General features: G+C 43.3%; 1 protein-coding gene across 1 annotated transcript; it reads left to right on the top strand.

Moving 5' to 3' along the window:
- Positions 1–15,634: 15,634 nt before the first annotated feature.
- VEGFC (vascular endothelial growth factor C) lies at positions 15,635–214,618 on the top strand. Its single transcript, XM_068278768.1, has 7 exons — positions 15,635–16,231; positions 150,945–151,146; positions 160,699–160,889; positions 181,722–181,876; positions 205,924–206,033; positions 209,266–209,599; positions 214,091–214,618. The coding sequence occupies exons 1-7, from the start codon at positions 16,118–16,120 to the stop codon at positions 214,194–214,196; spliced, it is 1,212 nt and encodes a 403-aa protein (XP_068134869.1). The 5' UTR covers positions 15,635–16,117; the 3' UTR covers positions 214,197–214,618.
- Positions 214,619–288,358: the final 73,740 nt, after the last annotated feature.

The following is a 288,358-nucleotide window of genomic DNA, read 5'->3' on the forward strand; positions in this document are numbered from 1 at the left end:
AAGCATCAGGGAAAAAAAGCCCAAGCAGTTTTCTTTGGTGCTTGGCTAAAAATTCAGCTAAAAATCATGCTTTGGTAAGAAAAACAAAGTTCTGATGCTGTGAAACTGTTAAAGAAACACCAAGCCTTTTCAGTTCTGCTGAGTAGATTTTTAGTCCGGAGGTTCACTTTAATGACAGTATGTTTGTTTAGGCTGAAGTTCCTCTTTAAGGACAAGAGACCTTTTTTTCACAGGCATGAGCAGTGATCACTGTGAATGGCTCACAGTGATCACAGGGTCAGGAGCCAATGACCAAGATATGGAGCTCTGCTGGCAACGAGACAGCAGAGCGAGTGGGTTGCAGTGTCGCAGCGTGAACAATGGGATCGGTAAGTGTGCGTGAAAGCTACACCCTGGCAGGGATAAGCAGACATAAACAGTGGGCAGATTTCAACTACACTGGTCTGTAAGAGGTTATTCAGAATAAAGTAAAGTCTTACCGCATGATGAGAAGAGCGAAATGCAATACATTAAATGCAACGCTTTATGCTCTACTCATCATGCTTTTCACACATAATTCTGTTGAACCCAATTTAAACCCCTAGGTGTGTGCCTCTGTGGAAGTACATCTCCCAGCATGCATTCTGATTTCAATATCTTGTAGGCATAATAGCATGATCAAGATCTGCCTCGCCTGACAACTTATTAGCGCGTAGACAGTAGTTAGAGTGTACCTGAGGTTACATGATGAGATAGACATGTGTATGTGCAGTACCAAGCATAAAAACAACTAGGCTGTGTTCCTTTTTTCATTTTTCGCCTGAAAGAGTTAACAGTTTCTATCCAGTCGGGACCTCGTCAGAGTATAGCATAACCCTTAATGATAAGGAATTACAGCCTTAAAACTAATTCCTGGCAGAGAACAGCTTCTGAGTGCAGAGGATAGATAAATAAGGTCATATATTTTAGCTTCTGGGATATTGAGCAGAGACAATTAAACATTAAATCTACTTTTGGAGTTTTTAAACATAAAATAAAATGTTATTTTAAGGAGTAGGAAGATAGATGATTTTTTTTTATCTCATCAGTTTTTTTTACCACAGGTTTACCTTAAAGTGTACCAGAGCTGGGGTAAAAAGAAGATTTGATACTCACCTACGGCTTCCTCCAGCAGCATTAACACGTCTGAGTCCCACGCCATCCTCCAGCAGTCTGCCATTCAGCCGTGATCATCCCCGGTAACAAGGTCAGTCAAGTCCAGGCTGGATCTTCTGCGCATGCGTGGACCTCCCGCACATGTACAGTAGACCCAGACTGATGTGAGTGAGTCTGTTACCAGGGCTGATTACGGCTGAACGGCAGACCACGGGAGGACAGCATAGGACTCAGACGTGTTTATGCTGCTGGAGGAAGCCGTGGGTGAGTATCAAATCTTCTTTTTACCACAGCTCTGGTACACTTTAAAGGGGAACTGAAGAGTGAGGTATATGGAGGCTGTCATGTTTATTTCCTTTTAAGCAATACCAGTTGCCTGGCAGCTCTGCTGATCCTCTGCCTCTAATACTATTAACCATAGCCCCTGAACAAGCATTCAGCAGATCAGGTGTTTCAGTGGTTCAGACTTTAAAGTCAGATCTGATAAGACTAGCTGCATGCTTGTTTCTGGTTTTTATTCAGATACTACTGCAGAGAAATAGACCAGCAGGGCTGCCAGGCAACTGGTATTGATTAAAAGGAAATAAACATGACAGCCTTCATGTAGCTCTCTCTTCAGTTCCCCTTTAAGCTTACCGTAATATTTCTCAGAAGTTGTTGTAAGAGAGGCATAGTTGATAATCATGCATGAGGTGGCAAACAAATGAATGGCAGCTAGGAGCAATACCCACACTTACAGTGGGTTGCAAAAGTATTCAGCCCCCTTGAAGTTTTCCACATTTTGTCACATTACTGCCACAAACATGAATCAATTTTATTGGAATTCCACATGAAAGACCAATACAAAGTTGTGCACATGTGAGAAGTGGAACGAAAATCCATACATCATTCCAAACATTTTTTACAAATAAATAACTGCAAAGTGGGGTGTGCATAATTATTCAGCCCCCCTGAGTCAATACTTTGTAGAAGCACCTTTTGCTGCAATTACAGCTGCCAGTCTTTTAGGGTATATCTCTACCAGCTTTGCACATCTAGAGACTGAAATCCTTGCCCATTCTTCTTTGCAAAACAGCTCCAGCTCAGTCAGATTAGATGGATAGCGTTTGTGAACAGCAGTTTTCAGATCTTGCCACAGATTCTCGATTGGATTTAGATCTGGACTTTGACTGGGCCATTCTAACACATAGATATGTTTTGTTTTAAACCATTCCATTGTTGCCCTGGCTTTATGTTTAGGGTCATTGTCCTGCTGGAAGGTGAACCTTCGCCCCAGTCTCAAGTCTTTTGCAGTCTCCAAGAGGTTGTCTTCCAAGTTTGCCCTGTATTTGGCTCCATCCATCTTCCCATCAACTCTGACCAGCTTCCCTGTCCCTGCTGAAGAGATGCACCCCCCGGGCATCATGCTGCCACCACCATATTTGACAGTGGGGATGGTGTGTTTAGAGTGGTGTGCAGTGTTAGTTTTCTGCCACACATAGCATTTTGCATTTTGGCCAAAAAGTTCCATTTTGGTCTCATCTGACCAGAGCACCTTCTTCCACATGTTTGCTGTGTCCCCCACATGGCTTGTGGAAAACTGCAAACGGGACTTCTTATGCTTTCTGTAAACAATGCCTTTCTTCTTGCCACTCTTCCATAAAGGCCAACTTTGTACAGTGCATGACTAATAGTTGTCCTATGGACAGAGAGTCTCCCACCTGAGCTGTAGATCTCTGCAGCTCATCCAGAGTCACCATGGGCCTCTTGACTGCATTATGATCAGCGCTCTCCTTGTTCGGCCTGTGAGTTTAGGTGGATGGCCTTGTCTTGGTAGGTTTACAGTTGTGCCATACTCCTTCCATTTCTAAATTATCGCTTGAACAGTGCTTCGTGGGATGTCCAAGGCTTTGGAAATCTTTTTGTAGCCTAAGCCTGTTTTAAATTTCTCAATAACTTGATCCCTGACCTGTCTTGTGTGTTCTTTGGACTTCACGGTGCTGTTGCTCCCAATATTCTCTTAGAAAACCTCTGAGGCCCTCACAGAGCAGCTGTATTTGTACTGACATTAGATTACACACAGGCGCACTCTATTTAGTCATTAGCACTCATCAGGCAATGTCTATAGGCAACTGACTGCACTTAGATCAAAGGGGGCCGAATAATTATGCACACACCACTTTGCAGTTATTTATTTGTAAAAAATGTTTGGAATCATGTATAATTTTCGTTCCACTTCTCATGTGTACACCACTTTGTGTTGGTCTTTCATGTGGAATTCCAATAAAATTGATTCACGGTTTTCGGCAGTAATATGACAAAATGTGGAAAACTTCAAGGGGGCTGAATACTTTTGCAACCCACTGTATCCGGATGATTTGGTGCGTCAAGCGTTTTCTTTTCACGATATCCCACAATATCGATGAATACAAATTAATGAAACGATGTACGACACCGGGGCGATCATTCATTTCTGAAACACCGCCATGTCCGATTAAGTTGTGGAGGATCATTGCCACAATCGCATAAATGATAGTTTACACGATCGTTCATTTCCGATGCCACAAACAACACTTGAAGATTTGGCCAGATGGATCAGGGAAGGATCATTCGTCGATGGAGATCCCAGATCCATCTGGCCATGATCTGCCGGTGGGTACTTAGCTTAAAGCTCTGAAGTCAAAGGATCTATGGAAATCTCAGGCACAGACTAAAGACAGGCCGGGATCCTGCAACAGCTAAATCTGGATAATCTTGTGGTCAGTTCGTGAGCATTCAGCAAAATCTGTTCCTGTTATACAGTATGTAAACTTAAAAAGATAACAAAGTGCTGTCTTCACTACAATCCAAGCAAATGGGAGGAAGAAGTGAAGTAACATCCTTTTTAACTTTACATTTAATTTAATAGGAATAGAAATGTCCGTTTCCATTTCAGGGTAATTAGGCTCTCATTGCTGCAAGCTGAGCCAGGTAAATCTGTGGCAATATTGTGGCTGCACTCTGGGAGGGACATAGTGCCCTTAGCAGGCTTTTAAAAGAGCTGGCATAGTGATAAGCGAGGGCACACAGAGAATGTGCATTAATCAGTAATTTCCAGCAGATGGCCCAGATGTACACCTATAAAATTCATCGTGGAGAGGAGGAGAGCTGGAGCGAGAAACTAGGACGAGAGACTGCTAGAGAGCTGCAACAGGCATGGAATACAGCAACATATTCCCAGCATTGTATGTGAAGCCTGCAGAATCTTTACAGGTGACAACTTTACAACTTACTGTATAACTTGGCTTAACAGAAGATGGTAGAGGCCACCTGCACAGGCACAGCTGATGGCATAGTTTGTTTATATTGCAATGATGCAATTATGGCTTGTGAGTATCACTCATTTATTACTCATTTATTAGGTGAGAATGTTAATGTTGGGAGGAAGAGGCTTAGTGATAGGCATAAAATAAGGTAAGGGTTAGGTTAGGGTTACCAGTTAGGTTTATCTTAGAGTCAACGGCAGATTAAGATGTAGGTTACGGCTAGAGTGTTTTAAGTGCTAAGGCCATGTCACATTCAGGTGACTGTATTGCAAGCAACTAGTTGTATAAACTGTTATTCAAGACTGTTAATTGCAACTGAGTGCTGAAAATACTCAGTATGACTATTGACTATTCAGGACTTTCTGCGGTCTCTGGCAGTTCCATTAATGTGAATTAACGTCCAATCACAGCTGGTAGTTGCTGCAACTTATTGCTAGCAAAACAGTCACTCATGTGACTTAGTCTTTATGGTTAGTGATAGATAACAGGATAGGTTGAGGAGAGGAATTTGGTGGGTTAGGGACGAGGAACCTGTAAGGCTACGTGGAGCCGGAAGAAGTCCCATACAGTGGCGTAGCCATAGGGGAGACCGCATCGTGGCCCTTGGACCAAAGGCCCTCCCCCAACCACAGTATTAGCTCTTCTATGGTGCTATGCTGGTAATGATCACTTCTATATATGCTTTGCATAGTGGTATCATTAATAATCCCCTCCTCTGCTTACATCTCTCATACTGTGGTTGTCCTTGGCAGTTGTGGCACCATATGAATAGTTATGTATAGAATGTTCGGAGGCCCAATTTAAAACTTGCACTGGGGCTCAATGCTCCTTAGCTGTGCCACTGACTCCAGACAAGTAAAATATAACTGGTTCCCCCCTCAGGTGTACTTTGAAGTGATACGCAGCGTGACCAAGCGTCACTCAGACGCGAAACGGCCGTCGCTCTCCACCTAGTGCCTGACACCCACCTCCCTACTGCACAACCTGCTCCACGCCGGGGGACACGTAAGCTACACCCAGCGTTCATTCCACAATTATGATTGATTGAAATATGTCATATCAAGAAAAGTTTGTACTGAAAATGTGAATTGCCACTATTTTTTGCAAATACAAATTGTTTTTCAAGACGGAAGGTGCACGGACATTTTGCTTTTCCCTTTTTTCTGGTACTTTGAAGTGAGTCTGAAGTGATTTGTAAAAAAAAAAAAACTTACTTCGCTATGGAGAGGGAAGGCTCTGGATTCTATAGAGCCTTCCTGTTTCTCTCCTGGTTCCCTCATTCCACCCCCAGACTCCTCCATTCAAATATTTTGCTGCGGTAGGCTTTGGCAGTCTTCGGTGACTCCGCACTGCACGAGTGCACGAGAGAGCGTGTTGTGCATGTGCAGTATGGAGTGGCCCATCTTCGGGAGCACTTGGGCACCTGAAGGCTTCCGTAGCCTAACGCAATGGCAGAAAACAGTATCTGATCCGTCGGCAGGAGACTGCTAAAGTCTGTGAAAGGAACAGGAAGGCTCCTTAGGTAAGTATAGTTTTTTTGTTTCACAAATCGCTTCAAACTCCCGTTAACCTCCTTGCCGGTCTAATTAACGCCGGCAAGGAGGCAGCGCAGAACTTTTTTTGTATTTATTTTTTTTTAAATCTTGTAGCGAGCCCAGGGTTCGCTACATGATAGCCGCTGAGCGGCGGCATCCCCCCACCCACTCCGATCGCCTTCGGCGATCAGAGTAAGCAGGAAATCCCATTCAAAACGAGTTTTCCTGCAGGGCTTCCCCGGTCGCCATGTCAACGGGGCGGGATGACGTCACCGATGTCATGGACGGCGGGACATCACAGGGAATCCTGATCCGCCCCTCAGCACTGCCTGGCACTGATTGGCCAGGCTGCGCAGGGGTCTGGGGCGGGGGGGTGGCTCGGCACGGCGGGTACCGGGAAAATCGGCGGGTAGTGGCGGCAAAGTGCTGGCTGCGTGTAGAAAAAAAAAATTATGCAAATCGGCCCAGCGGGGCCTGAGAAATCCTCCTGCGCAGGTTACCCCGAGCTGAGCTCGGGATAACCGGCAAGGAGGTTAAAGTGGACCCAAATTAAAAATACAAGATTTCAGAAATAAAATCTATTTTCTAAATTATAATAATAAATAGCAGCCTTTTTTTCAGCTGCATGATGACAAATATAAAATATTTTACATTTATTGGAGGAACCCCTCCCTTCCTTTCATATTGCCGGGACAGAATCCGGCAAACTGGTGAAGTAGAAGGTGTCCAGCAAAGGAGGAATTGCTAATGGCTGCCACCTGTATAACCCTAGTTATGGAAAGAGAAAGGTGAAAAGCATGCACTGAAATGCTCATAGGCTTGAAGGAGTTCTTATTTATCTTAGTATGTGTCAGAGTGGTGCAACTAAATATTTTGAATTAAAAAAAATGTTTGGTTTGGGCCCGCTTTAAAGAGGAACTACTGAAAATAAGGTAATAAATAAAATGACTTATTTTTTTTTAAAGATATTATTTGGCATTTAATCAGTGTTTGCCCATGGTAAAATCTTTCCTCACACCGATTTACATTCTGAAATTTATCACAGATGGCAACGTCTTTAGTCCTGTCAGGTGCAGCTCCACAGAATGTTTATTTACTGAGAGATCTAAAGCCAGTGAAAAAAACGCCTGGTCTCCCTAAATGCTCTGGGAGATTTCAACATAGCTAATCAATCTAGACCAGCGATCTGCAAACTTGGCTCTCCAGCTGTTAAGGAACTACAAGTCCCACACTGCATTTGTCTTTATGAATCATGACTGTGGCTGTCAGACTCCTGCAATGCATTATGGGACTTTTAGTTCCTTAACAGCTGGAGAGCCAAGTTTGCAGATAACTGACCTAGACTGAACATCACTGGGAGAGCGGAGGATACATACCAATATACAGAAATGTCTACCCATAGGAAGAGTTTCTGATGTGTAAACCAAGACAATTGCCATTAAAGTGAGTATATAATAATTTACAGCATTTTACTGTACGTCTCTATGGTGCATCGTTAAGGTGAGGTGCAAGGTTAAAAGGAAATCCCACTTAAAATGAAGGGAAAAAAAAGAGAAATTGCTTTAATATGATTTTATATGTTGCAAGGATAAGTAACAAAAGATTTTCAATACTTTGTTTTCTATAAATAATGTGTAAAAAACAAACATTTCACAGTCCTTCTGATAGAAACTACATGGAGTGTGAAAGTGTATTGGTAGGTGAAAAGAAGTGGAATTTGGGCTTTCAGATTTGCAAATTCGTAGCTGGCTGAAAACTGAAATGAAAACATTGTTTTAACATTAAATAACAAAAAGACTTATGTTTGTAGATGTAGACTTATGCCGTGGACTCGTGAACCCTTACTCTTTAGGGACAGTCACACAGCCACAGGTCACAAGCAGACCTGCCTACTTACTAGTGACCAGCTGCTCATCCAGGAGGAAGCAGGGACCAGGAAAACACACAGGTGAAGAGAGCCCTGAAAGCTGACTCCTCCTGAGCATTGACAGCCTGCAGTACTGCTACAGGACATCAGGTGTCATCACGCGGTGGTGACGTGATAATAACTTGAAGTCGGATGCAGGCAGCCCAGGAGGAGTCAAGGAAGGTGATCAAGCTGGTCATTTTCTTTCTTCTTCCATTTGGCTGCACCGCGCGTCACCAGCTCCCTAGCGGTTATGTCCTTCTGTCTGCACCCTCCTACTTCTACTTGTCGGTCTGCGCCCAGGGTGGCCGCCCTGCCCAAGAAACTGCCCTGGGTGGCACCCACAACAAGTCATACGGGGACACACAAATCTAGAATATCACTTTGGACTACTTTATCTGACACCTAGATAAAAAAAGTGTCCAAAAATATGTATGCCGTGTGGTTCTCTTTGACCTCATCAAACCCCCTGGAGCAACATTCCTGCATGATACTCAACTGTCTCACAGCTTTGCTCAGTTGCATAGCAACATGCCAAACTTGGATGCTTTCCCTGTACTGAGAAAAAGTATTCTGCAAGCACGAAACAGGCAAAAAACGGCGCAGGAAATTTGGCCGCACCAGGCGCTACCATAGCCCGTAAAGTAAATTATGGCTATAGCAGCATTCAGACAGTAATTTGGGTGCAGTCAAAAGACAAAGCCCAAATTACTATAAAAACAGCGTCAGCAGCCAGCAATAGCTTACCTGAGTCCACGGCAGACTGGAGGGGGAATAGTAATTAACCTCCCTGGCGGCACGTAGTTTATGAGGCTGGTCCGCAGGAGGGATTTTTGTAATAAAACTTGTTTTAAACTTTGTAGTTAGCACTAGGCTAGCTACCAGTGGCCCCCAAGTCCCCCGGCACCTATCTGCTCCCCCCGATCGCCGCCGGTAATATTTACCCAGCCGCGAGAGCCGCAGCTTCCCATTTAGCTTCAGTCGTCGCTATGGCGACGATCGGACATGACGTCATGACATCATCGACGTCATGCGTAGTCCCGATCCTCCCCATAGCGAAGCCTGGAGCTGATCAGGAGGCTGCGCCATCGCGGGATCCTTAGGGGGGTATGTATTGCAGCGGGGATCGGGGGGAGGGCGGAGGCACTTGAGGGGCACAGGTAGCTAGCCTAGTGCTAGCTGAAGAAAATGGCACAAATTTTATTTAAAAAAATCCTCCTGGGGCTATGCGATCCCCTGCGGCGGCTAGCCCGACACTGTGTCGGGAATACTGCCAGGGAGGTTAATGTCGTTGGGACTTTTGCAGGAGCAGAGTGAGACGTTTTCAGCTTTGCCCTGTGCCCAAATTTCCCGGAGGCTTAATTACAGCGTACCTATGAAATACCCGCCGGAAGATTTGGGCGCATGATACAACCGATACACGGATAATTACTATTACACGGCTAACTACTAGTTGATTACTATTCCACCTCCAGGTCGACGTGGATGGCAGGTAATGATGTGGAATTACAGGATGGCGCCAAAGTTACTCACAGTCTGCCGCTATAGCCATAATTCCTATTACGGTCTATGGTGGCGCTGGCTGCGCCCAAATCTCCCACTCTGTTTTAACAGCGCTCGTAATTATATGCATGCCCTCAAGCAGCCCTATTGTATAATAATAATAATAATAATCCGAACATTTGTATAGCGCTTTTCTCCTGTTGGACTCAAAGCACTCAAGAGCTGCAGCCACTGGGACGCGCTCAAGAGGCCACCCTGCAGTGTTAGGGAGTCTTGCCTTGAACTCCTTACTGATTAGGTACTTGACCTAGCCAGGATTCGAACCCTGGTCTCCCATGTCAAAGGCAGAGCCCTTAACCAGTACTCTATGCAGCCACCATATTGTATAGTGTTCAAGGAACCTAAAAAGCAAGTGAATGGCCCTTTACAGTGTCCATATGGGATGCACTAGACATAACCCTAACATAGAACAGCTGGATAGTGTACTGTCTTGCATTTAGGCTTTGAGTCCTTGTCCAGGGTTCAAAACCCTGCTCAAGCCAGTAAAACAGCAATGAGTCTTTGTGCAAGATTTCCTAATGATCCTGATCACCATGGAGTGTGTCCTAGTGGCTGCAGTTCTGGTGCTTTAAGTCTGCCAGGAGAAAAGCATGAAATAAATGTTCTGTCTTTTTTTAGGGATGAGCGAGCAAAATTTACGAGTCATGGCGAATTGGCCCCAATCTTGCTTAGCGAGATTCTCATGAAATCAGTAGGGATGATCAAAGATATGCAATTTCTTCCGAGTTGATGCAAATGTATGCAGTTTGAAAATGGACTAAGCAATTTAAACCCAGGTTTAAATTGATTGGTCCTTTTTCAAGCTGCATTTTTTTGCATAAAAATGTGCATAATTTTGGAAGTATTTGCATCTCATTGATCATCCTTAGAAATCAGCCGCCAAGTTTGCCATGTAGAGATCACCATTCATGAAGATTAAAATAAAAAATGACATTTTTTTCCCTCTGCATTATATTATATTGCTATTAGACTAAGACGCGCCCCAGGACCCCCAACCAGTGATGATCGTAATCAGCTAATTACGATTATGCACAATTTTTCATTTACGTTTCTACGTAATTATGGTTTGTAAATTCAATTAATTTCGTAGTGATTGGTAATTTCAGCAAAAATGTTGTGTAATTTTCGTGTAATTTCGTGCCTTTGTTTGGCAGTGAATACCAACGCCCCCGTACAGGGTAGTGACACCAAAATTGCTTCATATGTTAAGGAGAATAGTGGGTACACTAAATTCAATCGCGAAAATAGCGAAAACTAAAAGGCGTAGGGTGGCGGTTTATATATCATTGGAAAGAGGAGTTAGGCCTGGTGCACACCAAAAAACGCTAGCAGATCCGCAAAATGCTAGCAGATTTTGAAACGCTTTTTCTTCTTTTTCTGTAGCGTTTCAGCTAGCATTTTGCGGTTTTGTGAAGCGTTTTTGGTGTAGTAGATTTCAGATATTGTTACAGTAAAGCTGTTACTTAACAGCTTCTGTAACAAAAACGCCTGGAAAACTGCTCTGATCTGGCGTTTTTCAGAGCGGTTTGCGTTTTTCCTATACTTAACATTGAGGCAGAAACGCATCCACAATTCAAAAAATTCCTCAGCCCGGGAGTATGCGTTTCTGCAAAACGCCTCCCGCTCTGGTGTGAACCACCCCATTGAGATACATTGACCAAGCGTATCCGCAGCCGCAAGCGGCTGCAGAAACGCTGAAAAAGCCGCTCGGTGTGCACCAGCCCAAAGAGAGCTTTAAAATGATATGCATCTTTCCATAGTTTCTGCACTGCTCGGAGTCCCTTTAATCTCTAGTTATCTGGCTTGCAGTCACTGATATTTATCCCCTTTTCGTATTTCTCTTTGCTTCAAACACAATAGGGGAATGACAGCTTAGTGAGTTGTGCGCCCCCTTCTACACTGCGCCCTGAGGCTGCAGCCTCTCTCGCCTCTGCCTCGGCCCGGCCCTGTGCACCACACTGCAAAAGTGCCTGTGTGTAAGTACTATTCGAATAGACATGCATCACCTTGTGATGCGATTATATTGTTTGTTCCACCACCTAAAATTGTCATTTTCAATTTTTTTTCCACATTTCATGAATTACAGCACACTTCTCACACCACTGCAGCATTGCGGAACAGTTGTAATTTTGAGGAAAATCTTGCGGACTTGCCAGTGACGGTTTTGCTGATCCCTTTAGTAGATCCCCTTAGTGGAGGGGAGAGAATCTAGATCAAAAACCGTCCTGTCTAGTTGCTTTTCCTGTGCTGGGGAAACCTGTCACATGGCAGTACACAGGAGCTCCCCCTCCCCCACACACACCAGTTAAGGTAGTCAGAGCTGCCCCCCAGAATAAGGCAATCCCCCAGTATTGGTGGTCAGAAGTGCTCCCCACTAAAGGTAGTCAGAGGTACCCCGAGTATTAGGCAACCCCTCAATATAGGTAGCCAGAATTGCTCCCCACTAAATGTAACCAAAGATCCTCCCAGTATTAGGTAGACCCGCAGTATGGGTAGCCAGAGGGGCTCTGCTCACATTACTTTGCAACTCAGTGGCCTACTATAAACCCCATCATCTCTGCCGGCCAATGCCATTGGCCCCATAGCAGTCTCTATGGCTGCTATGGTGATCCCTACACCACTGGTTACCAGGCACAGACCCTCTGAACATATCATCTAAGACATATACATCTAAGGCCCCGTTTCCACTATCGCGAATCCGCATGCGTCTTGCGTATGCGGATTCGCATAGACAATATAAGTGAATGGGCCTGTTTCCACTTATGAGTCTGCGGGAGCGTTTTATTGTGCAGAGAAAATCTGCACGGAACACCCTGCAGAATTCGCCTGCATGTGGAATGCAGGCGAATCGCACACAATGTATTTAATAGGGAAATCGCATGCGTTTTCCCCATGCGTTTTTTGCCGCGAATTCGCATGCGAATTCGCATAGGTACCAATGTAAATTCACACAGGCAGTGACATGGTTAAAATCGCATATACCCTCACCTATGCGAAATCGCATGCGAAATCGTGGCAAAAAACGCATGCGGAATCGCACCCGCATGCGATTTTGCCTGCTGTGATTTGCCGGCGATTCCGCAACGCTATAGTGGAAACGGGCCCTAAGACATAACATACAAGAGCTTGTTGGGCATGTTTTTGTGGCCGCGCTCTGTTATGCTGGTAATACACCAAACAGTTTTTCAGCAGATAGATTGTTCAATAGATAATTTCCAACATGTTCAATCTTATTTTCGATCACTTTTTCTGATTGATTTCTCATAGAAGTGAATGGAAAGTAATAAGAAAAGATTAGAAAATTGATCGGAAAATCCATCGGAAATAAGATCGAACAGTAAATCGACTGAAAAATCTCATTGTGTATTCCCAGCATTAGAGCGCTGCCGTAATGGGCCTGCACAAGTACAGATATTGCCTGTGCAGTAAGCTGAAGCCGTTTGTTCTAGGGCTACAGCCCAGGATTCAGAAGGGATTCCGAATTCACACTAAAGTGATATAGCACAGAATTCAGAAACAGGGAAGCCAATGGGAAGTTTTTAAAGTGTAACTGAGATGGTCATCAGGGGTGTATGTATACTTACCTGGCTCTTCCTCCAGCCTCATGAGGCTTGTGGGCTCACCCGCCGTCCCCTCCAATCACTCCTTTATCTTCTAATCCTCTCCGGTAATTTGGCCAGTCTTGTGCCCCTTCGCATGTGTGGCTGGCCGTTCTCACGCCTCCGCCATGCTCCTGTACTCGGGAGCGTTCTGCGCCTGCACAATACTACTGAAAGTGCAGTACTACTGGGCAGAACACTCCTGGCTGCGGGAGCGCAGCGGGGGGTGCATGCGGGCGAGTCGGGCATGGGCACAAGAGTGTTGCTGGTTGGATTACCGAAGAGGATTAGAAGATAGCAGAGCGACTGGAGCGACAGGACCAGTGCTGCTCGGATACCCCTTTTCAAAATCTGGATCTGATTCGAATCCAGATACCCAGATATCCGATCCGGGTCGGATATCCGATTTCAAAATTTTCCTATACGAATCCGAATCGGATATCCGACCCTAGTATCCGGGATATCCGGGCAAATTCGGATATCCGGATAGAAAAAATGGAAATGGCTTTTAAATTGCTTTAAAAACTTTTTTTTAGGGTATATGAGGCATGTAGCGTCATTATTTTGTAAAGGGCACGTGCCACGTGACACGTGCCAAGTGCCACATGCCGAGTGACAGTCAGACAGCAGAGGAGAAGACACTAGTGCACATTAACTGTCACACTGGCACTGCTCACAGCACAGCAGTTCTGTAGAAAGCTAACACAGTAGTACTACTACTCTAATAACTACTAGCACTGACTGCAGTACTACAGTACTAACTACACAATAACACAGTAATCCTATCCCCTAATCTAACCTATACCTAAGGCTAATAGCTGGCCAGCAGGCAGCAGCTGGCCTGGTCTGTGCACATCACACACACAGAAACATAGCAGCTACCTGCAGCACACACTCTGACTGTCACACAAATGACATCAAGCTAATTAAAGAGAATCTGTATTGTTAAAATCGCTCAAAAGTAAACATACCAGTGCGTTAGGGGACATCTCCTATTACCCTCTGTCACAATTTCGCCGCTCCTCGCCGCATTAAAAGTGGTTAAAAACAGTTTTAAAAAGTTTGTTTGTAAACAAACAAAATGGCCACCAAAACAGGAAGTAGGTTGATGTACAGTATGTCCACACATAGAAAAATACATCCATACACAAGCAGGCTGTATACAGCATTCCTTTTGAATCTCAAGAGATCATTTGTGTGTTTATTTCCCCCATGCACTGAAGTTTCAGGCTGCTCTTTTCTTCCTGCAAACAGCTTTGCCCTTGTTTGTAATACCTCAGTATGTGAAAGCCCAGCCAGCTCAGAGGACACTTTATCCAGCTTGTAAAAGATATGAGAGCAGAGAGAAGCTGCACTAATCTAAATATCACACAGGCAGTGTGCAGAGAGGGGCCTGAAAGGGGGAGTTCATAGCAGAACCACAACACTGAAGAACTTGGCAGCCTTCCAGACACAGGCCGACAAGTCTGACAGGGGAAAGATACATTGATTTATTACAGAGACTGTGATAGCAGAAAGTGCTGCAGTAAGCCAGAACACATTAGAATAGCTTTTGGAACTTGTAGGATGATAAAAAACAGGATGCAATTTTTGTTACGGAGTCTCTTTAATGATTTAACAATAGTGTAGTGATAGTGAAGGGGTTAATCACTGACCAGCTTTCGGTTTATCACTGTGTACAGCCCTTGCTAGGCCCAGCAGCACTGGAGCACACACTCTGACTGTCACACTATGACATCAATCAAGCTAATTAACGAGTTAACAATAGTGTAGTGATAGTAGTGAAGGGGTTAATCACTGAACAGCTTTAGGTTTATAGCTATGTACAGCCCTTGGTAGGCCACCAGCACTGGAGCATGTCTCTCAGTGAGCATTCAGCAAGCTAAGACGATATGTCTCATCATGGCAGCCCTCCTTATTATACAGGGGGGGGGGGGGGTGGCCATTGTTCCTTTCTGTGATTGGGTGCCAGGGTTTAGACTGGGAGCACTCTGATTGGCTCAATGAGGTCAGGTGGGGCTGGCCAGGGTTCCCCTCTGTGATTGGTTGCTAGGGCTTCTGCTGGGAGCCCTCTGATTGGCTCCAGGAGGTCATCTGCTTAGTTACATTATTTTGGATCCGGATATCCGCAATATCCGCGGATATCCGCGTTATGTGTCCAAATATCCGCAGATAGCTATCTGGATTTTTTTAAAAAATCTGGAATCCGAATCTGATAGCGGAAAAATTTTTGGATATCCGGGTCACCCGGATATCCGGAATCCTGATGAGCAGCACTGGACAGGATGGCAAGGGAGACCAGGAACCTCATGGGGCTGGTAAGTATAAATACACCCAAATTGCCATCTCATGTGTACTTTAATACAAGTGTTAAACTCTTGCGAACTGTAAACTGTAGATCTAGCATTCTCAGATAAACGTTTCCAGTGACAGCCTCAGAAGTGACAATCCTTGGAAACCAGGGGCTTTGGCAAGCGCATACACATATCTCTAGGAAAGTCACTCAACAAGAACACTGCGATGTTCCTCTATGGAACTGCACTCTGCAACTGACAAGAGGGAGGGAGGGGGAGACTGAGCAAAAGACGGAGGAGGAGCAGAGACTAAACATTACAATCAGGATGAGAGGAGGGAGGTATTGTGTGTGTGCCTTCAGTCCTCCTCTCCCTCGCACACTCTGCTAGTCCTGCCATCTCTGCATGCTTATTATCACAGAGTGCTCATGCAGACTGGATTAGGCTTCTCTATTCACCAGTGACATCTCCTTATGCCAGGCAGCTCTGCACATCACCCCGGGCGTTCTGCAGCAAACAAGTGCCTCCTGTGCCCTGTGACCTAGCAATTCATCCTGAGTCATTCACATTCCTCGCTCAGATCTACCCATGTTGGCACTTCATTGTGGACGCGAGCTAGTGTGCAGCAATCTACTCGGATGTCCAAATTCCTGAAGCAACTTTCTTTTCTTACTTGGCAATCTCTGGACCGGTTGCTTGGAAGTGGCTGATGCTGCGGGACTTGCTGGGCTGAGGAAGGCTGTCCTGGGACCGCACTGTAGGCTTGCCACTAGCACTTGAGCCATAACCCCCGGACTGGAAAATGCACTTGCTGGAGGTAGCGCTACTTTTTCTTTACACAGTATTGATCCAGGGTGACACTGCTTATGAGTCAGGACAAGGCTATTACGACGATCCGGAATTTGGGGACTTCAAGGTAAGGACATGCCCAATTCCACCGGTGTATTTTGTATATTATCATTTTCAAGTCCTATGAGATATAACAGGTACATCAGCTGATCACTGAGCATAGCCATGTGGGGCCCTTGGCTGATAACTTCAAGTTGCAGAAGCTTTTGTAAGTACACACCATGCAATTTTACCTTTAGATCCTATTATGCTAAATCCCAATCAGACGATTATTTACGACTTGTCCAGTCCACTCCTATTCAATAAAGAGTTTTTGAAGTTATAATGGGAAAATCAATCCCGTTATCGATTGGGAGATGTTTGAACATGTACACACAATACAACTTCACGTCAGATTACCCGTCGATCGGATGGGAAATTGAATCATGTGTATCCATCATTAAAGCAAGTGACAGATTGATATTTAGATATGGCGTTGATTGGATATAAAGAAAGCTAGCGTACACACATATGCGATTATTTTTTCAAATTTCAACTTCCGATTGGATATTGAAAATACATTGAAAGGACGTACACACGGAACGATAGCCAGTATATTCATCTGTATATTTCAGCATGTCCGATCTGCTTCTGATTGAGAAAGAGATTGATTCTGAGTTTGGGATGGATTGCTGGCAAACAGTAGTTGCCTGATCTAGTCCCTTTCTCGATTGTTAGTAACATCTAAAGTGATAATTGCATGGTGTGTGCCAGCCTATATTTGACCTGCACATCAGCTGATCACTGAACACAGCGATGTGGGTCGTCTTGCTGCTGAACGTCATGAAGTTGCAGAAGCGTTTAAAAAGTGAGAGGTCAGCTCCGGATCCAGCTAGAATAAGCAAGAGTGGCCGGTTCAGTCTGTATAACTCATGCTTCAAAAGTGTGAATTAGAAAAGGTCTTTTGCTTTTAATAGTTTGGAGTTTTTTTCTAGAACATGACTGGATAATTGTGAGTTTGTGTTCTGATTTATAGCACAAGGAGCTCTGTCAGTGTGATGTCACTGCAGGGAACTGTGAGGCTGGACTGTGACCCTGCTGTGTGGATCAGGCTGTGTCATGATTGGGGGACCCCCCATTGCAGTGCACATGTGTCAGGGAGTAAATGGACCAAAACAATGAAGTGCACTTTACAACCCTTGGAGAAATGGGGCCTGATTCAATTACTAGAGAAAAAAATATATAGCACTTAGCACATGGTTTTCTGCCTGATTTGATTTCCATATCTTCTCTTTCAGCACTGTTGCATTAAATAAAGTTATGTACCCTGGGCAGTGCCAGCCAGAATAGGTGATAAGGATTTAATGAAGCTGGGGGAAAGGGATGGGGCTAGACTGTTTTATTTATTTAAAAACTAAAAAATTAAAATATTTAAAAATAAATTAAAAAAGAAAGGTAAGGGCTAGTTTACATGGCAACTGCATTTTTCACTCCCACAGGGGGACACAGATGCGGCGGAAATTATTTGTAGAAGCTACACGTAGCGTCCAAGAGGAGACGAAATGACAAGATCAACCGCTGAGTTTTTTGAAAGGTTGCATATGCTTGCATAAAACGCTCAAATGAATGGAATGGTGGCCGATCCCTTTAAATGACGCTTTTGACTTGTAATGAAAACGCCACTTTTAACACCTTGTAAGCGTTCGTATGAACCAGACTGAAGTAGTTCACGCTGAATCCATTGCCATGTGCACGCGACACATCACAACAGATTTAAAAATTGGTACATCGTGTATCATGTAGTCGCACGTGTTACACGATGTACCAATTTTTAAATCTGTTGTGGCGTTGCTTTGGGGATATAACTAAGGCCTGGTTCACACAGGCGTTAATTGCGGCACTTGTGGTAGTTATGACGTTTGTCGCTCAAGTGCTGTTCATTCATTTGAATGGACAGAGCTTCCGTGTCCTCCTAGTGGGCTTAAAATGCGACGTGACCATCGAACGACGAGAACCCATGCCAAATCATTCTCTGCTTGTTTGCAGTAAAGTGTTTAGCATCAGCTAAGCAAGACACCCCCTGAATGGCTGTTTGAACTGGTCCTTGCGTTATAATGCGGTGCACATAGCAAGAAGGTATCCTTAAGTGATCCAAGCACCATTTTTAGCACCCAGGGCCTGTCAATAGCACGTTTAAAATGCATGCCAGCAATGTGGCTCATTAATTTAAAAAAATTACTTTTTTTTTTACATTTAAAAGTTTAGCGGAGGGTTTTATTAGCCTACATCCCAGGCCTGCCCGACCACAGAAGTTTTACGCAGATAAGGACTGATGTAATTATTTTATTGAATTGTGGGAGAGCTTGCGGGCACTCGGGTAAGGATGTTTATGGCTGGCACTTTCAGAGGAGGAACACCCAGTAAACCATGTGCTCAAGACCCAAACAGTGAAAAGTCCTTGAAAGCACGACAAAGAAAAAGAATGGTCTGGCACTATGGTTTAATATTAGCAGCATAAGCAAAATAAACAGGTGGTAAGGTGCATGACAAGATATGGCAGTCACAACAAACATCGGTAACATGTGTCATACCGCTTAGGAGGGTTGGTGCCTGGGTGTCAAAGGGAGGCAGCAGGTGTGAGTGCCAAGAGGTGCACGGCCTGACGACCGTTTCGTAGGGCTAACGCCAAACTTCTTCTGAGGCTGAAGTGTACAACTATTTTATTGAAAGCATTAGCAGAGCAAACAAAAAGCTTTCATCAGTGGTGGGGGAGTAGACTGGACACTGTGCTTCAATGCGTTTACAGAAGTCACAGATGCTATTTTCACACATTCCCCAGGATAAATAGTGGTGAGCTAGAAGGGGAGGAGGGGACATGGCAGCTCCTATAGCTATTAGAAATCAGGACACAAAGTGGTGCTTGGTTCCCTTTAAACCCACTAAGGGGTACATCAGGATATCTGCATATAATGGTACCGAAAGCGCCATCCTGAGACAAGCAAGAAGGCATTTCACCTAACTGGAGCAGATTGAAGAGTTTTCCCTCATCTGCCCCCTTTTTTGGCGTTAAACAACACTTCGCACATCTGAAAGCAATATTAGAATCAATAGCAGTGCTGGATTGTTAGACCATTATTATTTGCAATCCATTTTTCCCTTTTTTTATACTTCGGTATATTTTTGCAAGTTACTAATTCTTTAATTGTGTCATGCTAGAAAAAAAATACATATATATTAAAAATGCATGCATTAGGCTATGGTCAGCTCTTTATGCTAGAGATATTGGTATCTGAAACAGGGGGTTGAGGTTCATTCCTGCATTGGAGGTATGACTGTCTGTGCAGCAGCTAATAGGTTAACTCGCATTTTATGACATCTTTGGAATTCCTTCCAGTGTACCAGCACGTGTTTTCACTCACTACAGCCTTTCATAGGCAATTTGTTTCTGTGATCTACAAAACTTTCCTGTTTTGGGGAACTTGAGGATGGCTTGAGCATGATTATGTCAGCAGTGGCGACAGCTACTATGTAACACGCTGATGCTGTTGGTAGATACTCAGGTTCCAGGTATGTAGGTAGATATGTGTGTCTTGGGATGACAGAAGGGAAAGCCTGCTGTGACTGGAGCTGAACGCTTCCCCATTTAGTGCTATGCAATGTTATTATTACCACACAGTCTATAAATAAACACAAAAGAGAGAAGTGGCATTTACCCTTTTGACCAATCGCTAGCAGGCTGGATGACAGTTTGTACTCTTGTTATGTTTACTTCTTTTTGATCTTTCTGCACATTTTGCAATGCTGCTTAGATTTGGCACACAGAAGTCACCTGATTATTTGCTTTGATGTCCATGTACTGGGTGACTTGTCAAAATAACTAGATTATTGAAATATTTTTTAGCGCAAGTATCCATATTATAGAGAATTGCTCATTTTCCTTCTTTTTATGCAGTGTTTGCAGCAGAGTTTGGCTTGTGACTGTAATCCTGAAGTTTGCTAATTGGCTACAATGCTTTTATGGTATGCTGTGATGTCATTGCTGGAAGCGATAAGATCTGTGGCGGTTTTATAAGCGTGCGGAACGCGACATAGGCTGCATGGAATTTCCATCTAACGGCTGTGGAACTTTTGGGAAGTCTCCTAATCAGTCACATTGCACATTGTTACTGAAGCAATGCTGTTTATGTGGGCAGGGCTCTCAGGGGACGTCTAGTGACTGTAACACAAGTCAGTGTCTAGACATGGTAGCTACATTTGTGTCATCCGAGTATTTTCCTCTTGTTACAATGTTTAAAGAAGATTGTGTTCCAAAGGCCTGCAGGCTCCAAGCATGCCGAAATGTGCATCATTTCAGTTTTAGGTGATTTCCTCCTCTGTCATTGGCTCAATCATTACTAAGCAAACGTTAAAAAAAAATGTGTGGCATGCAATGCAGTTTCCTTGGCCTGCTGGCCATGTTGTATATTTTGTGGCCATGCTCATTGTGCCTCAATGATGTTGCTTTTTGGCGTTTGCTCTTGCTATGGGTGTCTGTACGGTGACTGCAGCAAACATGACCTGGCTTTAGTGATAAGTCCGGTAACTCTGAGAATTTCTTTGGCTAACTGCTCTTGGTCCTGTGAGATAAAGAGGGCCATGTTAGAAGTGCAGGCATAGTTTTGTATTTAACAGAACATTGAATTAGGCTGAAAAAGGTTTGTAAAAAAAATTTGACATAAAATATGAAAATATCTGCTGTATGAATGTGTGGTTTATCCTCTCTATCACAGCCACGGTCAGTTCAAGCTACAGTGGGGATCCAGGTCAAAAGTATCCTTCTGGCTCTCCTAAACCCTCCCCCCCATGGCAGCAAATTCACCCCCAGGGCCCCCAAGCTGGCTGCCGCCCCTGTAGGTCTCCCCTTAACTTAATTGTATTTCTTGGGGCCTTTGCATCATTTTTGGCAGCATAGCAACTCACCTGTCCTCTCCATTGCGCACTCTCATCTTTATCTTCGCAGTGATGCCTCTTTTCAGCGACCCCGAGCATATAATTACCTCATAGCAAGCGCCAGGTCACTAAGAAGATGAAGCTAGTGAGGATGAAGACAGGGAGCATGGACTAATGGAGCAGCATGCCGGGACAGGTGAGTTGCTATGTTGCCTAAAACGTGTCATGGACCCTGCACAGCACAAGGTTGGGGGAGACCTGGGAGGAAGGCCCGACAGTGAACAGGGGCCCTGAGGCAAATGCCCAAGTTGCCCCTATAGTGGCGCCTGCCCTGTCCACAGTGATCCTCAGCTATCTGCTCACAGAGTGTGGAAGTGAAGGGGTGCCCAGGCAGCAATGGTGAGAGGTAAGCACGACTTTGTATTGTGTTATGTGTGAAGGGCAGCTTAGAGCCTGTATCTGGTCTTACCTGATGTCTGTGTCCCCAGTTCTGAGATTTCCTCTTCCTTTTCGTCTCAGAAGCACAACAGGACAACTGTAACACTGCCAGTCCTTTTTTTGTTGTTGCTGCCTGTCAAGAGTTCAGAAAGTTATGGGAAAATTATCCAATGAGATCAGAGACGAAATGAAAGAGGGCTGTTGCATGGCAGCTTGGGCACACCCCCTTCCAATGCCAATATTGTGAAAAGGGTAAGTGGCAGATTGCCCATGCTTTTCTTTATTAACTCTCCTAGCTGGGATTACAAGGAGCAGTGGTGGTCACATATCTTCCACTGTCTTTAGTTAAACTATTTACAAACTTTTCTACTGATTTATTCATACCTTGTAGGACTTTTGGAATGAGAAGGGGTTCATTAATGTTATAAAAGTTTTGCCTGGTGTGCGGCTTAAAAAGAGCCTTATGCGGGGCAAAAATAAGCCTCAGTCAAGGGAAGCCTCTGGGTAGCTTAAAGGCATCTTCCATCATCCTCCACCTCACCAGTCCAGCTTTGGGACCCTCTGAGCATGGTCAGACTTTTTGCTACTACGTGTCACTGCGCATGCGCAGACTGCACTTACACATACTCTCTGCTGCTGTGCTTGTATATGGACAGGAACAAGAAGAAGGCCCCAACCAAGCAGTGGTGGGGTTGAGGAGGACATGGGAAGCCTCTGGACCATCCGGAGGCTTCTCTCTTTTTAGGTAAGTTTCTAACTTTTATTTTGAAAAGTCACAGCAATGTTCTCCCCAGGCTCTTTCAGCCGGGTGCTCCACTTGGCTAATTTTGTTGAGCACCGGGCTCTCATCAGCTCGCCTCCTCTTCCTATGCTGTCAGCAGAGTTGCACCGGTCCTGCATTCCCCCATTGCACCCCACCTGGCGGCTGGAAAAAATTTATGTGGAGAACACTACATAGGTTTGCTTTCAGACAAGAGCACAGGCAGGCAACTGAGGCAAACATTAAGTAGTGGCTACAGCAACCAGCAAGGTTTCAGCTATTCCATGAAGCAAGGATTCTGATTGGTTGTTTTCTAGGAAATGGCTCACAATAAAGCTGCATCATTGATTAATTGGAATTGTTCATTATAGCCTGAAAAATAGATGCATAAATAGTGAGCACAAAACACACGCAGGAAATAAACAATAATAATTGATACGCCGAGATATGCAGTTTCTTATTGATCCAGCCAAACCATAGAAGGATAAACCATCTGGATAAAGAGTTTGTGTAACGTTCTGTGGAGGCATAAACAGATGAGCTTATTAGCGCTGGTCGTTGCCTACATGTAACATTGTATCAGTAAACTCTTCCACTTTCTGTTTACCAACAGATGACTGCATTCTTCCATTCCAGACATAGCGGAGTAATTAGCCAGGATCAAACAGCACAGTGACAGTTTGTAGGCGGGACTGCAGAGCTGTCAGAAGCGACCCGTTGTTTAAAGAGGAACTCCAGTGAAAATAATGTAGTAAAAAAAGTGCTTCATTTTTTACCATAATTATGTATAAATGATTTAGTCAGTGTTTGCTCATTGTAAAATCTTTCCTCTCCCCGATTTACATTCTGACATTTATTACATGGTGTCATTTTTACCGTGGGCAGGTTATGTAGCTGCTCCTAGCTGTTTTGGCTGTTACAGACAGCTGTAAACAGCTAATTCCTGTCTGTGAACATTGTTACATTGTGGCAGTTTGCCCAGAGTACCGCGGTCCCAGAGCTTCTTGTGGGAGGGGTTTCAGCACAAAATTAGTCATACAGCCCCCCCCCCTGATGGTCTGTTTGTGAAAAGCATTATATTTCTCATGTAAAAGGGGGTATCAGCTACTGATTGGGATAAAGTTCAATTCTAGGTTGGAGTTTCTCTTTAATCATGCTTTTTCCCCCCTTTAGAAGCTCTTAGGATGTAGACACACAGTTGTTTCAGCAGTGGAAATGTGAATAAAATGGGATTACATTGCTTATGATACAGTACAACCAAAGCAAAGCATTAATCCAAGTCTTCTAACCCCTGATCACATTTTTAGTAATGCCTACAATCCTTTTCCAAAAAAAGCAATTTGACATTTCGCAACTTTTTTTTTTTTTATACTCTTGGCAGATCCGTGCATCCCTAATCTCCAGTGCTATGGGCTTAATGTGGCGTTTGGCGTTTTTAAGGCTTTGCACGATTATCGTCTCAAATTAATCATTTAATGCACAAAAAGAAAGCAGCTCTTACATTTTCATTGTATGCGAAATCCCTTTTCATGCGGCACTCATGCCTCGCTGACACTTCACATTGTAACCCCGCGGTGAGATGTATTCCATTCCTCCCGGCATCCTAGCACTGCTATTCCAGGATGACTTCAGCACAACCGGGAGAGCTGACTGGTGGCCAGGCCAGAATTGTCTCCCTCTTCTCTCCATGGAGTGGAAAGGCAATCAGGCCATTGAGGAAATGGTCCAGAAGCTGTAAAATAGTTGGCAGGAAAGCAGTGACAGGAACGATACAGGGAATAATTAGGAGACAAAAGTCAGATCTGGGTCTTGGTAGAGTGCGGTGGGAATCTGCAGTTGTCTTGTGTTAATGAGCAGTGAAGGAAAATCAGTGAAACTGGTTTAAAGTGGAACTCCAGGCCATATTTGAATTGTTTGGACTATAAATGGATTGGATGAAACAAATATTATGAAAACTGCCTGATCGACTAATTGAACTAAGCTCTATTTCTCGTGCCAGTTTAGTAGACAAGACACAGAACATTTATATTGTGCTTTTCTCTTGGCGGACTCAAAGCACCAGAGCTGCAGCCATTAGGATACACTCTATAGGCAGTAGCAGTGTCAGGGCTCATTCACACTAAGGGTGTTTTTGCCCTTTTTTCAAACGCGGGCGATTTTCAAAATTGGCCTAAGAACGCTTGTGCAATGATTCTCTATGGCAGAGTTCACATCTGAGCGGTTCGTTTCCGATCTGCGCTGCATGGGCCATTTTTGGGGTGATCCAGCCTCAATGGAAGGTATAGGAAAAACGCAAAATGCTCACAAAATTGCTTTGTGCAGCGATTGTGTTTGCGTTTTTGAGAATAAATACATTGTATTTATTCTTTTTCCGGGTCAAAGAGTTCACTTCCTGACTTGTGTCGGGGAGTGAATTACAAAACCACTCGGGGAAAAACGCTTAGAAATCCGCTTAGCAAAAAAACGATTCGCCCACCCAAGCGCCGGGAATCGGAAAAAAAAGACACGTCAGAAACCGTCCAACCCTAACGGCCACGTGAACAAAACGCATTGTGAACATAGTCTCAGGGAGTCCTGCCCAAGGACTCCTTACTGAATGGGTGCTGGCTTACTTAACAGGAAGAGCTGAGATTCAAACCCTGGTCTCCTGGATGGCTGGAGAAGGAATAGGAATTTTGTCAGGTTTTAATACATACTTTTCAAAGGGGGAAAGAGTGACAGTAAACATCAGACACTAAGGCATAGACAGCATTAAAATCCCACCAGTGGTTCCAGACAGATAAATAACTAAAGCAAGATAAGGTTGGAGTGAGAATCCACTTTTATTTACAGTAAATCAGGGAGATCCTAAAGTAAACAATTTAGATACTTACATTGGGAGAGGAAAGCCTCTGGATCCTATAGAGCAGGGGTAGGGAACCTATGGCTCGGGAGCCAGATGTGGCTCTTTTGATGGCTGCATCTGGCTCACATACAAATCAGTAGGAGTTAATTCACTAAGCTACACTGCTCAAGCAGCACAGCTTAGTGTGGCAGCGCAAGTAACATTTTCAAAGTAGGCACACTACCGCTGTAGCATGCACTACTAACTTACTCGCGCTACCCCAAAACGAACGGCTGCTCCAATTGTCCCACTCTGGACCCTGTCAGATCCAGTGACTTTGTAGAACGAGATCCCCACACTTTGGCCCAATAGGCTGCCTGTCAACAGGCAGCTTATTGGGCCAAAGTGCGGGGATCTCGTCCTACAAAGTGAATTAACCCCTAAGTCAGTGGCTCTCGGGGGAAATTGCTGATGTTGCTGAAACCCAAGATAAGCTGAAGACGTGTCTGACACTTCCACTGCGCGGCAGATCAACGCTATACACATCACCATGGCAACTGGGACGTGAGCCCTACTGTCCCAGTTTGAAACATACTGTATGGCTCTCACGGAATTACATTTTAAAATATATGGCCTTTATGGCTCTCTCAGCCAAAAAGGTTCCTGACCCCTGCTATAGAGGCTTCCCCATCCCTCTCCATTCCACTGAGGTCCCCTGTGAAATTCCTCTGAGCTCACCTGCACAGCACGCTAGCTTAGAGCAGCCGCTCGGACTCGGCAGAGAAAGCAAAGCCCGTTCGGCTCCGTGCTAGTGTGCAGGTGTGAGCTGTCTGTGCTTGTGCAGTGCAGGTGATCTCCGTCCACAAAGCCTTGTCGACGAGCTTGCGGGGCTCAGCACTGGAACTGTGAGGAGGAGGGAGACAGGAAAAGCCTCTATTGGATCCAGAGGCTTCGCCCTCCTTACATTAAAGGATAACTGAAGGGAGAGGTATATAAAGGCTGCCATATTTATTTCCTTTTAAGCAATGCCAGTTGCCTGGGTGTCCTCCAGATCAGGTGTTTCTGACATTTGTAATCAAACCTGACAAGATTAGCTGCATGCTTGTTTCTGGTGTGATTCAGACTACTGCAGCCAAATAGATCATCAGTGCTAATAGGCACCTAGTATTGCTTAACTGTTTCTGCCGCCCGGACGTGAAGCTCACGTCCGGGCGGCTGCTCTGATGCATGCCCGCGCTTCAGCGCGCTCCTGCGCGCGTTCGTGGGCGCGCCCCCGTCTCCCCGTGGTGTCCCCCGGCAGCCCTGGGATCAGTGAATGGGAACATGGTTCCCGATCACCGATCCCTTTTTCCTGCAGAAAAACCGAAGCGCTCACCCGTGAGGCTCCGGCACTTCTGCCCGGAAGAATTTCTGCATCCCCCTTGTACTTCCGCCTAGCGAGAAGTACAAGGAGGAAAACCAAAAATGAAGGTGGCCATCTTGTGGCCAAATAGTAAAACTACATCTACACATTTTTTACATGACAATTTACACATATAGCAACATTAAAAATTAAATGTTTATGTCCCACACCAAAATATTCCCCAAATAAAATTTTTAAATGGAAAAAAAAAAATTTGCTTTTGAAGGGGGTATACTACAAACATTTTTTTTTTAAATTATAAGCTTGTAAATAGTGATGGGCGCAAAACGGAAACAATGCACCATTATTTCCAAATAAAATATTGGCGCCATACATTGTGATAGGGACAAAATTTAAATGGTGTCATAACCGAGACATACGGGCAAATAAAATAGATAGGTTTTAATTATTGTAGCATGGATCATTTTAAAGCTATAATGGCCGAGAAATAATTAATTTTTTCCTTTTTTTCTTATTAATCCTGTTAAAATGCATTTACGGTAAAGTGGCTCTTAGCAAAATGTACCACCCACAGAAAGCCTAATTAGTGGCGAAAAAAACAAGATATATATCAATAAATTGTGATAAGTAGTGATAAAGTTATTAGCGAATGAATGGGAGGTGAAAATTGCTCCAATGCATAAGGTGAAAAATCCCCGCGGGCTGAAATGGTTAAAAGGAAAAAAATATGGCAGCCTCCTTATACTTTTCGCTTCAGTTGTTCTTTGAATAAACTTGTCCTTAACCTCCTTAGCGGTAACCCCGTGTGTGACACGGGGTAAGCCGCCGGAGGGTGCCGCTCAGGCCCTGCTGGGCCGATTTAAATAATTTTTTTTTTGCTGGACGCAGCTAGCACTTTGCTAGCTGCGCCAGCACCCCGATCGCCGCCGCCGCGCGCCCGATCGCCGCTATCCGTGCGGCGCGCGGCCCCCCCCCCCCCCAGATCCCTGCGCTGCCTGGCCAATCAGTACCAGGCAGCGCCAAGGGGTGGATCGGGTCTCCCAATGACGTCCCGACGTCGGTGACGTCATCCCGCCCCGTCGCCATGGCGACAGGGGAAGCCCTCCAGGAAATCCCGTTCTTTGAACGGGATTTCCTGATCGCCTATCGCCGGAGGCGATCGGCGGGGCTGGGGGGATGCCGCTGAGCAGCGGCTATCATGTAGCGAGCCCTGGGCTCGCTACATGATTTTAAAAAAAAAACTTTAAAAAAAAACTGCTGCGCTGCCCCCTGGCGGTATTTTTCATACCGCCAAGGGGGTTAAAGGATACCTGAAGTCAAGTGACTTGCGGCGTGGTGAGATAAACATGTGAACATATAGTACCAGTCCTATTGAAAACTTGCCTGTTCTCTTTTTTAAACTGCAACAGTTTATGAACCAGTTCTGTATATATGCAGTCAGAGCAGTTGGACTGCAGGCAGCTCTCCTAAAAAACAATTAGAAGTCATAAAACCTCCTTTGGTGATAGGGATCTGGGGAGGATGTGGGGAAATGGAACGGAAGCAACGGATCCAATCGACTGGTAATCAGATTATTATTATTATTATTATTATTTAGTATTTATATAGCGCCAACATATTACGCAGCGCTGTACAGTGTATAGATATATATATATTGTCACTAACTGTCCCTCAAAGGAGCTCACAATCTAATCCCTACCATTGCCATGTGTCTATATTATGTAGTGTAAGTACTGTAGTCAAGCCCAATTTTTAGGGGGAGCCAATTAACGTATCTGTATGTTTTTGGAATGTGGGAGGAAACCGGAGTGCCCGGAGGAAACCCACGCAGACACGGAGAGAACATACAAACTCTTTGCAGATAGTGCCCTGGCTGGGATTCGAACCGGGTACCCAGCGCTGCAAGGCGAGAGAGCTAACCACTACGCCACCGTGCTGCCCCAGATCTGTTTTCACTGATCCGTTTGCCACTAAATTGCCAGTGTGTACCGGATCTCAGTGTGGAAGCTGTGGCCCTCCCCCTCAGCTGTGATTCAGTATGTTTCAGAGCTGTATAGTGGTGTGTGGGCTATATTTCGGGGTAGCTGCTACCTATGTCAGGGCTAAGGCATGCATCAATTATTCTTTCCCCCAACAGCTTTTTCACATTGCTGGAAATATAATTTAACTTTGAAGATGAAAAGATTATTTTCCTTCAAACAGCCTCAGAATATGCAACCACACCAAGCCGAGCATTACACCCAGGCCACTGTGCTCCCAAATATAAACAGAGAGCTTATTTCATTATTTTTCCTCAATGTTCAGCTTTTTACATCTAATGAGAAAATTACCCATTAGAACTGAAACTATATCTGTTGACTATGACGTCCATCAGCACTTTCTTACAGGAAAGTCATAATAGAGAACTACTGTATATAAATATGGCAGGCAGTGCAGTCTAGAGAACCCAAGTCATGTTCACATGAAGACATTTTTATAGCACAATTCTGTACTACTTTTTTTCTGATTGTATGCTGTTCTGTAGTGTATACATTACAAGATGGCTGCATTTATAAACACACTTACCTTATTCTTATTCAGCAGTGGCTGAATAGTGTACTGGTTAGGGCTCTGCCTCAGAAACAGGAGACCAGGGCTCAAATCTTGGCTCCTCCTGTTCAGTAAGCTAGCACCTATTCAGTAAAGAGTCCTTGGGCTATACTCTCTAACACTGCTACTGCCTACTGAGCCTGGTTGCAGCTCAAGCGCTTTGAATCCGCCAGGAGAAAAGCACAACATAAATGTTTATATTTATTTTATTCAAAACAAAGCTATACAATACTGTCTGTATTTATAGTCTGAGCCAAACGTCTAGCCTGCGGCAGCCTAACAGGTTTGTTTCCGTGAGCCTGCTTCCGCCTGACAGTAGAGGTCACTGTTGAGGTGGATTCTGGGTCTGATTTATCCAGATGGGTATAAAGAAAACTGAAGCAAAAGTGGAACAGTTGCAAGAGCAACCAATCAACCTACAGCCATTGCCTGAAACAAGGTTTCTGAGTGGTTGTTCTTGGCAACTGCTTCTCTTTGGTTCCGATTTGTTGAAGCAGTGCTTTTTGGCGCCGCGTATCGCTGAAGCTTCTATAGCAGTAATGCTGCAGTCCATTACCCACACACGTGTATTTGGGGAACTGGTTATTGCCAGACCCCAAATTACTTCTCCCTTCGAGTTGCTACGACTCGGAGGGGGAATAGTATTTAACACCACCCCGAATTTGTGTGGCAGCAGGATGAGCCGTCATATGGCTCACCCTGCGCCAAAAAGCCCTCTGCGCCAAACTGCCATGTACGCCCGATTTGTTGCACTAGTATTGGTAACGCATCCTCTATGAACTTTCAGGGCCTAATTTATACATATTGGAGGTTCATTCATTGGTGCCTCACTTTATCACAGTAACAATTGCTTGAAGGTTTGTGAAATATCTGCTATGTAATGGTGTGGAAAGATTTCATAATGTATCCAGGTAGTCCCAAATTAATGGGAAAGATTTTTCTCTGCAGGTTTGTGTCTGCTACTGCAAGTGTATGACTGCTTCCTCACTCAATCTTTAGCAATTCTCCCTATGACCGACTCGACACATGTGAAGTTTGCAAACTGTGGCTAATGGCTACCTCATAAAAGTTTTTAACAGTCTCCAATGCTTATTTCATGCACTGTAACCTAATGTAAATCAGGCGTCTTAGCCTTCCACCTCTCAGAAGCACCCTGTAGTGACATTCTGATCTGATTCAGGTAAACAGGGCAATTGGCCACAGGCTATAGTAGTTGAAAGTCCAGCTTACATTGAGAACAGGTAAATATTTACCTCTTTGGAGCAGCTGCTCAGGCCATTTTTAGATTGCGGAGATTGTGTTTATAAATAAGGTGATGGAAAGCGATAATCAGGAAAATCAAATAACTGCAATATTTCTTCATTGTAGCCTAGACAATAAAATGCTAGAAAGTGTGATCCATCTTTCTAGTGCACTCTAGTCATACAATGATTGCCGCCTACTAGTGTAAGTATTAAAACACTCAACTGAATGTAGTGTGATCATGCCATCATAACTAGCTTTAGTGCTTAAAAAGTCCTGGGAAATAGCTCAACTCATCATCATCATCACATATGTGTTACAAGACATGTGGCCCTAACTAAGGAGATGATAATCAGGTCATATTCAGGACATTACTGAGTTTTAAAGCTAACATACCTATATGTATGCTGTAATCACAGTTTTTCATATTCACTGGTTGATACTTTACTCACAACGCATTTTATTGTAGGGCATTATGAGATGAGTTTAAAATATGTCTTTAGAGGTTATCTTCAGTGAAAATGGTATGCACAGGGTCAGAGATAGGCTGCTGTAATAATTATCGGTGCTATGGCGTCGGTACAAATATCTTCTGACTCCGACTCTTTAGTTTATGAAACCTCCCACTCCAGGTACCCAAAATTGCTCCGACTCCTCGACTCCCGACTCCTTAGTCTAATTTTTACAAAAGCTATGGATTTGGTTCAAAAATCATCCAACTCCCACTCCGACTCCTCACTTCATTGAAACCACCGACTCTGACTCCAGCTACCCAAAATTGCTCCAACTCCGACTCCTCGGCTCCGACTCCTTAGTCTAATTTTTACAAAAGCTAGGGATTTGGTTCAAAAATCATCCGACTCCTCACTTCATTGAACCACCGACTCTGACTCCAGCTACCCAAAGTTGCTCCGACTCCTCAATTCCTACTCCACAGCCCTGATAATTATCCAGTGTGTGTCCACACCCTCTAAAACTCCTTTACCTCTCTATAGGTTGTTTAATATGGTGACCAACAGAGAACTCAAGCACTGGGCTCACTATACGTTAACTGTTACCTCAGCAACCTAAACTACTAATTTAGACATTTTTATTAATGAGCATTTCTATTTATTGTTTTTCCATCATATTGCACTTTTCGCTGTCTATGTGTGCTTTAAGATATACAGTGGCTTGCAAAAGTATTCGGCCCCCTTGAAGTTTTTCACATTTTGTTACATTACTGCCACAAACATAAATCAATTTTATTGGAATTCCACGTGAAAGACCAATACAAAGTGGTGTACACGTGAGAAGTGGAACGAAAATCATACAAGATTCCAAGCATTTTTTACAAATCAATAACTGCAAAGTGGGGTGTGCGTAATTATTCAGCCCCCTGAGTCAATACTTTGTAGAACCACCTTTTGCTGCAATTACAGCTGCCAGTCTTTTAGGGTATGTCTCTACCAGCTTTGCACATCTAGAGACTGAAATCCTTGCCTATTCTTCTTTGCAAAACAGCTCCAGCTCAGTCGGATAAGGTGGACAGCGTTTGAAAACAGCAGTTTTCAGATCTTGCCACAGATGCTCGATTGGATTTAGATCTGGACTTTGACTGGGCCATTCTAACACATGGATATGTTTTGTTTTCAACCATTCCATTGTTGCCCTGGCTTTATCTTTAGGGTCGTTGTCCTGCTGGTAGGTGAACCTCCGCCCCAGTCTCAAGTCTTTTGCAGACTCTAAGAGGTTTTCTTCCAAGATTGCCCTGTATTTGGCTCCATCCATCTTCCCATTAAATTTGACCAGCTTCCCTGTCCCTGCTGAAGAGAAGCAACCCCAGAGCATGATGCTGCCACCACCATATTTGACAGTGGGGATGGTGTGTTCTGAGTGATGTGCAGTGTTATTTTTCTGCCACACATAGCGTTTTGCATTTTGGTCAAAAAGTTCCATTTTGGTCTCATCCGACCAGAGCACCTTCTTCCACATGTTTGCTGTGTCCCCCACATGGCTTGTGGCAAACTGCAAATGGGACTTCTTATGCTTTTCTGTTAACAATGGCTTTCTTCTTGTCACTCTTCCATAAGAGCCAACTTTGTGCAGTGCACAACTAATAGTTGTCCTATGGACAGATTCCCCCACCTGAGCTGTTGATCTTTGCAGCTCGTCCAGAGTCACCATGGGCCTCTTGACTGCATTTCTGGTCAGCGCTCTCCTTGTTCGGCCTGTGAGTTTAGGTGGACAGCCTTGTCTTGGTAGGTTTACAGTTGTGCCATACTCCTTCCATTTCTGAATGATCGCTTAACCACTTGCCGACCGCCCACAGCCCATGGGCGGCGGCAAAGTGGACGCCTAAAGGACCGCAATACGCCTTCAGGCGGCGCGTCCTTTAGGCATGCCGGGGGAGCGATCGCGTCATTGATGACGCGCGCTTCCCCCGGCAACTGGCTCCGCCCACCCGCCGTAACATCCCGCCGGCCATACGGAAGCGCCGGCGGGATGTTAACCCCGCGATCGCCGCATACAAAGTGTATAATACACTTTGTAATGTATACAAAGTGTATTATACAGGCTGCCTCCTGCCCTGGTGGTCCCAGTGTCCGAGGGACCACCAGGGCAGGCTGCAGCCACCCTAGTCTGCACCCAAACACACTGATCTGCCCCCCCCCGCCCACTGATCGCCCACAGCACCCCTCAGACCCCCCCCCTGCCCACCCCCCAGACCCCTGTTTGCACCCAATCACCCCCCTAATAACCCATCAATCACTCCCTGTCACTATCTGTCAACGCTATTTTTTTTTTTATATCCCCCCTGCCCCCTGCCCCCTCCTGATCACCCCCCACCCCTCAGATTCTCCCCAGACCCCCCCCCAGACCCCCCCCCCCCTGTGTACTGTATGCATCTATCTTCCCTGATAACCTGTCAATCACCCGTCAATCACCCATCAATCACCCATCAATCACCCATCAATCACCCCCTGTCACTGCCACCCAACAATCAGCCCCTAACCTGCCCCTTGCGGGCAATCTGATCACCCACCCACACCAATAGATCGCCCGCAGATCCGACATCAGATCACCTCCCAAATCCATTGTTTACATCTATTCTCTCCTCTAAACACCCACTAATTACCCATCAATCACCCCCTATCACCACCTGTCACTTTTACCTATCAGATCAGACCCTAATCTGCCCCTTGCGGGCACCCAATCACCTGCCAACACGCTCAGATTGCCCTCTGACCCCCCCTTATCAATTCGCCAATGCATTAATTACATCTGTTCTTCCCTGTAATAACCCACTGATCACCTGTCAATCACCTGCCAATCACCTATCACCCATCAATCACCCCCTGTCACTGCCACCCATCAATCAGCCCCTAACCTGCCCCTTGCGGGCAATCTGATCTCCCACCCACACCATTAGATCGCCCGCAAACCCGCCGTCAGATTACCTCCCAAATGTATTGTTTACATCTGTTATCTTCTCTAAACACCCACTAATTACCCATCAATCACCCATCAATCACCCCCTATCACCACCTGTCACTGTTACCTATCAGATCAGACCCTAAGCTGCCCCTTGCGGGCACCCAATCACCCGCCCACACGCTCAGATTGCCCTCAGACCCCCCCCCCCTTATCAATTCACCAGTGCATTAATTACATCTGTCCTTCCATGTAATAACCCACTGATCACCTGTCAATCACCTGCCAATCACCTATCACCCATCAATCACCCCCTGTCACTGCCACCCAACAATCAGCCCCTAACCTGCCCCTTGCGGGCAAACTGATCACCCACCCACACCAATAGATCGCCCGCAGATCCGACATCAGATCACCACCCAAGCGCAGTGTTTCCATCTATTCTCTCCTCTAAACACTCACTAATTACCCATCAATCACCCATCAATCACCCCCTATCACCACCTGTCACTGTTACCCATCAGATCAGACCCTAATCTGCCCCTTGCGGGCACCCAATCACCCGCCTACACGCTCAGATTGCCCTCAGACCCCCCCTTATCAATTCGCCAGGGCATTATTTACATCTGTCCTTCCCTGTAATAACCCACTGATCACCTGTCAATCACCTGTCAATCACCCATCAATCACCCCCTGTCACTGCCACCCATCAATCACCCCCTGTCACTGCCACCCATCAATCAGCCCCTAACCTGCCCCTTGCGGGCAAACTGAACACCCACCCACACCAATAGATCGCCCGCAGATCCGACGTCCGATCACCTCCCAAGTGCAGTGTTCACATCTGTTCTCTACCCTAAACACCCACTAATTACCCATCAATCACCCCCTGTCACTGCTACCTATCAGATTAGACCCCTATCTGCCCCTAGGGCACTCAATCACCCGCCCACACCCTCAGAATGCCCTCAGACCCCAGCCCTGATCACCTCGCCAGTGCATTGCTTGCATCTATTCCCCCCTCTAATCACACCTTGAGACACCCATCAATCACCTCCTGTCACCCCCTAGCACACCTACCCATCAGATCAGGCCCTAATTTGCCCCGTGTGGGCTCCTGATCACTCGGCCAAACCCTCAGATCCCCCTCAGACCCCCTTCCGATCACCTCCCCAGTGCATTGATTGCATCTATTTTCCCCTCTAACCACCCCCTGAGACACCCATCAATCACCTCCTGTCACCCCCCTAGCACTCCTATCCATCAGATCAGGCCCAATACAACCTGTCATCTAAAAGGCCACCCTGCTTATGACCGGTTCCACAAAATTCGCCCCCTCATAGACCACCTGTCATCAAAATTTGCAGATGCTTATACCCCTGAACAGTCATTTTGAGACATTTGGTTTCCAGACTACTCACGGTTTTGGGCCCGTAAAATGCCAGGGCGGTATAGGAACCCCACAAGTGACCCCATTTTAGAAAAAAAGACACCCCAAGGTATTCTGTTAGGTGTATGACGAGTTCATAGAAGATTTTATTTTTTGTCAAAAGTTAGCGGAAATTGATTTTTTATTGGTTTTTTTTCACAAAGTGTCATTTTTCACTAACTTGTGACAAAAAATAAAATCTTCTATGAACTCGCCATACACCTAACGGAATACCTTGGGGTGTCTTCTTTCTAAAATGGGGTCACTTGTGGGGTTCCTATACTGCCCTGGCATTTTAGGGGCCCTAAACCGCGAGGAGTAGTCTAGAAAACAAATGCCTCAAAATGACCCGTGAATAGGACGTTGGGCCCCTTAGCGCACCTAGGCTGCAAAAAAGTGTCACACATGTGGTACCGCCGTACTCAGGAAAAGTAGTATAATGTGTTTTGGGGTGTATTTTTACACATACCCATGCTGGGTGGGAGAAATTTCTATGTAAATGGTCAATTGTGTGTAAAACAAATCAAACAATTGTCATTTACAGAGATATTTCTCCCACTTAGCATGGGTATGTGTAAAAATACACCCCAAAACACATTATACTACTTCTCCTGAGTACAGCGGTACCACATGTGTGGCACTTTTTTACACCCTAAGTACGCTAAGGGGCCCAAAGTCCAATGAGTACCTTTAGGATTTCACAGGTCATTTTGCGACATTTGGTTTCAAGACTACTCCTCACGGTTTAGGGCCCCTAAAATGCCAGGGCAGTATAGTAACCCCACAAATGACCCCATTCTAGAAAGAAGACACCCAAAGGTATTCCGTTAGGAATATGGTGAGTTCATAGAAGATTTTATTTTTTGTCAAAAGTTAGCGGAAAATTGATTTTTATTGTTTTTTTCACAAAGTGTCATTTTCCACTAACTTGTGACAAAAAATAAAATCTTCTATGAACTCACCATACTCCTAACGGAATACCTTGGGGTGTCTTCTTTCTAAAATGGGGTCATTTGTGGGGTTCCTATACTGAACTGACATTTTAGGGGCCCTAAACCGTGAGGAGTAGTCTGGAAATCAAATTTCGCAAAATGACCTGTGAAATCCTAAAGGTACTCATTGGACTTTGGGCCCTTTAGCGCAGTTAGGGTGCAAAAAAGTGCCACACATGTAGTATTGCCATACTCGGGAGAAGTAGTACAATGTGTTTTGGGGTGTATTTTTACACATACCCATGCTGGGTGGGAGAAATACCTCTGTAAATGACAATCTTTTGATTTTTTTACACACAATTGTCCATTTACAGAGTTATTTCTCCCACCCAGCATGGGTATGTGTAAAAATACACCCCAAAACACATTGTACTACTTCTCCCGAGTACGGCGATACCACATGTGTGGCACTTTTTTGCACCCTAACTGCGCTAAAGGGCCCAAAGTCCAATGAGTACCTTTAGGATTTCACAGGTCATTTTGCGGAATTTGATTTCCAGACTACTCCTCACGGTTTAGGGCCCCTAAAATGCCAGGGCAGTATAGGAACCCCACAAATGACCCCATTTTAGAAAGAAGACACCTCAAGGTATTCCGTTAGGAGTATGGTGAGTTCATAGAAGATTTTATTTTTTGTCACAAGTTAGTGGAAAATGACACTTTGTGAAAAAAACAATAAAAATCAATTTTCCGCTAACTTTTGACAAAAAATAAAATCTTCTATGAACTCACCATACTCCTAACGGAATACCTTGGGGTGTCTTCTTTCTAAAATGGGGTCATTTGTGGGGTTCCTATACTGCCCTGGCATTTTAGGGGCCCTAAACCGTGAGGAGTAGTCTGGAAATCAAATTCCGCAAAATGACTTGTGAAATCCTAAAGGTACTCATTGGACTTTGGGCCCTTTAGCGCAGTTAGGGTGCAAAAAAGTGCCACACATGTGGTATCGCCGTACTCGGGAGAAGTAGTACAATGTGTTTTGGGGTGTATTTTTACACATACCCATGCTGGGTGGGAGAAATAACTCTGTAAATGGACAATTGTGTGTAAAAAAATGAAAAAATTGTCATTTACAGAGATATTTCTCCCACCCAGCATGGGTATGTGTAAAAATACACCCCAAAACACATTCTACTACTTCTCTTGAGTACGGCAATACCACATGTGTGGCACTTTTTTGCAGCCTAACTGCGCTAAGGGGCCCAAAGTCCAATGAGCACTTTTAGGCTTTACAGGGGTGCTTACAAATTAGCACCCCCCAAAATGCGAGGACAGTAAACACACCCCACAAATGACCCCATTTTGGAAAGTAGACACTTCAAGGTATTCAGAGAGGGGCATGGTGAGTCCGTGGCAGATTTCATTTTTTTTTGTCGCAAGTTAGAAGAAATGGATTCTTTTTTTTTTTCTTTTTTTTGTCACAAAGTGTCATTTTCCGCTTACTTGTGACAAAAAATAATATCTTCTATGAACTCACTATGCCTCTCAGTGAATACTTTGGGATGTCTTCTTTCCAAAATGGGGTCATTTGGGGGGTATTTATACTATCCTGGAATTCTAGCCCCTCATGAAACATGACAGGGGGTCAGAAAAGTCAGAGATGCTTGAAAATGGGAAAATTCACTTTTTGCACCATAGTTTGTAAACGCTATAACTTTTACCCAAACCAATAAATATACACTGAATGGGTTTTTTTTTATCAAAAACATGTTTGTCCACATTTTTCGCGCTGCATGTATACAGAAATTTTACTTTATTTGAAAATTGTCAGCACAGAAAGTTAAAAAAATCATTTTTTTGCCAAAATTCATGTCTTTTTTGATGAATATAATAAAAAGTAAAAATCGCAGGAGCAATCAAATAGCACCAAAAGAAAGCTTTATTAGTGACAAGAAAAGGAGCCAAAATTCATTTAGGTGGTAGGTTGTATGAGCGAGCAATAAACCGTGAAAGCTGCAGTGGTCTGAGTGGAAAAAAAGTGCCTGGTCCTTAAGGGTTAGAAAGACTGTAGTCCTCAAGTGGTTAAACAGTGCTCCATGGGATGTTCAAGGCTTTGGAAATCTTTTTGTAGCCTAAGCCTACTTTAAATTTCTCAATAACTTTATCCCTGACCTGTCTGGTGTGGTCTTTGGACTTAATGGTGTTGTTGCTCCCAATATTCTCTTGGTCAAACTCTGAGGCCGTCACAGAGCAGCTGTATTTGTACTGACATTAGATTACACACAGGTGCACTCTGTTTAGTCATTAGCACTCATCAGGCAATGTCCATGGGCAACTGACTGCACTCAGACCAAAGGGGGCTGAATAATTACGCACACCCCACTTTGCAGTTATTGTTATGTAAAAAAATGTTTGGAATCATGTATGATTTTAGTTCCACATCTCACGTGTACACCACTTTGTATTGGTCTTTCATGTGGAATTCCAATAAAATTGATTCATGTTTGTGGCAGTAATGTGACAAAATGTGGAAAACTTCAAGGGGGCCGAATACTTTTGCAAGCCACTATACATTATTACAGATAACACCTATATGGTGGAAACGCTGAAAAATAATGACGACAATTAAGAACTGTTGGCGTACCTCTCTTGTACAATGTACCATTAATTTGGGTTTATCCTTATCCTAAGGATAGAGGTGCTCATGATAGAAAACCCCACTTATCAGGCACGCTGTCATATTGACCTGAAGAACCTGGATACACTTGTGAAATGTGTTGTCCTTTTTTTGTGCTAAGAAAACTGAAGTTTGTCGTGTAAAAATACTGGTGTTTTCTATAAGGGATGGTTCCTTTTTTTCTTACTGTTTAAATTATTTAACACCTCCACTATATAGTTGTTACCTCACACTTCTGTTGGGAGGTTATTGCTTTTTGATTTTTAAACCACTGCACCATCAGGAGAGTGACCACTTTAATCACTAAAGATCCCAGTGGCTTGTACAAGAGCGGGGGCTGGTTCTTTACCGCAGGCTTGAATTGGTGGTTGCATTCCCATTGAACCCAATTTATGAGTGTCTTTTTAGTTGAATATTTATTTTTGGTAGATAACAGTACATGATTTGCTCCTGGTCTTCTTTAATTTTTTCAGTCCTTTGTTGTTCCTGTTGGTTCATTCGGTCCTTCAAAACACACCTACACTTTGGTCACTCGTTAAGAAAAATCTTCTGCATCCAGAAACAACGGACATGTGGATTTCGAGCTCTTGCCCATAGCTGGTTTCTACTATTGGATTTTTTTTTGTTTGCCTGCCATCCTGCTGATGTCTGCACTATGCATCTGCTGAAATAGTTCACTGTGACAAACAGCTTGTTTCTTTTGAGTTCTGGACTGGTACAAGGAAGGATCACATTTTCCTGACAGATTAATCCATTCAAGATATGGGTATGAAAAAACCCCGTTGTTATTGACTTGTGTACAGAACTAGGACTGTTGTAAAAGCAAAGTCTACTTACCAACATACTAGAACGGAAGTGACCAAGCTTCCTCTTTCCAGCTGCAGATTTTGAAAATGATGCCCTTTTTTCTTACTTAAAAAAGGATGAGTGGAATCAGCAAATGTTGCTGTGCAGGAATTTCCCAATTCTTCTGTGGAACTCAACTGTAGAGTTTCTGTAGAATGCATGTTAGGTCATTGAGAAGGCAAAATGAATGAAGGTTGTTAACAGTTAGAAGGGTTCCAGAGGTATAAACGATGCCCTTGAATGCACACAAAATTACTTTAAATAAATTATAATGTGTTTCACGCTAGGGAACTGTATTTTTCTTTTTTGGGGATGTGTTAAGCTTCAGAGACTGTAAGGCAACTTGGCAAATATGGTTCTATTTGGTTGTTTTTCTTAAGTGGGGCTTAGGTTAAAATTTGTTTTTTTGGCCATCTTGGCGAATAAATTCTTTAATTTGTTTTTCTTAACCATGACCTGGATTAATGGTGACATTTTGAATGTTCTGTAAAATATAGGCAGACCTGTGAAACAAGCCCAAATAAGTTATGCTTTATAAAGCATCTCGCTGTAGCCTTCTCTGACAGAGTAAAGCCAGAGCTGTGAAACAAAGCCAAGGTTATATTATCCTAAGATTATTATTCCTTTGCTGTCACTCATTGGGCTTGATTCACTAAACTGTGATAACTCATATCACGGCCGCGCTAGCATTTTTAGCGCGCGTTTCTGCGCGCTTTTGCGGATTTTTGAAAACGCTAGCCTGATATGAGTTATCATGGTTTAGTGAATAAAGCCCATTGTGTGCGTGTTTAATAAATATATATCAAAAAGGTGTGAAACAAGCCCCCAAGCAGTTGGTAGACTATTGCAACAGTCGTGAAACCAGGACGTTTTTTTTTTTAATTCAGAGTAGGTATTTGTGTAATTCTTATTTATTTATTTATGTATTTAATATCCAAGAAGTGAGAAAATAAATGTGAATTAAAGGGAACCAAGGATCACTTTTTTCTGCTGATTGTCCTGGTTTCTAATAGCTATAGGAGCTCCCATGTTCCCCCCTCTCCTTCCATTATTTATCCAGGGGAAGGTGTGGAAATAGCATCTGTGGCTTCTCCAAACTCTTTGAAGCACAGTGTTGTATCTCTCCACACTCCTAAAGTTTTTTTTAAATAATGCGATACATTGTTGGCATGCATTTTTAATGTACTATAGAGATTCCCTTGGTGCTAAAAATGGTGCTTGGTTCACTTGGGCTGCATTTTTTGCTGCTTACCATCCTCCCACTGTTCGTTGTCTTAGGTGTGTTTCTCAAAGTATAGCCAGATAACGCATGAGTTTCTCTGACATAGTATAGCCAGAGGTGTGAAACGAACCCTCTTTTATTTACAATTAGCGCTTATAAATAGTGGTGGTGATAAAAAGGAAGGATACACACACACACACACACACACACACACACACACACACACACACACACACACACACACACACACACACACACACACACAGTATGCATACTGCTGAAAGGAAAGCACTGCATGCCTGCTTCAAAATGTGCAATGGCTTAACCACTTGAGGACCGCAGGCTTTACCCTTCTTAAGGACCAGACCCTTTTTTTCCATTCAGACCACTGCAGCTTTCACGGTTTATTGCTCGTTCATACAACCTACCACCTAAATGAATTTTACCTCCTCCTGTCTGGGGTATCCACCCAAACAACGTCCTCAGGTAGTGGCCCATCCAGTCCTTTCGTTTCCAAGGCAAAAATAATAGCTGTTTGCATAAAACTACTTTTGAAGTTGGAAAAAATCCTTTTGCAGCGATGAGCGAAAGTGACTATATTCTTATGGCATTCACTTTTGAGAAAACAATGTAAAATTTGACTTTCCATCAAAAATGCGTTCAAAAAACATTTAGTAATACGTTTGTGATAGTTCACATTTTTTGCAGTTTTTTTTTCTTTAACCACTTAAGGACTGCAGTCATAAAATCCCTTAAGGACCAGAGCCTTTTTTTTCCATTCAGACCACTGCAGCTTTAACGGTTTATTGCTCGGTCATACAACCTACCACCTAAATGAATTTTACCCTCTTTTCTTGTCACTAATACAGCTTTCTTTTGGTGCTATTTGATTGCTGCTGCGATTTTTACTTTTTATTATATTCATCAAAAAAGACATGAATTTTGTCAAAAAAATGATTTTTTTAACTTTCTGTGCTGACATTTTTCAAATAAAGTAAAATTTCTGTATACATGCAGCACGAAAAATGTGGACAAACATGTTTTTGATAAAAAAAAAAAACCCATTCAGCCTATATTTATTGGTTTGGGTAAAAGTTATAGCGTTTACAAACTATGGTGCAAAAAGTGAATTTTCCCATTTTGAAGCATCTCTGACTTTTCTGACCACCTGTCATGTTTCATGAGGGGCTAGAACTCCAGGGTAGTATAAATACCCCCCAAATGACCCCATTTTGGAAAGAAGACATCCCAAAGTATTCACTGAGAGGCATAGTGAGTTCATAGAAGATATTATTTTTTTGTCACAAGTTAGCGGAAAATGACAGTTTGTGACAAGAAAAAAAAAAAAGTTTCCATTTCTGCTTGATTTCTTCTTGTGACAAAAAAAAAAATGAAATCTCCCACGGACTCACCATGCCCCTCTCTGAATACCTTGAAGTGTCTACTTTCCAAAATGGGGTCATTTGTGGGGTGTGTTTACTGTCCTGGCATTTTGGGTGGTGCTAATTTGTAAGCACCACTGTAAAGCCTAAAGGTGCTCATTGGACTTTGGGCCCCTTAGCGCAGTTAGGCTGCAAAAAAGTTCCACACATGTGGTATCGTCGTACTCAGGAGAAGTAGTATAATGTGTTTTGGGGTGTATTTTACACATACCCATGCTGGGTGGGAGAAATATCTCTGTAAATGACAATCTTTTGTTTACACACAATTGTCCATTTACAGAGACATTTCTCCCACCCAGGATGGGTATGTGTAAAAATACACCGCAAAATACATTATACTACTTCTCCCGAGTACGGCAATACCACATGTGTGGCACTTTTTTGCACCCTAACTGCGCTAAGGGGCTTGGTGGGAAGTGGGGTCTCAGAGGCAATCAAACAATCACGGGACAATCAAAGCCGTTCACGGGGCAATCAAATACACGGGGCAAACAATCACGGGACAATCAAAGCCGTTCACGGGGCAATCAAATACAATTACAGCACAATCGAATCCAATCACAGCACAAGCAAATGTGATGCACTCGGAAGGTGGTGGTTGGAGGTGCTGGCGGGGAGGGTGGGGTTGGGGGTGACGGGAAGTGGGGTCTCAGAGGCAATCAAACAGTCACGGGACAATCAAATACAATTGCAGCACAATCAAATACAATCACAGCACAGTCAAATACAATGCACTCGGAAGGTAATTAGGGGGGGGTCTGAGGGCGATTTGAGGGGGTGGGGGGTTGATCAGGAGCCCGCACGGGGCAGACTGAGTCCTGATCTGATGAGAGGCAGACACAGGGGGTTACTGATCGAAGATCAGTTAGTGATTGCTGGGGAGGACAGATGTAAACAATGCGCAGGGGATGTAATCAGGAGGCGGGTCTGAGGGCAATCGAGGGTCTGGGCAGGTGATCGGTTGCCTACACGGGGCAGTTTGGGTCTGCTCTGATGGGAGGGGGTGCTGAGGGGTGATGGACAGGTGATAGACAGGTGATCAGAGGGGCATCAGGGGGTAAGCTAGCTGTATAATGATGTATACAGTATACAGGGGGGTAGTCTGGAATGGGGTCTGGGGGTGATCTAAAGGTAGGGGGGGGGATCAGGGGTGATTAGGAGGCAGTTAGGGACCTGCTGGGGTGATCAGGGGGGTCTGAAGGCTGGGGTGGGAGATCAGGGGGGCTGTGTGGGAAAACAAAATGTGTGGTGTATACTCACTGGTGCTTCCTCCTCGCTGGTGGTCTCTGGAACAAAGAGACCACGAGGCAAGGAGGAAGCGTGTATAAAGCACTTTGTTTACCTAACAAAGTGCCTTATACACTTTAATTTGCGGATTTTTGTATTCCTTCGCCCGCCGGCTCTGCTAATTGGCCGGAGGGCTGGAGTCTAAGTGCCCGGCCATCGATCCCCGGCGGAGGATCGCGATCGCTCCGCCCATGCCCCTAAAAGGACCGCTGCCTCTGTGCGTTAGCCGGTCCTTAGAGCTTCCACTTTCCGACCGCCCCTGTGCAGTGGGCGGTCGTTAAGTGGTTAAAGCATACCTGTACTAAACAGTGTGTCAGATCCCTCTGTGTCTTCTGCACCACTGGCAGCTCCGAAATTCCTTTGGCTGGAGCTTCAGTCACGCCGACTGCCTGTAAGCAGACCCATCGGCGGGAGCATCTATGTATACGCAGTTCTCAAAAGAATGAACCTTTTTTTTCTGTAAAATATTTTGATCCCAAGCAAATTCCTCTTCAATCTGATCATTTGATCAAATCATTGTCTGGCTCACAATATCAATCCACCTGGGTGTGTAAAACCTTTTACACACCATGCAATTTTCAATTCATATCCTACTTCCAGTGGGAAAAATATACAGCCTTCTGATTGTCAATGATATGCTGGAAAATATTGATTGAAATATGGGCTCTCTCATTGGCATTTAATAAAAATCAAATGTGTGTATGCTGGCTTTCTTTTATATCCAAGCTATTTCAGATCTGAATAGCAATCTGATCATCTGCTCGAATAGGATTTAAACAGATAATTGCATGGTGTATATTTACGTCCAGAACCCGAAGTCTGGCCACTTCGGGATCTGGCCAGCCAAAACGCGACGTGGCCATGCCCCTGCGGCCAATGTTAGAAATGAAATGATTCCCGTAAGTTTCATGTATTTTCTGGCCGTCTCGCTGCGGTCAAATGTATCAAAAGTTAGTTAATTAAATCAAGCCCGGGGCAATGTAACAGATGTAGCCGCCGGCTTCGGCTCTGCCTCCTCTCCTCCCCCTGCCTCTCTCCTATAGAACACTGGCAGCCGGGGGACACGTGTGTCCCCCCAGAGTCATTCGTCGCAAGAAACAAGCAGAGCGGGGAGGCTGCAGACATTGCTTCTGCCAGCACCTGCTCTGCAAGAAGAAACGGCAGGATTCCCTGCTGCGACGAAACTTAAAGCCTTCAGGAGTTGGAGGCAGGGCTTCCATTATGGGAGTACAGGTAGTGCTCCAGTACAGTGTCCAAGGTGGAAGGCCCAGAAATTGACCTTGCAGCGGGGCAATTGGCAAGCGGAACTTGTATGTGGTCCACAAACCTCTTATGGCTTCTGAAGGCAACTGAAGTTCTAACCGCTTTTGGACCAGAGCAGTTGAAATCTAAGTCCTGCTTTAGGCTGTCTGACAGGACGTAGATTGAATAATCGTCGCCACGTGGTCCCACCGCTCGAGTCAATCGGGCCATTCTGTCCCTGCTACAACCCACTTGCCCTGCCGTCAGTGTGACGGCAGAGCTCTGTGAGCTGGTCAGGAGCTGTTTTCATTGGTTCCTGACCCTGTTATCACTGTAAGCCAATGGGATTGGCATTGATGGACAGGGTTAGGAGACAATGAAAGCAGCTCCTGACCAGCACACATAGCTCTACCATCATAGAGATGGTAGAAAGAGGATGGAAGAGCAGTGTGACCGGCGAGAGCGGCGGGTATGTGCGGCGATTCGTCGAAGGCGGCAATTTACAGTGCCAGCAATCTCAGGTCCGGAAGTAGCTAAACAACTGTATAGATTTTTTTTAAGGCATAATGTCTCCTGCCATTACAGGGGTATGGGGAGCGTAATCTTAAAAAAATATTTCCCATGATTCCTCGAAAGCATTTTTTTACACAAAATTGCACAGATAGGACACTTTTCTGCACTTAGACATTTTAGATAAGCACTTAGCATAGCCGGCAACCCGAAACAGTGGACTTTTGTTTATATTTCTTATAGCTTCTTATATTTCTTTGTAGCTCTAAGCTGGACACTGACAGTATAAGTGGAAACATGCTACTTTTTGTGAATAATGAACTGTTGCATTACCCAGGTCTACTTTGTTGGTGAAATATTCTGTTCAAGATATTTTGTCTTCAAGTTTCATTCATTCTCATTTTTCAACTGCTGTAATTTATCTTTTAATTTATTAATGAAGTGTTTTTGGTATGGATTGTTGTCAATTCCTAGCCCATTTGTAGGGCTGAGCGGGAATCCAGTGGACTTCAGACAAGACATGATAGATGCGGCATTTGAAGCAGCAGTGCCACCTACTGGCTTCTATACCTCCTTATGCCATCACTGTATCACTGTCCTTTTCAGTGTGTATTGTGCAATGCTTATCTCTGCACAGATCGCTGGCATACTGTAAAGACAGAAGTTATTTGTGCAGTAAGCTCAGAGATCCCGCAGCTCACTTTGTATGTGTGAATCCTAAATATACCTATGCGGTACTAAAAAATGAATATGTCACTTTAAATAATGACTAATGATGCATCCAAATGTACACACAATATATAATGTGCTGGGATAGTCTGTGCTAAGTACAGTATTTAGAAACTGATAAAAAAAATGTTATAGCCATCCACATACAAAACGCAAATAATCCAAAGCAGCCAATCATTTTTTAAGACGTTACTTGATCAAAAGCATCAGTTGCATGAATGGATTAGAGTCAATTTCTTCTACTATTATATACTGTGACGTGCAGATTAACCCCACAAATATTCATGCAATTCCATAGACAATCATGTCTATAGATAATAGACACTGTTAATGACCAAGTGCTGAGCAATGAGAAATAGGGCCTGTTAGCCCTTCAAATCACAAAATGCACGATGTAGTGTGATTGAGTTATTGTATTTTTTTTACTGAGACACATGGCATCTCTCCCATTCAGGGCCCTTTTACACTATGGTGAGGCGGTAAGCTATTTTACCGCAAGTGGCCACTAAGTCAGTGAAAGTCTATAGAGACTTTCATACTTAGTGTGATGGAATGCGAGCGCTGCAACATAAGTATTCAAATCACAGCAATCCCATTGCAAAGTCAATAGTGCGTTACCGCATGATCCGTGCCTACCACATGGATTATGCAGTAATGCAAGTCTGTGGCGATGTAGTCAAGTGTAAACGATGTGGACCAACATGAATCCTGGTGACATACTTCCTCTCCAGCAGGGAGTAACATGACTGTGGAGTCGGAGTTGAGGAGTCAGAGTCGGAACAATTTTGGGTACCTGGAGTCGGAGTTGGAGTCAGTGGTTTCTTAAACTAGGGAGTCGGGAGTCGGATGATTTTGGTACCAAATCCACAGCCCTGGTAAGAATTAGACTAAGGAGTTGGAGTTGAGGAGTCAGAGTCGGAGCAATTTTGGGTACCTGGAGTCGGAGTTGGAGTCGGTGGTTTCTTAAACTGGGCAGAGGGGAGTCTCTAAACAGGAAGCAGCGTGTGTATCAGCGTCTATGCCGAGAGGAGATCAGCGGCGAGTGGAACGCAGGGAGGTGAGTAGTTGTGTACAGAGCTTCCTGCTGCGCTAATTACTCTGCATCTGAGGGAGGAGCATGGAGGGCAGCCCAGGGAGAGGTCGGGCTTCCCTCCCCGTGGCTCCGGCTCCCCCCTCCATTATGGGGGGGGGGGGGTGGACCTACCTAACCTATACTGGGGGACACCTACCTAACCTATACTGGGGGACACCTACCTAATCTAAACTATACTGGGGGGCACCTACCTAATCTAACCTATACTGGGGGGCACCTACCTATATAACCTATACTGGGGGCACCTACCTACCTAACCTATACTGGGGGGGCACCTACCTATCTAACCTATACTGGGGGGCAGCTACCTAATCTAACCTATACTGGGGGCACCTACCTAATCTAACCTATACTGGGGGGCAGCTACCTATCTAACCTATACTGGGAGGCAGCTATCTATCTAACCTATACTGACGGGCAGCTACCTAATCTAACCTATACTGGGGGGCACCTACCTATCTAACCTATACTGGGGGCACCTACCTATCTAACCTATACTGGGGGGCACCTACCTCTTAAACCTATACTGGGGGCACTTACTTATCTAACCTGTATTGGGGGCACTTACCTACCTAGCTAGCCTATACAGGTGGCAACTATACTGGCTACCTATATGGCAGGCACCTACCTAGCTTACCTATACTGGGGGCACCTACCTAGCTAAACTATGCTGGGGGCAACTATTCTGGATACCTATATTAGAGGCAACCACCTAGCTAACCTGTAGTGGGGCACCTATCTATCTAACCTATACCGGGGGCGCCTGCCTATCCAACCTATACTGGGGGCAACTATACTGGCTACCTATACTGGAGGGACCTACCTGGCTAACCTATACCGGGGGCAACTATACTGGCTCACATATGCCTGGCTACCTATACTGAGGGACCTATAGCCGGCTACCTATACTGGGGTACCTATTCTTGGCTACCTATACTGGGGGGACCTATACTGAGTGCAATTAGACCTGGCTAACCTATACTGCGGGCACCCATACCTTGCTCCGGGGGGGGGGCACAATTTTTACACCCTCGCCCTGGGTGCATTTTAGCCTAGAAACTGCACTGCCCATGGTGCCGCGGCACCCGTGGCACGAGCCAATCCTGTACCCCTCTAGATAAGCCTCACAGCATCAATAATACAATTACATTTGTTGGAAAAATATTTTATTGGCACAGCAACCGTACACATATTACAACATTTGGTCATATAAAGGCATTACAACCAGATCCATGCCATTTCGAAAAATAAACAGCTTAGTAGTTGAGTTTAATAGTTAAAAGTTGACTGCAGTTAGTGAAAATTATCACATTAGATTATTCATTCTTGAACTTAATTAAATTAACAAAAAGAAAAGAAAAAAGTAAACAAATATAATTGGAAATGAACATTCTGTTTCAATTACATTTGAATAAAAATGATAACAATCCTCCGGTTCTTTTCAGCTATCCAGTTCATTTTGCCATATACAGTGTATACCGGTAGTTATTTTACTGAATCAAAAATGCTATTGAACCAAGTAATTGTATGTGGCCAGCAGGGTATCATTTCAGTCCCTTTCTTGTAAGAGGCGCTTATCGTGACCTTAAGACTGCACTGTGTGTACTCCTGTTCGTTATTGCCTGAAGAAGCGGGGATATACCCGTGAAACGCATTGCGCTTTATGTTGGAGTATATAAATTAATTTGTTTGTACTAAAACCAACAATATCATGTCTGCTTCGGGAAGATGAGTCCACCACCGCCTCCCGAGGAATTTTAAAGTTTTTAGATATATTTTATTCTGTTGGCGCCTCTGTTCTCCTTACAAATTCACAGGAATCAATCATCCAGGAACCCCTGCTATCCCTACAGTTAAAACCCGGGGTCTTAGTTACAGCCTTCCCTTGCATAGTCACCTACACTGCGCAGAAGTACCCAGGTATTCGTAGGTGTCCTAACTCAGGCCCTGTAGCATGCATAGTGCAGACATGCATACATTCATTGCATCAAACCTATCCAAAGATTAGTAGCACATATCATGATGTCCTCTGCTGTGATAGATAGTGCACCAAACTAAACTCAAAAGGGAGCTAACAAAATATGTAAATGTCCACTATGCACATACCAGCATAAGCTGTGGGTACCCTGGCAATGGTCACAGACAGGGGAAATAGGGAGTGCACCTAGATTAGACACTAGCCACAAGGGTCAGTTACAAGAAAAAAATACATATATCCAGGCACATCACCTCAAGCTGTAGGAATAGCAGTGGTGCCTGGATGATTGATTCCTAAAAATGCACTTGTTTGAACATTTGTATGTGAGTGTGCAAAGGGTTAACTGTTTTTTGTTTTGTTTTTTGTTTTTTTGTTATTTTTCTGGCCACCCCACCTTTAGCACCTTACTAATAACTTATTTAAATGTCCTAGTTTGAGGTGATGTGCCTGGATATATGTATTCTTTATTGCATCCTGATTGGGAGAAGTGATGAGTGGTAGCTTGGCCATGCCTCCCCTCACTACTTCTCTTGGGCTGTACTGTGCCCACAGGAGTACAGCCGCATCTGCATGGTAAGCCGGTGAGCGTGCGCGCAGCTTCAGCACAGCCAGAAGAGGATCGCAGACCCCATTAGCTGTGGCATCAGGGGGCTAGAGGACAGCGCGGGACGCCTCATTAGGATTCAGAGGCTTCCCTCTCTTTAGGTAAGCATCTGGTTTCAAGAATGTTTGGCCTCAGGTTCTCTTTAAAAAAAGATTTGGCTTTACAGTATGATGTACAGAAAAATAAATAAATAAATGTGGTCTTGATTTGAATAGTTTGGTAAATTCAGGCTGTTAACGAGAAACCGTGACCAAGAATTGAACTTCATCCCAATCAGTAGCTGATACACCCTTTTCCACGAGAAATCAATTCCTTTTCTCAAGCACATCATCAGGGGACTCTGTATGGCTGATTTTGTGGTGAAACCCCTCCCACAGTGTGATGTCAGTGTCTCACAGCCCTGAGGTACTGACATCACACTGTGGGAACCTTGTTGCATTGTGGGGAATAACAGCTGTTTCCAACAGCCCAAAAAAATGCAAGCAGCATCTCCTTCCAGTGACATCACCTGCCAGCAGTAAAAATGCCATCATGTGATACATTTCTGAATGTAAATCAGGGAGAGGAAACATTTTACATTGAGCAAACACTGACTAAATCATTTATACATAATTATTGTAAAAATGAAGCACTTTTTTATTACATTATTTTCACTGAAGTTTTTCTTTAAGCCTCGTTTATAAATAGACCATAATTGTACAGTAGGCTGGATTTAACTGTAGAAAACCTATTTTTAACAGTTTTGTTTGATAACATCCCATGAGATGAAAGTGATTCCAGTAAACGTAATACTCAATTCCTGAATGAAAGGGGACTTCCGTCATGCTAAGTATATCCTCTCCTACACAGGAAGTGCATGAATGTAAGAATAAGGAACAAGCCTTGTCGTCTCTGAAGAAATCAGACTGACTGCTTTATGCAGACTTTTGATGTATTCATGATATATGGGGTTTATTGTTAAAACTCATCTCCAAGCAAGCATTGTGAATGAGGATTAATAACTTTTCATAAGTGGCGTTTGGTTTTTGAAATCCTGCCAGAATTTTCAAAGAATACAACAATGATTCTGTATTGTTGTCCTGGATAGTGCACTGGTTAAGGGCTCTGCCTCTGACACAGGAGACCAGCGTTTGAATCTCAGCTCTTCCTGCTTAGTAACCCAGAACCTATTCAGTTAGGAGACCTTGGGCAAAACTCCCTAACACTGCTGCTGCCTACTGAGTGCACCCTACTGGCAAGCTCTTTGAGTCCCATGGAAGAAAAGTGCAATATAAATGTTGTGTCTTGTCTTATTGTACTTTTCCAGAGACAACTTGAGCCTGAGCTTTACAGCTTTGGTACAGCTAGGTGAATTTATACTACACCCGCTGGACTGAATGAGCTTTGCTGTGAGTGGGTGTCTGATGCCTGTTCAGAGCATGTGCTTTCAGGAAGCAGCTGATCATGTGACCAAATGGTACATTTACATTTGCTGTGGATGACTGTGACACCAGTTTAGCAGTGGAATGGGTTTTTTCATGGTGCTTTTACTGTTGTTTCTCATTCTTGCTATTTATAACTGAATCTTGTAATAATACAACTCATTTCCGTCTTAATATTTCCTCTTAAAGGATACCAGAGCCCAAATGAATATGAGAAACTGAATTACAATTGGGTCACGCTCATGCGCAGAATGCTCCTTGCTGTGGTTGCATGCTGTAAAACGCGCAACAGCTGGGCCAGCGCAATTGCAGTGATGCTCGACCCGGCCAACCAGGAAGAGGGTGCTGGACAGGGGCGTAGCAATAGTCATAGCTAGAGTGACCAGACGTCCCGGATTGCCCGGGACGCGTCCCGGATTCGGGGTCCGCTGTCCCAGGCAGCATGAGGTCCCGGGAAACGTCCCGCTTTCAGCAGCGGGACGTCCCGGCCTCGGGACTCTGGCCACTCTCTCCGCATGAACTGGCAGCGTCGTCTATATAGACGCCGTGCCAGTTCATTTGCTTGCAGCCCCGCTCCAGCCTCCTCTTCCGGTGTCTGCTCCGACACCGGCAGGCGAGCAGGGCTACGGCAAGATGGCTGCCGAAGCCCTGTACTGGAGACTATGTGTCTCCAGTACAGGGCTTTGGGCGCCATCTTGCCGTAGCCCTGTCAGCGCGGGAGACCAGAGCGGGAGGAACAAGACGGTCCCGGGACGGAGCAGCGCGCCAGAGGAGACTTCTGCCAGGTGAGTAAATGCTTTCTTTTCCAGGTGAACTTTGCCCGCATTACGTTTCTTGCCTGGTGAAATGTTTGCCCGCATTGCGTTTCTTGCCTGGTGAAATGTTTGCCCGCATTGCGTTTCTTGCCTGGTGAAATGTTTGCCCGCATTACGTTTCTTGCCTGGTGAAATGTTTGCCCGCATTGCGTTTCTTGCCTGGTGAAATGTTTGCCCGCATTACGTTTCTTGCCTGGTGAAATGTTTGCCCGCATTACGTTTCTTGCCTGGTGAAATGTTTGCCCGCATTGCGTTTCCTTTCTGGTGAAATGTTTGCCCGCATTGCGTTTCTTACCTGGTGAAATGTTTGCCCGCAGTGCGTTTCTTGTCTGGTGAAATGTTTGCCCGCAGTGCGTTTCTTGCCTGGTGAAATGTTTGCCCGCAGTGCGTTTCTTGCCTGGTGAAATGTTTGCCCGCAGTGCGTTTCTTGCCTGGTGAAATGTTTGCCCGCATTACGTTTCTTGCCTGGTGAAATGTTTGCCCGCAGTGCGTTTCCTTTCTGGTAAAATGTTTGCCCGCATTGCGTTTCTTACCTGGTGAAATGTTTGCCCACAGTGCGTTTCTTGTCTGGTGAAATGTTTGCCCGCAGTGCGTTTCTTGCCTGGTGAAATGTTTGCCCGCAGTGCGTTTCTTGCCTGGTGAAATGTTTGCCCGCATTACGTTTCTTGCCTGGTGAAATGTTTGCCCGCAGTGCATTTCTTGCCTGGTGAAATGTTTGCCCGCAGTGCGTTTCCTTTCTGGTGAAATGTTTGCCCGCATTGCGTTTCTTACCTGGTGAAATGTTTGCCCGCAGTGCGTTTCTTGCCTGGTGAAATGTTTGCCCGCAGTGCGTTTCTTGCCTGGTGAAATGTTTGCCCGCAGTGCTTTTCTTGCCTGGTGAAATGTTTGCCCGCAGTGCGTTTCTTTTCTGGTGAAATGTTTGCCCGCATTGCGTTTATTTTGTACTGACATGTTGCCCGCATTGCCTTTATTTTGTACTGACATGTTTGCCCGCATTGCGTTTATTTTGTACTGACATGTTTGCCCGCATTGCATTTATTTTATACTGACATGTTTGCCCTCATTGCATTTATTTTATACTGACATGTTGCCCGCATTGCGGTTATTTTGTTCTGACATGTTGCCTATTGCGTTTATTTTCTGGTGTCCGGGGTAACTGTTACTGCATTTATTATTTAATGGTCATAGATGGCTATGTTTGCTGCTTTGTGGTTACGGTATACTATTAGCATCACACAGTTTCTGCACACCCATGATGCAAAGTCTTGTTTGTCCACATCATGGCGTAAACACTGCTTTCTTATGCCTCGCTGTTACATCATTACGTTAGCTCCGCCCATACAATGTCATGGCCACGCCCATTTTTCGCCCAGTCCTCCCCACTTTTCGCCGCGGTGCGCTGCGCGCACCTCCCCCCCGCCCCCTCCCCTTCCCAGGTTGGACCCACAAAAATCTGGTCACTCTATCATAGCAGCCATAGCAACTGCTATGGGGCCCTGGAGAAGAGTGGCGCCCAGATGGTACTTGATGTGTTCACTATTAACTTTGTTACTTCACCCTTTATCTCGGTGCTCTTGGACTATACACAGTGTGCATTGCATGAGAATGTAAACTGAACTATTAACTCATATCCATTGGGTAGGGGCAGGTAGTATTGCTGAAAAGTGCCTAGATATGTTGGCCCCATAAAAAGTTTGCTATGGGGCCCCATAATGTCTAGCTACGACACTGGTGCCAGAGGTCAATTAGGACTATCGGAGGGACAGAAAGAAGAACGGGGAAGCGGTGAGCATCAGGACAGCTCACCATACATGCCTGCTCCCCCGTTTCTCATATTCATTTGGGCTTTTGTATCCTTTAAGTTACTTTCACACTTACCGGGTTTTGTAACGTTGCGGAACTCTCTCCCCGTTGCAGCTCCTCACAAGGGCAATATAAGTCTATAGAGATTTGCACACTTTGGCTATGCGATGTGACGGAAGTAACAAAATCAACACAAGTCTGCTGCAAACTCTGCAGTGCGTTACTGCATGATCCGTGCCTAACACACAGATTATGAAGCAATGCAAGTCTATGGCAACACGGTAAGTGTGCACAAGCGATTGCCTTATAGCATTGGTTATCTTGTGACATACTTCCTGTTCAGCAGGGAGTACGTCACTGAGCGGGAGACGGTGTTACGTATATTACCCTATTGGCGCACTTAGCCACTGGGCAATATGCATGGGGCAATGATGAAGTGCGATCACCCTGACCCGGGCTCTCCTGACGCAGGACGATCGCACTGCTCAAAATGGGAACTTTAACTACTTAAGCCCAAAGGGTTGTTTATTTTTTGCATCTGAGCAACTTTCACCTCCCATTCATTTGCCAATAACTTTATCACTACTCATCCCAATGAATTGATCTATATCTTGTTTTTTCCGCCACCAATTAGGCTTTCTTTGGGTTGTAAATTTTGTTAAGAATTAATTTATTCTAAATCCATTTTAACAGGAATATTAAGAAAGAAATGGAAAAAAAATCATTATTTCTCAGTTTTTGGCCATTATAGTTTGAAATTAATATATGCTACCGTAATTAAAACCCATGTATTTTATTTGCCCATTTGTCCCGCTTATTACACCATTCAAATGATGTCCCTATCACAATGTATGGCGCCGATATTTTATTTGGAAATAAAAGTGCATTTTTTCAATTTGCGGTATTTTAAATTATATTAACCACTTTACCCCCGCGCGTACGGATTTCTCCGCCCCTTTTTCCATCCTTTCACCCCCAGGGACGGAGAAATCCGTACTCTGCGCACTCCCGCCGCTGTCCGCGCTCCCGCTTGTAAACACGCCGCCCGCCGCTAGTAAACACGCCGCTGCCCGCTCGCCCAGAGATCAACGAACGGGAAAATCCATTCCCGTTCGTTGATCTAAGCCCCGCAATGATCTGCTGCCGCTCGGCTGAGCAGCGCGATCATTGTGAAAAAATAACAAAGTCCCAGCCTCTTTCTACTTCCTGCAAGCGTCCGGAAGGACGCTTGCAGGTCGCATGAAACAAATTGGTAATGTTGCCATCTTGTGGCCAAATAGTAAAACTACACCCTAACCATTTTTTACACACAAATAAACTTGTTTTACACAAAAAATTAACTCCTTACCTCCCACACTCCCCAATTTTTTTTTTTTGTAATTAAAAAAAAAATAAAAAATTTACAATTTAAAAAAAAAACATAAATAGTTACCTTAGGGACTGAACTTTTTAAATATTTATGTCAAGAGGGTATAACACTGTTACTTTATAAACTATGGGCTTGTAATTAGGGATGGACGCAAAACTGAAAAAAATGCACCTTTATTTCCAACTAAAATATTGGCGGCAAACATTGTGATAGGGACATAATTTAAACGGTTTTATAACCGGGATAAATAGGCATATACATTTAATGGGTTTTAATTACAGTAGCATGCATTATTTAAAAACTATAAAGGCCGAAAACTGAAAAATAATAAATTTTTTCCCACATTTTTTCCTATTTTCCCATTAAAACACATTTAGAATAAAATTATTCTTGGCATAATGTCCCACCTAAAGAAAGCCTAATTGGTGGCGAAAAAAACAAGATATAGTTCATTTCATTGCGATAAGTAATGATAAAATTATAGACGAATGAATGGAAGGAGCGCTGAAAGGTGAAAATTGCTCTGGTGGTCAGGGGGTAAAACCCCTCAGTTGGGAAGTGGTTAATATACTCCTTTGACATGCATATTTAAATAGTTCAGACCCTTAAGAAACTATTTATGTTTTTGTTTTGTTTTTTAATTGTAATTTTTTTTTTTTATTTGAGTAATTTTTGGTGTGGGAGGTAAACAGCTAATTTTAAATGTAATTTTTTTTTATTTATTTAATAAATATTTAATAAAAAATGGATTTGGGTGTAGTTTTTCTATTTGGCCACAAGATGACCACAGTCAAAAAGTCCTGGCAGCGTACGATCACGCTTCAAGGAAGCATTAGGAGGACGGGAAACTTTTTTTAACTCAGAAAAACCGCAGCCTATGATAAGAGGCTGTAGTTTTTTCTGCAGGGGGCTTCGATCAATGAATGGGATCTATAATCCCAATTATTGATCGCTGGGCTAACGGCCGGGGGCGGGAGCGCGCGAGCCTATCTGGACGAGAATGGTCGTCCAGATAGGCTTAAGTGGTTAAAGGGACTCTGAAGTGAAAATAAACATAATTTAATGAAATATATGTGTAGTACAGCTAAGAAATAGAACATTAGTAGCAAAGAAAAGAGTCTCATATTATTTTCCAGTACACGAAAAGTTAAGAAACTTCAGTTTGTTATCAATGCAAAAGAGCTTCTCTGAGCTCTTCGACCCAACTTAAAGGAGAACTGTAGTGAGAGGGATATGGAGGCTGCCATATTTATTTCCTTTTAAGCAATACCAGTTGCCTGGCAGCCCTGATGGTCTATTTGCCTAAAGAAGTGTCTGAATCACACCAGAAACAAGCATGCAGCTAATCTTGTCATATCTGTCTAAATTTGTCAGAAACACCTGATCTGCTGCATGCTTGTTCAGGGCCTATGGCTGAAAGTATTAGAGGCAGAGGATTAGCTGAATAGCCAGGTAACTGGTATTGCTTAAAAGGAAATAAATATGGCAGCCTCCATATACCTCTTACTACAGTTCTCCTTTAAGGCAGAGACAGTCCTATTTTCTGAAGCACTTAGACATCAAAGAAACAGTGAGACACAGCTTAAAATAAGGGTTTTTTTTAGCAGGAGAGTTCAAAGGTCATTAGCTCAGCTCTGTTTCATAGTTTAAAAGAAAGAGTGTGGTTTGTATATGCAAATATGATAGATTTCATACACAGTGCTGTTAAAAGCAGTGAAGGTTGAAAATGCCATTAATTTTTGCGAAATTAATGATACATTCGAAAATGGCACCGAAAAAAATACATTAATTATGCTTTTTTTGTGCTTTTCGCGGTGAGAATATAGATTTTTTGCATTTTCGCAGTAACATTTTTTTGCGGTAAAAATATAATTTTTAAGCGTTTTCGCAGTAAAATATAGATTTTTTGCGTTTTCGCCAAGCACAGCTCCAAAAGTGCCATAGCTTGCACTTCTGGGTGTCTGCTGCCTTTCGCCTAATGCCCAGGCAGTCACAGCTGCATTACGGTAAAGGGCTGCAATGTGGATTCCCTTACATTAGTGAGTCAGAGTCACAGAATGATAAAGCAGTTTATAAGTGTAAGTACAACATAAGGCAGTGCTTGATTTCAGCCATAACGTGGGTTATGAATATGCAGAGTTTTCTGGTTACTATCACACAAGGATGTACGATAAAATAAAATAGAGGTTACAGGACAGACTCCAACAGACTTTATCAATTCAGCTGACGGATTGCAGATGCCTTGGACAAAGAGAGAGAGAGATACCTGTGTGCCAATTAATTCAGCCGCTGGTTTGTGGTTGCAATATAAATAAACTATGTAAATTCACAACATCCACTTTTAAGTACCATTTAAAAAAAAGTGCTGAACTAATTTAAAGGGTCAGTCCATTCAGAAGTGTATTTTAGTTATAGATGGAGTCTTGTAGCCTGACTTCCTGTAAGTCTTCAGGGCTTCAAGTGCTGAGGTCACTTTGCCAAAGATTTTGGCTGTGTTGTTTAGAGAAGACCTGGATAACGGTCTTTCCTCTGTGCAAGAGTGTTAAAGGATACCACAACTGACATGTGGCATAATGAGATAGACATGGGTATGTAAAGTGCCTAGCACACAAATAACTATGCTGTGTTCCTTTTTTTCTTTCTCTGCCTGAAAGAGGTAAATATCAGGTATGTAAGTGGCTGACTCAGTCCTGACTCAGACAGGAAGTGACTACAGTGTGACCTTCACTGATAAGAAATTCCAACTATAAAACACTTTCCTAGAAGAGAATGGCTTCTGAGAGCAAGAAAGAGATAAAAAAAAGGGGGAAATTCTTATCAGTGAGGGTCACACTGTAGTCACTTCCTGTCTGAGTCAGGACTGAGTCAGCCACTTACATACCTGATATTTACCTCTTTCAGGCAGAGAAAGAAAAAAAGGAACACAGCATAGTTATTTGTGTGCTAGGCACTGTACATACCCATGTCTATCTCATTATGCCACATGTCAGTTGTAGTATCCTTTAAGCAATACGTTGAATAAATCCATTCCAGCTGATTGCTGTTCATTCAAATTATATCAGATTCAGGGAAAAGGGGTGCCTCTACTGAAACAGTTGCAAATCTTAAAGTAACCTTTAGGTTATTTAGAGAAAAGGTGTTTTACTTACAAGGGCAGTGGAGTCGGAGTTGGAGCAATTTTGGGTACCTGGAGTCAAAGTTGGAGTCGGAGTTGGTGGTTTCATAAACTGAGGAGTCGGAGTCAGGAGTTGGAGTCGGATGATTTTTGTACCAAATCCACAGTCTTAGTAAGTATTAAACTAAAGAGTCGGATTCGAGGAGTCTGAGCCATTTTGGGTACATGGAGTTGGAGTTAGAGGTTTCACAAACTAAGGAGTCGGAGTCAGAGTTGAAGTCGGATAATTTTTGAACTGACTCCACAGCCCTGTTACTTACCTGGTACTTCCTGTAGTCTGTCTGTTTCATCGTTGTCCTTCTGGTCCCCTCTGTTGAGCCGCTGTTAACTCCGCGATCCAGCTTGGTTGCGGGCCACTGCGCTTTCACTCTTCCAAGATGCCACCCTCCTTTATTGCACTCCATCACACTCCCATGGTCGCAAGCACAGTTACAGTTTCGATGAACTGCGTATGCACAGAAGACTCCTGGCTACTGGAAAACAATCGGGTGGTGCACTTTTTAAACAGCATTCCGGTCAAAAGCAATTCAAGTGAAAAGGGTGAGACCCAGAAAGCCACAGTACAATTATTTTGCCATAGAGGAGTTAGAATGGAAGATCTCTATAGCAGACCACAGGCCGGTGAGCCAAGTTTCAGTGACAGGCAAGAGATTTATAGAGTAGAAGAGGAAGTGGCCGTGTACTGAGAGAAATGTGTTACAGTCTGAAAGAGAGACAGCTAAATGCATTGTGTGACAGTGAATACATGGTCGGGTGCCAACATTTCTGAGCTGAGGAATTATTTCTAAAGCACATGAGCTTAGGTATAAGAACTCAACTTGTAGAATGAGAGAAACATAATTTAATGTAAAAAGATAGGACCTAATACATGCATTTGTTTTAATAATGAGTGTTTCAATCTAATCAGTGTTCCTCTTTGTATTATTTTTTCATCGTGGCTTCCATGATTTCAAATTATATGTGTTTGTTTTTTTTTAGCATGGGGTGAGATGTTGACCCTGATTAGTTTGGTACATGGAATACTGTAATCTCACTGACTACCTCTCATTTGTACATAGAGGAACTATGCAGCCACTATACTCCAAGCCTGTAGTTCTGTCAAGACACTTGTCAGGCACAAATATCAGACACAGACACAAGAAGACCACATAGGCCACAGCCTGGGGGAATTGCTGCCCGAGAGGGGAAGCTAAACCTAGAAGAGAGTGCTTCTGCCTTTCAAGGCTAGACTAGTGAAAATGGAGGTGTGAAATGGGAAAGCTGTGCATGGATTGTGGAGGCCTTCTACCCAAGGGTGGGCTGCAAACAGGTGAAGCTCACATTGTGAGCTTCACCGTCAGGCCCCTTTTACACTTGGACACTTTCTTTGGGTTGCGTTATCCTTTCTGCACACAGAGTAAGGCAACAGCATAAAAAGTGTATGGGGCCCAGTCCACTAACCGCTCTGCATCAAAGGTTTCTGATCCACCGCAAAGTCAACAGTGCATTACCATTTGATTTTTGAATGGAAGTCGATGGGTAATGCAAAAAATTTAAATACATTGTGGGAGGCAGTGCAGAACGACGCAAATATGACAGAGAAGTCAGGAATCCCAGTGACATACGTACTTCCTGTAGGAAGTATGTCATTGGGCGAGCGGCAACGGGCAGGGGTTGCAGTGCTATGCATAGGTGCATTGTGCCACAAGGTCATATGAATGTAGTTTTAGGTATTGCAGTGCGATGTGGCAGCACAACACACTACAGCGCTCTCCTCAGATGTAAAACCGGCCTAAAGGTTTTGTCTAATTAGTCGTCTGTATTCAATCAAAGAATCAAGGAGTGTATATGCTCATTTTATCTTTTAACAACAGAGATGGTGGGAGGGGTTAGGTGATCTGTGCTGACAGGGAAAGTGTACCCCCTTACAGACTGTATTTTGTGGCTGATGATGGAATGAAGGAGGAGTCTGGACACATTTATAACCAATAGAACTACAGTGTCATGTCAGTACAAAATGGAACTACAGCAGTCAGCGAGGTAAATGTAATATATTTATTGCAAGAGTAGAGAAAATTAATACTCAAATCATTGAGCATTGCTAATCAATGCAGATTTACTATTGTATTCATTGATGGCTCCAGCAAATAGTAAATCAGATGGTCACTCCTCAGCTATATAGATATTGGCATGGCCAAGAATTGGAAACTGTTATCTGTTATCTCAGTGATTTGCAGTGAATATAAAACTGATCTGGAAAAGAAAGTGTACACAATATAGGTTTGAGGATATCAACATCAAATGAATTTACTTACTGTTGATCCTATTTAAATGTACTCCATTCTACAGCATTCTTGGTAATAATACTAATACCATAAATCTACAAAGGGTAAACATTGCAATAGCAGAGGCCTAGCAGCTGGACTGAGCATTACGTACACTGTAGCTACTTCTTCCAGCCAATGGAGGCTGCAGCAAGCTTCATTGTGAATGGGTTCTTTCAAATCAAAAATCGCAAACCGCAATCGCAAACGCATTTTGCATTTAGCGTTTTGCAATCTTCATCATGTTGGCTACAATCAAAACGCAGGAAAAATGCAGCCAAACTACAATTGCCTTTTTAGAAAATTGTAAATGCCTTCAGTATGAATGCATTCCCATGATTCTCAGTGTAACTTTCCTGTACTTGCATTTGAAAAATCGCAAGCCTTTTCAAAAACAAAACAGTATGCAGCTGGTGTTAAAGGGCCCTATGTGGATTTCTGGTCATTCTAATTAAGCAACCACACACAAGGCAGTTAGTTGCCCTTATAACGTGCATTATGCTGTTTGCGAAGCGTGTGTTATATTAGCAACTCGCACATTGCGTACATAATAGGAGTTGCGCTATGTGCACAATGCATACTATGTTGCTTGCCTAAACACCGGTATTATTATTATTCAGTTATAATGCACCAACATATGCCATGGCGCTGCACAGAAAAAACATGGGGTACATAATGATACAGACAATGGTACACAACAAATATAGACAGTGGTACAAAATACAGAAGACACAAAAGAGTGAGAGCCATGCCCTTGCGAGCTAGTACAGCTTTATGAATGAATGACAGCAATTTAAAGTGAACCCGAGGGGACAAAGATTCTCCAGAGGCTTCCCATGCCTTCCTCTGGACCTTCACTGCTGCCCGAGACCCACATACACATCACAACCATGCTTCTTTTCATGCAAGAGCATGGCCGTGCTTGAAGAGGAGCATGGTCGCAAGCTTGAAATCAGATGAGGTTTTGTAGTTTTTCTTTGGAGGGTCTGTGCTTGGCAACGGTGGGCCAGAGCCCGGAGGACAGTGTGAGAAGCCTTTACAGGAGCCAGAGACTTCCCTCTCATTATGGAAGTATTTGATATTTACCCAAGGTTTGCCACAGGTACGCTTTAATGAATTCTCTAACGACTAATTTCTTTACTCCTCCTTGATGGAACTTGTTGGTGACTTGGTGAAAGAAGCACTTTTGAACAGATATGGTATCTGTGTTGAGTACGTCTCTCATGTCTTTGCAGCTATGTATCACGGTTTATATAGGATTTGGAAGTCCACCAGCCTTCTGCTTTTTTGATCACATAAATATTAAGCCTGCGTCCGAAGATTTGGTTTATCAGATTGATGACGTGGAAAATGTTCTTTCTGATTTTTTTCTCAACTATAGCATACCAGAATTACCCAATTCTCTGGAATTCTGCTGAAGCAGAGTAATGAAAACTGTGGGAGAAATGATGTCGCAATGTTTAACAATGTTGACATATACCACAAAACATATTGATAATGTTCTACAGCACAAGTACTGCATCATTCTAAGACCATCTAAAAATTGCTATCACCATTTTGGTTGCATGCCAAAGAGTTTAATCACATCCTAACCCTTTCTTTGAGACTCCAACAGAGAGATCTCCTCAAGTGATGCTGGCTCCACCCACAGATGCAATGTTATCTTGTTCCGCTTTGTACATTATGTACTGCGGTCATGTTTACCTGGACTCCATTTTTCTATCAACTCCCACTTAAAGCTGTGACGCTACCTGGTATTTCGGATATAATATACATTTGGTCTCCAGGTTTAGTAATGCATTATCAATGTACCCAGCACCAATTAAATCATGAACTTGATATACGAGTTGAGAGTTAGAATTTCCATTAAAAAAAAACCCAATGTTTTAAATTAAAATACCTTCCTGTAGATGTTACTGCATTTGTTTTCCCTTTTTGCTTGACCTTGCTTTTCAGTATGTATAATATGCAAGCCATATGACCCAAACCATGCACATTGCAGTAATGGGTACAAAAAACACAGGCTGTCATTGATATCCTGATAGTCCAGTTGAAGGATAGAGACTAGGTATTTGATCTATGCAAGGGGTAGAAGGGCTACATATGTATCTCACTGGGAATGATGTAGATGATTAAAGTGAGTGTTGGGGCAAAAATGGTCTCCAGCCCTCTCAGGAACCATCTAGTGCCTAATAAAGTAAGCACTTAAGGTATGTTCAAAGTGTAAGTAAATAGCTGCTTGTCTTTGGAAAACCCCCTACCTTACATGCCTTTAAAATTAAGCTCACATGGTTGACTGGTCTTCTTTCTCCAGCACAGTATGAATCCTCCACGCTGGGATGGGTCCTTAAAATGCCAGAGGTCAGACCAGAAACATCTTTTTTAATCTGATGTAATGCTTGAAGTTTTGTTCAGTTTTGGAGACTTCGGGCCTTGATAATTCTATATACAGACGGTCCCCTACTTACAAACTGGGGACAACTCTGGGTGTGGAATTTGGGCCTTGGGGAATTCGTTCCTAAAGTTACATATATACAAGATAGTGGACTCCAGTACCTGAAAAGGTCTAAAGATCGTGAGAAGATATGTCTAGACTGGAGGATTTCCAGTCTTTTTAAACATCTGGCTGACTTCATCAACAAGATGTTTCTGGTCTGTAGTGTATGAATTACAACTTGAAACAAGCATGTGGCTAATCTTGTCGGGTTTGTCATAGACATCTGATCTGCATACTTGTTTAGGGTCTATGGTTTAAAGTATTGGAGGCAGAGGATCAGAAGGACAGCCAAGCAATGTGCATTGTTTAAGAGGAAATAAACATATCAGCCTCCGTACCCCTCTCACTTTGGGTTCAATTTAAAATGCAATGGTGCGTTCACAGCGTAACCTGAGCAACTACGCTTTGCCCATCACAGTGTCTAGCTAGATATTCATACTACACACTGTTGTGCATCTGGCCTGCTGTTGCTGCTGCCATTTGGGTCTTAGCAGAAGCACTTGGTTCCCATTGAATTACAAAAGACCAATGGGAATACTACCTTGAAACAGGGAGGATTTTCATTGCCCCACCAGTGAGTGGACCAATGAAAATCGTTCCTGGTGCTAGGGAGAATTCCTTTAGTCTTTTGGAACCCAATGGAAGCCTTATGCTTCTTTCAGGACTTGATATACCAGCATTTGTCCCCCAGTGATGTCAGCAGTGGCAGAGGACTTGAATGGTGGTGGAAGACATAGCAGACAGATGATTTGAGCAAGAATTAAAGAGGAAAACAGCCATGTGAGAAACGATACTATCCGTTCCTATAGGCTTGTATCTGTGGTGTCCGGAATAATAAAAATGTCCATTTTGAAAATCCTAGGTGCACACAGAGGCTGGGTCTGCATATAATGCCCAGCCTCTATTACTATACTGTTCTACCCAGACCCCCCCCCCCCCCCCCCGCGCGCTCTGCTGGCCCCCATAAATCAAACCGCTGTGCTAGCGACACGCAGCATGTCGATAGCAGGCTGTTTACATGGCCACTGTCACTCTCTGCCGCTTCCTCTTCCATATCACCCCTCCCCACCTGCGTCCCTTCCCTCCAATCAGTGGGGAGGGAAGGGGCGCAGGCAGGGAGCGGCAATATGGAGGAGGCGGGGGAGCGGCAGAGAGTGACAGTGGCCATGTAAACAGCCTGCTATCGACACGCTGTGTGTCGCTAGCACGGCGGTTTGATTTATGGGTTTTTTGACTCAGACACTACTTATGCCAGAAGATAAACAGGGCTGCCAGGCAACTGGCATTGTTTACAAGGAAATAAATATTGCAACCTCCATATCTTTCTCACATCGTTTTCCCTTTAACATAGGATCCGTTTACACGTGTGCAGACCCCCCCCCCCCCCCCCCCCTCCAGAGTTGTAGCATTTTTAGGCCAAAGTGTGAACAATCCCTGAGAGCTGGTCATATGACTGGCTTCATTTGTTTCCCCTTAGTTATAGTTAAGAAATTGCTGTTCAGCAGAGAAATTCCTGTTCAGGATATTACTACATAGGGAACAGCGATACAACCAAAAGTTCAGCTGGGGATCAGTGAGGACAGAGTGTGTATCTCTGCTGAGAGAACTGTGTGTCCATGTCCCGTCTGTCTCCTGGTTTGTAAGATGGGCTGTAAAATGTTTGTGCACACCTTGTACTTTGTACCTTGAAATGCCTGAGGTGCATAACAGCACTGAACTGAGTTATAATTTCTCCTTTGGTTTGTGAATTGAGAAAGGTTGCAAGAAAGAATGAGCTCTTGAGATTCAAGCACTCGTTGTTCCATCATTGTCCAAATTCATTGTTTGATTCCTGTTGGCAGTAGTACTGTTTTTACAGACTTTATGAATTAGAGTTAAATTAGACTTAAAGCAGAATTACAGTCAATTTCCAATCTGTTATAGCAGATCTACCAAATGAATACAAAGTCTAAGAACAAAATAGCTGAAATGGTCAAAATGACTGCTTTTGCTTTCAGTAGAGTGTTATCAGTGGTTATGCTGCCTATAGAAAGTGTACTGCACACAGCTTTCTCACGTAGATGTTGTTTTGGTTGAGATGATCCACCAAGCTGATTGCTTTCCGGCACATCCAGGATCTGCTGTAAATACACTAGATACTCAGCACAGGTGACCCAAACTGACCACCCTGGCTAAGAAGCATCGACCGCAGGGGTGGGCAGACTTATATATTCAATATTGGGCTGCATTCCTCTCCTCCCTCCCTGCACAGCTGTGAGTGGTACATGCCGGCTAAGTGAAAAATGGGCCCTCACCTAATCGCAGCTTCCAGCTGCGATCTTCATGGCAAGCTGGTGAGTACTGACAGTGGGTCACTTGACACCGCTGTTGCCATGGAGATTGCAGATGAAAGCTGCGATTGGGTGAATGGCTAGTTTCCACTTTAGTAAAAGCACAAATGCACAAACAATGCAGCATGCAGTGCATTTGTGATTTATCAAGAATAACATCATATGACTGGGAATAGAGTATGAGAGTTTAACCTCCTCAGCGGTATGGACGACTATACACGTCCATCACCGCCGGAGGTCGCCGCTCAGGCCCTGCTGGGCCGATTTGAGCGAAATAAAAAGCAGCACACGCAGCCGGCACTTTGCCAGCTGCGTGTGCTGCCTGATCGCCGCCGCTCTGCGGTGATCCGCCGCGAGCAGCGGCGAAAGAGGGTCCCCCCAGCCGCCCGAGCCCTGCGCGGCCGGAACAAAAGTTCCGGCCAGCGCTAAGGGCTGGATCGGAGGCGGCTGACGTCAGGACGTCGGCTGACGTCCATGACGTCACTCCGCTCGTCGCTATGGCGACGATGTAAGCAAAACAAGGAAGGCTGCTCATTGCGGCCTTCCTTGTTTATTCTGGTCGCCGGAGGCGATCAGAATGACGCTTCCGGAGCGCCCTCTAGTGGGCTTTCATGCAGCCAACTTTCAGTTGGCTGCATGAAAGTTTTTTTTTATTAAAAAAAAACCCTCCCGCAGCCGCCCTGGCGATCTTAATAGACCGCCAGGGAGGTTAAAGAGGAACTACAGTGAAAATAATGTAATTAAAAAGTGCTTCATTTTTACAATAATTATGTATAAATGATTTAGTCAGTGTTTGCCCATTGTAAAATCTTTTAAAACCCTGATTTACTTTCTGACATTTATTACATGGTGACATTTTTACTGTGGGCAGGTGATGTAGCTGCTGCATGCTTTTTTGGCAGTTGGAAACAGCTGTAAACAGCTATTTCCCACAATGCAGCAAGGTTCACAGACAGGAAACTGCCAAGAGTACGTACTCAGAATTTCTTTGTGGGAGGGGTTTCACCACAATATCAGCCATACAGCGCCCCCTGATGGTCTGTTTGTGAAAAGGAATAGATTTCTCATGTAAAAGGGGGTATCAGCTACTGATTGGGATGAAGTTCAATTCTTGGTCGGAGTTTCTCTTTAACTGATACTGTAAAATGAGTGTCCTTGTGATCAGCAAAGCATTTGCACTTTCAAAATTTCAGCAACTGAGAACAGGGCCGAGTTGAACTGTGAAATACAGTAAATTGGGTTTTTATACAGTAATCACATTACTTTGCATCAAATGTAAGTAGGATATCCAGGGCTGTGGAGTCGGAGTTGGAGTTGAAGTCCACGAGTCAGAGCAATTTTGGGTACCTGGAATCAGAGTCGGTGGTTTCATAAACTGAGGAGTTAGAGCCGGGAGTCAGATTACATTTTTTGCACTAAATCCACATTATTAGACTAAGGAGTCAGAGTCAAGGAGTTGAAGCCATTTTGGGTACCTGGAGTAGGAGTTGGTGGTTTCATAAACTGAGGAGTCGGAGTTGGAGTCGGATGATTTTTGTACCAACGCCACAGCCCTGAGGATATCTATATGGGAATTAAGGATTTTAGTGACAGGAATTTATTGTCATCCCTATAATTATATATAATGAATTATGTCATCCTAAAATACTGCTGATTGGATGTGATTTGTATTGCCATGGTCATGATAAGAGAGGAGAACTTAGCAGCATAGAATCTCTGGGGGTCTCTATTGATGGAAATCCCAATCAGAATTCCCAGCTCTGCTCAGTATCGCACTCACTTGATAGATTTTCTGCTATGTAAATTTAAGAAATAGGGGAGGAACCTTGGCTAGAACATTTCGCCAATAGGACATTAGAGGGATATATGAATCTGCTAGGTGACTCAGTTCACCAATGACCATCTGAAATAGTAATGTTAGTTTTCAGTAAAGCTGAACTCAGAACATGACAATACATTTTCAGAGCAGGAAGGTCATATTTTATATATTTAACTGCTTATACTGTAGACATGAAATGTCAAATATACGGTCAAGCAAAGAAATTAAAGTGTACCTGAATGGAAAAAGTGGCCAAATTGGGTACTTTCCTCAGTAGGGAGAAGTCTTTAGATAAACAGAGCCTTCCCCTGTCCATCTGGCCTCCACAAATCCAACGCTGGGACCCCCCAAACCTCATCAACCAGGGCCTTGTCGAAGAGTGTGCCATGCTGCCGTGTGTGACTGCACTGTGGTGGTCGTTCCTGCGCAATAGCATGGACCTGATCGTGCTTGGCTTTTTCTGGTGAGCCCGAGCAGCTCCGAGCTTCTGCGCAGGTGTGAGACATCCTGTTTTGGGTAGAGGAGTTGTGGGTAGAGGAGTTGTTTAGGTTGGCACTGCAGCAAGTAATTGTTCTTTAAGCAAGGAGCTGGTAGAACCCACAATGCCTCTCACACTGAATGGCTGAGACTGCGTGCTCTGGTCGATATGATAGCCGTGTACTGTTCAAGAGAAGGAGAGAGAGGAGAGGAGACCGGCACTGCAATCACTGTTTATTCCATAGTGCGCCAAAAAGACATGCATAAAAATACATAAATGCAAACATGCGACATACCAATCTTGACGGCAGTGTGGGTGGTGGTGGGTGCTGGGCACTGTATGCCTTACAGCCGTTTTGCGCAAACATGCGCTTCTACGGAGGCTCTAAAGAGACATCCTGTGCAGCGCGACCGCACTCATTCACAGATGGGGGCGTGCAGAGCCGGGACAAGGTCCTCCAGCACCCAAGGCTGAGACAGCAAAGTGTGCCCCTCCATCCCTGCCTCCCCAGCCGTCACACACTGATTGCTATTAGACTAAGAGGCGCCACAGGGCCCACAACCTCCCCAACATCTTAATATCTAGTTATCTGGCTTGCAGTCACTGCCATGTATCCCCTTTGATTATTTCTTTCTGCTTCAAACACAATTAGGAATGACAGCTGAGGCTGCGCCCTGAGACTGGAGCCTCTCCAGCCTATGCCTCGGCCCGGCCCTGGGGGCGTGGCTGCAAACTTCCAGAGGGTCCTGCCGTTCAGAAGTGGTCTCAAGGAGGATGTGGGGACCCTCTGGATGATCCAGAGGCTTTCCTCTACTGAGATTAGTATCTAGCTTTTTCTCCTAAGTATTTCACAGTTTTGCTTCAACTGATTTTATGGGGGAAATGCTACAGTGCATCTTTATGCTATAGATGGAGCATCTGGGAATGTATTATAAATATTATCCTAAGCACGGCTTCTTGTTTCGAACGTCATGTAAGAGTAATGAGGTGAACTGTATGTCTAACAAGAAATATTTGGTGTTTCCCACTCTGCTGTATGATGTTTTCATTCTGTAGGCACACATGTGGCAAAGCATAGGTCAGTCTTGTGTAAGTTAGATTAATAAACATAAATGTCTGACTACAATGGTTCAAGCTCTCTCTTATTTGTCTTCCAGTCATCTTAAATCTGTTTTAAACTCACACATTATATGTTTTGGTTTCAAATCCTGAACCTCTATGCACACCATTTATTATTTTGCACATTTAATATATGTCTGGGGTCTACGCAGGGTCTTGCACATACCAGTTCATATACGAAGGTTCTGCTGAGCTGTAGAACATACACTGATAAGCCAAAACATGAATCATACCAAATAAAGAAAAGACATTGAGGCGTGGCACCATGTGACCTCTGAAGGTGTCCTATGGTTTGTGGCACAAAGACATTAGCAGAAGATCTGTTAAAGTAAACCCGAGGTCAAAATAAACTGCCTCTCAACCTTTGAGTCTATATAAATACTGGAATTATTATTATCACATTGCAGGACCTTCTTGTTTGATAGGACAAACTTTAGCAGAACATACTGGCCAGGCGCTAGTAAGAGGCCAATTGCCTTGCTTGGTTTTCCTCATTTTTGGTCATACTTATGTTGAATGTTCCAAATCTGCCATCTGAAGCGACTTTAGGGCCTGTTCTCACTAGGGCGATTAGCAGGTGATTCCCGCTAATCGCTGAAGCGGTAGCGCAATAGAAACCTAATGGCAGTGATCGCACTGCCTCGATCGCTGCTGATCGCGGGCGTTTTGTGTGAATAACGGCAATCGCAAAACGTGTTACTTGTAGCATTTTGCCGTGATTTTTGAGCGATCGCAGTGCTGACCACGATCGTCAGGAGTCACGGGAGTATACAGGGATTTTACCACGCTAAAATCACCCGCGCAAAATAGCGCTTATGTTTTGCTACTTTGTAGCATGAATTGGCCCTCACAGTTTGTTACAGAAATTATTAATAATATTCAGTGTAGACTTTACACCAGTGCTTGCAGATGTTAACAGATTTTAATAGAACTATGCTAATTGGGTTTACAGAGGCATTTGAACCCTGTAGATTTAAAAGCAGTGGGGATAGCTTTAAAGTGCATTATTCAAGCATGGGAGGAGCAGCTTGTTTGCCATCAGTGTAAGCACAATATTCTGTTGTACAAACTGAAGCTGACATGCCTGTGTCTTAAAAATAGTGTGAATAATTCAAGTATATTCCTCTATTGATTAGGCCCTCTTTTAAGCTATTTTAAAGAGACACTGAAGCGGAAAAAATTATGATATTATGATTTGTATGTGTAGTACAGCTAAGAAATAAAACAATACACAATTGTCACTAGGACATGCCCTAAGGGTACTTAATCAGGTATGATGCACCTGATATATATTTCAATAATAAAGTATTTGATAAAAGCAAAACACAATTGTATACGAGTGTTTGCTACAGGAAACACACAATGTCTGTCTGAGTCCTGTGCTGCAGGGGTCCTGGCTGATCCCCCTCCACTGAAAAGAAAGATCAGTGAGGTGTAGCTATCCCACAGGGTAGTAGCGGCCACGATACGCCAGCCACTCCGCATAAATAATTTGTAGCAAGAGGGAGGGCAGGACACGGTTAAAGCCTCCCTATAGGGTGTATAGAGGACTCTGACAGGTTGGGTGTTCTTGCTGAGGTGGTTTATCTTACCACATATGTGAGAGCACCTGGGTCCATATCACCCTTTACAGGACACCTTGTTCTGTTGCTGTGGGATAGCTACACCTCACTGATCTTTCTTTTCAGTGGAGGGGGATCAGCCAGGACCCCTGCAGCACAGGACTCAGACAGACATTGTGTGTTTCCTGTAGCAAACACTCGTATACAATTGTGTTTTGCTTTTATCAAATACTTTATTATTGAAATATATATCAGGTGCATCATACCTGATTAAGTACCCTTAGGGCATGTCCTAGTGACAATTGTGTATTATATATGTTCCCCTGGTACCTACTATTCGGCGAGTGTAAGAAATAAAACAATAAGATCAGATACATCAGTCTAATTGTTTCCAGTACAGGAAGAGTTGAGAAACTCCAGTTGTTATCTCTATGCAAACAAGCCATTAAGCTCTCCGACTAAGTTAGTCATGGAGAGGGCTGTTATCTGACTTTTATTATCTCAACTGTAAGTGAACTGTTTACTTTTTCTCTGCTAGAGGAGAGGTCATTACTTCACAGACTGCTCTGAAAGACTCATTTTGAATGCTGAGTGTTGTGTAATCTGCACATATTATAGAATGATGCAATGTTAGAAAAAAACACTATATACCTGAAAATAAAAGTATGAGAATATTTTCTTTGCTGCTAATCTTCTAGTAATTATTCACAGGACACAACCAATTCACTATATCATATTTTTTTTTTCCGCTTCAGTGTCTCTTTAAACACAGTGAAATATAAGTACAATAGCCGTGTAAGCACTGATGATATATTGTATATTTAACAGGTGTGCTTAAGACATCTGGATATTGTAATACATTATATATTTTGGCAGTGATGTGAATGTATTTTCCTTATTAGGTATTATATGCTATTTTATATGAGAGTCATTTGAATTGATATTCGTGTTAAGGAAATGCTTTCCACACTTCTCCTCGTATTCAGAGTCCCAGAAATGCTGTTGTTTCATTCATAACACTTGACCTTTATTCAGGCTGCTTTTTGCAGGCCCGCATCACTTTGCAACCTTTACGGATTGTGAGTTCACAGCAATGTAAAGGCAGGAAACAACTGAGGATGGCTCCTGCGCAGGGCAAGTGCTACCATAGAGGCAAACAGGGCAATTGTCCCAGTGCCCCAGAGCCAGTATGGGCCCCCTAAGGCGTGTGTCCCCCAACTTAACTGTTGCTCCCCAGGGCCCCTGTAAAATCTTTGGCAGAATAGCGTTTCACCTGTCCCAACAGGCGCATTCCTCTGTCAGTCTGTGGCTCTGTACACTGTGAGGATGAGGTTGGGGAGTGCATAGAGCCATGGACTGACAATAGAGCTCGTCCGCCAGGACAGGTGAGATGCTGCTCTGCCAAAGACTCTGCAGGGGCCTCACGCAGCAGTTAAGTTGGGGGGGGGGGGTCAGCAGTCAGATCAGGGACCCAGGGAGGAAACTTGGCTGCAACAAAGGGCCCCTCATGCTGCTTTCTGGTGATGGTGGTGGTGAGTTAATTTTGCCCGTGGGCCCTATTGTTACTAGGACCGGCCCTGCTCCTGCAATCACGCAGCCCCCTTTTGCAACGATCCCCGGGGTTATTTGCAGCATGATTTCTCTGACATTTGGAAGCTCTCTATATTATACTGCATGGGATTTGTACAGTGCTTTTGATTTTCTTTTTTCTTTTCTTTTTTTTTTTTATCCTGTGGAAATAAAGTTTAAAGTACTTACCGGGCCTCCCGAGATTCATTTACCCTGGCTTCTTTAAAGTGTATCAGAGATGAAATAAACAAAAAGTTTTATACATACCTGGAGCTTCCTCCAGCCCTATGCGCACGGACCGCTCCCACGCCGCCGTTCTACACTGCCTGCAGCTCCGGTTTTGGGTCCCTTTAGTTCTGCCAGTCAAGGCAAGTCTTGCGCAAGAGGAAGTGTGCTATTTATGTATCTCTCTGGCGGTCGCCAGAGAGATACATAGAGAGTGCACTTCTCCGATACCGGAGCTGCAGGCAGCGTAGAACGGCGGCGTGGGAGCGATCCACTTGCATAGGGCTGGAGGAAGCACCAGGTATGTATAAAACTTTATTTTTTATATGGTCCCTGGTTTCCTTTAACTCCAGTGAGAGAAGCATAGACGACCTTCTGCTACGAACTATGCTCCAGAAGCCAAAGTAGTTTAAACTTTATTTAAACTATTATTTATTATTATTATTATTATTTATTAATACAAAATCTGCTAAACTGCAAAATCGTCCTCAAAGTCACAGCAAATTTGCTTTTGAAGAGCAATTTTGCAGACCTCCTACCTCTTGTTTTGGAGCCCAATTGCTCCAAAAATGCTGCAGGACCCACAATTTGGCCAAGTTGCAGTTGCGTGTGTGGGTTCCCCTCCACTGACTTGCTTCAGCTTAGCACTTTTTGGATCACTGGCGGTTGTCGGCACTCCCAAAGTGCATCTGAAAGGACTGTAGTGGACCCCTAGCTAAGAGACAACACATGAAATCGCCAGCACTCAAAACATGCTTATCATTTTATATTCATTCCAGCTCAACCCCAACTGCAAGTACTATGTTTGCTTTCAGTTGCTGAGCCATTTATATATGTGTATTAGCTTGAATAATTGATTTAAAAAAGAAATCACTTTAAAAATACCTGGTTAGAACTTAAGGCTATTTGCTAGTCTGGCTGCCCATCACGACACCTCAGCATCACAAGTAGTTGTAGTAGCTGAATAGCATTTGCTGCTGTCAAGTGGACTTATCTATGTGGAACACTTGAAAGGTTTGGGGCAGGGTCCACATTTGTTCAAATGTAGAAAAGTCTCTACCTCTTAGCTGCAGTCAGAGTTTGCATTCATTCCTACATCTCCATACATTTTGCTTTGCAAAGAGGAACTAGACATGGGTCCCCATTTTTTCTCTCTACTTTCTGTGACAGTGAATGAACCATTGTGATACTATCAGACTTTCCGATCAGATACAGGGAAATTATATTAGTGGTGTAGAGCAGAAGCATATATTAGGACATCCATATTAAAAACATCCATATTGTCTGACATCAGCCACTGAATGCAATGCTGTGCATGAGTGGCTTCTTGGTGTAAGGGGTAAGATGGGGTAAGAAAGGAACAATGCACTCATTTGATTCAACCTTGGGGGGATACCTGTATCCAAGCTACATACTCTGCAGAGACAGCCCAAACAACTGCCTTGGCTGAGTTCAATCTAGCATGTGTTTGAAGCTTACAAATAGGTTTGCTTGATTTGCAATAGGACGCCTGATAGACGATGACACTCACAAACATTGCGCCTGTTTTTGTGATCACTATGGCTTTAACTTAAGCAATAAGCAAGTAAAGGCAATACGAATGAACAGGTTGGGCCCACATCTATTGCTGCATTAAAAAAAAAAATGGGGCCAGGAGCGTAACAACAATTTATTTTCATGTGATGTTTTTTCATCATATGTATTACTTTGATAATTTATGAAAACTCTAAAGTTAAATGTAAAGTGACAGTTTATCATCACTAGATAAATAAGGACAACAGCTTGGGGATCGCAAAATGCCTAATAAGAAGCCGCCTTACCATTTATGCAATTTATTTAGTGGTGCGTAAGTACCCTTTAAATAGTAAAACAACCATAACAGCCTAGGAACTTGCTACTTTTAAAAGCAAGCCAGTAAGGACAAGCACACTATTTATATTCAGAAAGATTGCCTTTGAAATAGTTACATAGTTATTTGGGTTGAAAAAGTACATACGTCCATCGAGTTCAACCAGAGAACAAAGTACAACACCAGCCTACTCCCTCACATATCCCTGTTGATCCAGAGGAAGGCGAAAAACCCTTACAAGGCATGGTCCAGTTAGCCCCAAAAGGGAAAAATTCCTTCCCGACTCCAAGTGGCAATCAGATAACATCCCTGGATCAACATCATTGGGCATGACCTAGTAATTGTAGCCATGGATGTCTTTCAACGCAAGGAAAGCATCTAAGCCCCCTTTAAATGCAGGTATAGAGTTTGCCATAACTACGTCCTGTGGCAATGCATTCCACATCTTAATCACTCTTACTGTAAAGAACCCTTTCCTAAATAAATGGTTAAAACGTTTTTTCCTCCATGCGCAGATCATATCCTCTAGTCCTTTCAGAAGGCCTAGGGACAAAAAGCTCATCCGCCAAGCTTTTATATTGCCCTCTGATGTATTTATACATGTTAATTAGATCCCCTCTAAGGCATCTTTTCTCTAGACTAAATAAACCCAGTTTATCTAACCTTTCTTGGTAAGTGAGACCTTCCATCCTACGTATCAATTTTGTTGCTCGTCTCTGCACCTGCTCAAAGACTGCAATATCTTTCCTGTAACGTGGTGCCCAGAACTGAATTCCATATTCCAGATGTGGCCTTACTAGAGAGTTAAACAGGGGCTATAGTATGTTAGCATCTTGAGTTTTTATTTCACTTTTAATGCATCCCAAAATTTTGTTAGCTTTAGCTGCAGCGGCTTGGCATTGAGTACGATTATTTAACTTGTTGTCGATGAGTACTCCTAAGTCCTTCTCCAAGTTTGATGTCCCCAACTGTATTCTATTTATTTTGTATGGTGCTAGACCATTGGTACGACCAAAATGCATGACTTTAAATTTTTCAACATTGAATTTCATCTGCCATGTATGTGCCCATATAGCCATTCTATCCAGATCCTGTTGCAATATGTCCTCATCTTCCCGAGAGTTGATGATTCTGCACAATTTTGTATCATCTGCAAAAATAGCAACATTGCTCACTACTGCATCTAGGTCATTAATAAATAAATTGAAGAGCACTGGACCCAGTACAGACCCCTGTGGGACCCCACTGCTAACAGTCTCCCATTTTGAGTATGATCCATTGACCACAACTCTTTGTTTTCTGTACATTAGCCAGTTTCCTATCCACACACATAGACTATTCCCCAGACCTTGCATCCTCAACTTTAGCACCAGTTTTGTGTGGGGAATAGTGTCGAAGGCCTTTGCAAAGTCCAAGTATATCACATCTACAGCATTCCCAATTTCCACATTAGCGCTCACTACCTAATAAAAGCTGAGCGTGTTAGTCAAACAGGACCTGTCTTTAGTAAACCCATGTTAATGCTGAGAAATAAGATTATTTTCTACTATGAAGTAATGTATAGTATCTCTTAGTAACCCCTCAAATAGTTTGCATACAACTGATGTTAAGCTTACAGGTCTATAATTTCCTGCATCTGATTTTTTGCCCTTCTTAAATAATGGGAAAACTTGGGCTGTACGCCAATCCACTGTGACTCTGCCAGTTAAAAGAGAGTCACAAAAGATAAGATAAATGTAAAATGATTTTGATAAAGTTTTTGTTTTATCTTTAAAGGACCTCCAAGTTGAAAATAAACTGTTAAGTAAAACAATTGTATCCATCCTCCATGTCCTAAAAATGCCTTTTTTTAGGTATCCCACAGTTTTATTTTATATTTAAATCTAGTTTTTAAGTTTTACTGTTTCATTGTCTCTGCTCAATGACCCCGTGATTGAAGTATGCCAGAACTGAAATCTATGAAGTATTGACCCTTTTATTATCTCTTTCCTGCTCTCAGAAGCCATTTACTGACCAGAAACTATTTTATGTCTGTAATTACTAATCAGTGAGGGTTATCCTATAGTCTGACCCGGTCCCGACCCGAACAGAAACTGTCACTTGCATACCTGATTTTTTAACTCTTTCAGGCAGAGAAAGAAAAAAAGAAACACAGCCTAGTGATTTTTTGTGCTTAGCACTATACATACATATGAGATGATGAGTGACAACTGTCTAATACTAAAAGCAGAGAAAACGGAAGTCCTTCTGATTGGAGGGCAGCGCATGACAACAAAACAACTTAACTTGCAATCTTCACCACTGGGAATAGTAGGCACGGATCTACACAGCTGTGATCATGTGTGTAGCCTGGGAGTTATAATTGATGGGGATTTAAACTTCAGAACTCACATCTCTGCTGTGGTGAAATAATCCTATTTTCACCTGAAGAACATCGCAAAAATTAAGCACCTCATCCCCCAGAAGATCAACCAACCTTAGTTCATGCCTTCATTACATCCCGACTGGACCACTGCAATGCTCTCTACACTGGCCTTCCAAAAAAGGACTTGTACCGCCTACAGCTGATACAGAATACTGCTGCCAGACTGTTAACTAACCAAACCCGTCACTGCTACATAACGCCAGTCCTGCACGCCCTTCACTGGCTACCTATAAAATGGAGGGGTCCTATTCAAGATCGGCCTACTGACATTTAAATCACTAAATCATCTGGTCTCTGGATACATGAAAGAAATGTTACAGCTACGTAGCAATCCCTGCAATCTCAGATCCACAGGTTCTAATAATTCATACCCAGACCCACTTGGAAACTTTTGGTCCCAGAGCCTTCTGTCATGCTGCTCCTACATTTTGGAACTCCTTACCTCAGCAGATCAGGACAGCTGCACCCCTGGACATGTTTAAATCCAGACTGAAAACCCACCTGTTTAGTTTGGCATTCACAGAAATATAACTTTTGTTGTGTGAATCCTACTACCAACTACTGAATCTGAATGAGCCTAAGTGCTTTGAGTCCTATGGGAGAAAAGCGCTATAGAAATGTTATTGTATTGTATTTATTGTATATGTCTATCTCATCATGTCACATGTCACCTCGGTTGTCTTTTAAAGTTGCTTTACAAGTAAGCTAATCCTTCTTTGGGGGCCTTATAGCCAATAAAGCTTTGTATGAAAAGTTTAAATTACTGATATTGCCAACATCAATGAGGACAGTAGCCAATGACTGGTTATCATTATCAGCTGGAATTTTCCTGGCCCATGCTGGTAGGGTATTTATAAGAAGATCCAGAGAGTTGTATCTGTGCACTACCTTTCATAGTCAGTGTTTGGTATTGATACTTTGCTGTATGCCGGCTGGGTTACTATTTGTATCTGTCTGAATTTCTGCTTTACATTGCTTCAGTTTCGTTCTTTGTTATATGGTCTTGTTGCCTAGCATCCAAGGCTTGGGCCCTAAGGTGTGATTATTTGACTAATGCGTGTGAAGTTAATTTTCAGCTGTGCTACACCGTTACCAAGAAAACACCCACAGACAAAAAAAAATAACTGAATGAAATAAGAGAAGCACCAGAGAGCTGGAGAGCAGTGACTCCCTCCTCATAAGTGTGCAGCATTGTGCATGGATAACATCTGCTTCTAAGTTTCACACAGTTTACTAATTTTATTTCAGATTTCCTAATTGACCACTAGAGATTTCACACTTACTGTCAAGCGTTTCTGAAGTTTCACAAAGAAGGGAGGAGAGCTCCGAGCTGTGATATGATTTTATTCAGAACATTACGCATAAAGCAATGCACTTACTAGATCAAAGTAAAATGCTCGCATGTCTGGGGTATCCACCCAAACAACGTCCTCAGGTAGTGGTCCATCCAGTCCTTTCGTTTCCAAGGCAAAAATAATGGCTGTTTGCATAAAACTACTTTTGAAGTTGGAAAAAATCCTTTTGCAGTGATGAGCGAAAGTGACTATATTCTTATGGCATTCACTTTTGAGAAAACAATGTAAAATTTGACTTTCTATCAAAAATGCGTTCAAAAAATATTTAGTAATATGTTTGTGATCGTTCACATTTTTTGCAGTTTGTTTGTTTTTTGCTTTAAATGGTGTGATTTTCAAATTTTTTCAATGTTTCTTAAAACAGAAAGAATTTGCGATAATTCAGGTTGGAGTGAGCTTGAGATGTCTCCCAGTGCATCACTGCTGAATATATGCAAATTAACCATTGTACCCTTAGAAGCTAAACACACCTCCAGAACCGCTGGAATGCAATGATGTGTCAGCTTGTTAATTTGTACAGAGCCATAATAATCCAACATGCATACAGACTGTTTTGGATTGTTCGATCATCATCAGTGCATGGCACAGATTAATTTGGCTCTATGCAGTAGGGCTTGTAACACCGAGAGGTACAGACTAACCAGCAAGCTCATGGTGACCCAGAACTCATTGGAGTGTGTAAGGGACTACAATGGTCCTAAAAGCCCCCTTACTAAGATGTTAAGAAAAACAAAAGTTTGCTTTCTTAAAACAGAAAGAATTTGCAATAATTCAGGTTGAAGTGAGCTTGAGATGTCTCCCAGTGCATCACTGCTGAATATATGCAAATTAACCATTGTACCCTTAGAAGCTAAACACACCTCCAGAACCGCTGGAATGCAATGATGTGTCAGCTTGTTAATTTGTACAGAGCCATAATAATCCAACATGCATACAGACTGTTTTGGATTGTTCGATCCTCATCAGTGCATGGCACAGATTAATTTGGCTCTATGCAGTAGGGCTTGTAACACCGAGAGGTACAGACTAACCAGCAAGCTCATGGTGACCCAGAACTCATTGGAGTGTGTAAGGGACTACAATGGTCCTAAAAGCCCCCTTACTAAGATGTTAAGAAAAACAAAAGTTTGCTTTCTTAAAACAGAAAGAATTTGCGATAATTCAGGTTGAAGTGAGCTTGAGATGTCTCCCAGTGCATCACTGCTGAATATATGCAAATTAACCATTGTATCCTTAGAAGCTAAACACACCTCCAGAACCACTGGAATGCAATGATGTGTCAGCTTGTAATTTGTACAGAGCCATAAGGTATAATTAGCTAAGTTGGGGCGTACTGCGCTTGCTCAAGGCCACCACTGTCCCCTCTGTAAGATTACGACCTGCGGCTGGGCCATGGTCTTCTGTGCATGTGCGCTGTATGCCTTTCGTGATCACTTTCCATAGATCGGAGCACATTGTGCTTGCACAATTCACAAAGGCTTGGGGACAGTGGCAGACTTCAGCACTGCAGAACTTGGGACCTGTGTACTAAGCATTAGACCTACTGAGTCAACAACCTTGTATTGTTCTCTCTGAGGAAGCGTGTTTTAAATGCAATGGGTGTTGTTTATTTTCAAGCTGAATACAGCTTTAAGATCTTTCTCTTACTTATTTTTTAAGAGAATACATTTGTGTTCAGAAATAATTTTACTAGATGTCTCCTCAAATTCCACGATGGTCAGGCCAAGGTCATGTTTTCTATCTGAGAGCAGCAATGAAATTCTACATCCCTCTCATGTACATAAAAATGTTGGAAAAATCATTAACTCCCTAAGATGCATCGATCAACGCAGAAGAACTTGTATTTTCCTTGGTAAAAATACAGCACACCATTTATCATGGAAAGGAAATCCTGTTTCATTCAATACATTTTGCTTGCATATTTCATTTCATTGTACATTTTCTCAATGGGTTGAGTTACTGTTGTGTTCCCATTCTGTGGGTTTTGGGTGGGACACGGAGCAACTGTACTAATGAAGGTATACTATGACAACATATACGGTCATGTGGTATATTTAATATCACATTATGTCATCACATTCTCCGAGATGTAAGGATATAACACATCTAGCTGCTAAAGGCAGTGTGAAAACGTCCTTTAATTATTTTTAGCCTACATTTTGCTGAATTATTATCTGTTATATGTTTTTCTCCGTTAGGGCCCATTTCCACTGGGATTTAAGTATGTTTGCGGACATGCATTTTCAATGTGAAATCATAAGACCCAATGCATTTTTATGCGCGTTTTTAATGGGAATTTTTACATCTGCTTTTTAATCTCCATAGCAACATGACATTACTGTGACTACACAGGAAACAGGAGGAAGCATGTTAGATGGGAATATGGAAGTGAAAATTCTCAAGGAAAACTTGAAAATTTGCATGCGGGACTATTGAATTCCATTAATCGCGATTTGCATGCAGAGAAGCCTTTGGAAAAACACATTCAATGGAAACAAGTCCATTGAACTGCATTGATTTCAGTGATAATGCAAAAATTCAGATTGCAATTTTGCACTAGATAAAATAGACCTTAATGCTGTTAAAGATCTACTTCCAATGCCATATGTTTGCAGGGCGATAAAGGGTTTGGATCTGTAAATCTTATATCCCATCATGTCTGGAATTGTTCTTAAAATCAGCAATTTTGGTCCCCTCTTTCCCTCTTGCTGGAAAATATGGGAAATGCATGACAAATATGCCAGCTATCAGCATCAGGGCTGTGGAGTCAGTACAAAAATCATCCGACTCTGATGCCTCAGTTTATGAAACCTCCGACTCCAGGTACCCAAAATTGCTCTGACTCTCCAACTCCTTAGTCTAATTTTTACAATGGCTTATAAGCACAATCATAATAATAATTACAAACTCTTACCCAGTTTTCTTAAAACACCATTACAATCATAACAGAATACATACTCACACTAACTCATTAAAATATATAATATCCAATAATAATACAATCTTTCTTTCTATGTATCTGTTCCCTCAAGCCTTGCAGGTCAGCCAATAAATTATTTTCTTCTCCCTTCCTTTTAGGGGATGCTGATAATATTCTTTATTGGGACTGAGACAGTCCTGGGTTTGCTAAGTAGTTATGAGTTTTCTAACTTCACCTACACTGATATAATGACTATATGTATGAATTGATACTATGGCCCATGGGATGAGACATGTAAAAAAGACAGACATTTGGGCGCCGCCATCGACTGTAATGTGAATTACGGCTATAGCAGTGCTCAGAGGGTAATTTGGGCTCCGGAAAACGATAGAGATCAAGTTACAAAAAAACCCTGTGCAATTCATCCGCCAGCAATAGCCGGCAGCCGAACTGCACCTTACCCCTGAGTCCATGGTGGCCTGAAGGGGGTATAGTAATCACTGCCGCCAGAAAATTTGCAATAGCAGGTTGAGACGTTTTTTGGCTTCAACCTGTGCCCACATTTCCTGGTGCTCTTTTTACATGAATGCCCCATGGGATTCTACTAAGTCTGGATAATACTGTTAATGATTGGATATTGTATTTATGCTTATAGCATTGTGTGTAGGCGTGTCTTCAAACTTTACTTTTTCTTCCTGACTTGTTTTACTACACTGTTAATTTTATTATAGCTGAATATAGTAAATAAAACTCAATTGAATAAAAAACCCATAATAATAACATACCCACAACAGTGTTGTCCCCAGAAAGTTTCTCCAGCCGGGTAGCATGAAAAAGTAGCTGGGTGGGGCACGACAGGAGAATGCAGGGTCGCTGCTTCTCTGCTTAAAGCATAGGAGGCAGATGAGGAGGTGGGCTGATGATAGCCGGTTGGTCGCCAAAATTAGCCGGGTGGAGCACCCAGCTAAAAGAGCCTGGGGAGAACACTGCACAACTACCTACTGGAAAACACAATAATTACAATCATAATAATAAATACCCAAACTCACCTACCATAAACGAATAATACTTATAAAAATAAATAAATAAATATTACGGGTATAGACTTGCATTCACCTATGAGAAAACACAATTGCAATCATTACATAATATAATATTTATTATAATAATATACCCACACTTACCTATGTTAAAACATAATACACACAATCGTTATAGTAATAGGGAAGATAACCTAGAATTTAATATAATGATCGCAATCATGATCATATACCCACACTCACCTATATTAAAACATAATAATTGCAGTCATAACATAACAATAACTACTTTAACCAATATTACTTCCACCTTGTTACGGTGGTGTTGGATGAAGCTTTTCTATAGTCTTTATTTCATTTATTACACTTGTTTTACAATATTTTAACTACTTTTATTACCTTTTATTCCTAAATACAATTATGCTACTCATCTTTGCGTGTGAGTATTCTACTAACATCTTACATGTGCATGCATTCTCTTATCTCTGCTGTTACCAAATTGCATAGCATGCTGTCTTCTAAATAATGTTTCTGGTTTCATATATAATGTTTCATTGGCTATCACATTCTTTAGAGGCAAAGTCCTATCCATCTCTCCAGCTCCCATCTTTGCAAGCTCACGCTAGCAATACTTACATAATTCCCTGACGTAATTTTCCTATTGCTTGGGGGACGTGACACTTTTTCAAGTGTTCCAGTTAAGTTTTTAACATTCTTTTAAACAAACAAATGGTTGACAAGTTTTGTACTTATGTCAAAAATGATGTTGTTTTTAGCAATCCTTTATTCTTTTTAGGGAACTCCAAGATTTTTTTGGGAAACCACAGAATATTTGGCTGTAATTCAGGATCGTTCAGAAGTCTCAGCAGTATGCCTAATAAAATGAATTTTTCTAATATATGAGACCACATATGTGTGACATTTGGGAGATGAAGTACGACTTTTTAATTGTGTTATTTTGGCTTTGAGTTAATGTCAATGCAAGGGGTAATTTCAGGACATGCATTTTTAAATACCCTATGTGTCAATTATGAGAAATAATTACATATATTTGGTCATGTTTATTTAATACTGACTTTTTGTGTTTCCAAAATTCTGTTTTCTATTGTAATACTTTGTTGTGGGCTCTAGCAGCTTTTGAGTAGAGTAGGGCTTGTTTTACATAAAACGTTTTTTATTAGTGTTTATATTTTTTAGTACATTTTATATAGTCACTTTCTCTTTTGAACTTTAAGATAAAGATTTAATGATGTGTAAAATATATGTGGGTCATGAAAAGTTTTTATGTTTACAAGAGCATTAAAAATTCACCACTTGTAAAAGTGATGAACATGCAATTTGTGGGTTTTATGCATGATTTCATGTTTTTAAAAGTATCAACATCCACAGGATGGGACCTTAGAATAAATTGATTAAGTTGAATATCCAAGGCAGGAATTGTAGCTATTAGTAGGATTTGGTGATATAAGCCAATCTTGGACACAAGGCTCTATGACTTACTGCAGGGTTGCTAACAAAGTTCTTCCTTTTTGCAATAACTGCTGTTGACCACAAGGTCATAAAGCAAGTTGTTAAAATGGTGGTTGTATATTGAACTGTTAACAGTCAAGGAACAAGATGTGGAAATTGCTGATTTTCATACAATGACATCCCCTTTATGATCAGCAAGCCCCATTGTCCTCTCTCGAAGCAAGATGTGCAGAAGTACAGAGTTTGGGTGCCATGGGAGGTCAGGCAGCTGGTAGCTCTTTTGCGACCTTGTTCATAGGTCTACCGGTAGACCTGTCATTGAATAAGATGTAGAATACTGCAGGGGCTATGTGTAGCTGTATAATTTATGGCCTCCTGCATTGCACAGTTAGTACGAGGCCTAACTGGTCTACTTACGCTGTAAACAACTGCCATTCATGTGAAGTGGTCCCTTCAAAATTATCTATTTTCTTGCTAGAGAACATTTTTCTCCTGTCAGGAACTCAATTGATTCTTGCGCCCAGAGCAATCCTGGAATGTCCGGGAGTCAGGCACGTGACCACGCACCCATCCTATGCTCTCAGATGCCAGAGCAGACAGTTGGTTAAAATGAGCTCCTTAACCATTTAGTGGCATCCTAACGCATAAATACGTCATGCTTTACCCTATTAACGGCAACATGACGTATTAATAAGTCGCGCGTTCCCGCCGCTGCTACCGCCGTGTGCGCGCCGCTACGGCCGCCGTTTCCGTCAGGATCCCGTGCTGAGGGATTGGGGAAGAGGACCAAACGGTCCTCTACCCAATCGCAGTGCCTGGAGTGAATGGACGTGACCGCGAACAGCGGCTACGTCCATTCACAAAAACAGGAAATGTAACAATTAAATAAAGTGTAAAAAAAAAAAAAAAAAAAAGTGAACACTTACCATAACAAGTGTTCACTAGCGCCATCTTGTGGCCAAAAAGTATATGACACATACAAAATACATACATTTACAAGTACATACACATGAGTAATAAAATTAATAAAATTCCACTTCCAACACTCCCCCTCCAAAAGAAAACACTTGTAAAAAAAAAAATCAGCTTAAAAATAAATAAATAAATACTTGCCTTAGGGACTCAGCTTTTTTTTAATCTATATTTTATGGGGGGAAATTAATTTTAATTTATTACATTGGGGCTTGTAATTATGGCTAGAACAAAAAAAAACAGAACAGAAAAATAACACCTATATTTCAAAATAATATACTGTCGCCATACATTGTGATAGGGACATAATTTAAATGGTTTAATAATCGGGACAACTGGGCAAATACAATGTGTTTGTTTTATCCACAGGAGAATGTTTAATTTTAAAACTATAATGGCTGAAAACTGAGAAATAATGATTTTTTTTCTATTTTTTTGTTTTTTTCTCATTAAAATGCATTTAGAATAAAAAAATTCTTAGCAAAATGTACTACCCACAGAAAGCCTAATTGGTGGTGAAAAAAACGAGGTATAGATCATTTTCTTGTGATAAGTAGTAATAAAGTTATTAGGGAATAAAAGGGAGAAGCACTGACAAGTGAAAATTGCTCTGGTCCGTTAGAGTAAAAACCCTTGGGGGTGAACTGGTTAAAGAAGCTTATAGGAAAGTTCAGCGGTTACATATGATTGGTTGCCGGAGAGGTGTCTATTCTCCTGATTGTTGAGTGACAATATTTAAACCAGGCTTCTGTCTGTGCAAGTTGCCCATGATAGTGTTAGTTCCGTTGGCTTGCTGTTGGGTGTACTTTACTATTTGGTCTCCTGTTGGGACCTTCTTGGTTGACCAGCTGACTACCTCCTTTGGATTGTTGCCTGAACCAACCTTTGCTTAGATTTTGACTACCTTTTTTGGACTGCTTCCTGGACTGACCCTTTCTCGGTTTAGACTACTCTTCTGCTCACACCCTGGTTATTTGTTTTGGTTTGATCTTCTGTGTATGACCACCTGGCTTGTCTGTGATGTTGAGTTATTTGTTTCCCCCACCAGTTTAATTGATTTCTCTCTGTATGTGACCCAGGACTGTTGACCATTCTGCTTTCCAGTGAACTGCATAATTTTGGTGCTGGTGGTACCTTTGTCTTCTCTCCTTCAATCTCTATATCTTGTGCATTAAAAGATACCCGAACTGACATGCGACATGATGGGATAGACATGTGTATGTACAGTGCCTAGCACACAAATAACTATGCTGTGTTCCTTTTTTTCTTTCTCTGCCTGAAAGAGTTAAATATCAGGTATGTAAGTGGCTAACCTTACTGATAAGAAATTCCAACTATAAAACACTTTCCTAGCAGAAAATGGCTTCTGAGAGCAGAAAAGAGGTAAAAAGGGGAATTTCTTATCAGTGAGGGTCACACTGTAGTCACTTCCTGTCTGAGTCAGGACTGAGTCAGCCACTTACATACCTGATATTTAACTCTTTCAGGCAGAGTAAGAAAAAAAGGAACACAGCCTAGTTATTTCTGTGCTAGGCACTGTACATACACATGTCTATCTCATCATGTCACATGTCAGTTCGGGTATCCTTTAAGGCCTGGGTGTAACCATGTGCTTGGTAGACGCATTACTCTCCAGAGGCTGAGTAGGGTCCCTGACACGACATGTAGCATTGAGGTATATGCACAAAAGGATGATAAACTTAACCTGTGTAGATAGTGCACGTTACTTTACCAACTGTACATGATTTATGTAGCAAGTAATGCGAATAGCGTAGCTTGCTCAATATATACAACAGCGAGTTGCAACAACAGCTTTTTGCACTTACTACTGATATTAGGTTAACCTAGTAAACCTAGTAAACTTAATGTGTGCTGTCTGCACAAATTAAGTTTACTGTCTTTTTGTACAAATACCCCATGGTGAGATAAAGTGTATGCACAGTCCTGCTCTTAGGGCTGGTGCACACCAAGAGCACGTCTGAGTGCTTTTAAAAATGCCAGCGCTTTGAAAAGCGCTTGGCCAATGTATTTGAATGGGATGGTTCACACCAGAGCGATGTGATTTTCTCCCAAACGCAAACGCGGGTCCTGCAGCATTTCTGCTGATTTCTGAGGCAATTCAGGATTTCTGAGGCGATTCAGCCTCAATGTAAAGTATAGGAAAGTGGAAAATCGCTGTGTTTTTGTTACAGAAGCTGTTCAGTTACAGCTCTACTGTAACAAAAAATAAAAAACGTTACACCAAAACGCTCCAAAAATTGCTAGACATGATTACAAAATTGCTAGGCACATGCCTAGAATCACCTAGAAAAATCACTTCAAAAAGCACTGAGTTTGCGATTATGGTTGGTGTGCAATGGCCCTCAGAAGTAACCTGTGTAACTTCTTTTCCCTCACTGGAAAGGTGGTCACTGGTCATACACAGTACAACCAAATTCATCCATTTTCACATAGCAACAAGAGAGGTAAACGAGGCCTCACCCTTGTGCTGCTTGTATTATGTCTGTGCTGGTGATGATTGGAAAATAAAACACTTCTAAGCATTTTGGATGGTGCCTCATCTACCTCTCCTGTTGCTATTTTGGACTGTTTGCTTTACGAGTGCACACCATAGGAGTTGCAAACTGTAACCCCAAGGTCCTACAGCACATTTAGTGTTTACCCTGTGTCGCTTCTACTGTTGCATCATGAATTTTGACAATTGTTCAATAAAATGATCAATTGTTTAGAATAATCAAATGTTTGGTTTTGGGGTTTTTTTGTTTGTTTATCAAGACAAATCTGTTGATTTTCTTGAAATTTTGACAATAATCTGATTAGCTGTGGTGGAACATTCTTATTGGTTTTCAGAGAATTGAATAGTGTGTGTCAGATTTAAATTATTTTTTAAACAGTACAAGTGATTGAAAAAAAAATCTATGAACTGTTTCAGTCAAAAAAAAAAAGTTAAAAATTACGCCCTTAACTGTCAAGGCTGTACATGACTTTTACTCTGCACTGAGGAAAGTCAGACCTGCAGCTGTCTGACTAATTAGAGAACATAAAACAAATTAGCTAATTACAGGTCATAAAACTCATGTGTGGCTGAGAAGCTCTTCTGCAAGCAGGGAACAGATAAAACACTCAGTAGTTCAAGATCTGTCTAGGAAAAGTCCCATTTAGGATTAGGAGTATATGTTTATTTTGTCAGTTTATTTTCGCTTCAGGTTAGCTTTTTCGGCTAAATCCAACTTCATGTTGTATAAAATCCACCCTGTCCCCAGGTGCACATAAACAGATTTGAGGATTATCACCAGCATATACAGGAAATACAAGATGCCTGAACTCTAGACGTAGCGCTAATAGCAAACTAGTGACATTACATCGCTAATATAAAGTACAAAAAAACAGGCAAAACTAATTAATCTCTTATTAAAAAAAAAACTATACACACACACACACACACACACACACACACACATGAATTAATTGTCAATACACTATCCACGTACACTGCTGAGGTAAAGACTAGTTCATGATATATACAGATATTAGAGAATAAGTAATTTTACCAATGTGATCGCACTACAGAATCAGTCTGGAATCAGTAGATTCTGCAGCCGGTTTCCACTTTTTCTATCTACGTGAGACTCAATTAAAAACCAACACTGAACTGTGCCGACCTCATGGGAAGTGCAGCGTGTTACTCTTGCATTCTGACCTTTTGTTATCTACAGCTGATAGAGATCAAACCTCTTTAATAGGTTTTTTTACCTATTGTGCAGCCCACATTAGTTAATGGAAAAACACCAAGCCTAATGTATTAACATTATCTCTAATGCCAGCGAATATCAAGTAACAGTGGAAGAAAGTGTTTAATATGAAAGGGCTTTGAGTTACTTTCTTGGCAATATAGGCTTCCTTCCTTCCCTTTTTTGTCATTAGTAAGGGTTATGTTGGCTTGTGGAGCAAAAATAGAAGACTACTTGGAAACATGTTCTGCAACAGAACTGCGACATGTCTAAATAGTTTAGAAAGTTAACATTTGTGTTTAAAGATGGATCAAAATACTTAAGAGACGTTTATATTTCTTCAAGTTTTCCTTTTGAAAATTAAATCGCCCATCAGTTAAACTTGCCTCCAGGCAATACAGCTAAATACACACTGAAATGAGCTGTGAACCATTTCACTGCCAGATGATTCATAATTCTGCTCAGTTACAGCTCTAGCAGTGTGCATGGCCAGTCAGGTGACACGGTCCTTTCACATTTCAGCAGTTTGCTACTTGACAATAACGTAACATAATGGCTCATTTTCTGGTTATCAGGTATCTGCAAGGCTGAAATAAGAAATAAGGCTGACAGGGTCTGGGCTGAGGGAAGTATTGTATTTTTCGGACTGTAAGACACTCCGGACTATAAGACGCACCTAGGCATAGAGGATAAAAAACAGGCAAAAAATATATATATACTAAACCTGGTGCGTCCATAGTGCAGGGACATCTTATGGACCGCCATCTCCAATTAGGTTTCTCTTGTGCCTCATGTGTCCTCCTCTGCCCCCTTGTCCTCTGTTGTCCCCGTGTCATCCTCTGTCCCCGTGTCCTCTGGTGTTCCCCTGTGTCCCTGTCCGTGTGCCCATCCCTGTGTGCGGTGACCCATCCCTGTGTGCAGTACCCCACTGTGTCCCCTCCCTGTGTGTGGTTTCCCATCCTTGTGCGCGGTGTCCCCCTGTGTTCCATTCTTGTGTGCAGTCTCCCTCTGTGTCCCATCTCTGTGTGCAGTGCCCCCTGTGCCCTGTCCCTGTGTGTTGTGTCCCATCTTTGTGTGCGGTGTCCACCTGTGTCCAATCCATGTGTGCGGTGTCCCCCTGTGCCCTATCCCTGTGTGCGGTGTCCCATCCATGTGTGCGGTGTCCCCCTGTGCCCTATCCCTGTGTGCGGTGTCCCATCCATGTGTGCGGTGTCCCCCTGTGTCCCATCCATGTGTGCGTTGTCCCCTCTATGTGTGTGGTGTCCCCCTGTGTCACATGCCTGTGTGCGGTGTCCCATCCATGTGTGCAGTGTCCCCCTGTGTCCCATCCATGTGTGCGGTGTACCGGTGTCCCATCCATGTGTGCAGTGTCTCCCTGTGTCCAATCCATGTGTGTGGTGTCCCCCTGTGTCCCATCCATGTGTGCGGGGTACCCGTGTCCCATCCATGTGTGCAGTGTCTCCCTGTGTCCAATCCATGTGTGTGGTGTCCCCATGTATCACATTGGAAGTATTGTCTCGCACTCACTAATGGATCAAACCCATAGTCTTTAAGGGGAGTGCAACAGCTGAAAAGAGGGATGATGCCCTCTATGCAGTATTCAACAAGGAGGAAAGCTGGCAGATCCAAAATCAATCTTTATTAGTTTCATGTAAAAATATGGCCAACGTTTCGGAGCCGCGTAGGGCCCCTTTGTCAAGGCAATATTTGCTCTGAGGCAAAGATCTGTTTGTTGCTGCAAAAAAATCTACATAGGAATTCGGGAGTCTGGCTCCTCTAAAACACTCGCTATCAGCGATGTGTATCTGTCTGGGGCAGCAGCAGCCCCAGACAGATACACATCGCTGATAGCGAGTTGGCCATATTTTTACATGAAACTAATAAAGATTGATTTTGGATGTGCCAGCTTTTCTCCTTGGTGTCCCCATGTGTCACATGCCTGTGTGTGGTGTCCCCCTGTGTCACATGCCTGTGTGTGGTGTACCCGTGTCCCATCCATGTGTGCAGTGTCTCCCTGTGTCTCATCCATGTGTGTGGTGCCCCCACATGCCTGTGTGTGGTCTCCCCCTGTGTCACATGCCTGTGTGTGGTGTCTCACTGTGTCACATGCCTGTGTGTGGTGTCCCCGTGTCACATGCTTGTGTGTGGTGTTCCTGTGTCACATGCCTGTGTGTGGTGTCCCTGTGTGCTGTGTTCCCATCTCTCCATTTAGTGTCCCCATGTGTCCTGCATACCATAGCTTCTCTTCCAACTCCTTAGGTTGATAAGTAGCCATCGACCAATCAGGTGGGGGGCACTGCCCCAGACTACAAATTACAGGGCTCACTGCTTCTGGTGGCAGGAACAGTCAATTCACCGTCTGCCGCTACCCACCACGTGAAGACCTGAAACACAGCGTGGCAGGCTGGCAGCGCTAGATTAGCGGCAGGATGCACACTAAATCCACATGAAAATCTGTGCCGACACAGCCAAGTACAGGCGCCGGGTGAAGCTCCGCCCACATCGTGCTGCGATTGGCCGGAATGATCCTGCCCGCGGGACTACCGGACCCTGTAAGTAGAAGCACCAGGAGAAGTGAGCTCTGCGCCTGATTGATGGATGGCTACTTCCATCATCGGAGCTGCTCGTAGCCTGAGGAGTCGGGGAAAACATGGTATGCATGACACGGCGACACCAAGCACAGGGATGGGGACATCAGATGCAGGGACACCAGACACAGGGGGAAATCAGATACAGGGACATCAGACGCTGGGGGACATCACATACACGGACCCGGACGTAGGGGGACATCAGATGCAGGGACATCTGAATCAGGACAGAGAAAGGGGACAATGCACACAGGGGGACATCGGACATAGGGACACTGCACATAAGGACACAGGACTCTGCACACATGGGTGGGAAACCGCACACAGGGATAGTGGTGTCAGACACAGGGGAATGGAGGACAAACTGTGCATTCGGACTATAAGACGCACTGACTTTTTCCCCCCACTTTTGGGGGAGAAAAAGTGCGTCTTATAGTCCGAAAAATACAGTAAATACTGAATGAACAAGACAGAATTCACGCATGGAAAAGTTCACATGTACAGCAATGAGCCAGAAACCAGTGGTAGGTGAAGTGAGTAACACATATTATATAGTCTGTCTTTGAAGATGACAAGATGGCAAACCTAAAGCAAAACTGAACTGAAAATTGAAAGTCAAAATAAACATACACACATCATACTTACCTCCCAGGTAATGTACTCATCAAGCTATTTCTTCTCTCCCTTGTCTTGTTTGTCCACTGTGATCAATGGAATTCTCCATCCTCCATTTTGAAAATGGCAATTACCCTATAACAGCTTCCTGGTCAGCACACTGTTAAACTATAATATTGCCCACTTGAGTCATATGGAAACATGGACATTACCTTGCTCATCAGTTGTCCTTTCAGTTATAACTGACATTAACTGATATATTTCAGTTCTGACAAAATCTTTTCAGAACTGGAAGGGATTGTTGTAAGAAAAAAATGGCGAGCTTCTGAGAGAAACTGATGGTGAGATAAGTATGCAATATACATTTGCAGGTACATCATGCGTTTATTTTAATCAATTTTACTCATTTCTGGTTCACTTTAAGATAATGGCCAAATTGGGATTGCTATATAACTGGGTGAGAGCATCTAGAAAAAAGGACAACCGGTGAACTACTAACAGAATTGTGGTCACCCAAGGTTCATGCATGCACTCTTGCAAATGGAAAGGCTAGCTCAGTCCAATCCCACAAAAGCACTAATGTGATACAAACTGCTGAGAAACATATTGCTGGTCATGAGAGAATGGTATCAGAAAATACAGGAAGCCAGAAATCATTGAGGAAACCCATACAAACATGGGCTGATCTCATACAATTTTTCCTGTGTGTGTTCCTTCCCTTTTTAGTCCAACAGAAAGCTAATGCTGAGCAGCGGCCTGTCCACAGAGGTTGAGGCTAACACAGTCAGTTGGTTACTTCAGGTCTTATGACTAGACTTTTACATCAGGATTTTTAGCTGCAGAATCCTTTGCAAAAAGAGCATTGACGAGTAGGAATTATAGGGTGCAAACAATTTCAAGTTGATGCAACATCATGCAAATTTTATATGCAAATGTATGCAGCTTAAAAATTAACCAGTCAAATCCTGCTGAGGTAAAATTCGATTGGTTCATTTTCAAGCTGCATAAATTTGCATACAAAATGTGCATAATCCTACATCAATTCAAAATTATTTGCATCTCATTGACCATCCTTATCGACGAGTTATTGTATGTAGTGCAGTGGAAGAGCCTGTTTAGCAAGCACGAATGTCCAACTCCAGTCCTCAAAGCCCGAGGTCCTCACTTATTTTTGGCACAGCTCATATTTACTGAAGAGACTGAATCAGGAAAGTTGCTGCTCATCAAGTAGAGCACATTTATTCAGTGCTCTGTCCATCCTAAACACTGGCATGGATGTAACCCTCAAGAACTGGAGTTGGATATAGGGAGAACTGTGTCCTCATGTCATGAAGTAGTTTGACTCTTGTTGACTTGCATTTGGAACTGTGAACTGAAACTTAACATGCAAAGCTTTATTTATTTGTGATCTTATTTCACATGTGATCAATACAATTGAATAGAAGACCTCAAACAAGTTGGTTGCATCAAACTGAATCATTGAAGGTAGCCATACTTAAGGTGACTTGGCGGCCAATCGACCATCCCATTTAATTAAAATCGAATCAGATGAAAGCGGGGATGACAAGTGCATGCCCGATCGGTTGGACATGCTGCAATATCAGGACGAGAAACGAACAGGACGAAACCCCTAATGTTCCATGTTTCTTCCCTGGTGCCCAGTGCACCGTACATTACCCGTCTGCATCTGCCCCTGCCTCCGGGCCTCACATCACACACGCGCCCACATTACTCCATCAACCACATGGGGTGTGTGTATGGAAGGAGAAGCCCAGATCCAGCGCGAAGGCAGTGCCGGACGTTAATGGGCACCGTGGGGGGGGGGGGGGGGGGCGCACATGGAATGTAAGGGGGGACAGCATTGGGCTGGCAAGGCGGTGGATGTGGCGTCACAAGGCTGATTCTGGATCGATTTCAGCATGAAATTGATTGGGAATAAGCCTGCAGCTTATGGGCAGCTGACAGATTTGTCTGTTGGTCGAACATTAAGGTTTTTTGTGTGTGTTGGGGGGAGGTTGATATGTTCAAATAAAGAATTTCTTTGTTTATTTACCGGTATTAATTAATTCTTGCTTTTGTTTGCAATAGTTTTCAACTTTTATTAAAATCTGTGTGTTTGTGGCCAGCTTAACTCTATGCCGTCTATTAGTTACCATGAAAAGTCTCACTTACCTGCATTAATGCATGTAATCTAGCTTGTAAAGCATACACATATTAATGACCATATGCCAAGGCTGAATATTGGAGACACAGTGAAAGGAAGGCAGCTTCCTCCTATTGAGCAGATGACACCTAGAGGCCTGCAGAATGTCGCGGACCTCAGACCTTCCCACTGGGCAGATGGAGCTGATACAGGGCATGACTGATAGCCAGTGATTGCTGCCGCCTTCCGCCCACTACACCTCCCTATCTCCAGCTTTTCAACTGCCATTAAATAGTTAGCAAACATTAGTCAAGTGTGTCTGGATGTCAGGCGTACAATAGGCCTCTGTATACACAGCAAACATTTTCACCATTACTGCTTTGATTATTATTACTGATTTTATTAGTCTTTTGGTAACAAGGGCAAATAGATGTTTTGTGTTCCAACTCTAGATAACCTCAAAATGGTTTAAATTTATTTATACAGTAGTTATAGATAAAGGAGTCATTTATGCTTGGTTTTGAACTTCTTTTGTTAGTCAGGTTAAAGCATACTAATACATTGGTCATTAGAGATGGTTAAAGCGGACCTGAACTCAGAACTTCCTCTCTGCTCTAAACGATAAGCAACAGAATAATAACCTTTTAAAGAAAAACATTTCTTGTTTTATAGTTGTTACAAATTCTGCAATAAATCTGCAGTGTGTCTACTTCCTGCTTTCATGGAAGCAGACATAGGGATAACATCCTGTGTTTACCAATTAGTTGCTCTGCGTGGCAGCCAGCTGACACAGCTGAGAGATCAAATTACAACTTGTGATTAGTCACAGAGGAGGAGGAATAAGACAGGCTAATACATACATACTGAGTGCATTTCTCTACGTTTTCCTTTTGTCCTGTGCAGTTCAGGTCCTCTTTAATGAGATTCTAATAATTCTGGTTCGAATGCAAATCTAATGCAGATTGTATGCAGCTTGGAATTGGTTGCTATTTGTCTATTTTGATGCATACATTTTGCATGTGAGCCAGAATTATTTGCATCTCATTGGCTGTCGTTGGTCATGTGACACACACTTGAGTTGACTGTGCTCAATGTAACTCTGTGACAAAGTAAAAGTAAACACACAACATTTGGCTGTAATATATACCATAGACAATGCTGCTAGTTATTGGTGGTCTGGTGGAGCCCTATCTGGCCAACCTATACATTGTGAAAATGAGATCAAGAGAGGACAGAGAGAGGGATGGAGGGCAGAGGCAGTGACCAAAGCCACACTTCCAATAATTGTCACCTAAAAATATTGTTTATGGAATATTGTGAGAATGATTGTAAATAAGCTCAGCAGCTTGTCCTGTTCTTTGGAGAAAGGAGGGAAGGTTGAGGGAGAGGTGACTGCTACAGGGACTGTTGTAGGCGAACACTAGAGGTTGGGCTTTACTGTTCCAACATGGTGGATCACTATCAGGGAAACAACTGTGTTCATAGTAGAATTCCAAATGATCCGTCAGGATGATATTGAGCCAGATAATAGCTAGTGTGTGTACTAAGCTTAGAGAACACTAAGATAAGTATGTGCTACTGCTGCACAGTGCAGAAAAAGAGAGCACCTAGCGATGGATCAGGTTATTGGATGCCATAAGCCACAGTCTGATTCCTGATCAATTTCAGTATGAAATCTTTCGGGAATCAGCCTAGTGATGCTGCCTCATCGCCTTGGTAACCCACGTATATGCATGCCGGTGTATACATGAACGCGTGTGTGACATCATGCATGTCAATACAATACATGTCAATACAATACATACCACATACAATAGGTCGTCAGTCACGTGTATGTGAGGAAGAGGGCGGAGACAGTGGCGGAGGTTCCATATCGTTTGTCGACTGTCCCAATAATGCGCACCATTACTGCTGCACACCCAATCAATCATGTTGATCCGACATCTTGGAGCATGTCAGATTAATACATGTTTCAACCTGAAATTGGTTGCATCATCGATCAGGCATGCTCTTGGTGGCACCGATTTTTTTTCTGATTCAATTATAATATTTGAATCGGATGGTCAATCGGCTGCCAATGGCCTGATGTATGGCCACAATAAGTAACATAGATATGTATTCTATTAAGTGCTGCGGAAGACATAGTATTATATAAATACATAATAATATTATTCTATGGACAAATAGCTGTGGACATCATTGAACAATACAAAGCTAATGGTGGCAGCATTGTGTTGATATCCAGTCAGATTGATGGTATATTTGGTGGCGCAAGGAGGTAATCCAGCTAAATGATCAATAAAAGGTAGATATTTATTGTTTACCTGATCTAGCCAAAAATCAGCTAGGTGACATGCATTTAGAATGTGCAGCAAGATTGCCTGCAGTAATAGTGGCATGGGAATGTGCTTAGCAGTGTTGTTAAGGAGCCGCGTACGTGAATTTTGAGCGACATGGAAAATTGGGCGCAGTAACCGTGCTGATAGTAGAATATCGGTAAATGTACTCCACTATTTAAAGTTTTCATTTTTAACTGATATTTTACTATAGCTAAACCTAGCCCTACTCTCACACAGAATCCTCTGTAACTAGTGCCTAACCCTAACACCCCCCCCCCCCCCCCGTGGTACCTAAGCCTAAGAGTCCCCGCTGCATAAACCCCCTTCCTAAAGCGTAACCCTAAGAGTCCACCCCCCCCCCCCCCCCGCACCAAAAATGATAACTACCAGGCGCTGCATGGCGCCCAAGTTTCCCCTTCTTCGATAAAACCCCCTCAAAAAACTATAATTATTGGACATCGCCTGGCCCCCAAATTTCCCTTCTGGCGCCGGCTTGCAGATATCTTCAACTGAAGTCTATGGCGGCGCCTGATTTATCCAGAAGCCGCATGTGTCTGATTTTCCTGTACCGAAAAGGAACCACTTCCCATCTAACAGTGATGCCTATAGACAAATGCTTCCTGTGCCTAGTGGGAAATCTAAAGCTGCACTTCTCACTTTTTAATAGGCAATTCAGTGACTTTGCAACTAGTAACTTTTGTGAAAACTATTTACACAAGACAGCAGTTGCCGAGCAGGGAAGGTTTTTGAGGTCAGGGTACTTGAAAGTTTAAGTTAAGATTTGATGGATATTTTACAAGCACACTCGAATCTATTTTATCTCAGCACACCCATAAATCTGCTGTTTAATCATCGTTCTGAGTATAAATGCTGCTATAAATGTACACTTTTTGAATTACTGCCAGTTAAAGGAGTTAGATATATGTTTATACCTCATCTAAGTTAACCTCCTTCCTTAGTTCTTCTGTCTAGGGATGTTTTCATTGTATGACGTGAATGAAGGTTTGTTAAAATGATTTAGGTAAACACAAACAGTAGAGCATAATTAATACTGAAAAGGCAAGCCAAGTCACACATTTATTAATCCTGTGCTTTATGATTCATAATACATGTATTATTTTAGCACTGGATGCAAGTGTTAGTCATCCTGTATATAATATATTTATGGTATACATTTGTTCAAATGTGTAGAGGACTTACACCTCCACTGACATCTATTGGATTGTTGCAAATAAAGTTATTGAATTATAACGTTCCAGGCAGGGTGACATTGGGTTCTCGAGGTACAGTTCAGTTTCAGTTTGGTTTGGCAGAGTAGAGACAGAGCAAAGCAAAAAGTAGGTAATGTTTACTAATGCCTGATGAAATGCTTTGATGTGTGGAAATTGAATTTGTATTTTGCCAGGAGTGGAATTGCACTTTAACCCTTAAGCAGCCAGTTTATTTAGAGGCTTGAAATTTACCACAAGAACCAGCAACAGGCACTACAATCGCTTGTGCATGCAAAGTGGGACAGTACTTAAGGATGTCAGGAGGACCAGATCGAGTAAATATACCACGTTAAAGATGCGTGCTCTGAACAGAGAAGTAACACATTCATATGAATATCATCAGAAGAAGCAGTTCGGCACTTGCAATTCACGTGTCTTAAAAAAGCTTTAATGTATCCGGCTTACATGTCACAACATACTGCGTGCATAATATTGATTCACAGATCCTACCAGGTTTTGCATAGCTGTGGGGTGAAGTGGGAGCTGTGGTATGTCTGACGATTGTTTCACTCGGTTGAGCATCCTCAGAGGCTCTGTGTAGCCTTTAGAGGCTTGCAAGTGCTCTAGCGCAATTTATCTTAGCACATTTTTATATTTCTTATTTGTTACATTTCCTTGCTTATAATTAATGCTGCTGTAATGTATATTTATTCATTTGTCACTAGGGGCAGTGTGAGTTTCAGTTTCTATACTTTCTGCTAGCAGAGAGAAATAAAAGCATTCCAATAATTTACAGCACGAGTTCTGCCAACTGAAGTCAAAAGCAGTGTACTTATCTCAAATAAGATCATTCATTTGAAGCTGATAATGGGTTAAGTGACTGATATTAGGTAGGTCATAATATATAGTGCAGGGTGCCACCTCATTGCATCTCACTGCCAATCTGTAATGCAGGAAGCCAATACATCACAAGAGACAGCTCAGTGGTGATGTGAATCAGCCCATAGTGCACACTCACGCTTGTGTGCTTTATTAGTGCATTCTAGATTCCTTCTGTTCACCTGACCTGCACCATTTAGGTTACTTGCACTGCAATGCAACACCAATGCGACGTTCACAATGCGACCAGTTCGGTATACTATCCAGAGGTCTCTCTCTACCTAGTTAAACTTTTTTTTCCCTCATTTTAGCTCCCTTTGAGAAACTATGGATTCTAGTGTGAGTTTTTTTAGGCTCTCTATGCATAACAATTGAATATGGAACACCAAAAACCCCAAGTACAGGAGCAGTGTCGGAGATATGTAAACGGCGTGAATGGGGGCCTATGTACGCCGCAGGTGAGTTGGGTGCCGGGTGGGCTGAATAACGGCAGCAGCAAATGCTATTCCCCCTCCGAGTCATAGCAACTTGGAAGGAGAAGTAATCTGGGGTCCAGCATTAAAGAAAATCTGTACTGTCCGATTTGTACAATAAAAAACATACCGATCGAGTCACTGTGATCTCCTGGATCCTTCTTTGCCATCTCTGCTGCTCCCTGACGCGATCCCGGCTTTTAATCGCTAGTTTTAGGCAGTGTTTACAAACAACAAAAAGGCTGCTAACAAGAAAGTGATGTTTGCGTGCGTGTGTGTGAGTGTGTGTATGTATATATATGTATATATATACAGTACATACACACACACACACACACTAATATTTGTGTATGGGTGTGTGTGCGTGTATATATATATATATATATATATATAATGTTACGGTATACTACAAGTTTTTATTACATAGTGAATTATCTGCACTCTAGTCTGGGGTTCTCACAATTTCTAAGCATGTGACAGGCAGCTCCCTCCCCCCTCAGCTTCACAAACTGCATCACAGGAATAAACAAAGCACACAGGAGTGAGCCTGGAGGGGGCATGCATAACTTGTATTTATTACAACAGAGGCAGCCCATTCCTCCCTGGGTCAACAAAGCTTGACAAAGAAAAGAAGATTAGATATATTACAGAGACAGTGCAATTAGAAAAAGCTGCAGTAATCCAGACCACATTAGAACAGATATAAGAACTTATAGGATAGAAGAAATAAGGCTGAAAATTTTGTTACAGTGTCTCTTTCATGCTATACCTGCACCCAGCTCAGACACCTGGCACCGAGCGCAGAAAAAGACTGCTTCATGAGTGGGGATCTACTTGATATGGATTACCACTGAGTGTTCTCCTAGGTGATAATTTTTATCTTCACTTTAAAAATAGCTTTTCAACATTTTACAGGTGAAAAAGTACTGTCCCCCAAAAATGGTAAAAACAGACTATCAAAATAATTTTGAGAATTTTCTTGCTTGCCGGTGGTGCAAAAGGCTTTTTATAACAAGGTGTGAAAATATCACCAAGGAGAAAACTCAGGAGGAAAAGTGAATTGCATATGGGCCAATTGGCCTCAATGCCTTTTAACCTTCCTGGCGGTAAGCCCGAGCTGAGCTCGGGCTATGCCGCCGGAAGGCACCGCTCAGGCCCCGCTGGGCCGATTTGCATAATTTTTTTTTGCTGCACGCAGCTAGCACTTTGCTAGCTGCGTGCAGTGCCCGATCGGCGCCGATCTGTCGCGCCGCAGCCGCCCCCCCCCCCCCCAGACCCCGTGCGCTGCCTGGCCAATTAGTGCCAGGCAGCTCTATGGGGTGGATCGGAATTCCCTTTGACGTCACGACGTCGGTGACGTCATCCGGCCCCGTCGCCATGGCCGGACTTTGTCTCGCTACATGAAAAATTAAAAAAAAAGATTTGCTGCCCCCTGGCGATTTTTTAGCAAACCGCCAGGAGAGTTAAACCACCAGCAAGCAAGCAAAAATCTCAAAATAATTTTGATAGTACTTTTTCTGCTACTTTTGGGTACTTTTTCAATTGTAGAATGCTTAGAAGTTATTTTAAAGAGAAGATGAAAATGATCTCCTAGGAGATATCTCAGGAGAAAAAGTGAATTGCATATGGGCCATAGAAGTGATAGTTATCATCACAGCACCAATGAAGAGCTAACACAGTAGTTTGTGGTCACAACCTCTGCATTCCATATTACAACACCTCAGCACACAGTCTAACCATAGACAAGCCCACTAGCTCCACCACTACAGCTTACAAGAGATTACATTTACTGTAGACGTCAGATGTTGCATGTTGATCGCACAATTTAAAGGTATGTCAGTGTTGTAGCAGAACTTTTTAGAATATCACTTTCACTTAGATTTTTTTTCTTTTTAGGTCTGTGCCATTTAAAAAGCAAACATGAAGCAGCTGTGCATGGTTCATCTGTAGCATGAACAACTATAATTATACTCACCAAATCATTTTGAAACAACTAAGCCCACATTAATGCATTAAAGAATATATTATGGTCTATCTTATTAGCTATATATGGCAACATGGGAAGTTACCTTGTTTTTTTTTATGCTTGTATATCGTTGCATGGCTTTATTGTTTAAAGTGAACCTCCGGACTAAAAATCGACTTAGAGTCTCTATCCAGTCCCTCCAAGTTTCAGTGGTTGCTAAAACCAGTCTTTGTGGGACAATGGTCTCCGGGGCGGAGGGCTGTGCTGTCTCTGGCTCAAAGCATCTGGACAGGGCATCAGCCTTGATGTTTTTACTACCCGGAGTGTACGTAATGATAAACCTGTACCTCGAGAAGAATAATGACCATCGAGCCTGACGGGGGCTTAGTCTCTTAGCCCCCTCAATGTATTCCAAATTTTTGTGATCCGTGTAAACCGTAATTGTATGTTCTGCTCCTTCCAACCAATGACGCCATTCTTCAAAGGCCAATTTGATGGCCAGGAGCTCTCTGTTGCCTATATCGTAGTTTCTCTCTGCCGGAGAGAACCTACGAGAAAAATAGGCACATGGGTGCAATCTACCCTGCAACCCTGACCGCTAAGACAGCACAGCCCCTACCCCGACTTCCGAGGCGTCTACCTCAACAGTGAAGGGATAGGCGGTGTCAACATGTCTCAGGATGGGTGCGGAACAAAACAAATCTTTCAGAGTGGAGAAAGCATGCAGGGCTTCTGGAGACCAGTGGGTGGTATCTGCCCCCTTTTTAGTGAGACTGGTAAGGGGTGCAATGACAGCGGAATACCCCTTTATGAACCTTCTATAGTAATTGGCAAAGCCTAAAAATCTTTGAATAGATTTCAAGCCCACAGGTTGAGGCCATTCCAACACAGCCGAGACTTTGGCAGGATCCATAGACAGGCCCGAGGTGGAAATTATGTACCCTAAAAAGGTAACAGATGTCACCTCGAAGATGCATTTCTCCAATTTAGCATAAAGCGAGTTTAGTCTTAATTTGTTCAATACAAATTTAACGTGTGTCCTGTGTTCAGAGAGATTGTTAGAGAAAATAAGTATATCATTCAGATACACCAACACGAATTTGCCCAACACTTCCCTGAATACCTCATTAATTAGTTCTTGGAAGACGGCCGGGGCGTTACACAGCCCGAAGGGCATCACTAGGTACTCGTAATGCCCGTCGGGCGTGTTGAAGGCCGCCTTCCATTCATCGCCCTTTCTGATCCGTACCAGGTTGTATGCCCCCCGTAAATCCAATTTTGAGAAGATCTTGGCGTCGGTAACCTGTGTAAACAAGTCATCTATCAGAGGCAAGGGGTAGCGATTCTTCACTGTGATTTTATTTAGGTCCCAGTAATCAATACATGGCCGCAGGCCTCCTGCATGGCCACTTTCTCTGGCCCAGATAAATTGTAGAGATGACCCCTAGGGGGCATACAACCAGATCGGAGATCGATGGGGCAATCAAACGGGTGATGTGGAGGTAACTTATCAGCCACCTTGGGACAGAACACATCGGAAAACTCTGAATATTGTGTTGGTACCCCCTCCACTTGAATCCTAGTCTGATCCAGTGTCACCCTCTCTAGACATTGTTGGAAACACTGTTTTGACCAGCCAGTTAACTGACCAGTAGCCCAATTGATCTGTGGGGAGTGAAGGTGCAACCATGGCATGCCAAGGATGACTGTGGAGGTGGTCATGTGCAACACAAAAAACTGCAATTTTTCTTTATGCAATACCCCTATAGTGACTTCCACCTCTGGAGTCTGATACAGCGGATGATTACTTTGCAGGGGGGAATCATCTACTGCCGTGACCTGAACGGGTGGTTTTACCGGGGTGAGCGGAATACCCAATTTCTTTGCAAATTCAAAATCCATAAAATTAGCTGCAGAGCCTGAATCAACAAAAGCCTCAGAGACCTCCGTTTTATCTTTCCAAGTAACAGTACAAGGAAGAAGTAACCGTTTATCTTCTAGGGGTAAAAGTCGTGCGAATAGGGTGTTACCCCCTACAACTCCTAGGCAGTAGCGTTTCCCGATTTGTTAGGGCAATTACGTACTCTATGACCCCCCTCTGCGCAGTAAAGACACAGCTGCTCAGACATCCTACGTCTCCGCTCCACTTGTGATAGTTTCGACCGACCAATCTGCATTGGTTCGGGTGGAGGCGAGACAGGAGGAGGTGGAGTTACTGGAGGCACAACGTAGGACACCATTTTTACTTGACTACTACCCCGGGTCTGTTTCTGGTAGCGTAGCCTGCGTTCGACTTGAATGGCCGATGAAATGGCCTCATCGACTGTTTTAGGTTCAGGTAGACTTAACATGAGATTGGAAACCTCATCTGACAACCCCGATAAGAAGCAATCTAAGAGGGCATAAGTGTCCCACCTGGCTGAAACTGACCACCTCCTAAATTCGGCTGCGTAATCCTCGACCAGACCCTTGCCTTGACGCAAAAGCTTGAGCTTCCGCTCAGAAGTCGCGGCAAGGTCTGGATCGTCGTAAATTACTGCCATGGCTTTAAAAAACTCATCCACTGCGGTGAGGGCTAAGTCTCCGGTGGGCAAACTGTACGCCCACGTCTGACAATCGCCTGATAACAAAGTCTTAATAAATATAACCCTTTGGGCCTCAGTTCCCGAAGATCGGGGTTTCAACTCAAAGTAGGATAACACTCTATTCCTAAAGTTGCGGAAGTCTGATCTGTGACCAGAAAATTTCTCAGGTACAGGTAAACGCAAGTCAGAGCTAGGAGGGGATCGCACCTCATCCACTGCTGTCTGGAGGGTTTGTAAAGAACCAGACAAGGCCTCAATCATAGTCTTGTGACTACCCAGCACTTGGTTGATGTTATTCACCGAAGTGGCAAGTGCGCCCAGACGGTCAGTGTGTGCGTCCATAGTATTTTTGGTCTGCCGTTCTGTAACGATCGGTGTAACACAGAGAGGGTCTGATTACCGGTGAACTGCAGTATCACCGACAATGCAGAATATACCCGATTATTGATGATCTGCAGTATCACCGATAATCAGATATATATTCTAACCTCTGGACACCTGAGCAACGAGTGAGTGTTAATGCAACAGTAATACTTTGAGTTCACACAGAAGTAAGTACCTTCCGTGGCCTACACTCTCCCGGGGGAGGAGCTAGGCAGAGAGAGGAAGGACAGAGTGTGAGTGACACCAATGGGGGAGTGTCACTAACAGATCTGGGAACTGCCTCTAACAGTAAGGCTAGTTATCGAGGTCGGGCAAGCCAGGTCGTTAACACACAGACAGATAAGGTACAGATTCAGGAGACAGATACGGAATCCAATGAACAGGCAGGGTTCGGCAACTGAGTATCAGAATAGCAGGGTACAGAATCAGGAGGCAGATACAGAGTCCAGGAACAAGCAGAGTTTGGCAACAGGTTATAAGAAATAGCAAGGTACAGAATCAGAGATCAAAGGAATAGTCAGGCAGGCAGAAGGTCACAACAAATATTACAATACAATTTCCTAACGCTAAGGTGTGAGATCCTTGGCCGTCAACACCTTTGGAAACTATGCTAGAACACAAATACAGACAGGTCTGAATGCTACTACGTAGTGATCGCAACGGCAGACAACCAGAGAATGACCAGCACCCAGTATATATACATCAGTGCTCTCCAGCACCTCCCTTAAGTGCTGGACCAATGAAAGTTGCTGCACTTGTCAGCTGACCGGCCTGGTCAGCTGACCTTCCTCTGACTGCCATAAAAGCCCTGCCTCTCTGCGCGCGCACGCGTCCTCCTAAACCAGTGTGGACTATCAGTCCCAGCCACACCAGTCATGTGTTGTAATGTTGTAGCTATATGGGATGCGGAATCCGCCGCCACGCTGTCTGAGCGTGCAGCGTTTCCTCCGCATCCCACCTTACTGAGAGAGGCAGGCCTATGCGTACAAACCGACGCGTCAGACGCGGCGGTTTCTCCGCGTTCCGCTATGCCAGCCGCGGAAACAGCCGCCTCAGCTTGCGTCCATGTGGCGGCTTTTCCGCGTTTCTTCACAACAAGCCTCATTTTTAGCTGCACAGAAGAAAACTGGCCGGGCTTTTTTCCCCTGATGCTGTGCAAAGCATGATGTGATTTCTGATGTTGTTGTTCTCGTTCTGCTGTTTTGGTGCATTTTTTTTTTTACATTTTTAATTTGACATTTGAAGCCTAGTGTGTGCAGCTGGGAGGGGTAATCAGGACACAGGACAGTTGGAACTGTGTCTCCTGCTCCTTGTTGTCACCTCCTTTCAACCAAAAATATGGCTGCCCCCATGACAAAGATGGCAGCCCCCATGAATCACAAACATTTGCCTGTTCTTTTAAAACAGGGTGGGTAAGAGATTATATGACCTATCTATTTTAATTAACTTAACTAATGTAACTTGATGACAGTATGTTTGTTTAGGTTGAAGTTCCCCTTTAAGGTTCCCTGCCCAAAGTTTAAGCCCCATTGAAACCGTCGCACATTTCCTTGCATCATGCAATACATTTTATTTTTTTTAAAACTCATGTTAATGTTTGGGATGTACCCCCACTATGAATGTACTCATGATTCTCTCTGCGTTACATTAGTTGCGCAAACCAAAGCCAAATAAATATGAATGATACATTTAAAGTTTAGTAAAACTTTTTATTAACGCTGCCCTACTTCCACCTCCTTTACTGTAATCCTATATAATAATCACCCTGTGTCTCTGCATCCCTGTGTGTGTGGGTGTCTGTGCTTTGCGCTACTGTGCACGTGCCGCACTGACAGCCTTGACACAGGGAGCAGGACGGGCCAGGGGGCCGGACAGACATGTGAGCGGCGGGCGTGTGCGACCAGTGCGCACGGGTGGCGGGAGAGCGCGCATGCTCGCTGACTGTGTGGCAGTGGCGGCGATCACAGGGGAGGGAGGAGAGGGCCTCCTTCTGACACAGACCTAGATCCCATTTTCAAACGGGCTTAGGTCTACTAGTAATAATAATATTGCTAATAATAATAATATTAAAAAAATCTTAAATATTGGTAGGAGCGCTGCCAGTACACCTTGGAGTTCACCAATGATGGACAGCTGCCCAGTCCAAACTCCAACCCTTGCCCCTCCTATATTAAGCCCAGGGGTGTAACTAGAAGGGAGCAGCCCCCTGCGAACATGGGGGCCCAGAGCAGTAAGGGGGCCCAACTACTACTTCACTACTACTTCACTCCTTCTGATAGAGGGGTCTCTCCTTCAGATCAGGTGTTTTTGTGGCTACACTTGTTATGGGTGTGAAGATCCTGATGGCCGCACCTGTTTTTATGACCCTTGCCAGATTGGCCCCCAGGCTCTGAGGGTCACCAGGGGTAGGCAATGGAAAGGGTTTGAACATTAGGGCGCCCCATCCAAGTTTTGCTGGGGGGCCTCATGATTTGTAGTTATGCCCCTGATCAAGGTCTATGAGAGAGCAGTTGAGTTAACTAAGAGGAGTGGCGGGCAGCAGCTTGGCTCTCCCTGCCCCCCCCCCCTAAAGGCAGCACGGCATCAGCAAACCTAGGGCTTCAACTCTGATGGAGTACTGGGGTAGTCACATGACTACTGCTGAACACCTTAGTAACGCTATTTATTTATTTATTATAAGTAAGGAACAATTCCATGATTGCCGAAAGAGTAATTGAGAGTGGAGGAGATCATAGAGTTCATAAAACATTTTGGTGATCTTGGGCTTTAAGGTACAGATTCCTTATGAGAGTTTCTGTTGGCCTGAACATACATGTGTCATTTCTGATAGTGTTTTTTCTTTAAAATCATGTGTTAAGTGAATATTAAACCTCTATATTGGGAAATAAAGTCTAAAGGCTGAGTTACCGCTGGGGAGCATTGGAACAGACATAAGGCTAAGCCAGGCCGTTTCAATTTATATATTTTCTGTGCAAAAAAATCTCTTGAAAGTAATTTAGCAATTTGTTATGAAAGAATATTGTGGAAGAGCCTATCGTTGTTTATAGCTGAGGCAGAAAATAAGTAGTAGTTAATGATACGTATTCATCACAATTTAGTATTCCTTGCAGAGTTCCGAAGGAAAGAGAATTAAGCTGTACATAAATTGTATTGAGAAATGAATGGAGAGCAACGTCTGGCTCTGGAGACAATGCCAAGTAATACAATAAGGTGGAATTCAGAGGTAGATATAAAACGAGTTACATAATGACAGGATGAGGAATGGGAGAGATATATAGCACTTTAACTATCATGGAGATAAATGGTCTATAATGCACCAGGGTAGCTAAAAGAGAGCTTTTGTTCAAATGTCTTTGGATTCATGTAATTTAGAAATAGGACGCTTGCTTTATGCAAAATTCAACCTACATACATAAAGCCCCCTTCACACGGGAGGCTGAACTAGTTATAGAATTTTTGCTGCTTGAAGCTAACATCCTCCAGCTCCTTCTTCTGTCCTTGACGGCAGTCACGGTGTCTGCAGCTCTCCCGGGAGTCTTCTCTTCTTCAGCGGCAGTTCCTATGGGCAAACGACGAGTGGACAAATGGGGAACGGCGGGTAGCAGCGTCACTTCCGGGTTATGCCTGGTGCCCTATGCCATCTGCCGCCTGAACGACACACGTCAGGCTGCATCATAACAGATCCACCCCTGCTTCTCCAGCAGTTCATCCTCCCGGCCACTAGCGCCTTTCAGCCGCAATTGCATGTTTGTAAACCCAACATTGTTTGACATTCAGTGGTGTTGCATGGTGGCAGAAAATCATGACATATGAGCATGGCTGCAGCTGCACTCGTTTTGACTCCATGAGGGGCCACCACTCTATCACTTGTGCCGAGTGCTAGCTAGCCTAGGAGTTGCTGATAGGTGGTGAATACACCCCTTTCAGCTTCCTGTGTCAAAATGGCCTCATAACAAATTACGATACTTACGTATTATCCCATCTGGAAAGTTTGGCGGCTTTTTGTAAAAGTTCTGTTTGATCCCCTGGCCAGATCTAACCATTTTTGGAAAGCTGAAAGCTCCGGCTTTCCTTTGCACTGGGTCCCAAATCAAGGTGATGCCCCATTCCTAAGTTGGGGGGGTTGTCCACTGCACTTTGCTGTAGAGAGCACAGTGGAATTGAGTCTCCTGCCCATGCCAGTAAGACAGAGAGGAAACGAGGGTGCATAGCTGTGCTGCTCCTTCATTTGTAATGAGAGACCCAGGGCTCTTGACATAAGTTTTGAAGACACAATTTTATGCTGCGAAGGACGAAGAAGACCTACCGGGTGTGCTGCTTATCATCATGTTTGGTTAGTCCCATACTTCTGTAATTGCACTTTCTGCAGCCAAGTTCAGGGGACACCCCTCCTTCAATACCCCATAACTTGGGAACTGAGCATCATACCGACCCGGTACAACAGAAAGCCGGGACTGTCAGCTTTCCAAAAATGGTCAGATCTTCCTGAGGGAGCAAACAGAACTTTAACAAAAAGCTGCCAAACTTTCCAGATGGAATAATAATAAGTACCCAAATTGCTAACATTATCATTGATATATATAAAGCCAGCAAAGAGATGAGTGATGGACAATGGCCAAAGTTTCTTAAGTGAGATAGTATGCTTGCCTAAAGAGACGAGTTTTGAGGTTGTTCCTAAAAGTGTATGTAAGTGGCGGGGGGAGGGAGTTTTAGAGGAGGAGAGAAGATCGAGAGAAGTATTGTAAGCGAGAGTGAGAAAAGGTGACCAGAGAGGAAGACAGGAGAGTATTGTTAGTAGAGTGGAGATTGCGTGTAGGATGGTATCTAGAAATACGTTTTTTAAATAAGAAGAAGCTAGGTTGTAAAGTGCTTTGTAGGAGAGCTATCTCTTGCTGTAGATCTGTATTGACATGGTAATTCAGAATTCCCAAACTTCTCAGTAACCTATTTGGACACGGTATTAGATAATTTTGTCTACCAATATTTTCATAATTTACATTTCCATTCATTTATTTTTGTGATTTTATTACTATTGCTGTCTTGTCGTTGGTACTTTCCACAACAGGCGTTTTATCCCATTTTTCTGTGATACCAAAGGCACTCTTGATGGTTTCCTGCTGCTAAAAGCCCATCCTTTGCAAACTCCATATTGGTACGGGTTGGGATATACTCTGTGATGCACTTGCATTGAATTCAGCTGTAATTTGTGGTGTTGTTGCCCTTGTGTTGCTGAAGACTATTCATGCTACTCGTCTTTCACCTCTCTTCTTCATTAGTCTTTTTTTGACCAGAATATTCCATATTGCTTGAATTTTTTTTTCTGAACTGCGACTCTCTAAACACCCGAGATACTGTTGGGGAGAAAATCTTAAAAGAGTTGTCATCAGCTCTTCTTGCACTGACAATTATCTCTCGATCAAAGTCACTTAAAGAGAACCTGAGACGAAAAGCGTCTCAGGTTCCATAGTTTTCCTGGGGCTTCCCTTAGCCCCCTTCAGGACGCTCGTCCCTTGCTGAGTCGTGCTTCTTGTGGCACTACCATCACTGGGAGTGTTATGCGCCTGCGCTGTAGTTATGTGTAGACGCAGAACACTCCCAGCCTCGGGAGCATGATGGGTGCACGTTCTTGCTGATCCACGCATGCGCAACAAAGCAACAAAGAGTCGGCCAAGTTTTCATATTGGTGAAAAATTTGTAAAATTTTAAATATGTGCAAACATAAACACATACTGTAAGAACGTTTTTTTCCAGAGTAAAATGAGCCATACATTACTTTTCTCCTATGTTGTCACTTACAGTAGGTAGTAGAAATCTGACAGAAGGGACAGGTTTTGGACTAGTCCATCTCTTCATGGGGGAATTTTCAGGGATTTATTTATTTTCAAAAGCACTCAGTGAATGGCATTTGCTCTGTCCAAGTGCCAAAAAACTGTGTAGTGAGCAGGGAAGCTGGCCAGTATCATTGTTTAAAGGGACCCTAAGGAGTAAAAATAAATGAAATTGGTACTTATGAAAAGGGGGGGGGGGGGGATTACGCATCCCTAAAAACATGCTGCAATTGACTGGTTAATCGCTCAGGCATGCACCCCCTCTATTAGGCTGAATATGCATGCCCTGCATTTAAATCAAATGCTACATGTATTATACTATGGAGGAAATTTTGCTTCCACTATAGTTTGCATGCAAAGTGTAATATACTGGACACTTGCGCCACGGTGAGGTAGACCTCCGGGCAAGTGGCCTAACCTAAATTAAAAACAACATATGTATAACCTTGGGAGCAGCTAAGCAAAAATGTGTTACTTACATTTTAATGGACAGCGAGGAGAGGACCAGCGCATACCACAAAGGCTGCATCTGAAATGGCCAACAGCTCACATGTGCAGCACCTCTAATAAGCTATCTGCACACTTCGCATCCAATTCAGATGCAAATCATATGCATGGTAAGTAATAGTAGTTATGCATATGATTTGCAACTGAATTGAATGCAAAGTGTGCAGATAGCTTATTAGAGGTGCTGCACATGTGCTTCAGATGCAGCCTTTGTGGCATGCGCTGGCTCCCAAGGTTATACATATGTTGTTTATAATTTAGGTTAGGCCACTTGCCCGGAGGTCTGCCTCACCGTGGCGCAAGTGTCCAGTATATCAGGGGTCCTCATCCTGTGGTCCGCGGCTCACTGCTGGTCCATGGGACGTTCGCAGTTGGGCCGCGGGACTGTCCTCTTGACTCCCCCCCCCTGCTCCCCCATGGCTGCCGCTGTGTTACCTTAGCTGGCGGGTGCTTCCTATATTCCCCTCTCCTCAGTCTCCTGCCCGGCGTGTAAGTGATTCACAGCAGCGCGCCCCGCTCTGCTGTGTGATGACGCTACAAGAAGCAGGAGAGAGAGCGGTTCCCATGGTAACGGCGATAAACATCACCGCTACAGGAAGCCGTGCTCTTTCCTGCTTCCTCCCTCATCAGTCATCACACTCGGGGCGCGCTGCTGTGAATCACTTACACGCCGGGCAGGAGACTGAGGAGAGGGGAATATAGAGAAAGTGGCCAACGGATAAGGTAATAGCAGCGGCGGCTGCGGGGGGCACTACCTACCCATACTGGGGAGCTATACTGGGCACTACCTACCTATACTGGGCACTATACTAGCTAAACTGGGGCACTACCTACCCATACTGGGCACTATACTACCTATACTGGGCACTATACTAGCTATACTAGGGCACTACCTACCCATACTGGGCATTATACTACCTATACTGGGCACTATACTAGCTATACTGGGGCACTACCTACCCATACTGGGCACTATACTAGCTATACTGGGCACTTTACTAGCTATACTGGGGCACTACCTACCCATACTGGGCACTATACTAGCTATACTGGGCACTATACTAGCTATACTGGGCACTTTACTAGCTATACTGGGGCACTACCTACCCATACTGGGCACTATACTAGCTATACTGGGGCACTTTACTTGCTATACTGGGGCACTTTACTTTACTAGCTATACTGGAGCACTACCTACCCATACTGGGCACTATACTAGCTATACTGGATTACTATACTAGCTATACTGGGGTAAGTATACTAGCCACACTGGGGCAACTAAACTCTATACTGAGGCAACTATGCTAGCTATGCTGCCACACCCCAGCCCTCACCGACACTTCCTTCCTTGCTGCTAGGATACCACACTAATAAACTATCTTGACAAAAATTTAGCAAGCAGCTATGTATAGTATTTTTTATTAAAAATAGTGGAATGGCCATGGTTTTTGTGGCACCTCCTCCAGCAGGTGCAGCATTTGACCAATGTTTAGGCTACAAAAGAATATACAGGACGAAACTTTATAGTATTAACTCTACCCCCTTAAATGAACAAAAAGGTACATACCGTATGTAAAACTAGAAATGGTGTTTGATGGAAGTGCCATACCCCATACATAAACCTTTCATAGGATTGATAAAAAAGTGATATACCGTATTTTTCGGAATATAAGACGCTCCGACATATAAGACGCACCTAGTTTTAGATGGCAAAAATCAGGAAAAAAAATTAACTAAACCTAGATGCGTCTTTGGTGCAGGGGCGTCTTACCAACCTACTCCCCTCTAAAATGTCTCCATCTAGGCTACACTGGCCAGCTACACTACACTTCACTAACTAACCCCTTCTGCCCGTCACCAACTACACTACACCTCACTACACTTCACTAACTAACCCCTTCTGCCACCCACCAACTACACTACACCTCACTAAACTTCACTAACTAACCTCTGCTGTCCCCACCAACTACACTACACTTCACTAACCTATGCTGCCCCCACCAACTACACTACACTTCACTAACTAACCCCTTCTGCCCCCCCACCAACGACACTACACTATGCTACACTTCACTAACTAACCTCTGCTGTGTCTCACCTGATCCTGCCGCCGCGCTCCTGTCCTCCATCAGCGGTAATCCGAGGCTGCCCGATCATCCAGATTCATGTCTTCTGTATCATGAGGCTTCCCACTCATTAAGGATGCAGCTCTTTGGCGTCCCATCCGCCGCGTTCCTCATCGCTGCAGTCTCGGTATATAGACTGCAGCCTTCCGGTGTACTCGTTCCTCTGCCGATACTCTTCCTAGTTAAAGCGTCATAGGCACTTCCTGGTTACAGCGCACGTGACGTCAGGCGCACGTGCGCTGCGGGTCACACAGAGGAGGCACTGTAACCAGGAAGTGCCTATGACGCGGTAACTAGGAAGAGTATCGGGCAGAGGAATGCGTACACCGGAAGGCTGCAGTCTGTATACCGAGACTGCAGCGATGAGGAACGCGGCGGATGGGACGCCAAAGAGCTGCATCCTTATGGAATGGGAAGCCTCATGATACAGAAGACCTGAATCTGGATGATCGGGCAGCCTCGGATTACCGCAGATGGAGAAGAGGAGCGCGGCGGCAGGATCAGGTGAGTATATTCTGGGACCCAAAACCGTACCTTTTGAATATAAGACGCACCCACTTTTCCTCCCTAGTTTTGGGGAAGAAAAAGTGCGTCTTATATTCCGAAAAATACGGTATTTACAAATGGTGTGTGATACAGTAAATTGGCTATAGACACCCTGCAAAGTCAGATGAGTTTAAAATATAGAATTGGATAGCTAAAGTAGCATGAACATTTGCTGGCCAAGCTAAAGTTACCTAAATAAAACAGCACTGCTTTATCACATCCTTTAATTGCGACCGGCACCAACCTTCGAGACTGTTGTGAGGGCAGCACGGTGGCGTAGTGGATAGCACTCTTGCCTAGCAGCGCTGTTGGCATAGTGTAAATATTGAAGATCAAAAAGTAAAAACAAACAACATAAAAAATGTTGAGTGTTACCATTACAAAGTGGGGGGAACCATCCATGATAAGGGCATAGACACCAATAAAACCACAGGAGAGTTACTTATCTCTTCTCCACATGATTAAAGATTACATTACAACTTTTCATCATGTGTTTGAGCTCTGGTTTTCTTTTGCTGCTGTTGTTGCACGGACTCTACTACGCAGTTGACTGACTGCCAAATGACTGATCACAACCCAGTAGGATGAATCAGCAATGAGCAAGTGGTTATGCACATCTGTGAGCCAGTTTAAAAGCTGATGAACTGTGTCCTGTCACAGCCTTCCTGGCCAGAGATCCCACAGCTCTCAACCTTTTGCTTCTTGTGATTTTGCTTTGTGTTTTGTTAGACAGTGTCTATTGTGTACCCAAGTGTATTTCTTGCTTTGTACAGGGCCATGGAAAATGATGGTGCTATATAATTAAACAATAATATGAATGTACATAGCGGTGGACACAATGGGTTGCATTCACTGCATATTAGTAAAAAATGCCAGACAGTAGTTATATACATACTTTGTACATTGCACATATAAGTTTGCGTATTGCTGTCTGTGCACATACATTTACTGTGATGTTGTGAATACACTCCTAAGTCACAGAAAAATCATCTGAAATCTGTTGATATGTAACATGCCAAATCAGTGGGTGACAAGAGGGGAAATCAATGGCAATGGCACACCATCTTCACCACATCTGGTTTTGACCATTGCTCTTCCACAAACAAAATGCAGTGAACACTGCCACGAAAAGCTGAAGTGACAGCATATGCATACTGTATGGATAAACTGCCACTCTGGTATAGTGTCAGCCATCCCTAAGAAATCAGATGGTATGATGGTATGATGGGGGTCTGGAATATCTGTCATTCTTCCAGGGAGAGATAAAAATAACAGGAGAGAACTGGAAGCCCCTTAATGTGTAGTATGTAAAGTAACACTGAAAGGAAAAAGAACAAATAAGAGTACTCACAAAACCGGGTTGCTGAATGGCAACCACAAATTATTGCTTGAAGGTGGTGGCACCAACCACCAAGAGATGGTTGACTTGCTTCAGTGTGGTTAAAGAGACTCTGAAGCGAGTCTAAATTCACTTTTTTAACTTGTAGCCATGGTAAGAACTATAAGCCCTGCTAAACCACTGCAATCCCGCAGCAAAACGAGGGGTTTATACCCCCCAAATCCCTTCTGCAAAATCCACGACTTTCTTGGTCATGGATTTTGCTGCCCTGGGAGGCAGAGCTTTCAGCTGCAGCTCTGCCTCCATGCGTGTCAATGTCCGCCTCTTCCCCGCCCCTCTCTGTGAAGGGAGATTGAGAGGGGCGGGGAGAGGCAGCGATCAGCAGGGATTGACGCGTTAAGAGGCAGAGCTACAGCCATAAGCTCCGCTCATCAGGAAGCGCTCCCCGGAGTTAGGAGAGCGGATTTGAGGGTATAAACCCCTCATTTTGCTGCGGGATAGCGGAGGTTTAGAGAGGCTAATAGCTCTTAACATCGCTACAAGTTAAAAAAGTGAATTTAGACTCGCTACAGAGTCTCTTTAAGTTGCACTCCAAAAAAAAGAGATCGTAGATGGGAAAATGTAAAAAACAAACAATTGCTACACTAAAAACCAACCCCAATGGGGGTTCCAAATTGTAACACTGGAAGGAAGGCGTCCCAAAGGATATGTAAAATGATAAAAAAAAACTGTTTAAAAAGCAAGAAAAACTTAACTTAAGACGAGGATAAAAGATACAAAAATATTTTTTTTAAAAAGTCCGGACAATGTGTTTCATGGGCATCCACCCACTTTCTCAGGTCAATAGAACAGTATCTCAAGGTCAGAGTGAACAGGCTCAGATGGTATGTTTAGAGCTGAGCATGGAGTTGTATATGACCAAATGTTCAAATTGTGCTGGTTGCGGTTAGCACTGATACAATCTGACAATCTGATACTGTTTAGATGTTATTGGCTTTTATGAATGAAAAATATAGCAGTAACCTGCAATATCTAGTGCATCTGTTAGGAAAAACATGATCTTTATCTAAAGTAAACTCTTGGCTGCCCGTTTCTGTGGTTTATATCTTCCAAGAGTTAGTACTTTTCTTCCAAGGTTATGAAGAACATTTCTTGTTGCACAAACGTGCCTGCTCAAGTCCTGATACTAATTTAAGTACATAGTTATAATGTTTTGTATGTTCACTAGGCAGATGGACCAAGTACGCCGATTATTGCAGAATTTTTCATGTGAACCACTGATTTTTGTAATTGTTGTTAAACAATGTGATGACATCTCTGTACTTTAGAAAATGAGAAGAGTGTCAGTGTGGTTTCAAAATGGAAAGCTACACCAAACCTTGACATGATTAACATGTACTTATATTAAATTCCACTCTTTCACCGGACAAATATGTATTCTCCCCAAGTGCATATTCACTGTAGATTGTTTGGATGGATTCCTTTTACATTTCACATCTTGCTCTACTTGATGTGCTTAGGATGTTCTCAAGAGAACATTGGAAAAATGAGATTTATTTGGGCAAGAGAGGGGTCATTTCACCTTCTAAAGTAAGCAACACAAATATCCCTGGCGCTCAGGTTTCACTCTGACTCACAAATGCCCTACTTATTTTAATGATGGAAGTACCATTCCTATACTAAATGCCCAGGATGAATATAATGCACATTATGGTCCTGAGCCCCCTAACCCGGTTGTGTAGATTTCTGTGCGGTTTTCGGCATCTGTAACATTGATGTGTAATTGAAAAGCGGACACAACTGTGGTAGTGGGTTTGGGCTCTTAGCATAGTGCATTAATAAATTACATACTGTATGTATCATGCATTTTGATATTATAGAACATTTGTGGAGTCTCTTTTGGAACCCCAACCAGTTCTCAGCACCTTATGGTGCTGGAGCCACACCCAGTTAAACAGAAGTTGTCATGGGTATTTCTGCCAGTTAGGGGGTACTTCCGCTTCTCTGGCTTTATGGGACTTGAAAATATACCCAATGAATAGCAGGGAGTCGGAGGTCTCATAAACTGAGGAGTCGGAGTCGGATGAGTTGGTACAAAACTCATCCAACTCCTCAGTTTATGAGACCTCCGACTCCAGATACCCAAAATTGCTCCGACTCCTCAACTCTGACTCCTTAGTCTAATTCTTACCAAGGCTATGGATTTGGTACAAAAATCATCTGACTCCAGCTCTTCAGTTTAATGAATGATCCGACTCCAGGTCCCCAAAATTGCTCCGACTCCACAGACCTCGTTAATAGATTGTTTTTGTTTTGTTTTGTTTTAAAGCTATATACTATGCCAGGGAAAAAACACTAATGTAAGTCGAAAAATACTTCTACTTACAAAACAAATGTATTGAACTGTCCACGTTTTGATTTCAATTAATATTATATAGTAAATGAAGAGAATTCTATGCCTGGCAGGGGCCATGTCTTTTTACCATAGTGTGAAGCTAAATTCTGATGTCATTCTGATGACAGCCTACAGACAAGCTCTCATCTGTTGGGGCAGCTGAGGAAGATTAGGGAATGTCATTTGGGAGAGTGTTTGAGTTGAATAGGAGGACTGCTTGTGGAAAGAAGGTGTACCTACGCCTAGCGATTTTGGTGAGAATGGTCCTATAGCGGCAGCCTAAGGGAAGGAGGTTGAAGAAGCAGCTGCCAGGGTAGGAGGGGTCTTGGGTAATCCTGTTGGCCCTGGACATCATTCTAGATGTATGGAGGAGGTCCAGGGGAGGCAGGGGTGGCCCGATGATCCTCTGAGCAGCACTGATTACCCTCTGTAGTTTTTGCCTGTCCTTTGCTTTTGCCCCAGAGTACCAGACAATGATGGAGTAGCAGAGGACGGACTTAGTGGTGGCAGTGTAAAAACTAGTCATTAGCTCCTGCAGCATTCCAAACTTCCTCAGCTGCCTGAGGAAGAACAGCCTCATCTGGGCTTTTTTTTTGAGTTACGGTGATATTTACATCCCACTTGAAGTTGTCAGTAATGGAATTACCCAGAAACCGAGTGCTGTGTACCCTGGAGACCTCAGTACCATCGATGGAGACCGGACTGGGAGACGGAGCATTCCTTCTAAAGTCCACAATCAGTTCCACAGTTTTTGCCGTATTTAGTACAAGTTTGTTATCTTAGCACCACCTGTGGCTCTGCTCAATCTCCTTGCGAAATATTCATACTCCCCGTCCCCGCCAATGAGCCCTAGGATGGTGGTGGCATCTGCAAACTTGATGACTTACATCATCCTCTAATATTTGCTGTTAACAAACTCCACTCCACATTTTACAACTATGATACAGAGCAGGAAAGTTCAAAGGATCATTAGCTCTGCAGTAAAACCTAAACCAAACAAACAGTGGGAGACAGGTTAAAATATGTCTTCAGAAAAGAGCACTGTAGGCAACTAAATTAGTCGGAGAGCTCAGAGAAGCTCTTTTGCATAGATAACAACTGAAGTTTCTTAAAGGAACACTATAAATTAACAAGTTTTTTTCAATTGAGATAAGAATAGTTTGGGAAGTGCTCTTAAGTACTGGTGAATAATTTTCACTGCTTACCTCTTTGTTTACTGTTATCAAATTCCTTTCGCACTTCACTAAATGCCAAACTGAGCTAGATGACGGCCAAGCTGAGCTAGGTGACGAGACCAGTCAATCATGGGGGGATCCCTATTCTTTCATCTGTTAATCCTATGTGTGAGAAAGCTCTTACTAACTTAACCGCAGCTGCTTGTGTCTCTGACTGAGCCGTCTGCACATAGTGCAGAGCAAATGTATCTTGTTTGTAATTGTGTGTGAAACCGGAGACCTGAGGCTTTTCATATAACTCTGCAGTTCCACATGCATAGAACAGCACTGCCTGTTACCTCACGAAGCAGAGACTCTCCTTCGCCAATGAATTGTGTCAATATAGCTACAAGCTATACACAATGAATTACACTTTTACCTCTAATATTTAACATGAAAAGTAGGAAAATGTTTACACAGCTACTTTGATAGTGTTCCTTTAACTCTTTCTGTACTGAAAACAATATGAGACTAGTATCTATGCAGCTAATGTTCTATTTCTTAGCTGTACTACACATACAATTCATTAGATCATAACTTTATTTTCACTTCAGATTCACTTTAAAGCATACATGGCAAGTACAGAGTGCCCTATTATGTAATCATATTATTTAATTGATAGAAGGCACTGTTTACTTGCATCCCTTTCGTGTTTCAGTATTCTGGAAAGGAAATAATATTTGAATGGAACTCGGGCTGTTGCGGAATCACTGGCTCTGATTGAGCTCACATTGCCGTTTCAAGCTTTGCTCTGCAGCTTTCCACACGTCCTGATGAAGATCAGATTGTTATTTTAATGGCTGAAATGTGCAAGCCACGCATGTGCTGTATCTGCACCATCAGACATCAATTATTACCACGTTTATGTGTCTATGGATTGACTCTGCTTTAATGTGCATATCCGAGTACGAAAGCTGGAGCTTTACTCACGGATAAACAGGAACAGCTATTTATAGTGCGTTAGCTTTTGGAAGGGCACCAGGCAGTTTATTGGACAAATGATGTCAGTTTAGGCTGTACTTTCCAAATATGAACACAGCAATTTAGTGCCAATAATGGTAACAATGGCAGCAAATGACTTCCACAGCATCTCAGGCAGGACCTTGAAGAAAGTTGTAATCAGAAAATGTATGGAATTCAGCAGTGATGCTGAGGTCATCCTTCCAGAATGATTTATATTTTTGTAACTCTGTAGCATTTTTCTGTTATGGGGCATTTTGTTTTAGCACTCTGCATGGTTGAGCAGATTCATTTGTTTGTTTGTTTGTTTTTTTAACATGCATGGATGAAATGCATTATGATCTGGTATAAATACATGGAGGACCTTTGTAGAATGTACCTTCCAAAAGTGTTCTGCAGCAATTTGGGCACCGGAGGAAGCCATAGTGGAATATTCATAAAATGACTTATATTGCACTACTCAATTCCAATAGTTAAATATTGGTAATTTTTCTGATATTTAACACCTAACCTAACCCCGTGCTCGCTCGAGCTCTTTCTCTACCTAAGTCTAGCCCTCTACCACAAAATCCATTGATATTTATGACTAACCCTAACCTACTCTCACACGAGCTCTCCTTTCACGGATGTCTAAACCCAACCGATCCCCCTACCGCAAAATGTCTGACCTTAATTGAACCCCCAATAGATTCCTAACCCTAACTGATCCCCCGACACAAAATGCCTAACCCTAACTGACCTACCAACCAATGCCTAACCGTAACCAGCCCCGCTGGGCACCAGTGGAGTGTCTATAACTTTATGTATCAGAGTGCAATCTATACCAGCCATTATTTCCAATTAATTTACGGACAAAATGAACAAAATATAATTTTGAGCGCAAGTCTTTCAGCATTGTTCCTTCTGCAATTTGCTATTTGCTGGTCCTCTTACTTAGCTTGACTTTAGTTGTGCTTTCAAAGATTATAGCCAAGGTTGACCTGACCACTTAACCTACCTCCTGTTCGTTTTTTATGAGAGCAAGGTGTGGCTGTGGCATGGGAGTGGCACCAGAGGGAAGTCAGGTTGGACCACTGCAGATGAGAAGAGAGGACTGATGTGGATGAGAATAATGAGATGTGTAGTTCCTTTATTGTGATAGGTGGAAAATGTATTATGAAGAGAAGGGAAAAATATGTGGGCATAGGCTTCAAATCTTGTGTAATGTGTGTGAGTGGTGTGTGTGTGTGTGTGTGTGTGTGTGTGTGTGTGTGTGTGTGTGTGTGTGTGTGTGTGTGTGTGTGTGTGTGTGTGTGTGTGTGTGTGTGTGTGTGTGTGTGTGTGTGTGTGTGTGTGTGTGTGTGTGTGTGTGTGTGTGTGTTATGAAATAGATCCACTGACATCTCTGGTTGCCCTCAGAGGAGATGATTTAAAGATAGTTTATTATCAAAACGTGACTTTGATTCATGCAAATGCAAACTGAATTTCAAAAAAGTCTCTTTTGTCTCCAGTGTGATGCTGGAGGGAAAAATACAGCAGGGAAAAATGAGTACAGATTGTATAAATTTGTTTCATAGTAAATGCACTGAAAACCACTTTCTATGCAGTGCAACTTAAAGAAAGAGAATCTGTACTCTAAAATTCTTACAATAAAAAGCATACCATTCTATTCATTATGTTCTCCTGGGCCCCTCTGTGCTGTTTCTGCCTCTCCCTGCTGCAATCCTGGGTTGTAATTGCCAGTTTTAGGCAGTGTTTACAAACAAAAGACATGGCAGGTGATAGGCTGAGAGTAGGTCAGTGTGTGACTAATACAGAGCTTGCAGGGGACCTGGAGAGGGTGTGTATAGCTTCTATCCAATCACAAGCAGAACAGCACATTCCAGCTTGAGTGCCTGAGCCCGACAGAGCCGACAGAGGAAAGAAGATTAGATCATATAATATAGATAATACAGCCACTGTGCAACTAGGAAAGGCTGCAGTAAGCCAGACCACATTAGAACAGGTATAGGAACTTATAGGATAGAAGAAATAAGGCTGAACATTTTGTAACAGAGTCTCTTTAAAGAAAGTATCATAATCTGACATCTCTAAAATGCTTACTGACAGGTTTTGCGCTAGTACATTCTACTTATGTGGGTTTCTAAAGGCTTCCTTTTATGTTCAAAAGCACTCACTGGACAGCAGTGACGAAGCAGTAACACAGTCCAACTCCCACAACTCCATCTAGGAACTATTAACTTCCCTGGCGGTATGATTATTTCCGGATTTTAGGATCTAAAAGCGGTGCAATTTTTTCACGCCCTTTTATACCTTAAAATCTGTAAAAATTATACCGCAGCGAGATCTGCATCAGCCCCAGCACTTACCTCCCTGGGATCCAGCGCTGCAATTCTCCCTCTGTCCTCTGTGTGGCACTGTAACCCTATAGAGAAAGCGCTGTTTGTTGTCATGACGACAAACGGCAATAACACTCTAGGGAACCAGAGCCTCCAAGAACCAGAAGAAGAATGGCAGCCAGCGTCTGGATCCCAGGGGAGGTGAGTTATAACTGTCACCGTGCTGCGCTATCCCCGTATATCTCCTGGCAGCTAACCTGAGTCAGGCTCGGGATTATTGCTCCTGGCTTCTTTTTTCCACCGTGAGCCTGACTCAGGGTTACCGCCAAGGAGCTTAATGAAGCACTCATTAATCACATCAGCAGGATTGCTCTGTCAGCTGAATCCAAACTTGCCTGCTGACTGGTAGCTTATCATGGCTACTCTTCTTTAATAGGGAGGTGTGGCTTCCACCTGACGCAGTGAGAAAATGAGCAGGCAGTAGAAGATGTCTGAGGAGGAGGGGAGGGATTATGAGCTGGCTCAGCAAATATTTTATTTTTTTTATTTTGCAAACACTCTCACACTAAACTCTTTTTTATGCTTTTTTTCATTTGCTATAAACGTCTATTAGATCCATATAAGAAGAAATATCTCTAAACTTGGACTTTAACCAGAGGACTGATCATTTTTGCCAGATCATTTTCTAGAATCTGTCACCCTTTAATAAATCACTAGATTTGTTTGCGGTTGCTAAATGAGATTTCTTTTTTCTCAGAAGTCAAATCACTGCTATATTTAGCTTTGTTTATGTTTTGTTTGATTTAAAACGCTTTATTTTAGTGTGACTTTGTTTTGTTTTGTGTTCAACATTTTCTCCCTTGGTGCTTAATGCAGAAAGTTATGTTTATCCTCAGTATGGCCAAATCGCCCACATTCACGTTTCATTATGTTGTCAGGGGATAATTTGCAGATGTTTTCCTTCCAGTGATAGCCCGGTTTACTTTGGGTGGCGAGAAAGTGTAGAGGCGAAAATTAGCTTTACAAATTGTTTTAATTGAGAACCTTTCCCCGCATTAGTCACTGAAACTTGCATTTCCAAGCAGATAAATCACAAGGTCTGTCTGCTGTGGTAGTCATATTGTTTGTGCTTAAAAAGCAGTGCTTCTCGCCAGAGACCCTGAAAAGCCCATTAATCGCAGTGTCTCCTATGCAGCAATATCGCTGTTGTGTCAATGGTGATATAATGTTTATTGATACGTGACAGAACACTTGTAGGTTGTCATACTCTAATTATTATAAATGGAGGACGCTGAACTTACTCCCCTTGCTTTCTAAAGTTGAGTTTTACATGTGCAGCCTATTAACTGTACATTATTCAAAAGCCACATTCATCCATCTCCACATGCCACGGAGATGTCAAGTAAATAGCACACAGCTATGATGACTTATACCAGTTAGGAATTTTTTTGCTACAGATTTAGCAGGAGGCCGTAAGCAAGCCTAAAGCAGAATGAGAAAATGTCTGTTAAGTTTTTTTTGTTTTAGGAGTATTTAAATAATGTATGTAAATAGAAACATAGCACTGACATGTTTTCCTCAGTAGTTAAAGGTTAACATTTTACTTGGAAGGATCAGTTATCAAAAAATGTCACCGCAAACCCTTCCCCCTACTTCCTCTTTCTGGACCATCTTGCAGAGGAATCCTGTTTCATACTCAGCAGTGCCTCCTAATGGCTGGAGGAAGCAGTGGTGCTGAATGTAAACCTTAGTTTTTCATATCACATGACCCACAGTGCTTGTGGGTGAGGATTAGGAGGGAATATTGACTGGAGTACATACTGGAGGTTGGGGTGGGGCATTTTGCATTACTGTATTTTGGAAGTGCAGATATTTTTGATGGCTCAAATCTAGAATAAAAGTTCCTTTTAGCTTGGGTTTGGAAACTTTTTCTTAAAAAGTGTTTACTTTTGCTTAAAGATTGGTCAATGATATGGTAATAATTTGGTGTTGATGCATATCTTATGTTAAGTTCATGCACGTTTTTGCAGTTTTGGAACTAGACAAGAGGAATCCTGCAGAGGAATCCTGTTTCGCACTCACCAGTGCCTCCTAATGGCTGGAGGAAGCTGTGGTGCTGAATGTAAACCTTAGTTTTTCATATCACATGACCCACAGTGCTTGTGGGTGAGGAATAGGAGGGAATATTTACTGGAGGGCATACTGGAGGCTGGGGTGGGGCATTTTGCATTACTGTATTTCGGAAGTGCGGGTATTTTAGATGGCTCACATCTAGAATAATAGTTCCTTTTAGCTTGGGTTTGGAACCTTTTTCTTCAAAAGTTTTTACTTCTGCTTAGAGATGGTCAATGATATGGTAATAATTTGGTGTTGATGCAAATCTTATGTTAAGTTCATGCACGTTTTTGCAGTTTTGGAACTGGACAATATCCACCCTGCATCAATTTTTATAAAATTAAAAAAATAAATAGCATTGAATTTAAATTACTAGCATCTCATTGACCTTCCTGACTATGCAGCCATTTCATCACACCTACGGTACCGGCTGGGGACTTCCATTAACCTTCATGGAGGAAATCAGTGACAATAACATTTGATGGTTACTAACTCTTCTGCATTCTACAGAAAATAGTTTATTTATCTCCACTCATTGTCCGTCGTGCAAAGTACAGTCTTCCCTCTGGAAACAGAAGACATTGCAAGTATTCACAAGTCTATGTGAACAAAAAAATGAAAATGTACATCATTCTTTGTTCTTCAAAAGTGGGGCATACATAAGGAACTGTTGATTTGTAGCCCATCTATCATTAGTTTGGCAGAGCCTTATTATCCGCCTTGTAGTCAGACAGTTTAGACTGTTCATCAGTGTAAGTTATGGATTTATGTGGCATATACCTGTTTTTTTGGACTTCACCAGGCGCCTCGTACCATACCTATCTTCAAAATTAACCTAGGGCAGCTTTTTTTAACACTATTTGTTTAATTATTGCCCTCACATTTTGTGTTGACTGCAAGTAGGTGCATTTCTCAGCAAGGCCTACAGTAGAACCACAGAAATCCTTGTATATGGAGTACAGTTCGGGGTGCCATACTAAAGAAAGAACATAGGAAATTTGGAGAGAGTTCAAAGGCTGGAAACTAAAATAATGACATATGGCAGAACATATTATTCAGTTTACCCATTTATACCTAAGCTACCTTGATTTTGACATCAGAAATACTTCCTATTTCTATGTATTGCTTTATACTGGTATGTGACCCTGCCCTCCCAGTGATGTTTAGTCTAAGCTATGATATCATGCAGCCTTCTGCCCCAGAGCACTCTGGGACATTGTGATTTTTTTTTGTTCACTTCACAGAAAGGGAAAAAAAGCTTCCAATGGGATTCACATTGCCTGTAGTAAAGATGACGACATCTCTGATAAATTCAAGAATGAAAGTAGGGATGAGTTAAGAGTTTACATTTGGCAAAAAGGGACTAAATCATTTATAAAAGCATACTTAAACAAATATGCAATTTTTTTTAATTAAAGAGGCTATAAAGTCTAAAATACTTATGGTGTGCATGGCGTTTTTGTAGAAAGTTATTCTGATTTATGCAGTGCTTTCAGTATAATTCACTCTCTGAGACCCCCTGCGGATTTGGAATCATGGGAAGGCATTCATACTTAATGCATGTACGATTTTCTGAAAAGGCAATCATAGCTCTGCTGCATTTTTCCTGCGTTTCGATTGAGGCCAAAATAAAGAAAATCGCAAAAAAAGGAGATGCAAAACGGGTTTGTGATTGCATTTTGTGATTTTTGGTGTGAAAGAGCCCTAAAGCTTCATGCCCTTTACTTGTTCGAATTGGTCAATCTGGTATAAATCTGTTTAGTAGATATTAGTCTAAATTTCTTTCAGGCTAGGAGCACACTAGGCAGAGCTGCATGTTGCGTTTCTACATTTTTGGGTGCGTTTTTGTAAAAAAATTCATTATAAAATGCAGATATACAGTATATGTTTTTTTATGCGGCCAATAGACTTTCATTATAGGGGAAAACGCATGTGTTTTCTGCAACGCTAGTGAATCTGCCTAGTGCTCTCCTAGCATCACACTCTTTGTGACACATTCTTCGCAATTTACATTTTCTTCGGATTTCTGTGCTCACCTGCAGAGCATTAGCCATTTCCTGGTATTGTTATTTATAGGTCCATCACCACAACTAGTAATGAACAAGACTAGGTGTACATCATTGATTCCTTTGTTCATTTTATTTCTGTCTGTCATTAGGTCACATATTTCCTTGGCACATTGTACAGAATGGTGCCTATAGCATGACAATATAGGTGGCCTTCCTGGGCAGTTATACAAATCACACGAAGTTATCCTGCGCTCCAGCCAAGAGGTCACACTGTCACAGATGGTTCCCCTTTAAGGTTTCCACACTGCAGCGCTCCAGATAGGGGGATTGGCAAAACAACTAAGAAAGAATAGAGCGCGCCATAGTGCATTAAACGTTTTCAGGGTATTTTATTGACACATAAAAGTTCTACTCACAAACATAGGAGTTAAAATCGCATGTCAGCGGGATGCCAGCCGCTTCCCTCAGTGGTGGAGGATGACGCGCTGTGGCCAGCAGCGCGGATACCGATGTCCTGGGCTCCGTTTCGCTCCGTTTCGCTGGGGAGTGGGCGTGGCTGGGTCAGTAAGCGTGTGACGTCATGACGCGTTTCGGCGCACGGCGCCTTCGTCAGATGACGTCTACACGCTGTGCTAGGCTTACTTGTAGTGTTTCCTTGTGTAGTCGCCATGGCGACTGTGGGAAACTCAAAACAACTTTATTGAGCACACATTGTGGGGCATCAAAGCTTGGAGGGGAGGCGTGTGTATAGGTGCATTAGTCAGCACGTCATCCTCCATAGCTGTAAGTAGATTCTCGCTTGAATGGACATAAATAGATTACAAAAAGAGACCTTATTATAAAAAATTAGATGAAACAGCAATATTAAATATATACATTAATGTTTAAAAACCTGTGCCAACATAAATGGCTAATATTTATATCTCCAATCAGTATTTTCTTATGCGCTGCACATAAGGAGCGGATATTCATTACAGCTAATAACTGTGCAGCTGGCAATTAGTTGTTTACAATCCACCACTAACCTTCAACAATAGGCACCATTGGGTACTTGTACTCTAGTCAATGACAGTACATATACAAAACATCATAGAGATTAGATGATCGCTGATCGATACATAAAATTGCTTAAAAGTTACATAAAAATTACATAAAACATACATAAAAAATACTTATAAACCATGATAGTATAAAGAACGCCCCCAATGCACTGAAATTCTCTGGGGCTGGATGGGTGATTTATGCTCATGGGTTATTACACCCCACATTCAGGGGTTGTACAAATATGTACACTTATATATGTGTACATAACTTTTCAAGGTCATTGTGCACATAGAGTCTCTGCGGTAACAGGGGGATTTTGGAGGGATAGGGTGGGGATGGGTGGGCCCTGGGAACGAGGAAGGGGGAGGAAGGGGAGGAAGGGGGGGGGGGGGGGGGAGGGAAAATGACCTGGGGGGGATCAAGAGGAAAAAGTGGGGGGGGGGGGGGGGGGAAAGGGGTCTGTGGCAATTGGTACGTCCTGTATGGGCGCTTGGTGGCCCATGGCCAGGAGATTAGGGCCTGTGGGAGAGTTATAGATTAACTCTTGGGCAATGTTTAACAAAAGATGCCCATGGGGGATGGAACCAACGGTCTCCCAATAAAGAGATTCCCTTGTACCCCCTATAGGGGGGGAATGAAAATGAAATTTCAACCTGCTATGGACATTGCCTATTGTACAATATACTTACCACCCTCATCTAGTGTATAGTTCTGCTAATTTGGGGAGTGCTGAAGAAGAGAAAGAGAGAAAGGGAGAGGGGGAGGGAATCAAATTAGTATACATAGAAATAAACAGCTGCAGTCAATCAGATTGAACAATTAGTCAATATATTACAAACATTGGTATATCATAGGTACGTTGATATCTCAAGGCCTTCATTGAGACCCTTGGGGCTAAGGGTATCCAGTTTGAAAATCCAAAAGGTTTCCCTCTCACAGAGCCTTCTGAATCTCTGTCCTTGTAGTAGGGATCTGGGGATCATCTCTAGACCTAAAATCTTGAGTGTGTCAACCGTACTGTTGTGATGTTCCTTAAAGTGGCGTGGGACACTATGTTTCTCTACCTCATCCAGTATGTTCCTTTTGTGTTCACCCAATCTTTGTCTGAGGGGTCTGGTCGTTCTACCCACATAAAATTTTGGACACCCACAGGTCAGAAGATACACAACATAGTCGCTCCCACAATTTATAAAGTCTTGTAGTTTATGCACATGTTTATTTCCATCTGTTATCTCAGTGGCCCTATGGCTGATGAATGGACAACACCCACATCTTTTGACATTGCATCTGTACGTGCCTTTCAAAGAAGGGAACATACTAACTGGTTTCATAACTCTCCTCTTGACGTTACTCGGAGCTATGGTATTCTTTAAGGACATAGCTTTTTTAAAAATGACTGCTGGATGTTCTGGGATTATATCTCTTAGTATAGGATCTTGCTTCAGAATGGGCCAATTTTGAACTACTATATTTTTTATTTGGTTTGAGGCTTCTGTATACCTAGTGATGAAGGATAAGTCAGAATGTTTATTATTATCAGTTCCAAGATTTTCCTTAGGTTCTGGCCTAACTTTATATTCATCAAATATGTTCTTAATATGTTCAGACTTGTGGCCTTTTTCGATAAACTTTTTGGAGAGTATCTTGCCCTGTTCGATATAATCCTTGTCTGAAGTACAGTTGCGTCTAAGCCTGCAGAATTGACTTTTTGGGATATTCTGAATCCATTTTCTATTGTGGCAGCTAGACGCATGTAGGTATGAATTGCCTGCCGTGGGTTTAAAGTGTGTTTTTGAACATATCAAGCCCTCATCATTAGCACATAATTCTAGATCCAAGAAAACCAGACTGTCACTGGACAAGACATGTGTGAAGCTCAGCCCGAAGTTATTATTATTACAGTAGGCCAGAAATTCATCAAACTTTTGAGCACTGCCATCCCAGATAAGCAAGATGTCATCGATGTATCTTGTGTAGAACACCAAATGTTTGCTGAATGGATTACAAGACCAAATCTGTAGACTTTCCCAATAGGCCATGTACAGGTTGGCGAAACTAGGGGCGAATCCTGCCCCCATCGATGTTCCGCAGATCTGCAAATACAGCTTATTCATGAAACTAAAATAGTTATGTGAGAGAGCGAATTGCAGTAAATCTAAGATGAATTGGCCTTGTGAAATTGGGAGTGAGCAGTCCTGTGTGAGGAAATACTGTACCGCCTCTAACCCTTTTTCATGAGGGATACTAGTATAAAGTGATGTAACATCTAGTGAGGCCCAGAGGTAATTTTTGTCCCACCTATAGTGTTGTAACATGTCCATCACATGCAGGGAATCACGGGTGTAGGATTGCGACTCCAAGACCAGAGGTTGCAAGAAATGGTCCACATAGGAGGATATGTTTGATACCAACCCCTCCATTCCAGCCACAATAGGTCTTCCTGGAGGTTGGGTCATACTTTTGTGAATCTTTGGAATGTGGTAGAAATATGGGACAGATGGATGATTGGGGATTAGAAACCTTTTCTCATGTTCATTGACAATGTTATTCATATAGGCCTTATTCACCAATTGTTGTAACTCATCCCTATAAGTAGTGGTAGGATCTGCGGGAAGCAGTCTGTATGTTGAAACATCTGTCAAAAGTCTTAATCCTTCATTCACATAATCCTCAAAATTCAACACAACAGTCCCTCCCCCTTTGTCGGCCTGTCTAATCACAATGTCCTTATTTTCCGTGAGTTGCTTTAGGGCTTTCTTCTCTACAATACTCAAATTGTGTTTGTTTTGTGACCCTTCTTTACATAAATTTTTAAATTGGTCTAGAACTACTTGGTAGTAAGTATTGACGTACTGGCCCTTGGAGTGGGAGGGATAGAATACTGACTGTGGTCTGAAACTGGTGTGTTTCACATTGGCAGTAGGCACATATTGTAACCAATCATCTTCTATTCCAAACAGGGTATCACTGCTGTCCATTGGTGCCCTCTGTTCGCTGATGGTGTCCGAATGCTCACTTATTAGAGTCTCCCCTGTGTTTCTGAATGGTGTGATGGCGGATTGTGCTCCTTCTTTTTTAGACGCAAAAAAGCGTTTGAGGGTTACTGACCTAATGAACCTATGTAGGTCTTTGTAAAGTTGGAATTCATCGGGCCTGGCTGAAGGGGCAAAATTCAGCCCTTTTCTTAAGAGTGATTCTTCATCAGAGGTCAAGACATGGGAAGACAGATTAAATATCTTTATAGTGGACTGACAGCTGTTAAGGATTCTACGTTTTTCCTTTCTTTTCTGCATGGCTCTCCCTCCTCTACACCCCCTTCTACCTCTTCTAATCCTCTTTTTCTCAAACTCCCTTGGGTTAGAGGGGGTCCCGATACTAAAAAATGATGATGGTCCTGGCCAGGGTCCCTTACCCCTCCCTCTGGGCTTATGGCTCTCAGGAAGGACCCTTTAATGGTTGAGAGCTGGGCTCCTTGTTCATGAGCACCTGGTTCTATGTTTTCTATCGGGTCGCTAATGTCAGCTTCAGCTCTGGGTAGTGGGGGCGGACTTTGTTCACGTCTCTTCGGGATAGCACCCTCTCTCTCTCCCCTCATTCTCTCTCTAAACCGTTCTAGGTACCCAGATACCGTATGGTTAGTGTTCCTGAGGGGTTCATTGTTTTTAGGGAACCTCTGGGGGGCAGGTGGTCTGCCACGGTCTCCCTTGATTTTGGGGAACTTCTGGGGGGTGAATGCTCTACCTGAGCCTCCTTTAGTCCTGGGAGGTCTTTGGGGGGTGCATGGTCTGACGGGGCCTCCATTATTTTTCTTTTTTCCTGGATGCAAGTCTTTGATCCTATCCTTAGCCTCTATGTTCTCCCTATCTCTATATTGTGGGTTCCTCCCTCTGTTTTCATAATAGTTGTTTTTCCTATAGTGGCCGGGGGGAAGGTCATGTTTATTGGGTCGTTCTCTTAAATCATATGGGACATGTTTTGGCCCTTTGGGGGGTATAGGTGGATAGGTGACCTCCCTTAGGGGCTGCTCTAACTGTGGAAGTCTTCGACTGGGGCCGGTGTTTACGGGTTATACAAATCAGATGCCTAAGCTATGTGCGTTTTTTTCACAGTTCAAACGGATTGCTGTTGATATACAAGCTTTTTTTTTTTTCTTCTTCAAAAAACCATAAATCACTAACCCTTCAAAATGATCTTTCTCCATTAAGTTAGGATGAGGTCCATACTGCTACTGAGGGTAGACACTTGCAATTCCTGTCTCTTTTTACAAGGGTTCTTAACACTACAGAAGATCTATTTGTTTCACATGCTGTGTATGCTGTAGACAGCTTTTGTCAGAACATGTGTAACCTCCAGCTCGGACTTGTGCACGTCAGCATGAGTTGAAGTTGAATGCTGGGGATGTTTCTTGTTATCTTGGCTTTGCTGTGTGTATGAATGTCTTTTTAATAGACAAGAATGATAATTCAGTTCGAGGTGTGTGGCGGTGGGCTGAATTACACACCAGATTCTTAAATCCCTTAAGGACTCCAACAGAAGCCATCTCCACTAGTTTAAGAAGACACAACAAAGAGGCAAGTATACACTTGAGATGGTAGCTGGATGTGCAAAGCACAGTTCAACTACCATTCCTCTTTCAAATGAAAGATCTGCGTATGTATTGCCAGAGAGCATATCAATATTTATGGGGAAGCGAAGGAGGACAAGGCAGCAGGAGATGTCCCACTGTATGGAAAATTAACAGTCAACTGCTGGAAAAGTCCAAAAGACTGTTTTCTTCCAAGCACATTTGGATTCAGATGTCAGGCGAGATTTGGACAGTGATAAGTAGTTACGTCAAGCAATGAATGTCGTATATCATTTATATAGTTTTAAGTCCAACTCTAAAAAAAAAAAAATATTGATGGCTTTGGATAGAAAACTTTATGGCATAGCAATAAAAGACTATCATTTTCTAGACAATGTGAACCTTTTTATCAGCTATGAACCTGAAGCTTTAACAACGATCATTCCTATCATTTTGATCATTTTTCAAAAGAAATGGTTGAAATGGATTTAGATGTTTTGATAATTTTTTTATTAAATTGCCATATTACCAGCAAATGCAATACAAATTCTATTCAACTTGGAATTTGGCCAATCAAAATCAACAGGAAATTCATTTTGATTGGCCTGGACCAAAGCTGTATACAATTTGCATGAGAATTTCAGGCACGTTGGATTTATGTTAATTATCACATTGACCATCTTATTTGTTACCTTCACAAACACTACCCACTTATACTGAAAGGTTCAGACTGCAAAATGTCGTTTCTGCAAAAAGTATTGGGACTTGTAGTTTAGGCAACAGCAGATACATGAGAATGTCAGGAAGTTGTGCAGACATCACAAAATGTTCTTTGCGCTTGCGCGGTTCTATTATTATTATTATTATTATTATTATTATTATTATTACAGGACCAGAGAATGCATTTTATTTTTGATGCAAGTAGTGCAACCACTGTGGTGGTTTAATTACATTCTGTGATTGTAAAACACTATCTCCATATAAAGTCCTGTGCTGCCTGACCTTGATTCCTAAATAGAGTGTGTATAGTGGCCTCTGATCCCGACCCTGGCCTGCCTGGGCCTCCTCTGCCAATAATCCAGTGTGTGTACTATGGGCCCCTGATCCCAACCCTGGCCTGCCTGGGCCTCCTCTGCCAAGAATCCAGAGTGTGTACTGTGGCCTCTGATCCCAACCCAAGCCTGCCTGGGCCTCCTTTGCTGAGAATCCAGAGTGTGTACAGCGGACCTCAATCCCCATCAATTCATGCATGATGGATTGCCTCAGCTGAACGCTGGCTTAGTTTATGGTTCTCCTAGTCATCCCATCCACTCCATGCTGGAACATCATGTGGTGCTCTGTTGGCCCTCTGCCCCCACCATAGCAACAGAACACGTTGCTAGCCTGGAGGCTAGCAATATATGTGTACAGAAACTGTTGCCTGAGGGATCGAGAACTGATTGCAGAAGGTACCAGAACTTGGAGGTGTGTATGAGCCTTTGCAATATACCATCAGGCACCTTTGTGGTTTATGTATATGCATGTTTATGTATACAGATAATGGGAAAGTGTTTGTAAACTCAGGTGGTTAGTGAGGTTCTCAGATCACTAATTAACCACTTCAGCCAACCTAGCAGACATATATGTACTAATATGTACTATGGGCTTTAGGTACCCACAAACGGTACAAACTCCCAAACAATCTGGTACCATGAATGGTGTTGATCGACAATGATCGATCATTTTATCAATGGTTCTGTTGATACGAATATTGGATTGGTTCCATTAGTCTGTTTGGATTGCTTATAAGTTTTCCCTCCATTGGTGGGCCTGAATGATTGTTTCTGAGTGATCGTAGGGATCAGGTCAGATGGTAGATCGTACTAGAAATGTGATCATTAATGGGCACTTTAACCTGAACAATATGCCCAAATGACATACATCTGTATAGAAATTTCAGTAAGATTTATCATAATTGTACAATCAGATTTTACTGTGTATGGCTAATCTGTAATTTTTGCTTGCAGTATAAAGGAAGGGCCGGTTCAGATGGACGGCTGTTAGTGACTTGTTTAGCCAGTGCTAAGCGCCTTCCTGCTACTAAGCAGAAAAGCATTTGCCAGTGTTTTTTTGTCCCGTTTTGAGCCTCCTTTAGGGGTACACGGAATAACAAACGCAGACATGGCTAGGCGATTCACGCAGCATCTGGGAAAACTCAACTGACCACGGTGTAAACACAGGCAATCAATGGTAAATGTATGGAGATGAACTCTGCCATTCATCTCAATGCAGAACACAATGGATCCAGGCAGTAAACGTTGTACATTGTCGCTGGCAGTTGCCTATCTGAACTGGCCCTCCAGGCCTGTACCCGCCTCACGATTTTTTCAATGATTTTCCCGACAACCGGCAATTTTTTGAGCAATGAGCAGTCTATGTTTCGATCTTGTGACTTGGGTACAGGCGCACGATCATGCAAAAGTTGCTCATTGTTGCACGGCAATAACGACTGTCACGGTGGATCAGATCTTTAAGAGCCCTATTGACTCCCGTAGAAAGTACCGCAATCGATTGAAGTTTTGTTTGCGCCCGTCGTATAACGTTGCACATACCTGCCGGATGGAACATGGATCTGGGGAGCTCTCATCATCATGGAGACGTTGCCAAATCCATCTTCATGCATTGCGAGGTGAGTATGTAGCTTTCGTGTCAATGTAACTGATCGCTTTTTTTAATTAGAGCGTATCACTTTGTAACTATAGTTTATACTGGTGAATTTCAATCAAGGTAATTGTACTAATTACAAGCAATACAGTGAATCAGAATTGTCCAGCCAAAGTGTAACCATTAGGTTTACACTCCTGCTGTATTATTTATTTTCTTAAATCAGAGACTTCAGCTTGTACAGGAAAATCTGAGATCCCAGTGATATCATTTTTTTTCTGAGTGTCCGAGTGTAACAAATGTGGTTATATCTGCTATGACTAAAGCAACATGTTCTTGGATAAAAAAAAAAAAATCCCTTTTCTATCAAAAAAGCAATGTCGTTTAAGAATTTCCTGAGGGAGGATGTGGTTCCTGCTGAAATTCTCAGCAGTTTGCCTGTAAGTAGAGTGAACTTGAAGTGTGTATGATGTATCCGCAATTGCTGAAAGCTATCAGCGGTGAGGTGGATGTCATTTGTGCATTGTTCAGAGAGTGGCTTTATTAAACGGAATGGTAGTAGCTGTTACTGCAAGTTGTCACTTTTAGTAATCTTCCCGCTTATATATTTCCTGTCAGGGTTTCCTTGTGAGCAGATGTGAAAACCAAATGCATTGCTGCTGGAGGAAACTATAACTTATGGTGAAAAAAAAACTTTTTTGATTATTAAAGTAGGGATTAGCACGCAAAGTAGCTAGTTTACTATCAGTATAGCCTTAAAGTGAACCGAGCACAATTTTTAGCACACCATGCCAACAATATGTCTCATTATTAAAATAAACTTCCATTTTACCTTTTATTTTACATTCAAAGTAGTGTTAATAGCCTACTTCAGCAGGCCTGCCCGTCCGTCCCCGGCCAGCTGCAGAAATTTCAGGAAGCTAATTGTTTTATTGAGGTCATTACCAAGAAGTAAACAATACCTTTTCATCAACAGAGGGGGTGGGTAATTAGGACAGCTTCTTCAAAGAGATTGTGTGTGTCAATGTGTCGAGATAGCATCTCTGACTTGTATAAATAAGGACTGTGAGAAGGGGAGGGGGAACATGGCAGCTTCTATGCCAGGAGAAATCCCAGTGAAAGAAAAGGTGCTTAGCTTCCTTCAAAGGGAAACTTAACTGTCCTAAAAAAAAGTTTCACTTACCTGGGGCTTCCCCAAGCCCCCTGCAGCCATCCTGTGTCCTCGCCGGTTCTCGGCTATCCTCTGGTCCCTTGCCACGGGGTAGTTTCGTTTTGTGCCGACTGAGAGTTGGCCCCTGTCCATGCGTCTCCTTGTACGCCTTCCTGTTGTCAAGTGCGTCCTGTGCAGGCGCAGTACAAAGTATCTCTTACTGCGCCTGCACAGGAAACGCGTACAAGGAGATGCGTGGACAGCGGCCAACTCTCAGTTGGCTGAAAACGAAATTAACCCGTGGTGGGGGACCGGAGGATAGTCGAGGACCGACGAGGGCACAGGATGGGTGCAGGGGGCTTGGGGAAGCCCCAGGTAAGGGAAACTTTTTTTTAGGACAGTTAACAATCATAATATAAAACAGGGTTCAAATCAAGGTGTAAATCATCCTTGAACAGGGCCCTATTTTAAAATATTTTAAGCACACTTAAGCTTAATCACAGTTGTGTTTTTTTATCTTTTAGGAAGTCAGTTTGTATTATTTACATTTACATAAGGGATATAAAGTGTTATATTGTTCTACATGGTACAGGGACAGTACATGGGAAATAACAAATTAGAAAATAAGGATGCTAGTGGTATCACCTTTCAGGAAAATAAAACATAAGCCAAGCAAAGTCCATGTAAAATGTAAATGAAATGTCTGTACAACCCGGAGACATGTGAGAGGTTAAATTCCAAAAATAACTTTACAAAACGGTTTGTATTTCAGCTAGCCTTAGATAAACATTTTACACACATTTATAACTCCACAGCAAATGCCTTGTATGTTAAACCTTCAACTATCAAAATAAAATCACTTTAACGAATCAGTTGTTAGAAACTAGTAAAGACTAAAAATAATATAGTCATATTTTAAGTTCACGTGTATTTGTTTAAACTCTATCATGTATTTAAAGTCCTGAAATTTAAAAAAGGTGCAAGAATGCACTTCTCATTTTCCTGCATTTTGGGAAGTTTAGTATATGATACAGCGGCCCTATGCAATTTACATGTTTTTCTGAATTTCCTTCTAAGAGATAATGATTTAACTTTTTTTAAAATAACTTTTCAGCAATTTCTTATTGGAAAAATTACCAAAAAGTAGGTGGAGCACATTTTTTCAATTTCAAAGTGCTGAAAAGTTATTTTAGCCGATTTATTTATATGTGCATTGTGACGCCACATATTTCTGGGTCTCTCCCAGCCTGCTAGTGGGCCTTCCACTAATGGAGAGTGGAACAGGGAGCGCCTAGTATTTCCCTGAGCCTGATGACAGATCAGCTCTCCTCCTCTGTGTCTCAGTGACATCCTCCTTTGTGTCTCAGTCACATGTCATATCACTCTGGGCAAGATGGGGCTTAATGTTAGGATATCGGTTCCCAGGTGGGGGTGGAGTGTTTACTCTTAGGGATGACAGAAATCAGTAGTAGTACCGTATAACATTATTAATACATTACTGATATTCTAAGTATCAGCACCACTATGTGCCTAAATCAACAGACACCTGCTATATACATACTCCTGCCAGGCAACCTACATGCTTCTGGTGGATAGACTGCTCTGAGCCAAACAACACAGCAGAACAATGCGGGACATGTGTTTGTCCCGCCATTTGTAGAAAGGGTGAGGGAAGTAAAACATCATCCAAATCACAGTAAGAAATGTGCGAGTGTTTTAACATGATAGATTTAGTGTAGTTGCCTATGTGATATAATTTGTACCATAGGTGCAGGTAGGCTAATGAAATCATGGTTCAAACACACATGGCATTCATTCACAGACTTGCTATAAATGGGGGGGGGGGGGCAGTATTTCTAAGGCTGCTACAGTAGAAGCCTATGGGGGTGCAGCATTTTGGGAGCAGTGATCGCAACAGTGGCAGCAGAGCCCAATCACGATCACTCCAGGAATCTCAGTCAAAATCGGTGCTCTGCGATCCACTGCAATGTGCCACCAGTGGGTCCCAGGCCTAATATTGATTCACAGGATAAGTGAGCAGATCAGCCCCAAAGTGCCGGCCAAACAATAGATCAATTATATTGCAAGCTTGGAAACTAGAATAACATAAAACAGATGTTTATGAATGTGTACGCTTATAAAATCCTTACCAAATCACCTTTTATTCTTGATGTCTAGATAAGCTATGTGCTACTGGCATACCTGTGGCTGCTTTGGACCTACTTTTCTGTTATACTGCAATAACTTCCTGTTTTCTGGTAAGAATCGGTGAGCGGGAATTATTAGTCCATCCTAAAATATTCTCCCCTGGAATCCCCTCAGACGCTGTGTAATGAATGTATCATTGCACTCCAACTAGAGGTACTGGAGAGGGGTAAAGGGGATGTTTGGATATCACCCTGTTTTATTTAACTTTCTCAGTACGCAATTAACTAATGGCACATACATAGTGATGAGAATTCTTATTCTATACACCAAACTATATAAGGTTTCCATCAAATTTTTTAACCCGTATTAAAGCATAACTGAAGTGAAAATAAACATATGAGAAAATGAATTGTATGTATAGTACTGTTAAGAAATTGAACATAAGTAGCAGAGAATAAAGTAGCATATTGTTTTCCAGTACAGGAAGAGTTACAAATCTTCCCTTGTTATCAATGCAGAAAAGCTTCTCTGTGTTATTTGACCCAATTTGGGTCAAAGACAGTCTTGTTTTCTTAAAGAGACACAGTAACAAAATTTTCAGCCTTATTTCTTCTATCCTATAAGTTCCTATACCTGTTCTAATGTGGTCTGTCTTACTGCAGCCTTTCCTAGTTGCACAGTGGCCTCTGACGGCTTTGTTGGGCTCAGGCACTCAGGCTGGAATGTGCAGCTCTGCTTGTGATAGGATAGAAGCTATACACACCCTCCCCACGCCCCCTGCAGGCTCTGTATGAGTCACAGACTGAGCTCCTCTGAGCCTATCACACTTTGGTTAGAAGCCATGTCTTTTGTTTATAAACACTGCCTAAAATTGGCAATTACAAGCCAGGATCACAGCAGGGAGTGGCAGAAACAGCACAGAGGGGCCCATGAGAACATAATGAATAGAATGGTATGCTTTTTATTGTAAGAATGTTAGCGTACCGATTCTCTTTAAGCGCTTAAACAGTCAAGAAACAGTAAGAGACAGCTTGACATAAGGTTTTACTGCAGGAAAGTTCAAAGGGTCATTATTTCTGTTTTGTTTTATAGCTTAAAGAGAACCCGAGGTGGGTTTGAAGAATATTATTTGCATACAGAGGCTGGATCTGCCTATACAGCCCAGCCTCTGTTGCTATCCCAAACCCCCCTAAGGTCCCCCTGCACTCTGCAATCCCTCCATAAATCACAGCCACGCTGCTAACAAACAGCTTGTTAGAGATGGCTGTGTTTATCTCTATACTGTCAGTCTGCTGCTCTCCCCGCCTCCTGCAGAACTCCAGTCCCCGCCTGCATCCCTTCCCTCCCTGCTGATTGGAGGGAAGGGACAGGGGCAGGGAAAGGAGCTATGCAAGAGGCGGGGGAGCAGCTGAGACTGACACTACAGATGTAAACACTGCCTCACAGCGTGGCTGTGATTTATGAGGGATTGCAGAGTGCAGGGGGACCTTAGTGGGGTTTGGGATAGCAACAGAGGCTGGGCTGTATAGGCAGATCCAGCCTCTGTATGCAGATAACATTCTTTAAACACACCTCGGGTTCTCTTTAAAAGACAGAGTACGGTTTAAAACTGCAACTGTGACAGTATTAAAGTTAACAAAAATATAACTGAAAATAAAAATGAGACTCCTTTTTTTGCTACTAATGATCTATCCATTACCCATACTACAAATATAATTCATTATATCATACAAAAATAAAACTTAGATACTTACCTTAGTAGAGGAAAGCGTCTGGATGATCCAGACACTTCTCTGATCCTCCTGCACCCTGCTGCTGCTCGCTGAAACCCTATTATTCTTTACAGCTGCACTCTCATCCTTGTATAAGTGCTTGAGTAAGTACTGAGCCTCTGCTGAATAGAACAAAAGCCAATTATGTGCGGAAGAAAACATCATGCACAAGCAGTTCTGGACTACTACTGTGGCTTTTCTTGCACCTGCACACTGCAGCCGTGATAATACGTGGACGGGAGTGCGGCTGCAGCAACATATTCAACAAAGCTTGTTGGATATGTTTAGCTTGTCCCAGCACTAGCTTGGTGGGGTCGAGGAGAATGGGTGAAATCTCTGGATCATTTAGATGTCTCACTCTACTGAGGTAAGTATCTTTTTATTCTCACAGGCACACTTTAAAGGACAACTGTAATGAGAGAGGGATATTGTAGCTGCTATATGTATTTCCTAAACTGGGGTGTGCAAGTTTTTTCAGCTTTGAAATTTACTGAGCCCCCGAGATCTACCAACATTTAAAATGCCGAACCTTGCATACCCCCCCCCCCCCCTCCCCATAATCACAGCATGATTGGGCAAAGGCAGATGCAGATACCTTCCCCCTACCACCACATTATCAAGCAGACTTTCATTCCCCTAGTATAGGTAGCCAGGTATATGTGCTCCAGTATAGGTAGCCAGTCATACGTGCTCCAGTTTAGGTAGCCAGGCATATGTGCACCATTATAGGTAGCCAGGAATATGTGCTCCACTATAGGTTGCCAGGAATATGTGCTCCACTATAGTTGCCAGGCATATCTGCTCCAGTATAGGTAGCCAGACATATCTGCTCCAGTTTAGGTAGCCAGGCATATGTGCTCCACTATAGGTAGCCAGTCATATCTACTACAGTATAGGTAGCCAGACATATCTGCTCCAATACAGGTAGCCAGGCAAATGTATGCCAGTACGGGTAGCCAGAAATGTGCGCCAGTACAGGTAGCCAGGCATGTGTATGCCAGTACATGTAGCCAGGCATGTGTGCGCCATTACAGGTAGCCAGGTGTGTGTGCGCCAGTACAGGTAGCCAGGCATGTGTATGCCAGTACATGTAGCCAGGCATGTGTGCGCCATTACAGGTAGCCAGGTGTGTGTGCGCCAGTACAGGTAGCCAGGCATGTGTGCGCCAGTACAGGTAGCCAGGCATGTGTGCACCAGTACAGGTAGCCAGGCATGTGTGTGCCAGTACAGGTAGCCAGGCATGTGTGTGCCTGTACAGGTAGCCAGGCATGTGTGCGCCAGTATAGGTAGCCAGGTAGCTCAGCTGATCTCCTCCACCACCACACTGTGATCCCCCTCGCTGGCACTACATATCAGCGGCGACCCGTAGTGAAAAGGAGAGCGGTGGCCTAATAAGAGCGTGTATATGCGCCATTGCTAGCTCACCACTCTCCTGTCCTCTGTGGGTCGTCGCTGATATGAGGTCTCCGAGCCCGGCATGCAGCGCCAGCTAGGGAGATCCCAACATGGTGGAGGAGGACGGCTGAGCGCCTGCTGTGGAGGAAGATGGGCGGGCAGGAAGGAAGAGGTGGAAGGTCTGCCCCCGGGTCTCTCTTGGCGTGCCTCTCCCATCGTCTCCTGTGACTGGCTGTGTGCTGCTCTGCATAGGGCAGAAGAGCAGCACAGTCAGACGTTAGCGCTTCATAGTAAGTGTGCGGTGCACTATTTTAAAAAGTCGGACCACGATCTACCCAGCAGTCATCGACACAATTGGCACCCGTTTTAAACAATACCAATTGCCTGGCTCTCCTGCTGATCCTCTGCCTCTGATACTTTTAAGCATAAATGGAAAGGGGAAACAAAGAGCGCTCTCTGGTGCATTAACCTTTTAATGAGTCTCTTCACGCACAAGTAAATAAAAACGTACAATGTATCACTTTTAAGAATCGCATATCACACGTTACGTGTAAGTCTCAACTCCTCCTCGTCCTCTCCAACTCCACTCGGAACGGACGCGGAAGGAAACTCCGGCAGCTGCCTTGCGCCTATTGCGTCATTACGCGTTTCGGCGTCCTACGCCTTCGTCAGATCTGACTACTAGATAGATACTTCTACTACTACTAGCAAGATACTTGCTTCTACCAGCTCTCTGCAGCCGTCCCGTGCCCTTGCAGTCTCTCACGGAGCTTCCGTTCCCCCTGCCGCAAGCTAGTTTCATTTTCGCTGGCAGGTCCTGACAGGGAGTCAGTGGTCTTCCTGCGCAGACCTGGCCACGCGTATTCTTCTTTATGTTCCCATCCTCAATATCATCCTGCACATGCGCAGGACGCTATTGCAGATGGGAATGCGAAGAAAAATACGCATGGCCAGGCCTCTCGGACCTGTCAGCGAAAACAAAACTAGTTGGGGGCGGGGGACCGGAGGCTCAGTGAGTGACTACGAGGGCACAGGATGGCTGCATGGGGGCTGGTAGAAGCCCCAGGTAAGTAAAACAGTTTTTTTTTTATTCCTGGCTTAAGTGTCCCTTTAAACATCAGGTATGCAAGTGACAGTTTCTGTCTGGGTCAGGACCAGGTCAGACTGGGTCAGACTATAGCATAACCCTCACTGGTAAGACATTACAGCCATAAAATACTTTCTTGTCAGTAAATGGCTTCCTGGAGCAGAAAAGAAATAAAAAGGGTCAATAATTCATAGACTTGAACTCTAACATACTTCAATGAAGGTGTCAGGTGAGCAGAGACAATGAAACAGTGAAAACTTAAAATCTAGATTAAAATATAAAATAAAACCGTTGAATATCTAAAAAAAAAAAAGTCATTTTTAGGAGAAGGAGGATAAATACAATTGTCTTTCTCATCAGTTTATTTTCATCTCAGATGTCCTTTAAAATGAAATAAATATGGCAGCCTCCATGTTCTTCTCACTACAGTTACCGTTTTAAGATGCTATATAAGCTGCAAACTAAATTGAAAGATACCAGTTTAACAACATTGAGTTACATAATGCCGTGTGTGGTCATGACATATTGTATAATTTTTGTACTGAAGTGCTGTTACCCAATATCATGTTTACCCTTCAACTCAACTTAGCCTTTGTAATCATTGATGGTAATTACAGTCATCATCCGAAGAATTTGCAATCAAAAATTGCCATTAGTTTTCTAATGTTTTCCATATCTAAACTAATAAGATTATCCTGAGAGACTTCCCAATAAGACCCTTTTGTATGCTGTTTCTGGGTCCAGCTATTTACCACCAGCGAGTACCTTTATATGCAAGCCGAGCCCGCCGGCAGTCCTGTGTTTGCTTTTTTTTCTGTCTGTATTTATAAAAACATTGTTTGCTTGTTTGTTTGCTTTTCATGAAGTTTTGTTTGATTTACAAAATGTCTCCCTGATTTTGCCTAACAATAACTGTTACTTTCATTATTTGCTTTTGCTAACCACAAAAGTCAGCAATTCTGCAACACACATGGTTTAGATTCCACACCACATTACAATGTCTGAATTCAAATTATTCACATGCGTTCTTAGTCAAATGGATGGACGCAAATCTGCCTTGAAAGTATGTGTCACTTGTGCACAGCTGCACGCTGAACTGACTTCTGGACATATTTCACATGTCCAGTCTTCTAGCAATGTGTAGTTTTTTTGTTTGTTTTTTCTTGTAACCTTTTAAAATGCTTTTGAGAGAAAAAGGTCTGAGATATATAAATATTTGTGTAAGCATTTGTAGACTGGCAACAGCATACAGGGTTCTAAACTTAAAGCGTTATTGTTATTATACCTAAAGTGGGCTTAAACCCAAATGAATAAAGGAAAGATACTGAGTGAATGCCTTTACTTGTAGTCCCCAAGTATTTTTTGAGCAGCAGCAGTAGCAGACTGATACTGTGACAGCATCTTCTACCATCACACTGCTTGTGATCTATGGTGATGTATCTTGATTGGTGTCTTGTTCTACCATCACACTGCTTGTGATCTGTGATGACATATCTTGGTTGGTGTCTCCTTCTACCATCACACTTTGGGCTTGATTCACTAAACCGTGATAACTCAAATATCAGAATCAGAATCAGCTTTATTCGCCAAGTATGCCAGAGGCATACCCGGAATTGTTTTTGGAGCACATGGCACGGCATTTGTACATGCATACATAGACTTGCAAACATATGGCGTAGTGAGGGCTACATAAACATGAACATTGTGAGGGGCATACAGTCAAGCGGGGGTTATATGCAGAAGGAACAGAAACACAAATTGTCATGTAAGGTACGAGTTCAGTTGGAGTACCGCCTGGGGGAAGAAGGTACTCCGGCGTCTGGAGGTTCTGGTGGGGACAGCCCTGTATCGGCGGCCCAGAGGAAGGACCTTGAAGAACCGACTGCCTGGGTGGGAGGGGTCGGACGAGATCTTGATGGCCCTCATCCTCATTCTGGCCGTGTGGAGGAGATCAAGGGGTGGCAGTGGCAGCCCGATGATCTTTTCTGCAGTGCTGATTACCCGGTGGAGTTTGTACTTGTCGCTAGCAGATGCCCCTGCATACCAGACGATGAGGGATGAGCAAAGGATGGACTCCACGGTGGCAGTGTAGAAGCTCCTGAGCAGCTCGCGTGGGATGCCAATTTTTTTCAGTTGGCGCAAGAAGAATAACCTCTGCTGAGCCTTTTTCTGGGTAGTGGAGGTGTTCTCCCCCCATTTTAGGTCCTTGGTGATGGTTGTGCCGAGGAACCGAATGCAGGGGACCCTGGAGACTTCGGTATCCCTTATGAGGACAGGATGGAGAGGGGGTGGGCGTCTCCTGAAGTCCACAACCAGTTCCACTGTCTTAGCTGCGTTGAGGACTAAGTTGTTATCTGTGCACCAATTGCAGATCCTGTCTATCTCGCTGCGGTAGGCATTTTCATTGTTGCCACTGATGAGTCCAATGATTGTCGTGTCATCCGCAAACTTGATGACCTTGACAGAGTCATCAGTTGAGGTGCAGCTGTTGGTGTACAGGGAGAACAGGAGCGGGGACAGGACACATCCTTGCGGAGCGCCTATGTTAGTAGTTCTCACCTTGGAGTAGCAGTTGCCTAGCTTGACCCACTGCGTTCTGTTGAGAAGGAAGTCTCCGATCCACCTGCAGAGGGGGGGGCGGTACTCCCAGCTGTGCAAGGTTGGTCAGCAGGATGTCAGGGCGGATGGTGTTGAAGGCGGAACTGAAGTCCAAGAACAGTAGTCTGGCGTAGGAGTTGGGCCTGTCGAGGTGCTCAGTGATGTACGCCAGGCTGATGTTGGTGGCGTCCTCCACCGACCGGTTTGCCCTGTAGGCGAATTGATGTGAGTCAAGGAGGGCGTTAGTAAAGTGCTTCAAGGAGGCAAGGACCATCCGTTCAAAGATCTTCATGATGGTGGGGGTTAGGGCCACTGGTCTGTAGTTGTTGAGGTCAGATTTACCCGTCTTCTTGGGGACTGGGATAATCGTGGACCTCTTGAAGCAGGAGGGGACCCTGCCCTCCATAAGAGATCTGTTGTATATGGAGGTGAGTACAGGGGCCAGCTGGTCTGCACATGTCCTTAGGCAGATCGATGTCACGCCATCCGGGCCTGGAGCTTTCCTGGGGTCGAGCTTGCGTAGGTGTCGTAGTACTTCCTCCTCACAGACTGCAATCAGTGCGCCACCGCCATCTCCCAGGACAGGAAGGGGGGAGTGCGCCCCATTGTCCGTTGTCGTGTCGGGCTGCTTGGGTAGCTTTTCGAACCTGCAATAAAACTCGTTGAGTTCGTCGGCCAGTTTGGTGCTGGGGGCTGCTTGTTGGTGCGGGGGCTTGAGGTTCGTAGCTGCCCTCAGCCCTTTCCATACCTCCCGTGAGTTGTTGGACTGGAGGCTCAGGCTCAGCTTGTCCGAGAAGGCCCTCTTTGCGTTTTTTAGTTCCCGATTTAAGTCATTTCTGGCAGCTCTAAACTCCTCCAGGGAACCGGACTTATGCGCCACCTCCTTCAGTTTTCTGAGCCGTCGCAGCTTGCTATTGAACCAAGGCTTGTTGTTGGGGTACACCTTGAAAGTCTTGGTTGGTATGCAGGAGTCCTCATAGAAACTGATGTAGGAGGTGACATTCTCTGCCCATTCCTCCAGGGAGGGAGCTGCCAGAGCTGCCCAGTCCGTGCAGTCAAAGCATGCCTGAAGCTCCAGCTTTGCCTCCTCTGTCCACTTTTTGTTTGTCCTGACGATGGGCTTGGTGGTGTTAAGGTGCCTTCTGTAGGTGGGGATCAGATGGATTAGGCTGTGATCGGAGTTCCCCAGAGCAGCGCCTGGGGCAGCCTTGCACGCGTTCTTGTGGACGGTGTAACAGTGGTCAAGGGTGCGATCATTCCTGGAGGGGCAAGTGACATGTTGCTTGTACCTTGGCAATTCTTGATTCAGGTTTGCGTGGTTGAAGTCTCCAAGTATGATTAGGAGTGCCCCTGGGTGCAAGGTTTCCCACCGGGAGATGCAGTCGCTCAGTGTGCTCAGGGCCTGCTTTGCATTGGCATCGGGAGGAATGTAAACACAGACAAGAACAAAGGATGTGATCTCCCTGGGCGAGTATTGTGGCCTGCAGATGACGGCTAGGATCTCGACATCAGGGGAGCAGCTAATGCTGAGAATGGAGTTGTCAGTGCACCATGCAGAGTTTATGTAGAAACATATCCCGCCACCCCGCTTTTTCCCCGAGAGGGAGGAATCGCGGTCGGCACGGAGGAGGTTGTAGCCTGGCACCAGCAGGAGGTTGTCGGGGATGCCATCGTTCAACCAGGTCTCAGTGAAGCAGAGAACTGGGGTGTTCCTGCCGATCGCGGGTTTGCTGTCGAGGAGTAGGAGCAGCTCGTCCACCTTGTTGGGGAGAGAGCAGACATTCGCTAGCAGGATGGCGGGGATGGGGGAGCGGTGCCCTTTCTTTTTGAGTCGTACCAGGGCACCTGCCCTGCACCCCCTGTGGCGCCGCTTCCTCGGGGCACTGCTAGTCAGGTGGTCAAAGTGGGAGCTCACTGTGTCACGCAGGGATCTGCCACTGACCGTATCGCAGGGGGCACTCGTTTCCCAGTATAGTAGGGCCTCTCTTGACAGGACTCTAGGCTGTGGGGGCCCGGGGTGGAATACCTGCCCTCCGCCTGGGCCTGGTGGGGGAGGCCTAGTGCAAGAGGCCACGAGCTGGCTGCCCCAGCGTGTAGGTTCAGTGTGTTGCTGGCCCTGTGGGAGCTGGTGCTGGTACTGATGCTGGGTCAGTGGTGTAGCTGGCGTTGTGGGAGCTGGCGCTGGTACTGGTTCCGTGGTGTTACTGGCACTGAGGGAGCTGGAGCTGGTACTGGTGGTGTTACTGGCCCTGAGGGAGCTGGAGCTGGTACTGGTACAGTGGTGTTGCTGGCACTGTGGGAGCTGATGCAGGTGCTAGCACTGGTGCTGGCCTTGTGAATATTGGTTGGGTCGGGTGCCCAGAATATGTAGGCAGGGGTATATATACCCAGGGTCTGTTAGTCCAAGATATGTGTCCCAGTATGTGTAGGCAGGGATCAGCAGGTCTGAGAGGCCAGGCCGGAGAGGAGCAGGTCGTGGGTGCAGGCCAGGCCTAGCCACGTGCGGCTAGAGAGAGGGCGTGCGGCGGGGAGACGTACCTTGGACCTGGCCCGGCCAGGACGCGTGCCGAGATGCTTCCGGAGACCCGAGGGTGGCCGTGGGGGTCCTCAGAAGGGAGCTGCGGCTGGAGGCGGATGAGGAGCATCAGCAGTGGCAGGCGGGTGGTGAGCACAGAGCCAGCCAGAGCAGCCTAGGCAGCTGAATCCGAGTGGCAGCGGGAGCTGAGGCCCGGCACGGATTGGCGCGGTCATGGATCCTGGGCACGGTCCTGGGTTGAGTGGACCTGGGGGCCAGCATTCTGTGTGGGCAGCAGTGGCCGGAGCCGCATCTGCGGCGGAGGGCTGGATGGCGGCGGAGGCAGAAGGCCGGATCGAGGCGGCAGAGGGGCCTGAGAGCGGAGCTGGCAGTGATCTTAGCGGGCGGCGGTGGCCGTGACCGGAGCCGCGTCTGGGTGGAGGCGGAAGCGTTGGGCCCGAGTGGCAGAAGAGGTGGTTCCGTGTCGAGGCGGCAGAGGGGCCTGTGAGCGGAGCTAGCAGCGATCGGTGCAGGCGACGGTAGCCGGGTCTGGAGCCGCGTCTGCAGCGGAGGTCTGAGTGGAGGCGGAAGCGGTGGACCCGAGTGGCAGAAGAGGTGGTCGAGGCAGCCGGGGGGCCTGGGAGCGGAGCGGTCAGCGTGGAAGTCGGCGGAGGTGTCAGTGTTCTCCCGGGAGGGGAATCGTCAGGAGCCGCAGCCAGAGTAGCAGCAGCCGGGAGCGGGTGTCCGTGTCTCGGGGACAGAGTGTGCTGCCCTCAGAGCACAGGTACAGATACAGGGTACCGATACTAAACTAAGCTGCACGTTGAGACTGTCTTACGAATTGTCTAATACTAACTAAAACTAACTAAAACTATCTAATATCACACCTTATCAAAGATATCACACCTTATCAAAGATATCACACCTTATCAAAGTGTTCACACCTTATCAGAGTAGCATAGCAAGCGCTATGAACCCACAGGGGCTCAGGGCAGGACGAGTGCCTTTGCCAATTAGCAGGCATAAGTTCATAGCGCTTGCTATTCTACTCTGATAAGGTGTGTTGACTTTGATAAGGTGTGCTTTCGTTGATAAGGTGTGATATTTGAGTTATCACGGCTTAGTGAATTAACCTCCTTGGCGGTAACCCCGTGTGTGACACGGGGTAAGCCGCCGGAGGGTGCCGCTCAGGCCCTGCTGGGCCGATTTACTTAATTTTTTTTTTTGCTGGACGCAGCTAGCACTTTGCTAGCTGCGCCAGCACCCCGATCGCCGCCGCCGCGCGCCCGATCGCCGCTATCCGGTGCGGCGCGCGCCCCCCCCCCCCCCCCAGACCCTGAGCGCTGCCTGGCCAATCAGTGCCAGGCAGCGCCGAGGGGTGGATCGGGTCTCCCAATGACGTCCCGACGTCGCTGACGTCGGTGACGTCATCCCGCCCCGTCGCCATGGCGACGGGGGAAGCCCTCCAGGAAATCCCGTTCTTTGAACGGGATTTCCTGATCGCCTATCGCCGGAGGCGATCGGCGGGGCTGGGGGGATGCCGCTGAGCAGCGGCTATCATGTAGCGAGCCCTCGGCTCGCTACATGATAAAAAAATGTTTAAAAAAAACTGTTGCGCTTCCCCCTGGCGGTATTTTTCATACCGCCAAGGGGGTTAAGCCCCTTGTGTGATCTATATAGACATATCTTGGTTGACACGTCTTGTTCTACCATCTTCCTGCTCATGATCATTGGAGACATATCTTGGTCAGCACTTCTTGTTCTACCATCACACTTCTCATGATTTATGACGGAATGACTTGGTTGGTATCTCGTTCTACCATCCCACTGCTCATGATCTTTGGAGACGTATCTTGATTGGTGTCTCATTCTACCATCATACTTCTCGTGATCTATGGAGGCGTATCGTGATTGGTGTCTCGTTCTACCATCAGACTCTTCCTGATCTTCTTATTAAAGAGAATTATGTGGAATGTGAGCTTTATACAGAGAGTAGGCATTATTCATGCTGTATTATTGGTCCTCATGCAATAGCTAAAAAGAACAAGAATGAACCAGAATATCTATGGTGAAGAAAAATATCCCTACATTGTAAAAGGAAAAATAAACTCACTCCGAGATTCTCTTCTTAGTGCCAATGAAACAGTGGAATCTTTATTATACTTGATCAAGGGCTTTTCCCTATGCCAGCATACAAAGGTAGCAAGTCAATCCGCAAGCCTCACTGACAAAGAAAAAGCGACAGTCCTTTTTCCTACAGTCCCTTTTATACTCCGGTTAATATAGTCCTCCTTTTAGACAGTCTCTTTCTGCCAGTCCAATCATCACTAGCAAGTGGCAGCTTGCACCTCCTGACTGGGTGGGTCCACTGTGTCTTTCAAGATGACCTTAGTAGGATTCCTTGTAGGATAAGTTTCGTTTTACCCTCAGGCGGTGGCTGACTTTAGATAACTTTCTGTTCCTTAGTATGACATCAGAGAAAGCCAGCCCTGGAATCTGGTTTAGCCTGCCTCCTTAAAGAGAACCAGAGATGAAGCAACCTCATGTATTTTACCTTATAAATCAGTGGGAACATGACAGTAAACACCTAATCTGCTCTTTGTTACATTGTTCTCTGTTTAATTTGCCTGTTATCACCTCTAAGATAAGAATCCCGACTAAGCAGTCGGTCTGGCTTTGCTACAGAATAATTATAGCTGAGACTGTGTTCTTTGCTGTCTTCAAGTCCAAGCCTGCCCCCTGCTGGCTTTGCTCAGGAATCATTATAGCTGAGTCATTATAGCAAAGCCAGACTCAATGCTCAGTCCGGGATTCTTATCTCAGCTAGATAACAGACACTTTTAGCAGTGAGGATGGAACAGAGAGCATGGTAAGTGTTTTCTCTAATGTTCCCACTGATTTCTATGGTAAAATACACAAGGGTGCTTCGTCTCTGGTTCACTTTAATGGATTCTCCTTTGTCCTCTGGAAAGTGGAATGTCACTGTAAGGATATAAGAAAGCTTGGCACAGTAACTGAGCTCCATATTCATATTCATTTGGTTACATTATGATAATTCTTAAAACAATGCTATAATCATATTCTCTAGCACTCTCAGAGCTATTCTTTCAGCAGCAAAGAAGTATAAAAGGTATACACACAATTAATTGTAAAACCTTAATTCATTCTTTCCACAACACCTACTTAGTCTTGGAATCTGAACTTTGTGCATTCAGGGGAGCTTTGAGGTGATGCTACTTTATAAAAACACTTAGGAGGTGAAGGGGAAGGACTTTCGCTCAGAAAGCAGTAGCTCATTGGTTAATCCTTTTCACAAACAACACAGGCGGCATATTAAGCATCAACTGATGAATCAATATCTTGGCAATAGCTGCTGATATAAAAGTAAACACATCAAATCGGCTGTGCAGCCGAAATCTTGCTCTTATTCTATTAAGTTAGCCAATAAACTGTATCATCCTGATTCAAAACATCTTGCTTTACTCTAATGCTACTACACTACTATACTATAATCATATATCCTTGTTTATAGTGATCTCTTTTTCATATTTGTACAAACTTTCGTTATGTATTTTAGTATGTTGTATTCACCTTCTGCTTGTGCGATTTTATACTAATACATCATGTGTATGCAAGTAAGAATATCTATAGTATGAAGTGAGTTCACGTTATGTTATCTTTCTTCAGCTTTTAGGTTTACTTTAGGAATAAAAATATTTATGTCTTAAAAAAGGCAACAGGTTCAAATCAACTTGCAATGTCATTTCCAATGAGTGCTAGCCACAGTCACGAAGAGCCTTATTATTTATGATGCTGTAATATTTCTAGCAGAAGTGACTGAACATTTCCTTGCTTGCCATGTTTCCAGCAGTGTCATTACAAAATATGACAGACATTATTAACTTCATACTGGCGAGTGGACGTGTGCCAAGAAAATAAGCATGTTGGCCTTATAGCACTTGCTAGGATGGGAAAGAGAGAGGAAACTACTACTATTTCCACCAAAAGTATCAGAATCAGGAAGGCAATTTTTCAGTGTGCGGAGATTCATGTCTTGCAATGAAAACACTGGCTTGTAACACTCGTTTTTGTTTGTAGGAAAATAACATCTGGAATGTACAAACAGCCACGGTAATTTTACAGTGTTTTAAAATAGTGTGGCTTGTATAATGACTTGGCAAGACCTACGCTGTTGAACACGTTTTGGGCATAGCTTGAATTCTCGCCATCTACATAGACAACTGTGACGGGCGGTAATTCCGGTCATGTGTAGCAAAGTTGTGAAGCCATCTTTGTGGTTGTTTATAGCAAGGAAATTCTTTATATGGAGAAATATGTGACTTTCCGACCAACAGTTCCATCCCCTCTGGGCTGGATTCTTTCACGGACTTACAGCTTGTAAGATGAGTTTACCACATGATGACATGGGTCAGTAGCGCACTTTTTTTTGTCTTGTAGGGTATTACGTCTGTGGCTGTCAGTAAGCAATCTAAATATTGGCAGGTCTGTTTTATCCAATTATTTCCCACCTGTCAATCATCAGCTCAAGTGAACACACAGATCCTAACGATTATGGACAATTTCCAAAGTTATATTCACATTTCTTTGGCCACCACTCGCATAACCCGAATAGCCCACATCTGCAGAAACAGTGTTTTTATCAGATCCCATAATGGTGATCACTTGTGTGCCTGTTACCAAAACTCCTTTGGATTAGCTCGGTTTGAATAATCCCTCAATATTTTAGGTTTAAGTTTAAGTTTCTAGCCATGGTGAGTGGAGGTATAGCCAACTCAGGCTCACCCATCTGATTAAGGTAAATGTAGAGTGGGGGGGGGGATAAGTTTTGTTATTTTTAAAGTTTTTCACAAATTCTCGCAGTAACAAAATCTTATTTTCATGTTTTCGGGTAAAAATATAGTTTTCCCTGCTTTTGCGCTTTTCACTGTAAAATATTGATTTCCCGTGTTTTTGTGAAAAAAAAAAAAGGTCGATCAGCCTGCAAAATTGAGTAATATACGGGCACCTTGAGTCTTTGGCTAGACACAATCATGTGATTATATTTTACTTCCTACTTGGTTTTAGCCTATGCAAGAAGCAGAATATAGACATTGGCCACCTTATCTACAAATCAGTCATGTGATAAAACCAATCACATTTTTCAAGCTAAATTTGTGTAGCATAAATCGAACAGCTTTGGTTGATGGTTCCCTGATCTACATGGTTATTCTATGGCTTCAAGGCTTCAAAATACTTGACACCTTGCTTGATTTTGATAATGCCAGATTATGTGACTCATTTCCACCTTGTAAACAATTTATGTGCATATTTTATCTTTCAGCACATACAATTCTGTAACTGTCTGATTGTTTCAAAGGATCTGGGAAGCACAAAGTCAAGTAAATACTTTTCACTTGGCCAGATTACTATGTGCTTGTAAAACGGTGTCTGCTCTGTGGTATTTGATTTCTTTGTGCAATAACTACCACTGTTTTGGAAAATGTGTGAATGGTTGGAATCTTACTCATGGTCTTGTTTCTCTTTGAAGGATCATCCCGGCAAGGAGCTGGAAGACCAACTACGAGCTGTGGCCAGCGTGGATGAACTTATGACACTGCTTTACCCCGGATCCTGGAAGATGTTCAAGTGTCAATTAAGGCAAGGAGGACAGTCCGGCTTTGATACTAGAAGAGATGATAGTATTAAATTTGCAGCTGCACATTACAATTACAATGCTGATATCTGGAAAAGTAAGTGTGTTAGAGGACAATTGAAGTGATGTCAGTCTTGCCAAGTTATTGTAGCGCAGCAGCTAATTCGTACACAATCTGGGACTTTTTCCCTTTTAAATATACATGTTATAACCCCAGTTAACTCAAGATCATGAGGGTAATGTAAAAAATAAGGAGATATTTTTTTTGTCATTAGAACCTGCATTTAACAACCATCAGTTTTGCCAGGGAAATAAGCCATGGAAGAATATTGAAATCTAAATGTTTTCAATATTAAGTCCACCTTTTTTTGTCTCTGAAGACTATTTATTAGTAATTAGAATTAACAAAAGTGACTATTCCCTAGTTAACAAAAAAAGCTAGCTTCATGATTCTAATAGAGCTCTGTCATGTAATAATGTCAGTTGAATAAATTGGCAGCCAACCTTTCTTTGCTTGCTTGAGCCTGCGGCTTCTGCTCACACACAAATTACCCTGTGAAGTTTAAAGGGATACTTAAGCCTCCTAGAAAAAAGCTTTTCACTTACCTGGGGCTTTTACCAGCCCCCTGCAGCCATCCTCTGCCCGTGCAGTCCCCCACCACGGGTTAGTTTCGTTTTCGACGACTGGGAGTTGGCGGGCCACTGCACCTGCACAGCTCTAGCCACGCGTATCCTTGCTTCCGTTCCCGCCCACAATAGCGTCCTGCACAAGACCCGCGGTGGGAGACTGGAGCACGTGCAGAGGACAGCTGCAGAGTGCTGGTAGAAGCCCCAGGTAAGTAAAACTCTTTTTTTACCAGGCTAAAGTATCACTTTAAAGTGTACCTTAAAGGGATACTGTAGGGGGGTCCGGGGAAAATGAGCTGAACTTACCCGGGGCTTCAAATGGTCCCCCGCAGGCATCCTGTGTTGGCGCAGCCACTCACCGATGCTCTGGCCCCGCCTCCAGTTCACTTCTGGAATTTCTGACTTTAAAGTCAGAAAACCACTGCGCCTGCACGCCCGTGTCCTCGCTCCCGCTGATGTCACCAGGAGTGTACTGCGCAGACACAGCTGTGCGCTCTTTATGACATCAGCGGGATCGAGGACACGGCAACGCTGGCGCAGTGGTTTTCAGACTTTAAAGTCTGAAATTCCAGAAGTGAACCGGAGGCGGGGCCGGAGCATTGGTGAGTGGCTGCGCCAACACAGGATGTCTGCGGGGGACCGTTAGAAGCCCCGGGTAAGTTCAACTCATTTTCCCCCGACCCCCCTACAGTATCCCTTTAAGTGTCCCCAAAAAATTTAGTTTTACTCACCTGGGACTTACCTCAGCCCCCTGCAGCTGATCGGTGCCCACGACGAGTCGCTCTGATGCTCCGGGTCCCGCCGGCGGCCACTTCCGGTTCCGCCGTCAGGCTGGGGAACGCGGCTGATACTACACGTTCCCAGCCAAAATAGCACCCCTATGCGGCCATATGTCCGCATACGGGTGCCTATGCGGACATATGGCCGCATAGGGGTGCTCTTTTGGCTGGGAACACATAGTATCAGCCGCGTTCCCCAGCCTGACGGGTCCTGACTGCGAAACCGGAAGTGGCCGCCCGCGGGACCCGGACCATCAGAGCGACTCGTCGTGGGCACCGATCAGCTGCAGGGGGCTGAGGTAAGCCCCAGATGAGTAAAACTCAATTTTTTGGGACACTTAAGGTACACTTTAAAGCAAACAGGGTGCAGCAGATTGGGCACTGCAGCTTAGGCTGTGTACTGTGAGCTGTGACAGGGTGATGTGTGTGCAAACAGAAACCACAAGCTACAATGAGGAAAGAAAATTAGGTTGCAGATGATCTTCCATCAACAAAAAATATTCAGTTGGCTCTATCTTACTCATTCTGACTGCACCACATGTTTTATTTTGGCTGTTGCAGGATTTAGGCTACCTTTCATATGATGGGGAGTTTCATTGACCAATATGGCAGCTTATGAGGTCAACTCGCTTTACTTTACTCTAAGTAGCCTACAGTTCATTTTAATATGTAATTTTTACTTCTTAATTTGTATTGTTGGGTTAGTGATTTAATTGTTTTAACACTCCTTTGCTTTGCTGTGCCTTGTTGCAGCAGGATACTTGCTTTGTGCCCCACTCGATATTAGATCCAATCTTAACAGAGATCTAAGCTAATACGCCTGTATAGTACAAAGTTATGAAGCATCACTCTACTGCCGCTTCTGCCTGCACCTGCCCCTATCCTACTGTCCACTCATTAGCTATTAAAACATTGAATCATCAAATCTAAAATCAAGAAGTTTTAAACCAGGATGATACCATTTATGTGACCTATGGAAAATGTCTTATATTGTGTCTCTGCCCCTCCATCTTTAAAGGGGAGACACTTTACATATAACCAACACACGTGGTAGGGGTCTGAGGTTTCTCATTGTACCTAGGGGACATTTAACCCAAAGGAAATTGTAGTTTTATCAAAAGCAAGTTCCGGTAATGAAAGGTTCTGTGCACTAGAACAGTGTTTCTCAACATTATTTTTGTATGCATCCCTTTATCAAAGCCTGTGCCCATCAAGTACCTTCTAATGTATTCCAATGTATGTAAAATTATCTCAAGTACTCCTTGTACCCCTGAACACTAATATAGTTATGAGCAGTACACCCAAATTGTGTAAAAATGATTTCTAGGCAGTCACCAGGGGCCATATGCAATTCACCTTTTCACCTGAGTTTTCTCCTAGGAGATAATTTTTCATCTTCTATTTAAATTAACTTTTTAGCACTTTGAAATTGAAAAAGTGCCAAAAAGTAGGTGAAAAAGTACTATCAAAATTATTTTGAGTATTTGTTTGCTTGCTGGTGGTGTAAAAGGCAATTTATTTACAAGTTGTGAAAATATCACCTAGGAGAAAACGCAAGTGAAAAAGTGAATTGCATATGGTCCCAGTTGTCTTTAAATAAGTAACGTAAATCACTTACCATACCTGAAGTTGTTTATATAATATAGGTGAAACTTGAAAAATTAGAATATCATGCAAAAGTTCATTTATGTCATTAATTCTGAACTAGACTTAGAGACATTTAAAAGCTCGGGAACCCTTTGCAGGTGTTTTGGATCAATTAGCTGATTAGAGTCTGACACTTTGAGCCTAGAATATTAACCACGTCACCCCTGAGGGTACTTTTACCCCTTGAACACCAGAGCAATTTTCACCTTTCAGCGCTCCTTCCATTCATTCATCTATAACTTTATTATTACTTATCACAATGAAATGAACTACGTCTTGTTATTTTCGCCACCAATTAGGCTTTCTTTAGGTGGGACATTATGCCAAGAATTATTTTATTCTAAATGTGTTTTAATGGGAAAATAGGAAAAAATGTGGGAAAAAAATTATAATTTTTCCGTTTTCGGCCATTATAGTTTTTAAATAATGCATGCTACTGTAAATAAAACCCATGAAATGTATTTGACCATTTGTCCCAGTTATAAAACCGTTTAAATTATGTCCCTATCACAATGTTTGGCGACAATATTTTATTTGGAAATAAAGGTGCATTTTTTTCAGTTTTGCATCCCTCCCTAATTACAAGCCCGTAGTTTATAAAGTAACAGTGTTATACCCTCTTGACATAAATATTTTAAAAGTTCAGTCCCTAAGGTAACTATTTATGTTTTTTTTTTTTTATTGTACTTTTTTTTTTTTTAATTACAAAAAAAAAATGGGGAGTGTGGGAGGTAATGAGTTAATTTATTGTGTAAAACTAATGTATTTGTATATGTAAAATGCTTTAGGGTGTAGTTTTACTATTTGGCCACAAGATGGCCACAGTTAGTTTGTTTACATTGACCTGTAAGCGTCCGGAAGGACGCTTACAGGAAACACTACGAGGCTGGGAGAATCACAATGATCGCGCTGTTTCTCAAAGAAGCAGCAGATCATTGTGGGGGCTTAGATCAACGAACGGGAATAGATTTTCCCATTCATTGATCTCCAGGCAAGCGGGCGGCGCAGCGGTGGTAGCGCGGAAGGTACGGATTTCTCTGTCCCTTGGTTTTTTAGGGGGGAAAAAAGGGACAGAGAAATCCGTACCGCGGGGGGTAAAGTAGTTAAACCTTTTTACAATATTCTAATGGTCTGCGATTTTGATTTTGGGGTTCTCATAAGCTGTAAGATATAATCACCCAAATTATAATTAGGCTTGAAATATGTTGCTTTGCATTTAATGAGCCTATTTCACACATTAGTTTCACATTTTAAGTTAAGTAACTGATATAAGTAAATTTTGCACGATATTCTAATTTTTCGAGTTTCACATGTAATGTATCATTTTAAAATTAAAACATTGCTAAATTTAATTAAATTCACCAAGCCCAAGTACCCCGTGAACCTTCCAGATCCCGATGTACCACCTGGGGTACATGTACCTAGATGCTACAGCATCCTATCAGAATGCTGTGAATTGTCTTCCACAGTTCGGGCAACTGCATTTTGCAGTTTAGTTTCACTCTATTGTAGACGTCTGGTAGTCTTTTCTGACGTTAGTATCTTTTGTTTATAGTTTTTAAGTGAAAATTCATTGTTGATTTTGTGCTAATTTTTCAAACCAAGCTTTAAAGCTGCATTACCGTCTGGAGCAATAAATGAGAGAGATCTATATTAGAAAACACTGCATGCTGAGAAATGTTTTACCTCTTACCTGTGTTTTAGGGTGTATGTTGCCTGCAGTTTGTTCTCCTGTCACCATGGAAACCTGTTGCCCACTACAGGAATTAGAGAGGCTTTGGGAACCAAGCTCAACTTTTGGTCTGCTGGTCTCCACCCCGCCATGCATGCAGCTGAGGGCCCATGGCTTTACAAATGCATTCCACTGAGGAGATTGGGACAGCATCCTGGGTTCCCTAATGTTAAATAAGTGAATCACAAGTATATCAACAAGTGACTTGCAAGTATATCAGCCTATTGGGAGCAGAAATAAAGGTAGAGGGCATTTATTGTAATCCATTTATTATACCAGACGGCAATGCTGCTTTCAGGTTGAATGATAATTGTTTCCTTCCAATAAAACTGTGTAAACGTACCAATACTGCATTTTAGTTCAAAAATATTGCTTGGCATAATAGTAACCCTGAGCTGAGTAAAACATGGAGGGGTGCATCACTGATTCCCTTTTAAAAAGGTTACTTGTTTTGCTTTTCTTATGATGGCTTTCTAAATCACAGGCCCAAAACAGTATATTGCACAGAAATAAAATAGAGTGTAAATATCTGGTGGAATGCACTTCCAAACAAAAAGGAAGTTCGGAACCACACAATATTACAATAAGTCAGCGCTCAATGGCTTTAAAAAGTTCTTAAGAAAGACTGTAATCAGTCCATACACAACTACAAACTTGTAGAAGTAAAACAGAACGAACTCTACCCTGTGTGTAGGCCACCCAGTGGGCTAAATTCTGCTGCCTTCCCCATACCATCCAGGTCCCAGCCACACATCCTGTCTCCGTGTCCCACATGCTTGAGCGGAACTTCGCCCACCGGGTGGCCTACGCACTGGGTAGAGCATGTTAAAACTCTGAGCTCTGTTTTACTTCTACAAGTTTGTAAGTGTGCTGTCTTTTTATTAATTAATTTTAACTACGACTTTATGCTATGGTGGTTCCTGGTATGTTTTACTTGAGGTGATTTGGTATAAGAAGGCTGACACTGAGGAGCAGACTGGGAAGGATCCTGTTGAGGCAGGGGGCGGCCAGATGACCCCATAAGCTCTGCAGACCTTATCTAACAGAAGGTCAATCCTAAGGGTGAGTTTCCACTGCTTGGGGTGTGTTGATGGTGAACCATACCAAAAGGTGAACCATACCAAAGTGTCTTTTGCATCACTCCAGCCAGGATAATCGTTTGAGGTTGCTACACAATGTTTGGGCAGATAATGGCAAGAACTTTTTAAAACCATTTAGCGCTGACTTATTGTAATATTGTGTAGATCATCACTTTTAACTTCATTGGTTGCATCCATGTTTCAGATGTGGGACTCAGGCTCTGGCATGCATGAAAGATTAGGATTAGGCAAAATTTCTTACAAAGATTTCTGTTTTACATGTTAGAGAGACTGGTGCTTCCATAGGGCAAACTGGGCAATTGTCCAGGGCCCCTGTACCGGATGCTGGGCAACCACCCTAAGGGTCCTTTTACACTATATCAGTTGCTGTCAGTTGTAATTAAAAGGACAACTGATATACAGTCCAGTGTACATGTTTTCCAATTGCCTCTTTCACACTATACACTGAAAAACTGCTATGTAGAAAAAAATGCATTAAAACGCAATGCATAGCAACCCATTAAAATGAATTATGTGTAAAAGGGCTGTAAGTGTTTACTGGTCCCTGGGGAATGCCTGCAGAGAATTCGGCAACCGAGTGATTAACCTGTCCAGTCAACACACACCTCCATCAGTCTGCATGCTCACTGTCTTCATACTTGTTGCCGCATCTCTCAGTTATGGGACAATATTCTCTACAAGGGCCACAGAGACCACTATACACCAGGAGGGTTAGGAGGCCTAAGGGGTATGCTAGCTGGCTCTGGGGCCTCTGTTGGGGAAAAAAAACAAAGGAGCCAAATGCCGCTTATGGGGAACAGACAGAAAAAAATTGGTTCCAAAGGCCACTTCTGGGGGTGGGATTGTTAGGGGGTTCCCATGCCATTGTTGCCCAGGGCCCCAGTGAGCCTAGAACCAGGCCAGTGTGTTAAAAATTGTAAATTTTCACATGAAATGGAAGAAAAAAGTGAATTTCATGCAAATTTAATACACGGCTAGCAACTTCCTCCATTGCTTTCTTTGTAAAAAGTATGCAAATTCTAACATTTCACATTAAGAATAATTGTGAAGTATATTTACAATTCAGGCACAAACTAGTGCAGCATGTAAAAAAATGCAAAACACAAACCAAAATTTGCCTGCAGAGTGGCAGCAGAGCGTTGTTCATCACCTGCTCCTGGCGCCGATACAGGTTCTCTCCACTTCCTGTTCCATTTACAAGTGCCATGCAAGCAGCCAATGACCTTGCAGCTTCCGTCCCTGTCACACAACTGAAGCCGCATGGTGATTGGCTGGCTGCAAAGAACTTGCAAACTGTACAGGGAGAGAATAGGGTGCTGTATCACTGCCGGGAGCAGTTAATGTATAAGGCTCTGCTGCATTATTTACAGTACTGGATTCCCATAGCTTCGGGCCTTCCCCCCCACCACCACCAACTTACCCTCCTGGAGATTAGAAGGAGGGACCCAGCTGACAAATTTCAATGGAGGGGCCAGGCCCAGAGTAAGATAAGGCCTGTACCCACCTTGTGACGATTTTGTCCGCAATTCTTTCAATGACCGGCGATTGTTTGAGTGACGAGTGATTGTTTCCACAATCTCACAATGTGGGTACAGGCGAGCAATGCTTTGTTACACGTGGTGATAACGACCGTCACAGTGGATCGGATCTTTAAGATCCCTGACGATCCCCGCACAAAGTCCTGTGATCATTTTAACTCTCGTTTGCACGCCTCCTGTTTTGTCGCGTGTACCCGCGGGGAGGAAGATGGGGAACCTCATTAGTCGGAAGACGCCGCTGTGAGGTTCCCGATCCACCATCATGTGGGTATTCAGCTTTAGGCCCTGCCATTGAACTAAGTGAGTACTTAGCTTCTCGGGAATGCACCTGCCCTTATCTTAGAAAAAGACCTAGACTTACTCCAGTGCTACAAATAGGCATGGCATTTAAATAGTAACTGAAAATGTCTGTTAATGATACACAGTATGTAATTCTATTTTCCTTTAAAACATGTGCTATTGCCTGGTAATACATTTGACAACTCAATTTACCTCTTTGAAAATTATCTCCCAGGAGATATAAACTTACGATTTTTGTCAAATGATTTGTTTGCAACATGCTCCCTGGCAAATTCCTGTCCTCCTGGCAACCGAGGGATTAACAGGAGATCAAACCAGACACAAGCACTGCATGACGACCTTAATCCACCCAAACCTCCCGGAATCATTGTGTGTGATTTATGTCTCACTGTTCTGCTTTAATCACTTAGTAATCACACTTCTTAAGTAGCACGCTACAATTCTGCAGAATGTTGTACTTAGTGAATAAGGTAGATGGAACTAATCATTTGGGAAACAACTTGCTAATTACATTCTATTAGATTTTAACAACAACCTCCGAAAAAAGCAGGAGTTTTGAAGCTTGAAACTTGTAATGTACATGTTATTATATGTTTCAAAGGGAGGAGGGGGGGGGGGGGGGGAAGAGAGAAGTTAAATAGGTTCACTAATTCTAATGATTAAAACTGAGTAGCTCCAATGCCAGATATGGAAATGTGTGGTCTTCTTCTGCTTGAGAGTCCTTCATAAAACTCAAGCCAAAAAGCACAGCCAGCATAACCAGGGTTTGACATAATGATATAGTACAGCTAAAAAGAGAAAGCTTAGAACCCAGAACAATCGCAAATACTTTCTGTTTTAATAAAGGCAAACTTTTGTTTTGCATATCAATTTATTAAGAGAGCTTTTGGTCCTTTGTAGCCCCTTACACACACCTAGGAATTCTGGTTCACCATGAGCTTGCTGGGTAATCTGTAACTCTGGTTGCTTCAAGCCCTAGCCCATAGAGCCACAACAATCCATGCCATGCACTGATGAGGATCAACCAATGCAACATTGCAAGGGTTAAATAACTAATTGAGGATGTTCCTAAAATGTTCATCCATTCTTATGGTGGCCATACATGGTGCAATTTTTTTCATACAATCTTACCATTTCTATGCAGTATAAGGGTAAATTAAGTGAATATACTGAAAGGATAATTTATATAGAAATGGTATTGTTATTGTTAAAATATTAAGTTTGTACACAAAAACCCCAGTAAACCTATCTATCTAACTAACTAGTAAATGTATACACAGGTAATATATACAAATTTACATTATACAACCAGGCAGGGTACAGAAGGAAGCAGACAAGAAGCAGAGTCAGGACAGAATGCCAGGTTTGGCCACAGGTCAGCAGGTACAGATACTGATCATGACACAGATATAGAGTTGTCCAAAGACTCAGGTTACACAGTACAAAGTTATAGCACTGATTACTTCTTACGGGGCTCTTAGAGAAGCCACACCTGCTGCATGATGAAGCCAGAGAGCCATCAACAGGGCAGCCAGAATCACTATAGAGCCACTTGCTGGTGGAAAGCGGAAGTCCAGGGCAGTCAAAGTCAATGCTGCCACTAGCAGGCAGAAAGTGGTAGTACATGGTTCCTAGCAGTGGGATTTATAAGGTGGCGCTGTCAGTAGCTCAACATTTAACTGCTCTAAGATGCTGACAGGGCAGAGCAGTGGCGAGAATGCTGCTCTCTTATAATTTTGACATAAAATAAAATGTATGGCTGGAGTGAAGCTTTAACTTTGATGTGGTAATTTTTATATATATTTTATAATTTTGTGTGCAGGAATTCTCCATGTTATAAATAGGTTTTTATACCTGTGTTAGATAAAAATCTGTAAGACATGTGAGTCCATAACATAACTTGGAAATCCTTCTTTGCTGCTGTAGGTATAGAATCTGAATGGAGAAAGACTCAGTGTATGCCGCGTGAAGTGTGTGTAGACGTTGGGAAAGAGTTTGGTGCAGCAACAAACACCTTCTTTAAGCCACCATGTGTGTCACTGTACAGGTGCGGAGGATGCTGCAACAGCGAAGGACTGCACTGCATGAACACAAGCTCTTCATATGTCAGCAAAACGGTAAGTCTTAATCACACTCAGATTTTTTTTTCTAATACCCAAGAAGCCCACAGCAAGCAAGAAAATACTCAAAACACCCAAAACAACTTTTCAACTGCTAGATTGTGAAAATGTGTTTTGTACATGGCATGAAAAATTTCCTCCTAGGGAAAAGCTCAGGACAAAAGTTAACTGAAGAAGGGTCCATGTGTTTTGTGCCAAAGTTAACAGCACCACACATAGAGGTTGATTCACAATGCTTTTCTCTTGAATTACTTCACCTTACTTATTTTCCACCTCAGCTATAAGTAGAGCTACCATATTTTTCGGCATATAAGACACATTTTTTCTCCTGCAAAAATGGGGAAAAAAGTCACTATGTCTTATATGCCAAATACAGGGTGTCCCAGATTTACGAATGCCCACCGATATGAACCATTGACCTGCCACGATGTTGGGGACTTCCTATATTGTCTCCTCTCCTCCCCTGTGTTCTCTGCTCCCCCATGTATAATCATAAGCAGCATGGCTCACCTCATCCATCAGTACCTGTGGCGATCAGAGAGCAGCTGCCGCTGCCTACATCTAATCAGGGAAAGCGAAGGAGGACATGGGGGAAACCTGGGACAGAAGGACAAACATGTGGGATAGAAGGGCATGCGTGGGGGACAGAAGGACACACATGGGGACACATAGGGGAGAGAAGGGACACATGGGGAAGAGATGGGGCCACATTGGGGAAAAAAAGGACACATGAGGGACATAGGAGGGCACATGGTGGACACAGGAGGGCACATGAGATACAAGGGGACACAGTAATTGGGGGGAGAACATCTACAAGATGCTCCTGGACCGTGGACGCACCAGGTTTAGTATATTTTTTTTCCTTGTTTTTTTGCCCTCTAAAACTAGGTGCGTCTTATAGTCCACTTAAAAACATTCAACTATCTCAGCTCCTTGTCCTGACAGATAGTATTAGTGACTCCATGTGTTACCTCTCCTTATAACACTGAGCTGAGATTGTGAGGAGATCAGTGAATGTTTTTAAGCGCTGATTGCTTTTCTGTTATTGGTCAGTCTTGAGATCTGGTGAGCGATTGCTTAACATGTTAATAGTTGATCAAATATAAGTCGTTCTGTGTGGAGGATGTGGCTAATCTTGTCAGATTTTTGTCAGAAACATCTAACCTGTATGCTTGTTCAGCATCTATGGCTAAAAGTATTAGAAGCAGAAAATCAGCAAGGCTGCCAGGCAACTGGTTTCGGTTAAATGGAAATAAATGTGGCATCCTCCATATCCCTCTCACTTCAGGTACCATTTAAATCATAAGTTAAGGCAGATAATGTGAGATAAATTGTGAGTAAAAAAGTGAGGTAAGATAATAAAATAAGTTTGTGACTCAACCCCATAGTTTCAACAAGCTCTAGATGAAGGATTTCCCCTACATTTATATAAAATCCAGCACGAGATGATTCCTGTGTCGCTTGCTTTTGACTGACTTCTATAAATTATATATGTAGAATGTTGGAAAAACATGGAATGAGGACCTTTGTTGCCGGGGCAACAAAGGGGGCACAAACACTAAAGAGTGCCAGACGTTCTTACACTTCCCCCCAAAAAAGCAGGGCTGTGGAGTCGGAGTCGAGGAGTCGGAGCAATTTTGGGTACCTGGAGTCGGTGGTTCCAATAAACTGAGGAGTCGGAGTCAGATGATTTTTGAACCAAATCCATAACCTTTGTAAAAATTGGACTAAGGCGTTGGAGTCAAGAGGTCGGAGTTGGAGCAATTTTGGCTAACTGGAGTTGAAGTCGGTGGTTTCATACACTGAGGAGTCGGAGTTGGATAATTTTTGTACCGACTCCACAGCCCTGGAAAAAAGTTTAGTTACATTTCCCATTTCAGGGAGCAACATACACAGTGATGCAGCTATATAGTACATTATCGCTAGATGTTTATATAGTGAGGGCCACATCTGAAGCTTTCTAACACATTTCTATTAAATTAGAAATAAAGCAGTATAGCCATATACACTGTATAGCTTTGAACCTAAATGCTCTGCTCAGCCTGAAAGGCCTAGTTGTTGTTGGTTTCCAGTGACATGCATCAGTATCAGCCCTGGCAGTCATTTGTGGGCTCACAGAGATCAAAGCAAACGGCACTCTGTATGCCCATCACTCTCCTGAGAAAATTAGAGGCTGAATCTAGTAAATGTCAGGCTATTCCGTCTCATGGCGTGTACTTTCACCCAGTTTTATGCTCACTTTTATAGAAAACAGAAGCTCTGCTAACATTACAAGTGATTAAAGCAGATCTGCCACAAAGCTGTAAAGATAAACTGAGCATATAATGAAAAGATGTCAAAATAATTAGCTGTTCCAGAGATATAGACTTCCTTTTTACCAACCAGCAGAAAAGCTGAAACACAAAGAATTCCACTTGTGTTTCCAAAGCCAAAAACACTTCTATTGTGCAGCTGCTGGAGGTGATTGCACTACACTGTGCACTTCTTGCTGAGCCTTCTAGTCCCTCAGCAGCTGCAGAGGTCCTTAGCAATTCTAATTCCAGGGGTCCAGCAAGGTGTACACCTAAAGAGGGCACCTGCTATGATGGACACAAGGAAATGCCAATAGTAGAATATTGGTAATCATGGGGGGGGGGGGGGGTTCTTAGTGTTTCCTATATACTTTACAAAAGCACTCTCTGGAATGGATCTAAGATGTCAGCCAGCCTTCGTACGTGCTTGCGTGCTATTTTGGTAGATGGATTAAGCAACTGCAATAAGTGTCTTTGAAAATTAAGAAAACCTTGGAAATCCCCCCAAGGAGATAAACAAGTCCAAAACTACTCAGATTTATCAGATTTCAGCTACCTACTGTATTATAATCGAATCGGATGAAAATAGGTGGCGCCAAGTGCATGTCCAATTGACTATGTGACCAACTTTGAGCCGAAATTGGTTGCATGAATTGGTCGGACATGCTGCAAGATTTAGGGCCGACTTGCTCGATTGGGTGCACAGCAGTAATGGCAAGCGATATCAGGACGAGCGACGAAACCCCCAGTGCTGTCCCCCTAATGTGTAATATGCCTGCCCAGTGCACTATACATTACCTATCCGTTTCTGCCACTGGCTCCAGGCTCAGTTCTTGGTCCATACATGCACCCCACGTGGTTGCCGGAGTAACTTGTGACGCCACACGCTGGCAACCATGTGGGGTGCTTATATGGACAAAGGATGGAGTTAGCGGCGGACAGGGCCGGCGAGGCGGCATATACGCCATCACAAGGTCCACTCCAGATTGATTTCAGCCGACGGATCTCTCTCTAATCAGATTCTATTAGAGAGAGATTTGTCTCTTGATGCATGGCTAGATGCATGGCTAACTCAAGTGACAACAGTAAAGGAGAAAAGCAAGTCTTATATGTATGTATTTTAAATTGTACAGTTTTTTGCAAAAGTGGTCTATTAAAGGGACCCCAAGCAGTGCCATAAAAAGGAAATCTGGATTTGACTTACCTGGGGCTTCCTCCAGCCCCCACTCCCCTAGCCCTCGATGTCCCCTGGCATCATATTTGTCCCTTTCGTGGTCCTGCTGGCGGCTCCGGGAATCCAGCGACTTTGGCTGAAGTAGAAAGGAAAGAAAGTTCCGCTGCACCAATGGCTGGGTGAAAAAAGATTCTCCGTTTATTATTACATCAGTAGGTACAAAAGGTTAAAAAGGATCACGCGTATCGGAGCTCATGGCTCCTTAATCAAGCTATGATTAAGGAGCCATGAGCTCCGATACGCGTGAGCCTTTTTAACCTTTTGTACCCACTGATGCAATAATAAACGGAGAATCTTTTTTCACCCAGCCATTGGTGCAGCGGAACTTTCTTTCCTTTCTACTGGTTGCTGAGCCTACAGGTTCCTGACTCCCCTTGGCTCATTGTGTGTGGATGTTGCGGGTCCTTTCCTGTTTTGCGACTTTGGCTGAAGTCGTACGTGCACTGTTCTCTAAAGGCTGAACCACGCATGTGCAGCACACTTATGGCAACCGGCGTGCACGTATCGGAGCCACCAGCAGGACCATGGAAGGGACGAAGACGATGCCTAGGGACATCGAGGGCTACGGGGTCCTGGGGAAGCCCCAGGTAAATCCAGATTTCCTTTTTATGGCACTGCTCAGGGTCCCTTTAATATCATTCAGCTTCCATACAGACAAATCTTCAACTACTGAACTTGTTATATTTTCCCTGGACTCTGTTCCATGCACTCAGATATGTTTTTTTCTCAGCTACAAAGTTTTATGACCCCAATTAGTTATCAGTGAGTGTTAAGCTACAGCTGGAATCTGTTCCCTGCACTCAAATATGTTTTTTTCTCGGCCACAAAGTTTTCTGACCCCAATTAGTTATCAAGTGAGCATTACGCTACAGCACAACTGCAACCTTAGAAGCTCTCACACAGAGCCCTGGTGTCCTGACCCTCACAGTAAAAATCAAAAAGGAAAACAGCATATTTCTAAGTAGTACTGGGACTGTACATACTCAGGTACCCTTTAAAGTGATGTTTATGTTTATTCAAGTTCATTTATTATTTTTACAAAAAATGCCATATAGAAGCCTACAGCCTAAACGTAGCTAAATCAGGTTGGTCAGAAGTTCAGTTTAGTCAACTTTATAAATCAGATGTTCACAATAGCTTGCTTAGCAATAAACTAATAAAGGCTATGCCTTAAATTCTTCAATGTCTGTAAAATAAACTATAATATAATAAGTCCTGTAATGAAGCCATTTGAGTTTCAATGCTTAATTCACTCCTCCTATTCTGAGTAAATTGTTGTTGGGTTTCTTCCTGTGGGTGGGCTGCTTATTCCTTTACAACATCAGTGATATTTCCTTCATAATGCATCCTCTGGGTGTATTTTCCTGTTGACATCATCAGTGAAAGCTGAATGATGTCAGCACATCTGTAGGGAGTTACTGACCATTTCTATAATTGCACCAGTTGGTATCACAATAAAGTTTTTCCCAGAACTGAATCACTTATCTGTATATTCTTACAAAACACTTTTGGTAAGGGAGCACTCTGTATGGGCCTAACACATGCTCCTCTTCACTGCCATGATCAGTTAGGACTATTATGTGGCAAGTGGAGTAGTAAATTGTGAGAAAATCACTTTGGTAAGCTAATCTAGGTCCATGCTGTGGTAATCTTTGTAAACACATTCCTAATACTCACTTGCAAAGTTTTTAAACCTGGAACTATAAACAGTACTTTACCACACCCCCTTACCCTGTATAGTAGCATGTTTCCCTTTGATTTGATTTCTGTACGCTGGACTGTTTGCACATGCTCAGTAATGACTTGGAAGCATACTTTTCATTGCCTGTATGCTCTACTGTATGCGACCGTAATGGGGCATTAAGGTGCGTTGCCACTTTTTGGGGGTGTTGCGTTTTAATTTGCGTTGCGACTTTAACGTCGCATCAAAACGCAACGTCCTACTGTGAAAGAGGCCTTAGACTACATTTCCATTGCCTCACATACAAAATTTGCATTCTATGTTACAGTCCATTGAAAATCATTGGGCTGTTTCCACCTAATGCATCAGATGACATTATTTATAATTCATACAGCTTTTCACTGTTTTTGCTATTTTAAATAAGAGTAATTATGCTCACCATCCATCCAATGTCTGTTCTTACATCTTCCTATCATTAAACTATTTTCCTGTTCTTTCTCTCTTAAGAACTCCTTTGTGGCTGCTAGTTAAACACTTGATCAGTTACAAGGTCTTTCTTTTTAACTTCAAAGCTCTTCATTTAGCTGCTTTCCCTTCCATATCATCCTTTATCTGGCCACTGATTTGTAGAGCGCTCCCCCATACTGTGCACAATCATTTGTTCTCTACTCCCCTCACTCCCAATAGTAGGACCAGGTGATTTCTGTACACTGGAATTCCAATCTTCCTGCAGAATTGCACGCATCTACCTTAATTTTAATATTCTTATTTGGAGTGTTTGGAAAATGCAAGACATGGTAGAATCTTGCACGAAAACATTATGCATGTGGATATGAGGAACGCTAATGCTGCTTAGTACACAATTCATGTTTGACATGATGAATTTACTAAGTGAAAGCTAATAGAGTCAGCATTAAAGAAAGACAGTAGCAGTGGAAAAATGTAATAAATTGCAAAGCGAGAAGTTAATAAATAGAAGATAGATCAAGAAATAATTCATACTCACTATGTAATTTGATCATTTTGTTTGAGCCTACAGGTCAGCATGGTTAATGGCACCAACTGCAATTAACATCTTATGCTCTACTCAGGTTGTTAAGTCTGTGTCTAAAGGACCATACTCGATTTTTCTGATGACCGGTGATTTTTTGAGCAAAGAGCAATCGTTTCACAATTTCGCGATGTGGGTACATATGCACCAATTGGAGTTATATTCCCTTTAACTGCTTGCCGACTGCGTCCCGTCGATGGATGTGGCCGCAGCCCCAGGACCGCCTAACTCCGATCAGCGTAAGGTTCTTGGGGACTGTTTAGGAGGCGATATCTCCGCTTGGTAGGCGATCGCCACTAGCAGACAGTTAGACGGCGAAGCCGCCATCTAATTACCCGTACAGCACTGCAATCTAAGGCAGCGATGTGCTGGGGACAGCCGTGTCACACTCCAGGGGATCAGTGGTGATCGGCTGTCATAGGCTGAAGCCTATGACAGCCGATCACAGTGATTGGCTGGCAGGTTTAGAAAAAAATAAGGACATTTATTATAAAAATAAACATATAAATATTTGCAAAAAAAACCCCAAACACTGGGGGAGCGATCAGACCCCACCAACAGAGAGCTCTGTTGGTGGGGAGAAAAGGAAGGGAGGTAATAAATTGTGTGCTGCATTGTGCTGCCCTGCAGCAAGACCTTAAAGCTGCAGTGGCCCATTTTAAGTAAAATGGCCTGGTCTTTAGGGGGGTTTAAAACTGCGGTCCTCAAGAGGTTAAACAAGCACCACTGTCATATCATAAATGTCATATGTCATATCATAAATCATCCATGAAATGACAGTCCAGTATAATTGTTTTCAAAAATTACAAAAAGTTTATTCATAGCCAACAGAAGTATTCAAACCATAAAAGCGATTAAATACAGTACAAGGACCAAAGACCCATACCAACCAGAACAACGGGCAAATACAATGTATTTGGCAAAGAACAACCCCTTCAGCTAATAAAGCCCATACAGGAGTATGACCCGGGTCATATGGTGAGTATACAGGGATACAATCTTATATAATGCAATAATATTAATAGTCAATGAAGTATAGGTACATAGTATATAAAACTACATGTGCAAAACAAACATGAGATAAGGTTACATAATTTAGTGAACAAGTTTGAGCCCCAATGCAATGGCAGTGCAATCCTAATAAAGTGATATTACCTGCAGACACCATACAAACCCAGTAGGTAATTGGAGCTGGATAGGGGAGTCTATGCGAATGTATAGCCCTTACCTGATGTTGGTACAGGCACACGATTACAAGAATAACGTTTGGCAGTGTGCGGCGGCAAACAACCATCACTGCAGATCCGACATTTAAGATCCCCGACGACTCTGTGTAAAATACCATGGTCGCTTGACTTCAGCAGGAAGGAAGATGGATCGGAAATGCTCGTCGTTGGGGGACACTGCTGGGATCCATCTTCTTGGGTCATCAGCTGAGTATTCAGCGTTAAAGAGACTCTGAAGTATTTTCTTACCTTGTATTGTCATAAAATCCTCTTCAGCATTAATTTCAAAGTGGAATCGTTGCATCCCCGCGGCAGATGAGCGATCTATTACAGAGAAATAGCCCTGCAAAGATCCAGGGCTAGCAGGGCTCTACTTCCTTGAAGAGGCAGAGCTGCCTTCTCCGTAGTCAATCTCTGCCGATCACCGCCTCTCCACACCCCTCAGTCTTCTTTCACTGAGAGGGGCGGGGAGGAGGCGGAGATCTGCGGTGATTGATTGCGGAGAGGCAGAGCTACAGCACAAAGCTCTGCCTCCCCAGGGCAGCAGAATATGTGACCTGCAAAGTTGTGGAACTTTGCAGGTCTATTTCTCAGTAATAAATCACTCATCTGCCACAAGGATGCAGCGATTCCACTTGGAAATGAATGCTAAAGAAGAATTTATGACAATATAAGGTAAAAAAAGAGACTTCAGAGTCTATTTAAGAATAGATCTATTAATAGATGTTTTAAAGTGGTTGTTATAGATTGTCCAGCAAGAGCATGATGAAACAGAACTCCTTGGAGTGTGTAAGTGGCTAAAAAGGACCAAAAAGCCCTGTTAATTTAAGATCCTTCTGAGAGTTAATAAAAGATGGTGAAGCCATAGGTTTAAATCCTATTATTCTACAACAAAGTTGTGATCTTTTTCTGCATGTGGGTATCCGGTGTTGCCGAATCCTAGCTCCTGCTTGGGGTTAATCTTTAATAAGATTGTTTTCCAGACTATAAAACTATTTTCAGACAAATAAATTCCATGCTGTCTTATTCAACATACTGAAACAATCACAGACGATGTACTTAAATAATGTATTTTAGCAGCATTCATGTCACCACATATGTAGAACCGCATTTTTCTATTATGAAGTGATAATGCAAACAGAATAACACATCTGGGCTCATTCACCTCTATCTAGTGTGATATTGTGGTATAACGTATTCATGTTTTAGGAATCTTTGGCTTTCGTCTGTCATAGGCAATTAGAACGCCATTCTCAATTCCAATTGAATTTTATTTTTAAACGTGTGATTTTCACCATGTGTTTGATTTGAAATGTTGTTAAAAAATGAAGATCCGCATAGCTACAAATAAATAATGGCTGTATTGAATTTTTGCTTTGTTTCAAAATGTAAAAGTCAGCCTTTCTTTGCCTTTGAATTGAGAGAAATCAGACATTGTCATCTGAAAGTAGTTAAAGTAGAACTCTGGGCAGCAATCCAAAAGCATATACAGATAGTTCAAAGTCCCTTCTTCAATAGTGTTAGCATTAAAATGTATTATTAGCTTAGGATGTACTTTAGAATTCCTTGTAAAATATGAGTCACATGATCATTGGCTGCTGCTTTTTGAATAGAAGCAGTAAGGTCTAAGGGCGATTACGCCAACACAGTAACGGTCACATAGTACATCAGGTGATACCTAGGTCATTGATACCTAGATCAGAATCGTTTATTCTGCCAGTTGGGTTTGGTACAATACATAGCTCAAGTAGAAAATAAAAATGGATAGATAGGTGCACAAGTAAGCTGTTTACAGAAGCAAAGAACAGCAATATACATCATACAGAACAGTTCAAAATTGTGGCACAAAAAAGTCAGCTCAGCTCATGGGGGGGGGGGGGGGGGTACTGATGGGAGTATGTGAAGGGAGTTCAGGAAGCTGACAATTCAGTCTTTTCCTGAACAAGCAGAGCTACAGCCCTCTTATTCACACTAAATGATAAGGCTTATTACACTCTGATGTAGCTCAACTAACACACACAGCTCAGTGCGGTGGATTTCTACAGCATTTATATGTGGATTGAAAACGTTTTATTGTGTGCTATGTAAGAGTTCAGGTCCACTTTAAGCAGTGGTTTGGTACTAGAACTACATATTCATAATATTTCTTAATGAAAATTATCAAGATAATAAATGATAAAAAATAATGTATTGTAAGTTCATTTATACTTTTATACCCTACTCTTCAGATGCTTTCAGAGGCAGTTAATCAGCTCTTCTGAGACACTAATTACCTCACCTGTGAATGTTTGTGGTTTTCTGCAAAACATGCACTGTTGGTGGTACTTGAGGACAGCGTTGAAAAGCCCTGTACTAAATAACTGTAGTTTTTCTCCCATGTACCATCCTCTACTGGCAAAGGGAATAGGTAAGTGCTCAACCCCATGACTGCTAGGCACACCAGTGGAGCACTGGAAATTTTGCTGAAAGCTAAGAATAGATAATAAGTTATCTTAAGATTGGAGATGTATAGAGAAAGTGAACCTAAAGTGGCCAAACTATTAATCAGACAGGACGGAAAATATAAGTACATTCGGGGGAGGCAGGAACGGTAGTTAACTGATGGGTCATAGCATTGCACAGCATTGAACAGTGCATTGCTGTGGCTCGATTGATTTTTCAATAGATTCTCTGCTGGAATTGATTCTGATCAGAAAGGGATCAATCAATTTGCCCCATTGCTTGATAATCTATAAGTGTATAGCCAGTTTTGTCAATGCACTTATCCTTCTCATCCCTTAGTTGTTGGATACCATTTGCTACAAAGAAATAGTATCATGGTGAACTTCACACACCATGAGTAGATGCAACTATCTTGCCATAAAGCAGGTAAAACATAGGAACGATTAATTGTAGCTAACTAAACAAGAGGTCCTTTAGGAGAAACAGTGACAACTTTGCATTCCACAAAGGTCAATTGTCTAATAATAGCATTGCTCTCTGAATTACACAGTATAATGAACGTTTATAAATTATAGGTGCTTTAAACAAAGAGAGTAGCATTACAGTATCTTGTAAAAGTGTCTCAGCTCCACTTTGTAATGTTTATAGCAAAAGTGCAGCTAGTGTCAGATTTAGAAGGTTAAATAAATGTTCCCAAATAAATACGAGAGATTGTAACCGTAGGCTCATAGATAAAAATAACACCACCAAGTTTATATTTTATTCTGAACTTTATCTCAACAGTGCCTGAAGTTATTCTGTTTTTGGGAAAATGATGTTACAGCACTTGGAAGTGAAATGCACAGAGCATATCAGTAGCTTTTATTCACGTGTCCAAAAGTAGAAACCGTGCCTATAACCACCAGTTACAGTATATTCCAACTGGCATTCTTCTAGGGCAGGCTAAGGAACCTGATGATGAGTAGTTGTTAGCAACCTGGTTCTGCTTACAGACAAACTGATACATGATAACTATTAGGTTTATTTCGGTTGGAACAGTAGTTTTTGCTTGGCTGCTATAATAGCTGAACAACGAGGGCATTTGCCTTGGGCCCATCATAACTGGAAGCCCATCACAGGAGCCTGGAGTGAAGATTATAAAAAGAAAGTTATATCTCGGCCCCAGTGAATGAGAAAGCCAGAGAAGGTGTATTTCTATTTAAAATAAATATATTTGTGAAATCAATTGATGCCTTTTCCAAAAATTAAATATCAAGGTTTAATGAGACAGAGAGAGATTGCCTCCTGTACAGGAGGAATTCATGCAGTGTTTTCAATATGTATACATTTATTAGGAGCAGGTGCTTGGGTCAAGATGAAGATAGAAATATGCAGATTGTTAAGGTAGTATCTCAAAGTAAATTAATAATTCAGATAAAGGGCCGGTTTACACTTGTTTTAAAAATGTATCCTTGAGATACGTTTTTAAAGCTTTGCAGAAACGCAGAAAGCGGATCCTATGTTAAAAATAGGACCTGCTTCCACTCGTGCAGAAACACGGATCGCACACGGATACATTTGGTATGGTTCGAAAGCTTCACGGAGAGTCTGGATTTGACACTTTTTCCCGTACTGGACTGGAAAATGTGTCCGATGCAAGCCTATGAGAACAGACACTGTCCGCGTCACCCATTTTCATCGTATCCATGCCGCCGCCGTGATGTAATACTCACGTGTTCTGCTGCCAATCAGTCCATTTTGAACAGCCCAGTGGTCGGGGATTCTCCATTGAGCTGCAGCAGACCAATGGGAATCCTCAGCAACAGGGTGAATTTTCATTGGTTCATGTTGGACCAATGAGCATTCTCCCTGTTGCTAGGGTGACTTGGCCTGTTGCAGCCTATGGAGAGTCATGCTTCTGCTGGCCCCCGGGCTGCTGAAGGGATCGAGCGCAGGATAAGCAGCAGCTGTGAGACAGGTGAGCGACGATGCGTACGGGCCAACGTATCGACGCTGCAGAAATGTAACGGATGCGGAACGGGTGTATTTGCGCAAAGCGGATGCAGAATGGATGGAACACATCCGCTTCGCGGATACACATTACATTTCCGTTCTGCATCCGCACAAGTGTGGACCAAGCCAAAGGAAGTTTCCAACCCTACTTAAAATATATGAGGAAGTGCTGACAAGTATTGTACCTTACCAAGAAAAAAATGGAGCTAGGAAGCTGTAAGTGCCACACTATTCTACATATTCCTGCAGGATGTCAATGCACTTGCAACATCTGTCCTGCAGCTTTCTACGTCTCTGCAAATAGAATTTTGGTGTAACTGATCATTTTCAGCATTAGTTAACTCCCAAATACTCCCAAAGTGTTGTCCCTTTAGGTATTTTTTGAGATTAGGGAACAGATGGTAGTCAGAAAGAGCCAGGTTGCGTGAATAGGGTGGATGGGGCATCAATGAAAAGATTAAGGAGGTAATTTTTGCTATATTGTCACCTGCGGCATGTGACGAGACAATGTCATGCAGCAGGATGACACCTTTTGTTGTTATGTCTTCGGATTCTCTCCATGACTAATACCGGACCACACGCAACTGGCTTCACCTTTGGCGATCTTTCCTCAATGTTTTTCCTTGAGTTTTTGCCTCAGCTTTGTCAATAAAGAACAGTAATATGTTGCATTGATGGTTGAACCCTTTGGGAGGTAGACCACAAGCAGAACTCCGGTTCCAAGAAACAGTTGCCATTTGCTTCTGCACTGACCTCTGCACACATAAATTCTTTGGCCTGGGGAACCACTGTGCCTCCATTCCTTACACTGTTTCTTTGTCTCAGGATCATAAAAGTAGATCCATGTCTCATCCCCAGTTACCTGTTTGTCCAGGAATTTTTTTGAAAAAAGGTCCAAAGCAGCCACAGATGTCTCCACACATCTCCTCTTTCGTTCAGTTGTCAAAAGTTTTTGGATCCACTTGCTGCAAGCTTTCTCATTTCCAAGTCGTTGTGGATAATGGGACTACCTCTCTCACATGATATTGCCAGAAATGTAGAAATAATTTTGGCTGATATTCTGTGGTCCTCCATGATCATGTCATAGATGGCTTTCATATTTGCAGGCACAGAGACAGGCCTCCCACTGGGTTTCTCACTTTTAATCCCGAAATGGCCATGTGTCAACCCAACGTTTAACTGTTGCATATGAAAGTGTGTGATATTTCATCATGGATCTGATTTGTAACTTTCCCTTGGAGAAACAGGAACTTGATTATGGTATTTGTGTGGTACAGCTAAGAAATAAAACATTAGGAGCAGAGACATAAGTCTAATATTGTTTCCAGTACAGGAAGAGTTTAGAAACTCCAGTTGTTATCTATGCAAAAGAGTCATTGAGCTCCACGACTTTCAAAGTCGCAGAGAGCTCTGTCTTCTGAAGCTTGTTATCTCAAGTGTCTGGCACTGTATTGTTTTTTTTTCTGCAAAGGATAGTTCAAAAGTTCACTTGCCTGTTCTGTAAAATCATTTGGGATGCTGAGTAGTGTGTAAACTGCAAATATTATTGAATGATGCAATGTTGTAAAAAAAACTATATAACTGAAAATAAAAATATGAGAATATTTTCTTTGCTACTAGTGTTCTAGTAATTATCCGTACAACACAACCAATTCATTATATCATAATTTTTTTTCGCTTCAGTGTCTCTTAATGCCACATCACCGGAAACAAAGGCCAGAAAGTGCCCCAGGTACTGTATATGAGCCAATCGCATACATTTGAAATCGGCGGCAGTAGACTTGGGCGCAGGATACAGCCGGCATATGGCTGATCCTGCTTCTGCAGAAGTCTGGGCCGTATTAATTACTATTCCCCCTCCAGGCCGCCATGGATAGTGGGGGAATGATATAATTCGGCTTCCAGCGAGGAGGCCGAATTATTATGTTTTTTTAAAGAGAGTCTGTACTCTAAAATTTTTACAATAAAAAGCATACCATTCTATTCATTATGTTCTCCTGGGTCCCTCTGTTCTGTTTCTGCCACTCCCGAAACAGGAAACAGGAACTTGATTATGGTATTTGCTCTTCCATATTGAACTTCTTTGCAGATGCTGTGATGTTTACTTTCAACTGAAAAAAAAAAAAGATAAGTGGAAATCATAGGTAGTAGATTTTTGCATCATTCGAGCTCAATTTATTCTGGGTAAGGCTTAATACATGTTAGCACCCCCTCGCAGCATCTAAAGTATGTAAAAAAGTGCATAAGATAGCATAGATAAAAGTCCAGGCATGTAAGGAAACCTCTGTGTATCTGGACGGAGTCCTCATCCTGTTATTTCATTTATAATAATGCATCCACATACCTACATTGATCAATCATCAATCTGGTCACATGATCGCAACTTCTTTGTGCATTGGCTAAGAGGTGGTGCTGTGTTTACTTTCTCAGCATGCTCCCCTTGCATCTGCTTCAGGCTGGGAATGGGGCTGAGCTTTTTGGCTTCCCCACACTACCGGTAGCTACACATAATCTTTGCATGGAATTGGTAAGTTTACCTTTTAAAAAAAAAAGTTTACAATTTCACATTCTCAGCTTAATGTAGCATTGCAGCCTTAGTCAAAAACCAGAACCCTAAAATGATATGATTTTTACATAATCCAATCTAATGAAAGTATAATGGCATAAAAGTGGCCAAATAAACTAACCAATTGCAATAGGTCATTCTATGAAGATGTGCTTACCATGGGAAACCACATTAATGGTCCACTGCCACATATACAGATGCGCTGGAAAAACTTTATTGGCATTGAAAGTCATATCTACTGTGCTGAGAGTATCTTGATATCACTAAAGCTTCAAATACACATGTGTGGGGACACCACTAGGCGCATGATGGAGCGGAAGGGGTAAGGAGAGGAAAAATAGCCCCAGCCTACGTAATCAGAGTGTGAATGAAACCTATGTAAAGTGCTATGTTCATATTCCTGGCATCCATTCCTTCATATGAAAAAACGAGAAACTGAAGCTGTAAAGCAGCAAGCACTCCTCGAGACAAAGCTTCCTCCAGACGGTTTTACGCTTCTTTACAGTGTGTAATCAATCAACTTCATTGGGTTTTACTCTGTATCCTCTATGCACTGATGAAAGATAAAATCTGATTGATTGCTCCATGTTACTACACTATGCTTATTATTTGTTCTTTTTTATGCTTCTTAACCGCTTATTACATGCCTCTCTGTGACTTCACACGATGTTGAACACTGCCCCCAGTGGCTAAAGTGGCACAAATGTACCATTACAACATAGGGCATTAATCAGTTTTATTGACAGTTCTCTGAAACCATTCTTACACAGATGACTTGAAAAAGGCTGTAGTGGGAGCTGGAGAATTCACAGCGCTGGCTCTTTGAGTAGTGCATATCCAGCTTTAAAGTGTTTTCATACAATGGAAACGTGTGTGTTGTGACTGGTGGAGACACTTGGTTTCCAAGGAATGAGTGACATGTTGTGAAGCAGATACAAGCGCAAGCAACAGTAAAAGATCCGCTTTGTTTCCATAACGTTGTCAATATCTTGCCTTCTTCTTTTGTACAGTGAAAAACAATTCCTGGTGTATGTGGTTTTAATCTTCCTTGCTTATGATCCGTGTCAAATTTAAAAGCTCGTAACAGGCTTACCACATTGGACACAGCTGCTTACAGAAAGGTCTCTGTGCCAACAATCAGAAGAAGTTTGAGCAGCAAGAATTACACAAAGTCTCCGGCAGCTGCATGTGAAGCTTAATGCTGCTGAACCAACACATGCAAATTACTTGTTGAAAAGATCAAGTGTTGCAGAAGGTGCTGGACGAAGGCTTTTCCTTCTGTACTTGGCACAAACTGCATTTGTATTATTTCTTTAGGTGACAGTTTAACCCACTTGAGTCTAGGTAGATGCAGGTAGATTGAATCGTGCTCTAGTATCTGTGCAGTCTTGTAGATGCACAGTTTTGGCATTTCTGTTTCAAAATGTTTATTTGAAGTTTTACATTAAACATCTGAACATATTACAGTGCAGACCAGTGTTTCTCAACATTTCGTGTGTATGTACCCATTTTCAAAGCCTGTGCTGGCCAAGTACACCTTGATATGATAAAGATTATTTCAAGTACCCCTTGACACAGATACACTTAGTAGTACATGATAATCGTTTCTAAACAGTTTCCCGCATTTGCTATTGTTTTTAATTGGCTGAAATACTAGTTTGGCTGTTGTTTATATAGGATTTATTATTTTCAGAAACTATACATTTATTTAACATAATTAAATACATCACGCTCAAGTACCTCCTAGACCAGGCATGGGCAAACTTGGCCCTCCAGCTGTTAAGGAACTACAAGTCCCACAATGCATTGCAGGAGTCTTACAGCCACAGTCATGACTCATAAAGGCAAATGCATTGTGGGACTTGTAGTTCCTTAACAGCTGGAGGGCCAAGTTTGCCCATGCCTGCCCTTGACCCATCAGAAGTACCCCCTTGGGTCCGTGTACCACATGTTGAAAACCTAGGGTGTAGACTGTATATCGCTGGGGAGCATCTCAGGATAAAACAATACAGCAAAGTCCCCGTTATCCGGAACTCTGGCAACTGGGAGTCTTAGCTAACCAGCATGCCTGAGGGGATAATGGGGACTGTGCTATGGGGGTATGCAGGGCACAAATCTTCTAACCTTGTAGCTCATAGCAGCTTTCTGGCATCCTCGTATGACTAAAAGCCGCTTTGACCTACAGGAAGTTTGGAAGACGGTGCTGGAGGTTCAGTAAGTATTTTGTATTTTTTGCGGGGGGGGGGGGGGGGGTTTGGCCAGTTGCCACCTCCCACCTCAACTCTGTACAAGATATCTTTGCCGCAATGCCCACATTTTAGAAGAACGCTTGTTTTGAACTTCTCAAATGAGACAAATTGGGTTTTCCAGGATCTGGCTATTGTTTGTCTTGCTGCTAAAAAATAAAAATGCAATAAAGTTATTTGATATTTGGTGAGAGAGCCCACCTTGAAGTGCAATAGTGCTGACCATGGATCCCTGGGGACTGTTTTGCCAGACAGTAAGTGGATTAATCTACACATCTGCGACCAGAATCTAGTTAGCATTGTACAGGACCAAAAGGTATGTAGCATAGTACCTTTAAAGAGACACTGAAGCGAAAAAAAACTATGATACAATGATTTGCCTGTATAGTACAGCTAAGAAATAAAACATTAGGAGCGGAGACATAAGTCTAATATTGTTTCCAGTACAGGAAGAGTTTAGAAACTCCAGTTGTTATCTATGCAAAAAAGCCTTCGAGCTCCACGACTTTCAAAGTTGCAGAGAACTCTCTTCTGAAGCTTGTTATCTCAAGTGTCTGGCACTGTATTGTTTTTTTTTTTTTTGCAAAGGATAGTTCAAAACTTCACTTGCCTGTTCTGTAAAATCATTTGGGGTGCTGAGTAATGTGTGAACTGCAAATATTATTGAATGGTGCAATGTTGTAAAATTGTTGCTACTAATGTTCTAGTAATTATCCGTACAACACAACCAATTCATTATATCATAACATTTTTTCGCTTCAGTGTCTCTTAATGCCACATCACCGGAAACAAAGGCCAGAAAGTGCCCCAGGTATACGGGCCAATCTGCCTGTTACCCAGTTCCACCTAAGGGTGGCCATACATGGTACAATTTTTCATTTTTTTCGATTAGATAATTTAGTTCGATTATTCCGTTACATCGAATATAAAGATTTTTCCAGCATGTCCGATCTTATTTTTCTCAAACAAACGGGATAATCGTTCGAATTTCTTGATTGAAAAAAAATATATTTTCAATTTTCATTCGATTCGATCATTTAGATCGAATAAATGGGATAATCGAACGTTTTTATTGTACCATGTATGGCCACCATAAGAAGCACTTTGCAGGCAGATTCAACAATAGCCAGATTCAGTGAGAGTTTGGGATTGTTTCCCAGGCCTCCTCTCATTCCTCTTTTAGTCTGCCTCCATTCAATTTGAACTCCCATCTGTTTACAAAACCACACAAATGTGTTCAACTCTGGTAAGGGTGACCGGATATTCCAACCAAGACAGGAAAAAAGAATGCAACCAGTGCCTCAACTATACATTGCAGATAATGTACCAGCAGTACTGGAGCAGACTTTTAAACATGCTTCTTTCTGGCAATAGCACTATACACATCTGATTTGCAGAAAATCTGTCGTGGGAAGGACCACGATACATTTCTACACCGGTCAAGACACTGAGCAAAATTAGCAAAGCATACAAGTTGGGAGGCATGACTACAGTGTCCCACAGTAAAAAGTCCATATTTCGGTCTAGTGTGAACCTAGCTTAAAGAGACACTGAAGCGAAAAAAAAATGATGATATTATGATTTGTATGTGTAGTACAGCTAAGAAATAAAACATTAAGATCAGATACATCAGTGTAATTGTTTCCAGTACAGGAAGAGTTGAGAAACTCCAGTTGTTATCTCTATGCAAACAAGCCATTAAGCTCTCCGACTAAGTTAGTCGTGGAGAGGGCTGTTATCTGACTTTTATTATCTCAACTGTTCCTGGACTATTTACTTTTCCTCTGCTAGAGGAGAGGTCATTACTTCACAGACTGCTCTGAAAGACTCATTTTGAATGCTGAGTGTTGTGTAATCCGCACATATTATAGAATGATGCAATGTTAGAAAAAACACTATATACCTGAAAATAAAAGTATGAGAATATTTTCTTTGCTGCTAATCTTCTAGTAATTATTCATAGTACACAACCAATTCACTATATCTTATTTTTTTTCCGCTTCAGTGTCTCTTTAAAGGACAACTGAAGTGAGAGGGATGCAGAAGTTGCCATATTGTCATGCATCAGTAGTGTCTAAATCACACACCTGTAACAAGTATGTAGCAAAAGAGGTCAACCTTAACCACTTGCCGACCGCACGCTTATACCGTGCGTCGGCAAAGTGGCAGCTGCAGGACCAGCGACGCAGTACTGCGTCGCCAGCTGCAGGCTGATTAATCAGGAAGCAGCCGCTCGTGCGAGCGGCTGCTTCCTGTCAAATCACGGCGGGGGGCTCCGTGAATAGCCTGCGGGCCGCCGATGGCGGCTCGCAAGCTAAATGTAAACACAAGCGGAAATAATCCGCTTTGTTTACATTTGTACGGCGCTGCTGCGCAGCAGCGCCGTAAGGCAGATCGGCGATCCCCGGCCAATCAGCGGCCGGGGATCGCCGCCATGTGACAGGGGACGTCCTGTCACTGGCTGCACAGGACGGATAGCGTCCTGTGCAGCCCAGATCTCCCGGGGGAGAAGGTAGGAGAGGGAGGGGGGAGAATGTCGCCGCGGAGGGGGGCTTTGAGGTGCCCCCCCCGCAAAATGCCTGCAAGTAGGAGCGATCAGACCCCCCCTGCACATCATCCCCATAGGGGGGAAAAAAGGGGGGCGATCTGATCGCTCTGTGTGGCCGCGGATCTGTGCTGGGGGCTGCAGAGCCCACCCAGCACAGATCCAAACAAACAGCGCTGGTCCTTAAGGGGGGGTAAAGGGTGGGTCCTCAAGTGGTTAAGTCAAGCATCTGGTCTGCATGCTTGTTCAGGGTCTATGACTAAAAGTATTAGAGACAGAGGATCAGCAGGACAGCCAGGCAATGTCCGTTTCCATTCCGCTGGGCTCAGCGGTCCAGAAAAATGTCTGCAGGAGGAAACTTGCGGTACGTTCAGCAGATCGTGTGGAAACGGACAGATGCGAACGGATCCATAGGTTAACATTGGATCCATTCGCATCCGTTCCCTTTCGACCTGGGAACGGACCGTTTTTTAACGCTAATGTGAACCAGGCCTAACGAAACTGAAGGTGAATGTTTTTGTCAGTTAATAGTTTTGTTTTTTTTTGTCCATTTCAATATCCAGTCCTGCAGAAGCCTGACTCACAGTTTGGTGGAGAAATGGAATGACTGGATGGCCTTCAAGGCGAGAATTTCTGTTGCTGATTCTCCTATTTCTCGTTTCTTTTCTTTTTTTCAAATTCTCCTTTTATGCCAGAGAAGGAAAATGAAGTCAAAGTGAATTAATGTACAATTTTATTGAGCAAAATCTTGCACTGCAGTCAGCATGCACACGTTTTCACTGTGTATATGTCTGTCAGTTTTAGAAATATAAACCTTGTTAGGAGATTTGCTTTGGTTACAGAGCAAACTCTGCTGTCAATCAGAAATCTAGGGTCAGCTACAAACCAAAGCATTTTGTGGCAACCGGTGGCAGCTGGCATCTAAGGAGAACATTTTTAAGGCTATTGTGAAAATAAATAAATAATAGTATTGTTCATACCCATAATACAGCATTTTTTAAGTGATGTTGTGTGGATGGAAATGTGGGAGATTTCTTAAAGCGTACCTGAACTGACATGTTGACATACTGAGATAAAAATTGGTATATGTAGCACTATTCTTTCTAAGAATTTGCCTCTCACTTTTTATAACTTTTTTCATTACAAGTGCTACCAAACCAGTGCTTTCTGAGGCAGTTTATTTGGAGTGAAAGGTAGCAGCAGCTCAATTGAATAATAAATAGAAGACAAAAATTTGTATCTGACTGAGAAAATAATCCTGATAGCAGGAGGTTAGAAAGTTCAAAATGGCATTACGTGTTTGTGTTGGGAGTTAAATAAACCAGATTTTACATCACACCGACATGGTTGCTATTTACACTTTAGACTTAAATAAATGAAAATAAAAATATTAGACTCCAGGAAGTTGTATTTAACATTGATCAAAAGTTATTAAAACCAGCTAACTGATTTAGTAGTTTTTATTAGTGCTGAAAAAGCAAGTTGTTGTTTTTTAAAATGGTTTAATACTGATAAATTCTAAAATAAAATCTTTCCTCATGTTCTCTTTTTGTAGCTATTTGAAATCACAGTCCCGCTACCCCAAGGACCAGTAAAACCAGTAACAATTAGCTTTGCAAACCATACATCTTGCCGCTGCATGTCTAAGTTGGATGTTTACAGACAAGTCCATTCAATTATTAGACGATCTTTGCCAGCAGCACAATTACAGTAAGTATCCAGTGTCCACCTATTCCATTATGCTGTGTGATCCTTAGGTGATGTTAGATTTTTTTTTATTTTTTTTTACAAAATATATTGACAATGAGGTACTGTAAAAGAAACAAAAACAAAAGAAAGTAAATGAGCTCTTTTGAATTATAGGTTGTTATCCTGTTTTTTTACTTTGGATAGGTGAAAATATTGGTTTTGATTAGGGTCAACCACAGATCTGAAACGGAATAGAGTTATGGATTGCTTTAAGGATGAAAGCTAGAGTTAGACATAGAAGAAATAATAGCTTATAATTTTGGGGATGAAGGTACAGCACAGGTTAAAGTTAAAGCGGTATAAAACCCTGACATAATATTCAATAAAAACATGTTTTCCTACTTTTTATAAGCCATACAGTTATCATATTTGCTTTTGTGAATAAGTAATAGTATTCATTTAGAAATTATATGTTCCCAAAGTACACTTTTTTTTGCTCTGAAAGCTGACTTTGCATTTTATTTATAACTGATTTATTCATGTTCTAACAAGCAGAAATGCTTTCTAAATTGTTTGACTTTGTTCAGGAGACCCGGCAGTGTCAGAGAAGTGTTTATTTCCTCACTTGATACAATTAAACACAAGATAACATTATCTCAAATTCAGATGCGCCCAGCATTGCTGGCTGGGAACTTCAAATTCCTGTGTGTAACCCTTTGAATGCTGTTCTAGTAAAAAAAATGCTGTTTGTATATAATATGCTTTAAATACTCTATTAGAGCAAAGAAGAAATGTTGAGTTTCATTCCGCTTTAAGTGATTGCTGGAAATCCAAATTACCCTTGCACGGGGTGTGCAGTATAGCATTAGTGCTTTAGCGGCCACCTGTTTCAATATAAGCTGTGTGCTCTAACATCTTGTCAGCAAACAGAAATGGAGTCTGAAGAAGGCTGCCATATTTATGGAGGCTGCCATATTTATTTCCTTTTAAACAATACCAGTTTCCTGGTGTAACGATTGGTGTAGCAACACAGGAATCTGGTTATTGTGTGATCTGCAGCATCACCAATAATCCAGACACTATACCTGATTATGTGGTGATCTGCAGAATCACCAATAATGTACCGTATTGTTCGGACTATAAGACGCACCAAGGTTTAAAGGACAAAAACCAGGAAAAAAATAATATGCTAAACCTGGTGCGTCTATAGTGCAGGGGCGTTTTGTAGACATTTCTTTTCCCCAAGCTGCCTCTGTCCAAGCTACAATAACCCCTGCTGTCCTCACTAGCTAGATTAAATACCCTATGCTAACCCCTGATGCCCCCACCAGTTACTACACTACATGGGTTTCACTACACTACATTAAACTAACCCCTGCTCCCCTCCCCCAGTAACGCAACAATTAACTAACTCCTGCTTCCCCCACAAGTAACACTACAATACATTAAACTAACTCTTGCTTCTCCCATCAGTAAAAACTAACTAAACACTATACATCTTAAGGTTGGATGATCTCACCTATCCAGATGTCCATGTGGGAATCGGTGCTCTCTGTGTCCTCCTTCTCCAGCCGGGGAGGTGATCCTGATGAATTGTTCTTCTGGGTGCAGGCCACTCCACGGCAGGGCAGAAGCAGTGTGATCTTCGCATCTTCTCCCTTAATCCCCGGTACTTGCTGTGAAGAGAAGCCTCAGCGCGATCCTGGCATCTTGTTCTTCTTTAACCCCCAGTACAGTACTAGCGGTGGTGGGGGCAGTCTCTGTGTGATTTCTACATCTTCTCCCCTAACCACCGGCACTTGTATCAGGCAGGCAGCCTAAGTGTGATCCCGGCATCTGGTCCCTTAACTGCCGTTACTTGCGGCGGTGGGGGCATCTTCAGCATGATCCAGCGATATGACCCTTAACTGCCGTTACTTGCGGCGGTGGGGGCATCTTCAGCATGATCCGGCGACATGTCCCATAACCCCCGGCACTTTCCACAGGCATCCTCAGCATGATCGCGGCATCTCCCCTTACTGGTACTGTGGTGGGCAGAACAGAGGGAATCCCAGCGCTAGCCGCAGCCACTGTCAGTCCCGATGCCGGTGTACTTCCTTTGTTTACCGGCGCCCCATCATGACGTAAGACGCAATTACCGGAAGTACACCGGCATCGGGACTGACAGTGGCTGCGGCTAGTGCTGGGATTCCCTCTGTTCTGCCCACCGCAGTACCAGTAAGGGGAGATGCCACGATCATGCTGAGGATGCCTGTGGAAAGTGCCGGGGGTTAAGGGACATGTCGCTGGATCACGCTGAAGATGCCCCCACCGCCGCAAGTAACGGGGGTTAAGGGACATGTCGCTGGATCATGCTGAAGATGCCCCCACCGCCGCAAGTAACGGCAGTTAAGGGACCAGATGCTGGGATCGCACTTAGACTGCCTGCCTGATACAAGTGGCGGTGGTTAAGGGAGAAAATGTAGAAATCACGCTGAGACTGCCCCCACCACCGCTAGTACTGTACTGGGGGTTAAAGAAGAAGAAGATGCCTGATCGCATGAGGCTGTCTTCCCCCACCGCAGGTAGCAGAGATTTAAGAGGGGAGATGCAGGGATCGCAGGAGGATCAGCTGGAGGAGGAGTAAACAGCGCACAGGATGGTAAGACCTTCCATTGCGCAATGTGCATCAGCTTGAAAAGGGCACATTCGGACTATAAGACGCAGTGACTTTTTCCCCCCACCTTTGGGGGAGAAAAAGTGCGTCTTATAGTCCGAAAAATACGGTAAGTATAGCTAACAGGTAAATACAGACGTGTATAGTGCTTGGTGCAACTGTAACTAATCAGTTTGACAAAACCTCACCAGAGGAGCTGGTGGGTACTATCAGTAAGGAACCTCACCAGTGACAAGGGCTCACTGGTGAGTGGAGTAGTCAGACAGATAGGTTCGGCAACAGACAGGCAGATACAGTACAAAATCGGGAGGCAAGAGGATAGAGATAAATCAGGCAGAGTCAGCAACAGAATCAGATGGGCGAAAGTACAGAATCGATAATTGTAAGCGAAGTCAGAAGTGAGCCAGAGTTATACACAGAATATCAAGCAATATACAAATAATAATGACAATTCCTAGTCTTGTGTGAAATCCCCGGTTTCCTCCCGGATCAAAGCACACCGGATACTGTCTAAGGTCTGAGCGCTAACACGAAGTATTCGCAACAGCAGACAGGTTGCAAGTGACTCCAGAAGGCTTAAGAAGCAGAGGAGACCCCTTGGCTGCGCCCACTCCCATCAGCCAATCAGAAGCGCCGTGAGTCTCCTCCCACGTCAGCCGACCGGTAGCATAAGGGTCCTGCCCCAGCATAAAGGTCCTGTCTGTGCGCGCGCGCACGCGACGAAGCAACCCTATGCGCCACTGACAATCCCGTCCTCGGCGTGCTAGACGCCGGAGGAACGGGTGAAACGTCCGACAAGGAAACCGAGGCAGCTGCGGAGGCATCCTGACCGCCCGCAGCTGCATCTCCAGGGAATGTTACACCTGGCAGCTCTGCTGGTCTATTTGGCTGCTGTAGTGTTTAAATCACACCAGGAACAAGCATGCAGATAATCTTGTCAAATTTTATAATAATGTCAGAAACATCTGATATGTAGCATGTTAGTTCAGGGTCTGTGGCTAAAAGTATTGAAGGCAAAGGATCAGCAGGACAGCCAGGCAACTGGTATTGCTTTAAAGTGTACCTGAACACAGAACTTCCTCTCTGCTCTAAAAGATAAGCAACAGCATAATAACCTTTAAATAAAAACATTTCTTTGTTACAGTTGATACAAATCCTAAAATAAATCTGCACAGTTTCTAATTCCTGATTCATGGAAGCAGACATATTGTGTACAGCCTGTGCATTCAAATGAGCTTATCTGCCATCTCTGCCATGGAAGTCATGTGACACAGATGAGAGATCAAATTACAACTTAATTAGACACAAATGAGGAGGAATGAAACAGGCTAAACTCTCTAAATACATACAGGGTGCAGATATGTATGTTTTCCTTCTGTCCTATACAAGAGTTCAGGACAGCCCAGGTCCACTTTCGAAGTAAATACATATGGCAGCCTCCATATCCCTCTTGTTACAGTTGACCTTCAAGTTAGCCTTCTTGCTATTACATGCTACAAAAGGCATTCACATGTCATTACTGCGATATAATGCTGTATAGTATGATTCTGCATGATGAAGAGCCGAAAGTCTAGGTGGCAATTCTAATGATTGCAATAGCAAGACTGTTATTATACTTGCAAGCAGTTTGCCATGTGTAGATTGTTTGCTGGAGTGGAGTAGTGTTTTATGGTTAGACATTGCTGAAATGCTCATTGCCATGTCAGTATAGAAGTGCCTCCCAGCGGGCGTCATGTCACTGTACATCTGCTGTGCTTTGCTATAAACTGAAGTGAAAAGATGCCGCACTCGCCTTAATATTTTTAGGGAAAACACAGAAAAAAAAAGGTTGGCACTTTGCCATATCACATCTGGAAAATATCTTGTACATTTTACACGCAGAATTTAAAATGATATAGTGTGTATTTTTAATTGCATCCTGCGGTGTACTAGATTTAGAGTGACATGAGTTTAGATGGTGCTAGAGTTTCTGAAATGTGTAGATACAGGTATACAATGGGGACTTGGTGACGTTTAATACCTGCCTAGTCCAAACCTTTCGTTTCATTTCACTTGATACGCGTAACATTACTGCCCTTTCTAATTAAACAGGTTTTTAGTTATTTTTTCGTGTTTTTAGAGAGTTCACGGTTACTGATTTCTAGCAATGTTGCTGTCATGACAAGACATGCACTTTAAAAAAAAAAAAAAAAGTTACCTAACCATGTCTATTACTGTACAATAAAATATTTGATCACTTCCTCATTAAAGTGGATCCAAGATGAACTTTTACCCATTGCATAATTGTGGTTCTTTCCTATTGTTTATAGAGCATTCCTCAAACCAAATACATTTTTATTTTTGTTTTAATACTCTAATTCCCTATAAACTAAACAAGCCACACCCATAGGTTTTCAGAGAGCCAAGGCACTTTCAGACATTAGCAAGGGCTCATGGGAGCTCAGTCTGGGCAGGAGGAGGGGGAGGTATTACTAGCTAGAGATTTCAGAGGCAGAGGGGAGGAGGGGGGATTGGGTTTTTTCGCTCAAGATGCAGATAAGCCTGCCTCTGTGTAATGTTTACAAACAACATGGCTGCTGTCATTGCATCACAGGAAGAAATAATCATATTCTATTAAAGCGGTGTGCAGCCAGATTTGCTGTGTAAACTATCTAAACTTTAGATAAGATATATAGACAAGTTACTTGTTATAGTTAGTTTTTCATCTCGGAGTGTTTTCCCTTTAAACACCAGAGCAATTTTCACATTTTATGCTCCTCCCATTCATTCGCCAATAACTTTATCGCTACTTATTACAGCTAAACAATCTATACATTGGTTTTTTTTTGCCACAGACGAGGCTTTCTTTGGGAGGCACTTTTTTCTATGAATTATTTTATTTTATATGCATTTTTAAATGGAAGAATAAGATAAAAACTGAAAAAAATTATATTTATTGTTATTATTTGTATTTAGTATTTATCTAGCGCTGACATCTTTCGCAGCACTGTACAGAGTATATTGTCATGTCACTAACTGTCCCTCAGAGGGGCTCACAATCTTATCCCTACCATACTCATATGTCTATGTATATATCATGTAGTGTATGCATCGTAGTCTAGGGCCAATTTTATGGGGAAGTCAGTTAACTTATCTGTATGTTTTCCCTTACTTATTTGCTCTTATAGTTTTTAAATCTTCTACTATAGCTAAAATCCACACATTTTATTTTTCACATTTTTCCCGGTTGCTCCATCGTTTAAATTATGTCCCATATGGCGACGATATTTTATTTGGAAATACAGGTTTTTTTCTGTTTTGTGTCTCTTTATACTATGTAAATAATTAAAATCCCTTATTTGCAAAATTAACAGTAATATACCCTAATGACATACATATTAAAAAAAGCTGAGCCCCTAAGGTAACAATTAATGTATTTTTTTAATTATTTATATTATTTTTTAAAATGCTTTTATTTTTTTTTACACAAGTGATTTATTTATTTATAATAATAATGGGGAGAGAGAAATGAAGGGTTAATAATTTATGGGTATTTTATTTATTTTTGTAATTTATATGTACTGTATATTCCTGCGTATAAGACTACTTTTTAACCCTTGAAAATCTTCTGAAAAGTTGGGGGTCGTCTTATACGCCGGGTATCATTGATGCTGGGTGATACCCCCTATCCTGTTACCATCTCTCAGATCTTGCTGCTGAGGACTGTAGTAAAGCGGTGCAGGCGCATATGTGTGAGTTCTGAGAGGCAGAGAGGGAGGTAAATAGGATACAAGGGTGGGCAAGAGGGGTGAAAGAGGCGCATTTTATGGGCACAGCGCGATCTATTCTTCCATACTGCTCTGATAAACAGGGAGACAAGGAGAGCTGACCAATCCACTTAGGAAGAGGGAGAGTTCACCAATCCAACCAGTCAATTGACTATATACTGTTATATACTGGGTACCACATACAGTACAGCACCAGTATATGATTTTTTTTTTAATTTGGTGTACGTTGGAAGAGGGGTAGTCTTATACGGTGAGTATATCACAAACTCTATATTTTAACTGAAAAAGTTGGGGGGTCATCTTATACACCCAGTCATCTTATATGCCGGAATATACGGTACTTTGCTTGTATTTTTCTTTTTGTTCACTAGATACCCCCACACTTGCCTGTGTACTGAATAGTGGACAGGAAGTAATGTATTCCTCTGTGTCTACTCTCACTTTTTATCATTGGCATCTCGCTGGTGCCGGTGATCGTTGCAGGCAGTTTAATCGGCTTTGGGAACACATGTTCCCATTCACCGATCAGTATTGTGCCACAGGATGGTTGCAGGTCCGAGCAGGCTTGCGTGCGTGTCTTGTAAATCGATGTTATGTGTATCTACACCCCTGATTTTTTTAAGTGAAGTCCAGAGGGGCGTAGATACATGATGTGGCAGTGGGGAAGCGGTTAAGTTACTTGAAGACTTTTGAGCTGACATTAGATGAGAAGGAAAACAGAGGTTTGGTTATGGCGTTCATGTATTGGCCAACAAATGACATTTCCCTGGCTCTCATGGCTCTACTGCTAAAGTGAGTCACTAACCTGGAGCGATCATGCGACCTTGGCCTGTATGCCTATGTTGCTTCACTTTGTTAAGCAAGTATAGCAAAAAAGAAAAAGCTCCAATTAGAAGAGATGTCGATACACACACACGTCACACACACCACACACACACATGTACGTCTCTCACACACACACACACACACACACACACACACACACACACACACACACACACGTCACAAGTGCACACACACGTCACAGACACGTCATGCACGCACACATGTCACGCATGCACACACACAACATTATCATCATTATCTGATGAACGTTTCAGCCACACTGATGACTGCCTATTTATCATGTAAATGATGGCATTCCCCATATCAATAATGAGCACTAGAACTGAGGGTTCAGTACAGGATCTGCCTCCAGTATTTTATTTGAAATATATTTATTTATAAAATATTTTTTTCCTATAAATAATGGTTTATTATTATTATTCTTACTGCCTATTTTTCAAATATTTAAGAAACATTTTCCAATTCATTTTAACTATCATCAAGGTATCTAAACCCATTACTAGCTGAGAATTGTTGTGTAGAATTAGTAGCACTATGTTATTAATGTAATGTCACTACTAGGGGTGATTAATGAGATGCAAATAATTTCTCCTTGCATTAAAATTTCATGTAAAAGTTATGTAGGGGATCTCAGGGCATCTCATTGGTTATCCATAGCCACTCCACCTATGTGGAAAGTAGTTAGAGCTAGGGACTTATGCAGACCCCATTCTTATTCGAGACTGCAATTTCAGATAATGAAAAAAACATGGCCTGGTCTCCCCTCTTTACTGGTGGGCCTCTAGCCACATGGTACTTGCATGCTGTTATTAAGCCCTTACCTTGTCATACATTAAACATGGGCTAGAGTTACCGCAACCTTAATCTACATATCAGAACCACTGTTACAGTCTTTGTTTTGATTTTTTTTACCCATTTTATTTTATTTTTTACTTTTTGCACCTACATACTTGTACATGTTTTGCACTTAGTACATATTGCAGACACCACAGAACAACGTTAGTCTAACAGACAAAAGACTATAGATCTGTTCCCAGCAGCTGCAGTCTGAAGGTACTCATTCAGATCTTAGTTATGCATTCTGGTTAGCTTAGAGAACTGACAGAAGAATAAACAGACAAAAAGTGACATAAATAGGCTGGTTATTTTTTCTTTGTGGTTTGTTTGCTTGTTTGATTTATTTATGTTTTGCCTCTGTGGTGATCTTTGGCCCACTAGAGTGAGTTTAGCAGCATTTTGGGATCACAGGCATTTCCAGAAGCACTAAGCTAATGAAAGTCAATGAAGGGAAATCACGGGTACTGCAGCATTTTTGGAGCGATTGTGCTCCAATAAAAAAGATAGGACTTCTGCAAATTCGATTTTTAATCACTTTACAAAAGCAAATTTGCAGTGATTTTACTACCCAAGCCACACAAAAAAAAATTGGAAAACACATCACAATTACTGTAAAAAGGCAAGCAGAAAAAATAAAATTGCTTCCTAAAGCATCAGAAATTGCTTCAGAAATCCATGTACAAATCTCGAGCCATTGCGATTAGCAATCTGTTTGTGATTCACACTTGTCTATCAATTTTCTGCTTGAGTTTTCTGACAGTGCTGGATTGTTGGCAATTGTTTTTCTGCATGTTAAAACACATTCAAGTGTGAACTAGCCATAAGTACATTGGTTCTTAGTTTTCCTTTGCAGAAAACGCACATAAGGTAATATCTGACAAGTGTGAATCCCGCCTTATGGGCTGACATGGGGCAGTATGGCAGCTAAGTGGTTTTTATTCCTCCAGGTCATGGTTTATGCAAAGTAATATAGATAATTAAATTATTAAAGCTTAAATTTTTCAGGCCAACTCAATCATTGTGATTATGGGGTAGATAAAAGGGGGGTAGGAGGGTGAGCTGTCACCCCCTACAGCAGGCTTTCTCAACCAGGGTTCCCTGGAACCCCAGGGTTCCTTGAGTACTCTGCAGGGGTTCCCTGGCATTTTCTGCCATTGTGGGGGAAGTATAATAAGGCACATTATAATAGGGGGTACTGTATCAAGAAGCACTAAATTGGGGATCCGAATAATCATTAGCACAGTAGAATGAGTGGCAGTGTAATATGAGTTAAAGAGAACCCGAGGTGGCTTTGTATAACGTTAGTGGGGCACAGAGGCTGGTTGGGCACACTAACACCAGCCTCTGTTGCCCCATTGTGTGTGTCAAAGACCCCCCTGCTCGCCGCTATCCTCCCCGCAGTGCTGGCGACACGCAGCGCGTCGCCAGCACAATGTTTACCCTAGCGCTGTCTGTCAGCGCCGCTCCCCCGCCTCCTCCGCATCGCCGCTACCCGCCCTCGTCCCTTCCCTCCAATCAGCGTGAGGGAAGGGACGAGGGCGGGTAGCGGCGATGCGGAGGAGGCGGCGGAGCGGCGCTGACAGACAGCGCTAGGGTAAACATTGTGCTGGCGACACGCTGCGTGTCGCCAGCATTGCGGGGGTATAGCGGCGAGCAGGGGGGTTTTTGACACACACGATGGGGCAACAGAGGCTGGTGTTAGTGTGCCCAACCAGCCTCTGTGCCCCACTAACGTTATACAAAGCCACCTCGGGTTCTCTTTAATGAAATTTACAACCTCACTTACTTTTAAAGACCATGCCTCCGGAAACATAAATGCAGGGGTTCCTCGAGATTAAAAAAATTGTTTTCAGGGGTTCCTTGAGACCCAACAGTTATTTGCAGGGTTCCTCCAGGGTAAAAAGGTTGAGAAAGGCTGCCCTAAACGGAAAAAAAACAGAGACAAAGGGAGCCCAAATGGCGCAGTACGTCACACACACTAGATTAAATAAGAAATAGTATACAGAGGGTACTCACAAAGGGAGGTTGCAATGGTGCAACCAACCACTGCAGGCAGGTGGAGATAAATAAACCCGACTCCACTTGGGGGTGCCGATCAGCCGAAAATGGTCGCACCTTTTATGGAAAAAAGGGTCCTAGGGACCCGTAGATGAGGTCCTAGGGTATCCCCTACCCTGAGACCAGGAGGGGGTATTAAATGCACAAACTGGATGAAAAGGATAATAAAATGAATTAAAATCTATAAAATAAATAAGGTTTGAGGTTAGCTTACCTCAATGAAGACAAATTCAAATTCATATATAAATGAATAATCTTTAATAGCTCTGGCAACGCGTTTGTAGCTCTCCGCCAACTTCCTCAGGCCAAATCTTAGAATTGTTATCAAAAAAGCGCTAAAACACTCAAAACACTAATGATGAAGAAATCCATGAATATAAAGTTACATAAAATTGCATGCAGCAATAGCACAAAATGCCATAGCTCAAAAAGACGTGCTCTCAAATTTTGTGCTATTGAATTTTGTGCTATAGCATGCAATTTTATGTAACTTTATACTTATGGATTTCTTCATCATTAGTGTTTGACTGTTTGGAGTGTTTTAGCGCTTTTTTGTTAACGAGTCTAGGCACTTGATTTGAGGAAGTGGGCGGAGATCCATGAAACTCATTGCCAGTGCTATTAAAGCCAATGGGTACCGATCAAAAAAAGGAAAAGTCAGATACTCACCTAAGGAGAGGGAAGGCTCGAGCCTAATGAACCTTCCCTCTTCTCTCCCGGTGCCCTCGGTGCTGCGCTGGCTCCCCCGTTCGCGTCCGCCAGCCGCAGGGACTTCGGAGGTCTTCGGGAGCACTCGGGCTTCCGAAGACGGGCCGCTCCATACTATGTACGCGTGAGCGCGTCATAGAGGGCGCTCACGCATGCGTAGTATGGAGAGGCCGCGTCATCGGGAGCCCGAGTGCTCCCGAAGGCTTCCGAAAGCTCCCGAAGGCATGCGGAAGTGGCAGTATTTGACCGAACTGGTCAAATACTGTCACGGGGGATCCTGCGTGGGACCGGGCACCGGGAGAGGAGAGGGAAGGCTCATTAGGACCGAGCCTTCCCTCTCCTTAGGTGAGTATCTGACTTTTCCTTTTTTTGAACGGTAAACATTCACTTTAAAGATTATTCATTTAGATATGAATTTGTCTTCATTGAGGTAAGCCACCTCAAATCTTATTTATTTTATAGATTTTAATTCATGTTATTATCCTTTGGGCGTCTTTTCATCCTCATTGTACTGTGATTACGGATTGATTTGGTAGTTTCTCAAGCAAGAGGTTGTTCTGTTGTCAGTGGCATAGCTATACAGTCACAATTTTCAGTACAAACTGTGCACTAGAACCCACCAGCACTGTTCATATAAAAATCATATGATAAGGCATGCCAAAACGTACGGTTTAAGGACTGCCACAGTAGCAGGGGAAACAGTTTTGCACATATGAGGGTGGCTATTACCACCATAGCAATTGTGAACTAGAGTAGTGGCTGAAGTTAAGTCCTTGTACTGAATAGGATGGTACAAATCTAGCATTTAGATCCATTCTCATGTTTCTGAAATCTAATTGAACTCAAAGGGACATGGTGGTAACATTGATCACTTACTACCCAATCAAAACTCCATCCAGGAGTTCCCAAACACATTGCAGCTGCCATTTTCCATCCATTTGAAAGTGTGGAAATGTTTATTGGCCAAGTTTTGAGACAGGAGAGCTAGATTAAAGTATATCTCCATTCAGATCTATCAGATTTTCCCTTATTTTGATAGTATGGGAAAGATGATATGTTGCCTTTGGGGAATTTCCCTTTAACTCCATTGTACTGATCCAGGAAAAATGATTATATATAATAGTCTCTCAGCATGGACACAGACAGCAGTAAAACCCCACCAATCCCCACCATTACACTTATCTTGAAGTGTACCTGAGGCAATGCGGGATATGTGAAGTGACAGCTTTTGTCTTGTTTGTACCTTGTCTGTAATATAGTAAATATTGCTGATAAGCAAATTATAGCCAAAAAAATTTTCCTGGCAGAATACAACTTCTGATAGCAGAAAGAGATAAAATACATGAACTATTTACCTTTTCTTACTCTGGGACATTTAACCCTTTAGCAGCCAATTTATTTAGAGGCTTGCAAGTGCTTCATGCAAGTTTACTTTAGCACATTTTTTTATTTATTACTTGTTATATTTCCATGCTTCTTATTAGTACTGCTGTAATGTGTATTTATGGCCACTTGCCACTTGTCACTAGTAGGCAGTGTGAGACAATAATAGAGGACTTCTGCTTTCAGTTTCTATATTTTCTGCTAGCAGAGAGACATCAACGCATTCCAAGAATTTACAGCGAGTTCTGCCTACTGGGGTCAAAAGCAGTGCACTTATCTAAAACAAGATAACTTTATTGAAACTCCTAATGAGTTCATAGGCTGCTACTGATTAGAGACCATAAAACATTCAACCTACATTGTAAATGTTTATATGTAAAAGAAACCCATGGGATAATTAAAAAAGTTATTTTTGTAGTAGTTCACTTTACTTAATAGCAAAAAGGAGAAACACTAAAACCACCGCTGTTTAGTCCAAGAGAGCAGGAACCACAGGTCTCAGGACATATAGGTAAAAAAAGAGTATTCCGCTGCACCAAAGCTGGGTAAAAGCTTTTTCTTCAACTTTATTGGCACATCAGTAAACACATACAAGGCTGACGCGTATCGGAGCTCTAAAAGGCTCCTTAATCATAGCCAGCATACACAAAATCACCACAAGTTTAAGTAGTCGAGTGCCCGCCCACAAGGGGCATAGCTACTCCTCTTAAAGAGACATAGACAAATTTCACATATAAAAATAAGGCGAAGCCAATATATAAAATCCAGTACATTAAAAAACCAGAGATGACATGGTTAAGCATCAGTAATGAATATACAGTGAACATTAATTCCTCAGACTGTACAATACACAGTATATAGTATATAATATACAGATGGCAGAGAAATAAGCAAAGATAAGGACGCTAGTGAGAGTGGAAAGGAAGAGGGAGGCGGGAGAAAGGAGAGGAGGAAGAGCGGGGAACAGACCTCAAAAAAGGTGGTATGTTCATATCCTAAAGAGGTTATGTTCTTACATCATAGGTCAGGCTGATGTTCATTTTAGAATTCAACCCTGTGGGCAAACGTGTGCCCAGTTTCCATATCCAAAAGGCCTCCCGTTTCAACAATAATCTACGTAAGTCACCTCCTCTAGGTGAAAGTGCCACTCTTTCTATGCCTTGGAAAGTAAAACTGGTCATGACACCCTGGTGTTCCCTCAAAAAGTGCTTGGATACACTAGAAACCTGGGTGACATATGTTTATAATACAATAATACAATAACATTTCTATAGCGCTTTTCACCCATAGGACTCACAGCGCTTAGGCTCTGCCTCATGCATCTACCAGGTCCATTATAATGCTCCGAGATACGTTGTCTCAGGGGACGGGTAGTACACCCCACGTACTGTAGGCCACAAGCAACGCAGGTAATAAGATATACAACATTACTAGAATTACAATTAATATATTGTTTTATTTCAAATCTCTCTCCTTTTGAGATAGAAAAAAATCTCCCGCGTTTGATTGTGGACACGGCAGTACCTGCAGGTGCAGTACCCGCATTTGTAAGAACCTTTACAAGACAGCCAGGTAGGCACTGGTCTGGGAGAGCTGGAGAAAAAGCTTGGGGAAAGGCGGGTCCCCAAAGTGGGGGCACGGCGTGCTGAAAAAGCACATCCCTCATTCAGGATCCTGCGGAGCTTGGGGTCCGAGTGTAGGACAGGCAAATATTTTTTTTTCACCTTACTTAAAGAGACTCTGAAGCGAGAATAAATCTCGCTTCAGAGCTCATAGTTAGCAGGGGCACGTGTGCCCCTGCTAAACCGCCGCTATAGCGCCGCTAAACGGGGGTCCCTTAACCCCCAAACTCCCCACTGCGACACTTGGTCGCAGACTTGGTCGCTCCTGGAGGCAGGGCTAACGGCTGCAGCCTTGCCGCCAGTCGCGTCTGTCAGCGGCGCATCGCCGCCTCTCCCCCGCCCCTCTCAGTGAAGGAAGACTGAGAGGGGCGGGGGAGAGGCGGAGATACGCACTGACAGACGCGCGTGGGGCAGGGCTGCGGAGGTTAGCCCTGCCCCAACCAGGAAGCGCTCCCCTGCTGAGACGAGGGGATTTGGGGGATCAGGGACCCCCGTTAAGCCGCGGGATAGCGGCGGTTTAGCAGGGGCACACGTGCCCCTGCTATCTATGAGGTCTGAAGCGAGATTTATTCTCTTTAAGTGAACACAGCCTGGTTCGTAATATGTTTTGCACTGTACATAAGTGTTTATCTAATCAGTTCACATATTACCTCGGGTACATTTTAACCTCCTGAGCGGTCTGGACGAGCTCAGCTCGTCCATCACCGCCGGAGGCTGCCGCTCAGGCCCTGCTGGGCCGATTTTTATCAAATAAAGTGCAGCACACGCAGCCGGCACTTTGCCAGCCGCGTGTGCTGCCTGATCGCCGCCGCTCTGCGGCGATTCGCCGCGAGTAGCGGCGAAAGAGGGCCCCCCTAGCCGCCTGAGCCCTGCGCAGCCGGAACAAAAAGTTCCGGCCAGCGCTAAGGGCTGGATCGGAGGCGGCTGACGTCAGGACGTCGGCTGACGTCGATGACGTCACTCCGCTCGTCGCTATGGCGACGATATAAGCAAAACAAGGAAGGCCGCTCATTGCGGCCTTCCTTGTTTATTCTGGGCGCCGGAGGCGATCGGAAGATCGCCTCCGGAGCGCCCTCTAGTGGGCTTTCATGCAGCCAACTTTCAGTTGGCTGCATGAAATAGTTTTTTTTTTATTTAAAAAAAACCCTCCCGCAGCCACCCTGGCGATTTAATCAGAACGCCAGGGTGGTTAAGGAGCACATACCTTGGATGTATAGAAAGCTATTGAAACAATTTTAGGTTTGGAATATTGCAATGATGGATGAATAATTTGCCATTATTGCCATTATTATTGTTCAGGACTGAATTAGCTCAGAAATTAGTTTATTTGATGTTTTTTTTTCTGCTCTGAGCTTGTGAAAGTGATGAAGCGCCTGAGTGAGCATTTTCAACAATACTGAGTCCATGGAGGGTACAAAGCTTCAGTTGTGAGAAAGACGTGTAAGAAAATCTTTTAAATATTGGGTTGGTCTGAGATAGCTGGAAATAAAGTAAAAAGTTGAAAAGGTGGATGGGAAGACAGCTAGGAATTCTAAATAATGCTGCAAGTGTTCAGACTGGACTCAGAAAGCTTTTGAGCGCCATCTACTGAAAATGACTGCAAATAACAGGAAGGGAAGAAGCAGTAAATATTAGCAGGGTCAGTACTGATATGCCTAGGATGGATATTGTGAAGTTCTAAGGTTAGTATTTTACAGTTAACGGTATGCTTGGCAAAGACGACACAATGATAAAACAGCAACAGTAGACATTATCACATCCTAAAGCTGAACATACACACATCGAATTTCCAGTTCGATTAACATCTGATTTGTGATCACTTAGAACCTGCGTGTATTCATTTTTTTCATTGTAACGTTCAATAAGTCAATACTTTATCTATGCAGAGGGAGCAGTTAAATAGCATCAGAAGTTCTCCTGAAGACGAATAAGGCCATAGATCCTTAAAGGGAGTCTGAAGTGAAACTAAAAAAAAAAAGATACCTAAGGAAAGGGAAGGCTCTGGGTCCTATAGAGCTTTCCCGTTCCTCTCACGGCCCACTCGTTCCAGTGCTGGCTCCCCGTTCAAATCCCCCGCCATGAGAGGCTTTGGAAATCTTTCAAAAGGACTGCTCCATACTGCGCATGCCCAAGTGCGTGAGCGAGCATGCTCACGCTTGCGCTGTATGGAGCTTCCCGTCTTTGGGAGCACTCAGGCTTTCGAAACCTCTCGCAGTGGCAGAGAGCAGTCTGCGACCCATCGGTCGGGGACTGGAACAAAGGGACCAGGAGAGGAACGGGAAGGCTCTATAGGATACAGCCTTTCTGTATGAGGGATTTGAAAGAACAGCAGTAGTGTAAGTGTGATGTTAAACATCAGTGCTGCGTAATATGTTGGCACTTTATAAATACAATAAATAATAATAAACATGGCTTAGACTTCAAACTCTTAAACTTAAAATAAGAATATGCGACTGCAGGAAAGTTCTATTTAGGACTACAGCTAAGGATGCTATTAGTTATCTCATCCTACTGTGCTAACAGCACCGTCTGCAAAAAGATGTCCACATACAGTATTTTCACCCTATTGAATTTCAGAATAAAAATGTGGTCTGAAGAAGGACTTTAGTGCTTAGCAAGAGAGTTCTGGCACATGACAAGATTCCAGGATATTTCTCTTAGTGGCCCTCATTTTTAAACCTAATGGATTGTCTGTTACCCATTGTTAACGCACCAACATTCTGTCTGGACTGACGTATGCACACAGCACTCCACATTCCATTGTCCTGACTTGGTTTTATTTATTTTCAGTTTAGAACAGATGGTTCTGCAGAAACATTTTGATTGGCTGCTGTGAGTTTTCTGACTTGCTAAATGACAATGTGCTTTAGTTTATGTTCAAGTGCAGCCCTGGTATCGTGTGTTGAAACCTCAGTAGGGTAGTTCAAGTATTATTCAGCGGCAAGCTCTTGCTTGTTTGTTAAGTGTTAATGGCTTGTTTAAGATAATGTAGTTGTAACTTGTAAAATAATTATTCAGCGAAAGTCTTGTGTTATGGGAAGGCTTTGTGCAATAGCATATCAGGCTTCACTCTAAGCTCTCCTGTGTCACAAGGTACATATTAGAAGCAGAATTAGTGTCTAGAGGTCTGCTGTAGCCAATCACAATCTCCTTTCACAAACATCTGTGCTGAGTTTAAGATAAATGATACTTGTTCAGAGCAATGAGATGTGGGATATTGATTGGCCGGTAATGTCTTGCACAGCATCATGAACACATAATAAATGGGGCCCTTGAGATTTTCTCGGATATCTATATGCATAGGAGTAAAAATAGTTTTGAGTGTTAACTGATTTGCAATGTTTTTTTTAATGTGTAGGTAAGTATTCTGGCAGAAAAAGTACGTCTTTGGTTACTGAATATGTTGCTAGGAGTTGAGTATGAAAAAGTTTTACAATATTGTTTGTTGCTGTAAACCTATCACAAAATTGCCCATCTCTGCCATACTAAATGACACGTGAGATAATACATGTTAAAATAATCCTTAAAGTGGTCCTGAACGCTTGCACAGGACAGAAGGGAAAACAGAGAGAAATAAACCCTGTATGTATTTGGAGAGTTTAGCCTGTCTAATTCCCCCTTATCTGTGACTAATCACCAGTGTAATTTGATCTCTCAGCGGTGTCAGCTCAGGAATCTCTGCAGTCCTTGGCACAGCAGCTAATTTGTAAACACAGTATGATAACCCTATGTCTGCTTTCATGAAAGCAGGACATAGATACACTGCAGATTTATTTCAGGATCTGTATCAGCTTGAACAAAGATATGTTTTTATTTTCATCAAAGGTTATTATGCTGTTGCATATCTTCTATAGCAGAGAGGAAGTTCTGAGTTCATGTCTGCTTTAAAGCAACCCTGTAAAATTTCAGGAAAAAAAACGTCCAGAGGCTTTTCACGTCCTCCTCGACCCCACCACTGATAACGGGTCCTCTTCCTCTTTGCAGCTGTGCTCCTCTCAGTGTGGCCATGCTATGGATGCGAGAGGGCTTATGTGCTACCGCACAGATGCAGCTGTATCCACACAAGTGCAGTACAGAAAGGAACACTTTTTCTAGTACCTATGCAACAAACTCTAGCCGGAACTGCTCAGAGGGACCCTGGGCAGAAATGGTGGGCACTTGGATGGATTAGGAAACCCGTGGACTATCAATGGGCTTCTTTCTACAGAGGTAAGTATCAAACTTTTTTGAGGGAAGGGGGAGGGATTTACAGGTTCACTTTAAAGGGCACCTGAACTGCGGGGGATATAGAGGCTGCCAAATTTATTTCCTTTAAACAATACCAGTTACTTGGCTATCCTGCTGATCTTTCTGGCATCAGTAGTTTCTGAGTCACACACCTGACCTGAAACAAGCATGTGGCTATTCCATTCAGTCTTCAGTCAGAAACATCTGATCTGCATGCTTGTTCTGGGTCTATGGCTGAGATTATTAGAGACAGAGGCCCATATGCAATTAACCTTTACTCCTGAGCTCTCTCCTTGGAGTTAATTTTTCATCTACTCTTTAAAACACTTTTTTTGTTCTTTGCACCTGAAAAAGTAGGTCAAAAAGTACTAGCATTTTCTTGCTTACTAGTGGTTTAAATGTTTTTTATTGCCAAAGGCCCATATGCAGTTAACTTTTTCTCCTGAGTTATCTCCTAGATCATTTTCATATTCTCTTTAAAACAATGTTTAAGCATTTTACAATTGAAAAAGCTTCAGCTCTGCCCCTCCTGACGTCAATCACGGCGCATCACCGCCTCTCCCCGCCCCTCTCACTCTTCCTTCACAGAGAGGGGCGGGGAGAGGTGGCGATCCGCACGGCGATTGACGTCAGGAGTGCCATTGCTACAGCTGGAAGCTCTGCCCCTCAGCGAGGCAAAATCCACTACCAAGTTGGTCGTGGATATTTGCGGATGGATTTGGGGGCTCTGCAGCGCTCGTTTAGTGGCGGGGACGCGGCGGATTACTTGGCTTGAGAGCACTGAAGCGACTTATAAGGTAAAATGGGGAAAATAAGTTCGCTTCAGTGTCTCTTTCATGTCAATCTGGGGTTATTCAGTATAGTGATGTGTGGGTGTCTAGAAGTGTCCATATGGCACCCTCACCTTGAGTAAGGATGAGCTTGAATGTTCTACAAAGTACATTTTGTTTAAACTTTAAAGAAAAGTTTATATTTGATGTATGGAATGTTGCAGAATATCCTCTGTTTATGTGTTGACCCAAGCCTATGCTTAGTTGTTATAACCCCATCTCCTGTGTGCTTCCTTGTGACTTCAGTGGTCTTCTCCTCAGTGGCTGGATGGTGTAATGGTTAAGAGCTCTCTGCCTCTGACACAGGTGGCCAGGATTTGAATCTCGGCTCTTTGAGTTCAGTAAGCCAGCACCTATTCAGTGAGGAGACCTTGGGCAAGACTCCCTAACTTTGCTACCACCTATAGAGCATGCCCTAGTGGCTGCACCTCTAGTGCTTTGATTCTGCAAGGAGAAAGGTTTGATATAAATGTTTTGTGTCTAGTTTTTCATGACCGTTCAATGTGGTTGATGTATGCTTGTTCAAGGTGGTTGAATCGGAAATGACTGAAGACAGAGTATCAATATGACATCCAGCAGTTGCTGTATAAAGATAAGGTGCAGGGAGGCACTGGTCAGTGACAGGAAAGAGGTGGTGAAGAGCAGTTTGTGCTACTCTGCACCACAGCCCTTGTGAACTAAACCCTAAGGACAGCACTCATATATTTTTGTATATTCCGGGACATGGACTTTGTCTGAATGGGGCCACCACATGGGTGGTTAGAATGGTTCAAAATTGTCTCACGCAACGTCCGACATGTGATTGCTGCAGGCCTAGGTGGTGGTGCTGAATTTGGTTTAGTTGTGATACCACTACCATCTCTAGCTCCCTCAAGGCATCTAAGGCTGCTATGCACCAAGGGGAATCTACCACCTGTCAGCTGATGGTCTGATCTAGCTATGTACAGTTTTATACTGCTTAGAGACAATACTCACAATAGTGGGCATATACTGGTCCTCCTACTGTTTTCTACTGCTGTAGACTTGGACCTTGACATCGCTGTATTATGCTTTGGAAGTCAAAGCAGATGCAGTGGAAAACTAATGTTAATAGTAGCAAATGAGGTTATTTCATTACTATTATCCAATAATTTCTACAGGAAATTATTACACAGAGAACCATAATCTTTTGGATGACCTACAGATTGTTTAGTTTGTATCTATTGATGGATGGCTACCCCGCATTTTACGTTTTTTAGGAACGGAGAATAATAAAATGTAGTTGTAGCGAAATGACATCATAATGATTTAATTTACCCTCTTAGGACTTGTGGAAAGGTTTGGATTACAACATAATAACTGGTGTGTCATATCTGTGTAAAAACCTGCAGTTGTGCCATTAATAATCACAATTATGGGTCATGTTTGAGTTTCTAGGTATACCAGATTAAGATTGTCAGAGACGACTTTGCATTAATAATTATAATCCTTGCATATTGCATAGCAAGAAAAGAAAATCTGGGAAAAGTTAAAGTGGGTAGAGAAGATAATCACCCCCTACAAAATATTAACAATTTGTTGCTCTGCAGCTTAAAAGGAACACAAAAATAATGTCTCTAGGTGTATTTAGTAGCATTAGAGTATTGTACCATGTTAGCCATCAGTAAACGCAAGATGTTTAGAGTCAGGATGATACCATTTATTGGCTAACCAAAAAGAATAAGAGTAGAGGTACCCATACACTTGCTTGAATTCCTGCCGATATACAGCAGATTCAATCACTGTTATCGAATCTGCTGTGAAATCAATAACGCAAACACTGACCAATCGACCGATTGCCATCTGACATCGATCGATTTAGTCAATCGGTCCTGATGGAAAATGCTGCCCGATCGCCGGCGGGTCAGGAGCGCATCGCTAGCGGCGTTTGATTCGGCCACGACCGACGTAGTAATACATCACTTGTTTGGCCGGCGCAAGTCTCCGGGATCCGTGCTGTCTCACTTCTTCCGGCTGGCCTTCATGTCCTCTTCGCTTCCTGTCGCATCCTGTGACAGGCTGTGTCTGTTGGTCGATCTGGTGGCAATCGACCAGTGTATGGCAGTATTTAGCAAGCTTTTGGCTGTGCAGCCTTTGTCAGACTTAAATCCTGTTTTCTTACAAGCTGATGGAACTGGGGTATTTATTCAATGTAATGCTTGGTGTAATTTCCCTGTTTTAACCAAGTCGGCCGCCCGGACGTGAAGCTCACGTCCGAGCGGCTGCTGTGCTGTGCTCCTGTGCGCGATCACAGGCGCGCCCCCGTGGTGTCCCCCGGTAGCGCTGGGAATCAGTGAACGGGAACATGGTTCCCGATCACCGATCCTTGTCCCCTGCAGAAAAACCAAAGCGCTCACACATGAGTCTTCAGTTCTTCTGCTCGGAAAAAAATTCATATCCCCCTTGTACTTCCGCTTAGCGAGAAGTACAAGGAGGGAAAACAAAAATGAAGGTGGCCATCTTGTGGCCAAATAGTACAACTATGTCTACATATTTTTTACATCACAATTTACACGTATAACAACACTAAAAATTAACTGTTTATGTCCCACACCAAAATATTACCCAAATAAAATTTTTTATGAAAAAAAAAAATTGCAATAAAAAAAAAGACATAAATAGTTACCTACGGGTCTGAACTTTTTAAATATGCATTTGAAGGGGGTATACTACAAACATTTTTTAAATTATAAGCTTGTAAATAGTGATGGACACAAAACGGAAACAATGCACCTTTATTTCCAAATAAAATATTGGCGCCATACATTGTGATAGGTACAAAATTTAAATGGTATAATAATCGAGACAAACAGGCAAATAAAATACATAGGTTTTAATTATGGTAGCGTGGATTATTTTAAAGCTGTAATGGCCGAAAACTGAGAAATAATGAATTTTTTCAATTTTTCTTATTAATCCTGTTAAAATGCATTTATAAATAAATAATTCTTAGCAAAATGTACCACCCAAAGAAAGCCTAATTAGTGGCGGAAAAAACAAGATATAGGTCAATAAATTGTGATAAATAGTGATAAAGTTATTAGTGAATGAATGGGAGGTGAAAATTGCTCTGATGCATACGGTGAAAAATCCCCATGGGCTGAAATGGTTAAGTGAACATCTGTGGTGACCTACAATGCACCGCTACTGAACATGCAGACTCTCTCTTTCTCAAGGTAACTCTTATTCAATGTAACGTATAACAGGTCAATAAAAGATGTAATAGGATCAGTTCTTAAAGATGAACTTTAACCAAGGATTGAATTTCATCCCATTCAGTAGCTGGTAGCCCCTGTACAATGAGAAATCCTTGTTTACTTGAGTAGATAATTGGGGTGGGGGAGGGAGTGTCTATGTGGCTGATATTGTGGTGAAACCCCTCCCACCGTGTGATGACATAACCATGGCCCTAACAGTTTGTTGCCTGTGAACCTTGTTGCATTGTGGGAAATAACAGCTTTTTCCAACTGCCAAGCAAGTTTCGCCCTCTATGCATAGAACTCTCAGTAAATTAATATTCCGTACAGATCCCCTGATTTATTCATTATGTTAACCTTACAACTTTGTACATGAAGAATATTTGCTCTACAGGGAAGAGCAATAGAATGCCAGATTTTTCAGTTCTGAACCATGATCCAGAAAGCCAGAAACTGCAGTGATATTTCTCTTCTGGCTTTGGTATTAAAGTCTGTGGCACCAAATTTCCTGACTTAAATGTTAATAATCTGAACATTTGTATAGCGCTTTTCTCCTGACGGACTCAAAGCGCTCAAGAGCTGCAGCCACCGGGACGCACTCAAGAGGACACCCTGCAGTGTTAGGGAGTCTTGCCTTGAGCTTCTTACTGAGTAGGTAGTGACCCTAGCCAGGACTCGAACCCTGGTCTACCATGTTAAAGGTAGTGCCCTTAACCAGTACACTATCCAGCCACTATTGTTAAGCCCCATACATGCTATCGGTGACAAATTTGCTATGTATGTCAGGGTTATTTTGTAGGAAGGTGTAAAAAAATTAGACAGCAATATTAAGTGAACAAGCATAAGCAATCCTGCAATGAAAAATAAACTCATGAGATTAAACAATTATGTCTATAGTACTAATAGTAAATATAGCTTTCATGGAGTCTCTCATTTTTATTGTAAAGCTACGTACACACATGCGACAACGATTGTTCGTTGTAAACGACGAATGAACTTTTAATTGACGAAAGAACGACCTAAGTAAAGTTAGTTTTAAAAGGTGTGTAACGATCACATCGTTAGAACGAACGTTACATCACGTAAAAGCACCTATTGCGCCTGCGCATAAAAATGAAAAGTTCCATGGAGATATCGTGAAATGCGCATGTCAAGCTTAGTACGAACGACCGTTTCCAACGATGTACTACTTTTGCAAACGATCGTCGTTGGGAAAAATCCGCCAAGCTAGATCGTTAGTTTTTAACGATCTAGCTCGTCCGTCGTTAGACTTAATGGTCGTTGGCTGCTTTTTTTTAAACGATTGTCGTTTGAAACAATCGGGGAACGATCGTTTCAAATGACTGTAGTCGCATGTGTGTACGCACCTTAAGTTTAAGTGCTAAAAAGTCTGAACAGGGCTGGTTCTAGACTCATCTGCTCTCAGTGGTTTAGCGATGTGATCACCTGCCACATGTCCAGCTTCTTCTCTGACTACAGCGGCACATCATGTAACCCGAAAGCATGTACTTACAGGTCACATAAGGCTCTGCCGTAGCCATAGATACAGGATGCTAGACAGGCGGCTAGAGATCCCATCGCTGGACTGTGTCTGTGCCATTTAAGTCTGTTTCAGATGACCTATTAAAGTTTTCTCCACTGTCCTGCTATTGTAAGTGTTTTCACAGCCACACTGACCTTTTTTGGCCTGTAATCAATGTTCATGAAAGCTGCTGCTTCATTGGACTGCCAGTTTCTTTTAACTACAGAGATAAAGCCCTGATTTATTAACCCTTGAAATAGAAAACATATATATATAAAGGAACACATGCAAGTACTAAGTAGGATTGGTATATATGTACATATGTTTATCTCCAAATGTCACGTGTCACTTCAGGTACACTTTAAGCTCTTACAACTACAACATGTGCTTCTTTCAGGTGTCAAGTGGCAAATAAAACATGTCCCAGGAATTACGTGTGGAATAACCATTTGTGCAAGTGTATGGAACAGCATGACTTGGGCTTTTCATTGCACCACGAGGAGCCAGGTAAGACATTCCATCCACACTGAACACATTGGAGAGGAACTCTCCTTTACGGTGCAATTCATTGTTTGCTGTGCTGAATATCTCCGAAGCTCTGGGGAGAAGAGAGTTTCACCATCATCCTTTTTATTTTTACATACATCATGCGCAATATAAGATAATGAGGATTATTAGATAACACTGATGTAATATCACATTACTGTCCTTTCATTATTATGAATAATGCGTGGAGAATGACAATTTCTTGAGTTAAGATAAGAAAATTACAGCAAAGAAATATGATCCACATTGTATCCTATACATTAAGTGTCTGCGTTTTTAATGCATGGTCATCTGTCATCCATTTATTTCAGCGGAAAGGCTTGGAATTATTTTGTGGATGTTTTATTAGCTCAAATCACAGCCCTAATGCCGTTTAGTTACACTAATGATTCCTTTTAATGCACAGCATCATGATGACATTTTAAGTCATTGTTGGTCTTTTTTGCTTGCAGCTGTACCATATGAATCTCAAAGATTAAACCAAGTTGTTATCTTTAATATCACTACAACAGTATGCTCTGCACTGAGTAATAAGATAGGTTCATTAAAGCAAAATCCCAGGAACCAGTTTTCATTTATCTTGTCAGAGCGCAGACGTTTTAGTATGGTGAGCTCTCTCCCATTTACTTGGTGCGTAGGTTTGCTTGTTTTATACAGTTTTTCTACTTTTGATGCCACTAACAGAGATCCATTTAAAGTGTTTTAAGGTATTTGCAATAAAAATGATGCATTTTAATGATTCAATTATTGATATTAAGGATTGTAAATACAGTATGTTACAAGCAAAGTGCAAAGTCTACGTATTGAAATGATGCCCAAGGTGGGCTAGCAAAGTGTGAAATGCCACATATCTTTGCACATTTCATAGCTGCCATGCAATGCATAGCCATGAACTACTGTAGCAAGGTACAGAATACAAAATGCAAACAAGCAGTGACAGTTAAATAGAATATGCACTGACAAGCAAGTCAGCTAAGTATTTTTTTAAATACTGCAGTGATGGGCAAACCCACCAAAATGAAAAAACTGGCAGAGTATGCAGTGACAGGCAAACCGGCAGAGTGTAGAGCTGATGCACTTTACACCAGGAAAGCTGGCAGAGTATAGAACAGATGCACAGTGACAAACAAGCTTGCAAAGTATAGAACACTGTAGTGATGCTCTGGCGAATCATCAGCTTCATATTCCACCACCGAAGCTGACTTAAAGGAACACTATCGATTAACATGTTTTTTTAACCTGGGTTTGAGAGAGTTCCTGAAGTGCTGGTAAATAATGATGTATACATTTCATTTGCTTATCTCTTTCGTTTACTGTAACAAATTTCTTTCACTCTGAACTGATGGCAGTCTGCTCAATTCTGATGGTAGAGTGAACAATGGGGGGTGGGGATTCCCTCACAGTGCATCTGTTAACTCTGTGTGTTATGCTTGGAATACACGGAGCGATCCTGCCGCGTCCCTGCTTGTCCCCGCGAGCACCCGGATCGATTCCCACTCGTCCCCGCAGGTGCTTACTTATCTTCCGCTTGATTCCCCGCTATTGTCCACCGGCGGGTATCGAGCAGGGAATCAATCCGCGCGGTCATCGGACCTGTCGGATATTATCAATCGAGCCATCAGCGGCTCGATTGATAAGGAACTATTGCTCCGTGTATGCCCAGCATAACTCTGTGTGTGAGAGAAAGCTCTTAGAAGCTGCCTGTGTTTCTGAGCTGTCTGCAGGAGAGCAGAGGAAATGTAACTTGTTATAAACATTTGTAATTGTCTGTGACTCCACAGCTTTTCATACTTTTTTTGCTTTCAGGGAAAAATACTCTGTAGTCTGATATGCAAAAAAAACAACAACAATGGCTATGCATTGAAGCAGACACCCCTTTTTGATTTGATTTCTCCCAATAGAGCTAAATCCCACACACAATGAAGTAAAGCCTCTGATATTTAACATGAAAAGAAGAAAATGTTTACACAGCTACTTAGACGCGTACATTTGAAATCGGCGCCGGTAGACTTGGGCGCAGGATACAGCCGGTATATGGCTGATCCTGCTTCTGCACAAGTCCGGGCCGTATTAATTACTATTCCCCCTCCAGGCCGCCATGGATAGTGGGGAAATGAAATAATTCGGCTTCCAGCGATTGCTGGAGGCCGAATTATTGTGTTTTTTAAACAACTTCAGCTCCGTCTTCTGACGGAGCCAACCTTGCTCACTGATCAGTAGAAAAGAAAGTTCCACTACACCAGTGGCTGGGTGCAAAAAGTTTTCTCCGTTTATTTTATCATCAATCAGTGAGTACAAAAGTTAAAAAAAAAGCTTTTTTAACTTTTGTACTCACTGATTGATGATAAAATAAACGGAGAAAACTTTTTGCACCCAGCCACTGGTGTAGCGGAACTTTCTTTTCTACTGGACATTTCGAGCTCTCTGGTTCCTCGCTCCCTTTGGTCTAAATGTGTGTGGATGTTGCGGGTCCTTTTCCCCTTTTGATCCTCTTGCTCACTGATCGTCGCTATAGACTGATTCCTATTAAAGTCTATGGCGGCGCTGGCTGCGCCCAAATCTAGCAGCGCTGAAAAGCACTGCTCCGACTTACACATTATTTATACATTGCCATTTTACAACACTTGGGTATTGATAGAGTTCCTTTAAAACTGGATAAAGGTATCTTGAACTAACTCTTCATCCATCATAACTCACCATACTTCCAAAGGAGGAATTCATAGTCAAAGATGTTTCTAACTACAACATACCTCTTCAATGTACTACTACTGTCAGTCCACATGAAGCCAAGGATTCATGATGTATGTGTATAAGACCAATTGCCAATATAAAGGAAATTAAGTGCAATTCAAAGCCTTCCCGTTACAAAAATGGATGAATGACAGTTCTGTTTATTGTTCCTTCTTTTGTGAAGGCGTTTAGTGTCATGGTGGTCATCAGATGTCACAGTAATAGCATACAAACACTTTGGGTTTTCTTGCGTACATAATAGTTGACATTTTCGTGGTACCAGAACTGTAATGAGTGAAGGTGTGTTTAGGGGTGTGACTGACATGTTCACACTGGGATTCTGGGGCTTAATGTACTACTTCAGGCTCATTCTTTACTTTTATGACCTCCTCCTGATTGTGTAAATTAATTTTATTTACTAAGCACTGCATTCATTTATTTACTTTATTTATTTAACTTGCAGAGGAGAGTGAAGACTTCCATGATATTTGTGGGCCAAACAAAGAATTAGATGGTGAAACCTGTCAGTGTGTTTGCAAAGGTGGCTTGTTACCCTCCAGCTGTGGTCCTCATAAAGAACTGGATCGGACATCTTGCCAATGTGTCTGCAAAAATAAACTCCTTTCCATTAACTGTGGGCTAAATAAGGAATATGATGAAGAGAGGTGCCAGTGTGTATGTAAAAAGACCTGCCCAAAACATCAACCACTGAATCCTTTAAAATGTGCCTGCGAATGTGTAGAATCACCAAACACATGTTTCCTCAGAGGAAAACGATTCAGTCATCAAACATGCAGGTAAATAGACAAGTGAATAGTAGTACAATGTTATTATGCTTATGAAACTTTCTATGGTGATAACTTGGGTACAGGTGGGGTACCGGGGCACCCTATTGGAGAAAAAAGACACACGCAAAAACGGGAGCCCAAATAGCGTAGTACGTTTTTGATAGGGGTGGGTTTATGAAAAAGTGGATACTCACAAAAGAGGATTGCAGAGGGGCAACAGACCGTTGGAAGCAGGTGGAGACAATAAACACGACTCCACTTGGGCTGTCCAAATGGACCTGGATACGGTCGCTCTCCTTGTGAAAAATTACTGGTTCTAGGAATGGTGCAGGTTTGGGCCCCAGTGCAGGTTTTACATTGCCCCCCACCAAGCATTTTATACCTAACAATTGATATGGTGCACCAAAACATGCCAAGGACTGCCACAGTATTAGAAAATACAAGCAGTGGAGAGGAACAGTTTGTTAATGATTACCACTATTAAAAGCATTTATAGAATTGATCATTACCAGCACAGGACCAATAAAGAGCTAATACTGCCATTGAGGGAGGGCTTCTCGGGGCCCCTCTGGCCCAAGGGCCCTGGTGTGGTTGCAACCTCTGCATACCCTATCGCTACACCACTGTTTGTAGTGCGCACTCACCAACTCCCTTGCAAGGGATATCTTAGGTGCTCATGCACTTGGTGCCCAGGTTTAACGTGTTTGATCCATTTAGGTGCTGACCAAAGATGCTACAGATGAAGACAGTATTTTCAAAACTCAAAAGATCTTATGAACATATGTCACTGTAGCATCTGCTGCTTTTACTGTCAGTTTAAGATGACCCAAGTGGCTGCTGATTTATGGTCTCTGCCAAGGTGTTGTTGCTTGTATCCCACTGTTGTTTCACCTTAGGTCAGTCTCCTTATCATCTACCACAGAGGTGCCTATTGGGTAGATTGTGATCTAGCGGTAGATCACAAACAACTTCTGGGAAGATCCCACACTGCCGTCTGAGTGACGTATGCATCGTTGTAACATCTGCAGGTGTTGCTTCATAAGCCTTCGCTGAGCACTCGCAACCTGTCTGCTGTTGCGAATACGTCAGTGTTAGCGCTCAGACCTTAGACTAGTATCCGGTGTGCTTTGATCTGGGAGGAAACCAGGGATTTCACACAAGACTAGGACTATTGTCATTATTACTATTGATTACCTGTGTATGATTCTGGCTATACTCTGACCTTGCATTTGACCTTGCATTTGCTTAACGGTTCTGTACTTCTGCCTATCTGACTCTGTTGCTGAACCTTGCCTGAAACATTACTATTCTCTTGCCTGCCGATTCTGCACTGTTCTATCTCTCTGTTGCCGATCTTTGCCTGTCTGACCCTTCTACTCTCCAGTTAGCCCTTGTCACTGGAGAGGTGTTTTGTTAGTACCCACCAGCTCCTCTGGTGAGGCCTAACCTGGTTATTAAAGCTAGTGCTCATCAGCTCCTCTGGTGAGCACTGTCCAATTACAGATAGTACCCACCAGCTCCTCTGGTGAGGTCTAGTTAAAATATCTATTATTGTGCAGATAGTACTCACCAGCTCCTCTGGTGAGATCTATCTATTTACTTTACTGTGCACCAAACACTATACACCTCTGTATCTCTGCATTCTATACTTATATTATTGGTGATAGTGCAGATCACCACATAATCAGGTATAGAGTCTGTATTATTGGTGATTCTGCAGATCACACAATAATCAGACGTCTGTGTTGCTACACCAATCGTTACAATCGTACTCTGGACCCGATTTATCAATGCATTACCGACAGTTTTTTCTTCTAAAACCGTTCTAACCAGCAGAGGAACTGTTCTGCATGATAGTGAGAAACTTCTCAAATCCTATGTAATACCGGCAGTTTAGCGTAGATTTCTAAATCCATCCCTAAACTGCTACAGATTAACAAGTGCTTCATAGCAGTTCTCCAGATAGTGCAGGCTAGATGTCATGTGTGAAGGGCTCCACACTCAGAGCCTGCTGACAGCATATGCGTTGGTTACCTCAGCAACAGTAATTTCCCTTAAACACTGCACTGCCTGAGAGACCTTCCTAAGTCCTCCTATTCCTAACAGTTTAAGAAGGAATCTGCACAATTTAGTGATTTCTTAGGATGTCTGAGACAGCTATGCAAGGATTTCTAAAAACCTACTAATATTTTGTCTCAGACACTCTTGATAAATGTCCCCCTCTAGCTAATGAAGAGCATTGTTCTGCAATTAGGAGATTGCTGTTTTTAGATTGGGCAGCATCTGTGCGTTTTACAGGTGAATCAAATCAGTGGACAGATCTATGCAGTGATTCTGGAATTAAACATAGTCTGGTAGAACTGCAGGGCAGGTGACACTGTAAGAGAGGAATTTTGTATGAGCATAGGTGAACTTATGTGTGCTTTTTAAATACATTGTTGCATTATTGTTTTGCACAGGAGTTATTTGTTAATAGAGTTTATTTGTATTACGTGAGGTGGTGGATATCCTTACAAACTCTGTGCTGCCAATCAAAGTGTACTAGACAAGCGCTACAGGATATATTTACATAGAAAAAAGAATGCCAAGTGGAACAATCACTTCTTTAAGAAAACAATAATGTGATCATTCAGGATCAGTGGGGCTCGTCAGCTTCTCTGTTTTTATGCAATAAGATCTGAATAATCTGAAAATATGATCTTTCACTAAAAAGTGTACCATTAAAGAACACCTTAACCACTTCACCCCAAAGCGGTTTTTACCCTAACGGACAGGAGCGATTTTCACCTTTCAGTGCTCATCCCTTTCATTTGCCAATAGCTTAATCACTAATCATTAATCACAATGAAATTATATATATCTTGTTTTTTTCACCACCAATTGGGCTTTTTGGGTTTGATATTTGTTTTTAGTAATTACTTTGTTTTCTATGCATTTTAAAGAGAAAAAAACAAGGAAAAAATGAAACAATACACTATTTCTCCAATCTCATCCTCTATAGTTTCTATATAAACACTGCTAGTGTGCATAATTCCCACACATTTTATCTGCCTATTTATTCTGGTTATCACAAGATGATTTTAATTATGTCCCTAGTACAAAGTATGGAGACAATATAGTATTTGGAAATAAAGGTGTAATTTTTTTTTGGTGGGTTTTTTTTCCACTATTTTTACGTGCATGTGCACTGAGCAGGTGTGTGTGTGTGCACGCGCACAGCGCCAGCAGCACTGTCTGACTTATAAAAACGTCCTGGAGCCATTAAGAGGCTCTAGCAGGACGTTTTTATAAGTCAGCTTGTCATTAAAGAGAACCCAAGGTGGGTTTGAAGAATATTATCTGCATACAGAGGCTGGATCTGCCTATACAGCCCAGCCTCTGTTGCTATCCCAAACCCCCCTAAGGTCCCCCTGCACTCTGCAATCCCTCATAAATTACAGCCACGCTGCTGACAAACAGCTTGTCAGAGCTGGCTGTGTTTATCTCTATAGTGTCAGACTGCTGCTCTCCCCGCCTCCTGCAGAACTCCAGTCTCCGCCTGCATCCCTTCCCTCCCTGCTGATTGGAGGGAAGGGACGGGGGCAGGGACCGGAGCTATGCAGGAGGCGGGGGAGCAGCTGAGGCTGACACTACAGATGTAAACACAGCCTCACAGCACGGCTGTGATTTATGAGGGATTGCAGAGTGCAGGGGGACCTTAGGGGGGTTTGGGATAGCAACAGAGGCTGGGCTGTATAGGCAGATCCAGCCCCTGTATGCAGATAACATTCTTTAAGCACACCTCGGGTTCTCTTTAAGTGGCTAAAGAGGAACTGTTGCAAAAATCTAAAACACATACAAATAGGAAGCATGTTTTACCCAGAGTAAAATGAGCTATTCATTACTTCTCTCCTATGTTGCTGTCGCTTACCGTAGGTAGTAGAAATCTGACATTACCGACAGATTTTGGACTAGTCTATCTCTCCACAGGGGATTCTCAGCATGGCCTTTATTCTTTATAAAGACACTCCATGAAAAAGATTTATACAAAGATGCTGACCATCCTCCCTGCTCTCCGTACACTTTTTTTGGCAGTTGGGTGGAGCAACTGCTGTTCAGAAAATGCTTTTGAAAACAAAGAAAACCCTGAGAACTCCCCAGGTGAAGATGAGCTAGTCTAAAATCTATCTGTAATGTCAGATTTCTACTACCTACTGTAAGTGACAGCATTATAGGAGAAAAGTAATGTATGGCTCATTTTACTCTGGAAGAAACGTACTTCTTATTTGTATATGTTTACATGTATTTTAAATGAAGATTTTCGCGACAGAGGTCCTTTGAAGCTTTAAGCTTCAGGGAGTTTCCCTGTAATATTCAAAGTAAGCCCTGAAGCAGCGTTACTGTGGAGTGGTATTTTGCTTGGAAGATAGTACTTACTTAATTATTTGCATACTATTGTAAACTGAATGGAAATGTGAATGGTTTTGTTTGATATTTATTACTCAGTTTTGCTCTCTTCAGTTGCTACAGACCACCATGTAAGTCTCGACCGAAGCGCTGTGACCCTGGCCTTTACTATAGCGAGGAAGTGTGTCGCTGTGTTCCCACATATTGGAGAAGACCATAAATGGACTCCTTTTTACAGACAGAGGAGGATATATTTCATATGCTTCTGGACTGAAGAAGACTGAGACTTGTTCTACGTATTGGATGACATTTTACATTAAGAGCCCTGTTCAGGATAGAGACACATGCAATGTGCATTACACAAGACTGGGATCAACATCTACTGGCCAAACAAGATGTTATTCCCTTCCAGTTTTTGAGGGTTTGTATAGACATTTCTCTACAATGACACAAGCCCGTGATTTCCCTCCGTTTTTTTTTTAATTAAGACAATGACTATATAATTTATTTCCACTAAAAATATTGTGCAGCATCCTGTTTATAGCAATATCAATTTAAAAGCGCACTGTGATTCATATTTTTATATCATGTAAAATATGTTTAATAAAAAAAGAACAGAAACTTGTATTATAAACCACCAAATACGTCCAGCTGGACTTCTTACTGCACCACGAGATTACTTATTTGTAAAGCTTTTTATTTTTGTATTTTACAGCCAGTGTTTTGGAATATTAAGTCTTATTTTCTATAGAAGATTATCATTGTTGTTTCGCTAGTTTCATTTTTCTAGGCCTTATTGGGTATTCTTTTTTCCTAGCAAATTAGAATTCATACACAAAGTTGTGGCGTCATTAACTCTGTAAATAGTATTTATTATTTATTTATGAGGGTTCCTTTGGGAAAATAGCACTTTTGCAAGCCTCTGAAGTTCTCATTGCGCTCACTGGAACATCATGTTCAGTTACTACTAGAGATAAAGAAACATAGCTGTGTCAATTAAATATGTCTTCATCACTGTATTCAAGAACCCTGCCAGACCTCATTTTAAAAATTGTTGCAGAACTAAGGCAAAAAAAGGTTCAGTGATTGAATATATTTACATAGTCTTATTTATTTACATTTATAAAAGCAAACTTACTTAAAAACTAAAATTAAAGCATCACTATCACTAATTTTCTTTTAGATTTAAAACACCTTTATACACATACATATAAGATGCACATTTCTACCTGAGTAAAATGCACTATAAATATTATTTTCCAATGCTGTTGTAGCATACAGTAAACAGTAAAAATGTGACAGAGCTGACAGGTTTTGGACTAGTCCATCTACTTGTGGGTGGTTTAAAGCATTTCCATTACTCTTTACAAAAGCACTCCATGTAAAGGATCTATACAAATATACCACCCAAGCTACCTTGCACAATATTTTGGCAGTTGGATTGCGCAATTGCCCTTCAGTAAGTGCTTTTGAAAATAAAGACAACCCTGGGAATCCCCTATGAGGAGATGGACAGTCATATCTGTCAGATTTTAACTTAGTGCTGTAAGTAACAGTGCCATAGGAAAAACGCGTTAAAAGCACATTTTATTCTAGATGAAATATACATTTTATATGAATGAATTTTAAATTTTACAGTTTTCCACGTGGTCCGTTAATCTGTGGTAAAAAAAAATGTATTGCCTTACGTCCTTAGGAAGGCTCCTGGTAGTCCCTATGTTCACCTGATGTTGCTTTGACATATTTGGTAGGAGCTGAGTCTTTAGGACCATCTGTTCCACCACTTCAACTTACTCATTGTTGCTATGAAAAGGCTAAGAAGATACCTCTTTTCATAGTGTCTGTTAGCAGAAGAGACAGGATGTGGTGGCCATCTTGGAAGCTGTGGCAGAAAGATCTTCATCACTCTTGCAGAGGATTTTCTCCTCTGTTCAGTCAAAGCCTTCCTAGGCAGATAAGTATGTTGTTTTCTCCTTATGCTGGGAATACACGGCTCGATTCTGAGTCATTTAGATGGCTCGATAGATAATTTCCGAACCGTCCGATCTCCCGCCCAATTGTTTTGCCGCTCGATTCTGCATTGAGAGCAATGGAAAAAGATAAGAAATACGAGCGGAAGATAAGAGAATTGCCAGCAGAATCAAGCGGGGAATCGATCGAGCAGAAGAATCGAGCGGCAAAATTGAGCCGTGTATGCCCAGCATTACATGTTTCTTTTAATTGCATTCCAGGATCTCTGTCTTTAATAAGAAGAACTAGGCGGGCTCAGACATGCATAGACTTGGAGCATTCTGTAGGGACAGCTGAACAGCAAAAATAGAAACATATCCCATTGAGCTCAATGGCAACTTCAAAGCCTACTTACGCATAAGGAAAAGATAAGCAATAGATGCTATGTACAAAGCTAATGATCATTTTCTGAACTTGTTTTATCTGCTATTCCTGTCAGAAAGGTAGAAATGCTTCTTATTGTGAACCTGTGAACAGTAATATATAACATACATACAACTATTTTAACACTTCCTCATTAAAACAGTCACCATAAAGTGCCATAAGATGCTCTTATTCTCACCATCTGTGCCTTGCAAGCCTCCCTTCCTCACCTAGAGCTCATATGCAGATTCAAGGCTGGTTTACATGGAACATTGTCAGTGTTCTCGGGGAACTGACGGGTTTGCAAGTGGCTGAAGACTTTGGATATTAGGTGTAAAATGGTGTTTGACCAGGGTTGTATGTGTGCATGTATATACAGTAGCAATAAAAAGTATGTGAACCCTTTGGGATTATATGAATTTCTGCACAGATTGGTCATAAAATGTGATCTGATCTTCACCTAAGTCACAACAATACAATCCCAGTCTGCCTAACCCCTTAAGGACCATGTGCTTAACCCCCCCCCCCCCCAAAGACCAGGCCATTGCAGCTTTAAGGGCTCGCTGCAGGGCCGCACTACACAGCACACAAGTGAGTACCCCCCTACCTTTTCTAAGGCTAATCGCCCCCCAGATGTTTGTTTATTTTAGTGTAAATATTTATTTGTTTATTTTTGTATTAAATTCTACTATTTTTTTATTTATTTTTGTGGCCGTCCCTACCTCCACCGCCAGCCAATCAACGTGATTGGCTGTCATAGGCTTCAGCCTACGACAGCCGATCACTTTCTGCACTACAGAGTCCCAAGTACAGCACTGCCTTAGATCACAGTGCTGTACAGGCATTTACAGTCTCCTAGTGGTGATCACTGCTGGGAGACTGAAGGCGGAGCTCTGCCATACAAGCGGGGAAGCACGCGCAGCGGCGCACGCGATCCCCTGCAGAACACTCCCCCAGGACTTTACGCCGATCAGCGTGTCGCGGTCTTAAAGAGGTTAAACTAATACCACACAAATAATTAAATGTTTCCTTGTTATTATTAAATATACCATGTAAACATTCACAGTGCAAGTGTAAAAAGTATGTGAACCCTTGGATTTAATAACTGGTTAAACCTCCTTTGGCAGCAATAATTTAAACTAAACGTTTCCTGTAGTTTCAGATCAGATGCGCACAATGGTCAGGAGGAATTTTTGACCATTCCTCTTTACAGAACTGTTTCAGATCAACAATATTCTTGGGATGTCTGGTAAATTGCTTTCTTGAGGTCATGCCACATCATCTCAATCGGGTTGACGTCAGGACTCTGACTGAGCCACTCCAGAAGGCGTATTTTCTTCTGTTTTAGCCATTCTGTTGTTGATTTACTTCTATGCTTTGGGTCGTTGTCTTGTTGCAACGCCCATCTTCTGCTGAGCTTCAGCTGGTGGACAGATGGCCTTAAGTTCTGCAAAATGTCTTGATAAATGTGGGAATTCATTTTTCCTTTGATGATAGCAATCCATCCAGGCCCTGATGCAGCGAAGCAGCCCCAAACCATGATGCTCCCACCACCATACTTCACAGTTGGGATAAGGTTTTGATGTTGATGTGTTGTGCCTCTTTTTCTCCACACATAGTGTTGTGTGTTTTTTCCATATAACTCAGCTTGGGGTTCATCTGTCCACAGAATATTTTGCAAGTGTTGTGAAACATCCAGGTGCTCTTTTGCAAACGTTAAAACGTGCAGCAATGTTTTTTTTGGGGGGCAGCAGTGGATTCTTCGGTAATATCCTCCCATGAACTCCATTTTTGTTTAGTGTTGTACGTATCATAGCTACGCTAACAGGGATGTTAGCATATGCCAGAGACTTTTGTAAGTCTGACACTTTGGGATTCTTTTTCACCTCCTTGAGCATTCTGCGCTGTGCTCTTGCAGTCATCTTTACAGGATGGCCACTCCTAGGGAGAGTAACAGCAATTCTGAACTTTCTCCATTTATAGACAATCTCTCTTACTGTGAGCTGATGAACAGCAAGGCTTTTAGATATACTTTTATAACCCTTACCAGATTTGTACAAGTCAACAATTCTTAGTCGTAGGTCTTCTGAGAACTCTTTTGTGTGAGGCATCATTCATATCAGGCAATGCTTCTTGGGAAAAGCAAACCCAAAAGTGGTGTGTGTTTTTTATAGTGCAGGGCAGCTGTAACCAACACCTCCAATCTCATTTATTGTACTCCAGCTGGCTGACACCTCACTGCAATTATCTCTTGGAGATGTCATTAGTCTAGGGGTTCACATCCCATTTCCACCTGCACTGTGAATGTTTACATGGTGTGTTCAATAAAAAACATGGACATATTTAATTATGTGTGTGGTATTAGTTTAAGCAGACGGTGATTGTCTATTGTTGTGACTTAGATGAAGATCAGATCACATTTTATGACCAATTTGTGCAGAAATCCATATTGTTCTAAAGGGTTCACATACTTTTTATTGCTACTGTATGAGGAAGCAGCAGCTACCTAGATGATGCTACATGTAGAGTCCATCCACTGCACAGTAGCCATGCCATGTGTCTACTGCTGATAAACAAATGCAGTTCACACAAACATTGTAACTTGGTTGCATTTTACTATAACTGGATGATGGTAGTTCCCCATGAGACTGGTCATCGAACTGCATTGTGACTGCGTGGCAACCAACCACCAGTTCTGCCATCTTTATCAACCTGCCCTGACTATAAATCTAATGTTTTAATAAGGACTTGGCACCTATCTCCTCACACAAACAGCAATTACGTACAGAGAGTTGCACACCATACAGGATTGTGAGGTGCAGGACCAGTATAGCAGCCAATAGAATTTCAGAAGGTCCGCACACTCTGTTAGCTCGAAAGTACCTGTTTTATTTGCTCATCAAGTGTCAGATTTAATGGACATCTGACACTTGAAGAGCAAATAAAACATCTACTTTTGAGCTAATAGAGTGTGCGGACCTTCTGAAATTGTCTTTCTCTTCACACGAACAGTGTTCAAGCCTAGTGATTGGTTCTTTTGATTTCTAGCATATTTTTAGGAGCTGTGGTGAACTTCCACAACATGGTGGCCTGTTTCCACAGAGACTGCAGAGGGTAGGAGAGTCCGCTGGTTGATATTAATGTTGGTTCTGCACAGAATTGGCAATTTGGTTTCCATATGATGCTTTTTCTTTCAGCCCTTTATGCTGCATAATATGCATTTGCTAGCATTATCAATACAAGGATCAGCTGTGAGCTGGTTTAATAAGCTGTTGTATAGATGACTACAAGTAAACAGATACAATTTAAATGCAAAAATTAAAAAAAAAACTGTTAAGTGCAGCTTGAATATTAAATGAACACTCTGGGCACAAACAATAACTTGTCATGTATACTTACTTCCTCTCTGACAGTCTAAAGTACAATCAAGTACCCCAATGTCTTTTGTACCCACCTTATTATGTACCAGCGATGTAAATCCGTTATCTTACTCTTCAGAGCAGCAATACTTTCTGATCACAGTCGAACCTTCACCTGCCAGCATTACCCTGATGGGTCAATCTTTTAGCTTTTTCCTTCTGTAACTAAGCTCCTGCTATAACTAATTAGTTGCACTGTGCAATCCCATCCCAGTATATATGGCTCATAGTGCTGACCTCCTCTGCCATTCTATATTCTTCTGTGCAAGGGATAACATTTAAAGAAAACAATCAGCTACTTGTACTAGTGTTATACATTTAGATATTATTCATTAAATAAATATTAAATGGCAATGTGTATTTAATTAAATTTTTTCTTTAATAACATGAGTCCTCATTTAATTTACCTTTACTACTAAATATTCTCCTATGTGATATTTCCACACCTTATCAATACAATGCCTTTTAAGTGACCAGCTAGAAAGAAATCAGGACTGTATGCAATTAACTTTTTCTCTTAATTTTTCTCCTAGGAGAACATTTCTCATTTTTTCTTAAAAATATGCTTTCAGTACTTTGCTATGGTAAAGGTATCACAAAGTAGGTGAAAAAAAGTGCTATCAATGTTACTTTGACTACTTCCCTGCTTGCTAGTGGTTTAAAATACATTTTATTGACAAGGTGTGAAAATATCACCTAGGAGATAAGGCTAATTGCATACGGGCCTCAGAATATTTTTGATAGTACTTTTTCACTTACTTAAGGTACTTTTTCAATTGCAGAGTGCTGAAAAGTTATTTAAAATACAAGATGAAAAATGATCTCCTAGGAGAAAACTCAGGAGATAAAGCAAACTGAATAAGGGCCATTGGGCCATATGCAATTCACTTTTTCACCTGAGTTTTCTCCTAGGAGATAATTTATCATCTTCGATTTAAATAGCTTTCCAGCACTTTTCAACTACAAAAGAACCAAAAAGTTGGTGAAAAAGTACTATCAAAATTATTTTGAGTATTTTCTTGCTTTCTGGTGGCTTGAATGCATTTTATTGACAAGTTTAAAATTAACACCTAGGAGAAAACTCAGGTGAAAAAGTGAATTGCATATGGGCCAATGACTGTTACAGATTTATCAAAGATATGTTGCTTGTTATTACAGTCTTTTGAGCAATGGCTACTTATGATGATTATTATATAGTGCACTTTTCAGCAGGACACCACATGGGCCTAATTTACTAAGGTTCTTAATGCTGGAGGATATTGGACAATAAATTATTGTACTGCTTGTCTGGCTGGAATTTATGAAAGATGATCTCATATTAGGTGCTAAAGTTTTGCAACCCTCATTTAGGTCATATTAGGCCATAGCAAGAGTTGTGAGACGGTCAGCAAACTAGTGATCATGGAATTGCCGTTATGTGCAAATACACATGGCAATATATTTCTATTCTTAAAGAGGAACTCTAACCCAGGAATGTACTTCATCCCAATCAGTAGCCGATACCCCCTTTTCCACAAGAAATCTTTACTGTTTCTCTAATAGTTCATCAGGGACATGTGTGGATGATTTTGATGTGAAGCCCCTCTAACAAGGTGATGTCATTGTCATGGCCATGACAGTTTCCTGTCCGTGGATCTAGTTGCATTGCGGGAGATAATGGCTGTTGCTAACTGCCAAGAAAGCAGTATATACTGTATAAACAGCCTTTTCGCCTATCAATCTGTTAATGCAAATGTTTATGTATAAGGGCAGTTTGTACTGTTTTTTTTTTGTTTGTTTGTTTTTTACATACCTGCCAGCAGTAAAGGAGATGGCCTGCAGGCTCACGGTGAATCAAACAACAAAACAAATTACACGAAGCGTATCAATCATCTCTTAATATATCTTCTATTGTTTAACTTCTCATTTGCACTGTCTAGATTTATTTTTTTCCGTACTGCTATCTTTTGTTAAAGTTCCTCTTTAAATTAAGGGAAACCTGGAGTTATTTCAGATCTTGTTGCGAGTGCTGTAATACAACCACTCCCTTTTCAGCAACACTAGCTATTGTCTGATGTGATCCAATCCAAGGCCTCCTAACAGCAGGCTGGTACAAATATATAGAAACCGTGTTTTCAAATGTAACATATGTTCTCTACCCTGGAAAACATGAGGAAATCCAGTTCATGTATGAGCTTTTCATCCTGCCCCCTAAACTTTTGTTTTGCTTTTATTTTCTCTTGATATAACTGTAGTAAATGTGATAATGCTGTAACAGAATACAATCGTGAGGTTTGTTTTTCAGACTTTGGCCTCAATTCACTAAAATCATGCTGGAGATAATAAGGCAAGAGAAAACTTACCTCCACATAAGATAGTTATCTTATCTCTTCATTCCTTAACTTACCTCCTCTGTAGTTAAGTTACCTCCTCTGTAGTTAATTTACCTCCTCTGTAGTTATTTTCACACGCAGTTAATAAACAGCCTGTCTTTAACTCTGCAGTTATTTTAAGGATTGAAGAGCTAACTTTAAGACAGAAGAGTTAACTTTAGGTTTGCCTGAGGTAAAATGTTTCCTGAATACTACATGCCTTATCACCATGGTGACAACTGTAGAAACGTTATTAAAGACAGGAGATAAGCTTAGTGAATTGAGGCCATAGTAATGTGTGGAATGCTAGTATCGATTTCCAGTGTATTATTTATTTGTAATATATATTAGATAACCTTGTGTATTCTTCCTTGGCTTGCAGCCTCCACCCTATATAATAACATCACATATATAAGTAAATGCCATTGTTTACAGAGCTGTGAATATTTGGCCTCACTCTAAAACATCCAAGGACCCAAAACATTTTTTTGCACACATGACCGCTTTGAGTCTGGGAAAAACTTGGTTAGGCTTGATGGTAATCTGTACAACAATGAAATTCATAATGAAGCACTGAGGTCAGCATGCAAAGGACTTATGAATAGACCACTATTGATGGGGGAAAGCTTGCATTTGTGTTGATGCTGGAATGTTGTCTATTGCGTGATTATTTCCTCTTTGAAGCCTCCTATTACCTGTAGACCGTTGGTGTACCCATGAGTAACCCTTATGCCCTCAGTGTGGCTAATCTTGTATGTCTGTCTTTGAGGAGAAATATTTATGGAGGGGTGGGGGATTTATGGCGCAGATAGTGGGTTACTGCAGGTACATTGACTATGTGTTTTTTTGTTGGTCAGGTACAGGTGAGCAATTGCAACACTTCATAGTCAAGCTGATATCTAGACATTTCATATTCACACATGCTGGATTCAGCCTGTGGGCCTCGAGTTTGACACGTTTGACCCAGTGTATATCGTGTGATGCACATGTCAGTGTTTTGCAATTATTTTGAAGCAGAGTTAAAGAGACTCAGTAATAAAGGAAAAAAAACCCTTTTGGGGACACTTACCTCAGGAGGGGGAAGCCTCAGGGTCCCAATGAGGCTTCCCCAGTCCCTGTAGCTGCAGCCAATCCAGCGCTGGCTCCCCTGAATGCTCCCGGAATCCTTCCCTGACAAGCCTGACAAGAAAGGATTTATTTACCTCTCTGGGTTCCTGCACAGGCGCAGTAGTGGCTCTTCGTTTGGGCTAGGCGGAAATAGCCAAACCTGATCATATCCGTTCTACTGCGCAGGCGCAAAAGGACTCATGCCTGTGCAGTAGAGCGGATCGATCGTGTTCGGCTATTTCTGCCTTAACCCGAAAGAAGAGTGGCTAGTGCGCCTGCGCAGGATTGCAGCAGGTAAATATTTACCTCTCCACACTTCGGGGGACCTGGGCAGGCTAACAGAGGGACAGAGACAGATGGGGGAAGCCTCACTAGGATCCAGAGGCTTCCCCCTTCCGAGGTAAGCATGCCCCAGAGGGATTTTTTTAAGTTACAAGTCCTCTTTAAAGCAGTAGTGCAAGTGTGCTGCATTACTAATCAGTCCTTGATTTTAGAGCATTTTAATGGCAATTAAGTACACTAACACTCAGGCCCGGCCCTAGACTTTTTGCCGCCTGAGGCAAAATTCAAAAAAATCGCCGCCCCTCGCCCCCCCAAGCCGTGTGTGTGTGGGGGGCCGCCCGAGCTGGAGGGGATAGCGGGCAGGAAGGGGGTATTGGGCCTAGCGGCGGGGAGGGGGGTCGGACCCCCCCCCTCTCCCTCGCCTGGGTCCCCCGTCCTCCGCTCCCCTCCAGCTTTAAAAGTGAGGTCGCTGGCTGCAGCTATATTGTAAGAGGCAACGGGCGGGGATCACTCACCTCTTCCTCATTCCAGCCCGAGCCTGCGCTCCACTGACGTCACTTCCTGCGGCGTAGCAGGAAGTGACGTCAGTGGAGCGCAGGCTCGGCCTGGAACGAGGAAGAGGTGAGTGATCCCCGCCCGTTGCCTCTTACAATATAGCTGCAGCCAGCGACCTCACTTTTAAAGCTGGAGGGGAGCGGAGGACGGGGGACCCAGGCGAGGGAGGGAGGGGGTCCGACCCCCCTCCCCGCCGCTAGGCCCAATACCCCCTTCCTGCCCGCTATCCCCTCCAGCTCGGGCGGCCCCCCACACACACAGAAGGGCGGGTGCCGCCCCTCCAGAAGTGCCGCCTGAGGCAAAAGTTTCACCCCGCCTCATGGGCGGGCCGGCCCTGCTAACACTTTAAACTTTAAAATACAATAAGGGCCTTATTCAATTCACTTTTTATTCTAACTTTTCTCCTGGAAGATACATTTCATCCTTTGTTTAAAATAACTTTTTAGCACTCTGCACTTGAAAAAGTATTTTCCTGATTTTTGATAGCTTAAAAGGCAATTTACTGATAAGATGCAAAGTATCACCTAGGAGGAAAAGTGAATTGATCAAGGGCCTACGTGTATGAAAATATTTTTGTTGGGTCAGCTACTTTTGCAGCCCAGCCCACTTACTCATAGTATTACACAACCCCCATAGGTTTATTAAATTCATGAATGTAGTGTTACTAATTGATTGTAACTGGTGACCATTTAGTGATCAATGCATCACTTACTGCCTTAGATTCTTCAATGTACTGTATATACTCAAGTATAAGTCTAGAAATGTAGGTCTGATTCACTTCATAAAAGTATAGGGGTCGACTTATACATGAGTCACAGGCAACACTGAACACTCTGAGTTATGTGTGTACTATTAGTGACATTCCCATTTGCAGCAATGTACACGGTGGTAAGTGACACTTTGAGGAAAGGAAATGCCAAGAAAACACAGGTCTGAAAGTCCTGGCAACAACAATTAACAAGGAAAGGGGCAGGAGGGAAATACGGGGCTTCATAAAAGGGAGTGAATAATTTCAGCCCTTGGGCCTGCAGGAGGTATTGGCTGCACTTAAGGGACATGAGGGGTTAATGGCTGTAATACTGTATGCAGTGCAGTCATCAACCCCTCTGAGCCCTAAATTCAGCCATTACCTTTGCTGGGTAGACTTATACTTGAGTCAATAAAAAAATTCCAGCTTAAGAGGGTTGAATATTGGAGTCGACTTATACACGACTTGTATTCAAGTATGTACGGTATCTATCATCTAATAGGTTATATTTAATATTTTTATTAAGATTATTCTTACAAGTTAAAGTATTGCTTATTAGCTTCAGGTGTTACAAACTAGGGATGATCACTGAGATGCAAATATTTTCTCCTTGTATTCAAATTGTACCGTAAGTAAATGTTATGCAGCTTGAACCTGAACTAATAAAAACTGACAGGAAGTTATTTTGATTGAACCAGTTTCAAGCTGCATATTATTTGCATGAAATTTGAATACAACAAGAAATTATTTGCATATTTTCAACTACAATCATATGTAAATGATACTCTGTAAGTCTGTAAGACATCCTTATTGTCATTGTTTACTGTGCAGTTAGCCATGCTGTTTATGGAAATGTATATGTATATATTTTTATTTTAAGTCTTTGTTTAACCACTTGAGGACCGCAGTGTTAAATCCCCCTAAAGACCAGGCCATTTTTCACAAAAAGGGCCACTGCAGTTTTAAGGCCTCGCTGCAGGGCCACACAACACAGCCCACAAGTGATTATCCCCCCCCCCCTTTTCTCCCCACCAACAGAGCTCTCTGTTTGTTGGGGTCTGATCGCTCCACCAATGTTTGTTTGTTTATTTATAAATATTTATTTGTTTTATTTTTAAATAAAATTGTGTATTTACTTTTTATTTTTCCAGCGGAACACCCCTGAGCCAATGGAGGGGACAGCCGTATGACACGACTGTCCCCAGTACAGCACTGCCTTAGATCGCAACACTACAGGGTAATTAGACAGCAGTTTTGCGAAGCCGCTGGGAGACTTATGGCGGAGCTCCGCTCCGTCATTCATGCGGAGAACCTGCAATACCGGCCCAAGGACCTTACGGCAATCAGCGTTAGGCGGTCCTGGCGCTGCCGCCGCGGCCACGCCCATCGGCGTGACATGGTCGGCAAGAGGTTAAATACTACTCATTGCTTTTTTTCTGAACAATATTGAATAACCGTGTAAAAAAAATGGGTGTTTTTGTTTATACTTCTTGTTTATAACAATTTGGTTCCATAGCACACTTTCACTTGGTGTGTTAGCTTCGCAGTGCAGCATGCTCCATCATAGTAAGGCAAGCTGAGCTGCATTAGCAGACAATGCGCAAGTTACACTATTTAAATATGAATGGCAAAGAACTGTGTGTTGCAATGCACACCTTACCAGGCACCCCATCGTGAGATCATTGTGATGTGCATACACATCACAATGGACTTAGCATGAACTTACCCTTAAAGTGAAACTGAATCAAGTAAAATGATTTAAAATAAAGTCATGATGTACATGCAAATTAATATTACGTACTTACCACGCTCTCAGTTCTTCTCAGAAGCTCACCATTTTCTTCTTACAATGACTCCTTTCAGTTCTAATAAGATTTTGTCAGAACTGAAATATATCAGTTGCTGTCAGTTATAACTGCTATAACTGCAGTTATATATCAACTGCTTTCAGTTATAACTGAAAGGACAACTGATGTGCAAGATAATGTCTATGTCTCCCTATGGAGCAAGTGGGAGATATTACAGTTTAACTGTGTGCTGACCCGGAACCTGTTATGGATTAAGGCCATTTTCAAAATGGATGATGGAGAATTCCATTGATCATAGTGGATAAACAGGATGTAGGAGAGGGGGAAGAGGTTGATGAATAGATTACACGGGAGGCAAGTATGATGAGTGTATGTTTATTTTGACTTTTAATTTTCAGATTAGGTTGCTAATTAACTAACTAACAACAGCTAATTGCACAAATAAAATACAGCATATGTGAAATGCCTTCCCTAACCAAAGATGTGTTGCTCTGTCTGGCTAGTTCTGTCAGTTAGAATTCTATCCCCTCTGAAGCTAAAGCTTAACAAAAGTCATGAAAGAAACAAAAAGCTACAAGACATCTACTGTATCTTTCCCCAATCAGCTGCTCCATTTTAAATAATAAAAAAAAGCACAACAGGGCTAGTTCAGTCATGGCTGTTGCAAAAAAAAAAATGATTATGGCAGTTGAAGCTATATATTTAAATTTACATTTTCAGACTGATGAACCTGAAAATGTAGCATAGGAATCAGAAACACAAGTTTGATCTTGAGGGTGACACTGTCACCATGCTGTACCAGAACAAGACATACTGTTTCTATGGAGATGGCAGCAGTATGATGCAGAACGTAGCAGCTTCCGGTGAGCTGGATTAGGAAGGGAACAATAAATACTCTTGCGGTAGCTGTCATTTACAGATCCACAATGCCATACATTTAAACAAGCTCAGGTGACATTTGTATGAACAGTGTGTTCTCAGTCAAGTCAGCCATGCATGTCCACTTGCCTGAGTTCCATCTAGGGTGTGAACATAAATTAAGTAAAAAAAACAGTTTTTTATCTTTAGATTTATTTTACTGGGGGAGAAGGGGAGGAGGAAGAAAGAGAAGTAGGAGACTATGCCAGCTTTTGGCAAGGTTGTCACGAGGATTGGTGATCAGACTATGAATGCCGCCTGAGACCATGCCTAGTCCTGTGTCCTAAACAAAGTTTGGAGCCTGCTAGACTTTTTCTACTGGTGGTGGCATTGGTAGTACTACTGCTCCCACCTCCCGCTCATGTGCTAGTGGTTGCAAGGCAGCGAGGGGTAGCAAATCTATTCCTGCCACCATCAAGAAAAACTTAGGATAAGAACGCTAGAAACACCTCTTTGTAACACATTTTGTTTTTTATTTTGTCTGTTGAGATGTTTTAAGGCATATCTAGGGCTTCCTCCATGCGCAAGGATCGCTGCCACGCTGCCGTCCTCAGCCTTCTATTTCGCCAGTACCGGGTCCCGTAACTTCAGCCAGTCTCGGCCAGTCTGCGCAAAAGAAGTCAGCCCTCTATACGTATTTCTCCAGCAGCCGCCGGGGACATACAGTACATAGAGAGCGTACTTCTTTTGCGCAGAGTAGCCGTGACTGGCTGAAGTTACGGGACCTGGTACCAAAGAGGGAGAAGATTGAGGATGATGGTGAGATAGCGATCCGTGCACATGGGGCTGGAAGAAGCCCCAGGTATGTATACAACTTTTAATTTACGTCACCTCTGGTTTTCTCTAAGTGGAGACAGAGGCCCAAGCAATTAACTTTTTCTCCTGAGTTTTCTCCTAGGAGATAAGTTTTCAACTTCTTTTTAAAGCGGAGAGTCACCATAAAAATCGAATTTCAACAGCAACTGGTCTAAGTGTATTAAGTGATAAAGATGCTAATCCTGCATTCAAAACTTTTAAAACTTTTTCTGCTGTTATGATTTGGAGTTATTGCATACTTAAAGCGGAATGAAACCCAGAATTTCTACTTTGCTCTAATAGATTATTTACAGCATATTATATACAACCAGCATTTTTTTTTTACTACAACTGCATTCAAAGGGTTAACATAGGCTGTAGAAGCGTCCCTGCCTGCAGAGCTGGCCGCTTCCAAACTTTACATAATGTTATCTTGTGTTTAATTGTATCAAGTGAGAAATGTAAACAAAGCCTTCTCTCACACTGCCGGGTCCCCTGAACAAAGTCAGACAAGCATAAATGCTTTCTGATGCTTTCTGATTAAGTTAGAGAAAGAATAAAGCAGTTATAAATAAAATGCAAAGTCTGCTCTCAGAGTAAAATTAGTGTACTTTAGGAACGTATAATTTCTAAATGAATAATAATACTTATGCACAAAAGCAAATATGTAAACCGTATGGCCTATAAAAAGTAGGAAAACATGTTTTTATTGAATATTATGGCAGGGTTTTATACCGCTTTAAGGAGCACTGGCCCTTTGGTAGTCAGTGCCAAACAGTTGCATGCTGGAGGTTCTTTTTATCTACAATATATTCCTGCTCTTCCATTTATTTCCCTGCCTAGCTGCTTATCTGAAACCTGATCCCCTACTCACTTGTGTTTACAAGCAAGGCTGAGAGCAGAAATGACATCAACATTTAGCCTCAGCTGTAGGCAAAAGACATGGCCCCCACCAGGAACAGAATTCTCTTCATTTACTATATAAAATTCACTGAAATCAAAACGTGAACAGTACAATACATGTGTTATGTAAGTAGATCAAGTATTTATCTACTTATATATGTGTTTTTTTTCCTGGCATAGTATGGCTAATGCCACTGCTTAAAAGTAACTTTTTAGCACTTTGTAACTGAAAAAGTGCCAAAAGTTAGGTGAAAAGTACCTCAAAAATTATTTTATTTATCAAAAAGTATTTTCTTGCTTTCTGGTGGGTTAAAAGACATTTTATTGACAAGATGTGAAAATATCACAAAGGAGAAAACTCAGGGGAAAAAGTTAATTGCATATGGGTCAAAAGCCCTTATTCGAGTCACATTTTATTCTAAGTTTCCTCCTAGGAGATAATTATTCATCTTTAGCACGCTGCAATTGAAAAAAAATACCAATACATAGGTGAAAAAGTACAGTCAACATTATTCTGAGTATTGTCTTGCTTGCTGTGGGCTTAAAGTGACACTAAAGCCAAAATAAACTCACCAGGTTTGTCACCTCAAACATGAGCCTGCAGGCGTTTCGCATCAGTGTCCAGTACTTTGGCCAGAACATCTCCATCTCCCCAGAATGTGTCCTTCGACTGTAGTTATAGAGATACTGTTTGACGGCTTTCTCCTGTTGTAGCAGGCGGTCAAACATCAGGAGGGTCGAATTCCAGCAGGTTGGGCTATTGCAAATCAAGCGTCTCACCGGCAAGTTGTTTCTGGCTGCATATCGGCAAAGCGTGCCATGGCCGAGTAAGACCGCCTGAAATGCCCACACACCTTCCTGGACTGCTTTAGGACATCCTGTAAACCTGGGTACTTAAACACAAATCTCTGAATTACGAGATTGAGCACATGTGCCATGCAGGATACATGTGTCAACTCTCCCAAATTCAAAGCCGAAATGAGATTGCTGCCGTTGTCACACACCACGTTGCCGATCTCCAGTTGGTGCAGGGTCAGCCACTGATCCACCTGTTTGTTGAGAGCAGCCAGGAGAGCTGCTCTAGTGTGACTCTCCACTTTGAGGCAAGACATGTCTAAGATGGTGTGACACCATTGTACCTGGCATGCAGTATAGGCCCTGGGGAGCTGGGGCTGTGTAGCTGGAGAGGAGATCATAGCACCAGTAGAGTTGAACTGCCACTCAGCCAAGGAGGAGGACGACAGCGAAGAGGATGTAGCAGGAGGAGAGGAGGTAGCAGCTGGGCTGCCTGCAAGCCGTGGAGGTGTCACTAGGTCCACTGCACAGCCACCTACTCCCTGCTTGCCTGCGGTCACCAGGTTGACCCAATGAGCTGTTTTAGTAATGTACCTGCCCTGACCGTGCTTGGCAGACCAGGCTTCCGTGGTCAGATGGACCCTTGACCCAACGCTGTGTGCCAGAGATGACACCACTTGCCTCTCAAATACATGGTACAGTTTGGGTATCACCTTTTTGGAGAAATAATTGCGGCCTGGTATCTTCCACTGCGGTGTCCCAATGGCCACAAATTTTCGGAGGCCTCAGAGTCCACCAGCTGGTATGGTATCAGCTGGCGAGCTAACAGTTCCGCCAAGCCAGCTGTCAAGACGCCGGGCAAGGGGGTGACTGGCAGACATTGGCTTCTTCCACTCAAAGATTTCCCTCACGGACACCTGGCTGCTGCTGTGGGCAAAGGAGCAGGAACCGATCATGGTGAGAGGTGGAGGGGAGGAGGGAGGCTGTGATTGTGAAGGTGCAAGAGAGAAAGCGGCTGAAGATGATGCACCTGAAGGAGGAAGAGGAGAAGGAGGGTGGCTTTGCTTTTGTGTGCTGCTTTTCCTCAGGTGGTCTTCCCATTGCAGTTTGTGCCTTTTCTGCATGTGCCTTCGTAAGGCAGTTGTCCTTACGTGGGTGTTGGACTTTCCATGGCTCAATTTTTGGTGGCAGAGAGTACAGATGGCATTGCTCTAATCTTTGGCATACACACAAAAAAATGTCCACACCACTGTGCCACCCTGGGATGTGGGTACTATGGTGGCGTCAGCAGCTGACCTTGAAGACGCGGCATGTTGGCTGGCTGTCCATAGGTGGCGATACATGGCGTCGGACACTGCCACCAGCTGTTTCTGATGACGAGCTCCCCCTGCTTCTTTCAGGAACTCGTCTCCTCCTACTCCTCTCTGACTCCCCCTCTGAACTGTCCCCTTGTTCATCTCCTCTACTGGGAACCCACGTGACACCCGTATCATCATAATCATCCTCCCCAGCTTTGCTTGCCTCAGACACCTCATAAACTGCACCAACAGCAGGTACTTCATCATCTTCCTCCTCACACCTTACGTCCATAGTGTCGCCTAACTCAGACATATGAGGTGGTGTAACTTGCTTAGTGCCTTCATCTTATTGTAACAATAATGGCTGTGCATCAGTGATTTCCCCACCAAATAACTCTGCGAAATGTCAAATGTAGCGGATTTGGTACTTGGAGTAGCGCTGGTGGATGCGGAAGATGCGGTGTTCTGTGTTAAATAGTCAATCACGTCCTGACAATCTTGGGAGTTGATGGGATGTGCCTTCTTCTGAGCACTGTACTTTGGGCCAGGGCCGCACGAAATCACATCAGCACGACCTTGAACAGACCTGCCGGTTGACCTGCCTCTGGGTCTGCCTCTGGCTCTGCCTCTGCCTGTGGTTTTGTTCATATCGGGGGATGAAGTGAAAGGTATGCACTGACTTGACTAATACAATGTGCAGTCACACAGGTGCAGTGAAAGGTATGCAGTGACTGGTATTACAATACAATGTGCAGCTGTCACACAGGTGTAATTAACAGGTATGCACGGACTGGTATACTAAACAGCGTGCGGTCACACAGGTGCAGTGAAAGGTAGCAGTGACTGGTATTACAATACAATGTGCAGCTCTAACACAGGTGCAGTTAACAGGGATGCACAGACTGGTATACTAAACAGCGTGCGATCACACAGGTGCAGTGAACAGGTAGCAGTGACTGGTATTACAATATAATGTGCAGCTGTCATACAGGTGCAGTTAACAGGTATGCACGGACGGGTATACTAAACAGCATGCGGTCACACAGGTGCAGTGAACAGGTATGCAGGGATTGGTATACTAAACAGCGTGCGATCACACAGTTGCAGTGATAGGTAGCAGTGACTGGTATTACATTACAATGTGCAGCTGTAACACAGGTGCAGTTAACAGGTATGCACAGACTGGTATACTAAACAGCGTGCGATCACACAGGTGCAGTGAACAGGTAGCAGTGACTGGTATTACAATACAATGTGCAGCTGTCATACAGGTGCAGTTAACAGGTATGCACGGACGGGTATACTAAACAGCATGCGGTCACACAGGTGCAGTGAACAGGTATGCAGGGATTGGTATTACAAATGTGCAGCTGTTGCACACAGGTACCGTTAACAGGTGCAATGACTGGTGGTATATTACACTGCTTGTGCTCACTTAGGTAGGTAGGTAGGTGCACTGAACAGTGAACAGGTGTAGTGACTGGAATTACAAATGTGCACCTGTCACACACAGGAACCGTGAACAGGTGCAATGACTGGTGGTATATTAAACTGCTTGCGCTCACATAGGTAGGTAGGTAGGTGCACTGAACAGTGAACAGGTGCAGTGATTGGAATTACAAATGTGCAGCTGTCACACACAGGTACCGTGAACAGGTGCAATGACTGGTGGTATATTAAACTGCTTGTGCTCACGTAGGTAGGTGCACTGAACAGTGAACAGGTGCAGTGACTGGAATTACAAATGTGCACCTGTCACACACAGGTACCGTGAACAGGTGCAATGACTGGTGGTATATTAAACTGCTTGTGCTCACGTAGGTAGGTGCACTGAACAGTGAACAGGTGCAGTGATTGGAATTACAAATGTGCAGCTGTCACACACAGGTACCGTAAACAGGTGCAATGACTGGTGGTATATTACACTGCTTGTGCTCACGTAGGTAGGTAGGTGCACTGAACAGTGAAGAGGTGCAGTGATTGGAATTACAAATGTGCAGCTGTCACACACAGGTACCGTGAAAAGGTGCAATGACTGGGGGTATTAACAATGCGTGCGCTCACGTAGGTATAGGTAGGTAGATGCACTGAACAGTGAACAGGTGCAGTGATTGGAATTACAAATGTACACCTGTCACACACAGGTACCGTGAACAGGTGCAATGACTGGTGGTATATTACACTGCTTGCGCTCACGTAGCTGCACTGAACAGGTTAAAGGTATGCACTGCAGTGATTGGAATTACAAATGTGCACCTGTCACACATAGGTACCATGAACAGGTGCAATGACTGGAGGTATTAATAATGCGTGCGCTCACGTAGGTATAGGTAGGTAGGTGCACTGAACAGTGAACAGGTGCAGTATTTGGGATTACAAATGTGCCGCTGCCTGTCACACACACAGGTAGTCACTGAATGTGCTGAGTCTGCTGGCAGTGGCACAGTAGGAATTACCAAGGCTGTCTATGCAACACAAGTGTCTGTGGGACACACACACACAAAAAAAAAACAGATCACAAGAACAAGATTAGCTCTCAAAAGAGCTGTTGAGGGGTGCTTTTTTAGCAATAAGAATCAGCAAGGAGCAAGCTAACAAGCCTACAAGAGCCTAACTAAGCTTTCCCTATAGCTCTCTCTGCAGCAGCAGCAGCTATCCCTTCTCTAATTACTGCAGGCACATGAGTGAGTCCAATGCCTGATGCTGCCTGCCTTTTATAAGGGTGGAGTGGGGCTCCAGGATGGAGTTTAGGCTAATTGGCTACAATGTGCCTGCTGACTGCGATGTAGAGGGTCAAAGTTGACCCTAATGATGCACTATGGGGGCAAATCGAACTTCCGGAGAAGTTTGCGGTTCTTCGCGATCGCGGACCACCGAAGTTCGCCCGCGAACCGGTCGAGCCATTTCTATTAAAGAGAGCCCGAGGTGGGCTCAACAAAAAAAAGGTAGGCTACCTGATTCGCGGGGCTACGCAGATCAGGTAGCCGCAAAAAACGCCGCTCCCCACTGCTCGTGTGGGCCGTAATGGCCCATCTTCACTTGTGTGACCTATATAGGTCACAACGCTGCACTGAGAGACTGTGTGTCTCTCATAGCGTGCAGGGCAACAGGGGGCGTGGCCATGGAGAGAAAGCTGCCCAATGGCAGCTCTGTAAACCCTGTAGGAACGCCCCTGGCGGGTGAATTAAACAAGGAATTCCTCTTCTCAATGCTTACCTCTGAGATAGCGGCAAATATTGTTGCTAATTGGGGGCTATAGCGCGTTGGTGGGGGGGCAGAGAGCAGTGGTGTGGGGACACAGAGGCATGTCATGAGGCAGAGAACATGCCTCTGTGTCCCATCTGCCCCCTAAAGATCCACCTCGGGTTCTCTTTAACTCTTCCTGTACTGGAAAACAACAACAAATTTTTTCTTTGCTTCTAATGTTCTATTTGTTATCTATACTACACATACAATTCATTATCTGTTTATTTTCACTTTAGATTTGCTTTAACCTCTTCCGAACGGCATAATTGAAATCTGTTTTGATGTTCTAATACCTGCCAGGGCGTAGCTTTCACATCACCACCGCCATGCGTTCTCACCTCTTTCGTCGCTTCCGGCGATCTCGTTGCTGTCTCCCCACCGCACCTCACTCGTCACCTACTGTCTCTATGATGGTAGAGCCCTGTGAACCAGTCAGACCTGTCATCAATGTAAGCAACTCCCATTGGCTTACATTGATCACGGTCAGGAGCCAATAGCCAATGAAAGTGGCTCCTGACCGTCTCACAGAGCTCTGCCATCATAGAGATAGCACAGTGGGTGGCCTGAGACTCCAGATCGACGGCGGTAGTGGCTGCTATATGCGGTGATTCATCGTTATAGGGCAGTTTCTGGTGCCAACGATCTCCTCTGGTCCTTAAGGGGGCAGAGACTGCTGGTACTTAAGTGGTTAAAGGACATTTTATTGATGTGATCAAAGATCACTTAGGAGAAAAGAGAAAGTGAATTAAATAAGGGCCGGAGTGTTAAAACAATTGGAAGGTAAGGAGAATTATAGCTGGATAAGCTCCAGAGCTTTTCCTTAACAACTCAGTATTAGTGGACCTAGAAAACAATGAGAAAAAGATTGCTAGTTTTTTCTCCTTGCTTGGTCTGACATGGTATTATGCAGTAGAATAAGCATGCAAATGTACAGCAATGACACAGTGATGACAGGCTTTGGGAAAACTATATAAAATTCATAAGTGTTCCCTCCATGTCTCCAGTGATAACTGGGAAGCTCTGGCAGTAAATTTGAAAATGTAATAACAGGAATCCTCCTCAATGTTACCCCAGTAAATAAATAAAGAAGAATGAAGATCCCAAGAAATTATAATTATTTGGACACTCTACATTATGATGTGAAACTAAAAAAAAAGTTTTATTTCTGCAAAAATGAAAAAAAAATGGCACAGGGGATTGCTGCTAGTAGAATATCGTTAAAATTAGCAATATTCTACTGAATTCCAATAGTAAAATTTTGGTAATCTTTACCGATATTTTACTATGACTAAACCTAACCCTGCTCTCACAAAGAACCCTCCGCCTTCCGATACCTAACACAGAACCCTCCCTCCACTGATGCCTAACCCTTAACCCCCCCCCCCCCCACCCACACTGGTGTCACCAACTCTTAATCATTTGCCCCGGTGTTGCCTAACCCTAGACCGCCCCCCCCCCCCCTGTGTTGCCTAAAACTAACACACACACACACACTCCCCAGTGGTGCCTAAACCTTACCTTTCCCCCACAGCAGAGCCCGATTTGCAGTAAAATGAGAGCAAAGTTGGTGCAGGGAAGCAGACGATAAAATGCACCAAGTCTTCCTGCTATGCAAATTGTGGCTTTGCAGAGCGCCGCTATGTAAAGCGGCAATTTACATATTGGAAAGACTCAGCAGTGAAAGGAAATTTGGGCGCAGGGAGGCCCAATATTCTAACGGGCGCTGAGTTTTCCTGCTATTTTATTGGGCGCATAGCTGCGCCCAAATTTCTTCTCGTTTCCGCAAATCGCAACATTTCGAATGGGAATGAGTTTTCAAGCTGTTTAGCCTTATTGTTCTTTTTTTTTTTTTTAACACTGAGCTTATTGTAAAGGGCAAGTTAGTTTAATTTCACCGTGAGGTTATCAGTAATTTAGGTGCAAGTCTTGTGCCAAGAAAGTTTAATTAGTGGTACCCGAAAATGAACCTAAGTGAGCTGCACAGTCTAAGAACTAAACTCATTACAATGCATAATGCTGGCTTTCTCAAGGATGGCATTTGTATGATACAGTTTCTATCATGTACTGATTAAATCTGACACATTTTTTGCCAAGCCTAAACTAGAATATCAGTTTACTGAAGAGTAGAAGCATGCTGAAATATTTGAAAACTTCTGCTGCCAGCTGCCAAGGCCTTTTGTGTGTTTACCTGTCAAGAGGGCCTTTTCCAGTAATGTCCCGCAATGCCTGGCATTAAAGCTAGCCTCAATACACCTATCTGGCTCTACCAGTACGTGACTGAAGAGCAGTGCTTGGTGTTCCAATGTATTGGTAGCTACATGTGCAAAACGGAAAAATGAGTAGTCATAGTTACAGTAGGTAGTATAAGTAAAGAAAAAAACTGCAGAATTAGGTGATGACCCTACTGGGCATTAATGTTGGTTGTTATATACATAAGAACTCATCACATCTACATAAATAAGCATATTTTACAAAAGTACAAAGTCGGCCGCCCCAACAGACACCACAACATTCCAGAATGTCACCTCAACCTCTACAAACTGCTACTTTTAAGGGTTCACCCAGCATCCGTAACTGCAAAGTACTCTAGCAAAAGACTACTGAATTACATTCTGTGACATAAAATTTTACTTTTGGGGGGTGTTCACCAAGCCTGGGACACTGGCTGTGATGGCTTTAAGCATATCTATACCGTGCTGACCAAATGCAACTAAATCACTTGTTTGCTATTTCCAGTGGTACAGGTAGAGTTCTATGGCACCAGTTCTCCTAGTAGCCAAGTGAAAAAAGCTGTAGAGAGTAAAAAAACCTGTATAGCATCTTACAAAGTGCAAAAGGGAGAAAAACAAAATGTAAACAAACAGGTTGGCAGAGTTGGATACTTTTGGCTTTTGAGAGTGCAATCTTTTCTGGGAGCGGATTGGAGCAGTAATGAAAGATCCAGAATTTCTTTCTTTTATTTAGGAAAACTAAATGCAGGTGACCTACAGTATATAATCAGCAACTTGTGTCCTTGTTGGCCTTGAAGATAACCTTGATTCAGCTAATATATTGCTGCCCATCTGCGGCCTATATTTTGGCAGATGGGGCTGCAGATTTGATCATCAAATAGATCCCCCTCTGATCGAATATGATCAGAGAAGCTGCCACACATCTGCACATATATTTACAGTAGATTTCAGCATTAAAATCTATTAGAAATGTGTGTAGCTGCCTTTGCTTGCAGGGCTCGGGGGGTCCCCTCTCATGTGTATTGTGTACCCCCGTGCTGTGCAAAGTGTTGCAGGCTCACCAACCTGGCGCTGCGCCTCCTCCTGTGTCCCATCTTTCTGTATTGCTGCTGAGGGGAGTCTGTACCCTGTGACCCCGCCCCATTTACTGACGTCAATTATTTTTGGGCTGTGTGTACAGTTCTGACCAAAGTTTTCAGACTGTCAAAAATATTCGTTTTCACAAAGTTTGCTGCTAACCTGCTTTTAGATCTTTGTTTCATTTGTTTATGTGATGTACTGAAATATAATTATAAGCACTTCATAAGTTTTTAAAAGGCTTTTATTGACAATTACATGAGATTTATGCAAAGTCAGTATTTGCAGTGTTGGCCCTTCTTTTTCAGGACCTCTGCAATTCGACTGGGCATGCTCTCAATCAACTTCTGGGCCAAATCCTGACTGATAGCAACCCATTCTTTCATAATCACTTCTTTGAGTTTCTTAGAATTAGTTGGATTTTGTTTGTTCACCCGCCTCTTGCGGAATGACCACAAGTTCACAATGGGATTAAGATCCGGGGAGTTTCCAGGCCATGGACCCAAAATTTCAATGTTTTGGTCCTCGAGCCACTTAGTTATCACTTTTGCCTTATGACACGGTGCTCCATCATGCTGGAAAATACATTGTTCTTCACCAAACTGTTGTTGGATTGTTGGAAGAAGTTGCTGTTGGAGGGAGTTTTGGTACCATTCTTTATTCATGGCTGTGTTTTTTGGCAAAATTGTGAGTGAGCCCACTCCCTTGGATAAGAAGCAACCCCACACATGAATAGTCTCAGGATGCTTTACTGTTGGCATGACACAGGACTGATGGTAGCACTCACCTTTTCTTCTCCTGACAAGACTTTTTCCAGATGCCCCAAACAATCCGAAAGGGACTTCATCGGAGAATATGACTTTGCTCCAGTCCTCAGCAGTCCATTCACCATACTTTCTGCAGAAGATCAATCTGTCCCTGATCTTTTTTTGGCAGAGAATTTGCTTCTTTGCTGCCCTTCTTGACACCAGGCCTTCTCCCAAAAGTCTTTACCTCACTGTGCATGTAGATGTTCTCATATCTGCCTGCTGCCATTCCTGAGCAACCTCTGCACTGGGTGCACTCTAATCCCGCAGCTGAATCCTCTTTAGGAGATGATCCTGGCGCTTGCTGGACTTTCTTGGACGCCCTGAAGCCTTCTTAACAGGAATTGAACCTCTTTCTTTGAAGTTTTTGATGATCCTATAAATTATTGATTTAGGTGCAATCTTAATCAAGACAATATCATTGCCTGTTAAGCCATTTTTATGCAACACAATGATGCCTGCATGCATTTCTTTGCTGGTCACCATGGTTAACAATGGAAGATCAATGATTTCAAGCATCACCCGCCTTTTAACATGTCAAGTCTGCCATTCTAACCCAATCTGACATAATGATCTCCAGCCTTGTGCTCGTCAACATTTTCACTTGAGTTAACAAGACGATTACTGAAATTATCTCAGCAGGTCCTTTAAAGCGGTATCGTCACCATAAAAATCAAATTTCAACAGCAACTGGTCTGAGTGTATTAAGTGATAAAGATGCTAATCCTGCATTCAAAACTTTCAAAACTTTTTCTGCTGTTATGATTTGGTTTGATTATCACATACTTAGCACTGGCCCTTTAGTAGTCGTGCCAAAGAATTGCATGCTGAGGGTTCTTTTTATCTATAATCTATTCCTCCTCTTCCCTTTATTTCCCTGCTAGCTGCTTATCTGATACCTAATCCCCTAATCACTTGTGTTTACAAGCAAGGCTGAGGCGACTCAGCGATTGGAGGAGACAAGAAAAAAAGTAAAGGGCAGAAATGACATCACGAGTTAGCCTTAACTGTGGGCAAAAGACATGGCCCCCACCAGGAACAGAATTCTCATCATTGACTATATAACATTCACTGAAATCAAAACGTGGACAGTACAATACATGTGTTATGTAAGTAGATCAAGTATTTATCTACTTATATATGTGTTTTTTTCCCTGGCATAGTATGGCTGATCCTACTGCTTTAATGACAGCAATGAAATGCAGTGGAACGGTTTTTTGGGGGATTCAGTTAATTTACATGGCAAAGAAGGACTATGCAATTCATCTGAACACGCTTCATAACATTCTGGAGTATATGCAAATTGCTATTATAAAAACTTAAGCACCAACTTTTCTAATTTACAATATTTATGACAGTCTCAAAACTTTTGGCCAGCACTGTATGTAGATCCTTGGCTGGAGTTGGTCTTTAAAATGACATTGATAAACACAGCAATAGATTTTTATTTAATAGTTATTAATATTATGATTTTCACTTGCTATCTCCAGTTTAAAAAGTCAGGTATACCAGTGTAAACCTTAAAGGATACCCGAGGTGACATGTGCTATGATGAGAGAGACATGGATATGTACAGTGCCTAGCACACACATAACTATGCTGTGTTCCTTTTTTTCTTTCTCTGCCTGAAAGAGTTAAACATCAGGTATGTAAGTGGCTGACTCAGTCCTGACTCAGACAGGAAGTGACTACAGTGTGACCCTCACTGATAAGCTTTTCCAACTATAAAACACTTTCCTAGCAGAAAATGGCTTCTGAGAGCAGGAGAGAAATAAAAAGGGTCAATACTTCATAAATGTTAGCTCTGGCATACTTCAATGAATGTGTCATTGAGCAAAAATAATAAAACAGTTAAAATGTAGATTTAAACTTAAAATAAAACTGTGGAATATCTTAAAAAGTCATTTTTAGGAGAAGGAAGAAACAATCATTTATTTAATTAGTTTATTTTCGCTTCGGGTGTCCTTTAAGCAGTTTATTAGGTTTGCTGGTTACAATTAAAGAGAAAAGCTTGTAGATGTGCTGAGTTAGAATATGAGTCATGTTGCCTTTATCTAAAGTCATTTTTGCTATGATTTATGTACATTCTACCATTTGTTTTTTAAGTTGAAACTGCTTGTTTAATGTGACTGGTTTATATGCAAATATCTCTGGCTAGTCGGTGCCAGAATAACTCATTTATTTAGAACAGGGTCATTAAATATCATGACAAATGATTGTTCGATTTTAGAGCAATACATTGTTTAATTGCCTTTAAGCACCCAGATTAGTTAGAGACTCTGTAACCAGGGCCGGTTCTCTCATGAAGCAAGGTAAAACATTTGCATCAGGCGCAGAGATTACAGGAGCAGCATGTTTGTACAGTGTTTACACTAACAGCATACAGGGAAACATCATTGGGGAAAAGCAGCTTGTTGTGATGTGTGAGGAGTCTGACAGTGAGGGGGGAGGCCAGAGAGCAGCAGTGTTTGATTTGAATTGCACAGTGGAAGGGAGGAGGTGGCACTGCTGTCCTGATTGAGGAGGTGTGGAGTGGCTGAGGTTGAGCAGTTTGTTTATCACAGACTCACAGCCAGCCAGTGTGCTATTGTATGGGGCTGAAGCATATCTGTGATGATCCGCTCAGCTGGCTGCACAGGCAGACAGCTGTTTGTCCATTCCTCTAGTCTGTGGGCTGCAGGTCTCTGGAAAAGAGACCTGTCTTTCCATTGCAAGTTTCTGGTCTGTTCTCTTGCTGGGGAATTTGCATACATTCGTTATGCAAATCTCCTACCTGCCTTCTTTGATGACTGGCACTATAAGAGCTTTATGTTTCCCAGAAGGCTTGGCTGGTCATTTCCTTTCCATGGTCTGTTCCTGATGGATACTGCTGGAGTGTCAGCCATTGCTATCTAGTATAGTTAATTCCTGGGGGTTGCTTTAGGCTCCCCTTCTAGCCCAGTCAGGTTGTATTATCTGTATTGCCTGTTCTGTCTTGTCTTGCCTGTTGCCATTGTCCTGCCCCAATGGTGGTCGACAGGAAATGGTTCTGATCTCTGTTCTTGGAGTATAGCTGGTGCAGCGGTTGCTACCAGCTATCTCTTCTGTTCTGTCTCCTGGGATCGCGCTAGCTACTTTTCGCTAGCGCTGGGGATACTTCTGTTCTGTCTTCTGGGATCGCGCTAGCTACTTTTCGCTAGCGCTGGGGATCCTTCTGTTCTGCTACTCTGTACCTGGATCACACTAGCCACTTTTCGCTAGTGCTGTGGATCCTATCTCTCGTTTGTCCCTGTTTTCGTGTGTCTGTCTTGTCCGCTACGCTTGCTGCAGGCTCGGTGAGGTAACCGTTAAGCAAGCGCTCGCGTCCTCTGATTCATGTTTGTCTGTTAATGGTTAGTTAGGCGTGCTTGTCTCTATTGTGCTTATCACGTGGAGATCGCGCATAACCGCGTGCACTGTTGCGAATGAGTGCGGTGTTCGCGGTTAGCTAGCGTTGTTATTTTCCGTATCTCCTTATTGTATTTGCTGTGCCTTTGCTACCCTCGTATTCTATTCTGATCTGCCTTGTGTCACGTCTGGCGATCGCACCTCTCGCGATTGCGTTCCTATTTCGTATCTGCTGTTGTGTGTGCGCGGTCGCGGGGTGGCGACTGGATTGGCGCACACACATACAACCTATCCCTTTGCTCAATCTCATTCGCAATCGCCTCTCTTGCGATTGCGTTCTGCGCTTCGTACAATTCCTGTCTGGCACTTGTGGAGGTACAGAGGATTGGTTCCTCTGCACTCCCCAGCGCCATCTGCCGACAGGAATTTCCCTCTACAGGTGCGTAGCACCTTTTGCTGGGTGCCTGCAAATATACGCTTGTGGAGGATTTCCGCCGTGTCAGCGCACGCGTTGTGCGCTGATCACGGAGAAAGTTCCACAATCGTTACAATATCATGTGAAAACATTAAATGAAGCAGAGTAAATTGTCAGGTGCTGTGCGATCATTCCAAATCTCGGGTCGGGGGGTGCATTCTCACAAGTTTGCCTCAGGCTGCAAAAATTCTAGAACCGGCCCTGTCTGTTACAAAAACAAGTGTCCCTGGGGGGTACTTACCTCGGGAGGGGGAGGCCTCTGTAACCTAAGGAACTAAGGTTTCCTTAACCTATTCTCATCTCTGCCATGTATTGCATTCGTAAATAATATTGTATTACTCATCTACTGTATATGATCATGTTAGGGCTAGTGCACACCAAAAATCGCTACCGTAATCGCAAACGCTAAGTGTTTTTAGCAGCAATTTTTCTAAGCGATTCCAGGCATGTGCCTAGCGATTTTCTAGCTATGCCTAGCGATTTTTGGAGTGTTTTGGTTTAAAGATTTTTTATTTTTTGTACAGTCTGAGCTGAAAAAAAATGCCTGGAAAATCGTTTTAGCAAAAATCGCTTGGAAAATCGCTGTTATAGCTTTTTTAGAGTGATTTTCCACTTTCCTATACTTTACATTGAAGTTGAATCGCCTCAGAAATGCTGCAGAACCCACGTTTGCGTTTGAGAAAAAAAATCACATCGCTCTGGTGTGATGCATCCCATAGAAATACATTAGCCAAGCTCTTTTCGAAGCACTAGTATTTTAAAAAGCGCTCTCGGTGTGCACCAGCACTCATTAAGCCAGCGAGAGCTGCAGATTGTGTTGTCTCCATGCTATAGAGGTTGCCATCAGGCTCACTGCAGATTCTGTAAATAACACTAACTCTAACTCTTTTCTGTCTTTTTTTGGGGGGGGGGGGGGGGGGGGGGATCAGCTACCATTTCTGGTTGCTGCCATTGCTAGCATTATTCACAATACAGAAAATGATGCTATTTAAAGAATGAGACATCAAAGCAAACTAAGGATAGGTATTGAAGTGGACCTGAACTTAGAACTTTCTGGGCTTCATTCGCTAAGACAAATAGCATGCCTTATCAGAGTTACATAGTTACATAGTTATTTTGGTTGAAAAAAGACATACGTCCATCGAGTTCAACCAGTATAAAGTACAACACCAGCCTGCTCCCTCACATATCCCTGTTGATCCAGAGGAAGGCGAAAAAACCCTTACAAGGCATGGTCCAATTAGCCCCTAAAGGGAAAAATTCCCTTCCGACTCCAGATGGCAATCAGATAAAATCCCTGGATCAACATCATTAGGCATTACCTAGTAATTGTAGCCATGGATGTCTTTCAACGCAAGGAAAGCATCTAAGCCCCCTTTAAATGCAGGTATAGAGTTTGCCATAACGACTTCCTGTGGCAATGCATTCCACATCTTAATCACTCTAACTGTAAAGAACCCTTTCCTAAATAAATGGCTAAAACGTTTTTCCTCCATGCGCAGATCATGTCCTCTAGTCCTTTGAGAAGGCCTAGGGACAAAAAGCTCATCCGCCAAGGTATTATATTGCCCACTGATGTATTTATACATGTTAATTAGATCCCCTCTAAGGCGTCTTTTCTCTAGACTAAATAAACCCAGTTTATCTAACCTTTCTCGATAAGTGAGACCTTCCATCCCACGCATCAATTTTGTTGCTCGTCTCTGCACGTGCTCTAAAACTGCAATATCTTTTTTGTAATGTGGTGCCCAGAACTGAATTCCATATTCCAGATGTGGCCTTACTAGAGAGTTAAACAGGGGCAATATTATGCTAGCATCTCGAGTTTTTATTTCCCTTTTAATGCATCCCAAAATTTTGTTAGCTTTAGCTGCAGCTGCTTGGCATTGAGTACGATTATTTAACTTGTTGTCAATTATTATTATTATTATTATTATTATTATTATTATTTATATAGCGCCGACATATTACGCAGCGCTGTACAGTGTATATATATATTGTCTTGTCACTAACTGTCCCTCAAAGGAGCTCACAATCTAATCCCTACCATTGCCATATGTCTATATTATGTAGTGTAAGTACTGTAGTCTACGGCCAATTTTTTTAGGGGGAGCCAATTAACTTATCTGTATGTTTTTGGAATGTGGGAGGAAACCGGAGTGCCCGGAGGAAACCCACGCAGACACGGAGAGAACATACAAACTCTTTGCAGATAGTGCCCTGGCTGAGATTCGAACCAGGGACCCAGCGCTGCAAGGCGAGAGAGCTAACCACTACGCCACCGTCAATGAGTACTCCTAAGTCCTTCTCCAAGTTTGATGTCCCCAACTGTATCCCATTTATTTTGTATGGTGCTAGACCATTAGTACGTCCAAAATGCATGACCTTACATTTGTCAACATTGAATTTCATCTGCCATGTATGTGCCCATATAGCCATCCTATCCAGATCCTGTTGCAATATGACACTATCTTCCTGAGAGTTGATGATTCTGCACAATTTTGTATCATCTGCAAAAATAGCAACATTGCTCACTACTGCATCTACTAGGTCATTAATAAATACATTGAAGAGCACTGGACCCAGAACAGACCCCTGTGGGACCCCACTGCTAACAGTCTCCCATTTTGAGTACAATCCATTGACCACAACTCTTTGTTTTCTGTCCATTAGCCAGTTCCCTATCCATGAACACAGACTCTTCCCCAGTCCTTGCATCCTCAACTTTTGCACCAGACTTTTGTGGGGAACAGTGTCGAAGGCCTTTGCAAAGTCCAAGTATATCACATCTACAGCATTCCCAATATCCATATTAGCATTCACTACCTCATAAAAGCTGAGCATGTTAGTCAAACAGGACCTGTCTTTAGTAAACCCATGTTGATGCTGAGAAATAAGATTATTTTCTACTATGAAGTCATGTATAGTATCTCTTAGTAACCCCTCAAATAGTTTGCATACAACTGATGTTAAACTTACAGGTCTATAATTTCCTGGATCAGATTTTTTGCCCTTCTTAAATAATGGGAAAACGTGGGTGGTACGCCAATCCACTGGGACTCTGCCAGTTGCAAGAGAGTCACAAAAGATAAGATAAAGGGGTTTATCTATAACTGAACTTAATTCCCTTAGGACCCGAGGATGCATGCCATCCGGGCCAGGTGCCTTGTCTATTTTTAATTTATTTAGTCTTGCCTTCACTTCTTCCTGCGTTAAGTATTTAATATTACAGTTAGAAGATTGAGACTCTTCCGTTAAGGTGCCTTATCAGAGTTAATGAGCTTTATACTCTCACTACTCTGCGTCTCTCATCACTTCACTTTGGTTCCTGCTCCTATTCACTACAGATGTGGTATTTCATCTATAATACTTCTTATTGATTCTTTCTGTTGCATTATATACGCTGTATAGGTTTGGACTAGCACTTTCATTGGTATGCTTCACTTTTTTGGCATTTTTCTTGGTGATATCTCCCTCTCACCAGCACCATGTGATATCTATGAATATTAACAACATTGCACAGATCTATGTATATCTTTTCTGCATTTTTATTGTATGCTTCACTGAAAATATTTTTATATTTTTTTTTCTGTTTTTGCAATTTGTTCTTGAGAAATCGCACATTGTATAGTTATATATACAGTATACTGTTTATGCCATTAGTATTTCTAGACATTTGGCCTATTTCATCATTATGTTGTACTGTATATTAATCTTCATAATAGGAACTATAGAGCCTTGCCTATTTATTATTAGTCTGTATACAGAATTATGGATGTCATGCGACCATGCCTTGTTTTTAACATTGTTTTTAACCCTTCTTGGCGGTTAATTTTTTTTTTCCTTATTAAAAAAATCCTTTTTTTTTTTAATTTTTTTTTTTCGTTTCATGTAAAGCTACCAGAGTGGTAGCTACATGAAACACCACTAGAGGGCGCATGTGGCCCTCTAGTCCGATCGTCGCCGGCATCTATAGCAAACAGGGGAACGCGTATATAACGCGTTCCCCTGTTTGGCTTCTCCTGTCGCCATGGCGACGATCGGGATGACGTCATGGACGTCAGTCGACGTCCTGACGTCAGGCTCACCCGACCCAGCCCATAGCGCTGCCCGGAACTCATTGATCCGGGCAGCGCAGGGCTCTGGCGGGGGGGGCCCTCTTCAGCCGCTGCGTGCGGCCGATCGCCGCAGAGCGGCGGCAATCAAGCTGTGTGCGCGGCTAGCAAAGTGCTGGCTGCGCGCACAGCAATTTACAGCACAGAAATCGCCCCACCAGGGGCTGAGATCTCCCCCTGCGCGGCATAGCCCGAGCTCAGCTCGGGCTTACCGCCAGGGAGGTTAATCATGCACATTTTATACAATAAAGATTTTCTGAACAGTGAAGCTGTGATTAATTTTGATTTCGTCAATTATGACTTCTTGAATGAATCTTTTATTTCGCCAAGCACTACTGAGTTGTGCCCGGAATTGGGTTTGGCAAGTACAGGGCTAAATGTGTAACAGGACATACAATACACTACGATACATACAAAAACAGTACAATTTAGATACAGTACATATACATCAGTTTGAACGCAACATTTACATAAGGTGACCATAGATTTTGTACAGTGTGCATCAGTGCAGTGAGGTGCAACCAGTTCCTGCTTGACGGGGGAGGATGGAAGAGTTCAGAGAGTTTACAGCAGAGGGTAAGAAGCTATTTCTGTGTCTTGTGGTCCAGGGTGTAGATGGACCAGAATCTCCGGCCCAAAGGAAGCCGACTGAAAAAGCGGAAGCCTGGGTAAGATGGATCATTGGCGATCCTCAGAGCTCTGGAGTGTAGTCTTGAGTTGAAGATTTGATCTAGAGAGGGGAGAGGTTTCCCAATGATTCTTTCTGCTGCGCTGGTGACCCTCTGTACTTTGTGTCTATCGCTGGCAGAGGAGCCAGCGAACCAGACCAGGATGGAAGAGCAGAGGACAGATTTGATAGTGGCGGTGTAAAAGCTCGTCAGAAGTTCCTGGGCCATGTCTCTGCTGGGCTTTTCTCTGGGTGGAGGTCGTGTTGGCTTTCCAAGACAGGTCCTTGGAGATTGTCGTGCCTAGGAGGCGTGCACAGAAAACGCTTACAACTTCCGTGTCGTCAATGCTGATTGGAGGTGGGGTGGGAGCATGCTTTCTGAAGTTAACAATCATCTCAACTGTTTTTGCATTGTTGAGGACCAGGTCGATTTCTTAACCGACAGAAGACAGCGTGTTAGACTTGGTAAACTCACATCAAGCTCTCTGACAGTCAGTACTGGTGCACCCCAGGGCTGTGTGCTTTCCCCACTGCTCTACTCACTTTACACCAACGACTGCATCTCCACAGATCCATCTGTTAAGGTTCTGAAGTTTGCAGACGACACGACAGTAGTTGGTCTCATACAAAACGGGGACGAGTCTGCATACAGGCATGTGGTGGGACAGCTTTTCTCCAGGTGCAGCAGCAACAACTTGGAACTAAACGCTCTCAAAACTATGAAGTTGATAATAGACTTTAGGGGATCTCCCCCCAAGCACCTCCCCTTAACCATAAATGGATCCACAATAACCCAGGTAGAGTCATTCAAGTTTCTTGGGTCCACGAACTCAAACGACCTAAAATGGGACAACAACACTGCCACTATTGTCAAGAAAGCGCAACAGAGGATGTACCATCTACAGCAGCTGAAAAAGTTTGGCCTACCTCAAAATCTAATGGTGCAGTTCTACACTGCAATTATTGAATCCACCATAACATCATCTATGACTGTATGGTTCGGTTCCTGCTCAGCATTAGAAAAGGGGAGAAGGGGAGTCTGCAGCGCATCATCCGATCAGCGGAAAGGATAATTGGCTGTATCTTACCTTCCCTGCAGGATCTTTACGCTAGCAGGTGCAGAAAGAGAGCGACCAAAATTGCCTCTGACCCCTCTCACCCAGCTCACTCCATCTTCCAGCGCATGCCTTCAGGAGTAAGATTCCGGTCAATCGCTACCAAAACCTCTAGACCACATGTGTCAAACTCTGGCCTGCAGGTCAAATTTGGAACGCAGCACCATAAAACTTGGCCCGTTGCTAGTTTTTAATTAACATTAGCTGTGGCCCGAAGCACTTTAAAAACTGGCCCGCAGCCACGCTAGAGGGTCCGCCCCGTCCCGGCCATCATCTTCGCGTGAGTGATAGAGCGTTGCTATGCTCTATCACTCACCTGCTCCGCCTCCCGATTCGCTCTGCCTCCCGTCACCTCCTGATGACGGCCCATCTCCCTCCCTCCTCTAGTCGCCGCGGGCCGTTGTCCTCTCCTCGCCGCTGGCTGTTGCACTCACCGATGCGGCGGGTGGTGGCAGTTCTGCATTCTGCACACCAGCATTACCCCACACTGAACACAGGAGAGCTGTGTGTCCCTGGCTGCTGACGCACATATACAGGAAGTTCCTGTATATGCGCGCCATCAGTCAGGGACATACAGCTCTCCTGTGTCATTCTCCAGTGTGCGGGGCTCATGCTGGTGTGCAGAATGCAGAACTGCCACCACCCGCTGCATCGGTGAGTGCAACAGCGGCTATTACTGGGACACCTACCTACCTTACACGGGCACCTAATTTTTGCCTGGCTACCTACAGTGAGGAACCTACCATTTGCCTGACTACCTATACTGAGGCACCTACCTATACCTAGCTACCTATACTGAGGCACCTACCTATAGCATGGCTATCTATACTGGGGCACCTACCTATTGCCTGGCCACCTATACTGAGCGAACTACCTATAGCCTGGCTACCTATACTGAGGCACCTGCCTATGCCTAGCTACCTATACTGAGGCATCTACCTATAGCCTGGCTTACTATACTGGGGCACCTACCTATGCCTAGCTACCTATACTGAGGCACATACCTATTGCCTGGCTATCTATACTGGGTCACCTACCTATTGCCTGGCTACCTATATTGGCACACCTACCTGTTGCCTGGCTACCAATGCTGAGGCACCTACCTATGCCTAGCTACCTAGTCTAGGGCACCTACCTATTGCTTGGCTACCTATACTGAGGCACCTACCTATTGCTTGGCTACCTAGTATAGTGGCGCACCTACCTATTGCCTAGCTACCTACTGTATACTGGGACACCTACTTATTGCCTGGCTACCTATACTGAGGCACCTACCTATGCCTAGCTACCTATACTGGGACACCTACCTATTGCCTATCTACCTATACTGGGACACCTACCTATGCCTAGTTACCTATACTGGGGCACCTACCTATTGCCTGGCTACGTATACTGAGGCACCTACCTATGCCTAGCTACCTATACTGGGACACCTACCTATTACATAGTTACATAGTTACATAGTTATTTTGGTTGAAAAAAGACATACGTCCATCGAGTTCAACCAGTATAAAGTATTGCCTATCTACTTATACTGGGACACCTACCTATGCCTAGTTACATATACTGGGGCACCTACCTATTGCCTGGCTACGTATACTGAGGCACCTACCTATGCCTGGCTACCTATAGTGGGGTACCTGCTAAGCCTGGCTACCTATACTAAGGCACCTACTTATGCCTAGCTACCTACAGGAAGTGCAGAATTATTAGGCAAGTTGTATTTTTGAGGAATAATTTTATTATTGAACAACAACCATGTTCTCAATGAACCCAAAAAACTCATTAATATCAAAGCTGAATATTTTTGAAAGTAGTTTTTAGTTTGTTTTTAGTTTTAGCTATTTTAGGGGATTATCTGTGTGTGCAGGTGACTATTACTGTGCATAATTATTAGGCAACTTAACAAAAAACAAATATATACCCATTTCAATTATTTATTTTTACCAGTGAAACCAATATAACATCTCAACATTCACAAATATACATTTCTGACATTCAAAAACAAAACAAAAACAAATCAGTGACCAATATAGACACCTTTCTTTGCAAGGACACTCAAAAGCCTGCCATCCATGGATTCTGTCAGTGTTTTGATCTGTTCACCATCAACATTGCGTGCAGCCGCAACCACAGCCTCCCAGACACTGTTCAGAGAGGTGTACTGTTTTCCCTCCTTGTAAATCTCAAATTTTATGATGGACCACAGGTTCTCAATGGGGTTCAGATTAGGTGAACAAGGAGGCCATGTCATTTGTTTTTCTTCTTTTATACCCTTTCTTGCCAGCCACGCTGTGGAGTACTTGGACGCGTGTGATGGAGCATTGTCCTGCATGAAAATCATGTTTTTCTTGAAGGATGCAGACTTCTTCCTCTACCACTGCTTGAAGAAGGTGTCTTCCAGAAACTGGCAGTAGGACTGGGAGTTGAGCTTGACTCCATCCTCAACCCGAAAAGGCCCTACAAGCTCATCTTTGATGATACCAGCCCAAACCAGTACTCCACCTCCACCTTGCTGGCATCTGAGTCAGACTGGAGCTCTCTGCTCTTTACCAATCCAGCCATGGGCCCATCCATCTGGCCCATCAAGACTCAGTCTCATTTCATCAGTCCATAAAACCTTAGAAAAATCAGTCTTGAGATATTTCTTGGCCCAGTCTTGACGTTTCAGCTTGTGTGTCTTGTTCAGTGGTGGTCATCTTTCAGCCTTTCTTACCTGAGTATTGCACACCTTGTGCTTTTGGGCACTCCAGTGATGTTGCAGCTCTGAAATATGGCCAAACTGGTGGCAAGTGGCATCTTGGCAGCTGCACGCTTGACTTTTCTCAGTTCATGGGCAGTTATTTTGCGCCTTGGTTTTTACACACGCTTCTTGCGACCCTGTTGACTATTTTGAATGAAACGCTTGATTGTTCGATGATCACGCTTCAGAAGCTTTGCAATTTTAAGAGTGCTGCATCCCTCTGCAAAATATCTCACTATTTTTGACTTTTCTGAGCCTGTCAAGTCCTTCTTTTGACCCATTTTGCCAAAGTAAAGGAAGTTGCCTAATAATTATGCACACCTGATATAGGGTGTTGATGTTCACACCCCTTCTCATTACAGAGATGCACATCACCTAATATGCTTCATTGGTAGTAGGCTTTCGAGCCTATACAGCTTGGAGTAAGACAACATGCATAAAGAGGATAATGTGGTCAAAATACTCATTTGCCTAATAATTGTGCACTCCCTGTATAGTGGGGAACCTATGCCTGGCTAACTATACTGGGGCACCTGCTATGCTTAGCTACCTATTCTGGGGCTCCTATGCCTTGCTACCTATACTGGTGGCACATACCTGGCTAACCTTTACTGGGGCAAGTATGCCTGGTAAACTTTTTTCTTTTTTGCACCACAGCTATGACGTGCGGTGCAAATTGTGGGGTGTTGTGCGATCATTCCAAATGGTGGGGGGGGGGATAAAAATGGCTGTCGGCCGTCGACCTGGTTAAAGTTTAAACTTTCGGCCCTCCGTCTATTTGAGTTTGACACCCCTGCTTCAGACACAGGAACGGCTTTTTTCCTCAAGCGGTAGCCATGCTTAATGCTGAACCACATTAGAGCTGCTAGGACTTGAAAGTAATCAGCACAGAACTGAAAATGAACTGCGAGGACACCGATCGTCTGCTAGGGGCTGAGGGAAGCCCCAGGTGAGTTCATCTCATTTTTTTTTTAGACTTTAGGTTATCTTTAAGGAACACTGGCCCTTTAGTAGTTGTGTCAAAGAATTGCATGCTGGGGGTGCTTTTTATCTATAATCTATTCCTCCTCTTCCCTTTATTTCCCTGCCAGCTTCTTATCTAAAACCTAATCCCCTACTCACTTGTGTTTACAAGCAAGGCTGAGGCGACTCAGCAATTGGAGGAGACAAGAAAAAAAGTAAAGGGCAGAAATGACATCACGAGTTAGCCTTAACTGTGGGCAAAAGACATGGCCCCCACCAGGATCAGAATTCTCGTCATTTACTATATAACATTCACTGAAATCAAAACGTGGACAGTATAATACATGTGTTATGTAAGTAGGTCAAGTATTTATCTACTTATATATGTGTTTTTTTTCCCTGGCATAGTATGGCTGATCCTACTGCTTTAATATAGTATAATCTCACTACTAAACCTCTGGATAAATTCAACTTACTTTACGTGCTTGGAATGTGACCTGGATGCAAACCTATACTCCTCCCATGTCTACCCACACAGTATGTTCATCTCTAGTCATCTTTCCCTCACCAGTACATACACTCACGCCATGAAGAGGAAGTGGCAGCACATGTTATCAACACATCTGTTGCTATGGAGGGAGGAGAAGAGACAACGTATGGGGCATGAAAGTGCAGCTTCCGGGTGATTAGGAGAACAAAGTGTTCGGGTGTCGATTGAGCATCTGACGCTGCTAAAGATTCATTGGGGGGATCCTGTACACCGAGTTGGCCGAGGCGGGCCCTAATGACCATCTCGGCCGGGTGTTGGTCAAGTATCTGATGCTGCTAAAGGTTCATTGTGGAGATCCTGTATACCGAGTTGGCTGAGGCGGGCCCTAAAGACCATCTCAGCCGGGTGTTGGTCGAGCATCTGACGCTGCCAAAGATTCATTGGGCGGATCCTGTACACCGAGTTGGCCAAGGCAGGCCCTAAAGACCACATCAGCCGAGTCTAATTCAGCATCTGTACATAGCACACTACAGGTAACATGGTTATGGTGGCCATACACGGTACAATAAAAACGTTCGATTTTCCCGTTTATTCGATCTAAATGATCGAATTGAATGAAAGTTGAAAATATTTTTTTTTTCGATCAAGAAATTCGAACGATCATCCCGTTTTTCCGGGAAAAATGATCGGACATGCTGGAAAAATCTTTATATTCGATCTAACGGAATAATCGAACTAAATTATCTAATTGAAAAATTGTACCATGTATGGCCACTTTTAGACTGATTGGAGGAGAGATATGGGATGCTCAGTATTTTATCAGATGCTAGTTTAAAGTAGAACTGAAGGGGGTAAATTAAGTGTGAAGAAGTTAACATCAGATGAAAGGAGAATACAGAGGAAAAAAAGAAACAGGAAAAAGTTGTTCTTATTAAAGTTTTATTCTCAATACTATTACTAGGCAAAAATTAACCTCTATTCCTATTTATCTAGAAGGAGACAGACATCTGGGAAGTTCCTTATAAAGAAGGCTTTCACATCTCAACATAAGTTCTTCCAGGGCCTGCCCACATGTATGGTGGGGCTAACCTCCACCTGCCTGCGCATGAGACGTTATTGAATCCCTTGCCCTCGATTGCTTTTTGCAGGAGAGGAGGAGGCTTTACAGTAACGCCCCCAAGCCTCCTCCCCAACCCCCTTCCATCATCAACAATGGCACAGCCACCCTGACTATACCAGCCAGTGTAGACTACAAAAAGGCTTTGGAGAGAGCTACATTATTTTTTTTAACTGTTGCAAACGGTGGCTGGACAGTGTAATGGTTAAGGGCTCTGCCTCTGACACAGGAGACCTGGGTTTGAATCTCGGCTCTGCCTGTTCAGTAAGCCAGCTCCTATTCAGTAGGAGACCTTGGGCAAGACTCCCTAACACTGCTACTGCCTATAGAGCGCGTCCTATTGGCTGCAGCTCTGGCACTTTGAGTCCGCCAGGAGAAAAGCGTGATATACATGTTCTGTGTTTGTTTGTTTGCAAATATTTAAAAAAATTAAAACCTCCTGAAGTGAATAATGTTGACATACAAGAAGCAGCTGATCCTTGACTTGCTTATTCGACCTTATTTCTAGCACCTGATGGGCATTTGAATTCAGTAAAAAGATCTCGTTTAAAATCAACCTTACCAGTTTTTTTCTGACTGATTTTGCCACTCACTAGCACCTAATACTGGTAAGTTTGGTCATTGCATTGGGAGGCCAGTCTCGGTATTTGGGAGATCCCTGGCTTTGCTGATTGCAGAGCATCCACATAACCCATTCATGAAAGACAGCTCTCACCAGTCACTCATGATGATTGTTTAAAGAGAACCTGAACTGAAAATAAAAAGTCAAAATAACCATACACAGGTCATACTTACCTCCTGTGTAGTCTACTCCTCAATCTCTTTCTCCTCTCCTGTGTCCTGTTGGTCCACTGTGATCAATGGAATTCTTTGTCCTCCATTTTAAAAATGGCCATTACCCCATAACAGCTTCCTGGTCAGCACACTGTAAAACTGGAATATCACCCACTTGAGCCATAGGGAAACATGGACATTACCTTGCACATTCAGTTGTAACTGATAGCTGCTGATATATAATTGACAGCAACTGGTATATTTCAGTTCTGACAAAATATTGTTAGAACTGGAAGGGATCACTGTAAGAAGAAAATGGTGAGCTTCTGAGAGGAACTGACGGTGAGGTAGATAAGTTAATATCCATTTACAGCTATGTCATGTGTTTATTTTAAATAATTTTACTCGCTTCAGGTTCCCTTTAATAAAAACAAACTGATAGCATGGTGGCTAAGTAACTAGCACTCTTAAGGCTATAGGGATCTGGAAATGTATTTCACAAGAGGAATTCTTTGTATGGAATTTGTATGAGTGGCCTCTGAGCGAATCAGCTCAGCTCAGCTCATGCTGTGTCAGTATCGGCGCAGCTATGCCTGCAATGCTATAGTCCACAGCCGCGTACCGGTAATTTGTGTGCAGTAGTGCCCCTCTGAGTGTACCAGTTTCCTCCTACAGCACAAAACACTTAGGCCCGGTTCACATTAGCGTCGCCGTCCGCGGAACGGACGGAACGGACGCACGGCACAGCAATGAAAGTCTGTGCGTCCGTTCACATGCGTCCGTTCCGTCCGGACCGGATCCGGACTCCGGCGTAAGATCCAACATGCGCTATTTTTTGGTCCGGCTCCTCCGGCAGACGTATCCGGAGCGGAGCCGGACTGTTGCATCCGGCCAATACAAACCAATGAGAACCGGAGAGCGCACAACACACTGGCCGTAAAAAACGGACGCTCCACCCAACCTCCCATGCTTCCTCCATGCTACAGCGGCCATCCTGGACGGGGACACATGGGCCCAGCGCCCACAGAGTGGAGCAGCAGTGACCTCACGCTGGAGCTCCCCGGCAGCAACATGTCCGATACGTCTGATAACGAGGAGGTGAGGCCCTACAACGACCCCAGAGCTTCTGCCGACCTCCCAGACCCCAGGTATTATTATACAGCTTGTTATCTCAAACGGATCCGGACCGCAACCGTGTTCATACCGCACGGAAAACGGATGCAAATGGACCGGATCCGGAACGGATCCGGATAGGAACCGTACGGATCAGGTCCGGTCTGTATCCGGTGCGGTCCGGACATCCGTTCCGGTTTTTAAAAAACCGCAAGTGTGAACGGGGCCTAAGGCCTAGTTTCCAATTGAACTGTTTTGCCGGATTTCACGCACACAAATTTGGATCCGGGACTGCAGCCTATTATAATCAATAGGCTGCTTCCGCACTCGCATGTGTGAAAGAAAAACCAAAACACTGCTTTTGAATTCCGGACAACATCACGCCTACAGGGATTCCAGTGCATAATTGCGCTGCACAAGCGTTGCGGTCCATCTTGGAGGCAGACGCACGGCCTTGTGAGTGGTGGCAAATGTGAGTGGTGCCATTAAAAAAATCTAACCTATATTCAGCAAGGAAGACAGTGACTCCAGTTCATGTGTGTGTGTGTCTCACTATACTTGTGTGGGGATTATATTGAAATGTAAAGTACAATGATCACTGAATATAGTTCTGTGGTGTCGTTAAACAAAAACACACACACACTTCACATGTCTATTTTCCAATGACTCACTTTGCTAATTGAGGCTAAATGCTTGTGAAGGGTAGTTGGACTCACAATGTCACTGGACACTCACAGACTTGTGTGCAGATTTTTCTCAGCTGTTGCTGAGGCCACAGGGTCTTGCTGTGCAATGAAGTAGTGAATATGCCATGCCACAGAACTCTTGCTAGAAATTATTAACGCGTCCAGTTACTAATTCACGTCAGGTTAAAAATATAAATGCTACAGGAAAAATTACACATTGCGTGCATTAAAACAATCATATATGTAAAGAGGGCCTGTGCTACTTAAGGGAAGGTATGACTCGTGATAAGTCATTTTCCCTCTGCCCTGTGTTATCAGTAGCCAATAACCTCTGTCCTACAATAAATCAGGAACATCTGTATGGCTGTCATTGTGGTGAAACCCCTCCTACAGTGTGATGTCAGGACTATTGCTCCAACTGCCAAGCAAGCAATATTCCCCTCTGTGCATATACCGTGTGTATACTGTATATATATATATATATATATATATATATATACATATATATATATATATATATATCAGTGGCGTCCCTACCATGGGGCGGCCAGGAGCGCTCCGCTCCGGGTGTCAGCTCCAGGGGGGGTGTCATCAAGGCCTCCCCAGAAGCCTTGATGACACAGGAGGGGAAGCAGCGCTGAAGGAGGGGTGGCAGCGTCGGCGGGGAGGGGGGAAATACCCCCCCACATCTCCCTCACCTGGGTCCCCTCCTTCGGCGCTTCCCCTCCACGGGCGCCGGCAACGGGCACTGACAGGGCGGCTGATAGCCGCCCTCAGTTTAGCCGAGCAGGGCTACGGGAAGATGGCCGCCGAAGCCCGCACTGGAGACAAAAATAGACGGCAAGATGGCCGCCGACGCCATCTTGCCGTCTATTTTTGTCTCCAGTGCGGGCTTCGGTGGCCATCTTCCCGTAGCCCTGCACTGATGACGCAGCAGGAGACGGCACGGGACATTCAAGAGGAGCTGCGGAGGCTGCCTGGGATTCGGAAGAGAGGTTTCATCTGCAGGTAAGTGAATGGGTTTTTTTTCTTTTACAGGTGCACCGGCCCGGCCACCCACCGCTGCTGCCCACCTACCCACCGCTGCTGCCCACCACCTACCCACCACTGCTGCCCACCAGGCTACCCACCGCTGCTGCCCACCTACCCACCACTGCTGCCCACCTACCCACCAGGCTACCCACCGCTGCTGCCCACCTACCCACCGCTGCTGCCCACCTACCCACCAGGCTACCCAGCAGGCTACCCACCGCTGCTGCCCACCGCTGCTGCCCACCTGCCCACCACTGCTAGCAGGCTACCCACCACTGCTGCCCACCTACCCACCACTGCTGCCCACCTACCCACCACTGCTGCCCACCTACCCACCACTGCTGCCCACCTACCCACCAGGCTACCCAGCAGGCTACCCACCGCTGCTGCCCACTTACCCACCACTGCTGCCCACCTACCCACCAGGCTACCCAGCAGGCTACCCACCACTGCTGCCCACCTACCCACCACTGCTGCCCACCTACCCACCACTGCTGCCCACCTACCCACCAGGCTACCCAGCAGGCTGCCCATCTACCCACCACTGCTGCCTACCTACCCACCAGGCTACCCAGCAGGCTACCCACCACTGCTGCCCACCTACCCACCACTGCTGCCCACCTATCCACCACTGCTGCCCACCTACCCACCACTGCTGCCCACCTACCCACCACTGCTGCCCACCTACCCACCAGGCTACCCACTACTGCTGCCCACCTACCCACCACTGCTGCCCACCTACCCACCAGGCTACCCAGCAGGCTGCCCATCTACCCACCAGGCTACCCACCACTGCTGCCCACCTACCCACCACTGCTACCCACCTACGCACCACTGCTGCCCACCTACCCACCACTGCTGCCCACCTACCCACCACTGCTGCCCACCTACCCCCCACCAGGCTACCCAGCAGGCTGCCCACCTACCCACCAGGCTACCCAGCAGGCTGCCCACCTACCCACCACTGCTGCCCACCTACCCACCACTGCTACCCAGCAGGCTGCCCACCTACCCACCAGGCTACCCAGCAGGCTGCCCACCTACCCACCACTGCTGCCCACCTACCCACCACTTCTACCCAGCAGGCTGCCCACCTACCCACCACTGCTACCCAGCAGGCTGCCCACCTACCCACCACTGCTGCCCCCCTACCCACCAGGCTACCCACCATGCTACCCACCTACCCACCACTGCTGCCCACCTACCCACCAGGCTACTCAGCAGGCTGCCCACCTACCCACCACTGCTGCCCCCCTACTAACCACTGCTACCCAGCAGGCTGCCCACCTACCCACTAGGCAATCAGGCTGCTCACCCTTAACCACCTACCCACCAGGCTATCAGCTTGCCAACACTCAAATCTGCTACCGATATTGTGTATTTTGTGGTCAGATCTGCTACCGACATTGTGTATTTTGTGGTCAGATTAACTGCCGACATTGTGTATTTTGTGGTCAGTTTAACTACCGTCATTGTGTATTTTGTGGTCAGTTTAACTACCGTCATTGTGTATTTTGTGGTCAGTTTAACTACCGTCGTGTATTTTGTGGTCAGTTTAACTACCGTCATTGTGTATTTTGTGGTCAGTTTAACTACCGATATTGTGTATTTTGTGGTGAAATCTGGTGCTGACATTGTGTATGTTCTGGTCAAATCTACCGCAAGATTGAATGATTTTTTTCTGGTCAAATCTGCCGACATGATTGAATGTATTTTCTTGTGAAATCTGCTCACATAACGTGTAATGTCTGGTGAAATGTTCTCGCATTACGTGTATTTTATGTTGAAAGCTTCTGACATTTTGTGTATTTTCTGGAGAAAAGCTGCGCAATGATGTGAATTTTCTGGAGAAAGGTTGACTAAAACTTGGGTGCACTTTTAAATTAGCTCCGCCCCATCCGGTCATAGCCACGCCCATTTTTTCGCCGCAGCGCGCTTCGCGCGCCGCAGGTGGTGGACCGTGGGTGGGGGGGGTGTCTTTCAATACCTAGCACCGGGTGTCAAATGCCCTAGGTACGCCACTGATATATATATATATATATATACAGTAACAACCTTTTAGCGTATCAAATTGTTAGTGAGTGTAAAGCTGATGACCTGCAAGTTCACAAAGGATGAAAGAACATGAACAAATTACATGGTCAATATGAACCATTTCTTGATCTGGGCACAGATGCTTATCAGCAATAAATGCAAATAAGAGCTTTATATAATTTGATTTTCGCATTCTCATCAGCTGTTCTTTTGTCAGCTGCTTTGGTTCAGACACATCAGTAGGTATTGACAGCTCTGCTGGGTTCAATCACAACTTTAGTTGGGTCAATTCTAAAATTAGGTTCTATTGTTTCTTTCAAATGCTGACTTCTTCTGTTTGTGTTTTGAATTTGTCGGGTTTCATAACTTGATAATGCTTCAGTTTCAGCTCCTGGACAAGCCAGTGAATTTCCCGACATAGTGCAATATGTGTGGTTCCATCAACTAGCAACAACACATGGAAAGACTATCCCCATAAAACCGCACCACACATGATAAACAAAGTAACAAAGCTTTATTTATATTATATCATATGACAATGGATTCCAAAATTTCTTAAAATCAATTAAAAAAATGAGCATCCACAGAACACACCAGTCTGTATATGTTATGATAATACATATGCAATATTAACCGCTTCTGACATGGTACATAGTAAGAGTAAAGACCACCCTTCTGTGGCAGCAAGGAAAGTGCTAGTGCATATAAACAGGCCGATCCCTATGAAAACATGGGAAAGTAGTGATGCTGGTTGCAGCAAAGGAAAAAGTGACACAGTGCATGTAGACGTGATAGTAAAGAATGGTGTCAAGTAGGAAGTACACACGAATGAACAGGCTGGACGGAGCCAGCAAAAACCAATACAGTGAGAAGCAACAGTGACAAGGCTTACCAAGAAGGTGGTTACATGGGAAGCGCGGTGTGCCTGGAAGAGCCTTCGCGATTCGCCGCCGACTGCGGCTTCAACTGGGCATGAAATGGACTGAACGCCTTCCGCCTATGTAAGGAACGCGTAATAGTGAGGCGCGGGACAAGCAGTCAAAGTCTCGCGTTGTTTGTGCGTGGCCACGCACGTAGGATCAGATACAGCGCTGTACTCAGCACGGAAATCCGTCCCACCCCGAAAGTCAAAAGGACTGAACGTGGTCAGGCAAACCAAGTAAACAATGCTAGTATGCGTGCACATGCCAGAGGGGAGCAAGAGGGCAGAAGGAGACAGGTACTGGAAGCTCGCGGAGTGCGCAGGTCGTGGTGGAGCACAGAGAACCTGCCTAACCCGAAGAGACTCATATATTAAGTTTGTATACATGTAGGTAATTACATATAAACACCAATCACAATGATCATAAAAACGAAGGGCAAGCAAATCCAGACTACTGAGGCCACCCTGTGGTGGACTTGCAGGATGACACAACCACTGTCAGGCAGTATACAAACCATATGGTAGCAAGGTAGAACAAACAAATTATTCCCCAGATATACATACAGGCAATGGATCAACAATGCCTTTACAACCACCCCATAAAATTAATATTCTCCCGTAAATATCACAGTCCATTGTGGTTATGGTACGATCAATTCCATCTTCATATTTTACAGATCGATGTTGATAATTCAAGTGGACGAAATGCGTATCGTTCAACACGGTGTTCATATAATCCCCTTCTGCACGCATAAAATGGATGGTTATATTATAGAAGCTTTATTACTTGACTGGTGCTCGCCCTACCTTTTCTCCTACATGATTGGTCATACGACTTTCTTTGGTCTTTTCTAGGGCTACAGCACGGTCGTTGCCAGAGGGTGCAGGGGATTGGCCCTGGAGGTGTGCGGTGTTTGACGCTTGTTGTGGTGGAGCCGAGGAGTTGATTCTCTGTTTTGTCATGAACCATTGTTGAAAGTCTGACTTCCATGAATTACCTGTGTTGAGGTCCAGGGCTGATGTTATATGGTCCTGACAAGCACACACATTTTTCATTTTTTCATTTTTTATGTTTTCAATATAGAAAATACTTATACACCTGTTTATCTGGTCTCTGGTGAGGATACAGTTTGGCTGTAGGTTGTGTCTTGGTTTATGCAAACATGGAGACGCTGAATAGATTGGAAAGGGACTGGACTTCCCAATTGAGTCAGGTGTTTGGGTAAGCACAAGCAGCTGGTAATGGTGGAACTGATTGTCCACCAGATCTTAAGAAAATCTGTGTGGAGATCAAAAACGCACATGCAGAGTATATACGACTCTGGTGGAACATTCAGAGCTTAGAGAACTATAAAAAGGAGGGCATTTTTCCCAGGGGACTTAGGGTGCAAATTTTTCTCTCATGGGAAGTGTCCTCCCAAGAGAAAAAATCCTGGGAAACAGGTTTAGGACAGTGTTCCGTCATTATCATTAACATGCTTTTGGCTCACGACAGAGAATTATTACCCAAATTAAGGACTAAAATCACCTCTCTTTTACAGAAATTGAATGATTTTGATGAGGTGAGATGTGTACAACCTTTTTTGACACAACTCCAGAGTGAAGTGAATAAGATAGAACAGAAAATGACTGAAGGGAAAAAAACAAAATTGGCACGAGATAGAAATGATTATGCTACAGGACAAGCCTTTAGATGGAAACACAAGGGAAATGGTAAGGGCAAGAGACATAGGAGACGACATCCTAAACAACCCAGACCAGTTCAAAATCCATCAGGGGGTATTACACCAGGTATTCCAACTTATTCCTCTGTGTCTTAGTCCAGTACAGACTATTTTTTAGACACGGAAAGCGAAGCCGAAGGGGCGGCCGCGCTTATAAGAGAAAGAGGAATAGGTGGACCCAGGGACAACAAGAGAACGAGGGTGGAGTTGAGCCCAGATCAGGCGGACCTATAGAGACTACAGACTTATTGCAGATAATCAACCTCACAGCCATTGAACTGTCTCCAACAGAGACACAGATTTTACAGAGAGGGCTTTCTTTTTCCCCCACGAAGGATATTGATATCTTCGAAACAGTGAAGGATCTGTATTTATTTTGCCGAAGATTGATTTTGAAAATAATGTACCATGATAACTCTATGGATGACAGTGGTTGTGTCATCCTGCAAGTCCACCACAGGATGGCCTCAGTAGTCTGGATTTGCTTGCCCTTCGTTTTTATGATCATTGTGATTGGTGTTTATATGTAATTACCTACATGTATACAAACTTAATATATGAGTCTCTTTGGGTTAGGCAGGTTCTCTGTGCTCCACCACGACCTGCGCACTCCGCGAGCTTCCAGTACCTGTCTCCTTCTGCCCTCTTGCTCCCCTCTGGCATGCGCACGCATACTAGCATTGTTTACTTGGTTTCCCTGACAACGTTCAGTCCTTCTGACTTTAGGGGTGGGACGGATTTCCGCGCTGAATACAGCGCTGTATCTGATCCTACATGCGTGGCCACGCACAAACAACGCGAGACTTTGACTGCTTGTCCCGCCCCTCGCTATTACACGTTCCTTACATAGGCGGAAGGCGTTCAGTCCATTTCATGCCCAGTTGAAGACGCAGTCGGCGGCGAATCGCGAAGGCTCTTCCAGGCACACCGCGCTTCCCATGTAACCGCCTTCTTGGTAAGCCTCGTCACCGTTTCTTCTCACTGTATTGGTTTTTGCTGGCTCCGTCCAGTCTGTTCATTCGTGTGTACTTCCTACTTGACACCATTCTTTACTATCACGTCTACATGCACTGTGTCACTTTTTCCTTTGCTGCAACCAGCATCACTACTTTCCCATGTTTTCATAGGGATCGGCCTGTTTATATGCACTAGCACTTTCCTTGCTGCCACAGAAGGGTGGTCTTTACTCTTACTATGTACCATGTCAGAAGCGGTTAATATTGCATATGTATTATCATAACATATACAGACTGGTGTGTTCTGTGGATGCTCATTTTTTTAATTGATTTTAAGAAATTTTGGAATCCATTGTCATATGATATAATATAAATAAAGCTTTGTTACTTTGTTTATCATGTGTGGTGCGGTTTTATGGGGATAGTCTTTCCATGTGTTGTTGCTAGTTCATATAATCCCCTTCTGCACGCATAAAAATGATGGTTATATTATAGAAGCTTTATTACTTGACTGGTGCTCGCCCTACCTTTTCTCCTACATGATTGGTTCCATCAACTATGGCAGGTTTTGTAGATCCTCAAGCAGCAAAGCATAGGGCGTGCGTGCGTGTGAATGTGTGCGTGTGCGTGTGCGTGTGCGTGTGCGTGTGCGTGTGCGTGTGTGTGTGTGTGTGTGTGTGTGTGTGTGTGTGTGTGTGTGTGTCTGTTTGTGTGTGCTTTTACTGCTACAGTATATTTTAATTGCTTTACTCCAGGCATAATGGATCCTATTCTGTCCAAACAGTCCCACTTCTGATTTTGTCTTAATTGCAGAGAATTATCCCGACTGGGTTATGAACATCAGCTACATCTGAGGCACACATGCTGCTGCCATATAAATCCAAAATAACAATAATAATAATAATGTGAACTCATAAAAACTGTCTTTAGCTGAGGCTAGATAGACCTGCAGTTCTCTAAATGAAATTTGTATTGATATTGATAATGTTATTATTATTACTGTTAGTTTTCACTTATATAATAAAGGCATGTTCTGCAGTGCTTTATAGAGTATATTTAGGCCCAAATATATTGGTAGGTGAACAGAGGCACCAGAAGGATAAAAGTACATAACATTTTTAAAAAATTGCTGGGAGGAAGTGGTGGACTCGCCTCCGTTAAAGCAGACACCAAGGACTGTAAATATATAGATATACACATTTATTGAAAATACCCCAAAGATGCAACGCGTTTCGCGGGCACAGCCCACTTCTTCAGACAATAAGCAGGGGATAAGCAACAGCAATTCAGTTGTAGCAAGCAGAGCACCTCTGTTGACAGAGGTGCTCTGCTTGCTACAACTGAATTGCTGTGTCTGTGCCCGCGAAACGCGTTGCATCTTTGGGGTATTTTCAATAAATGTGTATATCTATATATTTACAGTCCTTGGTGTCTGCTTTAACGGAGGCGAGTCCACCACTTCCTCCAAGCAATTTTTTAAAAATTTTATGTACTTTTATCCTTCTGGCGCCTCTGTTCACCTACCAATATATTTGAGTCCACCCCAGGTGGAGGGGTGATCTACCCCCTTTCTTCCTATCTACAGAGAGCGACTTCTTAATCCTGAGTGAGGACAGGTCTAATCTCCTCACCTGCCTAATGAGTGGTTACCTAGGTGGTAACCCGTGTTTGTGAGTATTACCATCTCACTGTTTCATTTATCCAATCAATGTTGACATACTACACCATATTGGGCTCTCGATTTCTCTTCAACTTTATATTTAGGCCCAAGTTTGAGGAAGTCAATTCGTTTATCAGCATGTTTTGGGATTTGGAAGGAAACTGGGGTGTCCCCAATGAACCCAAATGAACACTAAAATTATTAAAATTCCACACAAATAACATCCTGGCTAGGATTTACACTGTGGGTGTGCCAGGCAAGAATGGTGACCACTTCGCCACTGGGAGATATTTTGTGATTCCTTGGATGCTGTGTTCTTGTGGTAAAGTTGACCATTCCTGGAAAGATTTAGCAGTGCTCTAAGGCATGTCATTTTGATTGAATGGCTATCACTGTGGCTCATTGAAATTTCAGAGCTTTAGAAAATGTCTTGTACCCTTTTTCAGAACGCTATAGATCAAAAACATTTTTCTCATTTCTCCTGGAATTTGCTTTTTTCATATCATAGAGTTGCACATACTCCCTACTTCAGTTTTATGGTAAGATTCAATATATACTGAGGTTTACTGAGTAAGTGGGTTAGCTGCAGTGAAGGTTGGCTTCCTTATCATCTGAATCTACTTATTAAATCAATGTGGTCAATTGCTTGAGGGTGTGGTTGCTTACATTTTAAAATGGGGGATATGGGTATGACACAACTATGCCTATCATATAAAATACAAATTAAACAGACATATAAGATCAGAAACCACATACTGTATACAATATAAAGGTGGCAAATATTTTTTTTTTCAAACTAGTGCTTAAAATGCAACCTATGTTCAATTGTTTATGCAGTGAAACCAAGGCCTGAATTGTAAATTGTGCTCTCTCTTTCCTCTTTAACCAAGTTGCTCCTATTGGCCAATTGCCACTAAACTGGTGGTGGCTACTAATCCTGTCACCAATATCACATGACTAGAGATGGGGACAGTTGACCAGCAAGTGCAGCATAATGAAAGGTCATCTGTCTGTAGAAATACAAAAATAAATAAAATAACGATCATATTTTAAGTAGAATAAAAACTGTCTAATGTACTGTGCTATTTATAAAAATTAAAACTCAACTGGCCATCGTAGAATTGTATAAGAACGCTAAAGTATTGTAGCATTGATGTGATGTGGGTAATGTGGGCGCCAGCAAAAGACAGAGCCCAGATTTCGAAAAAAAAGAGTGCAATTCAGTTGCTAGCAATAGAATTGCATCTTACCTATGTCTATGGTGGCCTGGAGGGGAAATAGTAATTAACACCACTGGAAAATTTGCAATAGCAGGGTCAGCCATTTTTGGCTTCACCCTGTGCCCACATTTCCTGGTGCCCTTTTTTGTATGTATTCCTTCTGTCTGCTTTTCAGCAACACATCAGTGTTACAGATGCTAAGAAGCGGACACAATTGGACACAAGCGTGTTAGTGTGTTCTTTTTTTTTTTAGTTAGGATGAACAGATTATTACACCCAAAATGGAATTCATAGTAGATCAGCAAAGCCAGCAAAGCCCCCATGACAGAGACAATCTATTCTGCAGCCTTGGTCAGGAAAGTGAGATGACACTCAACACTAGCAAAACAGTGTTATTTATATGTGTAGAACAGGATAGAGATGGTTTCAAGTGAAGGAAAGTTTTGGTTGAGGTTTAAAAATGTTTTCTATAGAGTGGTTCAAGTTTTCCACACTTACCTAGGTCCTAAGTATACACAGTGTTAGTGCATAAATGGTAGAATTGTAGTCATGTTCCTTATTGGTAATGGTAAAGCAATATTTCACTAACAGGGATGGGAGATATTAAACTGTTCTGGCATGTACAGGGTCACGGGCTGTGCCAGACAAGGTTACCTTACCTATATCCCCTCCTCTCGGTGTTACGTTGGAGCTGTTCTCCATCTTCCCAGCACTTCTGCCTTCACAGCCTTAAGCTACTTACTCACGGGGGACAATTGTCCCCCGTAGCATGTGCACATGCGAACAGGGAGCGACAGCTCCCTGCCGGCGACAGCTGTCCACACTTCTCGCCAGAAAGGCAGAGACGCGGCGGAAGCTGTTTGTGAATGGAGCATCCCCCGGCCGGATGCTCCATTCACTCGCGTAGGTCTCCTGTCGCTAGCCCGCGTACTCACGCAGGACTAGCGACAGTTCCGGCGAAGTCGCGGCGACAGCTGTAGCCGGCGATTGAACATGTCAATCGCCTGGCGACAGCTCCGACGGGCGACGGTTCGGGGCGCACACGTTATACACACGGGCGACCTGTCGCCGCAACACGCGCGTGCCACGTGGCTGCGGCGACGGCCGTACCCCGTGTGTATGGGCCTTTAGAGAGAAGCGATATAGGTAAGTTAACTCTCTGTTATCCCTCTCTACTGCAGTCAGTGCCTCCATACTTACCAGGACAGTTTTGTTTCTTGCAAAACTAATCTTTCTCATCCCTATTCACAAACCTTCCAGCAATCCTTACTAAGTTTTGATATCACCCAAGGAGAATGTAAACCTGTGTCACCTAATGATAGATTATGGTTAAAAAGACCAGTCCATGTTTGTGGTGTATGTTCTTCTATGGGCTTCCGTAATTACTAGCTATTTTTCACCTCCAATCATCTTTAGTTTATGGACTGGACTATATTAACCATGGCATTCTGTAACCCTTCCAGAGAGAAAGAGGCCTCCAAGCATTATGTATGGAGTTAGTCACCACTGTTTAGTTTGTATTTTATCTTTCGTATGTTCCGCTTGTAATAACCACCAGTTAAGAGTTGTTGCTTTTGTTAGTAATTAGCTGGATTAATTATACACTATAGCTACAAAACTTGAGGGAAACCAGACTGCATGTTGAATGCATTCCATTGCAGGTCCAGAGCTTCCGCATCCCAATGTACATGCAGGGGGCTAAAGCTACATAGAATCTGTTGTTTTACAACTTGGAGTTTAATATGAATGAATACATAATAATATTGGAAACTCACACAAAATCATTGCCCAACTGCATTTAAAGCAGACCTGAATTCTACTTTGAAGAAAAAACCTAAGTGTAAGTTCACCTTCTATGCAATCCCTGAGTCTTGGAGGGTCTACCATTGTGCTTGCGCTTACTGCTGCTACACCACAGTGTCTGCACAATGTCCAAATTAGGGTTTGGCGGGATGGGGAGCTTTTGAGTCCCTTTGACTCCTCATTATTTCAGGGGACCCCTTGGAGCTCAAGGTGGGAGAAAGCATCTCTAGGATTGTGCACAAAGCGCACTGCACAAAAATGGGTGTGACCATGCATCTTCCAGGCAGATCAATTTGACCGAATGACTGTATGTTGCATGTTGCTGTCATTGGGCTGTCTCTTCTAAGCATTGTTTTAAAGCTGATGCAGCACAGGAGAGGGCTGGAAAGCACAAGCACTACATGGGTGGCCGCTGAGTGCCCTCATATTACTGCGCCTGGGGACATATGTTCCCCCCTTGCCCCCCCCATAGCTACGCCTCTGATTGGTTGGCTTTTTTTGTCTTTAGCTGCTATGATACTGAAATAGGCTGAATTCACACTGAAATCAGATCACAATTGGCCAGCCAGAGTGGACAGTGCAAGATCAGCTATGGTGGTCCATTGAGGTAGTAATAGAGTCTGGAGCCGATGCGTTTCTACCATAGGCTGTTATAAAAAGTGCATCAGCTTATCTGGAAAAAAATCTGTTGGTCAGATCCTATTAATAACATGGGATTCATTGACACGTCCGTTTGTCAATCCGTTTTTCGGCTTTATTGTGAACCAAGTCTAAATATACTTTAGGTTACTTATAGCTGTTTTAAAATAATCACAGAAATGTTTCCCTTAATAATCTGTGATGCACATGAAGTGTATCTAAATGCGTCCCTGTGATCTTGCTGCCGGGAGACTTGGGCGCAGGATGCAGCTGGCATATGGCTTACCCTGCTGCTGCACAAGTTCCCGGCAGCGTTAATTACTATTCCCCCTCTAGGTCCACGTGGATAGTGGGGAATGATGCAATTCGTCTTCCAGCTGTTGCTGGTGGCCGAATTACAGTGTTTTAAAAGTAACTTCAGCTCCGTCTTCTGACGGCACCGAAGTTACTCACTGTGCGCCGTTATAGCCGTAATTCATATTAAGGTCTATGGTGGCGCCGGCTGCGCCCAAATCTCATGCGCTGTTAGTTCAACACTCGATCTTAATACCCCTTGATTACTTTCACTGCTTGATATGCTTTCCCACTACATGTTTGCTTGTAATCAGTGCCAGTATCTGTGGTCACTGGGTGGTACAGTCATTTCCTAGCTTACAGTCATTTATCAGCTCATCGTGTGAGAATTCTTGCTTTTTTTATGTGTTCTCGGCAGGCAAGGAATAAGGCGTTGGTTAACCACTTGAGGACCGTGGGCTTTACCCCCCTTAAGAACCGGCCACTTTTTTTCCATTCAGACCACCGCAGCTTTCACGGTTTATTGCTCGCTCATACAACCTACCACCTAAATGAATTTTGGCTCCTTTTCTTGTCACTAATAAAGCTTTCTTTTGGTGCTATTTGATTGCTCCTGCGATTTTTACTTTTTATTATATTAATCAAAAAACACATGAATTTTGGCAAAAAAATGATATTTTTAACTTTCTGTGATAAAATTTGTCAAATAAAGTAAAATTTCTGTATACATTTTTGTCCAAATTTATTGTGCAACATGTCTTTGATAAAAAAAAACAAAAAACATTCAGTGCATTTTTCAAATAAAGTAAAATTTCTGTATACATGCAGCGCGAAAAATGTGGACAAACATGTTTTTGATTAAGAAAAACCCATTAAGTGTATATTTATTGGTTTGGGTAAAAGTTATAGCGTTTACAAACTATAGTGCAAAAAGTGAATTTTCCCATTTTCAAGCATCTATGACTTTTCTGACCACCTGACATGTTTCATGAGGGGCTAGAATTCCAGGATAGTATAAATACCCCCCAAATGACCCCATTTTGGAAAGAAGACATCCCAAAGTATTCACTGAGAGGCATAGTAAGTTCATAGAAGATATTAATTTTTGTCACAAGTAAGCGGAAAATGACACTTTGTGACAAAAAAAAAAAAAAGTTTCCATTTCTTCTAACTTGCGACAAAAAAAAAGGAAATCTGCCACGGACTCACCATGCCCCTCTCTGAATACCTTGAAGTGTCTACTTTCCAAAATGGGGTCATTTGTGGGGTGTGTTTACTGTCCTCGCATTTTGGGGGGTGCTAATTTGTAAGCACCCCTGTAAAGCCTAAAGGTGCTCATTGGACTTTGGGCCCCTTAGCGCAGTTAGGCTGCAAAAAAGTGCCACACATGTGGTATTGCCGTACTCAGGAGAAGTAGTATAATGTGTTTTGGGGTGTATTTTTACACATACCGATGCTGGGTGGGAGAAATATCTCTGTAAATGACAATTTTTAAATTTTTTTTACACACAATTGTTTATTTACAGAGATCTTTCTCCCACTCAGCATGGGTATGTGTACAAATACACCCCAAAACACATTATACTACTTCTCCTGAGTACGGCGATACCACATGTGTGGCACTTTTTTGCACCCTAACTGCGCTAAGGGGCCCAAAGTCCAATGAGTAGTAATGACCACTGGGGAGGTGATTGGCCGAGTGATCAGGAGCCCACACGGGGCAAATTAGGGCCTGATCTGATGGGTAGGTATGCTAGGGGGTGACAGGAGGTGATTGATGGGTGTCTCAAGGTGTGATTAGAGGGGGGAATAGATGCAAGCAATGCACTGGCAAGGTGATCAGGGCTGGGGTCTGAGGGCATTCTGAGGGTGTGGGCGGGTGATTGAGTGCCCTAGGGGCAGATAGGGGTCTAGCAGTGACAGAGGGTGATTGATGGGTAATTAGTGGGTGTTTAGGGTAGAGAACAGATGTAAACACTGCACTTGAGAGGTGATCGGACGTCGGATCTGCGGGCGATCTATTGGTGTGGGTGGGTGATCAGATTGCCCGCAAGGGGCAGGTTAGGGGCTGATTGATGGGTGGCAGTGACAGCGGGTGATTGATGGGTGGCAGTGACAGGGGGTGATTGATGGGTGGCAGTGACAGCGGGTGATTGATGGGTGATTGATAGGTGATTGACAGGTGATTGACAGGTAATCAGTGGGTTATTACAGGGGAGAACAGATGTAAATATTGCACTGGCGAATTGATAAGGGGGGGCCTGAGGGCAATCTGAGCGTGTAGGCGGGTGATTGGGTGCCCGCAAGGGGCAGATTAGGGTCTGATCTGATGGGTAACAGTGACAGGTGATGATAGGGGGTGGTTGATGGGTGATTGATGGGTAATTAGTGGGTGTTTAGAGGAGAGAATAGATGTAAACACTGCGCTTGGGTGGTGATCTGATGTCAGATCTGCGGGCGATCTATTGGTGTGGGTGGGTGATCAGTTTGCCCGCAAGGGGCAGGTTAGGGGCTGATTGATGGGTGGCAGTGACAGGGGGTGATTGATGGGTGGCAGTGACAGGGTGTGATTGATGGGTGATTGACAGGTGATAGACAGGTGATCAGTGGGTTATTACAGGGAAGGAGAGATGTAAATATTGCCCTGGCGAATTGATAAGGGGGGGGTCTGAGGGCAATCTGAGCGTGTAGGCGGGTGATTGGGTGCCCGCAAGGGGCAGATTAGGGTCTGATCTGATGGGTAACAGTGACAGGGGGTGATAGATGGGTAATTAGTGGGTGTTTAGAGGAGAGAATAGATGTAAACACTGCGCTTGGGTGGTGATCTGATGTCAGATCTGCGGGCTATCTATTGGTGTGGGTGGGTGATCAGTTTGCCCGCAAGGGGCAGGTTAGAGGCTGATTGATGGGTGGCAGTGACAGGGGGTGATTGATGGGTGGCAGTGACAGGGGGTGATTGATGGGTGATTGACAGGTGATTGACAGGTGATCAGTGGGTTATTACAGGGAAGGAGAGATGTAAATATTGCCCTGGCGAATTGATAAGGGGGGGTCTGAGGGCAATCTGAGCGTGTAGGCGGGTGATTGGGTGCCCGCAAGGGGCAGATTAGGGTCTGATCTGATGGGTAACAGTGACAGGTGGTGATAGGGGGTGATTGATCGGTGATTGATGGGTAATTAGTGGGTGTTTAGAGGAGAGAATAGATGTAAACACTGCGCTTGGGAGGTGATCTGATGTCGGATCTGCGGGCGATCTATTGGTGTGGGTGGGTGATCAGATTGCCCGCAAGGGGCAGGTTAGGGGCTGATTGATGGGTGGCAGTGACAGGGGGTGATTGATGGGTGATTGACAGGTGATTGACAGGTGATTGACAGGTGATCAGGGGGGATAGATGCATACAGTACATGGGGAGGGGGGTCTGGGGGGGGGTCTGGGGAGAATCTGAGGGGTGGGGGTGATCAGGAGGGAGCAGGGGGCAGGGGGGGGGATAAAAAAAAATAGCGTTGACAGATAGTGACAGGGAGTGATTGATGGGTGATTAGGGGGGTGATTGGGTGCAAACAGGGGTCTGGGGGGTGGGCAGGGGGGGTCTGATGGGTGCTGTGGGCGATCTGGGGCGGGGGGGGGGGAATCAGTGTGCTTGGTGCAGACTAGGGTGGCTGCAGCCTGCCCTGGTGGTCCCTCGGACACTGGGACCACCAGGGCAGGAGGCAGCCTGTATAATACACTTTGTAAACATTACAAAGTGTATTATACACTTTGTATGCGGCGATCGTCGGGTTAACATCCCGCCGGCGCTTCCGTATGGCCGGCGGGATGTTGCGGCGGGTGAGCGAAGCCAGGCGGTGGCGGAGGATCGCGTCACGGATGACGCGATCGCTCCGCCCATGCCCCTACGAGGACCGCCGCCATTTGTCTATACGGCGGTCCTTGCGGGGTCCACTTCCCGGCCGCCAATTGTCAATACGGCGGTCGGAAAGTGGTTAAGCTGTGTCTGTGTGTTAATTGCATGCTGGAAAGGCTCTTACAGTCTCTGCTGCAGTCTGTCCTTCAGATTCCTGATGTATTCTTTCTATGGAGATTCTGGAACTGGGACGTTGTCATTTTACACAATTTTAATTGTCACACTGGTTACTAGCATTTTTGTCATCTCAGTCCAAAATCATTTTATCTTTCCTTTCGCGTAAGAGAGGAATCTGCGCAGGACACAGCCGGTATATGGCTGATCCTGCTGCTGCACAAGTCCTGGCCGTGTTAATTACTATTCCCCCTCCAGGCCGCCATGGATAGTGGGGAATGAAATAATTCGGCTTCCAGCAATTGCTGGAAGCCGAATTATTGTTTTAAAAGCAACTTCAGCTCCGTCTTCTGACGGCGCTGAAGTTACTCCGTGCCTCAGCAGCTTTTGATACAGTAGATCATCCCCTACTCCTCCACTTCCTCCAGTCCAAGGGCATTCACGATCTCGCCCTGACCTGGCTTTCATCCTACCTTTCCAACCACTCCTTCACGACCTCCTTCAATGAGTCCTCGTCCACCCCCAACCACCTCTCAGTGGGAGTCCCCCAAGGCTCGGTCCTTGGCCCCCTACTGTTCTCCCTATACACATCCTCCATTGGCAAGGTTATCTCCTCCATGTGTTTTATCTATCATCTGTATGCAGATGACACCCAAATCTACCTCCACACCCCTGACATATCCACCACTAACATGGACAAAGTCTCCTCCTGCCTATCTGCCATCTCCTCCTGGATGTCCGCTAGGTTCCTAAAACTAAATCTAGACAAAACGGAATTTATGATCTTCCCACCCGGTCATCCCTGGACCTCCCAGATGTGCAGGTCACTGTTAACCACACTACCATTCGCCCTACCTCTCAAGCCCGCTGTCTGGGAGTCACCCTGGACTCCGCACAAAGTCCCGCAACTTCCACCTTCGTAACATCTGTAAGATTCGCCTTTCCTGACCTCTGCCACCACCAAACTCCTCATCCATACCCTCATAATTTCGCGCCTCGACTACTGCAATGCCCTTCTATCTGGTCTCCCTATGATCTGAATAGCCCCACTGCAGTCCATCATGAATGCCGCACCCAGAATTATCCAATCCTCCCATCGCTCCACCAGGGCGGCTCCCCTCCGTGAATTCCTCCACTGGCTTCCTATCCAGTCCAGAATCAGATTCAAGATATTGTGTCTGACCTAAAAATCCGTCCACAAAACCTGTCCAACCTACATTTCTGATCTTACTCAGAGATACACACCAAGCCACTCACTCTGCTCCTCAAATGAACTTTACCTGACCCTCCCCCGCATCACCCAGTCCCATGCACTCCTCCAGGACTTCTCAAGAGCCGCTCAAACACTATGGAACTCCCTACCTCCACCCATTAGGGCAGCCCCCTCCTTCAACACCTTCAAGAAGGCCCTCAAAACTCACCTTTTCACTCTGACCTACCACCCCTCACAATTGCTCTAAACCCTCAGCTGAACTCTGGTCCCCTACCTCTCGTGTCCCTACCTCTCCCTCTAGATTGTAAGCCTTTGGGCAGGGTCCTCCTCCTTTTGTGTCCTACCTGATCATGCACCTCCATTACTGTGCACCCATGCTATGCATTTGAGTGAACCTAACTTGCCTAATCTCCATGCTCCATCCAGTGACTGACTAAGCATTACCTTGTACTCATACTGTGCTGTGTGATCTGGTTTTCTTGTATTCCTGTATTGTCATATTGCTGTATGTCACCCCTAAATATTGTCTGTAACCTAAATTAATGTCCAGCGCTGCGTAATATGTTGGCGCTTCATAAATACAATAAATAATAATAATAATAATTATATAAATAACTTAGCATCGGAATTTAGTGATTTATTTTGACAACGTGTTTTAGAAATTTGGCACAGATGCTTACATTAGTTTAATTTCACTTATGTATTTTTATTGCTAGTTTGCCGGCAAACCGTTTATGGTGAATAACAACTATACGTTATTCGTTTTCAATGGCCAAAATGTACCAAAATAAAGCCAGGCTGACTGAGATAAGATTGATTACAGCAGAAACATTTATGATTATATTGGAATGATTGCTATGCAAGGTTGGAATGTAGACTACATAATAAACACTGGGCAGTGGATACATGGATTTTGATTTTATGGCTTTAACAGAACCTTGCAGTGAATTCTAGAAATCTCTGTACTACATGGTATGTACATGGTATGTACAATGCTAACCATTCGTAATATATTAGGCAATAGATACATTTTCCAATTTTCTGTTGCTTTCAATGTATTTTTAAGTCAAATACAAATAGCCTAAAGCATATTGCAAAATGCTTATTCATGACAACTCTTCATACACATTGCCACAAGCGCCTTCCTAAACCAGAACAATCTGGAATGCATCAGGTCTCTGCACTATGCAGGCTGCTGTTATGGATATCCAGTGGGGAAAACTACGGCACACAGTAGTTAGAGGGGGGATTACAGGAGGTCATCTGATGTCATGTAACAACTGCTCATGACTCCTGGAAAGCTACCATGGGAGACATTACCCAGATTTTTTTTTTCTACTTTATTTGTCTCCGTTTTTCTTTAAAAAATGTATTTCGGCCTAAAGAATTACTATCGAGATGAACAGGAGAAAGGAGAGTCAGTGGAGTCTAAAATAGTACTTTGTGAGAAAGAGGCAAAGGTGAAACAGAGTTTATTATGGACCGGTAGTTGGATGTGATCACAGCTTTAGGAAGCATCAACAACTTTCTCTATTCCGCATGGAATTGAGACTAGCAATACCGCTTCAGGCTACAGGCAATCACACAGAAACAAAAACTGATTTCTTTATTGTTTGTAACTCATCGAAAGAGCATGCTTACTCCACAACCTGGTGGACATTTGTCAATTATTATTTATTAATAAAGATTTTTTTTTTACCTGGAAAACAAAACAAATACGTTTAATCAATTCTCAACTTGTATGTTCTTTTCTGAAAAGTTTTGAACCACATTTTTTGTTTGGCAACTATGCAGTAAACATAAGGGTGCAGTAAGCTGTGTTTCTTAAATGGAACCTAAAGTGAGAGGAATATGGAAGATGCCATATTTATTTCCTTTTAAACAATACTGGTTGCCTGGCTGTCCTGCTGATGATTCTGGCAACAGCAGTGTCTGAATCACACACCTGAATCCCACACCTGAAACAAGGATGTCAGATTGTTGTCAGAATCATCTCATCTGTATTGTTTAAAAAAAATGTCAGCTTCCATATCTCTCTCACTTCAGGTTTCCTTCAAACATGATGAATGTGTCTCAAGTTAGACCAGTGCTGGGCGCTGGATTCCTCTACTTTCTTCCTCCCTCCCTGCAGAGTCGCGAGCAGAAGGAAAGAAGGAAACGGAGGGGTAACACACACCTACTTGCCACTTCTTGTGTCAGGTCTCTTCTTGTGTCGGGTCTCCCCTCCTGCCTGATGCGTGACTCCAAATGGAAGTGTGTATGTGCAAAGAAGGAGTGGGCTAAATGGACCTACTGAGCATGCGCAGCATAGTATGTCTGGGTCAGATCCAAAGATAAGTTGCGTGTCAATCTTGCTTATAGCATACAGCATGAAGATCTCCCTATGAAGAAAATGGAAATGTGCACATAGTGCCCAGTACTGCTAATTACACAGACTCTTACACCTCGTGCTGCACTCCTGGGGGATGTGCCACCACCTGGGAAAAACAACTCACCCGCTCCAAACTTGCACCAAGCATATCATATATAAAACTTTTGCTGTCCGGGCGGTATTCCAGATAAAACAAAGTTCCAGGCTTTATTAAAAACGGATTAAAAAGGCAGTGGGTGACAGACCTCTTCTCTCCCTGGCTGCGGTACACAGGGTAGTGCGTCTCCACGATTCTGCCGATACTTCCTGGTGACATCAGCGCGCTCACTAGCTCCGCCCTACGCGTTTCGTCTCAGCGACGCATTCAGGGGCTGGTTACGCACTGACATCCAGCCTCTGAAATACCGCCGTGCGTGTCACGTATCCCCGCAACCCCGCCCTCCTCGTTGCTAGGCAATCGTGTGGACGCACTTTACAAACATTGACAGCAGCCTCACGGACATTAAAACAATAATAATAACAAAGCGGAATACATTTCTATACTTCTCCCCTCTCATATATGATCAATTATTGCACATCCCCTCGTCCAGCACCTATGGTCTAATCTCACTGAGCTAGTCTCTGTCTGGGTCAGAGAATGCCGACCGTGCTGACCTACTTTGAGAAACGGGGCCTTTTACCAAGAGACGGACGGTAATGGCAGGATACAGGAAGTACGGTAAGCATATGCACACATCTCCACACACATATTGCGTCCATTTAACGACAGTGTTTCAATTCAGGTATCCTTTTAAGCATGCCTGGATTTACATCACAGGAGTCTATAGGCACAGGTGTCCTGGCACCTTAGACTTTGCCCTCCATGAAGCTACAAACATGCACTGCACTGTACCACAAGTGTGCTGGCTGGCCCAGGTGTCACTTCTCCCTTACTTCCCTTGCCCTTCATAGGTAGCTATAGGTGCCCCTTAGTATTAGGTAGCCGAGTATCCTCAGTATTAGGTAGTTAGAGGTGCCTTGCGGCAAATCCGTCCCTGCTTTAAAGTAAACCTGTAAGGAGAAAAAAGTACAATTAGATATGTAGAGGTCCAGAGGCTTCCCATGTCCTCGACCACACCCATAGATCCTCTCCAGCATTTCCAGTGGGGATATCATAAGTGATCCAGCAGAATTGGACTAGATTTATTCAAAATGAACTGCTACTAAGGGGTAAAGATTTACTAGGTCTTATAAAAAAATATTCACAAACTGCCAGTTGGCTAAGCTTTAACGTGAACCAGAGACGAAGCACCCTCATGTATTTTACCATATATAGCAGTGGGAACATTAGAGAAAACTCCTACCCTGCTCTCCGCTTCATCCTTCACTGCTCAGCCTGCTTGTTAACAGCCCTGATAAAATCCCCGACTGAGCATTCAGTCTGGCTTTGCTCAGGAATCATTATAGCCGAGTCTGTCTTCTCTGATGTCTTTTCAAGCCCAAGCCTGACCCCTTCTGGCTCTGCTCTCCTGTTATGCATATTCACAGCATCACAGAGAGATGTGATGAGATGGGAGGAGCTGCCAATGTAAGGGTATATTGATGAATTGTGTTTTGCATGGAGTTTTAGTAAAAAAAAAACACAAAAAAACAGCACACCAGAGCGGTGAAAATACCAGGTATAGTATTTATTTTGTAAAATCTTTTGGGGGATATGTTTTTTTTGTGCCAAAGCATTCATCTCTGGTTTCCTTTAACAAGCTTAGCAGTAAGGACGAGCTCAGCTCGTCCATGACCGCCGCGCTGGATTGTTCTGGCCCTGGTGGGCCGATTTTCATAATTTCTTTTTTTAAACACGCAGGTAGCACTTTGCTAGCTGTGTGTTTATACCAATCGCATCCGCTCGCCGCCGATGCGCCGCTACCCGCCGTGTAACAGGGCCCCCCCTGAGACCCCATGCGCAGCCTGGCCTATCAGCGCCAGGCAGTACTAAGGGGTGGATTGGGACTCCTTACAATGCCATGATGTGGATGACGTCGATTATGTCATCACGATCGTCCCCATGGCGACGGGGAAGCCAGACAGGAAATTCCGGTCTGAACGGGATTTCATGTTTGCTCTGATCGCCGGAGGCGATCGGAAAGGGTGGGGGGATGCCGCTGCACAGCGGCTATCATGTAGCTAGCGCTAGGCTAGCTACATGATTTAAAAAAAAAATGTGCTTCGCCGCCGCCCTGGTCGTTCTAATAGAACGCCAGGGTGGTTAAGCACACTCCGTTTTGTTGTAACTTTTCAGGGTTGCAATCTTTTAAGACATGTTTAAAAATATGCAGAGGGTTTAATCACACACCCTACTTTAAATAATTTCTAACCAGGATGAAGCCACCTCCACTGTTTAAACATGTACTTTGAGAATTTAAACAAAGTATTGTTCTGTTTCATCTGTGCACATCATAAATTTCTCCCAGACCATGACATCTGTTATGAAACCAGCCCTAATGCCATTGTGTGGGGAGGAGAACTAATTATCTATCTGACAGTCAGACTCGGATATGATGAGAGCTTCTAAAGGGGCCCATACACTGGTTGATTTCAGCCATCGATCGATTGATCTATCTATAGATTTTGATCTATCTGACAGGATAGAAAATCTAGGTCGATCTGCTGCTGGTAGCAGATCGATGGCCCATAGAGTTGCATTTCATCTAATGGTCCAATAATGCACTTAGATCGATTTCCAATAGATTTCATTCTAAAATGTATTGGAAATACAGGCATGTGACAGAAATCTATCTGATGGTCGAATCTGCTGCAAATCTATTGGTGTATGTCCACCTTTAAGGGGCCCATACACTGATCAATTTCAGCCATCGATTAATTCCATAGAATCAACCGATCGATCAATTTGCGGCCTATGTTGATCGATTTCGATGGATTTGATTGATCTGACTGGATGAAAAATCTAGGTCGACCTGCTGCAGATCGATGGCCCATAGAGTTGCATTGGATCTAATGTTCCAATAATGTATTTAGATCCATTTCCAATAGATTTCATTCTGAAATCTATTGGAAATATGTTCTTAGTGTGTGGCACACATCAGATAGAGTCTTGTCAAATTCGACTTGACAGGCATCTGACAGAAATCTGATGGTTGAATCTGCTGCAAATGTATAAGTGTATGGCCACCTTACTCATTCTGTTCTGCTGAGGAAATATACATCGATAGATAGATAGATAGATAGATAGATAGATAGATAGATAGATAGTTTAGTTCAGTTGATAGTCAACACTCAACTATATATAATAGCCAAAGTGCCAACCCACTAGATGGTTAGTTATACAGGCTATGGTTTGTTAGACGTGTGGAAGGCAATATATATGGGGTTCATGGTTAAGGGGAGGTTAAGGATGCACATCAGTGGGGGGGGCGTGGCCAAGACGGAGACCCAGGCAGACGTGTAGAGCCTGAGCTCCGTGTTCGGCTTCTCATAAAGCGGCAAAAGCAGTCCTTTTACAACCCCAGCGAAACACTGAGATGTCGGGGGAAGCAGAGATGGAAGTGGAGATCAACAAGAAAAGGAAGGGGAGACAGCCGAAGAGACTCACAGATTTCTTCTCGGAGCGCTCGGCCCGCTCCACGCGTAGAGACCAAGATGGCGCCGGAGAACACACGCAGCAACAAAGCTGGCAGCGAGGCTGCAAACAGGAGACAGGAGACCCGGACCTTCTCCGCAGAGAGGGAGAACAGTTTGCCTGATCAGGCAAGTGACTTCACCCCACTATCCCCCACCGATAGCCCAGCCAGACAAAGACAGCGCATTGACCCACCAGGCATTCCTAACGCCGCCATTGCAGGCCTGACACACACGGCTGCATACGCAACACCTCCCGCCGTAGACATCACGGCCTTTCCAGCAGATGACCAACCAGCCTCCCAGGCCTTCATTAAAAACATACTCCTCACCTTCAGAGCCGACCTTATGTCCCAACTTGCCCAGATGCAGGTGAACCTACAAGCAGAAATCTCTAACCTAGGCGAGAGAGTCGACACGGTAGAGAACACAGTCTCAGACCTAGTGCATGAACATAATGCTATGGTGGACACCACTGAAGATCACACTAAAGACATCTCCTGGCTCAAGGCCAAAGCGGCCGACATGGAGGACAGATCTAGGAGAAATAATCTCAAACTAAGGGGAATACCAGAAGCAATTCCAACCAACGATCTCAAAACATATGTTGCTAACCTGACTAAATCTATCCTACCCGATACTCCTCCTATTGAGCTTACACTGGATAGAGCCCACAGGCTCCCTAAGCCTGCACACTTACCCGCTCATATCCCAAGAGACGTAATCGTTCGGTTCCTATTTTTCCACGTAAAAGAGAACCTTTTATATGCTCTTAAGAAAAGAGGCTCTCTCCCAGAGCCATACACAAACATCCAGCTGTATACAGACCTGTCACAGGCCACCCTGCAGCAGAGAAGATTGTTGCAACCACTAACGAGATCGCTCCAAGAAGCCCAAATTACCTACAAATGGGGGTTCCCCACTAAGGTCATCTTCCTTCTTAACAACAAGACTTACTCATTTTCATCCCCCAATGCAGGATACGCTATTCTCAATCAACTACGGATAAAAATTGCAGATAAAACTCCGCACAAAGGCCCCAAGGACATCCAGTCCTCCTCAGCAGTCACTCACCCAGCAAATGGACACAACAACTCATAGCTGATACACGGCCCGTTTCTATCTCCCACACCTGAGATATAACATACCCTATCCCTTTGATACCAAAGGTGAACGATGGAAACGCAACACTTAGTTGCAGGCCCCCAATGGCTGAGTAGAATACGGAACATTTATTCTACACTAGTTATACACGGTTCAGCGTGTTTAATGTACCTATTTGGTTTGTATGTTACATGTTTAAAAGTTTTAAGTTCATCCACTCACTATGTATGGCAATGTACCACTATCTCTACATTTTTTACAAAGGGAAAGGTCTCCTATGATGACAGGTTCTGTTGCTCTGAACATATCTTTATCTCAAACCCACTTAAAAATGGATAGTACTGGTTTAGTTAAATGTACCTCAATTAACGCTAGAGGCCTCAACACCCCCTTTAAAAGGAAACGCTTATGGGCTGAGGCAAATTCCAACCATTCCCACATCTTGATGGTGCAAGAGACCCATTTACTTGAAAAAAATCTGAAATACTGCACCCACCCTAAATTCCCAACTATATACCACAGCGTATTCTCTAAGAAAAAAAGAGGTGTGATGCTTGCATTTCACAAAGACATAAGGGTTACTCCCGAGCTGATAGAAATTGACAAAGGAGGCAGGTATATCTGTTTTGTGGGTACTATTAACGATCAGCCCATGACGATCCTTTCACTTTATGCCCCTAATCAGGCGCAGAAAAATTTCCTACAGCGTGTCCTTAAAAAAATAGGAAAAATCAAAAAGGGCTGTTTTCTGACAGGAGGAGACTTCAATGCCTGTATTACCCCTCTGGACTCTTCTTCCAGCAGAAAATCACCCCTACCTCTACTTGGGAAAATACTAAGTTGGCACAATCTCTACGATCCATGGAGGATTACACATCCCATGGACAAGGATTTTACACATTTCTCAGCAGTTCACAAGAGCCACTCCCGCATTGATTTCTTTTTGACCGACAGAGACCTGTTACAATCAGTGACCTCAACAAAGATTGATGTCACAACCTGGACTGACCACGCCCCTATTCATATCACCTTTTCCACAGCTATCAGTTTTGCTGGTCCTAGAGTTTGGAGAATGAACCAAACCATAATAAACAATCCTGATCTTTCCCCCATATTTGAGGCGAAGTTACAAGAATTCTTCCTTATCAATGACAATGCTAAGACATCTCACTCAACATTATGGTCAGCTCACAAAGCATTTATGAGGGGCCTCTTTATTAGACAAAGTGCCATTGAGAAAAGAAATAGGGAGAAAAGACAGAATGAACTCCTAACACAAATCCGTGTTTTGGAAAAGGCACATAGAATCTCTCAAGATAACAAATTTAATAAACAACTCTTTGCCTTAAGACAAGAGCTACATAACCTCCTACTCTTTAGGTATGAACAGAATCTTCAGAGAACAAATTCTATCAAATACTCCCAGAACAACAAAGCCGGGAAATTTTTAGCTAGAATGATAAATTACAAACAATCCAGATCCGCAATCTCCTCAATAGTACACCCCTCCTCCCAAGAAACAGTATCCGACCCCAGACATATAGCGAATGCGTTCAAAGACTATTACGCCTCTCTCTAAAATCTAAAAACAGACCCACACACTCCTCAACCCACCTCACAAATCATAGACAACTACTTACACTCTGTTAAAGTCAACTCACTTTCCACAGAGCAATTAGAGAGACTCAACGCCCATATCACAGAGGAGGAGGTAACCAAGATTATTAGAAATCTTAAACGCAATAAAGCCCCGGGCCCAGATGGCTTTTTAAATGAGTACTATATGGCCTTTCCCAAAACACTAACCCCGACCCTAACCAAACTCTTCAATGCATTTATGCTGGGCACACCGATACCAAAGGAATACCTTGAAGCAACAATCTCTATAATTCCAAAAACAGGGAAAGACCCACAACAACCAGGTAATTACAGACCGATATCTCTATTAAATACGGACTTAAAGGTCTATGCAAAACTGATAGCAAACCGATTAATGAATATTACCCCAACACTTTTAAATGCAGACCAAGTAGGTTTTACTAAGGGGAGACAGGCCTCGGACGGTACTAGACGCATGCTGGCAATCCTGAGAAAGATAGAGCTCTGTCGGACGCCTTCTCTCCTCCTAACTTTGGATGCGGAGAAGGCGTTCGACAGAGTTCATTGGGACTATCTACGGGCAGCTCTAATAAAATTTGGCTTCACTGGACCAATTTTGACGGCCATTATGGCTTTGTATACTGAACCCTCAGCAAAAGTGAATGCGGCAGGTTTCATCTCAGACCAGTTTAAGATTTCCAACGGCACCCGCCAAGGTTGCCCTTTATCTCCAATCATCTTTGTCCTCCTTATGGAGACCTTGGCATACAGAATCAGAGCATCCTCTGAGATCAAAGGTTGCACAATCAACAACACCGAACATGTCATCAGCCTCTTTGCGGATGATATAGCTCTTATCATTACCGATCCAATAAAATCACTAGCACATCTAACAAATGAACTTCAAACCTTTTCAGAAGCCTCATTTTATAAGCTTAACCAGCATAAATCTTATATCCTCGGCCTCAATCTCCCAATTCAGACTAGGCTTGAAATCACAAAAAAATATAAATTCCCATGGGCAGATCAAAGTGTACAATACCTAGGTATTAAATTGACGGCAAAAGCAAAGGATTTGTTACCACAGAACTACCTTCCTCTCCTTACAAATATTAGAAAGGAATGTGCTAACCTGGAAAAATTCTACTTTTCATGGTCAGGGAAGATAGCTGCATATAAAATGTTTGTACTGCCTAAGGTGTTATACCTGTTTAGAACGCTTCCCCTTCCACTCCCTAGACCATATTTGAGAGATCTTACGAAGATTGTAACGAACTTTGTCTGGTCAGGTCGTAAAACCAGAATACCAAAAGCAACGGTTTTCCTACCTAGAAAAATGGGAGGACTAGGTATACCGAACATGGAAATGTATTATCACTCCTGCAATCTTGAATACACAGCCCCCTGGTGGTCTAACACTACACAGAAAAAATGGGTCTCCCTTGAACAAGACCTATTACAAAAATCACTAAGAGACATCTTATGTGCAATGTTACTAAATTCCAAACCACCTAAAACCGAACACACATCTATCCAAGCTACCCTACAGGCCTGGGAATACTTTTTGAAGCAACCCCCCCCCCCCCCCTACTCTACAGACCAGCATCCCCAGGCTCCCGATAACTTCTCTCCTACATCTCATAGAAGACCTGAACACAAAACCATTAACCTCAGCAGGCATAACCCTTATTAATGACTTTTATAACCATAAGAAAATTAAAAAAATCACAGACATTCAGCAGCAGTATCCACTATCCCCTATTGCACTTTTTACATGTCATTGAATACTAGACTATCTAAACAACAAACAAATAGAGCTTCCTGAATTACCAGGCAAGATTCTAACCACACTAAATGCAAAACAACCTAGAGAGGGGTTATATCACTATGGTATAGGGAACTAATCAAACCCCAAATATCTCCTTTTTACAAATATGCTCAGAGCTGGTCATTAGATCTACAAACACAAATTAATTCCGCTCAACTAATATTAACAAATAGGAAACTTCTGGAAACATCAAAATGCACCTCCCATTGGGAATGCTGGTTCAAGACCATCACAAGATGGTATTTAACCCCCAGAAAACTAGCAACATTTCAACCACACCTTACCCCGCAATGTTGGAGATGCTCTTCCTCATTAGGCACTCTATTACATATGATTTGGGAATGCCCGACCATTCAATCATTATGGTCGAAATCAGAAATCTATATACAACAACACTATCTACCAACATTCCGCCTAACCAAATCTCTTGCAACACTACTCATAAACATAGACCTAATTGAAAAATCAGTCAGACTCCCAATCTGCCATATAATTCTAGCTACTAGACATGTAATCGTTACCCACTGGAAAAACACAGACCCCATCCCCTTTCAACTAATAATTTCCATTTTTAAAAATAACCTGACTATGGAAAAATATGTTCGAGCTAGATTACCCTCTTAAAAGATCATAGACTAAGAAGAGACCCAGCAACACCACCTTTCATGCCCAAATACCGTGAGTGGACTAGTCATACAGTTTTTGTTTATTGTTTCTGTTCTTTTTCCTTTTTCCTTTCACCGTGCGCAGTTCAGCACGAAACACCCAGGTTTAGATTGGCTTAAGCCTTAGAACCAACGTTAACCAGCTTTATTAGCTATTAAAGTACAATTTCAGAACTTACAAACCTCCAAACATACAGCTCCTTACCTTTTGATTAACTTCCAGAAGACAGATACTAACCTCCTAACCCTCTCCCCCTCTTAGAGAGACCAACACCCTCGCCAATAAATAGACGGACCACAACAGAAGCCCTAGGGTAAGATTTCATACCGTACCCAAACACCTACTTTATAAATAAAATCTACTATACTTACTTCAGCCCTCAAATATCTTACGAAAAGATTTCTGAAAGTACCCCACATATCAATGTGGAAGGTGGGTCAAATCCTCTGTTCCTTCCACTTAGACAACACTGGAAGAGTTTTGTGAAGCCAGGCTCAACCCAATTTTATTTGGGGTAGTGGGCCAAGCTCCACAATACACGACCAGAAACAGTAAGATATAATCGAAGCCATCAGGCCTCTTCTACGCCATCCTTGCTATAACCCTCCGATTAGGATGACACAATTATGGGCTTTATAAGTTCTCATAAGTTCTTATGTCTTAAGCTCTTATGTTATATTGCTGGAAGGTCTACCGTTATTATTGGTAATGTTAAAACCTGTGTTAAACTCTATGCAAAAGTCTGTACATTTGTATCTCGATTCTGAAATAAAAAAACATTATTTAAAAAAAAAAAGGATGCACATCAGGCAGAGGTTAGGCTAAGGTGTTAAGAAGAAGTGCACATTAGGAAGTGATGTTACTGTAAGAGTCAGGAAAGGGTTGATGTTACAAGGTGAGATTAGAGGAAAGTATTGACATTGGGGGTGAGGTTAGGGTTTGGAGTCAGGAAGGGTGTTAGGGGATGATTTTAGGGTTAAGTGTCATGAAGGAGTTATGTTAGGGGGTGATGTTAGGGTTAAGTGTCAGGAAGGAGTTATGTTAGGGGGTGATGTTAGGGTTAAGTGTCAGGAAGGAGTTATGTTAGGGGGTGATGTTAGGGTTAAGTGTCAGGAAAGAGTTGATGTTAGGGGGTGAGGTTAGGGTTAAGTGTCAGGAAGGAGTTGATGTTAGGGGGTTATGTTAGGGTTAAGTGTCAGAAAGGAGTTATGTTAGGGGGTGAGGTTAAGGTTAAGTGTCAGGAAGGAGTTGATGTTAGGGGGTTATGTTAGAGTTAAGTGTCAGGAAGGAGTTATGTTAGGGGGTGAGGTTAAGGTTAAGTGTCAGGTAGGAGTTATGTTAGGGGGTGATGTTAGAGTTAAGTGTCAGGAAGGAGTTATGTTAGGGGGTGAGGTTAAGGTTAAGTGTCAGGTAGGAGTTATGTTAGGGGGTGATGTTAGGGTTAAGTGTCAGGAAGGAGTTATGTTAGGGGGTGATCTTGGGGTTAAGTGTCAGGAAGGAGTTGATGTTAGGGGTGATGTTAGGGTTAAGTGTCAGGAAGGAGTTGATGTTAGAGGGTGAGGTTAGGGTTAAGTGTCAGGAAGGAGTTGATGTTAGGGGGTGAGGTTAGGGTTAAGTGTCAGAAAGGAGTTGATGTTAGGGGGTGTTTGTGAGAAAATGCGGAAAAGCCGCCGCATATGCCAAGAGCGAGGCGGCTGACTCTGCGTCCAAAGCGGCGGTTTGCACGCATGGACACGCGTCTGGTAGTATGGTGGAATGCGGAAAAGCCGCCGCATGTCCTGACAGCAAAGCGGCTGTTTCCGCGTCCAACGCGGCGGTTTGCATGCAGCAGCATGCGCTTGGTGTGGCTGGGTCTGTTAGTGCACATAGGCAGATGGAGAGCTACGCGCGCGCGGGCCTGAACTCAGGACCTTTATGCCAGCAGGGGAAGTGTCAGCTGATCAGGAAGATCAGCTGATTCCTGCAGGACTCATGATTGGCTGAATGGCTCGGGCGGGGCGGCAGAGTCCAGCAACTATATATTCTGCTGCTTGTCATTTTCTGGTTGTCTGCCATTGCTAACACTTGCGTGAAGGCACTCAGACCTTAGCTAGACCCGACAGTGTGCCAGAACCGGCTGGAGCTGGGAATCCACACTGAGTCAGATTCTTGATAGCTTAAAGTACTAATTGAATTGTATTATTTGTTAGACCAGTTCCAGGGTGTTGAGATCAAGGCCCTCACACCCCAGACTAGGAATACTGTGTATCTTCTGTGTATTCTCTAGCATAGTTCCAGGGTGTTGAGATCAAGGCCCTCACATCCAAGACTAGGGAACTGTATTATCATTTATGTTATACTCCAGACTAGTTCCAGGATGTTGATGATCACAGAACTCACACCCAAGACTAGGGAATTGTATTATCATTTATGTTATGCTCCAGACTAGTTCCAGGGTGTTGTGAATACGGACCTCACACCCCAGAAGGTTGTGTTATTACTGTGTTACGTTAGCCCAGTTCATGGCAAAACCTTACATATTAGCAGCAGGGCTTCTTGCATCCCAGCCTTGGTCCCTCGCTCAGGGGTCCACAGGCTACAGGAATATCACCCACCGCTCAGGGGTGAATTCCTCAGGAGTATAGGCCGCCAGCTCCTCTGGTGATCTTTACTCAGAGTTGTTACTGTTGCACCTAACACTTACACTCTCTCTGGTGTCTAGAGGTTAGACATATCTGATTATTGAAGATTCCGCAGATCCTCAATAATCGGGTATACAGTGCTGTTAGGATTAAGTGTCAGCAAGAGTTTGAATCCAGAGGGTAATAGGCGTCAGCAGACATTTAAATTCTGGGATGCGGTTGGGATTATACATGGAATAGGATAAATGGTCAGGTAGAGAAGGCCAAAAATCATTTGTGCAAAAGCTGTAAAATTACCAATGAAAGCACCATCACAAGAGTATTAATAAGCAATATTTACCAAATGACCAGTACTCTCAGCATCAGCTTATTTGCATGCTCAGATTTACATATACAGAGAGCTTACGTGTACTGTGCACATCCTGTATGCATTTTTCACAATACATATTTTACTTTTCAATATAGACGCAGTCTTGGTGTACACAGGCCAAAATAATAATAATAATTTTAACTTAGAAAACAAAACCCCCACAGGAAATAGTAATACTGATGCTAAACTTTGTAATAGATTTGCCAAATGACCTATCCTATATTCTTTCCTGGCCGGCAATATCTTCAGTATGCAATGCAGCTGCCTCAGACATACGGTACGTTCAGATGATCTGCTGCCATAGATGTTACAAAGTTACGTGACTTTCTTTTTCACCCATGTTGAAGGGGCTTGTTACA

This window comes from Hyperolius riggenbachi, chromosome 1 (genome assembly GCF_040937935.1).
Source record: "Hyperolius riggenbachi isolate aHypRig1 chromosome 1, aHypRig1.pri, whole genome shotgun sequence".
Lineage (NCBI taxonomy): Eukaryota > Metazoa > Chordata > Amphibia > Anura > Hyperoliidae > Hyperolius > Hyperolius riggenbachi.

Excerpts from the sequence above, each read along its gene's own strand:
- VEGFC (XM_068278768.1), top strand. The coding sequence starts at position 16,118 with ATGCACTTGCTGGAGGTAGCGCTACTTTTTCTTTACACAGTATTGATC. Across the intron at positions 151,147-160,698 it reads CAATGCTGATATCTGGAAAA|GTATAGAATCTGAATGGAGA; the intron begins GTAAGTGTGTTA and ends TTGCTGCTGTAG. Across the intron at positions 181,877-205,923 it reads TTGCCAGCAGCACAATTACA|GTGTCAAGTGGCAAATAAAA; the intron begins GTAAGTATCCAG and ends TGCTTCTTTCAG.